This window comes from Pagrus major, chromosome 9 (assembly GCF_040436345.1).
Source record: "Pagrus major chromosome 9, Pma_NU_1.0".
Taxonomy (NCBI): Eukaryota; Metazoa; Chordata; class Actinopteri; order Spariformes; family Sparidae; genus Pagrus; species Pagrus major.
The window spans coordinates 26,432,347-26,687,909 of NC_133223.1; the positions used below are offsets into that span (position 1 = coordinate 26,432,347).

The following is a 255,563-nucleotide window of genomic DNA, read 5'->3' on the forward strand; positions in this document are numbered from 1 at the left end:
TAACTGAAACATGTTGTTATAGAGATTGGATCAAATGGAGGCCTTTATTGCTTTGTGGTTTCTTTCCAGTGACCAGCGCTGACCTTATTTTCTGGGGACCTGCTTTCAGTGACCCTTTACAAACCCACAAATATTGCTTCAAAACAAAGAAAGAGGAAAAACAGCTTCGTGCATGGGAGGTCACGAGGCAGTTGGTCTGCATCGCTTATCTCCCAAAAGTGGATCAAACTTGGCCCCTGGATAGATTAAAGGGGGAAAAGGGAATGGACAGAGAGAGAAGAGAGGCAGACTAATAAATGTGTACAAGGAAAGAAATAGAGAGTTTAGTATAAAATAAAGTATAAGCAAAGAGGGAACAGAAACTTAAAAATGAACTGGTGGCAAAAGTCCCAAAAAAGAAACACAAAATAAAAGAAATGAACAGATAAAATCCACTGAGCAGGAGAGAGCAGTGTGTTGGTGAGGTGAGGACAGGGCCAATAGTGCTTGTCGACAGTCCAGCAGACAAGTTCTTCCCTTGACGCAGAGCAAGGATCACCTTACCCTCTACTGGTTTCACAGCTCTGTTGCAACACACACACACACACTCAGGAATGTTTTTATAGAAACACATTTGTATTTTACTCCTCTCCATTCAATATCTGAACCCAGTCGTGTCAGGTAAGGCTGAGGAAGAAATGGCAGAGGAAATAAAAAAAAGCTTTGGCACACACTGAGTCATGAAACCTCAAAAATCAAGCAGTTAGTAGAGAGATCCAGCAGAGAAAAAACACACCTCATTACAGACTAGCTTGTTAAAATGATCTCTGATGTTGTGTTTCTGTGTCACACTCGCCATTGACTGCTTAGGATCAAGTTAAAATGGTGCAGAATCTTGAATTTTATCGTTTAAACATCATTTTTATTGATTTTCGTACAGCGATAACGTTACACATTTTCAGAAAGTCTCTCCTGGAAGGCATTTACAGTGTTGCATTTCGCTGTTCACATCAAAAGTGACTGATATAGTTGTTTCCAGGGGAATGAAAAAAGAGAGCCAGAGAGAGATGTTCAAGTCCTGGCTCATTTCTCACATCACAGCTGGCCGATCACAGCTTGAAGCTGGTGCGGATGCCAGATTCTCGATTTTGGAAAGTTACCGAAGTAGTCGGACACGGCGCCCCCTCCCAATCCGACGTCGGGGAAAAAAATGTGAGAAGAGGGGGGTTATTTGACACCTGACGAGCAGCTCTGACGGTTCTGACATGCAAAGAAGTTCAACAAGAAATCCATTCAATGTGAGTTTGCTGTGATGGATCAAAAATAAAATTGATACCCTGACCAACCAGTTACAACGGGTTCAAGATGTTTCAGGTTAAGGGAGCCGTTGTAGGCAGCCAGACTAGAATGCAAATGTCTGTGAGGGTGCCTGTATTTACCAGTAAATATGAACACCTAAAGGCAAATTTAGGGCTTTCAGCTCTTCTGAAAGGTTTCTCCATTTCCACTGAATGCTGGTGCAGAGTCAAACTTTGCTGTGTCATGTTGTGTTTCCATTACAAGTTTAAATGCGCCTGAGAAGGAACATCTCCGGACTCAGGTCAAAGGACACCCAACCGCTTTCAGGCTGGTTGTGATGACGCCAGATGGGCTTTAGTAGGGGCCTGTAGTTATATCTTCTTGTGTCTTCTTGTCACTTGTCTACTTCCTGCTCTCCTGTGTTCCCAGTGTATCTCCACCTGCAACTCATTCCCTTGTACGTTTAGTTTGTATTCAAGCCTGTGTTGTTCCCCATCTCTTTGTTGGTTCATCCTGTGTCTCCTATATTCCCCATACTCCTCATCCTCCTTGTGTTCCTTTCTGTGCTCCCAGTGCTTCTTTGGTTTGTACTAGTTTTGTTTTCTTGTGGATTTGCCCTGGCCTGTTTTTGTTGGTTTTGTTTCTGCTTTCTGACTCCAGATTTTGGACATCTGCTGATTAAAGCTCACTTTCTGTTTTCAACCTGCCTTCGTGTGTTTTTCATTTAGGTCCTCACTGTGACAGCTTTGTCATCAGTTAGGGATGAACAGTAGCTTCCTCTTTTAGATCAAATTCTTCATCCTGTTTTTTTCTGTTTTTCCGAGCAACAGCATGACACAGCCTGAAAATCCTTGATGAGAAATAGTAGCTGGCTGCCAACAACCGTTGCACAGTTCGATAGCGCTGCTTTTAAACATCATTGATTCAAAACAAGCTCGTCATCTTTTTAAAACACAACTGTAAAACACGCAAATCCAAGTCCAGCCTGGCTAACGGCTAACCAAGACTTTTCAGACTGACATAAGCCCTATATGATACATTTAGCGATCTCATTTATTTGAATGAGACCTGCATGGTGACGGTTGAGGGGCTTCCAGCAAAACAACATAAGGTCAAGGCAGTTGAACCAGGCTCAACTTTTCAAGTGTCGTCATCTGGCAAAACACTCCAGTGCAAGCACATACCTCTGCAATGTTAACAATGTCTCATTGCTGTTTACCTCATGATTAACGTGACAGAAAGATAAAATAGTTGCCACCATAATAACTTTCAAAAGTTTTCTCAAAGTAGTATAAACTGTTGTGATAAACCTTTGGATTAACGGGTATGTTACTCAAACTGGACCTCATCGATGTAATGCTAAGTCAAGAGAGGCATCACATAGACACAGCCCTACACCCTCATCTCAACATGCCATGACTAACTAACTTTGCAGGTAGTTTCCAGTGAGGTAGAAGCACTTGGACTAGTCTCTGAGCAACATTTCTGCCCATTTCCCTAAAAAGGACTCTCAGTGATGTCAGCGGTAAACTTCTGGGAAACCCAGTCCACTGCTTGGCAAGCAGAAAAGGTGTCATGGATTAGAATATCCTAGTTTCACAACACACTGTTGTAAGTTATACAGAAGAATGCGTGAAGGGAAAGTCCAGAAGGCTCGAGTTCATGTGGTGAGTTGGTGTAAATTCGGAATAATTCTCAGAGGTTATTACAAAGCTTTCCTGTCCAAAGTCTCCCTGCCATCTTGTGGATACTAAGATCTGAGGTACTTTTCGCTTTCAGTGTTCTCTGTTCCCATGTGAAACCAGAACTGGAACTACAATTTTACATTGTTTGTTATTCCAGTTCAGTTGAAGGTTAAGATGAAAATTAAGTTAGAGAAGGCTGCTTCGAGATGAAATGATTTACCATCACCATGTTCAGTGTCTCAGGTAGATCCCTAACACTGCAACGTTGCACCTACCTGATCTTTTTTTCTGCAGCTTCCTCCTCAGTGGAGCGTTGCATCGATATTAACATGTGATTTCTCTCTGCTCTCATCACTTGACAGATTCCAGTTGGTCCGGGGTGGGTTTTAGTTTCAGTGAGCACGAGGAGAGCAAGAGGGGAGAGAGGGACAGGTTACAGGGGTCGTACAACTGCAGGGACCCAAGGAACGAGTAGGGTGACACACACACACACACACACACACACACACACACACACACACTGACCTGTCATGGAAAAAGAACTTAATACCTTCAGACCTCCAGAGATGTTAGGAAACATCTGAGTGACAGTTTGATGGTGTGTGTGTGTGTGTGCGCCTGCGTGTGTGTGTCACATGTCACTGTCCAGAACTCAGACCAGTGATTCACCTGCCTGCTGGGAATTGTGGGCAGTAAAAGTAAAACTGATCAGGAAATGAAAATATAGATGATTTAAAGGGACAGTTCACCCTCTTACCTGCACAGGAGACGTCTGCCTACTCTCAAGTATAATGAAAGCAGATGGCAAAAAAGGATGTGACGGTACAGGAACTTTATATTAGTCTTATATATTATTTTATATTTTAGTTTAAAAGAAGTCTAAGTCTGAGAAAAATGTACAAAAAAGTGATCAGAAGTCATTTAAAAATGACACCACAACTTACACAATTACATCAAAATAATGTAAAAAGACAAACTAATGCAGGACTACGGTCTGCAGGGTGGGGGCAAGAGGACGAGCAAGTGAGACAGGAGGCAGAAACAGTGTTTCTTCTTCTTGGCACCTGTTTTGTCCATTTTCAGCGGCAAACTGAGGAGTGGCGGATTTGACACACATCAGACAAGGTTGTTTGCACACCAATCACCTGTGACGCTAGGTTGGGTTGCCAGGTAGACGACAGAGATCCTGCACAGAAACTGGGAAACAGCCATTTGAAAATCAGGAGTGTTGGCAGGTATTTATGTAGGAACTGTTTGTCATTTTCGTATCACTTTACAGAAGGAAACCGGCCTTTTGACGAGACGCTAGCTAGCTAAGCGAGCTAGCGTTCATCTCAGCCGAGGAGGACGCCATTAACATTTACATTCCACGCTTCCTTCTGCACAGTGATACAGTTGTCGACTGTAGTTCGGCAGAAAGAAAATTGTTCCTACATGAAACTGCTCTCAACAAGTTCGGTGGATTATCTTGAGTAACCAAGTCATGATTTCTGAGAAGAAACACTGTTGTGTTTTGAGTTTTTGGCAATAACCTTGATCCTAAAAAAAAAACATTAACACCTTAAGATAGAGAAGAGTAAACAAACAGGCTCTATTCTTTGCACAGATGCATTTTAAATTATATATAAGGCCAGATAATTTAAATAATGGATTGAATATTTTTGTAAATGTCTTATGTAACAGATGTTATTTTGATGTTTGTTTTGGCTGTTTCTCATTGTAGTGCAGGAGGCTTTTTTACACCGGAGGAGGCGTGTCATCTTCAACATCACTTCTACTGGGATTCATTGATGTCACCACCTGCATTCACTCAATCAAGATTGGGTGATACCCCTTGCTGGGTTCATTAAATGTTTGCTTGATCTTCATCCACCATTTTGTACCCTGATGAAGACCTTTAAGGTCAAAACTAGTCTGTGTTTCATTGTCTGTAAGTAGCCATGAGAGTGCCTGAAGTTTTAGCACCACAAGCTGAGTGCCATCTACGTTTCTAGAGAATGAACACATCTCTTCAGCCAGTATCTCCAAAACTTGGCAACTCACACCATAATAATGTAGATGGAAAGGGTCTAACAGGACTACATCTAAGAAGAAAATACTTTTTTAAATTTGCAGGTGAACTGTCTCTTTAACCCCCACACCATCAGGACTGTTGTGAGTAAAATAAGTTATCATATGTCACTGTGCACACTTCTTTGTTCTTGGAAAAGCCTATCAGAAAAGTTCAAGGAGCTATAAATAATTGTCACATGGCAGCAGCGATTGTGTGATTTTTTTTTTTTTTTTTTTTTTTTTTTTCTTCTCTGTCATAAAAGAAAAAGAGGTTTAGAGGGGATTTTCTTCCCACGAGATAACTCAGTGCACAACGTGATTTTTTTTTTTACTGGGCGGTCAATGGTGAGTTCAGCTGTGTCATTATGGCCTGCATGTGTGTGCATCTGTGTGTGAAAGTGTGCAGGGTGTGTCCTGGGAAGCCATTATGAGAGCCAAGATTTGGTTAGTTCTGCAGACCGCGAGCTTTGGTCCCTGAAAACACACCTCCCACTGACATACACCCTGTGTTACACCACAGACAGAGCGGCTGAAACAGGAGCACAGTTTTATTTTGACTCAGTCGACTTGAATGCATTCTTCCCCTGTGAAATTATCCTCTGGCTGTTTGCCATCCAGCCTCATTTCTGTGTGTGTGTGTGTGTGTGTGTGTGTCTCAGCATCGCACTGCTGTCTATATCTTCCTCCCCTTGTTTAGATTCTGTTCGCCACTGACCCGTGTGCCCTTGGTAAACAGCTATTCGCCCTGGCCTGCTTTTTTTTTTTCATCCAGGAGCTTAACCATTATTACCACAATGGCTGCTCTGCATGACAAGTACTTGAAGAAAAGAAAATATCTCTGTAGAAATCAAAGGATTACTATTAATAAGTATTTCTGGTGATTGATCACTAGGCTATTTAGGTAATTATTTCCCATTCTGATTAGTTTACACATGCATATGTTCTGTTTCCTGCTGTAACGCTGCAGCACCAGGTTTCCTTTTAAAGCTCCCAGCAGCACTACTACAAAGCTCATAAAGCTGTGCTGTGGGCCTCTTCTTCCCCTGTTTTCTGCCTTTCTTCTTTCTCTTTAACACACAAGACACAGAGAGAGAGAGAGAAAGGTGGAGGAACAAATGAGAGAGATGGGGAAATAAAAGAGGGAAGGAGGGTTTGGAAAGAGAGGGAGAAATGTGGTGTAAATGAATCAGGAAGGTAAGAGAGGGTGAGGCAAAAAAGAGAGAGAGAGAGAGAGAGAAAGGGGAGTGAGAGGGAGATGAAACTGCTCTTTAATCAGTGAGGGGCTATATGGAGGCGGGCCGAGGTGCCTACTGTAATCCGATACACGTGCGCGCGCGGCGTGCACGCTCACCGAGACAGGGGAGTGAGTGAGCAGTCCTGCCCGCCGCCACAAACCCGGCGGAGATCAGAGAGGAAGGAGCGCACTGCCGGAGCTGCCGGGAGAGGCAACGCACAGAGTGAGAGAGAGAAAGAGAGAGAGAGAGAGATACACTGAGCGTGAAGGAGAGAGAGAGAGAGGGAGGCATAGAGGAGCGTGTTTCGGAGAAGAAACGCACAGTACGCAGGAGGAGAGCGGAGAGGCTGCACTGTTTGGTTTTTGTCTCCCGAGCAGTTTTACGCACGCACGCCGGAGCTTGCCTCCTCTCCTGGAGATCCGGTGTTATCTTTTGCGCAAGAGCGGGACTGTTATCAGGACAGTGTATTAAGAAGAAAACCCCGATGGGAAAATATGTTTTTTCTTTCTTAATCACACGTGCTTTTACCAAGTAGATGCGCAGTTTGGGGAAGAGAACCAGAGCGAAAGATTTGGGGATATTTTATCGAGACGAGGAGGCAACACTCGCGTTACTTTTTTCCAGTTTTTGTCAAACTTGCCGGCACATTTTTATTTAGCTGATTTCTGTTGAGTCAGCCGGTGATTTTTACTTTGTTTGACTGTTATGATTTTGTCTTTCAAACACTGTGTCGACGAGGTTTGATATCTGTGACTGACAGGGGGACACAGCGCTGCCGACTGTGCGCACCGCGATGGATTTTGAGGGTTTAAAACGTGTTTAGAGTAAAAAAGAAAAACGTGCTGATTTCAGGTCAGTTTGCGTAGATCACATTTGTTTCCTCAAGAAGAAGAAGAAGAAGAAGCACACAGTGATAGGCTGAACAGTGTTAAACCAGCGCGATATTCCTGGAGAGCCCGGTGAACGCAACCCGGCGTTCGTGGTGGATTTTGGGCACTACTTGAGTTACGCTTCAAAGAAACAGAGGACTGTGGGAAAAGGAGAGCAGAAGCGGACTTTGGACTGCAGCTTTTGACTCATATACACATCACAAAGGAGGAGAAAAAGGCGTTATTTCTCCACACCCGAGGGGAGAAGATGGATTTACTCATTTGGCTCTGTGGATGTTTACTGGCTTTTCTCTCGCCTTCAGCGGTCAAAGCAGAGGAAGGAGGTAAGTTTGACACATTCGCTCAAATCAGTCACACCACAGTGTTAAAGAGAAATTAACCCGCTTCTTTTGAGAGAAGATTAACATCACAAGCATGGGGTCAGTAAAACGCAGCAGCAGATATGGGGTGTGAGTGGTGCTTTCGTGTCCAACAAAATGCGCAAAGGATGAAAAACGAATTTTCAAATAATGCGTTATCGTCAGAGGGCTGAGGGACGTGGATCAGTTGGGTTAACTCCGCAGCATGTTGACCCATCTCGCTCGGTAGCAGAGGTAAAGAGGTGTGGGGAAAGTGGAGAAACAACTTGAAATGAGCGATAAACACAAATATAATCTGCTATTTGTCTCAAACACAATTAACCCCTCGGTAGACATCTGCGTAATGGTTAATGCAACTTTCTAACAATGCGATTTGACAGAGCAGTCTCACTCCACCGCAGCTTCAGTCCGTCCTGTACCACATGAAGGATGTGGACTTGGTATCAGTATTGATTTTTGTCGTCCTGACAAACATCTTAACCGCACACTGTGGATTTTACACTGCAGCTTTATCAATGACTGATCTCTGGAGAGCTGTTCAATAATGAAAAATCACTATAATGTTCCTATCGGGACTAGTGTCGGTGCCAGAGGTCTGTCAGGTCAGCAGCTCGATAGACTTTATAGCGACTTAATCGCGCTTGTTTCATCTCATAATGTGTCGCTGTGATGTAGTCTTATAATATTCCTTGAAAGAGTTTTTACCCCGAGGATGGCAGATGCGCGCAACAGGGTTTCCTTTATGTTGGAGTCGAGGGCGGTGAGTCTGTCCGGGTTGCTGTCTCCGTCTGCCGGCGCTCCAGACGCACAGAGGTCCGGAGGTCTGTCACTTCCCCCTCAGTCCGTGTGCGCTGTAGGGTGGCAGCTGCATTCATCCATCAGCGGTTTACGCAGAGGCTCTGATATGAGAAACGCTCCAAACTCTAACATTTACATTCAGTTACAGGTGGCAAAGCGAAAACGCGCGCTGGTCCGATGCGTCAAAAGGAGGTTTCTGTACTTTTTAACCACGTATAGAACGATCTTTACGCACAGGGCGCCGATTAGACAAGTCTTTTATTATGTGCTTCTTAAACAAACCTGTCTGTGGTGACACCAGGTCGAGGGATCAATACTTCAATTCGCTGTTAAGTGGCCACAGGTGTGCGTTTATGCATAACTTAAAGCACCACAGCCAATTAAAACCAGGAACAGTTGTTTTATTAACAAAATCAGCTTTAAAAAACAGGCAATTTACAGTTGAGCTCCATTTTACATCATGAATTCAGAAGCAAAAACTATTTTTGTCTGCTAAATCATGGGGTTGCTGATCAATTTTTCACCACAGACACACTCTAGCTGCCTTTAATGGTTTCTCAGAGCTGCCTCTGCAAAAAAAAAGACCCAGAACTTGGCAGAGTATTTTTTTTTTTTTAAATCTCACCTCAAGGCTCACTTTCTGCTCTGACACACATTTGTGTGTGTAAATGGGGTGAACTGAGAAGGGTTAGCGGTGGAGGAGTTGTTTGCATTCTCAATTTTATTGATTTAGAGCTTATTCGGGAGGCGAGCCCGGGCTTTTGCAGATCTCATGACTCGGATTGAGTGGCGGAGGCTGCCAAATGTTGTTTTGGGGGGAAAACAGTGAGCAGAGAGCACAGAGGAGGCTTTCTTTACATGGTTTCACCTCTGATGGGAGGACATATGTGTCATGGAAGAAAACTGCAATGTGTGGGAGATTTCATGTGAATTCTGAGTCGATCAAGGCCAGTGTGGACCCTTGAAATGTTGAGATTGATTTCTGAGACTGTCCTAAATGGCCTTTGTTTTTCATTCACCACCAAAGAAGGAAGTGTGAGGTTTCTTGGTACTGCAAAGCGGAAGTGGTGGCGAGTAGGAGAGTTAAATTTTGACAGTTGAGACCGGGTGTCCGTCCTCTTACAGCAGTCATCATTAGTTTTTTTTAACCATGACCACAATCTTTCCAAGATGGGTACTTCTTCTGACTATGACCATCAGTTTCCTTTCCTATAAAACACTCATTGGTGTCGTTTTAAAGGTACAGCCCAAACTACTTTTTCTCATGTAAAAACCTGCCATCTTTCTTCCTCAATACCTTCCTTTTTCTGGGGACTTTCCTTTGAGATCCCTCTCCTGGTACCCCGAGAACCACTGGAGCGCACATTCACTCTCAGCAGTAAGCAGCGCAGGATGAAGCTTCCTCAGCAGTAAACTTTTTACAGATGCCTCTGCTCAGTTGTCTCCGGAGAGATGAGCGAGGAGAGCGTAGTGAGACTCAGAAGAAGTGTGTATAGCTAGAGAGAGAGAGAGAGCGAGAAGAGACAGGAGGGAGGAGATGGAAGTAAAAGGGGGGGAGGAAGTAACAGAGACCGAATCAGGCAGAGGGAAGCTGCAGAAAAGAAGTGAACGAAACGGAAGAATGATTCCTAGCCTCGCTGTTTGATCCTGTTTCTTCATTCCGTTTGATCACAGCTGTGCCTGGAAGGGAGATAAACGGACATAATTGGCCACTCAAGACCAGCTGTCTGCCTCCATAGTGTCTCTGCTGAAATATTCTGGATGATGAAACAGGCTCGCTCGGTGCACAGTGTGAGGAGCGAGCTAGCAGTGGGGTGAAATGCCCACAGGTATCCGCTGAGGACGGGTTTATCAGACTGTTGTTGATGGCTCACACCGAACCGATGTGATTGTAGAGGTCTGAATCACAGAGGAGGACATTTCTTTGGTAAAAAAAAGTCAACAACTCCACAGCATGAAGGGAAATAAACAAGTCTGGCAGAGCTACTTTCAGATTTTAAAGCTTTTTCTGCTAATGTGCAGCTTTATGTACGCCATGTATCCTCAGTGTGATTGGGCTTCCCTAATGCATTACTATTTTCTAGCCTTAAGCTTCCAGCGGGGCCGGCCTGTAATAATTAAAAGTAACATTGGTGTGGGGCATAATGCTTTGTAAGCTCCAATAGTGAGTCAATAAAACAAACCACCCATGTCATTTGTTCACACAATGGGGTTATACCCCGATTTAACTCGCTACATAATGAATTGACTCGCTGCCACTAACACAGTGATTCTGTGTAATGACTTTGCACGGGGAAGGATCAGTTGTTAGCCTGAAATATTAGAGATATTACTGTCTATAAATATTAATTTAGATGTATTTGTTCCTTTCAGAGTAATCTTGTGTTTCCGTGGATAAATACTCAGACTGGCAAGCGTGTTTCAGAAAGGCTGGAAATACATCAGCGTGTTATGAAAGTCAGAAATAACAAAGTAAGAAAGACAGTGTGGATAAAGGTTGAATATTAGCAGCAAAATGTATTTCAGTGGCTATAAAAAAAGGGCAATTAATGCCTCTGAAATCAGCTCATCCATACATAGGGTGACCAGCTCACAACAACCCAAATGTGGGACAAGAAGTCTGTTTCTGTGCGACAATGCTGAGAGGAATTTCTGATTTCATGTCTACTTGACTTAAAAAATTGAGATTTCTATTCTGCTCCTCAGCTCGTAACACATTTTAGCCCTCTCGTTGATGACTGGATTGCGGCACAGTGTGTTAAATGCTGGTTATTTAAGCTGCTGTTACGAGTCTTTGTTGTAGCTGCTTCTCCTTTTCCTGTGGTAGTTTTCATCCAGTTTGGGGACGCAGAGGGAGCAGAGACGGTGACAGGTTAACCTGCACTTGAGTGTGTGCAGTTGTACATCAAACATATCCTCACCTGCTTTCTTTACCGCCTCAGGATAAGAGTCAGATTTTTAAAAAAGCATTTAGTGGTTTGACTTTTGAAAACTATAGCCAATAAAAATGTGGGACATCGTCTCAGTATGTGGGACACCTGGTCGCCCTATCATACATGTTTGTCTGTGTCTGTCTATGATGGTTTTCCCCCTGTTATTGCTGCTGTATTCGCTGATACAAAAGGCCTGGGAGTGCTCCGCCAACATGAGCTTTTTGTGAACTTTCATCCCAAGAAAAAAGTAATAAAAAAGAGAGAGGGAGCAGAGATAGAGGGAGCGAGGAAATATGAGCATTTCGTAGTGAAGAAGAGGGAGAGAGAGCGGGAGCATGAGAGGGCATTAGTGAAATAAGGGGAAAGCAGCAGAGTGTGAAGCAGTAGTTGAGTGGAGCCACCTGCAGTAAAGCGAGCCAGATTTATTCCTCCTCTCTGTCGAGCACTGGAGGGTCTCTGGCCAAAGTAAAGCGTGTTAATAAGAAATACACTGATTGTAATATAGATGTTAAAAAAAAGATGATCATTAGCTTCCAAACGGAGGCCGTGTTATTAAAAGAAATGGGACAAACCGGTGCACGAAGAGGTCACGAAATTTAAAATGAACTGTGATGTGTGCGACAAGTGATTATGCTAATCTAAGGCAGGTGACACAGGTGGTGGAGACTTTTCCTCAAAAACTGATTTCACTAATTATGGTGCAGGTAACAGGTGTTTACCACCAGGTTTCGGGATTAAGAGTTATCCGTACTCATCTCCCGATTCAGAACTGCCGTCTTTGGAGTCCTTTCTCTATAAAAGAAGGCGAAAAAATACATTTTAATGAGCCGTGCAACTTTGAGACGAGAACATTGGTCTTCCCGTCATTAGAATAATAGTGGTTTAACGGCAGAAGCTGGTCCGCTGACATCAACAACCCAGTTTGCAGCGAGCGAATAAACATTAAGCTAATTAACCTTCAGCGCAGACTCTCCCCCTCTCTCTCTTTGTCTCTCGTCTCTAAAAGCGAAAGGACAATTAGTGGGTCCAGCAGGATGTTCTAATTACAGTTATCATGTCATTAGTAAACTGTTAGTATTCTAGTGTCTTCATTGGCCATTGGTAATGACTGGAGTAATTAGAGAGGATGGGGGAGATCAGCGTGTGTGTCAGTGCGAGTGTGTTGTACACTTGTGGAAGAACAAATGTCCTCAGAGGGAAGGGGAGATCATGGAAATCTTTCAAATGAGAACATTTGCCCGTCCTTACTCCTTTTTTCAAAGAAAAAAACGTGTGTGTGTGTTTGTGTCTTTGTGTGTTAGCTAAGCCTTCTGTGTCCTCGCTAGTCCCTCCGGAGCAGTGCCGTGCGAGGCCACAGGTTGTTTTCCTTTTCCTCTTTCCCTTCACGCTGAATCATCCAGTTGTTTTTCCTCTTTTCATGCCACTTCACCTCTCCTTTAATAGCACTCTCTGTCTCTTTCTCCACACCGCCCTCTTGCCAGTGTTTTTCCCTCGCTCCGATTAAGAAACCTCCCTCACCCTCTTCTCGCCCCACTTTGCCACAGTGGGAAATCTTTTCACTCTTTCAGCCACTCGTTTTCTTTCACCGTTCTCTCCGACTCTGTCAATCCCGCTCGCACAACAGTTGGAAATCCAATTACATGGCTTGTAAGGGTGACGTCAGTCTTCAAATGCTGATGTTCGTGCTCCTCAGTATGTCATTTCCGCCACTAGGGGTCGCTCAGTCAAAATAGTGGAATAAAAGATGCAGTTTAATGACGTTGTGAAGTAGCGTGGGATCATGGGAGTTGTTAAATGTCCACCATTGCGGCAGTTTTCAGAGATTAGGTACGTTTAGTCACGTTAGTTGACTTCTTTTTACACTTTCTGACGCATCATCTGATGTTTCCAAACACCAAATGAAACGCATTGTTACCGTGAGTAAAATTATGGATTCCTCTGGAAACATTTGGGATAACGTAAGTACACAACTCATCAAAATATACAACAAAGGTCTAGTCGTTTGTGGATATTTTAAGCAGAAATGTTGCTCAATAAATATTTAGAGCAATCGATGAACACAAATTCTCTCCATAGGGAACTCTTCAGGCCAATAACAGGCCCCAGAGTTAGGAGAGTTTTATAAGTACTGCAGTAAACACAACAGATCAAACATTTTCAAAATAAAACCTGTGCGTATGCTTTCTAACATCCTGAATATCTCTGGCCAGAACTGGTTTTTATTATCTGAAGCATTTCCTGAGATGAAGCACGCCGAAATTGCTTTTGCAGGTTGACAGAAACCTCCCGTACCAGTGCCCGTGTTTATTTAGCCTTTATTTAGACAGAGTAGATCGGCCTGCTGACTGGAAACTGAAGCAGGAACAGACAAAAAGTTTTTTTTTTTAAAGTTCTGGTATTATCTGGATTATCTTCAGATTCGACATTGCACTTGACCCCATGTTCAGTGGTATGAGTAAAGGTAAACTTGAACAGGAATGCATAAACACAATGTCAGTTTAAGGTACTGAGACCAGATAGCAACAAGAGGCCTGTCTGCTCTACAGATAAAAAACAGATTTTCACTCAAAGATCTACTTTTCAAGCAACCTGAAATGTTCTGAAGACCAACAAAGATCAGGCAATGATGAGCGTTGGTCCATCTGTCGTTTGCTTTCCTCTGCAGCTCCATGATGATAAGTTGAAGCAAAATGAACTTAAACAAACTGGTTTGCAACTTCAGATTTTCAAATTTTCTTCAAATTGTGGCTGAAATAAAATGCTGTGAGCACTCGACCAATCAGATGTGGTTCCTCCAGGCCCCAACCGAGTTCCTGTGCTTTTGGAAAGTACTACCCACCGAGCAGGAACTTCTAGGGGGGTAAAAAAAATGTCCCCAAAACTTAATTTGGTCTGGTCCCTGTGGTGGAAACGCACCGAGTTCGTCCAAAGGTGTCCGGTCCCTGGGGAAAGTTCCTGCGGTTAATTGGGCTATTGTCATGCAGGGGCCCCTTTTAAAGGCTCCTGTGATTATAGTTGGTAGAAAGAGACTGTTCTCCCAAGAAAAGTGAAAAAAATCAGTAATTTCATTTTTCTGAGTGCACTGAATGTGAACTTCCTGTGCTGCACCCATTCATCCACCACAACCTGCTCCATCTACAGACTTTATCATCTTCAGTTGCAGTGATGGTCTTGGAGCAACGTTATTTCTGATATTGTCGGAACAACACCAACAATCGTCAGCCAGATATCAGATAAACCTCAGAAAACACCTTGATTTGTCGTTTTTAAGAGCATGAGCAACCTATCATCTTTAATTTGGAGAACGTGATGGATCGTTCACATAACTGGTGCGTTGTCTTCCATTTATCTACATCGAGGCTGTTGACCATCGGAGCGTGAGCTGTCCAAAACCAACTCCTGTAACCTGAAACTCTCTCTCTCTCTCGTCATTCTTTAACATTGCATCTCCCTATTTCTGTTAACACTGCTCTTCTCTGACCTCCTCTCCTTCAGTCATCTCTTCAGCTCCTCTCTCTCTCTGTTATTGATCTTAAATCTTTTACAGCGTCTTCCTTTTTTACTTTGTCATATTCTCGCTCTGCTCTCTAAAGCCCCGCAGATCAGCCGAGTGTCTTTTCTCCTGAGTTGAGAAGCTTGTTCTCATGTCAGTTCTTTTTCCGTATCACACACTCATCCTTCTTTTATTTATTTTTACGAGTCCTCGTCTCTCTCCTCTCCGATTTCCCATCGCTCTGTTTGTTCCTCGGATCCTTTGTAGTCCTCCACCGTCCAATCCCTCTGCTTTACACACACACAAACACACTCGCACACGCTCTTTTTCCCTCTGTAGTTTTCCACTGTGGCTTTAATGCAGGGCACCTGGAGAAAAAGCACAACCCCACCTGTTTGTGTGTGTGTGTGTGTGTGTGTGTGTGTGTGTGTGTGTGTGTGTGTGTGTGTGTGTGTGTGAGAGTGAGTGAGTAAGGGTTGTATTTTCTGTCCAGTGAGCTTTTTCTGAGCTGCTGACTTTCTCTTTTCAGATGATGAGAGACAGATGTTCTGGCGTTACTCTCCTCTTTCTTTCCTTTTCTTTCTTTCTTTTTCTTTCTCCCGTCGTGCTCTGCCTCCTTCTCCCTTTCTCTCTCTCTCCTCTGGTTCTGTCCATTCCTGAGGTTTCCCAGGTTGGACTAAAAGCACCTTGGTTTGGATCCAAAAAAGACATTTCAGCCTGTTATTTTCAGTGTTCCCTGTATTCCCAGAGTCGCACAAAAGCTTTTTACAGTCACCGTTTAAGGTGCTTGAAGTGATTTGTGAGTGCTCGGCTGAAAATGCATTGTAAACATTAGCAAGAAAACATGGAAATCAATGGTTAAAATTAGCATTTTATTCCCTCAGGCTTTGATGCAGATGATCAGAGTTTATTGATTGTTAAATTCAGGGACCTGTTTCCAACAAGGTCACAAATAATGAGAGTGTGAGACTCGCTGCGCTGCCGGTTTTTTTTGGGCCAGTGTATGTGGGTAATAAGTTGATAGATAATAGCCTCGCTCTTAAAACGTCGCCTGGTTAGCTGGGTCAAACACTTTCATGCGCAAACACTCACTAAATCATTTAATGCTATCATTATGGTCCGCGGCCAAAGGAAATAAATTCCGACTACGGTCCAGCACATTAGCAAAGTTCTTGCGGGCTAGCAAATCGATTGCGACAGGCTGAGAAAGTCTCTCTTTAGAGTCAGACTCGGAGGGAACATGAATGTGTAAAGAGAGCTCCGAAAATCAAGGTCACAAAATTAGCATTTGGGGCCAACAAACAAGGATTTGGTTCAGTTTTGTGTTTTTCTTCATGTTTGGGACTTTTCCGTTGCTCTCTGTTGCTGTGCCTGCACTTCTGTTTGCAGCTTTTCCTACATTCCTGTGTGTGTGTCGAGGTCTGCGCATGCGAGGGGGAAAAAGTTGCTGAATAGGTGTTATCAGGATGCAATACTTAACGTGGCGGAGGGCCATAAATAATGCAGTGGCCTGTCTTATATCCCTGCTTGACTGCTTAGCACCGTTTACTGCTGCTTATTCTGTATGTGTGTGTGTGTGTGTGTGTGTGTGTGTGTGTGTGTGTGTGTGCGCGTGTGGTCTGAGTACAGTGGTGTCTAAGCCAGCGGGGGATAAGCCATGTTCAGCGGTTTGTGTTTGTGCGTTTGTTGTGAATATGCGGTCTAAATACAGCGTCTAACTGAAGATCACACATGCTGATGTGGTCGAGAGAGACGCTGTCTAGTGTGAAGTCAAGAGGAGGGAAGTGCTTGTGTCTTCTGTGAGGGACAAAACCGTCAAAGACACGTAGTGAAATGTCCTTTTACTGATTTTAATCTGTTATTGACTTTCTCCTAATTTTCTATTTTACCTCAACATTTATTTTATCATGTTAGTTGTTTAGTTTTATTGTATTTCTCCTAATCTCTTATTGTAATTTCCCTATATATAGTCTTGCCTTCAACTTTCCGCCTTCCCTTCTCTATATAATTGTATTATTGTATTATACTGTTTATGTATTCCTTATTTCTCTGTATTGAGGCAAATTTAACCCATCTGCCTTGACTTGAAAGCACTTTGGGTCAACTTTTGTTCTTTCCGTCTCATCATATGCTGATAGATGCTTTTAAAAAGGTTGAGGGTCCAGTATGTTTTTGGTTTATTATCTTATTTCTGTATGTCTGACCATCTTTTCCTCATTGGCCTTGACAGCATTTGGACTCACTGACTTCAGCTGATATGTGGGAATACAGTGGTTTTTAACCTGTTTGCTAATTCTTGACATGAATTCGGGATTTTCCCCCAACTCAGCATCTCCCCACGCACGCAGACGTTACACTTTCCTCCCAGCATGCAGGTCAGGGCTGCTGCAGTGTGGAATACAAATCAGCATGGCTATAGATTTACTTTTGGAGGCTGTGTTATACAGTTTTTTATTTAAAGATAGCAGTTGGCTATCCATCCAAATTGTACTTTATTATTACTGTATTCTAAATTTTGACACCAATATTTAGATTTTTACTACTTTACAAATGTATATCGGTTCCAAATATCGATTATCGTTCTCATGGTTACTAATTATCGTTATATCGGCCCTGAAAAAACAATATCAATCCCTGGTTTCACTCCTCCAGTTTACCGGTCTATTACTGCAGGAACTCTATAATGACTCAGCCTCAGTGCACTTTTAATGTGCGTGTATGATCTATCCGAGTGCGCACAACAACCAGATAAACAATGTCAAACTCAAGCAGGAGGATGTGATGTCACCCGTGCACTCACCTCCTCAACATGTGTCACTTCCTTTCTTGTTCGGCTGTGATAATGGTCGAATGACTTATGCGTGCATGTCCTGATATAAATACACCCTTGAAGCAGAGCAGACACAGTACTTTACGCACACACAGCGTCTGCCTCTTCATCACGCCAGACTTATTCATCAGACGCTGGGAGGTGATGTCTACGTCGGCTGCAGGCCAGAGGTGAAGATAGGAGAAGAGAGGAGTTGGTAGTCTGAGGTGATAAATAGACAAAGATTTAGATTAAGATTTAGATTTATTATCCTTTGCGCAGGTACAGGTACATTGGAGTTCTTGTGCGTATCACTCAAAGTCAACTTTATTTAAAAATGCTAATTAAAGGAGCAACAAAAGCAGAAAATGCACACCGGATTGAAGAAAAAATGTATTTCATCGATAAAAGAATAGTGCCTGAATGAAGTTTAAAAGCTGAAGCAAAGTAAAGATTAAAGTAGTCATCCGTCAAAAAGAATAAACCTTTACCGTCTCCTTCACGGTCTCTTTGGGGACCGGATCTAATGAAAACACATTTGTGCTCTTCTCATTTTAAGACCTATCACAATAACAACTGAGTGCGCGTTATGAGTCCCAAGCAATCGGTTATTAATCAGTTTCATTCCTCTAACAACCCTGGATGTTTCCCCCTTGCATCGCCTCGGCATAACCCAGATTTTCCGTGAGAGACAGTTAGCTAAGCGCTGAGCTAAAAGTGGTGTTTGGCTGATGGTGCTGTGAGATTCCAGAGTGGTTAAACACTAATCCAGGTGGTGCTGAGATGAAATGCGTCTGGCCGGGTTACATAGGCCCTTGTAACTCTACTCCTGTATTACTGTATGTCACCGGGGAGATTGGAAACAGATAGGAGGAGATAGACGAGAGGACTAGTTGGCTTCGCAGCGTGGCGGAGAGGAAGGAGAGACGGACGGAGGCAGAGGGATCGAGAGAAAGCGGGGTGATCACTAATTGTTTGCAGACAGTGTGAGGTAGACACCAGATATAGACGCCAAAGTGTCAATCACTTTGTGGGAAGATCTGACCTCCATTTCCATCTCTCCAGCGCACATGAATCAGACCACATGCACGTATTCGAAGCCTTGAAAGAAAAAGCTGTGGGAGATCGGGGATGTTTGAGAAGCTGCAAGTTTGTTTTTCCCTTCTCGGAGTTGAATTTATACTGAAGGTGGCGTCCGTTAAAGTGTTTATGCCGTGCCTGCGCGTAAATGTTTGCTGTGTGACTCCTCTCAGATTAGGTTTACAGTAGCAGGTCTATTTAAAGCCTTAAGATATGTTGTATTCTGCTGAGTAGTTTGACTTGGCTATGTCACCCTACTCAGCACAGGGGCAATAAATAAAAAACGTCACGGCACAGCGGGCGAGACGGTGCCACGGACCAACAGGTTACACAACTTCTTCACACAGATTTGCACATTCAGCTCCGATCGAAACAATAATACAGACCGTCAGGAGCTTCTTTGCGAGTTTGTTTTTCCCTCTCATAAACAGGAAATTATCTAAGGGGTTTGCTCACCGGCCAAATACTTCCCAGCAAGCAGCCGATACTCACAGATGCTGTTTTTTATTAGCATAACCTGCTCCACTGTGGCCCTCGTCTTACCCCAAATATTTGTTGAAAATCAATCTGCTCCGGTCCTAATGTACAGTGTAATCACAGTTATGTGCAGAGATAATTCCCTGGATAAAGAAAGCAGTCCTTTCAAAATAATAGTCAAACACCAAGCACTTGTTTTTAGTTTTCTCCCTCGACCAAATCAGCACTTAAAATACCTACTAGTCCAAAACAAGTCACTGGGCAAGCATTGAGAGACATTAGGTTACTACATTTATCAACCTAATAGTCAGTGTTGGCTATGTGTTAAACTTAACATTTCTTTAGGTTTAATTTAGGCTTCAAAAACCACTGTTAGGGTGAGGAGAAGATGACGTTTTGTCTTAAAATACCTGGTTTTGTCGCCCCAACATGGCTGTGAATGTCCAGACTTCTTTTCAGAAATATCTGTTTTTTGTCACCACTAACTGCTGGAAATTACCCCCAGGTCGCCTTAAAAATATCCAGTCGGTTTCACACTTACAAATGTTGAAACAGCCCCCTTTTAATTCAATCGAGCCTAATCCAATATCAAACTCGAAAGCCCTGTATGACTCTAAACTTTAAACCACCTACGACTGCTTAACCATAATTTCAACCATCCAGGACTAGGATCAGCATCAAATTGTCCTCACTCACAGATACAAGCCACCTAAATACCTTTTTTTCATCCAGATATATGCATTATTCCCTGAGAAATTCACAATAATGTTGTAAAATGCCTGATCTTGCAATGTGGAAGAGAGTGAGAAAAGATTCCTGGATCCGTCCCTTCATCCAGATCCACACCAAAAGTTAAATGGGGTCAATTCAGGGCCGAGACCTATCCTGCATTCAAGTTTCATGGAAATACGTTCAGTAGTTTTTGTGAGATTCTGACGACAAACCAACAAACAAACAGACTCAAGTGAAAATATAACCTCCTTGCTGGATTTAATGAAAATACTCATTAGTTGCAGCTTTAGTTAAATGATAAAACTAACAACATGAGTTCTTGATTCCTTTCTGGCAGATTGTGGCTCATACTGTCCCATTATACTGGAAGTGCTTTGACTCCACAATGACTGTATTCAGTTTAACCACCATGATGGTTTAACTTAAGTTTATGGGCCCTTAAACAATGAAGAAGTTGAGCTCATGCAGAACGTCTGCACAGTCCATCAAACAGCACGGGCATGACGTACAATAGATGCCACAGACGTAATACAGTAGAGTTGTGTGTGTGTTATGCCGTCGGGTGTCAGAGATACATATGACTTACCCATCAATGTCAGGGTACATCTGCGGCAGTGAATGAGCGGCATTGTCCATGACACAACGCAGACGTATGACCACCGACAAGTGGATCCGCTCTGTGACAGTAACTGTGGCATCTGGAGGCCTCGTTCACTGTGTGTGTGTGTGTGCATCGGGCTTCGTGGGTCAGAATGGGGTCTTTGTGTGTCATGATGCCGAGTTGACCTGTGACACCACATCCACATAGACACGTACACACACACCTCTTTGTTTCTCATATCCTGTCTCTGCAAACACAACTCTTATCCGCATTTTATCAGTTTGGGACCTTTTTCCTCGTGTGAAATCACGAATGTTGACGTCTACCGAGTCAAATCGAGGCCAAAAGGTTTGTTGATTTAAAAAAAAAAAGAAATTAATTGAAAAGATGAAAAAATAAGATCGGAAAGATGAAAATATTTAGAAGACTGAAACATGAAAATGAATTGAAAAGAACTTACCTGCACTTATCTTTAGTTTGATTGTTATTTTTTTAATTCAAGATCAAAACTTGAACTTTCAGTTTCAAATTTTATTTTTTCAATTACTTTTTTTTCCTCAAATTAACAAACCTTTTGTCAATTTGGCTCCACAGATGTCCTCCTGGTCAGTTCTAATAAACAGTGTTGTAGCCCAATATGACTTCCTAAAATGTTTTGCCTGCAACCCAAAGATATTCAGTTCACCGTCATATAGGAGCAAAGAAACCGGAAAATAGCCACATTTAAGAAGCTGGAATCAGAGAATTTTTTTCTTAAAACCGATGAATAACTTATCAAAATAGTTGGTGATTAATTTCATAGTCGTCAACTAATCGATTAAGCGTTGCAGCTCTAGTTAAAGGTGCGGTTTGTAAGAATTGGCCATGTGTTGAACTGTGGGGTAGCATATCACCAGAATAACTGCTAACTGCTGCTAACTGTGGGTGCCATTAGCTAGTTAGCTCAGCTAGCCATGTAATTAGCGGTTGTATTAGTGGGCGTTTGGAGTTTGGATAATTTTAGTTTAACGTTTTAAACTAAAATTCTTAAACGTTTAAGCAAACTTAAACAGTTTTAGAGAGGAAGACTTTATGATGGACCAAATCCACAGAAAATTTACATGTTTCTGCATCAACTTGACTTTTTTAAACTTGTATATTAAGATGATTTCACTTTCTCTCTCTCCACGCAGCGCCTGAGCCATGCGGTGGCTATTTCGATGCCAGCAAAGCCGGCTACATCACCACCCCCGGCTACCCACTGGAGTACCCACCTCACCAGAACTGCCGCTGGGTCATCACAGCGCCCGAGCCCTTGCAACGCATCGTCCTCAACTTCAACCCGCATTTTGAGATCGAGAAACTGGACTGCAGGTAAAGACGGGATGGATGGGTGTTATGTGAAGATTTAAGATTGCTCGAGGAGGTTCGGTTGCGACTAGAGAAGGATGAGAAATGAGGGGAAGTTTTTGCCTTTGGAGTTTCTGCCTCCACCAGCTTGTGTGAGAGTTGTTTTGTGTATTTGGTGAACTTCAGCCCACTCTCCTCCTGTTTCTCTGGCTTAAACCATCCCATAATAATCACACAGGGACCTCCCTCTGTCCCTTGTCTCTAATTATCAAAGTCTAATTACAACACATTCACTGTTCCAGGATGGTTTTCACACTTAGGAGGAATTAACACAGATTGGAGGATTTGGTGTCCGTCATTGTTTTTGGCTGTTTGGCTGTTGGCTTCATGGTGAGACCGAAAGAAAGGCCGACAGTTCTGCAGCGTGAAATAAAAATACAGCACGCAGAGAGAAGGGAGGACAGAACAGCATGCTGGGACATCATGGAGAACGCTTGCAGAGAGGATTGAGACTGGTTAAAGAAGCAAGAACACATTTAAGATAACTGCAGGAATGATGGAAAAGAAAGTTTAGGTTACATAAATCTTAGATAAGAGTAAATCATTTCTAGAGATTATATAACCTGTAGCCTATATTAAAGGTTCAATATGTGAGAATTTTAGTCGGAAACATACAAAAATTAAGTTATCATCAAAATGCGAAGAAACAGTTTTGATATTATGATGTAAGGAAGTATTGTGTTGCAGAGGTATCTACTGAAATTAACCTGGCTCTTCATGGACCAAAGCTCCTGGTGCTCAAGATCTACACAATTACTCATGAAAAGTAAAAATCTTTCAATATTTGAAATAAAACAATCAAGTTGTAGTATTTCTTAGTTGTCTCCCGGCATCAAAATGAGCAAGAATTAAACAATATGGATCAAATCAAAGTTAGAAACAACTGGTTAGATAAATGAAGTAGCAAAAGACATTGATTGCTGTGTAGACTTTATTTTTCACAGTTGCATTAAGAGTAACAATTTAGATGTGATAATAAACACTTCAAGAGTTTTTGCTTTAGGTACCTTGAAAGAGCCTGATAAGTGCTTGAATTCACTCTTAAAAACTGTACAGACATACAGTACAAAGTATCACCAGGATTTTTGAACCAGCTGCTGCAGAGTTTTCTGATCCAGCCCAAGCACTGTGACAAAGTTAACAGAGTTAACACGTTGTAAAAGGACAGGCTATCATAAAAGATATCCCCTTCCCACAGATGGCTGCGGGTCCAATCGGAGCTGCGGCTCATAAAACGCCAATTATACCAACAACTCAACAATATGACTACATGATGAAAGTCCAATATTTATCTAATAAAACCAACTTAACGAGCTAATCAAAAAGCAATTCGATGACACATTTTATTCTGGAGGCACTGAAGGAGCTAATTTTTCATTTAAAAAACAACAAGTTGGGGAAGACGAGGAGCTGCGAGTTATCTGAGACATGAACACAAAAACATATAACTGCCTGATGATGACGCTGTGAAATCATCTTCTTTAAATGAAACTACAGGCCTTCGCTCATCTTCGTAGGACCGTCTAATGGGCACAGATACAAACCAACTGACACACACACACACACACACACAAACCTGTACACTTACACTTTTCCCCTCTCTGTTCCGGTGCTTTCCCGTCCAGTTATTAACATTTCAGCCGTATCAATTATAGATAGGTGAATTTCCCCACTCAGATGTACCAAAATCATTCAGACATTTCTTTGTTGGAATTGAAGCATCAATATTTCACCGGCTGGCTGTTTGTTGAAAGGCTGAAAGGTTGAAGGCACGCTGCGCTCTGCTCTGTTTCGCTTTACTTTCGCACTGTGCAGTGGAAATGAAAAACATGCCTCTCTGTCTGTCTCCCTGTTCTCGTTATTTTTCAGTTTGACTCTCTGTTTCTTCTACTTGGATCAATGTGATGCATTAGATGCTCTCTCTCTCTCTCTTTTTTGTTTTCCCTCCCCCCCCTGGCCTTCTTTCCTCTTCCTCTTTGAATTTCTTACATCCATTTAAAGTCCAGTAGTTTTCCAGGAGGAGAGAAAATCTGGCCGATCTGCTGGAAACAACAGGCTCTGATTTATTTATTATGGTGTATGCACACAGTCTGTGTGTATTTGTGGTTTTTTCTAAGACTTTTGCTGTGTGTCTAAACATTTTCTTAGCACAGTTTGCTTCCAGTAACGACAAGTTGCATTTGTTGGAAAGTAAATGTTAAACCGTGCCAGTACGAGTGAGATATGTGCAGTGCTGGTGGTAACATCTCAGGTCTAATAGGCTGTTATTTACAACTGTCCTACAGCGCAGAGCTATTTAAGTCTACAGACGCCCTACGCCTGGAGCGTGTGTGTCTGTGTTTGTGTGTGTGTGTGTGTGTGTGTGTGTGTGTGTGTGTGTGTGCAGCAGTAGGCTGAAATTGAGCTGTAAGGTTCAGAGGGCAAAGAGGCCAAGGAGAAGAAGCAGGGGGTGTCTGTGGAGGGCAGACGTACGTGGTCATCGAGTGATTGTCGGCACCAACCCTGACCCTGGCTTTCCAATGTTGTCTCTCTCTGGTTCTTACTGTTATATTTAAAGGGACAGTTCACCCCAAAAATTAAAAAATGCTGATTTTTCCTCTTACCTGTAGCGCTAATTATCCATCTAGATCTAGATTGCAGGGTTTTGGAGATAACGTCCCGTAGAGATGTGTGCCTTCTCTTGAATATATTGGAGTTTTTCAAATGTATTTTCTGGCTCCACAAGCTGGGTGCACTCTACTTCCATCTTGAAACGGTTACTCGAGATATAGTCTCACATAGCCAGACATATTTTCATAGTGCTGTCTTGGTGCTCGTGAAAGGTCTAGCTGCACCCATTCTCGGGGGGAAAAAACACTCTGGCTTGCTTATGATTCTTTAAACCTTTGAACATACAAAATACTGTCGGGGGGAAACTTGTTTTGGATGCAAGCCCTGGCCTTAAATTAGCCTAGTAGTAACTGTTTGTCTCTGTGGCCGGGCGAAGTAACATCAGACAGGTGTTTAAAACTCCTCACCGACTTTTGAAACTTCTTCTTCCTTGAACTTTTGGCTACACTGCTACACTGCCAACCACGGCTACCCGAAGCACTGCTCCGTCGGCCCGTGTCCGTAAGCTTCCAGGAGACTCCGCACAGAAGTCTCAATCTGTATCGGTATGCGTATCTAACCTTGAGCAGAAATTAGCCTTTAGGTTCGCTTGCTATTTTCCGTGTGTAGGTTGCTAGCTTGGAGGTTGCAGAGACAGGAATTTTGAAAATGGTAACACGGAGATAGAACGCGTTGTGAGCAGTGTCATGTAGGAACTATTTTCTTTTCGTTTTGCTGCGCAGGAGAAAATATGCGTCTAGTCGTTGACAAGTAGCTAGCTAACTAAGCTAGCTAAAGTCATAGCTCAGCTGAGGAGGCCGCCATTGATGCTTACATCCTTCGCTGTCACGTTCATGAGCCTCTCGATAGAAAGAAAGTAGTTCCTACGTGAAACTGCTCACAGTAAAGTCTGTGAATTACCCTGAATAACCAGGTCAAAACAATCGAGAGGGATAAATGTCACTACAGGAAGAGGAAAACTATGCATTTTTGATTTTATGGTGAACTGTCCCTTTAACATTTTGTTCTTGAATCATCAGATTGATTTGACATGGTCATAAGAACAGGATCCATATGTTTCCCCTCTTGTAATTTACAGTTCTTAGAAACAGAAAACTGCTCTTAATCTCACACACACACACACACACACACACACACACACACACACACACACACCCTCTTCTTGTTGAGACAAAGGAGTCGTCTGTGTTCGTCGACAGAGACTACATTATGAGCAGACAATATGGTTCCTCTCGCTCTCTCCTTATCACATAAAAAACTCATGATACGGTATCAACACACACTCCCGCGCTGTTATGAATCTGCATGCCCCGGTCAGACAGGGGTTGTTTTATGTCACTGCGTTGAAGCAATCTAATCTATTACGGCCCTGATTGCAATTTAAGATGGTAATCTGTAATCTATAATGCATCACATTTTGTCAAGCACTCTGCTGGCTCTGCAGGCAGAATCGATGGAGTGGTGGTCAGACGGAGAGAGATGTTTTCATTAAGATTCATGTACAGTAGCAATTTAAGTGGGAGGGGACAGCTGGAGGGGGTGAACAGGGAGAAAGCTCGTGCCCCCTCTAAGATCAGTATAGCCATGGCCAGTCATGACTCACCGTGACTTCCCATTTCCCCATCACATGACATCCATCACGGGGTGACAGGATTCAGTTATCATCCAACAGCTGTTGAAGAAATGTCTACTTTATTTAATCTGAGAGAGTCTTGTGTTTGGCGTGACTTCCCGCTTCAGCGTGCTCCGAGCAGAACTACATCAGAGAGAAAGTTGTCTTTCACTAACAAGCGGTTCACATTGGGTATTACCATCCGTGCCGAGTGATCCGATCACAAGTGGACAGCTTTAAGGCCATCTGTTCACACCTGGCGTTAACATGCGTCTCGACATGCATCACAAGTGACCTCTTCCGCCGTCTACATGTGAATATGCACCTGCATTGCTGCAACGTTTTTCCACACAAACAAAGATATATCTTCATGTGTAACATTTGCAGAATTACCAAGTAGGCCAAAATAATTAAGAATGTGTTCTCCTAAGTTTCTCCTAATGCAACAAGTCTGAAAATTAAGGCTTTTTTTAAGGGAGTCTGGGGATGACAAAGAAGTATCCTTAATTAGTTACTGTTCACTGTATTTGTAAAAATTGACATGTTTACCGTCAATAAAATGTCTTCTTTAATGAAAGTAGTGTAAATGGTTAAATCAGTTGTTCAAACAGCTGTTGGGAGGCAGGATGCACATTAGAAACGGAGGTAGCCATCGACATACTGACCCTTTTTACAAGGAAAGAAACAAATTACTGTGCTGCATTTAATGCCCAATTCACAAGAAGGCTCGAATTGGATGAGAGGATTGATACAGCTCGTATCCGTACATGATAATGAAGCTACAGCCGGGAGGTGGTTAGCTTAGCTTAGCATAAAGACTGGAAGTAAGTTGCCTGGAAGCCCCAGGGTGACGACAAGACTCTCCAAGGAGATTTAACTTGTTAATAAGTGAGCTTTAAAAGTGCTGATTTAGTTGGAGTTAGACTCCCTTTGGACAAAGCAAGCCTACTGTATGGTTGTTTCACCCTTCGAGCTAAGCTAAGCTAACTGCTGCTGGCTCCACCTTCATATGCAATGGACGCACATGAGAGAAGTATCCATCTTCTCCTCTAATTCTCAGCCGGAGAGCAAAAGCAAATTAATTCCCTAAAATGTCAATGACAGGACGACAGTTAATTTATTTAAATTTGTATTCCTGGAACAGACTAAAGCTCTTTAAATGATGAATATTTCTGATGCAAATGAATGTGTCAGGAAGTGATGTGGCACCACAGAGACAGTTAACTTAAGGTCAAAGAAACGGCTACAAAATCTCCTTTTGGCCTTTTGAAGCAGCGGTGGGTTGTCTACTTCACATTTTCCTCTTAGCTCACTGCACTGCTGTCTCTGAAAGCAAGATCTCTATTTGGAGTGTTTGGAAAGAACGCACACACACACACACACACACACGCATGCAAACACACACACACACACACACACACACACACACAGCTGCTGAGAGAAAAGTGCAGCGTCAGGGTCCGTTGAGGGCAGGCTCAAATCATCCTGACAGCTACCTCTCTCTCCCCTCTCCTCTTTCCTCCTGGCTCTCTCCCTCTCCCTCTCCTCTCCCATTCATCTCACCCTTCCTCACCCCTCCCACCACCTCCACCACTGCCCGATGGACCCCATCTATCATCTTTCGTCTGCTCCTGCGCCTTCCTCTGTCCCACCTCCATCTCCCTGCTCCTCCCTGCACGCCTGTGTCTTCATCACCTCAATCTCCCCTCCTCTTTCCTTCCCTTCCCTCCTTCTCATCTCCTCGTCCTCATCCTTCTGCAGAGTGCCAATCTTTTATAGGCCAAATCATTATTCAGCATTGCTTATGAAAAAAACCCCAAAAAAACACACAGGCAGCGAGCCAAATGCCACGCTCTCCTCCTCCTCCTCTCTCTCTCTCATCCTCTTATTTTCTCATCTCCCTCTCCTTCCTTTTGTCTCCCTCTTTAAAATGCATCTATTCCTCTTCTTCTCTTTATCATTTATGGACGTTTTCCGCAGCCTATATCTGTCTTCATCCTCTTTTATCCTCCAGTCTGCGCCTATCCATCACTTAAATCCCCTTCCTATATGTCTGTCTCTTATCCTCATCCACTCCTCGTTCTCCACCCTCTCCAGTTCTCCTTTACCTCATATCACACCCAAGGCAGATGCTATCTGTAATATTGATATGAGACAAACACACACACACACACACACACACACACACACACACACAGTGTGAGGCTCACATATGCTTGCAGAAACGAGAGGCTCAAGCATTTTCACAAACTCAAATAAAGTTCTATAGAGTGAAAGCACAAGAAGCAGACATGCACGTAGGCAGCTTCATGGTTATGTGTTGAGAAAAGCAGTGAGTTAAGAAGTGATTTATATGACAGAGAAGCTGCAGTCAACGATAATGGTTTCACTAATGATTTAGACCTTGTCTTTGTACTCTGCCTCTATCAATCATTTAACTTTATGCCGGCAAAGTCTATTTTTTCTTCTCTTCTCTTCTCTTCTCTTCTCTTCTCTTCTCTTCTCTTCTCTTCTCTTCTCTTCTCTTCTCTTCTCTTCTTTCTCTTCACACACCTGACTGGCAGGCAAACGTCCCGAGGACATGACCAAGAGAAGAGCTAAAGGTAGAGTGATGTGATGTGACACCGGCCTGAGGGCAGAAGGGGAGAAAAAAAAAATTCAAAGTTGGGAGGCAGAAGTGAAGAGACTGTACGACAGAGAGAGGACGCGAGAGGAACAGCATTCGGAGTGACAGTGGATGTTCACTTACCAGCTGTGGGCATTTAGCAGCTGCCTGCATGTTTGAATTAACATCACGGCGACTCTGCCAGCAGGAGAGTCATGCGTCCAGACAAGCGTCCCGGCACAGAGCCGAAAGACAATGTTAATAGAAAGCTACAGACACAGGAGACAAGAGAACAGCTCCCAGATCAAGGTGTGCTGTTTAAGGTTCATTAATCTGCTTTTGATAAATCAGAAGACTTTGCCAGGCCAATCTTTTAAGGCGGTGATTACTCTAGATGCCTTTAAAGGGAGGTGAACCATGCTGTTGTCCCATTACAGTTGTGATCACGATCACTTTGGCTCATGTTTTGCAGGATGAGGTGTCTCAGAGATGTTCCACTTCTGGGCCAGTGACCTCAACACGTCAATCAATCAAAAACTCTGAAACTACAAATGTTTACTTCAAGTTTATGATACGATACGAGACGATACGATACGATACGATACGATACGATACGATACGATACGATACGATACGATACGATACGATACGCACAGGAAGCGGGTGCATCAACTACTGGAAGTATTGCATCGACTCCAGACACCTCAACCGTATTAGAAGTTAGAAAAAGGCATCCTTAACTACTCAAAACTCATTCAACTGCAAAGACACTCAGTTCACTTCACAGCTAGTAGTGAATTGAGAAACTATTACTAATCTTTATCATTTTTTGCGTCACACACCAGCAACTTTCACTTCAATAAAATGTGGGATTGTTAGCAGAAAGTCGTGTATGTGGCAAGGACAAACAAAATGGTGGAGGGTAAATATAGTGCACTATAGAAGACATGGGGAGGGATTTTGGACACCGTCCTGGGGTTTAAGAAGAAGGTCTGAAATTTAAAGATTTGTTAAGCTCCAAGGTGGTGATTTTAGGAAATCCATTCTCTCTCTCTGTCTCTCTCTCTCTGTCTCTCTCTCTCTCTCTCTCTCTCTCTCTCTCTCACACACACACACACTCACACTCACACTCACACTCACACACTCACACACACACACACACACAGAGGAAGGCAGGTAATGATGATAATATTAGTGGTCTGATTTACTAACACTCCCCGATGCCCTGCAGGTCTGTCTGATCTATGTCTGTTACTGTAGTGTGTGTGTGTGTGTGTGTGTGTGTGTGTGTGTGCCTTTGAAGGATTGACCCTGATCAATGTGTGTTAAAGCCATAATGAGGAATCGATTGGTTGTCCTGGAGACTACTGCCGGACAGACATAGACACACACACACACACGTACACACACACTGTCCATCTGTCTGCAGTAATAGGCCTATTACTTGATAACAGTGAAGTCAGTCATCCTCCTCACTCTCTATTAACTGCTTCACTGACAGACTGACTACGGCTGCTTTTACTCCACACAGGTGTGTGAATATAGTATAATATATACAGTATATACTGGGCGACAGGCTTCCTTCGATCGGATTTGGTGTTTTTAGCGCTGTCCGTAAACATTGAGCTCTATGTTTCAAACGCTAACGATTGCATAAGAATGTGTAGAGTTTGAAATCATTTGTCTCCAGGGATGTACATTCGTGAGAATAAGAAGTAGGAGTAGGTAGATAACATCAGTAGCAGCTGCTGAACTAGAGACCGTCATGCCTCAAAGGAGTTATCAGTGCTGCTGGAGGCATCTGTGAACAGTCAGAGGGCACGGCTGAATCCACCACCTCCATAATTGTTCTTGTTCTGAGAAAAGAGTCGCTTTACTTCTGTTTTCTGTTTTGTATATTTAATATGTGTATGAATGTAGTCATCGTTTTCTGTTTCAGTTCCTCTAAAAATGTTTGTATGGGACTACTGGTGATTTCACTTCTCTTCCAGCGAAATGGAGAAAATCCCAAAACAAACAGAATGAAACAAGATAAAAACTTAATGAGAGCGTATTCCCTATGTGTTAGAGAAAAATGATACCCAGTAACAGTTCGTAAAAGAAGAAAGAATAAGTTCACACAAAAATAAAAATGTCTTTATTATCTATTCGCCCTCATGCTGATGGAAAGTCGGGTTATTTTTCATAGCACACAAAACATGAAGCATTCCCCTAAACAACTGAAGTAGCTGAGGACTTGTTTCAAAACATAAAAAAAACAACTAAAAACAGATAATTAAATGGCTTCATACAGCTTTTCTGGTATAAGTGAAAGCCACGAGATCCCAAATTGATTTGAAAAGTTACATCCTTTTTAAAAGTCACTGTAGCTGCTAAGATAACAAAAATCCATCTAAAGAGGGGGCAGGAACTTGACTGGCGCATCAAGAGTGTAAATAACGTCTTTTCAAATCAGTCTGGGATCTCGGGGCTTCTGAAGACTTGGATTACGCTGTATGACCTTTATTTTTAACATTAACAAGTTTAATGTTTGTGGACTTTCATTTTTGGGTGTGCTTATCCCTTAATGTCAGGTTCTAGCAGCTGTCCAGCAACACACAAACATTTAGCAAATAAAGACAAAAAAGGACTTTTCCAAATTTTGATCAATTAATACTAAGTTATGACATAGAAATGCTTTTATAGCACAGCATGTAATTTCTGCCACTAATTTATCAATCGAAACAAAACTAAAGATGCAAGTAGTAGTGGGATCACGGCGGTTGCTGACTTCTTTCCTTCCTGATGTATAGTCTGACTATCCTGGAAGTTGTAGCAACAGGCGACCGAATGAAACACGCCCTTACCTTGAATAAGATTTCTGAGTTTGAACATTGAGCACACAGCTCAACAAAATATCGCAGTTTTTGCATGTGCTATATCTTTACCCGACTATTCTAGCTTGCTTTCGGCTCTTTTTAGTGTGTGTCCATGTTTGTCCATGTGTCTGTGGTGCAGACGCTCTGTCTGCTGCTAAGGGCACCCCTGATGTTTGAAAGAAATGTGCAGGTGTAAAAAGACAACTCCCGACCTACAGAGAGAGACAGAACGTGTGAAAGGCAATTAAGACCAAAGCTGGAGGGAGGAGAGGGAGGGAGGAGGAGGAGGAGGAGGGGGAGGAGGGGTGGAAGTGCATCTGTATCCAAACCTTTTCCTTGGTTCACGTCAGACAGGCGTGGGAGAGCTTTCTTGCTCGTGAGACCCCCCAGCCCCCAAAACACAAACACCCATGAATCTCTCAAAATGTCAAATGTTTTAGTTTTAAGTCTCCTTCCACAGCTCAATCTGTGCTTCATGAATGTTCGTCTGTCTGTAGCAGCTGCAACCTCCCATGTTACATGTTTCGGTGCCAACATTTGTTTTTTCATCATTTTCTTCATGTCAGCGAGGGAAAAAAAAAACAAAAACATCTCATGTACGGCTTGTTAACAAGCGATTTTCAGGGAAAAGTGGGGAAGAAACACATTCAGACTGCTTGTCAGTCCCTATGGCAAGTCTCAAAAAAGTCTCTGATTGGCTGCAGTGGAATATATTGGGAAAGAGAGAGGGAAAGGGAGAGATGATGGCATTAAACCTTTTGTTAGAAGCTGTGTTCCTCCTACACAGAGGTAGCGTGGAGGAAACCTCAAACCCTTCCATAGAGTGCATGGCCACGGGCTCTGTGTCTGTGTTTGTGCATCAGTGTGTTTATGTGTGAGACAGACAGTTTGTGTGTTTGTGCAGCTCCCCTGCGTACGTGTGCTTGCTGACTTATGTGACCTAAAGGCACAGAGCTGCAGGGAGGGAGGGAGGGAGGGACACCTGTCTCTGTCTGTCTGAGGGGAGGAGCTGGCAGGGCGAGTGCAGTGTCATGTTCTCTCTCCGACTGCGTTCACACTGCGCCGGCTAAATTTGAAATCTTTTTTTCACTTTGTTTTGGTGCTTTGGCCTCCACAGTGGATTAATCAACTGCAAAACCGCTGATATAGTGAAATCTTGCATTACTGTATGTTGCAACGTCAGGTTTATTTAGGTTCAGTTTTTAGTTTAATCTCGTGACAAACCTGTGCTTATGTTTTGAGAAGGACTAGGCACAAAACCCACCTGGTTGGGGCTAGAAAAAGATCATGTTTTGGCTTAAATTACCTGTTTCGGCTGCCACTGACACAGCTGGAGATGTCCTGACTTCCCGTCACGCTTACAGATGTTGAAATGCACAGTACCTCTCCACCCCCACCATCCGGTCAACCTCCAGACATGACAATGTCAATATGTTACTCAGCCCAATATGACACCTAAAAATGTGGACGTATCAGCCGTTTGCAGAAACGTGAACTGCCAAAATTTTATCTGGGCAACTGGGCTGAATAAATCTGAAAAATGTGAGCCTCACTTTTAGTTTGGATGAGGAAAACTTTAGAAAAAGAGTCGGCTCAGAGTGGTGTGTGACTGTAAAGTAAAGCAGTTAACCTTCTGTTCCACTCATCCTCTATCTGTCTGTCTGTCTGTCTGTCTGTCTGTCTGTCTGTCTGTCTCACCCTTCATTTCGCTGATAAATGGTAGTTTCGAATTCAAATATTCACAGATTCTAATATCCTCTCTCTTCCCCATCTCTGCCTCCTCTGCCTCACCCACACGTTGGCGCTTGGCCACTGGCTATGTGCCTGACAGCACATTAGAGAAAGCTAGAGAGGAAAAGAGGAGCGAGAGAGAGAAAAATGAAGAAGACAAAGAATAGTAGAAAAAAAAAAGAGACAAGTGTTAAAAAGTGAAGCGATGGAAAATAATTAAGGAAAGAGAGCGCCGGGAGGGGAGAGAGAGAGGAAGAGAGAGATCTTGTCAGGATTGGAGTTAAACAAAGTTGTCATTACAGAGACGAGGAGGAGGAAGCTGTCGCTGGGATGAGGCGTTCTCTTGGGAAAAATCTGACACAGGATCTGTGACACGTGCACGCACACACTCGGTGCCTACAGATGCTACGCACACATGCTCGCAGCGCAGTGACAGCTTGCGTCATGACTATGTGGTGTTCGTTCTGGCGAAGCAGACACAAAGCATGATGGGAGAGTGGGAGGTGCGTGACCCGCATGATGTCGGGAGCTTGCTCACCTGTCAGAACAACGCACACGGAGCTACAGCTGAGAGCTACAGCAAAACACATTACAGTGTCTCCGTGCACAGTCGAGCTCTCGTCTGTACACTTGTCAGCTGTAGTGTTGAATCGACTCTCTGTAGTTTAGGGAATAAGACGAATGTAAAGTTTACGGTTAAGATTTGGTTGTTCTGATACGTTTCCAGGGAATTAATCCATGTCCTAAGTGGCAAAACCAGTATGTGTGTGTGTGTGTGTGTGTGTGTTTATAAGGGTGTTTTGCCTTCTTGGTTTCAGTAATGATAGTCCACATAACTGTGATGGCATGCTAACAAATAGTGAAAAGATTAACACCCCTTATATATTCATGTATTTTTAATGTACAGTAGCAACAGGAAGTGGTGCATGAAACTTCATCTGTTGAGTCGCTGAGGCCTCCTGTCATACATCTTAAACTGTACACTGTGTACTTCTTTAGGTTAAGGGTGATCACTTCAGGGAAATGTAGAAAAAGCTCAATAGTGGAGCAATTCACTGCACAGTGGTCAGAACTGATCGATCTGATGGACGAAGATGTGCAAAAAGAGTCCAGCCATGGTTTTTTTCTTCACTTTACTTCAAACCAGTGACCAGCTGAATTCTCTTACCTCTGAGTCAAACTTTATATCATCTTTCATGGCAAGTTGCTTGAGGAATTTCTTTGCGGGAAGCTATTTTAGAGGCAGGCAGGTGTGTCTTTGGTATCCAGACACAGAGGCAACGCTCCTGCTGTGGGTCTGGAGATAGGCCCAAACATTTGTGGTCAGTTAACATGAAAGGAAGAGAAATAAAAATAGATTTCCATTCAGACTCCTTTTCTGCTGATGTGTGATATTCAGCAAAAACACAGTGTTATGTGTGTGTGTATTTTTAGGTGAATTCACAAAGAGCTATAAACAAGTTGCTGCACTTTTGTCATTTTAATGTCAGTTGTCGATATTCCAATGAGCTTTTATTTAGTGTGCGTGCTGAGAAATCCTTATTATTCCTAGTTCATCTATTCCTTCATTTAGTCCCGACCAGCTTGCTTGGTTATAAGTCAGCACAGACCACCTACAGTACAGTAGTCAGCAAAACGTGTGAGATATTTCTAAGGAAGGAAGAAGCAGGAAAATGATGAAGCAACCTTAATCCAGTCTAAAAAGTGGAAAATGTGAATTTCTCTGAGGAGTGAACGGCCTCAGGCAGAGTTACAAACATTATTGAATTAGACCTAGGCAAAGATGTAAACCAGAGTCATTTGTTCCACATTAATCCTTTTTTTTAGCATCAAAGGCCTGGAGGGTTCGTGCGCAGTTCAAAAAGCCGGACCATTATGTACACTCTTACACCGTGACTGGACCCTCGTGTAACCCTGCATTCACGTGCTCCCCGGATGGTCCCATTTCTCGTGTTGGGACGTCGTTCTTCCAACTTTAGTGTCTGAAACATCATGGAGACTACAAGGAAGATGTGTCAAAGCAGTTATAGCTTTTAAGCTTTATATTACAAAGTGTTTTTATTACCAAAATCTACAGAAATAGTGTTAATCTGACTTGTTAGGGTTAATCTGGGTCACTCTATGTGGACAGCAACTAACTGTTAGATCTTAATACCATATTACATGTTACATGCAAAAAATTACTAAGTAATATGTGAATTAGTAAAAAGTTTCCAACCATCAACCAAACATTTACTTCATTCCGCAAAGCTTCCACGTATATGACGTCAAAATCAATTCCAAGTTCACCTTTTTTTGTACATTTTCTGTATTTTTTGCATTTATTATACTCTGAGCTGTGACTTTAAAGCTAGTTAAAAGTCATTTTACTTTCACATCTTTGTATTATTGTATTAATCTGTAATGTGAGGTTGTATGGGTTTGGGGACGGTGACGGTCGGCCAATTTTTTGTCAATACCCAAGAATTTTCCTAGTCAGTAACCCTTTTTTTCCGATTTTTCTGACGCCACATGAATGCACTATAACATTAAGCAAAAGGCATGTGAACGTACACTTTCTCGGTTTGAGTCTATTTTCTTGCACAAAAAAAGACTCATTCATCGATAATTTATTCTGAAAGCATTGCTTCGGGAAAATCTTGAAGCTTTTCATTAAATTTGAGGATATCAAGTAGAAACGGAGTTAAATTAGTCTTCTGAAAGACAGCCCACATGTTTCCTTATGCGAGCTGAAAGGGAGCACAGCTTCCTACATTCCCACTCACCTTTTGTTTATATTATAATATAGATCTAATCCATATAATGATGTTCTGTAGCCCAAAGCAGTTAGAGTGCATAATCAGTCAATTACAGTGCAGTTAGAGAATCTTAAACAGGTTTCTCCTTCTATTCCGTCTAATGCAGGTGGTTCTCTTCCTCCTCCACCATCTGTGAACTGCCAATGTCTTCTGCTGCATTCATTTGAACTGTAATGACTCCCATGCTTCTGCTGATGGTGACTGCGCTTTCAGAGGTTCCCCCCGCCGCCGATAGATAGATGCAAACAATTTGCTCATTGCTTCTGTTTTGTTGCCAAATCCGATGCGATGCCTGCCAGATGAAAAATCTAATAAAGAAAAAAAAAAGACTAATAACACGAGAGTCAAAGCAGCTTGGAAGGATTTACCAATTTCCTCTTTCTCAAATGAAAGTCTCCTCTCTTCTCCGCTCTTCCACAGAATACCTCATCAGAGGATTCATTAAATGTCTTTACATCAAGCGAGGGGATTTAATATAATTTGCATCTCCTCCTCTGCAGGTACGACTACGTAGAGATCCACGATGGGAACTCGGAGTCGGCTGACCTACTGGGGAAGCACTGCAGCAACATCGCCCCTGCACCAATCATATCGTCAGGGCCGTCACTCCACATCAAGTTCGTATCCGACTACGCCCACCAGGGGGCGGGCTTCTCTCTGCGCTATGAAATCTTCAAAACAGGTAAATGGATGCTACTGTTGTTTTTGATGGTTTTTCACTTGCACTTTCTCTAAGAAAATACTTTTGATGGCAGCAGGATGGGGAACACATGCTGCATAGCCAGATATAGTTCAACAATGTGAAGCAGTTTACCTGTATTATTCACTTTGTATTGCTAATGTGAGACATCCACCTACTTTCTTGGTTCATTGGTTGATTGGTTGCCTTTAACAGCCCTGTAGACTACCTCTCTTCTGCTCCCCTACACTGCCAACAGTGTGTAACGCTAGCTAACCAACAACACAAAGTCCAAAGTCAAAGCAAAATACACTTAAATACAGGTAGCTACACCTATGGAGTGCAAGCAAAAGCAATGGGATGCTGACTGCACTTTCCTTAACAGCCAAAGAAGAGTTTCTTAATATTCCCCAAACTTTTAAATCTCAAGGTTAAACATAAGTGCAAGGCTAGCTACCATTAGCTTAGAAATGGAGTCCGCTAACCTCAACAAACGACTGGCACCCACCACAGCACAGAGTCCAAGACAATGTCCACAGTCAAAGTTAACATTACTGCAAAGCACCTGGCCAATGAGGGACTTCATCCCCATAAATGTCCCTTACACCTACATGGACAAAGGGGAACAAGATTTTTGGGGAATTGCAACTTCACAGAGGCTATTATTAGCTGTATTACAAGCTACTCATAGAAGCCTCAACATGCTTCATTAGGTGACCAAGCCTCGTTTATCTCCCTGGTATCATGGGGAGACAGAGAGAACGAGAAGAGAGACACGGCAGAGGACCCTTGAGAGCCCTTTAGACTGTCCAGGCGAGACATTCATGGCACTTTGTGTGTGTGTGTGTATATATATGTGTGTGCGCCTCACATGGCTCCCCTTCACGCTGCCATGGGTCAGCCAAAGCGAGACCAATTGAGATCAAGGGCGAGTGAGACAGAGGGGCGCATAGTGTCGGCCCCACAGCCATCTTGTCCCGTTCCCCCTGAAAGCATTCCACACATGTCTGCTTAATTGAGTCCTGAGCCCTGTTCCCCTGAGACACGCACACACACACACACACACACACACACACACACACACACACACACACACACACACACACACACACACACACAGAGGGCTGAGGTTACTAACACAACACGTGCGGTTGTCGGTGTTTCTCGCTTGCTGGCACTGGCCTGTTGGGACATCTTCTCTGTGTGTGTGTGTGTGTGTGTCTCCTGCGCTTGACACAGTCCACCTGATGACTTTAAAACAACAAGGGTGTCGGTGTTCACACCCCAGCACCCCAGAGAGAGAAAAACAGAGCCGAGAGCGACAGGGAGAGATTTGTGAATCAACGGATTGATTTTTGATTTATGACATTTTAAACATGATACTTTTACAGTAGTTTCATGGGAATCATTTACAGTTAGTCCACTTTTTTGGTTTTATATTGCCCTATCCTTAAAGTTGCTCTTGTAGAAAGAGTAGTTGGCAATCCAGCAAGATTTCTTTTGGCGATTACAATTTTGAGTTTGTAACTGTTTTTTGTAAAACCGAGGGTAATACAATCTGTCTACACAAAGAAGAGCAGAGATAAAACATGAAAATAGCCATTGATGGAATAGAAGTTGTTTTTATCTTCACAAAATCACTTTTAAAAAATAAATCTGTTTTATAAGATGTGACAATGCTGCTGATAGGGTTCGGTCAGGTTTAGACACAAATACAACTTGGCCAGGTTCAGGAGAAGTTAATGGTTTGGGTTAAAGAAACCTGCATGTCTGTCGGTATGAAACAGGAAACAAAACAAAAATGAATACATTTTTGTTTATTTAATAAACCCATTTTACTTTGGGTTACTACTAGAATATCTTTACAGGCTTTAATGCTTGAAAAACACATCAGTTTTCTCATACTGTCCAGCACTGTATTCCCCCTCTGTCTGAAATGCCGTTTTAGCTCCTGTCTGTTTAAGGCCCCTGTCCCAAATATCCATTCTTCTCTGATTGGCCAGCTCACACACGCCTGAGCTGGCACCGCCCACCAGCTAACAGTTACTGTAGCTTTACTTGTGCAGTGAAAAGAGGTATAAATTATACAAATGTGTTACATGGTGATGTCAAGAAGTAAGAATTAAAGGCGGGACTACTGACGAGGCGTTTTAGGAGCAGTGTTTTCTGTGGGAGAGAGGAGCTCCCGTAGGCGTGGACCTTGAGCTTTGTAACTTTCAGGATCTTTTACATGCACAAGAACCTATATAACAAAATGAAAAAGCATAATAGGTCTCCTTTAAAATCAACTCGTTGGCTTAGTCTTTTGTGAGGTGTTTGCTGAAACCACTGAGTCATTTTACCATCAACTTAATCAAACAAATCTCTGTTTTTAAGGACAGCTGCATTAAATTCAACAGTAGCATATTCGGGACTTCCTCTAGTTCGTCTCTGTCTGTGTAACTTTGTGTGTGTGTGTGTGTGTGTGTGTGTGTCCAGCCTTCCCTGGCAGTAATGATGGAGCCATTTGGAACGTTCAAGCTGTTGCCATACTGCTAACACGATCTTGTTATCCAGGAAGGTGCAGCAGAACGTCTGGTTGCGTGGGTGACTGGATTTTGTGTGTGTCAGGGTGAATGTGTGTGCGTTATACAAAAAAAACGCATAGCCTCACAACTGAACTGTCTAGATACGTATCTATCCGTGTTAGCCCTGCACAATCTGCTCAATTCGACCTAAATTGAAGACGGGAAGTCTCTCCTCTCTCCTCTTGTGTATTTCCTCCACTTGCCAGTAAAATAAACTTTCACTATAGACACAGGAAATATGGAGAAAACAAGGCTAGAGGCTCTTGTAGTGAAAAGGATTCAGTCACAGCTGTACCTGTGATTTTGTCTTTTTTTTTTTGGCATAATTGCAGGTCTTACTTTTCATTTTCCAGAAAATTGAATATAATAAATGTTGCTTTTTGAGAAGTGCTGAATAGTTTTGAAACGAAAACAGCAGCAGTTTAACTATTTTTATTCATTTTCTTCTCTGTAATCATTGTTAGTGAAAATCTGAGCTGTTGCAAAAAGAAAAATGGGCAAACCCATTGGGCAAAAAGTTGGTATTGTTCGTCTCTGCAAACCACATATATGTTGCAACTTTATGTTTCTTTAGCTTTCACTTTCTGTTTTATGTTGTGACCACACTGTGCTTATGGTCTGGTTTGGTTAAGACACAAAAAACACTTTGTCAGGGTTAGGAAAAGATCGTGTTCTGGCTGAAAGGTCCTATTTGTAGGAAAACTCAACAAATACTGATGCTCTGGGATTGTCGGACGGGTCGGCCGCCATCCCAAAGCATCAGTTGTTGACGAGTTGGGAATGAGACTCAAAAATAAATTTTTCTGCCACCGTTTTATCCCGGCAACTGTGCTGATATTGCGAGAGGACACAAACTTTTGTATGTTATGGTATGTAATATAAAAATGAATTTAAACCAATGTACCCTACTTTTTCTGTTCCTTAAATTGAAACCAAGGCATCTTTGTACTAAGTTTTCCAGTTATTCAATCTGTCTCCTCGACCCGTGTTGCTAGGGCGGATGATGGTTTTGCCTTTTCTCGTCGATTCCTTTATCCCCTTGACTGAATATTGTGTGTTTGTGTGTGTGTGTGTGTGTGTGTGTTGGGGGGTCTCTGTCACAATCCCTTACTGTTCCTCGGGGTCTGTGTTTTGAAGTAATGAGTGCGTGCATGTTGGAGGAGATTGTCTCTCTGGGTGTCCTAATTACTGGACCCATCAAAGATTAACAGTCTGATCAGTCTGGAAATGGCTTACATGCATTTACAATAACACACAGAAGAATATACAACATATCAGACGTACACAGCTCCTGAATATAAGGACAGTTAATGCACATGAACGAAAAGGGAACACAATTATGGGTTTGGATACAAACACAACAAACACTCGAACCCAAAAACAAATACACATGCTACACTCGTTTTTGTTTACAGCTCTGTTACTATGGATACTATGGATGCTGTAGTAAAAATTTCAGCCAATATGAACGCAGCCGCCACAGTGTGGCGACCAATCAAAATTGACTGTCTAGGCAGTGTGCCCCCAGCTGTTATTGTGACCCAGAACTCGCCAGACGCACACACACACACACACACACACACACACGCTCACACATATGAATGCACTGATGCAGGCTGGACGGTTACTCACTGATGAACGGCAGCTTGCATGTCTGCACGCAAACGTAAACTCACAACACACACACAGGATTTATTTTTGTCACTTTAGACGTGTCATTGGCATTGGGACACTTAGGGTTAACAATAACACGCCTAACCCCGAGTCTTAACCTCATTTTAGTTTAATGTTAATCCAAAAATAAATCTGAGCCTTAGATTTTAATGGTTTACCTTGTGGGGACCAGGTTTTGACCTAAATGAGAAGTGAGTCCATGTAGTGCAACTGTGTGAACACATTGCTGTGAGTAACACACACACACACACACTCCTGAGGCGGTGTAACGTGGAAGCTATCGTGACAGTCCTTTTCCATAACACGCTGTTGTTTACATTCTCCCAAATACCTTCAGGCACTTCCTCTCTGCCTCTGTCCGGCTACCCATCAACTCGCTTTATTACACGCTCTAACCAATCACGTCGCTCGCTCCTCCCTCCTCTGGCTTTCATTGAGGAAAGTGGATCCAGATCCGACCCAGTGAGGAGCGAAAGGTGCTCTGCGGGCTGCAGAGCTTAATGTAACAAACAGCAGAGGTGTGAATCCCTTCAAAATGCAGAACGAACTTAAACCTGAAATTTTAATAATATCCTTGATGTGCACTGCAGCATGTTGTGCCCTTTCAAAACATACTCACTAATAATGGCTTTGCTTACATTGCTGTTCATGAGGCTGAAAGCTGTTTTTCAATCTGCCACCGACTGATGGAGATTTTATGCTGTGATGGGAATAATGTGACAGATGAATGCAGCTTTTTCTCTTTGGTAGAAAAGGTTTGTTTACACTGGTTTGTGTGTCAATACTAGAAAAAAGCAGACAGTGTTTTGAGTTATGGCAGACTGAAAATGTTCCCCTCAATTTCATCTATGTGTCAAACTCAAGAATGAATCTTGAAAATGTTTCCCTGAATTACATCATTAAAAGAAATGCTGGTTCAGAGCTTTTGGCAAATTGCATTAGGATAGCTGAAGGGGTGGTTGTCCTTTGACAGTTTGATTTCATATGCGGTAATTTGGTTGAATGAGGAGTTTATTATGGAGGGAAACTCCTGCTGGGATTCGTCGGAGGAGCTTCGGCACTACGAGCCTGTGACTTGACTGACAACCATACTTGCCAACCCTCCCATTTTCCTGGAGGACTCCCATTTTTCATTGCCCTTTCCCGGTTTCCTTCCAGGGTCACAATTCTCCCATATTTTTCCCATATTTTTCCCATATTTCTCCCATATTTCCTCCTTATTTCTCCCGTATTTCCCCCTTATTCCTCCCATATTTCCCCCGTATTTCCCCCTTATTCCTCCCATATTTCCCCCGTATTTCCCCCTTATTTCTCCCGTATTTCCCCCATATTCCTCCCGTCTTTTACCCTTATTTATGCCTTATTTCTGCTGTATTTCTTCCATATTTCCCCCTTATTCCTCCCATATTTCCCCCTTATTTCTTCCATATTTCCCCCTTATTTCTCCCATATTTCCCCCTTGTTTCTCCCGTATTTCCCTCTTATTTCCCCCATATTTTCCCCTTATTTCTAGTGTATTTCTCCCATATTTCTCCCGTATTTCTCCTGATAATGACATTTTTCATGCTTTTTTACCCTTTTAGTTATCATAACCACTGAACAGCATGTAATCTGCCCCTCATCCTCTGCAGTGAGGGAGAGACGAATAGAGAAATGGAGAGGAAAAAGAAAATTTAAACAAATTCTAGGCGCTCTAGAGAGAAGAATTCCTGTTTCTTACATGAAGTTTTCAAGGAAAGGGGATGAAAATCTGCCACGTCGATTTTTCTGTCAATCATGGGGATTCGCTCTGCGTAAATCCCCATCCCCAGACTCTCTAAAAGGCATGAATGAATGAGTGCCACAGATTTGCACAAGTTTATGCTAGAGGGGGAATTACACAGTCCTTGAATCCCAAATTTTTCAGGGTAGGACCACCAGGACCCTGCTTTTGTTTTGAAATCCTCCCTTTTTTTAAGGTCTCAAGGTTGGCAAGTATGCTGACAACAAATGATACTGAGGTGGGATCTAACCACACAAGCTGTGGTGGTGCAGGAGCTGTTGAACTGTGTGTGGGCCCACGGTGTGTATGTTAAGTCTCCTCTGCATATGCATTTACGTAAGAGATCGGTGGAGGGAAGGGGGGAATAATTGTAGGTTTGATCCCGTCTAATAGCCCATTGGCATGAGAGATGGTTTGAATTAAAGTAGACATCTGCATGCCAGCTTACCACACACACATAAACAGAAACACATTATATTTAGGAAATATACACTCACAATTTAGGCGTATAATCACACACACACACACACACACACACACACACACACACCCTGACAGACCTTGTCCTGCCCCCCCCCACCCCAGAGATCAGTGAGCCATGAGCACCAGCGCCAGATCTACCCAGCAACACACACTCACACACTTCCTCTAACCTTACCCTGTAGTTGAAACACGTGTTTCTTTCACACTTATCCAATTCAGACAGATGGGAAGTGAGGAGAAAAGAATAGGAAATGAGACAGTGGGAGGGAAGGGAGTGATGGAGCTGCGGAGGATGAAAAGATGCATGGGAAGATGGTAAAGAAGGAACAGCGGGAGGGGAGAGAGGAAGAAAGATCAGAGAAGACAAGGAAACAAAGAGGAACAAGTCATAGAAAACAGACGGATGTAGTGAGATTTTGGAATTTAAAATACATGTGGACTCGAGTGTGCTTGAAAAATTGCAAAGAGGCAGAAGAGGAGAGGCCGAGGTGGAGACAGGAGAAAGGAGGGCACAAGTGTTTTGGCAATGTTCACCAACATGAAGTAATGAGAAGGGAATAAAATCGCTGTCGGCAACAGAACTGGTCAGGCGTTCACTCTGCATACTCACACTCACTCACACACACTCACACACACTCATACACACTCACTCACACACACACACACATGCTCATAGTCACGCAGACCTGTGCTACCCAGCGTCTGACTCTGCAGGGGGGCCAGACGCAAGGGGATCCCCGTGAGAGACAGTGTGTGTGATTGTGTGTGAGTGTGTGCGTTTGCCTGCATCTGTGGGTCACTGCATGAGGGAGAGGGTCAAAATAACAAGCAAATCTGAGAGGAAAGTGGGACAGAAAAACAGACCGCGTATCAAGACAAACAGACAATCTCTATCACACTAAAAAAAGATCCTGTAGTGGAAAATGGACGACCGCATACTGTAGATCATGTGGATCAGCAAACAAGCTTGAATGGGGAGGGACTTTTTTATGTATTTCAACTTCTGCATTGTGTCAACGCTTGAGGAGGGGTGGAGACAGGAAAAACAACATCAATATTCCTGATTACACCCACCACAGTTTGTTTAATTATTATGAATTCACTAGAATTTGAGCAGCGTTTCTCACAGACAGACTTTCTGACTCCATCTGACTTTCAGTCTGCTAATGGCTGACTGAGTCCGACTCATCCTGGGATCAGATGTATGAATGACGTGTACGCACAAAAAAAACCCTTTTCCCACACACAAACTGATATTTATAAGGGAGGAATGTGCGTACATCACGCATACCATACACATGTTTTACCAGAATAAATGTGAAAAGTACATGATACAACTTTTTCAGCAAAACCACAGATAAGTTTGAACTTATCCTTGCCTTGTGTTGCAACTTTATGTTTGTTTAGGTCTAATTTTCTTTTTCTGTCTAGTCACAACACTGTACTCATGCTCTGCTTAGGTTTAGGGGCAAAAAACACTTGGTCAGGGTTAGAAAAAAACATGGTTTGCCTTAAAAAACCTGGTTTGGTCACCACAAAGAATGCATACACACAGTTTCAGTCATGACTCTACACAGAGTTTATGCATCTGGCCCCTGGTGTAACAACCTAGTTTCCTTGAAGATCTCTTGAAAAAGCTAGCCATTTTAGTTGTGGACCAATTTCATTATTGACAACACTGTAGCCCAATACATATGTAAGTCTGAAGAAAGTAGATTTAAAGCAGTTATGAGCATAAAGTGGAAGTTATTAAGCAGCCACATAGACATCTGTATTAATTAAAATCCATGCTCATCTGTTCGATCAGACACACATGTGAGACAGATTAAAAAGAGGGTTAATACACATGATGGAGACAGGTTATGAGACACATATGTAATTGTACATGTACACACACATTTTTAATGCATGCTGGGACACACACACACACACACACACACTGAACACACAAACACTTTCTGTGTCTTTATTCACTTTCTCTTTATTTACTCATGCAAGCAAGCGTGCACAGTAGCAGACACCCAAACAGATAGGAGAGAAGTGGGTTGCCATAAGAGGCTTAGACAGGGTGTGTGTGTGTGTGTGTGTGTGTGTGTGTGTGTGTGTGTGTGTGTGTGTGTGTGTGTGTGTGTGTGTGTGTGTGTGTGTGTATGTGGTGGTGGTGGTGGGGGGGGGGGGGGGTTTGGTCATACATGGCTGGTTGGACTGGAATAATGGTCCAGTTGGTGCGACTACATACCCTCCATGGTGTGTGTATGTGTGAGTATTAATAGAGAAGGTATTACAGTCATTCAGAGATGAAGAGCCTGAGATTACACTCCAGATCGCTGTGTGCATTTATGTGAGTGTGAGTGTGTGTGTGTGTGTGTGTGTGTGCATTTATGTGTGTGTGTCTCAAGCTTCTCATAACTGCAGGACCACCCAACCATGACACTATCAACAGATTCCACATCAGTCTTCCTCACTCCTAGTTTTCTGTCTTTTTCACTCACAGATCTTGGTTTGCTGTTTGTTGCTGTCTCTATCTCTGAGCTCAATTTCATTTCCCACTGGTTTTCTTCTTCCTTTTATCTGTTTGTATTTGTTTTCTTCTGGCTCACTTGGATTTCTTTGCTCTCTTTGTTGATACTCAAAGAGCTCATGTCTCTGCCGGGGTAAAGGTTGCTCCTACTATTTTCCCAAGAGCTGGTAGAGATACTGAATCCTGCTCAAGAGCACTTTAGACACATTTGTCTGTTATGAACACCTGAACTTGGACTTTTTAAGGCGCTCAGACCTCAATATTATCACTCTGTCGTTCTTTGTATCTTTGTCTTCAGAGGTGACAGAGTCAAAAGTTCTGTTTCTGGAGCTGCTACGCCCGAATCACCTGCATATTAATTGATCTTATTCCCCATTGGCACATCACTCTTGGGTTTGTTGTTTACCCAAAATAATCTCATCTACATACAACTGCTGTTATTTAGCACCAAGAGCAAAGGATTCATTTTAAATCTGAGGGGGGGGCACATTTACATTTTACCCAACAATTTAAACTGAAATTGTCTTTATTTATTTCTTTATTTTTTAAATTTAGCCTTTATTTAACAAGGTTAGCCATATTGAGACCACAAGGGAGAAAATTAACAGAAAAATACACTAACAAATGCACATGTTTTAAATATTGAGGGACACAAAGCCTTGCACACGAGTTTTGACTTCCGCAGACCTAATAACCACCTTTTACATGTTTCCCAACAATCACATTAACTGAATTTAAAGTACATAAAGTGGAATCAGAATTAATATCGCAAAGCGAGACTTATATCTGTTAGGAAAGTTGAAATAGCTCTGCTGGGAATTATTCAGTTTGCTGTGAGTTTGAAAGAGCCTTCCTCTAAAAAGAGCACCGTCGAGTGTCTGCCCAGAATAGAGTGAATTGTTTAAAGTATAATCTGACGTCTGTGCCCTTTTCTGTGCTCACATTTTTCACATTTATTGAGTTATTGAACCTCAAACTGCTTTAAATATGTTCTCTGTTTAATATTTGTCTCTTAATATGCATTTGGTCTCTGTGTCCTCATCCCAGGTTCAGACTGTTCCCGTAACTTCACCAGTCCCACGGGTGTCATCGAGTCCCCGGGCTTCCCCGACAAATACCCGCACAACCTGGAGTGCTCCTTCATCATCATCGTCCCGCCCAGCATGGATGTGACCCTCACCTTCCTCACCTTCGACCTGGAGAACGACCCCCTGCCGGGCGGAGATGGGGACTGCAAGTACGACTGGCTGGAAGTGTGGGACGGGCTGCCTGGAGGTAAGACGCTGATCGTGATGCGTTTGAGTTTTTGGGTGAAATTAAATAATAATTCAGCCATTTCACGAGCCAACACTCTGAGCGCAGTTAAAATAGTGTGTACTCTGCCCTGCCTACATCATTATCGACTGAGGTGGAGTAGCAGATATTTTAGTAGCTCTGCGTTGGTAGATGAAAGCTGAGCTTACAGGCAGGATGTTGGCACCCACTGTGGAGAAACAACATAACTTTTCAAGGGGAAAAATAAAGCAGGAGTTGCTGAGAGGAGGGAGAAAAGAGGGGAGGTGAGAGGAGGAGGAGGAGTGCTGGGATATTTCTGGTCTAGCTGCTGGGAGGACTGGAAGAGTTTAGAAGGACAAATCCAAGGCACAAAGACCTTGGATCTAGTTTCAAGAGATGGAAGAGGTATAGAGAAAAAGAGGAGCACTGGAAGGGCAGCGAAAGTTCCTATACTGCTGGGAAGACTGGAACAAAGGGAGGAGATGTGGAGATGAATAAATGAGGGCCAGAAGACCTCTGGTCCGCCTTCGAGAAGAGGAGGATTTGAAGGAAGTTCAGCGAGTGGAAGATCTGTGTCGGAAAATAAAGATTCGCTCCAGGATTTTCTACCATTTCATTTTAGTTTTTGGTAACTGTGTTTGTACAATAAATACCATCTATTGTTTTTAGTTTTACACGTTGAACAAATTGACTGGGGACATTTTTTAATAGCTTAACTCCCAAATCTTGTAAGGTACTTAACAGAGACTGAACAGCATTAGTAGCAAAAGGAGAGCCAAACAACGGTGCTTCTGTTCTTATGAATAACTCTTCTATAAATATGAATTTAGCCCGAGGAGGAAAGAAAAGTCAGAGAGGTGGTGCAAAGACAAGAGGGCGGATAGAAAAAGGAGAGGTGAGAGAAAGCCACAACACCTTTGCTCCCTCTTTGCGGGGGATTAAACGGAAGACGAGAGACGTTAAGCAAAGTAGAAAATTAAGATGACCGGAAAGGCAGCAACGAGAGGGGTGATAGAGGAGGAGGGGAGGAAAAGGTTGCTCCGAGTGATGGAGAGAGACTAGAACGAAAGGAGAGGAAGGAAAGTGAAATGAAGTCGGAGGAGGTTGAAAGGGGAAGGAAACGCACAGGATGAGATTCAGAGGTGAAGGACTCGGTGCAGAGTCCAAAGCAGGAAGAAGAGAGGACAGGCAGGGAAGAGAATGAACATGTGCTGGAAGAAGGAAAGGAAAGATCGTTTCATTCAAAGGAAAGAGAACGAGTGCAAAACATCAGTTAGACAAAGGCAAGAATGTGAAGTGTTTTGTCTGTATGAATGTATGAACTACTTGCTCAAGAGATGGAGTAATAAAGTACAAATACTTTGTTACTGTACTTAAGTACATTTTTGACAGCCCTCTGCCTGGATTTTCTTATTTTCTCAGTCTGTTTCTGCTCGGGACGCTTTACCAAACCAAAATGTCGGTATTTGACGTCCTGGGAAAGAGCCTCAACAAACAGCTATTCTCAGTGGTGCGTTTATGAACAGCTGGGACAAATCCTACTGATTCTACCTTTTAAGTCTTTGAATTATATTAACATGACGTGAGGTTCAGTTAGCTTTGCACAGAACTGGACGGTAGAAATGTCCTTCAGAGGGAAAGTCTTTGTACTTTTGCCAGCTCTGTTGCTCTCCAACAGGAAAGGCCACTTATGCACACACCACAATGTGAAACTATTAAAGGAGGGAGGGGGGGCAGTGGCGCTGGTATCATCATGTTTCTGTGTTTGTGTTACCACATATGTGTTTGCAGGGGTCAGGCAAGGGACAAATGTGCCTTCTGTCGACTCTGCACGCTGCTGAAATCAAATTCAGAGCGAGGAAGAGAAACCAGGCGATTTTCGTCTGTTAGAAATATTAAATATTCAATCCTAAAAAAAATATATATTCAATTTGTTTCACCAGAATTTTATGCAAACATGGGTCATTATTTATAGAAATCCTCTCTGCGGATTTGAGCTTCTCTTCTCTTCTCTTTTTATTCCTTTTTCCTCACCACCATAATGAAAAAGAGTTATTACCGTTATTTGCTCAAGAGCCCTATTTCAAATATCCACCCATTCCAAGAGGGAAGAAAAAAATCAATAGCACTGATCGATTGCTGGCTATTTTCTCGTTTTCCTCCTCCACCTCCTCCACAAGCTTCCTCTCTGTGTGTGTGTGTATCTGTAAGTGTGAGAGAGGAGTCAGGGAGTAGCACACAAACACACACACACAGACACACACACCCCAGGGCTCTAAATCACACTCATCTGTTTGTGTTGACATGTACAAGTTGTGGTATTAGAAAAGAAGACAGTAGAGGAATCACTTAGATCTTTGGATTTACACTCTCTCTCACACACACATATATATAAATAGCACGCATTGTAAAAACCATGTCCAGTCCAGAGATAGAGCTGATAGATGAAGGGGAAGAGAGGTGGTGACATGAGAGGGCGGCGTGATGAGTAGATGTCAGTGGAGGAGGGAATGGATAGAGATAATGGAGGGAAGGAGAAAACAAACAAACACATGTGAGGATTATGGGATTGATAAAGGAATGAAAAAGGGATAAACCATCCTGACACCTGGATAAATAGGAGCCTAGTAACTTTGCCTTGGACTCAGATCTTTTACTTAAACTGCCAATAGAATAATGGCACCATCAGCATTTAAATTTGGTCTTTGGCTTTCACGATGCAATTTTATTTACCACTGCGCATGAAAACTCCCAGGAAAATGAACGCTGACTGCGGGTCAAGTTAAGCTGGCAGCCTGGCATCATTTTCATCATGTCTCTATTATAATAAATGAATCAACTCAAGTTTCATCTCATGTTGTTGGTAGTAGCTACTCTAAGGAAGACAGAAAGCATGCAGAATCTTCCAAAAAGCCTCTGACAAGGGCTGTTCAGTAACAATGGTGGAGGAGACAACACACCGACTAGAGCCACTGACGCTCACAGACAGCCCTGACAAAGCCTGACTGCTGACCGCTGGCCTGGTGCGTCAGGGCCTTGAGGTCAAAGTTGCAATGCCACGATGTAAATATACTCTGTTACCAGTACAGATACTGCGATCAAAATTTACTTAAGTAAAAGTATGTATGCATTAGCATCAAAATATGCTTTAAGTACCAGTACTGGGCTTCCAAAATGTGGTGGAGTAGAAGTATAAAGTAGAATACAATGGAAACACTATAGTAGACTAAAGTATTAGTACCTCAAAATGGTACAGTACATCGTACTTACTTTCCACCAATGATGATGACACGTAGAAGTTGTGGGCAGAATTGAAACAGACTGATGGCTAATCCAATACTTCTTCTCTAATCGACAGTGGGCCCTCTGATTGGTCGATACTGTGGGACCAGCGTGCCCCCTGAGATCCAATCATCGACTGGGATTCTCTCTCTGGCCTTCCACACTGACATGGCTGTGGCTAAGGATGGCTTCGCAGCTCGATACAACATGACACACAAGGAAGTCAGTGAGAGTAAGTAGAAGTTTTTTTATTTTATATTTCTTTTTAAAGAATACTTGAATATTGGTCTAAATCTCTCCCTCTCTTCTTCCTCCTTCTGTCCTCTCGCAGCTTTCCACTGCAGTAATGCATTCGGTCTGGAGTCGGGAAAGATCTCGAACGACCAGATCACGGCCTCGTCAAGTTTCTACGATGAGCACTGGCTGCCACAGCAGGCCCGACTCAATTACAACGACAACGGGTGGACGCCCAACGAAGACAGCAACCGAGAGTACATACAGGTACGAGTCTGTCTTTAACTGAAGTTCAGAAAGCTGCAGCTGTGGTGCGAACAAAGCGGGACTCCTCAGACTTTCATCCAAAATGTCTGCATGTTTGCAGATGGTCTTATGGTTCCAGTGATTCGGTTGTCATTGCCACATCATGGCTTTTTTTGTTAGCCCTGAATTAATGATATTAATGCTCACATGCTGTCCAATCAACTAAAGGATGAACAGAAGAAGCAGTTTAACTAACTTCTCTTCGTCTCTGTTAAACATGAACTCACACACACTGCTCAGAAGGTGAGATAAACCAACACCTAGAAATAACATCTCCATACGTGTAATATGAATAAGCTAATTCTGTTGTTTATTAACATATCTGGCAAGTCACAAAACTTGACAAGTCACTCGGTTTAGATTAAGTAAAGATCGTTTTAGTTTTGGTTTAATGAGTTGCAGTGATTATTTGATGAATCAGTTAGTCGATAGAAAGGGGAAAAAAACAATTATTGTGAAAATGTAAAACTTCTGCTGGTTCCACCTTCTTAAATGTTGGGATTTGCTGCTTTTCTTTGTCGTTTATGACAGTAAATGAAGAGTCTTTGGGTTTTGGACTGTTGGTTGGACACAAGAAGCTATTTGAAGAGCACTGATAATAAAAAATAATCCTTAGTTGCAGCCCTGGTTTAATATGGAAAAGTCTGCAGTGACTTAAAGCATGAGATTTAATTTCTTCATTTCTTGGTATCTAACCACAGATGAGACTCAGGATGCAAACCGGTGTCACAGTCCTGGACTTTGTTGTTTGTCGCCACCGCATAATTGGGAAAACAATTCAGCGATGCATAAACATAACCTCGAAGAAAATTAAAAGTTTCTATTTTTCATCAGCCACAAATCCAAGATCCTGATCCTGAAACACACAGCCGTACTCTTCACCCTACCTAAACTAAAAACAGGTTGTGTTTTAATAGCATCTTTTTTCCTTGTGTTGACATGTCGCACATAATAACTCCACCACAGCTATATTTGTGTCTGTGTGTGTGTGTGTGTGTGTGGGTGTGTGTGTCAGCGAGTGGGAGGTGTAGTGATATCAAGGTTTAGCAGCTCGAAGCCTGGGTGAGGCATTGTTTCCTGTGTTCTATCACCGCGCCAACTTTGTGCCATCCCCGAGCCTGAGCCTGAGTTACGAGGCTGTCTGGGTGAGAGGAGGGGAGGCGAGTGTGAGGTTCACTCACCCCTCAGAGAGAAATGAATTCAAACCGACCCGCTAGGCATTCTTCAGTGAGACGCCTTCCACAAACAACACATTATCTTGTTGGGAGTCGCCTTCCTGTAGCCTTTTTTTATCATTGTTAATAAGCTTTTTTTGGAAATAGGCGTTGATGTCAGGTGCTTCCCTTCATTAGGTTATCAGTTTGAACCTTTCCTTTACTCATATTAGAGGCAGTCTTCTTTTGAGCTGCAACGATTAGTCTATTAATCAATTAGTTGACGGAAAGAAACTACAGTATTTATGATCGATTGATCGTTTCAGTCAATTTTCAAGCAACAGAAGTGACAAGATGACTATATTTAGGAGCTGGCAGCGCTTGGTTAAGGTTAAGTAAAAAAAACAGGTCTTGGTTTAACATAGACATGCAATTAATTGATTTATAAGCTGAAATAAAATGAACTGGCAACTATTTTGATACTTTTTACAGTTATTTATAAAGCAAAAAAATCAAACATTTGCTGTTCCAGCTTCTTAAATTTGAGGATTTGGGGCTTTTCTTGGTTAAGGTTAGGAAAAGATCATCTCGGTGTTTGTTTTGCATTTTTGCAGTTTGAAGACGTCACTTTGAGCTCTTGGAAACTGTGATGAGCAATTTCTCTCAGTTGTCTATCATTTTATAGACTAAACGATAATCAATCAGCCTTGAAAACAATCTGCAGAATTTAAGTTTCTGAGACCAAGAAACTCACATCATCTCCTCAACCCGTCTCTCATAATTTGCCAACTGGTCAGGTTTAGAGCTGCTTGGCTTGGCTCTCTTGTTTTCTTGACTAAAACCTCACACCACAAAAAAAAGCTTGCGAGATTAAGGCTTGCTTGGCGCAACTAACATATTCCATCCTCTTAAAACCCTGTGATTAGATAGCCCAAGATGTGCTGCTTCGAAAGGAATGATCAAGATCAGTGTTTTGCTGAAAGAACCAGACGAGCAGCTCATCTTTGAGATTAGTAGGAAAGATGACATGACCGCAGACAGATGTGGAATAGAAGCAGTAGTTGTGATTGTCAGAGCTCCACTGTGGCTAAAGTCCGGGCCAGCAAACACAGGAAGGGACTGTGGCCAAGAGGCAGCAAGAGGCCAAGGTCCCATCAGTGGGACGCTTCCTTCCTGTCTCTCATCACTCTGTCCGGCTTGTCTGAAAATTAGCTGACATGAAAGAATCACTTGAAAGGTTCTCCATATTTCTACAATTTTTCCCCCTGCCTGTGTTTTCCTCTCAGCCTCCTGATTACGGTTTTATTGTGCGTGACGCATCAGATCGCTGCATAGAATGAACCTTCCCCTTCTCCCATGTTGTCTTCCTGCCTCTCTCTCCGGTCGCCGGTGTTGTGGTCGGGTGGCTGCGTTCCACGGAGGCTCTCAGCTGTTCGCCTGCGTTAACACCTAGCACAGAGCCCCTGCGTCTGTGTGTGTCTGTGTGTGTCCGTGTGTGTCCGTGTGAGTGTGTTTGTGTGCAGCCTCCTGTCTTGACAAGCAGCTGTCATAAATGCCAACATGCCTCTCCTTCTTGCATCTTGCACCCCGTGGTCTCTTATAACAGAGTGTGCGCATGTGTGTGTGTGTGTGTGATTGTGTGTGATTGTGTGTTTGCTGAGGCATGTGTGTGTTGCTACGTTGGCTCAAGAGCCCTGTGTGTGGTTTAAATCTCTCTCTCCAGGGCACTTTCCCCCCATGTAGATTATATTGTTCTATTCTATTCTGTTCCGTTCTGTTCTATGATCCGGTCCAGTGAGGTGTGGTGCAGATTGATGATGTGAGTTCTGGTGGCTCTGTTATTCTAACAACTCTGTGATTGATGAGAAGCCCTTCCTGAGAAGCCTCACTTAGCATCTCTCTCTCATATTCATTCTTCACCTCCCTCTCGTCTTCCTCCTTTACTCCTCACCCCTCCTCTCCTCATCCATTCGTCTCCTCAGTTCCGGACTATCGATTAGTTGTCTTGGTGGATCTCTGTCTGGCCCTAAGCGTGCATGTGTGTGTGTGTGTGTGTCGGTGTGTGTGTGTTGGAAGTAATCTAAAACACCTGTCTCTCTGACAGATAACAAACGCAGCATTTTACCACCCCCGGTGTTTTGTACTATACCCCAGTGGGACACCACACACACACACACACATACACACACAACAAGTTCTGATTAATCTACAGGTTTCAGCAGCTCCAGTGGAGGAGAATAAATGTTATAACCTGCAGAAGAACCTTTCTCATCTTCTGCTCTTTATTCGCCCGCAGCCTCTCTTTGTCTTTATTCCCTCTTCTCTTCCATGTAAAACCTTGTTTTGTAAAGTGGAGGGTTGGATTCTGCAATCTCTGTCCCAACGCAGCAGAGAACATAAATCAAGTAACGGGAAAAAGGGCTTAAAAACAGTTGCAGGTGTGCTGTCTTCCTGGTAAAGAACTGTAAATGTAGCTTCTATATTATAACCCTTACAAAAAAAACATGTTAAAACAGGTGTTGCGGCAAAATTCTTATTATTTTTGAGTGTGGGTAGTTCCTTCAGGCGAAACGTAGGAGTTGCTGAAAAAGACACAGCTGCCCTGCGTCAAAAAGTGTAAAAAGATCAACTTTTGGAGATCATTATGAGTCGGGCAGTCAACAGTATTGTTGTTCAAACCGTTCACAGTAAATTCAAGAAATGACAACACAGATTCCACCTGGCGTGTGCGTCCGACTCGATCTTCTCCGTGTAGATTGTGGTCCGCTTTCGTCTGAGAGCCTCTTCTGGGACACTGCTGAATCATGCTATGGCCCAGCAGGTGGAAACACAAGAATTGCTGCTCCCAACACAGACCAAATGATGGTGCAGCCCTGTGCTTATCGCCGCAACGCCTGCATTGGTCTGAATGAGGCCTTAGCGGCCAATCACGAGACATGTCGCCAGCGTAACCATTGTTTTCTTTTGCCCTCCTCTCCTGCACCTTGCATAACCTTTTGCAAGTGATTATTTAGAGGAAATACTTTTAACTTCCCAGCACAAGGTGTAGAGTTGCATGGCTTTTTCCATTAGTTACATATGATGGCCAGATTAGCATTCACAGACGCGACACGCTGTTTTGCCGAAAAACGTGCATTTCCACAGCATTTTCAAAGCGACCACACCTTTAGCAACGAGCCTCTCTGTGATTGGGGCTTTATTGATGAATGACATCAGCTTTTCAATTATGTAGAGCTCAGCTCATGGTGTCAAAAATGATTTTCACAGCAGCAGAAAGTTACAGGAAATATAATATCCTGTCGTGACTGGTCCGGTCTTTCTAGTTTTCAACAAAGCTGATAATCATTCTGTGGATTAATACATTTGACCACAGTTATTTGAAACCGGCAGTTTTCAACATCAGGCCCATTGGAGCACAGCGGTTCCGTGTCCCCTACAAATTGAGAAAACCTATCAAAATATTTATTTTTTTGTGATTTAGAGAGCTGCATTGTTCTGCTCGATCCACTCATTTCGGGTGCCGTGGAGCAAAACAAATGTGCGTCTTCTTGAGGGACTTTGAAATTGAAGCCTGCCTCCACGTATAATGCAACACGGCCAGCAGCATGCCGAACACGTAGTGTAGCATCCACAATCAGGATGGGGCGGTGATTATGGCTATTGTATGGGAGGAAATTAAAATGAGCCCCGGGTCATTACTATCGATCTGCCGGGAGAGAAAACACAGAGAGCAGGGAGGGAGAAGGAGATGAGAGGGAGAGGAGAGGAGAGGGAATTTGTATTAAAACTTTCTCTGTCTTCCTCGCCAACAGGTGGACCTCCACACTTTAAAGGTGCTCACGGGCATCGCCACCCAGGGCGCCATTTCGAAGGAAACTCAAAAGGCGTACCACGTCACCACCTTCAAGCTGGAGGTCAGCACCAACGGGGAGGACTGGATGGTCTACAGACACGGCAAGAATCATAAGGTAGGCTCAGATTCATGCACAGGCACACAGTTTCACGCTATGGTATGGACTGCAAAGTATTCTGGGCGACCAGAGAAAGTCTGGATGCTCTTAGGTGACACACATGCCTCGACATGCACGCACACGGAGGGAGAAAAATATGAGACGGAATATATGCAGCAGGAGTTGACCACAAGCCCGAAATTCACCCAGTGTCTGCAATTACAGCCTCTCCACCGCCGTTCACTTGGCTTCATTTAAGGGTTTACGACCGAGCCAGAATCGGCACACGTCTCCGAGCTCCAAGCGATACCTTACATCATCGAGTGAAGCTACACTTAGACTGCGCAGTCTGCTTTTCACATCCCATCTGGTTTCTGTTACGTACTGGTCAGAGTTCTGCCTCATGTCGACCTTGGTTGGACTGGTTTCTGAGCTGTTTCTCTCTGAGGTGTTCAGGCACGATGAATCATCAGCGCGATCTGGGGGTGCCGGGCGTAGAAATGAAGCAGACAGTACCGAGGGTCTTTAAAATGGTCGCAACTGCAATTAAAGTATAGGAGCGTTCCAGTGGTTGTGGCTGTTTTTTCCATCACAGCCGTTCTCTCCCACATATGTTTGTCCTGCGGTCTATCGCCACATCTCGCTTTGTGCTATAAACGCTAATGCACTAATGCATGCACGCACACTCACAGATGCATACATTTAAACTTTTAAACTTCTACTGCTGTGTGAGGGAAACAGGAGATTCGGTTTAACCATATGGGGTTCCTCTGTGGACTGCAGATCCCACAAGGCTTATAGCTCTATATAACTCCCAGGCAGGTGATTGATGGATAAAACAGGAGAAAATAAATAAAGAAATTCAGGAGACTCTGCAGACTCACTTTTTAAATCACAGCACACGCAACAAGAAATGGCGACAACCTCAATTGTTTAAAAAATAAATGAAAATGAAATTATTAAAGGTATAGTTGGGGTCTTCTGATGTGGGGTTGTATGAGGTTCTTGTCCCTGGTCAGTGTGTTACCTGCAGTAGATGACCGTCAGCTCTCCCCCTGTGTGGTGAAGCAGCGAGTAGCACCAACAGGGAAGCAGAGCATTGCACTGCTAAACAGCAAGACTTATTTTAGCCACCTAAAAGAAGGCACACCTAAAAAAGTATATATTTATTTAAGTGCACGCTGTATTTTGAACATTTTTGGTGCCGTCAGACAGCCGTGTAATACAGTGCAGGCAGGCACAGCTGTGCTTGTGTGTAGGAATATGGACGTTGCACAGTTGAGGGAATGTAGTCCCAAAGGAAAGGGCTGTCTGCCAGCAATGTAAAGTGCAAAAATGTTCAAAATATGGCGTACACTTAACCGGATACATTTTTCATTTTTTTAGGTGTGTCTTCTACTATCTCTTTAAATTGCACTTGACAGATTTATGGGTGCATGTGCAACCCCGGAGCCCTGTAAAGAAGGATTATAGAAGGAGGACAAGGAAGAGAGAGTAGAGCAAGTTTTCTAATCAGTTTTACAGCTATTAAAATCAAAATACATATTTCTCCTCTGACATATAGTGCTTTATCCATGTAGATTGTTGGTGATATCGGCTAAAGAGTAATGTCTGCCTTCACTTGAATATAACAGAGCTAGATGGACGAGAGGCTAACTAACTAAGCTAGCTAACGTTACAGCTCAGCCAAGGAGGAGTCTCTTGTCCCTGAGTAGATGCACGCTTCATCCTGCAAGGTGATACGGCTAGTGGTTGTAGTTTGGTTGAAAGAAAATAGTTCCCACATGAATTCACTCGCAAGGTCTGTGGATTATCCTGAGTCACCGGGTTATGATCTTTGGAGAAAAAGACACTGCTGTTTAGTTTTTAGCTTTGAACACCACATGTGCCATGTAGTTGTATGTTATTCAAGAGAAGGCAGACATCTCCAAAACTGGGGCAACTCAAACAAAAACAATCTAGATTGATAAATAGCACGACAGGTAAGAAGGAAAATATGCATTTTTTGATTTTGACACGAACTGTTCCTTTAAACTTGAAAGATGAATTGAAAAACAATGAATTTGGTCCTGTAATGGGAACAATATGTGCAAATAAATCCACCTCTTTTTTAACAATCCACTAATCAATCAAAGCAGTCCAACATTCAGTCAGTTGTGTGAGTAAAATAGCGATATTGGCTATAAAATAAACAAAAATCCAAAATGCAAAACGGATTAATGATGATGTTTTGGGGTTAGTTGTTGGTGTCACCACCCATAATCCCCCTTGATTCCCTCGCAACCCTGGAAAGCTGCTTCAGAGCTCACTGCCTAGGGAGATGAAGAGGGGTGTGCATGAAATAGGAATGTGTGTGTGTGTGTCTTTGAGGAGGAGGAGGAGGGTCAGAATAAATCAGCAGCCGCAGATGCACACAGACATGCACGACGTCAAACCAAGTAGTAAGGGTGTTTTGAGCCGTTCGGCCCCCTGGTGAGTCGGTCCGCGCAGTAATCTGATGGTTAAGCTGAGGGTTGTTGGTGGTTTCATTTGATCTGCTGCTGTTTATCAGTCATGAACGAGGAAGCAGGGTGAAGTCAGAGCGGAGAGAGCTGAAAAAGACGAAGAGAGGGATGGTCATTTATCGGATCACGAGACGATGGAGTCAGCGTCTCAGAGCCTAACGTGTGCCCTCCTTTTGGCTATCCGAACTGTCTCTTATGTCGACTTATGGGGTGTAAGCGAGAGAGTGTGTTTCATGTTACAAAGATATACATATATAAATAACTCCACTACAATGGCCAAAAAGCTCCTCTGGCAGGTTGTTTTATAGTTTTGGGTGTGTATAATTGAGAGCAAATCCTGGATCTGGTTTTTATGCAGGGATCAGTTGTAAGCATGTAATATTTTCCTTTTTCTGAACTCAAACTCAAACGAAAGCCACCTAGAATTACTTATTTATGCCTTTCATTTCAAAATTCAAGGGACACATAGAAGTGTCCGTTCTGTTAAACTTGTTGAACTGTCCGTTTCTCCATCCATCTCCCCTTTTGACGTTTTCATTCACTCACCTCTACGCCAAATCTCTCAAAATCTCTTCATCCATCCTCCTTCCTGCCTCCCTGTCTGCACGCTCACATCTTCATTCACCTCATCCTTCCTCTTTCTTTTCCATCTCTCCTCTTTTGCCTCCCTCGACACTCCATCATTCGTCTCCCCCCCCAGTATGTGTCTGAGAAAGTCATCATGATTTAGACAGTTTATGCTGCTCGAACAAATGACTTTTTGTGCTTGGCTAGAGTGACAGTTTGGTATGTGTGTGTGTGTGTGTGTGTGTGTGTTCGGTGTGTGTGTGTGTGTGTGTGTGTGTGTGTGTGTGTGTGTGTGCGTGCGTGTGTTAATCTGGAAGAATTATTGAATTAGTGTTTTATGAGCTCGAGGCATTAAAGGAGGACGAAAAGTAATGAGAGCCACATGGTTAGAAAGTAAAGAGAAAGAACAGTACGAGCGTTGCATACTGTCATGCGAACACACACACACACAACGTAATTATGTATCCAGGTAACAGTAAAGACACACACAAATACATGTTTACAACCTATTTTTTTTGTGTGTTAGCATTTGTCTCAGATAAGTAACTCTTAATAACTAAGCCACTGCACACACACACACACACACACACACACACACACACACTCTGGTTTTTAAACATCTGGGAGTCAGCCCACAGGGGCGGCGCCACTGTCACACAACATCATGATGATTTGTGTGATCTGTAATGTATTTGATAATGTCATTAAAGGCCTGTTGTGAGCCAGATGGCACATATGGAATACATGTTAACTCCCAGAAACGTTCGGGAGAGAAGCAGAAGTAATATTCCTAAAGCATTTACTCTTACGTCGTACTGACAGGCTCACAAATGACAGATACTGACTCGAGACATGAACCAGAGAGAGGGGCAGACAGATGGTCAAACTATTGAAGGTTATATTACAAATCATCAATGTGGAACCAATTTGCTGTGTTGTTTCTCCATATTGTGCTCATTATCAGGTTCAGGAGTTAAAATATTTGTTTGAAAACATTCAAAAACAAAGAAATAACAGTTTTGATGTTATGATGTCTGTTTTGTTGCAGTCATAGACACTGAAGTTAGTGTGCTAATCAGCTAGCCCCAATCCGTCCAGGTCCAAAGCTCCTGTGCTAGTGGTTTCAAAAATCCCCTGGCCCCTGAGCCCCCAGTCTGGACTGCTGGCTGCACGGCTAACTGAGCTAACTAGCTAACAGCAGCTACCATTAGCAGCAGTATGCATTTGATGGTGGCTAATTATTACATATTGTGATTTTACACATCTATAGTGTTAAATAAATGAATGCATTATAACAGTGAAACTGTGAAACCAGGATTAATCAGGATTTTTCCTCAAAATCTACAACCGTTGTATCCCTGGTAGCCTGTAAGAGCTCAGCACCACACACTGATTATGTTTATAAGAACTGCCAAGAAACATTGTCTCTTAAATATTCAGAATCGCTGCTGAGCTGACCCCGCTGTCAAAATTTAAATGTGTTTTTCTACATAGTGCATATTTTAAACTGCTTTATCTTCATTTTTACCCTCCCTGCTTGGTCTCATCAACCCACGTTGGAGCGATCACTCTGAGTAAGTGCATGTGTGCAACTTATTATTTGTTAAAGTGCCACGAACAGCCAGTACTGACAGGTAAACCTACAGACACTCAGCTGTCAGATTAACTAAACTCTTTACTGATGACTACATGATAGTAGGTAGAGTCAGAAGCCTTGTGGCTCTGCAGTCAGGAGGTGTAAGGGGATACGGAGCATCTCTGAGGTCTTAAACTCCGAAATTCACAGTTAACCATCTCTTTCTAAAAGGCTCCTGCAACAATCAGCTAATGGACTCCACCCGCAGCCCAGCTCAGGTTATTCTGTGTGTGTAGATTAGGTGTTAAATTGAGCATCTGTTCACCCGAGTGTTCCTGGTGTCAGCTTGCTTCTTCGCTTAACTCAGGTGGAAATATCAGACTGTTAACAAACCAGCAGACAGGCTCACAAACACACACACACACACACATATAGACCAAAACAAACAAACAGAAATGGAGTTTAACACCGAGACTACTAGAACAATTCCAAGAGGAAGAGAAATCTTCCCCGATTCAAATGGTGCTTTCATCTCTCAGTGGCGGTCAAAGGTGACAGACGTGGAGCGAATGCTGTTTTCTGCTTCATTTACACACAGCGTCTCCACTGAATAACAATGAATGCAAATGTTTAGAAGAAAATACGAAACGAGCAGAAATAGTCTCAAACAAGTCTCATTGTCTCACAGGAATTCTATTTTCTAATTGATTACGTCTCATTTTACATTTAGATGTTTATTTGACCAGAAATTAGGAAAATATACTTGGTCAGATTTTGAGTTTTTGAAGTATGATTCTGGTTTCGAAGGCGACTAACCAGGTCTAACGTGTAACTACAATAAAACAATCTATCAGTCAAACTTTATTTATAAAGCACCTTTCAAACAAAACAAAATGCAACTCAGAGTGCTTTACAAGTGATTGAAGAAACATGGTACATTAAGAAAACAAAAACGGGTTTAGAGATTAATGCACAGTGCAATACAATGAACAGTTAAAATTATAAAAAGATAAAGAATAAAAGATAAAGATTAAATTAAATATTGCACATAGAAGCTGATTTAAAAAGTTAATAAAATAGAGTATAATATAATAAAAATAGTAATATAATACAGAAAAAAAGTATAAGTATAAACATTAAAACCATGAAATTATAAGACACTAAATAAAAGCCCGACTGAGTATAGAAGAAGAACAATGTGTCGCCTCATGGGAACGAAAAGACCAGGTGTGTGTGTGTGTGTGTGTGTGTGTGTGTGTGTGTGTTCGATGTGTGTGTGTGGCCGTGTCGTGAGCCTGCAGAGCCACAGTCAGTCAGTCGGCGAGGACGCAGCGCAGACACGCTGAATTATTCAAATGTCCGTGCTGTGCGCCTTTTGTGTGTATGTGTGCGGACAGAGTTATAAAATAGTAAAACAGCCCTCCATCTCCTCTAATTTCATCACACAAGGACAAACGCACACACACACACACACACACACACACACACACACACACAGACGTCGGGGAGGTAACCTGTATTTGACAGCTGAATCCTGCGACGTGTGACAGGTCGCTCCACAAATCTCACAAACCAAATGACACATGGCACCCTTATAGTATCCCCCGTTGTCCCTTCCTTCTCTTCTCCTCCCAGCTTTTCTTTCTTCATTTGTCACAAACTCTTTTTCTCCCCCTCCCCTTTGACCTCACCCTCCCTCCCGCCTCTCCCTCACCTCGCCTCCGACTACTCTAGTCGTTTTATTTAATTTCCCCTCTCCCGACATCCTTCCCAAGCCTGTGTTGCTGGGACCTCTGATCTATCCGGTGGGATTTGTGGTCAACACCCTTGTCTGTTATTCTCATTATTCCTCCCCTCCTTCATCCATCCATCCCTCCTTCCTTCGCTCCGTGGTTCCCCCGTGAACACTTCTTTCCTCCCCTTTCTGCCTCTTTCCTTCACTCACTTGTTCCCCTATGAACCTTCTCCCCCTGGTTTCAACCTCTCTTCCTCCCTCTGCGCCGCTCACTTTCTCCTCTCTCGATCAGCTCGATGCGTGACTGGTTGACCTTTTGCTTGTATTTTCTTTCTTTCATTCTACATTTCTTTCTCTCTTTGCTAATTTTTTTCTTCCAACTCCTCCAAAACTTTCCTCTCATCACGATCCCTCTCCCTCCCTCCCTCCCTCATTCCACCCACGTCTCCCTGCTCCATCCATCCCTCTCTCTCCCTCTCCATCCATCCTCCCTCCCACAGATTAAGGTGGGAATAGGTTTTGGTCTTGGCCCAGGTCCAGTGTTGTAATGGCCACAGACAGCTCTGCCTGCAGCAATTCAGGAGGGCTACGTAATGACATTTGTGCCACGTTGAGCTTAAATGTACCTCTCCCAGCGAAAAGGTCTGAGACTCCTCCAGACGAAGACTCACACTGAGACAACATCATCTCTCAACTGGAGACCTCGGGTTGCTGAAAATCGCTGCTCTCCTCCCTTCATGTGGGCAACCTCCCGTAACCAGGCCCACGGCCAATGTAGTGCTCTGAATCATGGAGTAGTTCAAGTTATACTGAAAGTCTCATTATTTGTTTTTCTGTTGCTGTATCATGCACGGAGCAGTCAAATGATCTGACATGACCTGATGATCAAGAGGGGATATGAAAACTGGCTGCTGCACAGTAAACAGAGGAACAGAAGTGTTCGGAAACATTCATGGATAAAAAGACGGAGAAAACAAAGAAATATTAAAGGTCCCATGTTGTGGGAAGAGAGATTTCCATGTCTTCTTTTGTACTTGCATAAGGTTGTCACTGCTCTCAGAAATGCTCCCAGCACGGATGTGGTCGCAAAAACACCTGCAAAGCTGAAGCCATAGAGTTTAAATAAAACTAGATGGTGAACCCAAAATGGCCTCGCCTGCCGCATGGAGAAAAAAGAGTTTCCCAGCTTCCAGGTTTACTTTCTGGTTATGCACAAGGAACCTAAAAAAGAAGGAAGGGTCATTACGTCACTGAATCTTGTCTTGGTGCCAGCTGTATTGAAGTCTATGGGAGATACATGGAGAAAGAGTCCTGCTCTACCTGTAGACTTTACATCATGATGACGTCACAGATTTTTAAAATCGCTTTTTCTCTGCTCACAGAAAGTTGTATGAATATAAAAATTCCACGGATCAAAAAATAATGATGTAAGAGTCATAACTGACCTTATTTGCAGTTTGTGTCCTGTCAACGGTTTTATAGTGGTGCTATATGGGGAAAAATGCTTTTTGGGCCACAGGGGAAGTTTCCGCTGAAATATCGCAAGTGGCCACTGATCAAAACTGTGAGCAACAAAAGGCAGTACAGACATGAACTCAGCATAAACACGCACAAGAAAATACAGGCAGAACAATATAAAAAAACAAACTAATAAAATACACTTAAGCACCCAAACAAGGAGCACCAGATTATTCACGACGACCTGACTGATCCTTCATCAAAAACTGTGTCCGTTTCAGTTTAAAATGATGAAAGGAAGTCCACATGTTGATCCCCCGAACAGAAAGAGCTGTTTGTCCAGATGAGGATTTACATAAAGGCACTTTACAATTCCCCTTACCTTAATCCTTACTGAAGGGATTGCAGTTTACTGTTAAACAGTAGTTATAACAGTGAAAGGTTTGCATCAAGCAGAAGCTGACATGGAGTTACAGATCTGTGAGATAACCCTGAACAAAGCTGGAAAAAATAAATGGACAACAGACTTGTGTCCATGAACAGCTTGTGTACAGAAGTGCCTGCCACACACACAAACATACAATTACCAACTGTAAGAGTAAGTACAGTAACGAGGTTAGACATTCACACACACACACACACACTCACAAAAAAAAATAGAAGGCCAAAAAAAAAAAAAAAATGCTCACACATTTGCTGAGGAAATGTTTCAGTGTGCACCGGGGGAAATCAGAAAGCACCCGCAAGCCCCCAACTCCTCGGAGTGAGACTTCATAATTACACTTCTACACACACACACACACACACACTGTGACACACTTGTAATTACAGTCCGCTGCCACAATCCCATTAAGTCTTTTGGGGCCTTTCGGCAGTTTTCCATCATTTAACTGGTCACACTTTGTGGTATTAGGGCCACTGTAAGGGCATGAGTTCAGTGGGTCTGACTTTGTATCGTACACCCAGTGGGTCACGGGTTCAATTCCCAGCTGGCCCGGTTGCCTGCTCCTGTTCCTGCGATTCAGAAACCCCCTTTCATCCATATTTTGTCACCCCTGACGGCGCCCTGCTGTTTAATTGATTAGGAACAGGAAGAAAAAAGTGAATTTACACACACACACACACACACACACACACACACACACACAGACGAGCACACACACTCCTAAAACAAAGCGAACATCTATAAATGAGTACCCAAGCAAGTAATTGCAAGGCCTTTGGCTCTGTTGAATGAGGTTTGCGTCTCTCTGTAATAAACACACTACGCACTGATGTAACATAATAGAAAGAGTGTTCGAGTCACGGGGGGAAAACAGCCTTTTGCAGTCCTCTAATGAAACAACCGGATAGATTTTCAGATTTTCTATCCTCACATTTACAGCAGAATATCATCGTGGCAGCGAGAGAGCGGGAGATAGAGATGTCGGAAAAGGAAGACAGAGAGTGAAATGATAGGGAGAAGAGCAGAAGCCCAGCTGTGTTTTCCTGTGGAGAGGCCAACGGAGATGACAATCATAGACGGAGAAAGAGAGAGGGAGACATGACACTCTGTCAGATAGACAGAGATATAAAGTCTCGGTGTCAAGGGACAAAAGGAGTGCTTCTGGCCATGTGCGCTTGCATTCAATTTCCTTTTTATCGTGATTTGTGTGTGTTTTCAGAGGAAATCATCGAGTGTGTGTTGCATGTGCACATAGGGAGCTTTGAGGGCACTTTGTGAGTAGAGTGTGTGTCCTGTGTGAGACAGTCGAGTCTGGAAGCTGAATAACATGTTGTGTGTGTCTGTGCGTCAAAGGGTCGACATGGTGAAAGTGTAAAGATGATGTTTTCCTTCATGTCACGTGTGTGTGTGTGTGTGTGTGTGTGTGTGTGCGTGTGTGTGTGTGTGTGTGGTTAAGTCAAGAGGACGTGAGGAGAGGATGCTCTCCCACATACTTGCACACTTTGATTTACTTGACACACTGCGTGTCCTCTGATGGTGTGTGTGAGTGTTCGAAAACCTTTGCACTCGTTTCTTCCGTCATGAACAGAGACAATGTAATCACTGCGTGTGTGGGTGGGTGTGTGTTAATGTATATAAGCACATAGAAGAGTAGCTTATCTTATGTTAAAGGTCCAGTTTGTAAGACTTACTGTCATATAGCAGAGATTTCAACTTGCAACCAACTCTGGGGGGTCATTTAAGAGTCAGTGTTTGGTTTGTCCATTCTGGGCTACTGTAGAAACATGGTGGTGCAACACGGCAGACTTCTTGACGTTGGACCTGCTCCCTCTGTACGATATGACTCTGTCGATGTTTTTCTGTATCAGCTGCTAAAACTTAACCTGAACCACAATGAACTGGAGTTGAACATAATTTTGTTTGTGGAACAAATTACACAAGATCATGACTCATGTTTGAGTTTGAAGCCATGCTAGTGGCTCTGTGAGGTTGTCCTTAGGCAAAGTGGTGCTTTAAAGTATTGGACAATTTTGGCACTGTGTGAAAAATGGCTTTCTAAAGTTATTCAACTGGGAGACATGAATGTTTTCCACCACATTTCATTGCATCCATCCATATTTCCGATTTTGAAGTAACTAGGAGAAACCATCTGGGAACCATGAATGCCACAGTACAAGAATTCAAAGCAAAACATTAAAATGTTGTTGAGATATTTAACTGTGGAACAAAGTTTTGGACCAATCAACTGACTCTGTGTAGCTTAAATCTCAACATGTGAAGAAAAGAGTCCCGACTTTCACTGTGAATGCTGCAGAAAACTGTTATATACTGGAAGAAAAACTAATTTTAGAGTTTTGCTTTGTCCTCCTGACCAAGATGATCTGTGTCCATCCTGTGCTGTTGTGTGAAGTGAACATAAAGTGTCCTTAAAAAGTCCTCTGTCCGTCCTGTCGGGGGAAAGACAGAAAATCCCTCCAGCCATAAATGTAGCATCATTAAATCCGGTCTGTTCCTCTCTCTCTATAGGTTTTCCACGCCAATTCTGACGCCACGGAGGTGGTTCTCAATCGGATCCCACAGCCCGTCCTGGCCCGCTTCGTACGGATCCGGCCTCAGACGTGGAAGAACGGCATCGCGCTGCGGTTCGAGCTTTACGGCTGTCAGATTACGGGTAAGAGAGACGAAGCTTTCTCAGACTTTTCTATGGCCCGCCTCCTCCTGGGACTAGTAGTTTATACCAGTGATGTACTGGCGGGTCAGAAGGTGGGTCACAGAAAAAAAAACTCCTGGAAAAGAGCAGGAAAATGACGTGTGTTATGCGACCTAATGATAAATAATCCTTTAATTTATCCGTCCATCAATCCACCAATGCTTCTATTCATACTTTCCCCTCTTCCCTCTCCCTTTCACATGCACACAACACACCCACTCTCATGTGCACTCACACTCTTGCCCTCGCTCTTTCATATACATATCCTCCCTCTCTGTCTCCCACACACACACACGCGCACAGACACACACTCAGCCCTAATAGAATAATACTAGAGTGTGATGTGTGGGTGATAACATCAGAGAGTAACAGGCTCTCAGCTTTCATCTGCAGCCCTGGCAAACAAACACGATTTCAACCAGCATAATCAGCTCAATACTATAAATAGATAAAACTTAATTAGACCGTCTGTGTTTGTGTGTCTGTCCGTGTGTTACAGAAATGGTAAAAGGGAGAGAGTTTCAATCCATTTCAGTGTGTGTGTGTGTGAGTCCCGGCTCCACTGTATCATTATTAGGTTAGGGCCTCTCTCTGCTGCCATCGTAGTGGCCATTGAGAGGGACAGATATGCTCTTATCTCGGAGGGCTATTTCAGCACCCACACAAATCACAGTCACACCAAAACAATATGATACTCCCAGTGTGTGTGTGTCTGTGTGTGTCTGTGTGTGTGTATTATAGAGTGAGGGATGTGGCATATATCAGGTGTCTTTGCCTGTGTTCCTGTCCACCAATTGCCTATTTTTTACCCTATTTTAACACCTGAAATTGCATTATACATCACCGCACTTTTCTCGCTATACTTACAACAGTGAGGTCCAATTCAACACGGCTTTCGGCCATTCATGTCTCACTGCGTATTGCTCATCTCTGCTGCTTTGTAATGTCCGCAATACATCACGAGCCCGAGGAAAACACCGACTTTATGTGCAAAATCTCGACAGTTTCGGGCTAGTTTCAACCTTTTTGTTGGGTAAAATGACAAAGATTTATCCCTTTCACACTGTCAAGGAAACCCTTTAACACCCGCTAACGTCTGGCTTTTGTCGTCAGTGGTAAAGAGTACAGTCGGCATTCAATCTCAGGTCCAATGACTTTGCAGTAGTCGCTGGTGTTTATCAGTAGTAGAAGCTGTCCAAGCAGCAGAAAACTCTTCCTCCCTGCAGCACTATCGAAGAATAGCCGCTAACATTGCTCCGCTAATTTGGTTATAAACTCGTTGCATTTCCAATAGATCCTTCGATTAAAGTCCCCCGTTTCTTTGTTAATTAAAAGTTTTATTATGAAGCAGCAAAATCAGAAAATGTTGGGTTTTCACAAACTTAACATGACTCCTGAAACAGCTGAAGGCGAACATCATAAAACAGTAAAATACAGCAGATGTCTAAAAGTGCAAACAGGGACACAGGAGAGAAACTCATCTTCAAACTGCAGAAATTCACTAAGAAGCTACAAAATTGCTGGGACCTGAACACACACAGACTTTTAAAAACGCCTCGTCAACTTTTCCTGCTGTTCCTTTTGGTCTCGCAACACAGACTTGTGAGGGGAAGAAGGTGAGTCGCCATGTGTTGGCAGCAGTTGGCCCTAGTAGGCGGGTTTTGGCCCCACAGAAGGTCCATCGTCACTGGCCTCCATGCTGTTTTCTATTGTTCCCTGTTAGTGACGCCGAACATGACACAGCAGAAAAAAGAAACAAGGAAGCACACCTGTCTAATGGTAATCGGAAAGGAGTCAATTGTCTACGCTAGCCTGTTCACCTATGATTAAAAACCCTGCATATACGTGCTAATTTTGATATAAAAGTGGTATTTGCACATTTAGAGTTCACCAGAGGTAAAACAAACTGTTCTGCCACAGTGTTGGGGGGGAAATGTCTGTAACCTGCAGAGGAAACTTTATAACCAAACACGCCCGCTAATAGCTCCGCAGTATCTCTTCTTCTTCTCTCCCTCCACATAGACATATTGACAAGCACACACCCGAACACACCACCAGAGGGAAAGTGATAATGCCCTACACAGGCCTATAAAGGCGGACATAAAGCAGTCAGTCAGTGACATGTCATTAACTTAAATCACACTTTTATGTCTCTCCCGCTCTCTACTTTTTCCTCACTTCCTACCTATCCCTCTTCAATGTCGCTCTGTTTTTTCTTCCCTCTCATTCTACTCCCTCCTCTGTCCTTCTATTGCCTTTGCTGACAGCTTCCATTCCCACTTTTCTCTCGCTCTCTCTCATTTTCTCCCCCGCCGTCCCTTCCCCTTAAATCTTCCCTGCATGTCCCTGCCTCATTCAGCTCTCCAGCCCTCCATCCTACCTTCTCTCCTTCCTTAATCTCATTTTATTTTAGCCCTGCAGCATCTATCAATCATTTATTTTTAGCACCTTTATCATTTTTTCTTCTCGCCAGGCTTGCGTGTGCATCCGTGTGCATGTGTATCAGCGAGCCTCAATGGTGTACTTTGCAAGCTTTTGTAAGGCCCTGTTATCAGGGAAAGCACAGTGGGTAGTGTGTGTGTGTGTGTGTGCGCCCATGTGTGGGCTCAACATCAGAGCATGAGCGAGTGAAAGTGTGTGAGAGACCTTGACTATTCAACTTGCTGGTGCATGCATCACTTTGTGTGTATATATGAGTGTGCGAGCTTTAAGTACTCTCATGCTGCTGTGAGATATGTATCTATTTCTGCTGCTGTGATCTCCAGAGATGATATTCTCATCCACTCCCACTGCAGCCCTGAGTTAAAAAAAAAAAAAAAAAACCTTTCTGGAGTGCAGCTGCTTAAAAAGGAGAGATTCAAAAATAAAATAAACAACATAATAATAGAATTTTCTCCTGGCTAATCAGTTTTTGTTGGGAGCTTGAGGGAGCTCATCGAGCGTGGCTGAGCTGTTGTTGTTTATTGTTGATTCATTATTTACCGCGGCGAGGCGCGCCTGCAAACGTCACGCCATTAAACATTCATGTCCATGTGGACCCGAAGAATGTCACCATCAATCAGCGTCACCCTTCACTGTCAATCTGCTCCCGCTCTCTTTTCTTTTCACCGGCGTCTCTCTTTATCTTTCCCACCCTGTCTTTTCACTCGCTCTCTCCACAGTCCATCGTTCTCTTTGACCTTTCGTCTATCTCTTCATCTCCTCCTCCTTGTCCTTTAACTCCTCTTCCTCACCCTTTATCCTGCTCCTTCCTTCCACCCTTCCTTTCCATTCTCGAACAGGAACGGTCACTTTGTTTCGTTCCCTCTTGTTTTATTTCATCATTATTTACCGCGATAACATATTCGGATGCTTGTTAGACTAAAACACATTTGTCAGTACAATAAACAGTAGCTCTTTGATCTGCAGCAAGCTTTCATTTAGTTCTTCCGTCGGGGACCTCTCTGGCTCAATTCCCCCACGAAGTATCCCCGTCGGTAGCTCGGTTAAAGTTATGCAGCAACTCCGCAGCCGCAGGAAGGGAAAATAATGAAACTGGTTGGTGGGAAGCAGCGGAGTGCGACACACCAGTTGTTGTTTTAACTATGCGTGTCACAAAAATCGCAGAGTTTTGCACAGAGATGAGATCAAACAGTGACAACAAATAACACATACATGAAGAGGTTTTTAACATATGATGTTTGGCAATACTGTAACATCATTAAGGCAGACTAGTCACAGAGAACAGAGGTCCAACATCAACCTTTAAATGCAAGAAATCTCCAATTAATAGTATCCCTTTCATGTCAGTGAAGTTTATTGTTGTTTGTCATGTGGCTTTGGTTTTAAGACAACTGATAAAAACAGTGTTTTTTGCAGCCGTTGTCAAATCATGGATCTTTAATAAATAATGAGAGAGAGAGAGAGAGTCGAAGATTTCCAAACTTTTATCAGTAAAATGTCCAAAAAATCCCTTTTTCCCACCTGTAACTTTAAAGAAACAATCAAAAAGTTTATGTCCTGCTTTAGAAAATGCCCCGTAGTAACATTAAGTTCTCCTTCTCTGTCTCCTGTATAGATGCTCCCTGCTCAGAGCTGCAGGGCATGTTGTCCGGGCTGCTGCCCGACTCCCAGATCTCTGCATCGTCCATGAGAGACATCCACGGCTCCATGGGGGCGGCCAGGCTGGTGGCCAGTCGGTCAGGCTGGTTCCCCAACCCGACGCAGCCCATCGCTGGAGAGGAATGGCTGCAGGTGCGTCACCTTATCCTTAGATAGATAGATAGATAGATAGATAGATCCAGAGGAAAGTTTAGGCATAGAGAACCTTATACATGTACAAAACAAGAGTATAGGAATAAAAGAAGAATATAACAAAAATAATAAAAACACAGCAGTGAAATGATAATCTACCCACGAGAGCTGTGGCTATAATAGAGTTAGTGCAAATGTAAGCAGATTAAAAAGTACAAAACAGTGCAAGAATAATGATCACAGTGGATAATATAAATAAATAAATCATCAATACAAATGGAGTTGGTGCATAAAGCTCACATAGCTGGTAACTCACTTAATTACCGTGGATAAGATAATGAGTAAAAACAGAGCAAGAATAATGATTACAGAGGATGTTATAAAATGCAAATTGAATGTAAATGTATAAACAAACACAAATGCAAATTGTGCATAAGGGACTTCTGAGTGGTCTTTTTACATGACAGTACACTGCAGACTGTAGCTGCAGATGAGGAGCTACAGGTGGGGTTTATGCTACCGCCAAAAAAACTGATCAAGGCTGGTAGTCTGAACATAGACAAGGTAATCTGCACATCTGCAACATTTCGAGCCACCGGTCAGCTTGTGTCTCTGATTGTTCTGAACTGACCCAGCTCATGAAATCCAATGCAAACGCAAAGACAATCTTAGTTCTTAAGCCCAGAAAGTTGTTAAAAGTTCTGTAATTGGAAAACCAGCAGTGATCGATCGCGTGGGCCACAGAGAAAGTTAGGGTTTGCCAAAACAGGCATCAGGGGATCAGCCTGCTGTGCTGCTGAGAGTGTGAGCTAACAGGAATAATTATCTTTGTACGTGTTGCAGGCCGACCTCGGCGTGCCCAAGACGGTGCGTGGCATTATTACCCAGGGTGCAAGAGGCCTGGAGGGCAGCACGAGCGCTGAGAACAGAGCGTTTGTCAGGAAGTACAAACTGGCGCACAGCTTGACGGGCAAAGACTGGACTTACATCACCGACAGCAAGACTGGGTTTGCTAAGGTAAAGGAGGGGAACGCACACACACACACACACACACACACACACACTCTGTCTGTCTGACACTTACATATGTACTCTCCTCTGTCTGATTGTCACTGTCAGTTCTCCCTCATTTGTAGTTTATTTATAGCTGTCTTTCTCTCAATCCCTCCTCGCTCTCCCTCTCTTTCTTCCCCTCTCTCAGCCTTGTCATTTTCAGGAAAAAAAAAGCCATTATATTACAGCCTCAGCTCTGATAATAATTCAATTTAATCACCTCACTCCTCATTCTCCCTGCTCCTGTCTTTCTCCCTCTAAGTCCTCTGTACTCCCGCTCCGCTTTTTCTCTGTCTCATCCTCTCGTTCGCTCATCCTCTATTTGTCTCTCATGGGTGTTAATTAAAAATGTCTTTCCTGCATCACCACTCAGCACTGGTGGCAGTCTAACGCTCTGTGAGAGACAGGGCACTTTAAACTCTGTTCTCCTCTCTGAGACTCGTCTTAAAACGCTTTAATAGTACTACTGAGTGCCTGGCTTTGCTCCCTGATGCTAAAATCCTGTTCTCTCTCATCTGACTGTCTTTTTAAATGAGCATCCTGGGAAATTCATCATATTTTTTTTTTTTTTTAAACTCCAAAAAGTGGGGAAGACAGGAGATACAATTCAATTAATGAAACCAATATTACAACTTTCATAGCCCCACATTTTGAGAGGAGTCTAGTCAGTTTTCAGCTTGTAATAAATCTTGTGTTTTTGCCAGAGGCTGCTGCAAGCTGCCTCAAAAAATTACTTGAAAAATCAAAGGAAAACACAGATTCTGTTGTTATTTTTATGACACATGTCATGCCGTGCTTGGAAACAATGCTGATTAGGAGTGTTATAAGACTTTTGAGAGACAGGCACACCGTATTTTGCTATTGTTTTTCAATGGTGGAGTAGTGAAAAGACGAATTCAACCACCTCGGCGGCGTTTTACGTCTCCCTCCGTTTGTACGCCGTCTTGTATCCGTGCACCCACTCTGACAGATGTCACACATATCAAACAAACACTGGAGTAAAGCGTATCACTCATCATTTTGTATCTGAGGCACGTCGCAGACAGCTCTGGCTTTGAGACAAACTCTAGGACAAGCAGTGATATTTGTAACACAGTTTCCTTTGAATCAGCACTGGGAAGACACAGCAGGATCTGACTGTCAAACGCAGCTGTCATCAGTAGAGCCGGCCAAAGATCTTTGCCATATTTTCCTGTGGAGTGAACAAATTGAACATAGGAATGTCATAATTGGCAGGAAGATGTCCTCTACACTGGAGGGGAAATGTTTCATCCTGATTTTTCCCTAAAATGAAAATAGGAAAGCACTCCCTAACAACTCTCTAAACACCAATAACACCGCCGTCAACATCTGCTCCTAGATTTTCGAGGGAAACGGCCACTACGATACTCCAGAGGTGCGGAGGTTTGATGAGATCGTGGCCCAGTACATCAGAGTCTTTCCGGAGAGGTGGTCGCCCGCTGGGATCGGCATGAGGATGGAGGTCCTCGGCTGTGACCTGCCTGGTAAGAACACGCACACGTGCACATGGGAGATAACAGAAGGCTGCACACACTTCCAGAAAAGAAACACGTGCAGCACAACATCGAGTTTGTGCGCTCACATCCAAACCTACACAGATAAAAACATGAACACACTGAGGCCTTGTTTACATCAATCAATCTTTATTTGTATAGCGCCTATTCACATCAAAAGTTATCTCATGACACTTTCCAGTTGGAGCAGGTCTAGATCATATTCTTTAATTAATATATTTACACAGACCCAACTTTTTCCTCTTGAGCGAGCACTTGGCAACAGTGGCGAGAAGAAAACTGCCTTTTAACAGGCAGAAACCTCAAGCAGGACCTGACTCAGTGGTGTGCAGCCATGACAGTTTTGCTAAAAACGTTGGGAAAACGATCCTCATCCACACAAATCCTCAAAGCCAGGCCAATAGGTGGTGGGTGTAACTTTGCAATTAAACACCACAGAATAAAACAATGTGCCCGCGTACAAACGCTTTCTTCTACAGAGCGGTGATGAGCAGTACGGTGCAGCAAATCTACACTCTGGTGGAGAAGCGTTCATGAACTGAGTTGAGTCAGCAGCACAAACGAAGCTCGATAGTCCGCCATTGTTTATTTTGTCCATGACTATTAAGCTTAAGACGTAATACACATTAGCAAAGTGCAGTCATGTCCCCACAGTTTTCACAGGGAATCGCGTATTGCCAGTTTACACAAGGACGGTAAAAGGGCAGTTTTCAAAAGATTATTCCCTGGAGCACAGGTTTTTTTAAAAAAGTGTGTCAACGAACAAAAGTTTAACCATTTTAATCTAAACATCCCCTAATTCACAGTCGCAGCACCCTTCTTCTCACATAAAACCGACACATCACTGAAAAAAGAGCAGGGAAGAGAAATTACCCAAGTGTGATCAAGAGCAATCACACATACATCATCATAATTATTATGTCACTTCTGTACATATATGTATATTACATGATCCATAAACATAATTACAAAAACAACATTAGAGACTTGAATGTAAAAAATCACACCATCAATCTCTTTGGCATCTGTAATTAGAGTGTATTTCTGTGTGCATGCTTTATGAGCTTTTTTGAATGTGTGCGCCGTTTCTTAGTATATATATTCTACTATCCATGTATATATATGTGTGCGTGCGTGTGTGTATTCAGCATTGTGGCTGAAGTTAATCATCTTGCTCTATAGGAGGCATTGCAGCATGTCTGGACAGGGATTAACATGTCTAGGTCATGGGACTTTTACTAATAGTGGCCAGCTGTGTAGTTGCACTGTATTGTGTTGGCAGCCTATTATGTTAATAACATGTTGCGAGTGTGTAGTGAAGGATTAGGTGCGGTACACGCTCTGCTGAATTTCATCAATCTGTGATCTATTCTTTTAAAAAAAAAACATCAGCTTTTTTTTCTCAATATGTTCCGTTTGATATATTTTCTACTCGATTGGTGTAAACAGAGGGATGATTTAGTGTACGGAGTAATGAATGCAGACCATTAGTCGGTATGTTTCTTTATAGAGTTATGTAAGTACCATATATTACAATATGTTACTGTTGTACAGAGCTTGTTAGCTGTGGAAAGCAAATTATCCCCAGCTGCACAATAACTTCAATAATAAAGCAGTCGTTGTACAAATCTCCCCACAGTTTGTACTTAATCTGAGCAATAATGGCATGCTGCATAAATTCAGCAGCAGTTCTACTGAGGTAGAGGTATTTTTCCTGTAGCCTGTCCTATGTTACGAGGAAATCACAGCCCAGATGTAGTCTCTTCTGGTCCTTTCCTCCTTCATGTGCCATCGGATCTTACTGCTTCAGTCAGGTTGTGACACGCGAGAGGTGAAGACAAGAACAGGAAATGACACGTACCTGTTCCCAGTGGACGTGGAGTGGGCTGTTGGCTGCAACTGATGGCCTGCCGCTAGAATACTGTGTTTCTGAACTGTGTGTGTGGTAGAGAGAGAGAGAGAGAGAGAGAGAGCCCAAAGGGAACAATATATCCTAGATGTGTCAGGACTAGCCAAGAGGCTGGTGATGATGGGGTGAGAAGGGACATCCTCTACTGATAACACAGTTACCATGGCTGTAATAAACATCAAATTCAGGTGGAACAGAAAGATATAACATCAGTTAAAAATGTCTGATTTGAAACATTTTAAGTCAGAGACAGATTTGACTGAAAATCTGCATAGTGAACTTTGCCAAGTCGCCACAATAAAATGTTAGCGTTTTACCTTTCTGCAAACCACAGATGTGTTTAAATTTGTACATGAAATACATACCATAATGAAATTTTTACAATATGTGTCATATCACAATCACATCACATGTATATGAGCTGAAATGCATGTCAGGAGCAGAAGGGGATGGTGGTGTTTCAACATTTGTAAGCATGAAACCACTGGATATTTTTAACGAGGTACTGGGACATTTCGAGATATTTTTGACAAGAGGTCAGGTCGTTTGTGGCATCAAAATTGGGTGTTTTTAACGAGGCGTTGGGACATTTCAAGCTGTGTTTGTGGCCAAAATATGATCTTTTCCCAACCCAAGCCCAGTGGTTTTTGTGTCTAAAGCTAACAAGACAGTCACCAGTGTTTACAACAGTGTTTCAACAGTTGTAAATTTGAAACAATTGGATATTTTAACGAGAAATCAGAACATTTTCCAACCATGTTTGTGCCAACAAAAGTGGATGTTTTTGACAAGAGATAAGGGCTTTTCCAGTCGTGTTTTTTGGCATGAATATCATGTGTTTTTAACAAGGTGTTGGGACAAATCCGTGACTTGCAAAAAACATACACTGCCAACATTTAGTCTGGCGATCAGTTAGCTTTTAAAGTTTGCTTAGTAAAACTTTGTGCTTTAAAATTTAGATCTAATTGAACTACTCCTCCGATTAACAGCATCTTTAAAGAGAGGACAAAAGAGGTGTCCAGATGTCTATTTTTTCCCCCTTTATCTCATGTTGAGTTTCAGATGACTGGTAGAGAGCAGACACTGCTGGTATAAAAGCCCTCAGGTGCAACAAACTAACCGTGAAACCTTGACTTAAAAAAGAAAACATTTACTGGACTGATTATCTATCATCTACCAGCTGTACATCATGAATGGCAGCAACTGATTTCTTTCAAATGGAGAGAAATAAGTCCTAATATGTCCATTGTGATTGCCCCGGTGGTGTTTTATCCCGTCCATACACGTTGCTCGTTATTGCACCTAATGACATCATGCACATCGTATCTGCAGCCATCATCTCGGCGATCACAGCGCAGATCATCAACCTCTTGGCTATTGCACCGTTTTCAGTGATCGTCTGCTGGTCTGGCTGTCTGCGTCTGCGTGCCAGATGTCTGCCCTCTGGATGTAATCCGTGCATTAGACGTGATAACAGTTCATTCCCACTCTGCATGAATGCCACAGTGACTGCTCCTGCTACCATCCTAAATACCACACACACACACACAACCTGATAATTCTACATGTTTAGAGGCTTAGGGCGAGTTGATTTCACTTTGTCTGTTTTTTAATTGTCTCCACGCTAAGTGATGTTGGGATAATAACGCTGAAAAAACACATGATCTCACCAGTCATGCAGTCACAATCATTTTTTTGTTGGCGCTATAAATGAAAACAGTAACAGAAAAGGCACATCTGACTGAAGACAAAGCAGACTTTGTCTCGCCTCTCGCTTGTGAGTGTTGCAAGTGCCGAGTTGTAACGGGAGATAAAATATTCAACAGAGTGCATCAGCTTTAGTCCACTGCACACAGCTGTTTACACATAACACAGAAACGCACACACATTCAACTCTAGTGGACCTCTCCTATCAATACACACACACATATACACACACACAGGGCTACTGATAGGAAGTGAGATATAAAGTTACCCAGGAACAGGCCCAAACAGCACCTTCAGATTAAATCCTCTGAGACTGTATTTTTTCCTCTATTACTTTTCATTTCTGTAAACAAGCAGCGTTCATGGTTCATGTCCTGATTTTTCTTTTCACCAACTGTGATATACAGGAAGTTACCCCACATTAAAAGGGACACGCTTCCTCCCTTTAAAGATGAGTCATTTCCACGTTAAAATATCTAAAAACAACTCCACCTTTGTTATTTTCCTCAATTAGGCCAAGGGTCGGACTGTCCGTCTTACAGCCCCTAAGTTGATCTTAGAAGTAGGTTGTCAGTTTGATTATTGTAAATTCCCTCTTCTTAAACAGCCTGGGTTAAAACCTTTTAATTAAATAATGAGTATTTTGTGCTTAGCAACCAACATAACTAATAAATTGGCTAATTAGTTGACTAATAAAATGATCAAAAACCTAAAATAAGGTTATTAAAGGGCCGCCAGTTGAATATATTTGCCCTGGTTTGCCAATGGTTTGCTTGTGGCCATAATGTCCACGAAAATATGGTTAAAACATCATGGAGTGACGAAGGAAGTTGGCAAACGTGACTAATGCAACTTAAATAAAACTTTCAAACATTACCTGAACACTTCTGCTTGTCATGTAAATAGATGTTCATCAACAATGGATGCTGAACTCTGCAACAGAAATGGTCCGCCAGTGCCTACATTGGTATTTTTGCTTATTGCGATGTCATTTTGGAGTATCTTCAAATGATTCATGTCCTTAAAATATGTAAAAACCTATTGCTTCAGCGCTTCGGTGAGTTAAAGGTGCTATATGTAAGAATTGGCCACCTGCCGACTTCAAGCTGTCCTATCGAATAAAGCCATGAAAGGCCAAAAAATACTGAATAAAATAAATGACTTTGCGTTCAAGAAATTTGAATCGCGGGAGTTCCCTTCTCTCACATAGCTTCACTGTGCAGTCGAGCCACAACCCCTTCTGTCTCGGCTCTGTTCAGGAAGTGAAGGAGTGAATTAATGCATTGATGAATAAGTAAAAGGAGGCATCAGCGGTGTAAGGCAATCACATGATCACTGACACACTCACAAACAGGCCAGCTCGCAGTGGATGCAGCAATCAGGATGGCCTTTGTATTATTCAGTAGTTGAAGCCTCTGTTCTCTGTTGACATAAATAACAAACCTGGACCTGTTTAAAAGTGTTCGACATCATGAAATTTTTATATATATTATCATTAACATCCATATTTTGTATTACAAATTACAGTCATACATCATTCACTGAAAATAAGAAGATAAGCATCCTCTCATTCGCACTTGCCAAAAGTATTACGGCATCTATGTGTTAGCAGCATGTTGTTTTGCTTTAGTTTATTCATTGTTCCAAAGTAGAGTCACACACAATGTCAATCACAAACCTCATATCCTCTAAACACCAGCTTTAACAAACTCGCAAAGAAATTGCTTTTCCATTACTGCCCCTGTATTGTTTTCATATTTTTTTTTCAAGCGCATTGACCTGGCTTCAGGGCTGTAAAACAATTTCCTCACATGGCGGAGACAATCTGAGCACCCAATTACAATGAAGAAATCTGAAATTACAGATTCGGGGTTCTTAGGAGAGGGAGGTGGGGAGGGGGGGCGCACAATATTGTAGTTTAGCATCTCATTATTGCGCCGAAACCCGCGGTGCGAAAACAGAAACAAAAGCCAGAATATTATTGCAGGACTCATTCTGATCATTCGCGCTAGCTGTGGAGGCAACATGTAATTTAGGTCGTGTAACCCCCGACTATTGGATGTGAAGTGAGAGCTGCCGGGCTGCCAGTTTTGTTCATGTTTTAAATGACTGAGCTATCAGAACATCTGCTATGCTCTCATCTCTTTCACTCCACACCTAGTTGTTGGCAGGCAGGCAGGCAGGCAGGCACATATGTACACACACTCACACGCATACACACACACCACCTGTTTGGCATGAAGACAAAGGTTTGTTCTTAGTTGTGTAAATACATGCTTAGGTTCTCGTCTCCATTGAAAACGGCAGTGTTTTGGGTGGGGTACATTGGGGAAAATAACAGAGAGGAAAACACAGACGGAGAGAGAGAAAGCGGCTTTTTGTCCAGAGTCTCAGAGTGGCTAATACCATCTTTGTCTTCATTCATCTGCTGCTGTTGCTGCTCTTTGGATCGTGGATCTTCACTTGTCACGAAACCTTAAACACTGCTGGCCAGAAATGATGCTCCTTGCCTCTGTGTTCCAACAAAACCACAATGATTAGCTCAATGGGGGATGCGCTGCATTTGGGAGACTACATCATCAGTAATGGCTGATGGCTTGTATCTGTTTCCGTTCAGTGTGAAGTCGGGCCAGTTATAGCAAACGGGTTGGCTCTGGGACTGGCAGCGTATCAGACTGAATCTCTGAATCGACTGTATAGAAAGCAGATGGAGCTGTGCCTTAAGTGGCCAGCAGGGAGGCGACTCCTCTGGTTTCAAAGAAGAAGTCTGACTGTATGTAAGATTATGAGAAAATCTTCTCACTTGATTTATCATCTCATTAAACAGTTTCCCAATGAGTTTATGATCTTAATCGCTAATTTCAAGTTGCTTCACTACAGCATGGTGTACATTTAGTAAATTGTGGTCCCATTATAGTCAAATAAACAATAAAACAGGGTATGTTTTAGGGTGTAGCTACCTTCCCTCGCGTCCTAATATAGTTACTTCTTCTTTATAGATGAACTATTCAGTATTTATTAACTTTTTGCAATGTATTATAATCATCAGGTCCAACTTAACAATAAAAAAATGCTTAATAAATAAATGGTTTATGACGTACTTCATTGTTCTTAATGGTGAACTAACTATTAAGTAAAGGTTAATTAACTATAAATTTACAGTTTCTTAAAGGGGCACTATGTAACTTTTTTACAGGTCTATTAACAGACAGAGCTCTCGACACAAGGAATAGCAGTTGGCAAGAACAAACATAAGTTTTAGATGTGCTTTAAAGCCATATATTTACATTTGTGTTTATACACATTAGAGCACGACAGGCTTTATTTTGAGTTATGGTGGGTGAGAACAAAACGAGCACATTGCCCATCTACAGTTCAAAAATATAGGACTATATATCCAAAACTGTTACTCGAAAAAGTTACATAGTACACCTTTGGTGATGGTACCTATAAAGTGCTAGGCCTGGGGAAATAACTCAACAACTACTCTCAAGGAGTCAGTGGTCAGTCCTGGAAAAGAGATGATTTTTATGAATGTTAAGTCATTTGTTGTTTGACTAGCATACTGTCTGTCTTTCAAATCTTGTTGTTGATCCACACACATCGAAAGTTAGAGTCACCCAGAGGAGAGCCTTGTTTAGAGTTCTCCTTCTAGAACATTCTGGAGGTGTTCTGCTGTTCCAGGTTTCCAGCGAATCGTCCAGGTTAAGCCAAGTGTGCGAATGTGTATTTTCCAGGTCCAAACATTGCTGATAGCTTTCGCATGTGAGCCATGGCTCGGGTCCAGAGACTTCCATGTGATTGGTGGGATGTGTCCTTGCTTACACCCACTCATGTCGCTCCTCTGCTCCGCCTCCTCCTCCTCCTGTCTTGTCTCACTACTCCTCTCACTTCAGAGCTACTACAGCTCTAGTACTACATTTACCAGTAATGATAACAACCAGATTGCAAAATAAAAAGCAATGACGACATTTATCACTTTGCACAGAAGTATGCTGGGAACTGGAGACTTAGTATTTCCAAGCAAATCATTTTAGACAGGGGTGGACATGTTAAAAGAATCATTATTCTAAATTATTGTTTCAATCTTGATTATTTCAGTTCATAAAGTTGCAGACCTGACCCTGCTCTTTTATACCAACAGGTATAGAAAGCATGAGAAGGAATGGAAACTAATGTGAGGGAGGGAGGTGGAGTGTACAAATGTTTGTGCCTTCTGCAGTACGCTGCGTCTCCGCCCCTTTGACTCCCTCCCCATCAGAAGAATTTAATCACTCTCGTCTCCTGCCAAGGCTCCTGTAACAGCCCCACCACCACCACCACCACCACACACACTCCATCTCTCCCACGTCTTCACCTTCCCTTTTTCCCCCCTGACCTCATTACCCTCATGGATCTGTGTCCCACTCTTCTTCTTTCTCTCGCTCTTCTCACATTGTTTCTAAATACCCATCTCTCTACTTTTATTGTTTCCCTCCCAAACCTGTTGCTGGTGCTTCCTTTACTTTATAGTTTTTGAAAGCTAATATTATCTCCAGAGAGTAGTAAATGTTTCCTGGCTCCATATAAGCCAAACCAAAGATCAGGTATTGCACAATTTCCGAACACACGAAAATGGAAACTGACACTGTTTCAAAAACATACTTCCTGAAGGAATAACCTTTTTGGAGCTCTTACAGGACACCAACAGCATGTTTCCATTTTGGTTGTAGGGGCAAAACACTGGTGCACTTGAAGAAATCTCTTGCCCACCACTGCAGACGGGTTCAAATGCGCCTGACTTGATTGTAGGTTCCAACAAACACATTAGGCGGTGTTGGCATTGGGACGTCTACAAAGATGTTCAAGTGTCAAGAGCCTGAAAGTCCGACTGTTATTTTAAACCATATACACTCATGCTCTGTTCACTTCAGAAGGACAATAATATTTATCACTTCCTTCTCTTCCTCTTTGAGATATCACACATGGCAACACTTAGGACTGGTTCATTGTTTATATGTGTCTGTGTTCAAAAAAAGATTGTGTTTTTCCAATATAAATATTTAGGTTTGGCTCACCACCTCTTTGCATAATTTCCCAGATTTTCCTGTCTCATTTTGTCCACATCTTTATCTGGATATGGTAGCACTTTCTTTTACAGCTCGGTAATAACATGGTGATAATGGAGTATTAGTTTGAAAATAAATGGGTAATAATTATGTAAAACCATGTAATTACCAAGGTGATAACAAGGTAGTAGCTTAGTATTAACAATGGGTATATGACCGGGTAATAAGAGTAACAGTGAGATAATATTTAAAGACAGCAACATGGCAAAGAAATTTAGTAATTATAGTAAAGTATAATATGGTATGGTATGATATAGTATCAAAGAGCATGGTATGGTAAAGTATGGTATAGTATAGCATAGTGTAGTATAGTATAATGTAGTATAGCATAGTGTAGTATAGTATAATGTAGTATAGTATAGTGTAGTATATTATAGTATAGTATGGTAAAGCATGGTATAGTATAGCATAGTATAGTATGGTATAGTATAGTGGTAACAAAAAGGTAACCTGTTTACAAAATGTTTTTTATGTCATTACCATATTTGGATTAAAATGGTAATATGATGACAATGTGGCTATAACCTGATAATGATGAGGTAATAGAGGTTGAGGTTTTTGCAATATAATCAGCTGCTAACTGTCAGACGTTTGAAATCACACGAAGAGTCAAAATTGTTAATCACCATATCATGATGCCAAAATGTATCCTTCCTTATGGTGGAAACATTACCTTTTGTTTCAAGGTATTACTGTACAAACTATATGATAAATGCTTTGGCTTGTTACCTGGAAACACTTAAATAAGGGCTGCAAATCTGCATGACCCAGAATTAACATACAGTCTGTCAGTCTTCCTGTATTTTAATATAACCAAAAGGTTCTGATTGGGGCTTGAAATTGTTTAAAACATATCCTGGCATCATACTGCTCGGTGATCGAGAGAGCCGTCTTTCTTTTCTCCTGAGCAGTTAATGGCATACTTAGCTCAATGGTTTTTGCCACACTTAAACTCATTTCCTTTGTAGCGGACTACTGTTGGCTGATGTAGTTAGCCATTCATTGCCAGCAGCTTCTTTTTATCATCTAAGTTGTTGTCGTACTTAGCTTCACACTTAAGGCTACAATTACAGTCCCGTACCTTATGGTGCTTTGTTGCACAATCTGCTAATGAGCAATTCACTGTCTGTAGTTTCCTGACATAAAGAGCTTCTTTGCTTTTAGTGTCTCAACTGTGTTGTGCACAGCTCTGCTTTCTTAAGCTCTATTATTGGTGGCTTTTAAACTACAATCATGTGCTCTGTCTTATACCGGCAATACATTTAACTGGGTTGCAGAAAACGCTCCTTCCCCCGTCTAGCAGACATTAAAACTTGTGGTCCAGTGCAGCACTTACCATAAAAACCAGATATTGTCGGTAGCTTGCTGTACAATGGGCTAATTAGGCATTTAGTCTCCAAAGAGTTTCCTGCTGTAAAGAACTCATTTTCCCACCCACTCATCTACAGACGAGGGAGTCATAATTAGTCCAGCACTTTAAGCTACGTACAAATCAAACCTGCACTTTTGGGTTTTTAAGTACAGTTTGTCTGATTTGCCATTCAGATCACTGGCAATGATTGTCCTCTAAAAACACACTCATGTTTTCCACCATCGCTTCTCATTTGACGTCGCACTCTAGCATTTAACAGCCCCATTCTTGGTAGAGCCACAACTAAAGTTTCACTCACTAGTTTCCAAGTTTCCTTTGACTTTCAAGAACTCATTTCTAGTTTTTCCAAATGTAGCATTGCATATAAACATGTAGTATTTTTTTTTTTTAAACTAAGATTGTGTGAAGCAGCGATCTTTCCAGCAAGTATATCTAACTACACCTCAATTTCTAAGCATAAACTTTAATGTAAATTGTACATTTCTATCAATTTTGTGTTACTGTTGCGGTGCACAAAGTGCGGTGAATAGATAAATGTCTTTTTAAAAGGAAATTCAACTTACACTGTACAGATACCTTCAACAGAAGGGTCAGCCAGTGGTGTCACGCTGTAGCTAATAGTGGTTACTATCAAAGGAGATTCACATAAGAAAGAAGACATTCTTTCAGCTCCACGCATCAGTCAATAAGTCAGTCAATCACATAGTCATTAAGTAAAGGAAACCCCTTCAACACACACACACATTCACGATGTCACCCATAATTTGAGTGGGGATGACATTCTCTCTCCCTCAAGCACACACACACACACACACTCACACACTGTGTCAGTAGTCATTATTTAGGCTGACAGAGGTAGATTTATACCCAGAGCTCTTTCCATAATTGAACAGTTTTCGTCTCTCTGTTTCTCTCGCTGCTCAGTCAGCAGCTTTACAATGAGCCCTGGGGCCTATGACAGTGTGTGTGTGAGTGTGTGTGTGTGTCTGTGAATATGTGTGTGTGGTTAGCAGAACCTAACACCTTTACAATTTCTCAGTTTGAGGTAGAAAACGGCGTAGAGTCATGGCAGGTTTCAGTATGTAAGTCGGTGGTGTTTGCGATGACCCACCTGCAGAATACAGATGTAAAGATTTGTGTTTCTTCTGCATCCCTGTTTGAGTCCTCATGTTTAAAACATCGCTGACAGCTTCGTCATCCTCACTTTTCCCACAAAAGCGACTAAACACGCCGCACGCGTCCGTCAGTCAGCAGATACGACATAACAAAAAAAAAACATCCTGCAAAAGCAAGTTGAAAAATTACAAGTTTGACCGGATTTAATTATGAAGTAATTCATTTAAATGATTTTACTGACCTTTACAGTAGCTGCAGAGTGGGCCGTGATGGATGGAAATGAAAGGAGGGAGGGAGGATGATGAAGGGGGGGAGAAACAAGAGGAGGGGAGATGACAGACAGCAGGAGCAGAATTGGATTAGACGAGTGGAGTGGAGATGGAGATGGAGTTCAAAATGGGAGGCTGACAGGAGCTGTGTGTGGTCACTAATTAGGAAAATGGTGGTGAGAGGTGGAAAGGGTTATGTTCCCTTCTCCATGTCTATCTCTCTCTCTCTCTCCATCTATCTCTATGCCTCTCTCTCCCCCTCTCTCATCTCCATTCCTCCCTCTCTTCCCTCCATATGGGGGGCTAATTACAGTGGTAAAGGGCACCAAATTAAAACAGCTTAATGTCAGCAGCTGGGAGCTACTTATCCAATGTTAATATCTAATTCTGTGTGTGTGTCTGCACGCGTGTATGTGTGTGTGTGTGTATTAGGCCACTCTGTTCGGGCTTACATAATAATCCTGCATATTTTCACTGTGAGCAGACTGTGTCAACAACTCAATAAAGTTATGCACACACAACACACATTAGACGAATGAATCAAACTGGTTTCTGCAGCAAATCCAAGGCTGTTAGCGAGCAAAGGTCAAGAGTTCAGGCTAAACAAGACGCACAGATCACCAAGTGAGTCATGGAAACATCCCGAGCAACCAAACAAGCAGTAAATCAACAGTGGTCTCAGATTTACTGTGCTGGTGGTGGTTGGGACCGACATAAAATAACACCAGACAGAGTTACGGCACAGGGGGGAAGCGCTGAGAGGGTTGAGAGGAGAGTGACAGAAAGAGATCTGAACAAAGAGAAAGAAAGATCTGCGGGCAGAAAGGACGAGTGGAAATCAAAATATGCCTCCGGGAGAGATGACAGAAAGGGAGCGAGAGAAAGAGTTATGGAGAAGAAAATTGCGGTTGTGGTAAAAGAGAAACAACACTAGATAGGGTTTCACGTCTGTGCCGTAGAGGGAAAAAGAGAGATCGACTTTGTGTGTGTGTGTGTGTGTGTGTGTGTGTGTGTGTGTGTGTGTGTGTGTGTGTGTGTGTGTGTGTGTGTGTGTGTGTGTGTGTGTGTGTGTGTGTGTGTGTGTGTGTGTGTGTGTGTGTGTGCAGAAAGAGCTTTTTGTGGTGTTGACAGTGGTTTTTCAAAGCAGAACTGAAACTGGTCAGATTTATTGTGACAAATGACGAGAGAAGGATGGAAAGATGGAGGGGCTTCACAGAGACAAGTGAGGAGTGACAAAGAAAGTCAGACCGTGTAATGAATAAGAGAGAAAGAAGTCATCTCTAAGAATAATTTGGCAAGAGGTTAGTCGTGTCAGCCCTGTTCCCTTACGTCAACGTGTAGATGTGTGTCTGAGAAGGAGCCGGCAAAGCATTCAGGGCCGTTTAAGGAATCCTAACCAACAGTAGAAAACTGCTTATTAAGACCAGAAGGTCTTGGGGTTACGCTGACATACCCGACTGCTGACGCGTGTGTGCGCGCGCCTCCGTTTGATCTATCATACACTGGTCGCATGCTGCTGTGCACCAAGGTCAGTTTGAGTGCGGCATCTATCATCATAGCGTTGTGGGCGTATGTGTGTGTGTGTGTGTGTGTGCCAACCTGCAGTGGGTAAAATGAGTGTGTTGTGTCACAGTCTTCAGCCGAAGTGCCAGCTCACTGCCTCGGCTCGCTCTGTCACTGCCTGCATCGTGACAAACTTCAGCCTGAACACACAGCGGCAGCGACGTGTGTACAAACATCATCAGTTAGCGTATAATATCTAAATCTTTCTTTGCTCAAGCTTCACTGCTGGGCTGTTAAAATATTACTGTTTTCCAGTGTGTGGGAGAATCAAGTGTGAATATTTAAAAAGAAGAGCTTAGATTTGGTTATTCAGTATCGTCTCAGCTTATGAGGCAGTTTGAGTGTGTTGGAAGTCGAACGCGATTGAAGCAGATTAACTCCAATGCTTGCATTAAATATATAAAATCTGATATAAGGTGTTGGGATGATTGTTTAGCGGTAGGTGGCTAACTCCTTTCCTTTGTAAAATACCCAGTAAAAGAAAATGCTGCGTTCACGGGGTCCGTGCTGTTGAAAAGTCTGCTCGGTATGAGAGCTAAGAGCTGGAATAATTGACCCGCATCCTGATGAAAACGGCTGTGATGCATGCAGAAGGCCATTCGTGAACGTGTGGTACACTTACTGCCACGTCATTTCGTTCCATCTATTCTAACCTTTGTCTTTTTCTTCCTGTTGGCAGAAACCACCACTGTACCTGACACTGCGACCCCCACCCTGCCCAGAGAGGAACAGACCACTGCTGCAATGAGACCCGGTAAAAACACACACACACACACACACACACCTACACATAAAACATAGTTAAAGCACTCTCACACACACAGACAGCATTCATTTTCTCTCTGTCTCTCGTCGGCACACACTTGCGCACACACTCGACGCTCTTAAGGTCAAACTCATGATGTCATCGCGCACCACAGGGCCTCTGGGCTTTTGAAGTCTGTTAGATTCAAGGAGTCCCACAGGAAGCGCTGTTTGAGTGAATATAGACTCGCACAGCCAGAGGATCCCACACACACACACACACTTATTGGGAATATGATTTCACAGCTTTAGGTCAACGACTGTCATGGAAGGAGCTTTACTGGGGTAGATGTACAGTGATGTGGTTTAAGAAGCTCTGATCCATTTCGTAAATCCAGCATCAGGAACACTGAGTTCATTTTATAATGCTCTACTTACTCTTTTATTTTTTTCTGTTTATTTTCCATGCTTTCTTATTTTCGTGCTCTTTTTCCTCTTTCCTATTGATTCATAGCTACACCCCCCTTTACTGCCGTCTTTTATCCTCTAGCACTGATTCTTCTGTCGAGCTCATTCTCCATCTCTTTTACTCTAATATTTGTATTCAGCCTGATTTATTGAGATGTCATAATACATGAGCACTATTGCCAAAACATCTAAACACAGTGGGAATCTTTCTCAAAGCATGAGAATAAAGAGTGACAGACAATCACGGCATTAAGTCTCATAAAAGGAAGATAAGGAAAAGAGAAAAAACAGTTAAATCTGATATGGTGTCTAAAAAGCACTCAGAAAGGCGACTTGATGATCAGTATTATCTACGGTTAAAACAGACGCTTCATTCACGGTCTGTGTCTCTTTCTCGACCCGCAGCCACCACGCCGTCCCTGTCGGCCGTGTGTGACTTCGAGCAGAGCTTGTGCGGCTGGTCGGCTGATCCTCAGTCAGGTGTGAGCTGGTCGCTGCACACGGCCAGCAGCAGTTCAACCGGACACGGCACGCATGGAACGAGGCAGGACCTGGCGCTTGGATCAGACAGTGAGTACTGGTTTGTTTGTAATTCACAACACATGATAATGACGTGGAGCATAAAGTACATTTGATCAGAGGCCTTCTTATTGCTTATGGCTGTGATTATTGTGGCAGGTTCAAGGGCCACAACACGTTAAGTCTACCTACTTAGTATGCAAACGATCGCAATGTGATTGGTTCAACACATGGTAGCTTTTCCTGTTTCCTGACAATCATGGGATACTTCAGAATGGTGGGAAAGAGAAAAAAAATCATGTTTTTTTTGTTTGTTCAAAGTATCTGTATTAGTTCTTTGGTTTATACAAAATACAGTCTGAAATACAGTTTGACATGTTTTCACAAAATCCCATCCCACAGGTAGCTCTACCCTACTGTACCATTATAATAATCGATATACAATTTATAAGCAAAATCAAGGTTTGAGTTAAAAGCCCCCCTCCGCTGTACAAAACTGATGTACATTAATTGTATGTATGCACTTATTTTAACCAAAACTATATTCTCCTTAACCTTGTATTTGCTAAATATTGGTGCAGGATTGGCTTCAAAAACTGTTAATGTCAAAGTCATTGAGATTTTCAATGAGCACAGAGAAAGTTTACAGTTTCAGCAGATGAATGTGAAAACTTCTAGTGCGATTCTCCACAGTGAACCAAGAAGAAAAACACATCTTTGACTGACTTTAAATAGGAAAACTTACCCATTTTTTACTGAACTTTACTCAGATACTTCCCATCTCTCTCTCTCTAACCTACCAACAGTAGTACAAAGTTAAAAATCCACATTGTGAGAACCGAAAAGAACATTTCTTCACAGGTCTTCTCCTCTACTTAAACTTCCTACAAACTTTGTGTGCCCATTACGGCCACATCTAATCCTCATCTTTCTGGATATTTCCTCATTTCAAGACATTTCTCGTTTTCGTAAACGCTGCGTCATGTTTGACCTTCCTCAGCACAGACTTCTGTAGCTAATTAAGAGCAAAGTGGTTGTCCTGTGGTGGAATATTACAGATCCTAGCGCTGGGAGGGACCACTGACAACAGCTATGATGCAAGGATTTCACTCTGATCTGCTAAAAGTGTGCACGACGACTTAATTGGAGTTTTAACAGTTTCACTTTTTCCCTAACCTAGTTTGGTACTTTGTTGTTTCTTCTTCTTTTTCTTCTTTTTCTCACTTTCAGCCTCGTTTTTAATCCACAACTCTTTTTTTTTTCGGTTTCTTCTTTTTCCCACGTTAATTCCTTTTTCCTGTATTTTATCTACCTCTGCTGTCTCAATCCTCACCATCTCACCTCTTCTTGTTACCCCGCTTCCTTCAACTTATACTTCAGTATAAAATGTCCATATTTTAAGTTTTGTCCCTTTCACTCCATCACTCTCACCTCTTCCTCTCCTCACTGACCTCTCTCCCATCTCCCCCAGTGGTTCTTGCCTTTTTCCACATCTGTCCGTCTTTAATAAGACAGCGGGAGGATAACCAAGGCTGTTTTATCCATCACACACACACACACATTCCTCACACACACATACTTACTGTACTTACACACCCATGAGGCGCACACGCACCGCCCAGAGCAGTCAGATAAGTCAGATGATGGCTTTGACAGAAGTGCTGCCTTGGCTCTCCAGCTCCCCGGAGGCTCCACACACACACTCACACACACACTTACACAAACCACTCAAGGTGGGACTGACCGTGTATTAAACACTCAAGGTGTGTGGGTTTGCTTCCCACACTTACACACACACACACACACCCTCGACCTTGCCATCCACCAAGGTTTCCTCTGTATCTGTTGAAGCCATCCAGTTTATGGTTGACTGAGCAGCTCCTTCATAAACAGACAGGGCCGTGACACAAGGCAGAGCTCTACATCACACCAGGCTGCTGTGTGTGTTGTGTGCGCACATGTGTGTCTGTGCGTGCGGGGGTGTGTGTAATTGACATAGCAGCATCCCTGTCTACGTGTTAGACAGCAACATGACATTAAGTCTTGTTCAACAGCAACATTAGCGCAGCACCCTGTCTGGAAGCTGTCTCCATATGCAAATCAAATCCCCAACCCTTGTCATTGAAAGCCCTGTTAGGATTTTTAAAGGAGAAAATCCGACCCGAGCAGAGCTCCTAAGTTATTCTTTTGATCTTAGATAGACCGAGATGGAAACTCTTTACCCTGTGGAGATTTTCATCGAAAGAAACCCCTCACACTGCTCGGTGTTGGAAGTGGTTTAGCTGTTGATAAGGAGAGTGTTGAAAAGAGACATAATATCAGTTTCTAACATCTGATTATATCAGTTTGAGTGGTTTTCATTGTGATCCAACAGGTGTCACTTGGAAACAAACCGTGTATTAGCTTTTTCTGTGAGCTTTTCTGAACTTGAACCCAAAAATGTTGCCAGTTTACAAAATGGAAATAACAGAAAAAAAATTTAAATTAATATTTAAACAGTATAAATACAGTCAAAAGTGAAGCCAATATAGAAGTTCTTTCAATGAGAGTACTAGTTTTAAAAATTAGTTTGATTCTATATAAGCTTATGAGAAAATGACCCTACTTCTCACTTGATTTATTACCACAGAAAACAGTTTTTACAGGACTTTGTGGTCTCAATTGTTAGTTTTAGGTCTCCTTCAACACAGCATGATGTTCATTTAGTAAATTATGGTCCCACTGAGAGGAAAATTGATGACAAAGCAGGGTATTATTCAGAGCGTGGCTATCTGGTACCTTTGGTTCTCACTCAGCTCCGAATCAGGATATCCTCTCCGGCTCTGTCAAAGTCTATCACTATCCAGAGACAAAGTTGGTCCTCACAATGTCACGGTTTAACAAAGGAGACCCAAACACAAGACACACAAGCAAGTAACTGAAGGGAAAGCAAGCTTTTATCACCAAAAAACTGAAAATCCAAATCCATAAAACCCAAAAAAAACAAAAGGCAGATAACAAAACTCCAGAAATCCAAGAACAAAAGCAAAAACAAAGTACAAACCAGGAAAACACGAGGACACAGGCAGCAAACGCAGGTTAAACATGAGGAGAAGACAGGGCGGGATAACGGACAAAGAGAGGAAGTCAAAAGTGAGACATGACGCATAACTTCGAAATAAAACAGGAAATAACTGAACCACTTACAAACCATGACGAGGCAGGATGCAGATTCAAGATGTCACTGAAATGAATCAGCATGAAGGTAGCTCGGTTCACGTAAATAGCTTCCCTGAAACTACCAGATGCTACTTGCTTTTTTGTGATGATTGGGAATGTGAGGAATCAGTGTTGAAAAAGAAAACGTCCCTGTCATACTTTAGTACAAGTGGAAACAGGAGTTGACATTGTTCTGTACTTACTTCTCAGCCCGTGTTTACCTTCGCTGGCGTACAGTATATCTCTAAACTTAGAAAAACATTCTGCACTTATCCACACAAATGCAAATCTACGAACTCATACCCACACACACGATGACTGACAGATGAACTCTCACACACACACACACACACACAGATATAAACAAAAATGAACTCATGCAAACAGACACTGACACACACACATTCGCACACAACTCCCTCCCTCCCTCAGAGCCAATTCTACATCCCTGCCTATCCCTCCCATGGAGAGTTGTTAATTAATTCCCTCCCTTTGTACGTTCGCCAAGATCAAACGCAGGGAGACGGAAAAAACACTGCAACTTTCTCTAACTGCACTTAATGAGCAACGGTAATTTAGGTCCCCCTTTTTTTTTCATTGCCTCCGAGTGAAGAAACAGAGTTACCTCAACCCAAATCCATTATTCATTAAGTGTGATGTGCGGCAAAATCTGTCGAGTGTTTTTCTTTTTCTGTCTAAGCCGACGGAGGGAAAACAAGGTGAGGATGGATAGATGGATAGATAGATGGATGGATTAGATGGATGGATGGATGGATGGATGGATGGATGGATGGATGGATGGATGGATGGATGGATGGATAGATAGATAGATAGATAGATAGATAGATAGATAGATAGATAGATAGATAGATAGATAGATGGATATTTTCTGTCTTTTCCTCTTCTCTCTCTTGAGATGTCGCACACAGCGTCTGCATGTCGATAAAAAACACTATTTGCAGCTCCAGCGAAGCTTTTACTCTGCGGCCATAATAGACAAACAGCCAAACACAGCAGCCAGCTAATGATTATGGTCCTGTTGGGGTAGGGAAAACACAACAGCGCCGTCTTTCTCTCTGTCTCTCGTGTCATGTTTGCTCACTCTTTCGCTCACTCACTCCTTCCTTCCTTTCGCCTCCTCTGGGCCCTCTGCCCGTCAATTCGTTGAGCTGCGAGGAGAGAAAAAGAAGTGAATTACATTTGAAAAAAAAAAAAAAAAAGTGTATGCAGAAGCATTGTGAGTGCAGCGGTATGATGGCTCTGCTGACTAAGTAGCAAAAACAGGGAGAGCAACAGAACGAGGTGTCAGCATCCGGAGTGATTATGGTTGTGTGCGTGTGTGTGTGTGTATCTATAGCCATTAGGGGCCATGATGAAATGGCAGTCTCATTTGCGGTTAAGCCTCATACCACAGAACGATGGCGGTAATGCCTTAAAACTCTAAGCAACCACATCCCACTGCATTACTACATCACGCTGTATGTTGGGAGTGAATCGGCACTCTGCGGCAGCACCGTCACAAATCATAAAATTCATTAAAATGGAAGCCATTAAATGAATAAAATGCAAATAGCAGAGAGAAAAAATCATAAATGTGGCTCACAAGAGTGGTGATGCATCAGTTTGAATCATTTCTTCCAACTCATTAATCTGATTTCACAACGCAGCGTCTGTTGTCCTCCCCCAGATTTCTCAGGGAACTACCTCCACCTGGACGCAGGCGCCCACACCCAGCGCAAGCGAGCCCGGCTGCTGAGCCCCGAGGTGGGGCCGGAGCAGGGCCCGCTCTGCCTCCTCTTCCACTATCAGCTCCAGGGGGAGGCGCAGGGCAGCCTGAGGGTCCTGCTGAGGGACAGCGACCAGGAGGAGACGCTGCTGTGGGTTCTCAAAGGAGACCAGGGGGCTCACTGGAGGGAGGGCCGCACCATCCTGCCACAAAGCCCCAAAGAGTATCAGGTAAGGGTTGTTTCTGGACTGACTGAAGTACATTTACTCAAGTGCTTTACTTAAACATACTACCAGGGACTTTTAACTGGTTAAAATGTAGCACTGATGGCTTTATATGACCCACATAAGCCAACGAGACCATGAGCAAGATTTCTGAGTAGTGATAGTTCTTCTAAACGCCTGTCACCGAGTCAGATAATTCATAAAATGAAATATTTTTGATGGCGGTCGAATAGCCTGAGGAAAGGAGCAGCTCTGTAGTCTGGTGGTTCAGTTCAGCACTATAACAAAGTTGTTTCACCCTCGTCATATTTTGTCCAAAGCAGCTGCCACGTTTAACAAAAAATCAAAGTTCCTGTCGTAACTTTCGATAAAAATTTGAGGCGCTGTCCTCTACTGAAGTCTTTTCTTTTCATGCCACTTTCTACTTCTACTCAAAAGGAAAAAAAACAACTTTTTGCTTCACTACAATTATTTTACAGCTGTGTGGTTTGGGGACCACCAGTGGTTCCTCAGCAAAAAGGGGAATTATTTAATTTCGCTAATATTTAATCCATAAGTAGCACAATAACAGAATATATGAGTCTTTTGGTCATGGGTTTAATTACTTTTCTTATCTAATGGACGTCCCTGGTCTAATCTGTGTCAGATTAGGGATCCTTGATGTGAAAATATTTGAGAATAGAGTGTGTTTAATAAAGATTGTAATATTGCTGTATCTCTTTCTTCTCCTATCTTGTAGGTGGTGTTCGAGGGTTTCTTTGATCACCCGACACGAGGCCACATCAGAATAGATAACATCCACATGAGCAGCAGCATCGAGCTGGAGCAGTGCACACGTAAGTCCCACAACCTGTCTGATAAGTCTGTCTGTCTGTCTGTCTGTCCGACCCTCTCACTCCTTCACACCACACCGTTTATGCTATGTTTTCACCACAGAGCGGTTCAGAGGGAGAAAAAGAAACTCATAATGTTTCTCGTTTACACACACACAGTCACACACACACACACACACACACACACACACACACACACAGAAGAAAGAAAAAATATATAAATAAAAGGAAAAAAAAGAAAGTAGGCCACAAACGGCCTTTGGGCATGGATTCTAATCTATCTTTCATATCTCCCTCTCTGTATCTCCCTCAGTCTTTTCCTTCACCACCCCACCCCACCGTTTTATGATTCCTCTCTGTCTTCCTCTGTGTCGCTCTCTCATCCTCCAGCCTGGTCGCTGGGCCATACAGCAGCAAAAAAAATGTGTGTGTTTGTGTGTGTGTCTGTCGTGATGACATGAAAGAGCAACATGTAGTTATTCTGCGATTAAAGACATAAACTGGCCACGCAGATTATTATTTAGACCTATTGGCTTCAATCGTGGACGTTTTTATGACTTCAACAGAAAAAAATGCAGACTGACTTGAAACACACAGACTAGACACAGGATTAAGTTTGAAATCATTCACATTCCCCTTGTTTGAGAAACATCATTTCCAACCACACAAACACACACACACACACAGTTTGCTCTCTCCGTCATTTGAAATGGGAATACTCTTATCATTTAATGTAGCGAAGCACCGCTGCACCGAGCACAGCAGGGCGGTGATAGCCTGCTATAAGCGAGCGCACATAATGGCACGGAAATGCACACAATAATGTATAATGTATAATGACATGTAAAAACCACCACGGTTGTTTTGCATTAATAACCATGACACATGAACACACACACACACACACACACTCTTGTAAACAAGCTTCTCAGGGTGCCACTGCTTCTCTTTCAGCTCTGTTAACTATTTAGTCTGGCCTGCAACAAGGATTACATTTTAAACCTGATTAAATCAGAGTTTAACTTCAAACTTTATGGCACCAAATTTAAGTTTGTTTTAAGTTTAGTTTTTAGTCTAGTTTTATATCTTAGAAATGAAATAATGGCACTAACATTTTGGAAGAGCAGTTTTTAGATTGTTGAAGTTGATTATTGAGTCTCATTCCCAACATCGTCAAATATTGAAGCTTTGGGTTGGTGCCTCAGCTGTCAGTGTAATACATTGTTAATCAACTGGTATTGTTTAAAATAGCTTACAATCTCTAACCTAGCTAGAACTGGTAACCCAACTTGTTGTACTGGAACGCTGTCAGCTCAGGTATGAAGTGGTTCCCGGACTTAACCATCAACCTGGGAACTGTAGGATTCTGGTATATTTAGATGTCCACAAACTAAAGTCCACGAAATGTTTTGGAAATGCAATACAAAATTGCCGGAGTACCCCTTTAAGGAATGGCTCTGTAAATGACTATAACTGATTATTGTTTTGTAGAATATTATCAAAATTTCATGTTTGGCACACCACTAACTTTGGCATTTAAATACTGTAACTCTTTCTGTGGGTCAGGTATGATTTTTCTTCACCAAACATTTTAAATTTTGCACTCAGCTGTGTTAAATATTACACTGATCAGTCACAGGTCAGAACAAGACTCTTATTTACTGACTGCCTGCGACGACATGTTTACTCCGAACCTCTCCCTCCGATGTGTTTCCACTACTTTCTGCTCATACGTTTTATTCCTTCATCTTATTTTTCTCATCCATCGCCTTCCTTCTCTATCTGTGCTGCCTTTCTCTGGTTTTCCCTCTTTTTTTTTCATCTCCTCTCTCCCCTCTCGCTTTCATAATAGATGTCATCTCCTCCGGCAAATAATAAACAGCAGTGAATTTCAGTCCCTGTTCCCACGACCCTTTAACTTACCTCCACCCTTCCTTCCCATTCCTCTATTTCACTTCTCTTCACCCTTCCCTCACCCCCATCTTCCAGCCGTCCCCTCCTCGCTCCTTCTCCACCAAACAACAGTTTGTGTCTCACCTTGGGAAAAGAGTAATCAGAGGACGGAGACACAGGATGACAAAGCAGAAAGAAGAAAGCGAGAGCAGTTTTAAAAAATGACTGACACAAAGAGAGAGAGAGAGAGACACGTCCTCTCTTCTAAACCTGACAGCCCACACTTTTGTCTTCCTCTCTTTATTTTCTCTCCATTTTGTAAAAATGACTGTCATCCAGGAAGATTTATGGGCCTTTAGACTCCTGCAACATCTCGGAACTCGACAAATCTTTATTGATTTTCTCAGAGAGGGGTAACAAGTGCCCCGGTAAAAGTGCAGCGTCCTGCAATTTTGCGATTCAGCTGGATTACAGTCAATTTCTGTTAGCAGTCATTTGCAATATAGTTGTACCAAATGTCAGTTTAGTCATTAAAATATGCATCAGTACACAGAGAGTGTATCCTCCTCACCCACCGAGTATCATCAGTCATCTAAACTTTAATTTCACCGTTATCCCTCCATTGTCTTCATCGTACATACGTTACTAACCGTCATCAGTAACATTTCTTCTTTTCTTTCTCTTTTGCAGAGCCTTTCCCTGCCTTAACTCCTGGCATATCCAGTAAGTTCTACTTCCTGCTTCGTTTGTACTTCCTGTGTCAAATGTCTGTGCTTTCTGCTTGTTGCTAAGCTCAGCTCGCAAGCACTGCACCGGCCCCGAGGAACCTTGTTAGTGCATTATGTGTTACATTCAGCTCAACAAGGCATAAATCACTCTTATTCTGACTGAAAATTCAACGTTTGAGCTATTTCCACGCATATACAGTTCTTTTCACAATATATATCCACATACAAATACATTTAAAATCTTTATTAAAGATGCTACTTGTGAAAAAAGTTGATTTTTGAGTCAACCGCCATCCCAAAGCGTCAGTTTTTGACAGGTTGGGAAACCCAGATGGTCATTATCTGACTCAAAAATCATCTTTACTCACAAATAGCACCTTTAGGTCTTCGTCACGGTGTTTATTTTACGTGGACTTCATCCACCTTTATGGTGACAGCATTGCAACTTGAGGGAATGGATCCACTGCATTGTTCCAGCATGACTCTCTGCATGCTGGGCTGATAATCCCGGTTATATAGATTGGTATGTAACTCTGTGAGAAAATTAAGTTTTCCCCCACACTGCATAAGCCCTATTCACACGAGACTAGTGTTACCTGTGGACCTCTGGTAATTGTTAATACTTGTGGAGGTACGAATCTGCTGTGTCTGTAGTTCGTAAAGTAAAAAATGCCACACAAATTACCAAACAAAGAGGTCATGTGATAGTTTTAGTCCTGTTCGAATGGGCATCTCAGTGATTTGGGGTCCCGAAAACACAAACATCTGAGATCAGAAGTGTTGACATTTCAAGAAGAGAAGGTTAGGAGCGACAAAAGGTTGTCGTGTTCAAGTACAGACAAAGCATTTTTCACTTTACACGTGTATTTATGCTTGTAAGGAATGTATTAAGATTGCAGAACTAAACTATATTAATAATGTGGCTGCTGAAGAACAGATGCTCTGCTTCTGAAATGTTAATATCATGCGGAGCCTTGGCATCATATCCGGGGAAAAAAATGGCGAATGCGGTGCGTGAAAAACAGACAGGTTGAGATGATTTGAGGTCCACTGGTAATACTGGTCCCGTGTGAATAGAGCTATAAAATATTCACAACAACAGCAACAACAGAGTCACATTGCAGTGTACTGACGATGTGCACAGTGTTGTGTGTGATCTGTCACATCTGGTTTACACGTATGTGACGAGTCTCTGTGCCTAAAAGTTGACAGGAACCAAGGTTAAAATCACAAGGTCATGGTTAGGCTGCTCAGACGCAATGAAGAAGTCTTCATTTGGTCTTCTTTCCGCGGATTTAAAGAACTAGGCAGAACTTGCTTCTCCTGTCGGGTCCAACCTTCACTACTCTAATAGAGGACGGTGCGATCGCTCCTCATCCATGTAAGCTTCCTCTCTCTGCATTCAGCACCATACAAGGTGCCTCTTTTCTTCCACCTCTTTATTTCTCCTTGTTCCCCTCTTCTGCACTTTTTCTGTATTTTACTCCTCCCTCCTCTCTGCTTCTTTTCTTTCATCTCAACTCTTCTTTCTAATTCCCTTCCTTTTTTCATCCTCTCTTCTCCTTCTCCTCTCTGCTCCTTCTCCTCCATTTCTCACTCGATTACCCTGCCCAGCAAACTGCTGATCCCACCTAAATGAAATGCAGAGCTGATCACCGTCCAGTTTCCCTTTATTCTTTTTCTTTTTCTCTCCCTCCCTCCTCAAATAGGCCGGTCTGAACGCAGATAAAAAGGGTTTAGGCAGATTATGCTACTGGATCTCTTGCTCTCAAAGTCTGGGTCGGGACCTTAAACGCTGCCTGCAGGACGGCTTTTGTTTAGAGACGGACGAAATATGAAAAGTGGTATTATATTTGCAGACCCTGAGCAATTTATCAACACTTTTAGAGGTTTAATTTGGTGATTAGTGTCCGATCAATCTGGACTCTAATCACCAAATGCAAAAAGAAAAACAGGTTAGAACTGGGACATCTAATTCTTTGATTACTTTTTATTGCTGTAGGTGCAAGGAAACGATTCAGTTTGTTTGTGTCAATATTACTGATGGTTTGTGCTTAATTTAGTCAGTTCAGTGTGTGTGTGTGTGTGTGTGTGTGTGTGTGTGTGTGTGTGTGTGTGTGTGTGTGTGTGTGTACAGATCAAAAACATTCTCTGAATACTGTCAGAAACTTGAGGAGCGCTTGGTTTCGTTCAGCTCAGAAATGTAACTTCCATTCCCTAAAATAGTCAAATCCAACGGTCGACCTCGTCGCCTGACTCAGACTCTGAGTATCTGACCTAATGCTCGCAGGTTTCTCGGACTATCGGATCATGAGCAGATATCACATGACTCCCAGCATGACAACATACATGTGTTTTCATGCGGATGAGCCCCGGAAAGAGGGATTAAATTTCTCATCTGGGACGTCTGTTGAAAAGTGAGCTTAGAACTGAAGTGTTTGTCTTTGGGTGAACAGATGTAGTTGAACCCTATTCTTGGTTTCCTGCATTATTGCAAATGTATATTTAAAGTAGAGCCCAACCAACACTTCTGATATCAATATATCGGCTGATATTAACAAATTAATAAAAAAAGAAGTGGTGATCAAACACTTGTGACAAAAATATGTAACAGAATGAGGATATTTTATAGTTTAACAATAAACTTCATTGTCTAAAATGGCGTCTGAAACAGTGAAACATTTTCAGATGTTTTTACTGACTGACTCTCTGGGTGATGTGCATTTAATAAACTGAAGTTGAAGTTACATTTTCAGGGAATTGGATTATTATCAGTTACCCCAGGCATCTTTATCTGCTTTATAATCTCTTAAAAAAAAAAAAACAGAGTTTTCATATCACAGCGTATCTGGCAACATCCCCCTCCTTGTATTTCCTTGTGGTATTACTGTTGGCACCGCTGTCACAAAGACAGCGTTAGCAACATGGCTACCGCTCACAGCCTGGCTACTGTCCAAAGAAAATGATAACGACAAGAATCCCAATTTGACGTAGAAACCCTGATCTCAGGTCTATGAAAAGGCAGAGTAATAGTTGATCTCGTAGAAAGAATGTCAGTTTGAAACCATGTAGAGAAACACATATCAGTGGGGGGACAGATTTTGACGCAACACCGGAGCTCTCCATTGTTTTTGGTTTCTATCACCCTCCCTCTTCGCCTTCTCTGCCTCCTCCATCATTGGGTTTCTTTTTCTTTTGCAGTGTAGAGTTTCCACAGTTATCCCAGTTGTTCCAACGTTACCTGGGAATAGAGACGGGGCCAAACGATGCCTCTTCCTGTTTTGGCAGGTTTTGTGCCATAATCTGACCTTGATTTTTTCCAGGAAAAAAATCAAGCCCAGTGGCAGACTGAGTAGCATCGTGAAAGCGAGGTTTATAGGAAACCAATCTATCCGTGGATGGTGTCATTACACCGTGCAATCAGTCGTTACTTCAGAGTGATGAGTTAAAGCAGGAAAAGCAGTTTATTGCCAGTTTAAACGCCTCGACTGTTTTTTATCTTGTATATCTTAAAAGTGACTGAAAGCTGAATTTTTTGACACTTTTCAAACACACTAGGAATATAGAAATATCTATTAATCAGTGGTCTATTTGCTGTGGTTACAGCCAACATCATGTAGGTAAAAAGGAGACTGAAACTGGATTTTGAGTGATTAAGACGTACACAGAAAATTAAGGAAGAGAATTCATCTAATTAATTTGATTTATTTTAAAAAATCGAACAGGAATAAAGTGACTGACTTTGTCCAACGAGAATAAAGATGATAAGCTACCTATAAAGGTGCCCTGTGAAGAGCGACTAATGAAAATGTATAAATTAAATAAATCTAATGACCCAAAATTGCCCCAAAATCTCTCATTATGGTGAAACTTCAAGAGAATTGGAAAATACATTTTAAGAAAGTTTCTCCTTAATTATATCCTGATAACATGATCCGTTATTGTGGTGAGATATGATCCACTCTGCCACACTGTCGGGGTTTTGTATCCATGGCAACCAAGGAGGCATTTGGCTTCTGGCGAGGGACCGATCGTGCCACACACACACACACACACACACACACACACACACACTGAAAGGAGGCTAATTCTAGCTTTAATTTGACTATAGAGTAGGACTCACACTTTCAACTCCACTTTTTAAAAGTATCTCAGTCTGATAAGAAAAAGATTATTGTAAGACCTGGAATGAGAAAAGACCGAAATTTGGCGAATTCCAGAAACTCTAGTTACCAAAGTTCCTTGAGAGCCGCACTTTTTTTGGCTCACTTTAGGAAACGGTGCTCTTGGGAAACTTTCCCCCTCTTTTTCCTCTCTTTAGATAAAAAGAAAAAGCATTAACGTAACGGTCAATTTTTTGCAGCTCTAGAAATCGTCTGTGTCTTAATCCACTGGTGGGAAGGATCTCTGTGCAGGCTGCTTAGAGCGCAGCTTTACAATCAAAGACAATTTTAAACCCTTAAAGAGTTCGTCTGAACTTTAAAAAAAGACTAAATTAAGCTCGCTGGTTTCCTCGAGGTTCTGTACCTTTCTCTGCACCTCTCCTCTGTCCTTTCATTACTCTCTCCTCTCCATCTTGCCGACACAACCTCTATTTCCTCTTTCTTTCTCTCTTGCTCTCGTTCTCTCCCATTCTCCCTTTCTTCCACCACCTCTCTCTCAGCGGCTTTCTTTCACAGTGAGTTGACAGAGTATTGAAGTTTCAGACAAACCCTCTAATGCAGGATTAAAGATATCATGGCAGGATTAGCTCTCTCCCTTCACTTCCCCTCCCTCCCCGCCCTTTTCACTCACTTTCTACCACCCCTCTCTATTTCACTCCATTCTTCCTCCCAATAATGCCTTCGCTCTTATCCTTCCTCTGCCCCTGTAATTTCTCTCTGATTTCCCCTTTTCTCCCTCTCCATCTCTTTCCCCCCTCCACTCGACTCCCTTCAATGTGATCTTGCCCTGATAAAAGCAGCTGCATCCTACCGAATACAACCACTTAACACTCCCCACCCTTTGTCCGAATCAGCCAGTCGCTGCATAATCAAGGCTTTGCATTCTGATGATTGAATCTGAACGCATGGCATGAGCCTCTGCGTGTCAATGTGCAGCTAATGCTTGTGACGTTTGCATCGACCAAGGATACTATGAGTAAAGTCGGCACAATCAAAGCATATACGCAGCAGAGAATGAAGATTTTAAATGCAGATGGATGCCGAAATATTGAAAAGTGAGCTAAATCTAGAAGCTGCCGGTCTGTTTTTTTGCCTGCTGTTGATCTTACATATGGCAGGCAGACTCATTGCAGCTCGCTGATGTCAGTTATTGACCATTCGCTAAGTCCCATCCTCTGAGTTCCTGTAAGTAGGCCTGTCAAGCTTTCCATTCTCACACATCATGTATGCAGATTACATTGATAAGGACGTTAGATCTAACATTGAGAGATCCTTGATTTAGAGGTAGACAAAAAACGTTCTCTCTCCCAACAAATACAGCAGCACCTCCGTGGTCAAGTTAGCAACCGTACAGATGCAACATCTGGTTAAGCTTTCAAAATAAATATTGCTCACAAACACTTCACTTAAGTTTTGGCATGTTATTAAGGTTGTCAAATGGCCATAGTCTGCTTTGTGTTAAAATAACGTTCAGTCAAGTCACTTACGTAACTTTCATTACGTCATTTGTTGCCGGTAACTTACATAAGATAACTTGAAAACAAATCACTCTTGACTCTTGGTCACAAACAGGAGTCTCCTGGGATAAAGTCCTGCATATGACCCACCCACTGACCCTGTCCACCCCCTGTCCTGGACTTTTCTTGCTTTTTATACTTCTACACTAGGGGGGGGAGCTTCCAGAAATGATGTTAGAGGGATATTATTAATATATTAATTATAAAGAATGGAATAAAATATATTAAATAGTCTATTATTTATGCAATAATTAGCTAGTAAAAGCTCCTTGTTGTCCAGAGCAACCATGTTTTGTCCTTGTGTGAGGGGGCGACGTCACATCCAGATCTAAATTCTGTTGTGAAAGACTACTCTTACTTCAGACCCACACACATAATTCAGCACAAAGCTTGACAGACCTGCAGTGCCTTGCTACAGTTGCTAAGCTTTTGATTTGACGATCACTATCTGGGGGAGGGGTTTAGCGAATGGTCAATGAGACGATCAGCAGCTCTCCAATGCGGCCTGCATGCCTGCCTCCCTCGTCCATGGTGCCAACCAGTAATGTGTCCTCCTGCCCTCCAGGGGGTGCCATATCTGGGATGGAGCCCACAGTAGACACAGTGGCGGTGCAGCCTGTCCCTGCCTACTGGTACTATGTGTTGGCGGGAGGCGGCGCCCTCTTGCTGCTGGTCACTGTAACCGTGGTGGTGATACTTTGCCGCCATCGGTACCACTGGGCGCCCAAGAAGACCAGCGGTGGTCATCATCATCATCATTCAGTGGCGTACCGCAACAGCCAGCATCCAATTCAGCAGGGCCACCAAAACTACAACCAGAACCAAAACCTCAGCTACAATCTGATCCACAGCCCTGACCAAAACCACCTGTACCCTGGTACTGGTCAGAGTCTTGACCCCATGCTCACCATCAGACTGGAGAAAGACGACGGCTGTGATTCCCAGTGTTGAAGACAGCTCATTTATCCGAATGCTTTGTGATCGAACAGCAGCATTCAGCATAATTGCGGCTCTTCACTGATGAGAATCCACGTGGAGGAGACGCTGCAGTTCCTGTTCGCTGATGACTGATCTAATTAACTACTAATCAGGATGCACCTTTGCTCGACTTCCTTGTTGGCTGGAGCTGGCAGAATGAACTCCTGACATCAAACTTTACATCCCTCAGTGGCGCGAGCTGATGAAAGAACTGCGGTTGCCAACTCTGATGGCTGATGAGGGCCTGATAACAAGATTAGAGTGCAACTTTGTGCTTAAGAGCTTCTACAGCTGCGCCCCAACCTGAAAATGAAACGGATTTATGATCAGAATACCAAGTATATCACAGGTTGGCTGCCTGACAGACTCTGGACAAAACAGTGGACAATGTCAGGGTTGTAACAGCATATTTTCCTCCTCCATAAGTCTACCTGCCTCCAAATACCCTGTCTGACAGAGCAGGGATTTACACCCAGGTACAGGGAGATAGAAGTCACAATGTGTGCTGCATAAAGACAGGAGGATATTTCTTTGGGTCCTGAATGAAGCTGCTGTTTACTCGTCCACTAGCCTTTGAGAGAGTGAGAGTGACAGAGACAGATTAAGAACAGAGGAGAAAAAGGTGTAGGAGGAATTAGTGCTGCCCGTCCAGCCGTGACGGATAGACAGCTACACATCCACCGTGGCCGACTCCTTTGGTCTGGGGAGGAATCGGTGTCGTGCTGTTCTGTCTGGTTTACTTGGAGGGAAGATAGGATGAGACAGCTCGCATCGCATCCTGCAGACCCAGAAAGTCTCACACACATATGCACGGACACTTCGAAACTTTGCTAAGTCTTACGTGTTTACCCTGAGTGCTTTTTTTTTCTTTCATTACATCCTGATATGCCTTTTTAAAGATGTGCTTTATAACTATTACCTCCTCACCTCCGGAACGAGTTAGTGCCTCAGTGTCAAATTAGAGTATGAATGGACTCTAAACGGTTTTATTTTTCGCCTGGATTTCATGGATAATCCAATGCCTGTGTCTGTTAATGTTCAAACTAAACATCTTTGTATGACCTGCACACATTAGACTGGGTGAATGAAACAAATCCAAATATCATATGTATCGTAAAAGCTGCAGTTTTCTTCGAAGTCTGTGCAATTTAAAGTCTTTACAGGAGGTCAGTCTTCTCCTCGATGACAAATTGTATGAAAATGTGGTGCGCTTGGCTGCAAAAATGGTCAGTTTTGCTTCTATTCGACAGGTGAGACCAAACATACTGTAAGCTGTGAGACAGCCCTTTAAAAAAAACACTGATCCAGGATCACTGGTCAGTTCTTTTGATCATTTCAGTCACTGTGATCTGTCAGAGAAGACTGATTCCAGTGCAGCGCTACTGTCAAACCCCCTTTCACAGCTTTGTTGGTGTTTTCTCAACTGTATGTATGTCATTTTTTTCATGTGTTCCCATGGTAATAGTTGAGTTTGCATAAAAATCAAGCAGACGAGTGTGACATGATGCATTTTTTTATGCTTTATTTAGTAACATTAGCACTTTTATGCTTTTTAACAATCATTTATTGAAGGCTTTAATGATTTATGACAATTTCTTACTTTAACTGTGAATCTTAATATAAAGAATGAGTTGATAATGTACTGGTTTTGAATTAAATACCTTTTTTTTCCTCTGTAGTCACATGTTACAGTAAGCCTACGTGTGCTTTTGATGTATAATAGTAATACAGTGTTTATTTTTTTATACTCATCGACTATTGTTTTAAGGCAACAGTCATGTTGATTGTGTTCACTGAGATGATCTTAACAACTTTTTCTTGACTTTCAAATTGTTGAAGTTGACGCCATTTTGCAGCAGAAAATGTTTGTCCCACATTTAAAGCGTCCAGTTTCAGGGCTTCAACCCAAGCGCCAGAAAAAAAATGTTTCTGCAAAGTACGTTTCTGCAAAACCACAGAAATAACTTCAAACTGAAGGTTTCTTTATGTTGCAACTTCACCTTTGTTTAGGTTGCATTTTCTATTTCTTTCTCAACACAATGCTGTGTTTATGCTCTGGTTAGGTTTAGACACAAAAACCACTTGGTTAGGGTTAGGAAAACGTCTTGATTTGGCTTAAAATATCTGCTTTGGTTGCCACGGTCATGAATGGAGATTTCCCGTGAAAAATGGTTGTTACAAAAACCGCTTGAAAGGTCCGAATCTCTGCTTAACAAACACCCGATTCTGTCGCCAAAAAAAATTTATGAAAAATATCTCAACGGCTCCTTAAAGAAACACCCAGTTTTGTGGCCACTAAAACAGACGGAAACGTATCTAGGTGTCCTTACAAATATCCAGTGCTGTGACTCCAGTCTTTCCCTCCACCTCTTGCTGCGACAGGTGGCTAACAAGCATGTAATGTAAACGTGACATGCCACGTTTGATACAAATGTCAACCTTGGACGTATCTGCGGTTTGCTGACGCGTTCACTGCTAACATAATACCCTGCAGACTGGGCTGTTCAGGGACATGAAGCAAATCGATATGTTTTGTGCAAATAATCAAGATGATGTAAAAACCAAAAAAGATGATGATTTGCCTTGTTTTGATTTAAGAAGCCCAGATTCAACTTCTATTCAGATCCACGCTCGCACCGCTGTGGTACTTATTTCCCTAACTCTCAGCAGCTCCCCATCCTGTGCCGTGTGCTTCCCCCCCTACATCATTTTGTTCATGCCCAAATCCTCCAGCCCTTTTTATCAAAACCCGCTTGTTCCTATTCTGCTCCTTCCCTTCATCGCAAATCCTCCCAGTAAAAAACACAGGAGAGAAAATGAGAGGCAGAAAATGGAGGAGAGCAAAATCTCTCCGAGGAGAAGGGCCCATTAAGCGAGGCCCCTTTCCCTCCACAGAATGCGCCCAGAGATGGAGCAAGATGAAAGAAGTAAAGAAAAGAAGAAGAAAAAAAGAAAAAAAACGTCTCTCTATACTTTCTAAAGATAGATTTCTCTCTTACTCCGAGAGGAGGGCTAACAGGGAGGCAGGTTGGGGTTTGGATTGAAGGAGGGAGAGGATTGAAGGAGGAGGGCAGGTTGTTTCAAACACAAAAGCAGATGAAAGAAAGTCTTTTGGCAGAATCGACAGTGTGATGGAGACACACTGCAAACAGACAGCGAAGAATCCGACAAATTCGGTCGTTTAAATCATTGTTTCATGCATGTTTAAAATGTTATCTACTCCGCAGCTCTCTATATTGACTTACTTCAACAAGTCGTGCCTCATAAAATGCATTTTTGTGCTTCAGTCAACAAGTATTTCAATTTTTTTTTTGCACATCCATCCCCTCTCCCTTCCACTTCAATCGACTCGTGTATGATTTACACATTATGTGACTCATTCTAGCGGCCTCGTGCTGCTAACCCAATCAATGTGAGTCCGAGATTCAAATAGAGGAATGATATATGACTGTATTTATGTTGTGCTGCCAGTGCACTTTTCTCCTTCATTCTCTCTCTCTATCAAACTTTTTGCAAGATTTGGAAAATGTGCTGGCGTCTTTTCATGCGGCGCTTTTAAATCAACCGTCCCTCACTTCCCGCTCCCTTTCTCCATCACGGGCTACTTTGAGGCCCTTTAATATTTCTAATTAGTTAATGGAGCTGATTGCATTCATAAAACCCTGCGGTAAGCCCTTCTCGCCCTCAGGCCATCTCTATTTTTTCTCCCTCTGCCTCCTCCTCCTCCCCCTCTTGTGTTTCCTGGAGAAATATTACGAGTGAAAGCACTCTAACAGGTCCTCGGGCCCCCACTGGAGCAGCGTATGGTGCCAAAGAGCCATCCATGTCTTTGCCTGTGTAAAAAAAAAAAAAAGCCTTCTTTTTATTCTACTCTTTGCTAATTGGACAGTGGAGATAAAATGGGGCTACAGGGAGTTTTAATCTCCTTTCAGATCCGCATGATGATTCTTCTCAGGATCCTAGCCCGAGGGCTTTAAGCCAGGATCATTAGAAAGTGTTCAACAGTCGTCCAAAGAGTGTCCGAGGTTTTTTTTTTTTTTCCATCCTGCTTCTTTTGCTATCTCTCCGTTAGTGATTTAATGTTTTGTCAAGGCCTGCAGTGATTTCAGTTGACTGTGAGAATGGAGAATTTAGAGGGAGCCTGGAGGGTCTGTTTTAAGATCGTACACTTAGACGATCAGAAGAGGGAAGAGACGACTGATTAGATGCTTTCATGTGCATGTTTGAAGCGTAGTTTTACATGAAGGCTACATTTCAGCGAGACCTCCATAAAATAGAAGAATTTCCAGTGTGACCACAGGTATCAGCCATAGCTGAGCACTTATTCTTTGTCAACAGAGTATGACGGCAGTACATGAAATTGTAACAAAATATCATTGACAGGATTTGTGTTTTGGACTCGAATTTGAAATTGCTTGTGTTAAGTTTTTTTGACTCAATGATAAACTTCATCTATAAACTGGGAGGTTGTTGGGTTGGATGGTGGGTGCACATGGTCCAAGAGTGTCACACCAGAATTCAGGCTTTGCACTGTGACGCATCCGGCCTTCAAATGCAGCCTTCGAAGGTTTGCAGCCCCTAAATGGAGCCACAGCTTAAATTTTGTCACAATTTCATGAACTGCTGTGATGCTGGGTTGCTCGTGTTTCAGGCCTAACTGCCTACTATTATTATTATTTTATTTTCTTGGATGGTGAAGACGTATGTCTCCATTATTTGAAGTCATGTTTATAAGAGATCTGAGATGTGTGTCAGGTTATCGCCTGTACTTCAGTCTTTTTTTCTCAGTTTTCACTTCTCCGCCCTCAGTTTCAGTGATGTCAGATCACATATTTTGGGGGTGAAGTAGAACCACATGTTGAGTTTATGTAAAATCTACCTTGATGATGTCATTTTTATTAAATGAAGCGATGATGTTTTGATTGTTCTTTGATTTCGTGTTCTAATAATTGAGGGTTTTTTTTATTAATCAGAAAGATTTTTCCTGATCAAGGGATGAACTTGAGTCAGTTTTTAATTCAAATTGTGACAAACGTTCATCCCTGGGTTCAGCCATATCACTGTTATATTTACTGTGCACTTTCTCTGCCTCTGTGAAGGAAAGACCTCGACTTTGTGATTGTCTTTTTGACTGGATTTGACTTCCAGCAAATGAAATATTGAACTACGGATCAATCAAAAGAAATTAAATAATCAAATTCTCAACAACCAAACATCTGAGAACGAATACAAACCATTTAGCAAAGGATTTGTTGGTGGATATAAAACTGAAAGTGAAATTATATCGAGTCATTTTCTTTTTTTTATTCTCGAATTGGGTTTGGAAGTCAATTTTGAGTCAATTTAAAAAAAAAAAAATTTTGATTGACTTACTTCACTTTAATTTCAAGGAAATTACCTCATATTTAATCCATGCAGAGCAGATATTTTCATTTTCCAGATGGAAGTATTAATCACTTACTCTTATTTACAGACTGAAGAGTATTAGAAGTTGGTGAAGGCTGTTTTTAGTAGGTTTAATCTGGGTGTTAAAATTGTCTCATAAAAAAAAAATGACCTTATCTAAGTGAGGAAATGAGGCTCCGTATCTCTTTTTCATATCAACTAAATTAGTTTTTCACCTCTTGTCTTTTGAATATCTATGACGGCTTCACTTCATAATGTGTTTTTGGTTCCTTTGCCACAGCAATAAATGATTATCAGCTGCCCAGATATTGCTCTCTCTCTTTTTTTTTTTTTTTTTACGAGGATTGTAATATCAATTTCCTTGAATTGAAGCAGAATTGAGCTTCCAAACCCTTTCACAGCCTTGCACTCTGGCCTGCCTCAGAAATATAATGTGGTATTTTAGCTTGTTGAATTTCACGGTCTTGGAATGAAAAGAAACTATATTGTTGGGGAATGTGAAGGTAATAAAAGCGATATTTTTCTATGAAACAGCTTTGTGTGTCTTTTTCTTTTTCACAGTTCAGTCTCCCCTTTTCTCATTCTCTATCAGTCGACTCATTCTCACAATCTCTTTTTTATTTCTAAGCAAATAAAGAAAAAGAGCAATGATGCTTATCACATAATGAAACCAGGTAGTTAAATATTAGGTAACCCTGGATGTTATCATGTCTTGATCCACTGAGCACAGAACAGAATGGTTTATAGGAGATCTCTTACCTGATTTCTTCAGACAATTTAAACAAGATCACTCACTCTTTGAGCTGTTTGTGTAGTTTGATTCTCATCTACAAATGTAACCTTTGAGCTGACAAAAACAAGAAATGGACTGATGTTGTCACAGCATGTTGTGGACTGGATCGTCGAGATTAATACCGTTCTTTTTTCTGTCTTTTCAACAGATCCTCGATCGATAGATTTCGGAGAAGGTCCTGTTTTCCATCCCAAGCCGCCCATCGACGGAGGTGAGTTTATATTGCTTGTTCTCTCCTCTCCTCACAGCCCGAGGCTACGCTGGCTGTTTTACAAGTCTCACCCAACGAATAGCAGAATCGCTCTTTAAGCAGGCGGGCACGCTCGTGGCTCTTCGTTTTACTCGTGGTTCCACAAGGAGAAAAGCCTGTGGCAACAGTGACAGACGATCTCTGGTGTGTGTCTGTGTGTATAGACAAGGGCAGAGTGTGAGAGAGCATTCGAAAGTGTGCATGTATGCGAGTGTGTGCATGTGTGCATGTGGGGTTTGTTAGTGTATGTTTCCTCTCCTCCTCTTTCATATTCCGTCGCAGACAAAGTGAGACAGACAGCTTCCTCCTGGGCACCTAGAAAACATCTGTCTGTTACCATCACGGTTTACTTCCTGTGTTTGTGTGTGTCTTTGTGTGTGTGTGTGTCCCTTGTTTCTCTCAGCCCCCTTGACAGAAACAAGAAGAGTACTCAGCCTTTTCATCACTAAACAAGTCTGTTTACTGTCTGTCTACCGCTTCCCGTGTGTGTGTGTGTGTGTGTGTGTGTGTGTGTGTGTGTGTGTGTGTGTGTGTGTGTGTGTGTGTGTGTGTGTGTGCGTGCTTCCATAAAACACTCTAAATGCAGTACTTAATTGCGGATTGGCTTGTTCATGTGTATACATTCATTAAGTGGATTAGCATGATTGCTTGGGTCGACTCCACGTGCACACTTCAACACTTTCACAACACACCCAAAACACACCAGAGAGCACCTTTACGGTCGTTTCATTTCATTATGTTTTCACAGTTTTGAAGTCAGTAACAACCGGGGCTGCGGTTAAGAGAATTAGCCGTTCTTGAATACATCAGACATAATGTGGGACTTTTGCCTCTGCAACGGTTAAACTAATTTCCTTAAAGTGTGACCGTGTGGCCTTTGGAAGATGCGAGACCACATTTACTCTATTAAACATGAAGAATTGAATCTATTTGCGATTAAAAGCTCTTTTACTGAGATAAATAATGCTGCTGCAGCCTGACTTGGTCTGTTATGACCACTAGCTAATGGGAGCTATTGTTAGCTTTATATTTAAGATAGATATTGATGTGTACATTACTGAGTCAGGTCTGACATTACAGTATGACTCTATTCAGGCGCTGCTTTTAGGCAAAAGTCACATAGTCTCACTTTAAATTAATATACGACCGTTTTTTTTTTTTGTGCTAATTTTAGCTCCTTTGCTTTGGTTCATTTCAGTTCATTTCATTTCATTATCCCAGGTGGGATGCTTTAATTACAGTCGGGGACACAAGATTATAAAAAGACAATAATAAACATTATATTTATACAGAATTATATTAAAAATTTCTGCCAATCATTTTTGAAAGCATGTCATACAGTAGAGGGAGCCTATCTGGCTATAAAACAATAGTACAATCTATTTAATCGCAATTGTTTACAGTTATTTTTATATTTTAGTACTTTTTATAGTTCAGAACTTTATTTTTTAGTACTCGATGTACTAAAATGTCCTGGTTTCTCTACAGGGTACGTCTTCCCAGGATGGCCGTCCCCCTTCTCCACCCCCTCCTCCTCTGATATGGACCCCCCCTCCGTCACCCTGGTGTCAGAGAAAGACAAGGACAACGCCTGGCTCTACACGCTGGACCCCATCCTCCTCACCATCATCGTGATGAGCTCCCTGGGCGTCCTGCTGGGTGCGGTCTGCGCGGGACTGCTCCTCTACTGCACGTGCTCCTACAGCGGGCTCTCGTCACGCTCCTCCACGACGCTGGAGAACTACAACTTCGAGCTGTACGACGGGATTAAGCATAAAGTGAAGATAAACCAGCAGAGGTGCTGCTCGGAGGCGTGAGGGGGAACGACGCGTCCCGCGATCCCCCGCAGAAGTAATTTTGTTCTCGGTTTGGACAAAGAAAAACATGAAAATGAAGCACTATTTCAATCCCCAGTGTCCCCCTACCTTATATCCTGCTCTGATGTCTAAAGGGGTAACATTCAACCCAGAGTTCCCCCACTTATTTGTGTGCCAGGGGGAACGTGAGACCTTGATCTCCCCTACATGCTATGAGGCCTAAACTGGGGGAACACCTGACCCCAGAATCCCCCTACCTACAGTACCATATCTCCTCCGCCTGCAGGAGAGAGCCTGCTCGATTCTAAAAAGCCTGTGAATGAATGAAGGAATGAATAAATGAATATGAATGACAGATCTACCATAGAATATAACCCACCAGCCACTGGAATGAAGCGAGAAATGAGACGGACTAGAGCACCCATGACAATCTGGACATTTGGACCTCAATTGACAGCACAGTCTTGGGTGTTCGGTGAAAAAGTTGGTCATGGGATTCTTGATGAAGAAGAGACTTTCATTAGCTTTTGCAGAATTTGAATGTGGCCAATAGAGACGGCATGCAGAAATCAAAAAAAAGTTGCAGCTTCTGACTGTTCGTGAAGCCGCCAGTGGACCGTTTCATGTGGGTACTTTTGACTGAAATCAACACATATCAAGCGAATGCCTATCCCCCCCCTGAAGAAGTTTAACAGATATCAACTCAAAAGAATCTAGATTTCTAAAGGCGAAGAAGGAAAAAGAGGATGATAAAAAAGGACCTTTTTTCTTTTTTTGTTTGTTTCTGAAAGTTTTTAGATATGAGTTCTGTGAGTTTCGACCGTCCATTAACCCGCCGAATGGCGCCCGCTCGCTCCTTTGTCTGCCCTTGGTCTGCGCTTTGTGAAACCAGTGGCATAGAAGAGTAATGGTGACTGTTTTTGTTTTGTTTTAGACTCGTGTCTATTTGGAGAAAAAAATAAATAAAGGTAAAGAAAAGCCAGCTTCAGTTCGTAGCCGCCCTGTAGAGCTCTTACGCCATTTTTAGACTTTCTTTAGCGTTGTGTTGGACTCCATGGTCTTAACTGTTAACCTCAGTCCTTTTCTATTTTGGCACATTTTCCATTACAGATTATCAGTCTTTAGAGGAAAAGTAAAGGAAGATGGATGACAGAAAATCAGAGGTTTATCTAAATCTAACATGCTGTTATGGAGTCGTGCTTTAGATTCAGTATTCTAGGGTTTGTCTTTGGTATATATCTATATTTTTTTGCTTTTCAGACTGAAACGATGGACAGACACTGTGTGAACAAAATGTCAGTGATTGTTTTATTGCAACCTATGGATTGCCAAAGAGCTGTGTATGTGCACAGGGGGTCTGAACAAGTGTTAAAAGAGGCCGGGTGGAGAACGGACTGAGAGAGATGAATCATCCTGCCTTTTATCCGCCGCTCTTAGCGTCACCCCCCACCCCCCCTGAATGAAGGACGCTCAGAAAACGGAAGGAACGAAAGAACGGAAAGCGTACCGTTGACTTTCTTGGACACACAATCGAGCCTTAAGCTAACTACAGTATACGCTGTATCGGAGGACAGCCATCGAGGAGGGCCAGTGCTGCTGGAGAGACTGATGAACCGGAGGAATCACATGCACACACACACACACAAACACAAACACACAAACACAAAGAAAGACAGACAGAGAGAGAGAGGAGGGGGAAAAAATATGGTGGTTATGTTTACATGCAGGAATGTTGATGTCTGAACCTAAAACTAGTGACGTTTATACTCAGATTATTAAAAGCCTGGCGAGTTTATACTGAACAAAAATGTCCAGGTTGCATGTGTACATTGTGCAGCTGTTTCACCCAAGAATTGCATTCATGTGCCGCCATTTGGCCTCAGCTAAATACATTTTGGTGGAAACTTAAAGGCACCCTGTGGAGTTTTTGACCACCAATAGCAGTATGGAGCAATGTTTTTACAAGCTGCTTCCCATTTTGTTTGTATCTCATGCAGGCAACACATGAAGGAGAAGATTGCGAGCTCACAAACATGGCATGTAAACAATGCAGAATTCAGAAATACACACAATAGACCCTATTTACACGATCTGTGACGCGTGGTTCAAAGTCCATGGTGCAAGTGCATTTAGGGAATGTCTAACTGGGTGCAAATATTCGAAAATATTAATTACACTATCTGCAGCGATCCCCCAGCGGCAGAAACAATAAGTGTGTTATTCCATTAAGAGAGATCTATGTGCAGATTTGCGCACGAGGCACAGCGGCTTAATTTAAATCTCCTGAGACGCTGACAGATTCAGTCATTATCTAATGTTATTAAATGTTCTGTGTTCTTCTACTCATTAAAAGGTCGCACACAGTCCAGCTTCGTACAGTAAAAAAGTTTTAATAAAGCAGCCGTCCTGATAAATCCTGAACTCCGTCAGTGCTGACTAAGAATATTTGTTTCAGAAGATAAAGGTTTAATTCTGTTTCTCCGGAGAGTTTCCTCTGTCCTGTCAGGTTTATAACTACAGCGCTTAGTTTTGCTGCTTTAATGTGCCGCGATATTTGCTGCGTAGTCGCTTTCTGCTGCCTCAAGACAACAATGCACCATCGATGCGCCAGACCACACCTCATTTTAAGAAAGTAGATTTGCTATTTACACGACATGGGCGTCCGAAAACTAGCAGTGACCGCTCTTCACTGGGCATAAGATAGGGTTTAGAGAGTTTTGAATGTGAATATTACTTTTAATGTTTACAAGAAACCTCCGCAGGATACATTTAATGCCTCCCAGGATGCTTTTTTATCGTCATATCAAGTAAAATATTATAAACATATCTGCAACTTGTTTAACATGTTTTTCCTACAATATACACTTGTGGAAACTGAAGCATCATTTTAGTTTGTATGGATATTGACAACTAAAAGCAACTTGTAAAGCTTCGGGGGAGGTCGTGGTCATAGTTAAAAATGAACAGGAGTGAGCAAGTGTTGCTCATAAATGAAATAAATTGCAAATTTGCTGCAAATGAATGGAAATCATGGACTGCTGCAACATAAAACATAGCAACAAACAGTCATCTTGTTAATCAATGCTTCTGAAACTACCTGCAGTTAAAGATGTTACCTTTTGGCTTGCAGACTGTTCCAGCTGTGGTTCTTGTACATTTGATTAACTTGTCAACAGAGTCAATTAAAGTGTGTGAAAGATTCAAATGAAAAGGGTTCATCCAAACAATTGGAGCAGTCGGCTTGTCGGCAGGCGATTCCCTGCATGTAAACATAACAAATGAGATACTCGACTGACAGATGACAAACAAAATGAAACACAAAATGAGACTGTCAGCAGGCCAGGTGGACGGTGAGAAAGAGAGACGAGAGAGACAAAGAGACAGCAAAACAAGGCAGGCCGGGAGGGAGGCAGAAGTCAGCGACCCAGACAGAAATCTAAAAACAGTAATTGGAGGACCAGACTCTGTCCTCTCTCTGGCTGCTTTGTATTTTTCTTTCTCGCTCTGCTCGGCCCCAGCCGATGAAGGTCAATCACAGAAAGTCCTCTTTGTTATTTTCTGAATCCGTCAAATATCCGGGTCAAGTTGTTGTTCTCTGGGGTGGCAAATTGAAAGCGCAGAAGAGAGGAAGGCAAAGAAAAGAATCAAACATGAAACACTTGTTGTATCTTTGCCTGGAGCCTCCTTCTCTCTCTTTTTGTCTTCCTCTCTCATCTCTTCCTGTTTCGAGGGCATGCACAGATATAACCAGGAGGCCTACTGAGATGAAACAAACAAAGAAGATAGAGGAAATATATTAAAAAAGGTGTTGAAATATGGTCAGAGGGGGAGAGATGGAGGGAGAGAACAATGGAGAGAGAGAGAGATGGAGGGTTTTCTGTCCATCTAACTGTGTTTTCACTGGACTGTTTTCCAAGTGCCTTGGAGCTCTCTTATTATGTCTCTCTATCTCCCTCTCTTTTTCTTTCTCTCTCACACTGACATGAAAACACTAAAAACTGATCAATGTGTGACACATGATTAACACACAATCATACAGAAACACACACACACACACACATACACACACGCTTATCGTCTCTCTCCTGATTGACTTTCATTTTCTCCTTCTGGAAGTCCAGATAGTATTACCTCTTCTGTCTCGATGGATACACACATTTACACACTGGCACACACACATACGCACACGCAGACATTAAATGCACACTACACTAAGTCTCTCTCTCACACACACACACACACACATACATACTTACGGCACTGGCCAGATAACTCAAACTGTTGTTTGTAGACTTTGTACAGAAGAATTTCTTTTTTAATGTTATTATTATTATTTAATAAAGGCTAAATAACAAGTGATTTGGTTCTGCGTGTTTGTTTGTTTGTTTGTGTGTTTGTTATGAGTGTTGGTGCTCGTACTAACTAATCCCTGAACAGGCAGTCAGCACTTGAGGGGTTTTGTTTGAAGTTTTCAACTAAAATTCCCCAAATTCCCGCTCATATAAAAGAAGATTTATATCCGGATTGTACATCCCCACACGTATAAAAGTTGTTTTATATCATAATGAAAGAAGACGCTAATCACAGTGAACAAGATCTTGAGAACTCACATACAGTTCTACAAAGAGAGAAAAGAATTTGGGAATAAATGTGATTATGGCCCTGAAAGATTTAAAAAAAGGTTGATTAGTGGTTAAACAGCAGCAGAGATTGTCTTTTACTTCAAAAACCATCAAAAGCTGCTATTATTATCATTTACAATTTTCACATAAAACATTTAAAACATGTGTACAGCCTATTAACACCTATTATTTATTAAAAAATTAAGAACATATTTAGTGGTAAGAAGATATATTGTACTGCAAATATTGGCAGTAATGGAAAGTAACTACAGTAAGTACATTTACTCAAGTAGTTACTTGACAACGTTTGTTACTAGTTACTTCGCAGATTGCATGTTGCATCAGAGCCAGAGTAGATTTTAAAAAATGTAAATAAAAAAAACACTGAGATCCATTATAAGAAAAATGGATCTCTACTTTTGATACTGAAGAACATTTAATATCAGATACTAAAGGGGCACTACGTAGTTATAGAGAGGAAATTTAAACTCTTTAAAAAAACTTTAAATATTTACTATATCAATGAGGTGATAATATTCATTCTTTCCATAACTGAATAAACAAGCTGTTCTCAGAGGAAAATGAGGTCCAAGAAAACTGCTTAAAGCTAGAAAGGTGGCAGGGTCCGCCAAATATAAACACAGTAAAACGGTATAAAATTGTGTTGTCCTTTAAGGTCAGTCAGGCCACAATGAAATTTCTCAACAACTATTGGATGGTTTGAAATTTGGTCCAGACATTCGTGATCCCAAGAAGATGAATCCTCATGACGTTGGTGAATCCCCTGACTTTACCTCTAGCCTGACATTTTCTGGTTTAAAGTAAAATATCTCAACACCTATGAGATTTATTGGCATGAAATTTGGTCCACACATCCATGTCCCCCTCAGGATGAGCCAGAATAACTTTTGGTGTTCGCTCAGCTGTTCATATAGCTCCATCATCAGCTCGCTCCATCATCAGGTCAAGATTTTAATTAGTTCAACACTTCTATTTATGACCAAATACCTGCAATAACACTCCCATTAGGCTCAACTGCACTTGTTGAGTGCTAATTGCCTAATGTTCGCATGCTAACACACTAAACCAAGATGGTGATGAGAGCAGGTTCATTAATTCATACACATTCAGAACTAAACCATAAACCCATTTTGAAATGAAATCCCCAAGAATGTGCCTGGCCCTTATTTAACTTTGTTTTGGCCCCTCTCCTAGTTTCCTCCCTTCCTTTCTTTAATTTTCACTTTTCATCTGTCTCAGGGGTGTTCTGGCGTTTGTACCCACGAGAGGCCAAAGCACGAAGGATCAAAGATTTTCTTCATTTAATCGCGCCGTGAAAGCTTGCTCCTAATTAACACGTACCCATGAAAACACACATACCAAAGCAGTCGGCCTGCTGGAGATTAGCTGCAAGATCACAAAGAGGAAATGTGTCGCCCACTCAACTCATTTATCTTAAAAGTAAGAAAGTGAGTGTAATGATGGAACAAAAAAGGATGACATTTTGGGATAACTGGCTTACTGTGTGTTATGAGTATGTGTGTGAGCACATTATGAATCAACGGATTTAAGGCAGTGGCTTATGTGGAAAAAAAAACAACAAGGATTCAAATGGGGGGAAGTGATTTCTGCTTTCCAAGGCCCAGATAACTTAACTACAGACTGCCCCACATCCCTGACCATCTGCCCCACTTTACTCCTTAATTGGCTGTAACTGTATACAGTACAATGCTAATTTGGTTTCAGCCCTCTAATTAGCTTAGAGAGCCCTTATCAGTGATTTCTCTGCATCAGCATTTCTTCACCTCTTTCTTCTTCTTTCTCTGCCCTCATTTATTCATCGCTTTTTCATCTTGTTACTCCTCAGGAGACTGACCCGATTCTCACGCTTCCTCTGACATAAAAAAAACACACACAACTGTACACACAGATGTGTACGCGTACAGGAACAGAAGCATCAACATGTCTGCGCGAGCTCTAAGCGAATGCAACTTAAGGGTGAAGGAGTCTCCTCACATCAGCCTACTTTAAGTACAAACCGGTGCCTCAAAGGACAGGACAACTGAAGAAGGATGAGAACTGGAGCACTAATAAGATGCAGCGGCTCACATTTCGACATGAAGCACGTCTTTTCTTAAGAGGCGGTGGTCGTGTAGATGTTAGGTTGTCTCTCATAGGACAGACAGATTGCTAACATCCAGCTAATACTTTATAGAGTCCTGTAGTAATGAGTCCTATAATCCGGAAATCAGTTAGCATTTCTGCACTTCCGGTTTCCTCAAAGTCAGTGTTTTTTTTTGAATGAGTTTTCAGTTAAATGGCTGAAATAAGGCTTAAGATATTTACAACTGCGACTTTCTCAAGTTGAAAAATTATATTTTAAACTGAAAAACATCATAAGTGTAGCTCATGGCACACATCAAATTGGATCAAAACATTATTTGTCTCTCTTCATTCACAAAGTTTTTCTGAGATAAGGTCCCATGAGGCAAACCGGAAAGGGGCGTGACTTTGGCAGCAGCGATACGTCACTTCCCTGTCGGCGGACTGACCACGCCCCCCTCAGGATGAAAACAAGCGATGTGAAGGTGCAGCTGGCGCCAGATTGAAAACAGCGAGTAGTGACGTGTCTAAGAGCTGTTGTGTTGCATTTTTTACGTCAAACACTAAAATAATCCAAAAGCTTATGATTTTATTTACTTCCCCAAAGATCGAAGTACAGTAAAAGAAGAGATAAGTGGCTTTAGGTCGTCCACAGAGAGACAGAGAGAGACCAGTCAATACCTGTCAAACACCTCATCACAGGTTAGTTAATGATGTTACAGAGTAAATGACATGTGGTCCGATTTTGTCTGTAGATCGGAGAGAATAAAAAAAGAGCCTTTGTAAAGTTGTAACTCCAGTTTTTACTGTGAAAAAGTAAGGCCCGACCGTAAAACACCTGTTTTTATAATGGAGTTTGGTTTACCGGTCTGTCCACTCACAGACCGCCAGGAGCAGAGGCTGTTTTCATGTTCACAACACGCAGAAACTGAGCTGACCTGCCTTCTGATAATGAACCTTGTAAACAGCATTAAGTAACGATGAAAGTGGAGCTAAACTTATGATTGGTCAGGGGACGGGACAAGCTAGCAGAGCAGAGAGTAAGGAAGCGGCCGGGGTGTGTGTGTGTGTAGCAACTAGCTAACAGCTAGCAACTACAATATGTCAAGAGTAAGATAAAGTACATCTTGTAGCCTAACTCGTTCACAAAGAGTGTGTTAAACCGCTATGATACGAGTTTGGTAATGTACTGTGTGGCTGAGAGCTAACGTTAGCTGTAACGCTAGGCTACTAGCGGTTAGCATACTGGCTAATGTCCTGCTAGTGCTTCATGTGCGGACTGTTCAGCCGACAGAGCCCCGCTGTCTGGAGGGAGACCCGCCATTTCCCTCCTGCCCTTGGACTTTTTCTTTCTTCACTGCCATTAAGACGGAGTTTGGACCATCTTTCTTCATTATTGGTTGTGTCAGTAAGGAGACTGTTCACCATGGGTGAGTAACTGCACATTACACTGCTACATTCATCCCTGCCACAGCTAGCAGTTTTTAAAGGGCAAGTATATAATTTTCTCTTGTTTGTAGGATAACCTAACTAATTCCCCGAGAGCGTACTCAATTTGTGTTTTTAATTGTATTCAATTAAAGGTGCAATATAGAAGAATTGGCCACCACTCGAATTCATACTCAAAACAAACAGGGAGCAGCATAACACCAGAATAAGTGCAAACTGCTGCTAACCTTAACTACTGTTAGCTGGTTAGCTCAGTTAGCTGTGCAGCTAGCGATCCTGACTGAGAGCTCTGGAGTGGTGTGGTATTATGAAATGGACAGGCCAGGGCTAGCTGGTTAGCATGCTAACTTCAGTAAATATCTCTACAACGTATTAAATTGGCGAGTTTGACATAACTTAAAAAATTTAAAAAATATATAAATACATTTATTTTTGGCAAATAAATCATTTAAATTCAGATTTTCCTCTTTGTCTGTTTAACAAATAAGGATATTTAGAAGCCGAGGTTTTTTAGTGAGCATCCATCTGCAGCAGTATGTTGCCTAGCTTCCTACACCGGTACTCTTGGTCGCCATGTAATCAAATAAATTGACTATGACTTATTATAAGTGCCGCATACAGCCACACTTCAAAAGTGTTGTTTGCTTACAATGTCCTCTCGTCTTGAGGATGAGGAAGTGTTGGCTATGGCCCAGAATTTTAGGATTTTACAACTAGCGATAGTCACATGTTTTAGTTTCGTATGCACTCATCTTTCCAGATCCTGAATTCAGTTTAACGCAGGTTCGTACAAACTGAAGCATACCAGTGTGTGTGTGTGTGTGTGTGTGTGTGTGTGTGTGTGTGTGTGTGTGTGTTAATCTTCAGATGCGAACACACACTTCAGACAGGTCTCTTGTGGTTGGCCTTTGCTGAGTGTGTAACCTACTAACACAGATTTTAACTCTCTGCTTAGTAGCACAAATTACTGATGGCACACACACACATACACTAACAAACATGATAAAACGTATTAGACATTAATATTTGGGGATTTTCCATGCTATGGTTAAAAAATCTGTAATACTCTGTTAGTTTTCATCGTTTCAAAAACCTTCATTTGAGCTAATTAGCAGTTTAGACATGGTATATTTTAGGGGAAAAAAGGAACATCGATAAGTTTAGAAGTTTATGAGGGTGTTATATATATCACTCCTCCTCTCAGCCTCCTTTATATGTTTTCCATCCCTGCCTCTCTTTTTTTATAACACACACAGCTCCCACTAAACCAACAGGCATTCCCCTTATAAATGTGGTTACTGGTACTGGAAGGCAGTAATACTCATGTGCTGCACAAAGCTGTAGAAGAGACTCGGGTCATTTGTATGTAAGTGCAACTGAGAGGCCCCCCGAAGCCTTCTTGCTGTTAGACAATAGCATTAACCGCACAGATACTCTATTACGAATCATTACTCCTAATATTATGTCAACTACAAATATTACATTTGCATAATGCATAGCAGCCCTAATGAACAAAATCTAATCAGTAAAAAATGAAAATTTGCATTAAATACTCAACATTGGGCTTCATTTAGGTTCCACACATCCTGAGGGATGAATCTTCCTGTGAGAGTTTGTGTGTTCGCGTTCAGCAAACCCCCCGTGTAAGGTTTAGAGAAGCACAGTTGATTTGATTATCTTAGCATTATTTCCACCTTGTTGGCAATGCAAATGAAATATTTCCTTCAGCTGAGACAGACACTGGTGACTGGAAGCAGCACAATCCCTTCCTTACCTTGCTTGTTTGCAGCCTTTTTCCTCCCTTTTCTCCAACTTATTTTCATTTACTGAAATAATTATTTGTGCTGCAAATAATTTAGTCAAATATTTATTTAACGTTCCCCCCTTTCCGTCTTTTTTTACTTCATCGTTGCACCTGCTCCACATTTTTCCTTTGTTTCCTCTGCTCCCAGCAAATTTCTCTAATTGATAAAGTTTAATTATTATTATTATCATTTTGAGCGTACAAAGCATTAACAAAAGCAGAGAGGGGACGGGACCAGAAAGCGTTTTTAAAAATAATGAGCCACAAATTAAATTTGCATGCCTCTCAGCCTCTTACTGAATCTTATTTTTCAATTTGTAGAAAACATAAAGTAAGCTAAGTGCAAATGTCTCCTTTATTGACTGTATAAAATCCATTACATGTTTTTTTTTTGTTTTATCTTCCACCACCTGGGTGGGCGTCTGGGTGAGAGAGCTGTTCGTGGTCTTGGCAGCTTCCAGCACCCTGCTCTCCCAATGTCCCGAACTCACTGGCTGCATGCTGCTAAATCAAATTACATTTCATCAGACAAAAGCTTTTTTTTTTCTCACTACACCAGTACAAATAAGATTCTTGTAAATCTAATCACAGTATAAGGCTTATTGCTTTCTCATTTATGGGTTTTCATTTGTTTGGCTGTTTGCCAGCTGCTGGCAACTGTCCCTGAATTTTCGCCAAATAAAAAAGTTACACGAAAGCTGCAAGTCTCACCTGAAAACTTTTATTTCTTTCCTGTAATTAATGTTTTGTTTGAGTGTTTTACTCCCCTGCCTCTGTTTTTTTTAACCATCCTGGTTGAACATTGTTTGTTGTTCTCCCTCCTCTTCTCTTCTGCCATTAATCCCTTTCTTCTACCCCCTGCTTTATCTCACTGTACGTCATCTCAAACTTCTCATCTTCCTTCCCCAGTCCAGTCACCAGGATGAAATGTTGGCACTTAATGTTTCTGCAAACCCCTGATAAGTTCACATTTGTATGTGTCACGGGCTATGTGCCATGTTGACATTTCTACAATGTGTGTCACGTCACCTACACATTACATGTTTATGACCTGGTGTTCATGTCGTGACGTGGAGGCCACAGTGGTGGAGTTACAGGCGAGAAGGCTTCTAAGCCAGTGACTGCAGTTTGAGGCTGTGTTACAGCATTTGTAAGCATTTCAACACTGGACATTTTTAAGGAGACCTGGGGACAATTTTCAGCCGTTACAGCCAAAATATGATGTTTTCCTAACCCTAACCAAGTGGTTTTTGTGCTGAAACCTATTTTCAAGGAGTATGCTGTTTTGTTGTGAAGCTCCAGAAATGTTTTGTGGACTAGAAAACTTCACCCATCTTTTCTTCAGCATTGGTGTGAGTAGCTACTGACTGAATTTTCATTTTTGGGTGAAGTTCTCCTTTACCATTATAAAAAACAGACTGGAGGCTGAACTCCCACTGGGGCTAAACTTGTCCTAAGTACACTGTTGATACTGTTAGTCATTTTTAAATAATCTTCAAAGTGTGACTTCATGTAACACTGAACCGCTCACAGAGCGAGAGGTTGCTCAGTGGGCAGATCGGGTTTGATCCAACACATATTGACAGGTAGTGTATGTGTGGGCATGAGCCTCTGCAGTGAGGTAAAGTTGGCTGCGTGGGCGAGGACAGGGAGTACAAAACACAGGCATTCTGCTGCTGGTGCCAGCAACAACCCCTGCAACACACACACACACACACACACACACACACACACATTTGTGCCACCTACCCAGATGAAAGCATTGGCTCGGTGGCAGACCACTCTGTGGCTCCCTCGGAGGCCCTGTTGAGGGCTATTGTTGCTATTTATGGGGTAAGGAGTCAGCGGTGTGTACTCTACAGTATGTTGTGTATGTTTTTGTGTTTGCACGTCCTTCTGTTTCTGCAACACATACTTTGCAGGTGTTTATGTTTGCTTCTGTTCTATATCTGAAGAGTGTGTGTGTACGAGTGTAGTGCCTACTTGAAGCAGTGAGACCTGCTACAGACACACTGTGGCTGGATCTGCATAGCTCGAAACACACACACACAACGCAGCAAGGGGGGGAAACCGCAGCCTTGGATAGTTTAAGAGTCTTAATGTCAACAGCCACCTCTAAGAGCACAAGTGTTTGCGGCTGAGCAGCCGTTTTAGATAAGCCAAAGGCTACTGAACGGAAAGACTGATATCATCATAACAGAATGTGCTCTGCAGTAATGGTGACTGATGAAATGTTTTACAAATGGATAAGAGGGGCTGAAAATAATAAAACAGAAAGAAGCAGGCAGGGAAGACAGTCATGATAAAATATTTCATAAGAGAGGAGAACAGTGAAGGAAGAAAAAAGGGAAGAAAACCAATCGGCAGAATAAATGTTGGCAGCGTAGGTTTCTGCAGACCATAGATATGTTGGATCTTGCCATTTTTTGATGTTGCAGCTTTATGTTTCTCCAGTTTTCAGTTTTGTTCTTTCACAACAAAACCCGAAAATCAATTGGTAAGGGTGAGGAAATGATCGTGTTTTGGCTTACCGGACCCGTTGTCACGAACATGGCTGGACATTGTCCAAACATCTCGTTGAAAATATTCAGTAGTTTGGCGCTTACAAAATGTTGAAACCAGGGGTCGACCGATACCGATTATTAGAAATCAAGGACGCTGAAAACCGAAATTTGTGGCAGATATTCATTTGTAGAAAAAATGAAACTCTTTGTGTCTAAATTTCGAACAACCAGTGATGGAAACCTTAGTACAATTTACTCAAACACTGTTCTTAAGTACAGTTGTGAGGTACTTCACTCTTTATTTCCATTTTCTGCTACTTTACACTGTATGAGTATTAATTGTGACGTGTGAACCAATCAGATATTGTTGTAGGCGGGACATTGTGTGAGAGGACGCTGCATCAGCGCCAAAGTAGCACATTTTTAAATTAGTTTATTTTCTCGGCAGTCTGGCAGAAAAATCACAAATACTGATTATCGGAAAAATAGATAATCGGCACGCCGGGGCCTACAATCGCTCTAGCCCTAGTAGAACTGCTGTCTGAAACAGTGGTCTCTGACTTGGCAGCTGTCTCGCCCGCTCGAAATGTAAAATGCCAACATTTTATTTCGGTTCCTCCATATGCAAACTAGGAAAAACTTCCAAAATCAAATGCAAATGACGAGTCATGAGCAGGAGAAGACTGAGAAACTCTCTCATACAGTAACTCCACTTGTTATAATCTGCTAAATCAATATGACCTTTCACAGGTTTGATTTAAATTGATTTGATACACGGGAAACTTGTCTCTGGCTCATACCCACAATGACCTTCCATAATTACAAAATCGCCTATCAGGAGGAGGCAATAAACCAATAATTTCCAAAAGACACACTTTGAAAAACTATAGGTGATGAAGCGATTCTGCCATCAGAGAGAACCAATATATCCTATCCTATATGCACAATAAAAAAGTTCATACATAACTATCTAACATATTCAGCTGACATGATGCATCCTCCTTACATCATGTTAACGCTCATAGGTGGCTTTGAAGATTTAATGCACAACCCCTGTAGCCATGAACACCTCTTGGTGTCAGGTGATGAATGCATGGTATAGATATGAACGATTGCTTTTTGCAATTGAGGAACTCTTAAATATTCTGCCAGAAGAATTCAGAGCAGAAGATATGAGTTGGGTTGAGTCATACACGATTATCGAGAATTAGCTCTTTAAAATTAGTTTCTGATGAAATGCATTGTGGTCAGTCTGCATACATGACTGATGTTCATGTAAAGGTGATTGTTTGCCGTAATGGTTGTCTTTGTTCTCTTTGTTTTATTTTTGTTTCTATGTAACTCTTTGGAGAGAAAATTAGGCTTCTGGTGGTTCTGTGATATTCTGTTTTGAAAAATGTCACATAATAAAAAGAAAGAAGAAATAAGTCATAATATAAGCCAGGGTTGTTGTCATGAGGTTTCTAATAATGCCTCTCTTTTCCTCTGTGTGTGTGTGTGTGTTTGTGTGTTGCGCTCTTTACCTCTCGAAGGGATGAAAGTCCTCTATCATTAATTTTCTAATAATGCCCCCATGGCTTCACATGTGAACAGAGCTCCAAACACATCAATCACAGCTCTGTGTGTGTGTGTGTGTGTGTGTGTGTGTGTGTGTGTGTGTGTGTGTGTGTGTGTGTGTGTGTGTGTGTGTGTGTGTGTGTGTGTGTGCAGGGGTGTTATTTGTGGTTATTTGTGTGGTTTCCTGTGTGTGTGTGTTTGTGTATTTCACCATGTTGTGCATTTACCAGCGGCTCGGGGCAGTGTGTGCTTATTGGATTGTTGACAGACTGGTGTATTATTCATCACCTGATGGAGAGTGACAGATGAGTCCTGTTATGAGTTCATGCATGGGTATCGACCAGTGGCAGAGGAAGTATTCAGATCCTTTACTTAAGTAAAAGTCCAACTATCACATTACAATACTAGTAAGCTGTGTTATTAATGTTAAAAGTCCAGCAGTGTCCCTGCTGCACTGTTAGCTCCTGGGGTCCATCGTTGTACAAGATGCTGAGCAGAGGCAGAGTTATTTTCTTCACCACAGAGTTTGTGTAACGTGTTGAATGTTAACGTGTGTGTTTGTAAGCTTGTTATCGGTTGTCAGCTGGTCTTGTTTGTTACTGCTGACCGCTGCTCCACTCCGATTAGCGTTACATCGTAACGTCTTGTGTCGACATAAAAACTGTTCACAAACATGCAGCCTCTTTAATATTTGTTTTGTAAATTATCCAGTCATGAAATAAAAGAAATGCTTGCAACCATTGCCTTGTTTAAAGATGAACTTCAAGATAACTCTAGCGTGTGCTCACTGTAAATTGTCCAGTTGCTGCACTACCCTCGCAGTTTAGTTGCACCTTTCTGAAACAACTACTTTTAAAAAATTGATTGTTGACATTTGGGAATAGATTCTGAATTGTAGGAGATAAGAATTGTGATTCTTCTGTGAATCGATTTTTTTCCCCACCCCTAGTACCTTACCATACCTTACCAAATCAGTTTTGCATTATTTATACCCTCCATGCACGGTCAAGTTCACGCACACACTTCAGACAGGGTGCGTGTTAGCTTAGCGGCTACAGTGAAGATTTCAGATTAAAATAGGGTCTAAATAATGTCTGTGATAAGCAACAAGCAATAATGCAGGGAAGAAAATACAGAAAGAAGCTTAAGGGTAAATTAAAACGTTGTAAGTTGCCAAGTGAAAGAAACAGAGAGACTTGGGGATGCTCATCCATTTCCTGCTGAGTTAAGAGAAGGTTATTGGACTCCCGACTCCTCCTTCACAGCATGGTGTGTGTGTGCACATTTAAGGTGCACACAGACTGCATTTTTTGTAGCTTCGAGTGTATTTTTATGTGCGTGTATTTGTGTGTTCTTGTCTCAGCATGTAGTTGTGAGTGACAGCTGGTGATTGTGAGCAACAACTGCTCAGACCTGAGGAACCTCGGTGTGCAGCTGTAAATAAAAGCTCATTCTGATTTAAACAGTGGCTCTCAATCAATTTGGCTCCCGTACCTTCTGTCCTGCCTGCTACTCCACAGGCAGCTCTGATAAAACCAACTGCACCTGTCTGGGAACAGACAGCACACTGACAATGTTATCAACTAGCTGGTGAACATAGTGCAGCATTTAGCTGCTGAAGAACCAGATATTTCCCTCAGGAGTTGGTGAAGACCAAAACAGAGCTGAGAGGAGAGTGAATATTTAGTTCACATTCATCAGCTGGACAAAAGCATGAATGCTAATGCTGCTCCGTGTCTGTTTTCTAACACAGTCACCATGACAATGTGTTATTTTTTATGTAAATTAAAGTGTACTGATATTGATTGTTTATAAAAACATGCACACACATACAGGCATACAGTATAATTACCACAGGGAGGCTTGTCCAAAACTGCGGCAGCGTACCTGGAGAGTTCTTGGCTCATTATGTTGCACCTGACTACAATTAGACTGGATGCATCCGACAGAAACACACACATGCTGCATGTACACATAATCACAAACAGGCAAAAAAAAAACAAGCACAATGTACAAAAAACATAAACACCATATTATTAACGATTGGAAGGGAAACAAACAAACAGTTCAACATGGAAGAAAGATGGTGCAGATCAGATGCTGGGTACGAGAAAGTTTCGACATGCCTTCATAATGTGTTGAGGTTGTGGTTGAGGTTCTCCCAAGCTTCTGTTGCTGCATGTACAGCGTGTCCTACACAGTTCAATCAATCAGTCGTTATTTGTAGAGCTACAATTCACAACAAAAGTGATCTCATGACACTTTCCAAATTGAGCAGGTCTGAACCATACTCCTTCAGTAATTCATTTACAGAGACCCAACATTTCCCCCATGAGCAAGCACTTGGCGACAGTGGTGAGAAAAAACTGCCTTTTAACAGGCCTCGGATCAGAACCAGACTCATTGGTGGGCGGCCATCTGCCTAGACTGGTTGGGTAGTTCACAGGTCGCTAATAGAAAATCATGCTACACACCCTCATATAGGGTTAGGCTATGTCTGCCGAATTGGCATATGACGATGTCTACAGTGAAACATTGTGATGCACGATGACATTGTTGTTAATGAATTTTGAGGCAGCATGTCCCCTCAGTGTTGTCGTAAGGCAGCGGTTGCGTTGTGTTTGTGTTTCCCACCATTGCTCTGACACGAATCTCCAACTGTCTCACCCTGCAGACGAAACTATCGATGTTACGATGGTCAGGGATTAGTAGTCAATGGCTGTCAGTCATGTGGTTTGGATGAAAATAAGCCCTTTACTTTTGAAACTTACAACGTTTGTAAGTTAAAATAACTCACTTTTGTTTTCACCATTTAAACCATCACCTGACTTTGTGAATGAATCTGTCAGACATTTTCTGTTCTCGGCTCAGACGGTTATTTCTTATCTCCACATTTTAGTTCTACTTAATCCTCCACCTTTTATATCGTTTAATCACAAACTACTTTAATCTGCTCACCTTGCCTTTCCCTTCACTTCTCTTTCCACCTCTTGTCTCTTTTTTTGTACGCCCACTTCATCCGTCAGCCGAGTTATAATGTTTTATAAAGTCGCCCAGAAAACACAACTCACTTTTTTTGTCACCCCTGATTCTGTTTTCACAGCAGCAGGTAAGCTGTGTGTGGAGGTGGCTTGTTGTTGATGACCAAAATGATCCGAGCCAACGTGGTACCAAACCAGGTTCACTGACAAGCTTTTACAAAACAATGAAACAATAAAACGAAAATTGAAAAATGAGATAAGAAAGATAACATGATAAGAAAGAATGTACACCTTTTTTCAAGGCAGACAACAGACATCTACTGCAAACTCCGCCCTGCAGTTTTTGTAAGCAGCTGATGCCGACTTAACAGCTCCTGCTGCTCCTGCTTCACATTAAGAGCTTCCCAAAGACAAACCGCAGGAAGGCTTTGATTTTCTCCAAAGTAAGCAAACTATGATAAAAAGTAATGTGCATCAGATTAGATGAAAATGTAGCAAAAGGTGAGAAAGATAACATCTACGGTGAGTGTGTGTGAGTTAGTGAGGTGTTCTTTTTGGTAATGTTGAGTTGCTGTTATAATCAAACACTTCGTACATCCAAACATCGACTCCGACCTCCTCTCGGTGCGGTTTTACAGCACAATAACTTTGTCACGACCACAAGAGATCACGTCTCAGGAAACATAAACATAAGTCATATTAAATATTTGCATTTCTGTCATTTTTATGGTGAGGACAGCCTCATTGTGCTTACACGAATCTCTCTGTGTGTATACATTCCTGCTCCTCCAAATGCTTTTGGATGACTGTGAACGCCAGTGTGTGTGTGTGTGTGTGTGTGTGTGTGTGTGTGTGTGTGTGTGTGTGTGTGTGTGTGTGTGTGATGTCATTATCCCTAATAGAGGACCACAGGTGGCTCTATTTATCAGACTAAACACTGCAGCAAACAGTGTGACAGAGACTGGCAGCACTTTGTGCACAAACACATAGATGCCTTGTTCTCTAAAAATAGGATTTGTTGTCTTAATCAAACTCACAAAGATGTACTGTTTTTTGTATGAGGCAGGATGGATTCAAGGTCAGTTTCAGAGTTTAAAATTACAGTAATTAAAGGTCCCGTAGTCAGATGCATCTGTTTTGGGTATCTACAAGAAAATATTTACATGCTTTAACGTTCAAAAACACATTTATTCACTCTGTCTGAACACTCTGTTTTAGTGCCCGTCTCTTTAAGGCCATCCCCTCATGACAAGCCCATCATGTTTTCGCATCAACTCCGCCAGTGTTTCTGCTACCATCGCTACGCTGGGGGCGTGACTGAGGGGCGTGACTGTGTAGTTGTGACATCACAACCTATACAGAAGTCCTGGCCGCTCGTTTAAAGGTCATGTTGATAACATTTTAATGTGGACAAATATTTTTGCCTCTATTCTTCTTCTTCTTCTTCTCCTTCTTCCATCGTTTCACAACAGTGTAGGGAATGTCATTACATATACAATAGATTACTTATGTTTTCATATTGCTTTTCTACTTTTCTGTTGAAGATGTAACATTCCTGCCATAAGCCTCTGTACTGTAATATTTTTGTATTGTAGTGGAAATAAATTATCACATTTTTTATTAGGTAATACACCTAAATAATTCATAACCACACTCTTCCCAATGTGCCTTATTTTCTCCAGTCGGCCTCGCTTTCCCCCCTCTCTCCAGCTCTGTATAAATACTCATTTTCTTTTTGCCTTTCCCACATTTTCTGCCTTTTCTCTTCCTCTCACATACTTTCTGTCTTTCTCTCCCTACAGGCTACGGGGGCCTTTTCTTATGAGAACCCTAGATCTCCGTCGCAGCTTTACAATGGCTCAATATTGTATCATCTATCACTCTGCATAGAGCTGCGGGCCGCATCAGCCTCAGCGGACAGGAAACAAGATTTATTACAGACGACGACGCCCTGCATGTGTGGTGGGAGGAGAGACAAAAGGAGATGGAGATGCAGTTGGACAAAAATGAAGACTCAAATGTGTCAGACAGACAGAGAGAGAGAGGGAGGAAGAGGTGGCAAAGAAGGAGACTGGTCATCTGAAGGAGTGAAAAAGGTAGAAAAAGGTGTTTTTGTGTGAGGAGGAGATGGAAGCAAAGAGGAATGGATGTAAGAGGAAGAGGAATACAGAGAGAGAAAGATAGATGATGCAAAAGAGAAGGCTAATGAGCTTGAGTGATGGAGAGTATTGTGTGTGTGTGTGTGTGTGTGTGTGTGTGTGTGTGTGTGTGTGTGTGTGCGCGTGTGTGTGTGTGTAAATGACGGACGTAGTGCTTAAAGGCCAATGCCTGGCTGTGTGTCCATTAGGTGTTTAGTAATGACTGAGGTTGTGTATGTGTGTGTGTGTGTGTGTGTGCCTTCAGTAATCATCTGTGTCAGTGTGATTGATGACTGACCACAGTCGCTGTTTAAACATTTAAAATCTTTCAGGACAGAGGAGCAGAGGGAGGAGGAGAGTGATGCTGAGGAGAGGTGAGGAGAAGGATGGAGCGAGCAGAGGGTTGTTAATGATCAGATTTAATCCTACACAAGCAGAAATCCACATCAGCACCATCGCTTCAAACCTTTCTTTGCCAGCTCTGTTCACACTCCTAAGCAGAATAAAACAATAGTCAGACTTTGCTTTTAAAGTTCTGTGTCGTGCTAATGACTCACCACATTTCAGAGTAGGAATGCCTCTCATTAAAGCCGATTTAAGTGCACACTTCAAGCTCATACAACCATATAATTCTGAGACATTCAGTGTAAGAAATGATAATAAGCTGCCGAAGTGTTGTTGTCGTTTTAGCTAATTTCCTTTTTCCGTTTTGCAGTTTGCAAACCCCTCCCTCCTCTCCACGTCACCACGTGAACTTTAATCATCAGACATGGCAGCAAACAGGAGGATCCAGACAGTACTCCCTGTTTATGGACTTGGCATGGATCTGGTTTAAGAAATGTTAGACCGTATTCACAGTTTTTGTTTAGAGAGAATTGTGAAGTCAGTGTTTACATGAGCTGAACAGTAAATATAAACTCCTTCACATAGCAGAGAGGTTTATTTAAACACACTGTCAACACAACTAGCTGCAACTCACCTCCCGGGTGTTTCCCACACAAATATTTGCCGACCAGTTTAAGCTTTTCATAATTTTGATTTTTTTATCTGTCCGAGAGAACATCACCCTCGCTCTTGCCCTCCCATCTACTGTCAATCACACATGCTCTGCAGATGGAGAGAGGGATGCTCTCTGTTGTTACATCCCTCCTGTAAACGCACTGATTGTGATGGGACCTCTCGTACTTAACGCAGACCTGCTTATGCCATCGTTTTGTACAAACGAAAGTGCCGCTGGTCGTTGCGATGTCATTTGGTGCACGCTCCTGAAAGCAAGGTGTGTTTTCTCGACAATTTTATAAAACATACTGCTGACAAAGAAAGCAGATTGAACATTGAGTCCCGTTCTGTCGGAGTACCAGAAAGGTACTTTTACCTTTACTTTCTATGTAAAATTTTTCAGATATTGTTGGGAGATGCCACCACAGTAATGACAACTTGTGTACTTCGGTACTTCCCCGGTTTCATGGTTGTTTCTCATCTCTGATCACTACTTTTCACGAGTGTCATATCAGCTAAAAGATGGTTTTCTGCTAAGGCAAGGAAGCTCCCTAAAAAAATGGGAAATACACATATTTCCTTTCTTTCCCAAGAGAGAGAGAAAAAGATTGATGTCAATCCGCCTGAAGCAAAGTCGTCTGCATTTATTCTAACAGTAATCTATAACGACAATGACTTAGTTCCTCTGCGTCCTCACTGAGGGTTTAAGATGTCAGTACTCACACACACATTAATCCACTCTTGGATAGTTTTACACTGTTGCATGTTAACCTGCGATGTGTAGATCATCCCAGCCAGAAATGTCCCACGAACTACATGAGTGGATTTATTGTGGGAAGTATTGGAAAGTTCATTCCTCAGTATTTAATCAATGGCCTCCAGAGTCAAATCGGTTTTATTTATACATCCCAAAATTAGAAATTTGCTAAAAGGGCCTCACGATCTATGACACCGTCTATCCTTAGACTCTAAAAGCTTAGAAAGGACACAAGACACTAGAAACTGTTTTCGTGCGCTGCGAGGGAGTTGAAACGGTTGTTTCAGGAGAAATTTGATCATTCTGTGTTTAGTCGATCCTGGTGGAAAATGTTGGACGTTGCACAGAAAGCTAACAGGTGTGGGACACGGAGGTGGAAACAGTGGGAGGACTGGAGGGAGAGAAGAGAAGTCACAAATAAAGAAAGAATAAAGGAAGTAAAAGTTGCCGTGGATGACAGATGGGTTCGGGAAAAAAATAAGTGTGTTGGAGAAAAAAGGCATGAAGGACAGAGGGGTGGAGAGGGGGAAATGGGAAGAGGAAAAGGAGACAGACAAGCAGATTGTGTGTGTGTGTGTGTGTGTGTGTGTGTGTGTGTGTGTGTGTGTGTGTGTGTGTGTGTGTGTGTGTTCGTTCCAGCCTCAGACAGACAGTCCAACAGTCTGGATGCTCGACTGTTTCTCAGGCCTTCCAATATAATTCAGCCGTTCCGCCATGTCAAGTTCCCCAACGCGGCCAGCCACGCCCCCCTTTCTCCTCGCTTCCATATATGGGCATCCTGTCCCCCGCGGTGCTCAAAGGGATTATTATGTTTATGTCCGTGCCGCTCCAGTGACCCTGTGGCAGAAAAGAAGAGAGATTGTTCATGCTATTTCCACCCTGCTTTCTGTGGCGGCAAACCGTCTCCAGGACTTCAGTGTCGGACAGATGTGTGTCCCTGTGTGTGTGTGTGTGTGTGTGTGTGTGTGTGTGTGTGTGTGTGTGTGTGTGTGTGTGTGTGTGTGTGTGTATAGACACAGAGATAAAGGAAACATCACAAGCACAGATACTTAAAACAATAGTTGCTCTTTTTTGGAAATATGCTTATTTGCTTATTTTGGTGAGAGTTTGATGAGTAGATTTATAAACCAGGAAGTTACTGCACCCAACCAGGAAATAGTCCAGGACATAAACCCCTGTGAAAATGGCAACATTTCGTTTTGGTACAATAGTTTAACAAACAATATATAACATGTAATCTAGTGAACTTTAGAGGTGCTGGTGGGCCAACGTGACATCACAGTAGCGTGTGAAATGTCACCAAGTATCATCTACAGGATTTTTGCGTACATGGACACACATTTTACGTGACTCTCAGCGGGACTATCTTCGATGTCTGCACCACATTTCTTTGACCGAATGAAACAAAGAAACGTGGCCGTCCTTTCATGTAACGCTCAGCAAGAATGAGAATTCCCAAGTGTTGAACTATCACTTTATATTTCCTCAGGCTTTTGAGCAGCTTCATGCTGAGCGAATGCACAACAATGCTTTCAAACCAAGAAAGTAATATTCATTAACGGCTAACACAGATATCGGTTACCATGTACTAAATGCATTCAAACCAAATCATCTGCTGTAGTTCAAGTGTATTAAAAAGTTGTGTCAAAGTTACATTTTGGTAAACGGTTTGGTGCCTTTCTGTGATGTACAGTCGTACCAGTGGAGTGAATTGAATCTGCAAGAGAAAGAGCAAGAAACTGAGACAAAGCGAAGAAAGAGGAAGCTTGAAAAGAGAAAGAGGAGAAGACTGGGGAAAAGGAAAGAAAAGGAGGTCTTTAAATGAGTGTGTGGAAAAGCGGGCTGGCATTGAAACAGACACGCCCCATCACACAACAGTCGAGACATTAACTTCTCCACTCTCTCTGTTTCCCCCCTGCCATCACTCTTTCTCTCCCTCCCTCTTTCCTTCCCTCCATCTGCTCTGCCACTGCACCTGGCCTCTTCACGTTCTCTCACTCCATTTCCTCTCTTTCACTCCTTTTCTTCTCCTTCGCTCATCATTTCTCTTTCTTTTCTGTTTGCACCATCCTACCCTCCTCTTCCTCTCTGCCCTTTTTTTGCAACTGAATAGTCCTCTCTCTCTTCTGTGTCTTCCTCAATCTGTCTCTTCTCTCCCATCTGACAGCGTTTCCATCTCTTTTGACATCCCCGTCTCCTCCCCCTCTCTCTCTCCCAGCTGACTTTTTCCTTTAACGGCATCAAGATCATCTCTAAATCTTTCTTTTTTTCCAACCCATATTCTCCATTTCTCGTCTCTCCAAATGTTAAAATGTCCTTTATAGACTGTCTCTCCCTCTACCATCCAGGGGGCTCACTGCCTTCTCCATCTTGGCCCAGCATGAGTGGGCCACGTCTGGGAAGAGAGAGTCAGGACCACAGGGTGACTCTCCAGAAAAATCCTGGAGGGTTCTGACACAGCGGCCATATGGCAGAGCATTGAGGGAACAGCTCCACACACACAGACGGGGGAGACACAACACAGTCTCCAACAGACGCCCAGTGTGAAGGAATGGATTGTGTCCCCTGTGGCCGGTGGGCATGTCCGCCGCTCATTAGTTTCCCATGGAGAATTGATATTATTCACAAAGCTGACCACATGAATAGGTGGATGGCATGCGAGTGTGAGTGCAAGTGAACCATTACAAACGTGAAGTCAGCCTCATAAAAACACATTTGTTTACACCCAGACATCGCTTAAACCACAGAATTAACCTTCAAACTTTGTTATTCCTCCTTGAAGAAAGCGTATAGCAAGTCAATAAACAAGCTGGAAAATAGAGTTTATTGTGTGCAATTGCAAAACATAAAAAAAAATCGCGCTAGCTGCTAATTTGCAATAAACAGAAAGTGCAGCTGAGGCTGATGGAAATGTCGTTAGCTTTGTGGGTATTTGGTCATAAACCAAAGTATTAACCTAATCATCGCGGTAATTAGGATTCATCTTCAGGACCATAAATGTCTGTGCAAAATTTCCATCTAATAGTTATTGAGATATTTCAGCCTGGAACAAAGAGGCGGACAGACTGACAGTCCTATCCACAAAGCCAAGGCCACTATCCTGCTGACAAAGGCAAGAAACCCAAAATATCTTATTCTTGGCCTCAATCTAAATAGTATAAACAATATTCTGGTGAATGTGAGTCAATATTTTTCTGTTATTGTATGACAGGAAAGTTCAAATGTTCAGTTTGAGTGATTAAAACGTCTTTGAAATCAGTGTTTATCAGTCTTTACTGAAGCAGAACAGTTGACTACAGAAGCCCTGAGGGGCAAGTGAGGAATTTGTTTTTCCGGTGATCGATTTCATAAGTCTGATCTCAATTATTTTCTCTCCTGAGCTTATGACTTGCGAACTAGTGGAAAAAGAAGTTTTGCCAGAATAATCCCACGAAGTTCCTTTTTTTTTTTGTAGTGTGTAAAAACACCTGAAATTTCACATGTGAAAGAAAACAACAAAAAAATTATTTTTCAGGAGATTTTTTTTCTTGTGGGAAAGCGAGTGGAAACTTTATTCTTTTTTTTTTTTTTGACTTTTTGAAAAATTTGACCCCTTTAAAAGTTTGACACTTTTTTTTGGTATGTGTGTAACCGAATGAAAATAAAGTTTTGGCAGGAGATAAAGAAAATTTTTTGTAAGACTCAACTCCCCTGAAAGAAAACACGAATGCTTTTCATTCATTTAGTCCATGGAGTAGTGGCGCTCTTCAGCCTCCTGTGTTCAAAATAAGTATTACAATGACACACACATTGAGGCAAATGAAATTTTGAAAAAACAAAATTCTCGGTTTTATACTTGGAAAAAAAATCCATGAAATTTTTCACAAAAAAATGTTCTCCTGGAAAAAAATAAATATTGTCCCGAAAAATAGAATCCCCTTTAAAAAAAATCTCCTTTTTTACAAAATAAAAAATATTATTTTCCTGAACTTGTATGACATTTTTCAAGCTAAAAAAAATTCTCCTTTAAAAAAAAAAACAAAAAAAATTTCTGGGAATTTTTTTTTTTTTTTTTTTTTTCGTGTTTTCACAAATTAAAAAAATTAAGGAATTTAGAAAGATTTTCCTGGCAAACCTTTTTTTTCATCACTTTTTCACCACCTCAAGTCATAAACACTGGAGAGAGAAAATTTTTGATCAGACTTAGAAAATGGATTTCTAGGGGGCTTCCGTAGTGACCCTTAATGTCGGAGAATCAATTGTTTGCAGATGTCAAGTGTCTGTTGTTTAAAATAAAAGTGTTGTCTTCACATATGGAAGGATGTAGCAGGATGACTGCCAGTGTTGACAGGGTAAGAAATTTCATTTAAACCAATGTTATTGTTACTTCATGTTGTTAATGGTTAATTTGAAATGTTGCTCACAAAGGAAAATGTTATTTATTTATCAGTTTATTTGAAAGGGACAACACATGTAGACATTGTTACATCTAATCAAAATGCAACTAATGCAGCGTATATAGGACTTCTAGCCATGTCTAATTTGCGCTCGTCGTCTGGTTAGGCTTTTGATGAATAAAACACATGCTTTTAAAATAGACATAAAAACTAATGATGAAATAAAGCAGTGATTGTCATGACTTAGACCAACAGTTTAGAACAATGACCAAAAATTAGTAGGAACAGACAAAAAGAAAAGAGAAATGAAAGTTAAAATATGTATGCTATATAAAACATGTAACTCACGTGTTCACAGAACACAGATCAGTGTTTTCAGTTAAAGATGTGATTTATGCTTTTTCCTGCTCTTTGCCAATCACATCCTTTGCTCTGATTTTCTGTTTCCTCATCTCTCTGTGTGTTGCACAGACTTGGATATAGCTGGCATCAACCCAGTCGCCCAAATAAATGTTGTACGTTTCTGCAAACTCTGGACAAGCTGTAACTCAATGTTTCTTTAGGTTCAATATTCAATTTTATGTTTTATGCTCTGGTTGATTTTGGCACCTGAAAGCTCACTTGGTTAGGTTTAGGAAAATATTATGTTTTGGCTTAAAATACCTGGTTCTGTTGCCAGAAACACGGCTGGAGATTGTCCCGATGTCTCATCAAAAAAATCCACGTTCGTTGCCACAAACATGGCTAGAAAACATCTCATCTTTAAAATATCCAGCGGTTTCATGGTTACAAATGGATTCTCTTCTGGCAACTGGGCTGCTGGCACTGCTATTCGTTATCAGAGAGAAGAATGATGCAATAAATGCATGTATATTCATGTACGTGTACGCAATGGTAATAATTTTAAATGTCAGTGAAATATGATCCATTATGTCGCAGTATGGGGTTGTGAAATGTCGTGATTGTCCTTACATTGGCCTTTTTCTAATAAGACAATCATTTTTATTCATGCCACTGATTCTGCCCTATTCACTGTGTTCCTCACCATTACACTCACACCGACTAAATTAAAAAGATTACTCACTTTTGACAATTTCACTGTTCCTTTTTACAACTGCCCCATCACAGTCATGCACAAAGATAATTGGCTGCGTCACAGAAAGCTTGAATATGTTGGTATTTTTATTTTGTTTGTTCATCTTTTACTGTAATTGACAGCTGGTTTGTTCTCCCTCCACTGACCTTCCAGTACTCTTTGCACCTCTTTAAGCCAATGCAAATCTTTATCACATGAAGCTACAATACAAATCAGATGCTGTACTTTCAAACCAATTTGAATAAAACGTGTTTCAATGAAATGCATCAGAAGTGCAGTTGGGTTTTCTGGCCAGAGGGGTCCGAACACCCTGTAACACATCACTTTGTACCATTACTTTATGATTTAAGGTTACCTTCTACATTGCTGTAATCACATTAATGTAATTACATCGCCTTCCCCAGTAACTCATTAATGTAATGCACTGCCATTAGATTTTCTGTGAGCTGTGACAGTTACAGGCCAGTGAATATGTAATTCTTGAAAAGTGTGCATCAGTTAGGCTGGATAAAGACTAGATGGACAATATTTTTGTATTTCTAGAGGATCTTTCAGTTTTTGTTGATTCTAGCGCCCCTTTGGACAAAAACCAGAGATGAGGAAATGTATTGTCTTTTGTCTTTTTACTGATGGTCTCGTTTGCTGTTACAGGTCATTTATAATCATCAGAGGAATCACAAGACTGTTTCATTAACACTTAAAAGTTCCTCTTAGTCACTTTAAGATTGTGACGATGTCAGATTAGGAGATTATAATCGTAAATTCGTGCCGTGACCCAACGTGGAAGGTGAAAAAAGAGATGCATCACGGGTTGTAATCCACAGCGATACAGTACACGCCATAAATCAATACAATTGTTTAGCCCAAGCACCCAGGATGATCGCCAGGCTTTGGAGTCAGATAAACCGTCTATGTGGAGAGCAAAAGAGGTGGAAAGCACTGGCCAAAACGCATCAGCTATCATCTGACTACCATTTAGCTTTTTAAAAATGTATCTGCATTCATATGCCAGAAAAAGAGGAAGTCTTGGCCTGTAAATCCATCATCAGGATATCTGCTGAAACGTCGGCGCCTTGCCCCCAAAGGCTGACTGAAGACTTTTCAAGTTGTTCAGTGGAGGAAACGCTGCTCAGCTGTACGGAAGAATCACAGGTAAGTCAATGCAACAGTGATGATAAGTGAGGTAATGTCATTACAGTGTTGAATGTTACTTTTTCAACTATCAATTTGTGTCATTCAAGCTATGAGTCAATGGAAAACAATCTCTCTTAAGGTGTCATATATTGTGATATGTGTAGTTCAGTTACAGCTGCATTACGCTGACAAAGTCTCTTGTTCACAGACTGTCTCTTCTCTCGCAGCTCTGTATTTCACTATTGGTTCTGTCAGCTGTAAATTCATGCACCGCCTCTCCAAACTCCTCCACTTGTATTGCCCTTGGTGATTAAAGTAACTCTGAAATCCCTGACTAACGCTGTGTTGGCAACAACATTTGCATATGTAAAAATTTGCGCGCACGAGTGTTGCTTCGAGAGTCGTGTGGGCTCGTATTAGTTTGAGGAACAAAGCGCTGAGTTTTAACTGGGGCATCTAAACACAAAAACAAACACATGACAAGAACAACAACACTGTCTTCAAAAAAACAAGCAAACTCTTACACATCGACTTCCTCTTTGTGCTGAACCATCAAAGCACAACGCTGCTGTGTGCTGAGTAGGGACTGACACACACACACACAAATAAACCACAGTTCAGACTGACTCATCCTGCATCAGTCTGTATTTCTCTCTATGGATCTAATGATTAACATCCTCTGCCCCTCGTCGGCTTGTTATATAAAAGCCTCTGAAGATTTTCCTCGAAGTGCAACATAAATGTTTGGTGGCGATCCAAGTGTGTGTGTGTGTGTTTACCCCTTTGACAAACCTTCCCTTGAATGACTTTGTGTTTGTCAGTCCTTCTCAAAGTCAGTAGCTGTGTCTCAGTTTAGGGACTGCATCCTAAGAATCAGAAGGCCGAACCGAGATGGTCCGGTCTGCGGAGGATTTGACAATCAGGACACTGCTATTAAAAATGGAAAATGTTTTGTTTTGTTCTTTAAAAATCCTTTTTTAGATGTGATGGAGATGCTTCATCCGCACTTCTACTGAAATATCATGACGTTAACTGCTTTCGAGACCAAAAAATTGGGTTATGGGGCATTCAGACCAAAAAACGCATCTAGATTACATACAGAGTCAATGAAAAGATGCAAATCTGTGTTTATTTGCGTCATTTGAGTGAGTAGAAAATATTTAAGTCAAGCGAGAATTTTCACACTGGCATCATGACGTCAACGTCACCGATCTGGCCGACACCCAGGAAAATATTAGAGAAAGAGTCGGATCCATGATATTGGTGTATATAATAATGATATAATAATAATAGATGTGGATATAAGCTGACCATTGGTTGAATATTTCAGTACCAGACTCTCACCCAGCTAAGTTAAGGCCATAACTTGGATGTTTGGCTGACTGCAACGTTATATTCTCAACACTATGAAACTATTCATGAAGTCAGTCTAACTTGAGTGTGTGGTGAGTTATAGTTGACTTAAACTCGCCAGTGCAGGACCCGTGGTTATATAATCTTTAAAACATGGCGATGCCAACTAATTTAATTGCAATACTTTGCCACAAAAATAGAAAATGAACCCTGTGATTTTAGATGAAACTTTCACAAACATCTCTAATACCTCTTCTTACATTTGCAGGTTGTCTTTTAGAGGCATTTTGATGAAATGACCAGAAGTTGAAGCTCGCACACCTGCAGGAGTCGTCTCATGCTCGTTCATTTTCACACTTTATAATCACACTTCTGTCTGAGCCGCTGACGCCGTCTGCGAACAAACGCTCGAATGTCTTTTAATGAGCTGTTGCTGCACGATGAAGCCTTCAGCCCCGCTTCCGTGTCAGTGTTTGTTATTTTTAAGCTAAAATCAAGTCAAGAAAAAAAATATAAATAATATATTTTGCTGTTGTCTCAGCAGATGGTGTCTGTATGGCGCGTTAACAGAGAGAGACCCTTCTGTATTTAGGCCCGCAGACTGACAGAATTACACTTCGCTAATTAACTTGAATAAGGCAGCTTGACACTCTAAGCAGAAAGTGATACACAGCTATCAGTCAGTGTGTGTGTGTGTGTGAGAGGGATGGAGACGACAGGGTAATGAGGAACTAATCATAGTTTTCTGTTTGAATCGGTGGAATAATAACATCTTCAGATGACCAAATGTGACCCATCCTGTCATTGATGCGCTCGTGTGTGTGTGTGTGTGTGTGTGTGTGTCCGCGGGCCTGTGCGTCTTTCCCTTTCGAGTTAATTGACACTCCGCACAGACCGCAGTTGCCTGTCTCGATAATGGTCACTATGGAAACGACGTTTGGTGTGACAGATGTGTTTTGTGGCAGATCGGGATACGGCAAACCACAAGGGAGCCACGCGGATTTGGAAGAAAACGCCGGCAAAACAGATAGCTGAACAATACACAGGAATAAGAACACAATGCAAAACCAACCACAATGGACACAGTGGATGAGCACATTCATGAAATAAAAAGGGATTACTAAATGCCAACTAACTGGTATAAATATTTAAATCTGCATCATTATTCCACCCGATTAACGATAGAGACTTAAATAAGGGTAAATATCACGAAGCATGTAAATCCCAAGTGCAATTAATGAAAACTCAACCATGAAATAAGTTGTCTCGTCTTATTCTAATTACTTTGAAAAGTTAAGCTGAGATGTGCGAATATAAACACGATTTCAGCTCAATTCAGCTTCCTCTAAACTTTGACACTATCAGTAAATATAGCAAGAAGACTGAAGGCATATTGACTGATTGATATTTATCTTTCTGTTGAACCAGAAAGATTATAAACTCAGTGATTAATTCTTATTATTGTGAAAAATGTAAAAATGGAAGAGTTCTTTCTTTATTCAGTTTATTTCTCAGGGACCATGTTTTTATCTGTAGTCGCTGTCCAGGTGTAAAGTTGGCAACATAAAATCAAGACGCATGTTTAAGACAACAATCATGATGTAAGCAGAGGTGGCGAGTGTCCGCACATTGTTTACTCAATTAGAAGTTAGAAGTACTGATTCAACTTCTTTACTCCAGTAAAAGTAATAAAGTACAGGCTCTGAAATGTACTTAAAGTATAAAAGTCAGTCAAGTGTCCCTCTGAAGGACATTTCTACTGGACATTTCTGTGTAAAGCTAACTGACCCTCACGTCATATTCATATAATTCAAAGACTTAAAGGTAGATTCAGTAGGATTTGTCCGAGCTGTTGGTAAACGCACCACAAAGTTAGCTGATTGTTGGGTCTCATTACCAGGATGTCAAATAGCCACATGTAAGGTAGGTAGTAAAAGCAGGACAAACACATGGACAGCAATAAAAGACAACAAAGCAAAGACAAACAACGCAACAACAAGCAAACACAAGCAAGCACAGATATGTCATGTCAATGTCATTTTTTTCGACAAGGGTTTGAAATAAACAAAATAATGTTAGTCCTTGAGTCCTGCTGTATATGACACGTGATTTACAGAACAGCTTTGCAAAAACAGCCGTGAGTAGAGACTGAAGAAACAACAGTAAGAACAGTAGGTCGAGCAGCAGGGCAGTTTAGCAGCGTACAAGTTGTATATCGACAGATGATGAAAGGATCCAAACTCATGCTGACAGGTCTGATGGTTTATGAGCCTCGTCCTGTTACAGAAGAGAAACTGTAAGTGCATGTGTGGATGGTCAACAAGCAATTTTTGGAAACCATTTGGGAAAATTGGCTGGAGTCGTCCATTTCTGGCTATTTCTATGCTTCCATGTGTCCTTTGATTCTCAGCCCGAGAATGATTGGGCCAGACAGGTTCGGGCCAGGTTCTGATTTCTCCTAATTATTCTGGGCTTCATCTGATCAGGTTTCGGTTTTATTCTGCAGTTTAGATTGTTTTGTCTTTTGTTAACAGTGTGAATGTGACCTCCCTGGACCCTGCTAACATATTCAGTGACATTGTTGGAGCTTGTTAGTTACACAGTTGACACAAAATCAAAATGTTTTGGCTTATTAATCACTGCAGAGGATCAGCCTCTGAAACTGAGTTCAGTTACATTTGCATGATTTTATGCACACTCCTGAAACAAATAAAGAGAACAACTTTTAAAAGTCATTTGTGTCAACAATGTTTGGGTTCCAGCTTCTCAAATGTTGAGATTTTATTGCTGCTGCTGATGTTGTTGTTGTTGTTTTCACACTTTATTGTGCTTTTAACATTTGAAACTATAAAACACAACTCTACAGATGGAAGAAGGCCATACAAAGTATAATGTTGTGATGAAACAAAGTTTTGACGGGGTAATCCTTGTATTTTTATTTCCATCTGTGACAACCGAGTGAAAGTGATTTTCCAGAAAAAAAAGTTTTTCCCCCAGAAAAAAAGTGTTTTTTTTTTCCTCAAAAAAAGTTTTTTTAAGAAAAAAAAGTTGGGGTTTTCTTAAGATTTTTTTTTTTTTTTTTTTAAGAAAAAAACTTTATTTTCAGAAAAAAGTGAGGTTTTTTTCCTCGAAAAAAACGTTTTTTTTTTAAGAAAAAACATTTTTTTCTGGGGGAAAAAAACACTTTTTTCTGGGGGAAAAACACTCATTTGCAAAAATGCAAAATGAGTGTTTTTTCAGAAAAAAAGGTTTTTCCCCTGCTGCTGTTGTTGTTGTTGTTTTCACACTTTATTGTGCTTTTAACATTTGAAATGTGTAAAACACAACTCTGCAGATGGAAGAAGGCCATACAAATAATGCTGTGATGAAACAAAGTTTGTGAAAAATTGTGTTTTTTTCCTCAAAAAAAGTTTGTTTTTTTTAGAAAAGTTGTTTTTTTTAAGAAAAAAAAGTTGTTTTTTTTAAGAAAAAAACTTTATTTTCAGAAAATGTTTTTTTTTTCCTTGAAAAAAAGCATTTTTTATGCACACTCCTGAAACAAATAAAGAGAACAACTTTTAAAAGTTGTTTGTGTCAACAATGTTTGGGTTCCAGCTTCTCAAATGTTGAGATTTTATTGCTGCTGCTGCTGTTGTTGTTGTTGTTTTCACACTTTATTGTGCTTTTAACATTTGAAATGTGTAAAACACAACTCTACAGATGGAAGAAGGCCATACAAAGTATAATGTTGTGATGAAACAAAGTTATGCTGGGATAATCCTTGTATTTTTATTTCCATCTGTGACAACCGAGTGAAAGTGATTTTCCAGAAAAAAAAAGTTTTTCCCCCAGAAAAAAGTGTTTAAGAAAAAAAAGTTGGGTTTTTTTTAAGATTTATTTATTTTCATTTTTTTTAAGGAAAAAACTTCATTTTCAGAAAAAAGTGGGGTTTTTTCCTCGAAAAAAAGCGTTTTTCTGGGGGAAAAACAATTTTTTTCTGGGGGAAAAAAAAGTTTTTTTCTGGGGGAAAAAAAAGTTTTTTTCTGGGGGAAAAAAAAGTTTTTTTTAAGAATTTTTTTAATTTTTTTTTTAAGAAACAAACTTTATTTTCAGAAAATGTTTTTTTTTTCCTTGAAAAAAAGCATTTTTTTAAGAAAAAACACATTTTTTTCCGAAAAAAAAACAAGCAAAAATGCAAAATGAGTGTTTTTTCAGAAAAAAAGGTTTTTCCCCTGCTGCTGCTGTTGTTGTTGTTTTCACACTTTATTGTGCTTTTAACATTTGAAATGTGTAAAACACAACTCTGCAGATGGAAGAAAACTCATTTTTTGGGGGGGGGGGGGGGGGGGGGGTTTTGAGGGAAAAAAAACTATTTTTTTCAAGGAGAAAAAAAATTTCTGTGGTCTTTTAAAAAAAAAGAAAAACATGTTCCTTGAAACAATTTTTTTCCCAAAAAAAACACACTTTTTTTCTTAAAAAAACCATTTTTAAAAAAAAAACACTAATTATTTCTGAAAAAAACCCAAAAGTTATTACGAAAAAAATTCACGCTGAGCTAGTTTTCCCCACACAGGATCCATAACACTACAAACAGCTGTTAGAGGCTCTGAATCCACTTTTTCTATTTAATATGTGAGATGAAGTGAACACTTTTCTGGAAAATCACTTTCACTCGGTTTCACCCACTTGAAATTGTTTTTTTTTCACGTTTTCACAGATTGAAACAAAAATAAGGAACTTTTTTTTTCTAATTTGTAAACACACCTTTTTTTTCTGAAAAAAAAAACTAATTTGTTTCTGAAAAAACACAAAATTTTCTGAAAAAACACTTTCACTCGGTTTTCACAGATGGAAATAAAAAATAAGGATTATCCCGGCAAAACTTTGTTTGTCCACCAGTTCTCAGGTCGTAAACACAGAAGAGAAAAACAATTTAGATCAGACTTAGAAAATATTGTCGACCACCAGAATCAGCAGATAAGTCGACAGTGAAAATAAACATTAGTTGAAGCCCTGAAATGTTGCTATTGCCGTTAATGACTCAAAACATTTCTGCCTCTTGAAATTCAGATCCTTCATTATTCATTCCAGCCTGTTAGTGCACGCTGACTGTGTTACTTGAAGATGTACGTGTGGTTCAGAAGTTATTCAAGGTGTGTACACAAGTTTTAAGAAAACAGTCTAACAAGAGGATACTGGGGTAATGTGGCGGTCATTATTTGGTAGCGTGACATCGGTTCGGTACTTTCACCAGATGTGCTGCAACTAATGATTACAGCTGAGAAGCAGGCAGAGACTGAAAGCTTATTGTTGGAGCACAAAGCTACTGAGTGTTATAAGGTGTGTGTGTGTGTGTGTGTGTGTGTGTGTTGGCACTCCTGTAGACGTAATGCCAGGCTTTTGTGCGTGTGTGTGTGTGTTTGTGTGGTCTGGCTCGGTGTGTAGATGTGTGGTCCCGTCGGCATGCGGGATGATTGGCAGCGCCCGTTTGGGCATCGTTGATAACACACAGGAGGGCGACTGCCACAGATGAGGTCTGTCAAGCTGTCTGCCCGTCAGACACCCACACACACACACTCCTTTTCTCCCTCCTTGTCACACACACACACACACACAACACAACACAACACACACACACCAACATACATCTCAATTTCTCTCCCAGTGACTCCTGCTCTGACTCTTGTTTGTGTTTAACACACAGAGAATCTCTCTGCTTTCAAACAGGCCGAGGATCCCCACTGTATCCTCTGTCTACACACACAAACACACACACACACACACACACCCGTCAGTCCTGCCCGTGGCCAGCCATTGAGCCTGGTATACTGATAACAGCAACAACAGGCCTCTCTCCTCTGCAGGGAGAGACAGTCTCATTCATATGTAGCGTTTGATGTGTTGGGGGATCTCTGTCACTTGTTGGACGGCTTGAAAAGACCAGGCTGACATTTGGAGGGTATATTTCATTGCGGCACTCGAGAAAAGGCAAAAGGAAAGCGCCGTTTGAGCACTTTGGCAGCCGTGTTCACATTGTCTGTGGTAAGCAGCTGACTTTCTTTAACTTACCAAAACGTTAAATTGATCTTCTTGTCGATTGGTGGAAGCAGAACAACAACATTTATATATGATCACCTCGTAAAGCTTATATGTGTTAACAATACACGGAGCAACATCAGAATCAATCGGTTTTATGTTTTTGTCCACCAGAGTCCAATATTCACTCTCCTTTTTGCTCCATTTTTGGTCCCCACCATCATCTCTCTTAGTCGCTTTCAATGAAATACATATAATGGCTGGTGGTGCACACAGCTCTGCTCCTTCTTGCTGTCTTGCCGAAAACACGCTTTAACAAGGTGCTTCAGGGCTCCAGGGTGACACTATTTTTGGCGCACACGCACCCAAAAATCTGTCAAGCGCGAATAACATTTTTGATTGGCACCTTGAGCTCTTTGTCATGTTGTCTTGTGTTGTTGCTGGTCGCTCTGTTTGTTTTATTTTAAAAATAATAAAAAATCTAAAGGCGACTACTTTCACCAAAGCTGTCACACGGTGTAACGCTGCACCTTGAATCCAAAGTACGCTGCCTAGGAGGGGAGGGTAAATGTAAACACAAATCAAAGTGTGTGAGACTTCACCTGGTTTGATGCAGCGGATCGATCAACAATATAAAATGACTGTGTGTGTGTGTTTGTGTGTGCAGCCTCACCTGGCGCACAAAGTACACACTTACTAGCACAATGCAGCCCTTTAGGGATCAATTACCGCTCACTCACGTCTTTATCATCTCAAAGCCTCGACTATGAATACCTTGGCACGCCGACCAGACGCACACGCTCGCACACACACACACACCAAGGCTATAAACCCATTTTGATAGTTGAGATGTATAAGCTTCTTTTCAAAATGCCCTGTCAGGGAACGCTATCTCCTCCAACAGCGAGCCAAACGGCACAATAGCCTTTATTGTCATGACTGACAGAGAGTCCCATCTGCACTGTGTGTGTGTGTGTGTGTGTGTGTACGAATGTGTGTGTGTGTGCATGTCTGTGTCTTCTCCACATAACAGAGTTTACCTGTTGAATTTTCAGGACCTCTCAAAACACCTGAGATCAGCTCTATGGTGGAAAGATCAAACCTTGAAGCGTGCACACACACACACACACACTCACACACAGAGAAAGCAGTGTCTTAAGCTCTCGCTGTCTCTTCCCCGGTCCAGATGCTCCACCATTTGTTCATCTTTTGCCGGACAAAACTTTTCATCAAAGTCGGTTTATTCTGCAGGAACCGGAAACTTCACCGGGATCTGACGGCGAGAACAGAGTGAGGCAGCGGAGACAGATGTGAGGGCAGGAGGAGAGGAGCTGCGTTTCATCAGCATCTGGATTTCACCCACACTGTGAAAATGTGTTTTAATTAGGGGCACACAAAAAAAAAACACAAGCTTGATACAGATAGATTTTATTTCTCATGTAGGCTTAACAGATGAAAACACATTTGATTTAAATGTCCAACGGCAATTTTTTGATTTTCTTTCTCCTGAGAAATTTCCAGCAACACTTTTCTTCAGCACACAGTCTCAGATTTAATGTGAAATCCTCCTAATGTAGCCCACCAAGTGTACAGATGTTAGCTGGAAGTCAGTGTCTCTCTTTTGTCTTCTCATTTATACGTTTATGAAGCAGGTTTATAAAATCTGGCAACCTTTTCTGCTCACATTGAGACATTTTTTCGTCTTTGTGTGGCAGCACCCAGCGTCTCTAACCTTCATCTCATGCTCTGCCTGGTTGCAGTCAAACTCAGACAGTTTGTCAGTCTTTACATCACTTCATTGGCTTTTTCTCTTCTTTTTAATTGATTGAGAACACTGCCAACAAACTAGGGTCGACCGATAAGGCTTTTTCAGGGCCGTTAACGATTATTAGAAATGAAGGAGACTGAAAAATTATATTTGGGATCAATATTAATTTGCAGTAAAAATTAAAATCTTTGGTTTATTCCATCACTGGTTGTTTGAAATTTGGACACAAAGTCCAATTTACTCAAGTACTGCTCTTCGCACAATTTTGAGGTACTTGAGTATTTCCATTTTCTGCTACTTTACACTTCCTCTCACTACATTTATTTGATAAATTTAGTTACTAGTTACTTTGCTGATTCAGATTATTCAGTGTTTATAGGCTGTTAATTGCGACGTGCTGCCAATCAGATAATGTTGTGGGCGGGACATTGTGTGAGAGGATGCTGCTTCAGCACATTTTTAAATTTGTTTTTTTATGAGCAATCTGACAGAAAATCATCCATACCAATAACTGTCAAATGCATCATTTCTAATGTAATATCGGCCCCGATAATCAGGGTTGTTTCATTTTTCCATTTCCGCTGAGAACCGTGGGATATTTAAGAATGACAGGAAGGAGAAAGAAATAATGTTATGAGTTAAAATGATGACACTCCAGTAAAATAACTAAAATCATCCCTTGTTTTCTGCTTACTGGTACTTACATATGTACGTAACTTCATTTACATAATGACGTATGCGATGTACTTATTTTAACTAAAACTATGATCTTTTCCTAAACCTAACCAAGTAGTCTTGGTGCCTAAACTCATGCAAACAATGACTGTTTAACAGTATTAAAGTAATAGTTATTCTTTTGATGTGTTCATCCTTAGTCAACCTGCAGTAGATGACCGTCAGCTCTCCCTGTGTGGAGAAGCAGCACATTGTAAACGGTACTGACAGCACGACGTATTTTAGCCAATGAAGCCCGGGTCATCAGGCAGTAAACACAAGAAAGAAAAGAAAGAAAGAAAAAACTATAGATAGATTTGGTTTTTGCCCAGCAGTAATGATATCCAGCCTCTGAGAATATTAAAATTTAAGAGAGGACATGTTATGTTTGCTTAGTGAGATCTGAACCGGTGACATCAGGGGCACGGGCCCGGCGCCAAATCTCCATGAATCCACCCAGAGCTTTGAGCATGCTTAAGCAATCATGACCTGGCATAAGGTCCGTGTACGTAATCAATTATTCATTTGGAAGGTGGAGGGAAAGTCGGCCCATCTGCTGAGGGGAGCAGTCCTGGCTGAGTTATTGAGCTGTGGGCTGTCTGCTGTTTAATAATGGTCCAACTATGTATTGCTCTGTAGCAGGGACCGGTCGCACTCGATCAATTTCAAATCACTGCTTCTCGAGCTCTAAACCAATATGGCAACCGACAAATAACAGAAGAGTCTTCGCCTTCAGTCGCGGCGCTGATTGAAGATTTTCTAACATGATGCAATCCTGAAGGAACAGCTCCTCTCTCTTCTTCTGTGGTTTGTGATGAGCCTGTAGATTTTTGTTCCCTCGTCTTGTTAATGAAGCAGCTGAAGAGACAGTTGATGGACAGCGCAACTGTTAAAAAGTAGCTCACACTACTTCAGTGAGCTGCTGCAGACATCGCTCATAAAGAATCTGATTAACAGACTTTCCTGAGCTAATCTTGAACCTGGAGATATCACACTGATTAAAAGACTCGACACAGTATATCCAGGGGGAAATAATCACCCAAATCCTGTTTAAGTCCGTGATCGTGTTTGTGTAGTTTTTTTAATAATATATCAGACGAGATGGTGATAATTCCATATGTTCATTAAGAAAAGATCCACGTCTGTGCTGAGCTGGTGGACTCAGTCTGGAGCTCCACTACACTCTAGAGGTTAGGACGAGCATGACGCTGCTGCTGCTGCTGGTACTGGTGCTGGTACTGGTGCTGGTACTGGTACTGTACATACTTTCTGTGACTGGGAGATAAACTAAAGGCTGCTGTCGCTCATGTCCTCTTTTAACAAGATCTGACTCATTTTGCACGTCAGTCCGTGCTTAAATACATGAGAAAATGCTTCTTTTAACAGCTGAAAATCAAACATTTTGTCAAAGTGTGAGCCACAGTTTGACTTAATATTGAGTATTGTCACTTTTTAATTCCTTAAGACTCAGATATTTACATTTTTGCTTGAAAGCCAAAAAAAATCAGCTGTCCAACTCCAGCTCTACCCAAGAGGTAAAAATGATACTGTGCTGCCCTCTAGTGGTAAATTGGCCAACATACCCTGAACTCTGATCACAGCTTGGTATATAAAGGTGAATTTCTCTACAGCTCAGACACTCGATGGAAAATGAACTCTAGATAAACTCTTAGTGCTCCCTTCAGGCAAAACTCAAAGGGTCAGTGTGTCTGTCAGAGGAACTATCTTTCATTTAAAGTGAATTAAATTAATCTCTTTTGAAAAGTTTAGTATAAGGAAGACTTAAAATGCTGCCATTCATATCAGACATATCTCATGTCTTTATAAGTAGATGTAGAGTGTCTGCTGCAGTTGATGAAGTCACAAGTTTTATAATAAACTGCGTATTACTGTGTATTTGATTGTCACTCGTGCATGATACAAAATGTCTACATTAAATATATTCCACAATTTTGGAGAGTAAATGTTGATACAGCATGTAACAAGTCTTTTTTGTGATTTTTTTTTGGTGATCAATTTTCTAAGTCTGATCTGAATGGTTTTCTCCTGTTTTCCTCTCGTAATTTTTTTTTTTTCACACACGTGAATGAAAAATATCAGGAGAAACTTTTTTTTTCCAGAATTTTTTTTTTTTTTTTAATTCATGTGTGAATCTAGTAAAAATCAAAAAAGAAATTCTAGAAAAAAATTTTTTCTAGAATAATCTTAAATTCTTTAAAAAATTTAGGAGGAAAAAAATGTGAAAGATTTGTGTGAAACAGTGAAAAAAGAAACATTTCAGGGGAAACATGAAAAAAAAACCACCTGGAAAAATAACAATTTCATAGTTTCACACATGGAAAATGGAAAAATTCATTTGTGAAACCACGTAAAAAAAAATGTAAACATTTTTTGGGAGAAATGTTTTTTTACTGTTTCACGTGTGAAGAAAAGATTCTCCTGGAAAAATAAAATAAAAATATTTCACTCAGTTTCACACATGGAAAAAAAAATCATTCATGATAATCTTTATTTTTCCATCTGTGAAAATGCACAGAAATAAAAAGTTGTTTTTAGGAGAAATATTTTTTTATACCGTTTCACACAGGAAAAAAAAAATTCACCCGGAAAAAAGAAAAAATTCATTTGTGTGAGTAAAATGAAAATTTTCAGGGGATTTTTTTAATGAGTGAAACAAAAAAATTCTTTTTTTTTTAAGGAAATTTTTTTTTCTTCACGTGTTGAACTGAGCAAAAGAAAATTCTTCACTTGTCGTCTCAACACACGAAGAAAAAAAAAATCTTAGAAGTTAGAAAATGTTTTTTTTCACTTGGCTCGACCGATGAAAACTATTTTTTTTTCTCCTGGAAAAGGTTTTGTTTTTTTCACTTTGCCTGACACATGAAAAAAAAAAGTTTTCTCCTGAAAATTTTTCTTTTTCACTCTTCAACACATGAAAAAAACATTTTTTTTAGAACTTAAAAAATGGATCACCAGAAAAAATGCCATACTGTTGTCTGTGATACTGTCGAATTTGCTTTTTGAGGTTGAACCAATAATTTATAACTGACTGATGGAGTTTCACAGCACAATGTCAATGAAACATTTGAAGAAGTAGTTTGATTACTTCATAAATTACCTGAAATCTCTGATGACACTTGACCGAACTGATGTAAGACAAACTTGAATTGTTTTGAAAGGGTCTTTCTTTGTACTCGAGCAGAAAACGCACTTTAAAAAGTAGGAATAAATTAAAACCTTGTGAGGGCTGCCAGGGCAAAAAGCACTTTGCTTTTTATTATCATTATATGATTTGATTAAACAGACTTCATTAGACGGCGATAACCTCAAATATGGGCTATAACTTAAAAAAGCTTTTGATGACATTAACTGTTATTGCTACATTTCTGGAAGAGATAAAAGAGCTTTATGTCTTAATTTGAGGACTAAAACATCAGATTTTCCTCTTGGAGTGATCCAGGTCATAGTTTCATAGCTGGTTTAACAAAGACTACAATCACATCCGGTCCACAGCTCAGCAGCAAATCAGACCAGTGTTGCATGAATCCAACTGTTATCACTGACCTCCTCTGTAGCCAAACATTCAAAATGAATAAAAGAAAACACTTGACTCCTACTGTAGCAAAGCTTTACTGAATCATGATCAGATATTCCAGAAAAAAAATAAAAGTTTATATAAAATTGCATTTGAGACGTCACACTCTGCGTGTGTTTCCAGTCACTTCCATCAGTAATATGAATCCTACGGCTTTTGTAATTAGAAAACACCTCGACGCTGAAATCTGCACAGAATGTAGTAACAATACTGCCGACATAATCTTCAAAAAAAAATATATAGCTCTACTTCATATCTACAGCCAGCTGACGCCGTTATACTGACAACACATTAGAACTGAACGCTATCACACTTTTGGACAACATGTCATGTTTGAACACTGAGTAGAAGCATAAATAACCGTCGCTGCTAAGAAGACGTCGTCAAACAGTCAGCTTCCCTTGTTCAAGAAATCATAATGAAAAAACTACACAGAGACAGCATGAATGAGGGTCCAGACTTAATGATTACGATGTTCGGGGTAGTGAAATAAAAAAAAAATAAAATGACATACTTGATTTACAACTGAGAAAATGTAGAATCAGGCCTCAATTTCACATGTACAAACTCAGCTTTTAAAGATACGGGTCGTTTAATGCCAGCTCAGCCACAATTCACCAAGAAAACCTTTTACAGTTTGTCACAGATTTTCTCCCAGAAATTCATGTAAATCTAATAAATTCATGGGACTCTGAAAAATCCTACAGCTGTACTCCAACTTCTGAAATTTAGCTCTGAGGGTCCAACTTCCAAAATTAATAAATTTTTGGATTCTTTGTGTGTGTTGTAAATCTCACTCAGCTCATTTTTCACTGGATTGGGTTTAAATTTGTACCGAACATCCAAGAAACCCCAAGAAAACCTGGCAACACGTTTGGGTGGTTACAATAATCAAATTAATAACAAAAAATCTTCTTTTTTCACCCAAACAAGGGATCTTTCATTTTCAAAAACTTATCTCCTCTAGTTTTTACTTTTACTTTTTTATTTTGACTGTAGATTTTCCCAAGAAGGATCGTTTTAATTTCCTTGAAACAGTTTAATGTGAAAGTGTTACTAGAGGCTGAGAAATTTAGCTCTTAGACTGAAAAAGTATTCATAGTACAGCTGTAGGATTTTCAAGGTCCCGTGAATTTAATAAAAGGTTTTAACATGAATTCAATGACATAACATGAGCTGGCAGGTTGTAATAACCCATATTTCCCAGAGTTATATCAGCAATCTTAAATTTAAAAAGTCATAAAACTCCAGGGGGATATTTTCATACTGTGGCATCTCCAGCATTCTCACATGAGACTGTTTGAATACATTCATTTCCATAAGGCTGAAGGGTCGAAGCTACAACATGTTAACACCAGGAACAATTCTCTACATATAACAGGGTCCATTTTCTGTCTAAAAATTAATTCAGATATCCAGTTAGATAATCCAAACACTGGAATGTCGTTCACCTCCAGGGATCACAGCTCACCTAAAGGATAAGTTCACTCAGAAATGAAAATTCATTCTTTATCTCCTCACAGCCGTGCTGATTGAAAGTCGGGTGAAGTTTTGTAGATCACATGACATTTCTTGAGCTTCACAGCAAAACCGTGCTGCAGCGTTCTTCTAAACAACTGAAGTAGATGGAGACAACAACGACAAAAATAAGCATTAAATGGCTCCACGCAACTAGTCCAGTGTTATCCAATTCTCCAGAACGCCTGGGATCCCAAATTAAGACGTTATTTACACCTTCAACGCGCCAACGCTTTTAGCTTAGCAGCTACAGTAAAGATTTAAAAACTTAAAAAGGGCATAAATGACACCTTTTCAAATCAATTTGGTTGTCAGTTGTTTATGAGAATGCTGCAACTTTATTTTGCTGTGAAGCTCCAGAAATGTTTTGTGGATTACGAAACCTCGGCAACAGGGTGAGTAGATAATGACTGAATTTTCATGTTTGCGTGAACTTATCCTTTAAAAGGTTTCCAAAGCGTTTGAGCCGCGTCTTTATTCACTTGTCGTATTTTCATCACCAATTTAAAAGTAAAATGGAAACAAAGGATCACATTTTAAGACAAAACTTTAAAACTTCACATTATTTGTAAATCATCTTTGACTCAAAGCCATGATGAGAGTTTAAAGAGGAGCAGAACATAACAGGTCCAAAACGAGACGCAGAACTAACTTTCATTAGTGATGTTCAACTCCTAATTACACAGGAATTCAGAAGCACTGCGACGGGCAAATTAAAACATCATAAGACGAAAAAAAAAAATAAGAACAGGCTAATAAAAACATCAGGTGAAAATCCAAAGCGGCCATCTCTTTGTCATCCATTGAGAAAAAAAAAAAATCCTTCAAGCTCCAGTGTTGCAAAGATAATCCAGTGAAGTCTTCATATCCAGTGGCGAGTCGAGTTTCACATGTCGTATTGATCGAGTTTAAAAAAGGTTTGTCGTGTGCTACAAGGACAGTACAGTCTCACATCCACATGTTTCATCGTGTCAAGAGTCCAGATGTTTTTATCTCTTACAAGTCTTTCTGTTTTATAGATTTTTCTTTTTCAGTCCTTCATCCAGTGTACTTCAGCAGCTCTACATGCTACGTGATCTGTGAGTGGAGAGAAGCTCAGTGCAGGAGTCCAGTGGTGTGATCACCAGTGTAAAACAGCAAGAGTCAAAAAAAAAAAAGGGGGGGAGGAAAGCAGCACTAAAAGAGACAACCTACCCTTTACGTATGATAGTGTTGTTAGATTTAAGTGTGTCAGGACCAACTTCAGCTCTGTAGCAACAAGATGAATAACAAGATTTTTGACTGAGGTTTGGTTGAATGAATGGATGGATTACATAAACAGCAGGTCACTGACCGTGTTCCTGTAGGTGATCCTAAAATGTTAATACTGGTTCTAACTGTGTGATGAAAACCTGTAATCATATCTCTATTACTGTCACGTGAACCTAGCTACATCTGTTTGTAAGCTGCCTCCTCCCTGGTTCCACTTTCCTCTTGGCCCAGCTTGCTCTTGTGTGGATGGGTGAGGGGGGAGGAGCAGTCAGGGAGACTAATGGTGTGATGGCTGCTTCTCATTTCTCCATCAGAGCTCAGTGGTCAGGAGACCTCTGGGTTTGGCTCCATCCTCTGAGTTTGGCTGCTGACCCACAGTGCTGCAGGAGACAGGAGTCGAATTACTCAGAGACATAGATTGCTTAACACACTTTACAGTTTAATCTAGGTAGAGAGGCCTGAAATATACTGTACAAATATACTGCACGAGGAGTAACTGGAAATATTTGCTCTTTTTGCATTTCCCTACTTGATCAGCAGAGGTCAGCATTCTACCAAGCTCATTTTAAAAACCTGTAAGCGCTTTGGGTGCTCAAGGATTTTTACCTGGTGGAGTTGGTGTTACGCATGTGAGCGAGTTGGGGGAGGGCAGGGGTGACAGCCACCCCCCCATCTGCAGGGAGAACAGGGTTGACCTTAGCGGGGGGGTCAAGGTCGAGCAGGCCGTTAGTAAAGACGCCGGGAGGCTGCATTAGAGGGGGACGAGGGAGAAGGCAGGAGGTCAGACTCTACAGCGCCTCTACATCAGCTGAAGTGAACAGCAACTAGGCAAGTGCATGAGCCTTTTATCAACAGTTACAGGACAACGGACACAGATTGAAATGAATAAACACAGAAACCTTGTATATGCAAACATTTCACAAGAACCTGTGGGAGGAAAAACAGGCAGACAGACAGGTAGACACACAGGCTGATCACTCACAGCAGTAGTAGGGATGATCCAGCGGGGGGTGATGACAGGTTTGGGCTGCTGCACCGGAGGCAGCTGGAAGACAATCAGACATATGTTACACTCTGTTGACCACACGGACATTTAGGGGTGCATTCACTCACGTTTGACCACAGAAAGCTGACACAGGTTTGATACATGGAACACATTATCTAGACTAGAGATATCAGGGAAGCTAAATGTTTTCAAAAGTTAAAAATGTATCTCTTCCCTTTAACCTTCAACAAGCGATGACTTTAGTGATAAAGACCAGACTCTTGTTTTTACTTCTTTTTCTCATTTATTATCATTACTATTTATTATCCTTCTGTGGGTTTCATTTTCCATCTTACATTACGTATCGCCTTATTCTATTTCCGTTCTTTTTATTATCTTATTTTTACTATAATCATCAAGTGGGTTTTTATTCCCAGCCGTATTTTACATTAATTATGGAGTTCTCTCCGTTTTTATGTTCATTCTGTCTTCTTTTATGTGAAGCACTTGGCGCCTGTTAATTTCTTTGTTGTAAAGCACCTTGAGCTGCAAGGTGCTATACAGATAAAATGTATTATTAATATTACTTTCATAGATCACAGAGAGACATAGAAGTACCAAATGAAGTTTCATTTACACTTGCCCGTACACTAAATTCTGGTAGTGTTAAATCATGTTCAGACTCGGTTGCAGACGAGGATTTAACATTTCTGAATGAGGGTGAGTGACTGATGTATTTTTGCAGTGCAGTTGACGGTGGTTTACTGCCGGCACTAGCTACTATTTAGTTCTCCACATGCAGTCAGTGAAACTTACAACAGGAGTTGGATCTGTGAAATCAATCAGGTTGTCAGACAGTGGAGCGGTGCTTTTAAGGTCAACTTCCTCTGCTTTCACCTGCAGAATGATACAAACACTTACTTAACCTCCGATGGTTTCAACATGACACATTAACCAAAGAGGAGCCATACATCTTTATCACACCACATCAAGTTTTACTGTACACAAACATAAATGCACCACAAAAAGTGATTTATTAGTTTACCTTTGGTGCCATGGCTTCGCTGGCAGACTCAGTGGGCATCTTGGGAACAGAGGGGTTTAAATCTTCAGCTAGTCTCTCAACACTGATGAGCAGAGCAAAAGAAAAAATTAGCAAATGACACTTAGATAGAAAAATTCTCATAAAACATTTACAGAAATGTATTTCAAGCTCCTCATCCTTGAGATAGAGCGGCATAAAAAACATATTTCATTGGTGCATTTTCATATGATTCAAGAAATCCCTTTATTATTGGAGCCCTGCACACTGCCCGAGGTGACGCCCTTTAAATTGCTTATTATGTGCGACCAACAAGCCACAGGGTGTTTTCACAGTGGTATTAAACATGGAAATGTTTGACTTCTGCTGGATTAATGAGTTCAATTATTCATGATTATAAAAATCGTTCTTGAGAATGAGAAGAAAACCAGCCTGAATATCACGAGTGTTTACTGCATCAATGAGCCTGAGGTCGACAGTCTGTATATTTGTGTCATCCCACTGAAAACACTTAATGTGCAAGGACGCCAGCAGTATCCAGGCAGATGTCAGGTCAGGTGACTCCACAGACCCAGACACCCACAAACACACATTGCTCAAACGCACCAACAGATGTCAGCAAAGACTACAAAGAAAAAGCAACACTGTTGTCTTGTGAATTTTTAAAAATGTTTTATGTTGTAGCCTTGAATTAACCTGATTTCTATTGACAATGAAACCTTTCACTATCATTCAAAACGTATTATCATCATTTTTCTTCTGTTCTGCGTTCAGCTGCGTTTAGAAAACAACTGAAAAAGACGCCTCCCACTGCAAAAAACTGCACTCTGTCAGACCAGAGTTGATTAATCTTCCAAAGTGGAAGCACTTGCAATACTCCAGGGGCTGTCCTGGGGTGAAAACTAAACAGAGAAAGGTGGGGACACCTTCATTTTGTAGAAAACAAACATACCCAACCACAACAGATGGTGAGACATGGACTTCACAGGACAATATTAACAACTTGGATAATTTTTAAGAATCAACAAATTATGTCTTTATTACCATTTTTTCTGTCTCTTTTGCCGACCATGCCAGCAAATCTGAATGAATTATTCATCTGTTTTTTGGTTAGCTGAACCAAACGACTGAATTGAAGACTACAATATGTCCATAGTGACAAAAGTTAAAACATTAATATTGTACTGCGCCTCTTAATGAGCTTAAACAGGCTGCAGGAGATCCGGTGCGTCTTATTTTTATGTTCTAACACGTTGACGAACTTAGTAACTCGTAATATTACTGTACAGTTATACAACTTAGATAATAATCTGTGAAGGATTTCGTGAAGCTGCACTTTGTTGTTTTGAATCAAATGTAAGCAATGATGTTCACTAAATGTATCTTTTGACTTCAAGTTAGATAAAAGAGAGAAAACACAGATATAATGTGTGCGTCTGTCTCAGAAGGATTACGAATCTGTAGCTACGGTCAAGAAATTCTGTTGTCCCAGTTTCGCTCGCTCTCTGGTTCTCATTAAGCAGCCAAAGTGGGACTAATTGATACATACAGAACCTTGAAGACAAATTATAGAAGCATTTAGTGCACACAGACTGACCTGGCCCCTGCGGATGAGACCAGCGAGGCCGGCTTGAGCAGGTCCCAGGAGTCCTGGATGTCAGGACGACTGCTAACGGTCAGAGACGAGTTACTGCCCAATCGCCCGCTACGCACCTTTAACCTGGAAACAGACGGGAAACATTTTGATTTTGTGGCAGTGATCTGGTGTGTCTACATATATTGTACATGTATGTAAAAAAAATAAAAATAAAAAGGCTTCTGGTTGTGTTTCATGTTGTATTTCAGTAGATTAAGGACACCAGTAAATGGTTAGGCACACAGTAGGCTGGAGCAAGAGACAGAGACAAAACAGTGCCCCCTTTATAATCAATTTTATCAAGATCTGTTTTTGAATCGACAGATAGCATTCACCAAATCGAATATGGCTCATTCTCTCAGTATCATGAGCAACTGACTGCCTCTGATACAAGACAACGACCGCGGTTTGTCATTCGGTGACGCCATGCTGCTGGGATGAGCTGCAGGTGATGTAATGTTGTGAACTATGCTAATAATCCTCATGAATATTCAAGTAGTTAATCAGCTCAAGCAGCAGGGAGCTGTGATTGGCTGAGACAATGTGTTGACAGTTGGCATGAGTCAGAAAGATGGAGGAGGAGGAGGAGGAGGAGGAGGAGGAGGAGGGGAAAGACCCAATTTCAAGACAATAGAGCACAAGTGACAATGGCTTTTCTCCTGTTCATGTGTGCTCAGTACCCAGTGTTTAAACAGGACTATGCTAAATATAGCATAGTTGAATAAATATCAGGACCCTTTGAAGACCCCTTTTCTTTATAATTCTAACACTTAAAATGTATGTAAAATGACTGTACAGTGTGCGGTCATACCTGGCAGAAACATCCTGCAGGTTACAGTTTTTATCTCCACCGACCATTACGACATGTTCCTCCGAAGGTCCCTGCACAGAGGAACGACGAGAGAAAAACAAATGAATAAACAGACAGAGGGGGTGATGGAATAAAAGAGGCGTGCATCTTCATCTTTTGATGGCAGAATAACTTCACAACTATGACATTAACATGGAAGGACTAATATTGCTTAACATTGACTACAAATTTTTCTGACATTAAGTTCGATTTACAAGCCAAGGGGTCAACCTAGCAGACCGATGACCGAATTCTTTCAGGTTCTAGTCTGGTGGTGAACACAAATCTTTCTCCCCCGTCACCTCTCTACATAAAAATGTAACTTTTTGAAACAGTTATTTGTTAAAAATAGCCTTGATGCAGCTCTGAACATATTTATAGGCCTTTATGATCACCAAACAACAGTATGCAACACTTAATTTCAATGAGTAGTGTCTTTCCTTTTCCTTCGCTTCCCGTTTTCCCAGTTTCGTCTGGTGTTTTGCTCACCTTGAGGGCAGCAGCCTCAGCTTGAGCTTTCAGGATGTTACTCTTCAGATCCTCTGGGGGGCGCAGTGGAGTGGCAACTGGGCTACTACTGCCTGCACTGCTCAGACCACACTTCTCGGTGAGCTTCACCACGTCCTCCTGTAGGAGCAGGGTGGGATGGGGCACAAATATCACATACAAATAAAAAGAGAGACAAAAATGGAAAACAAGATTTGTTATTCTCTACGCTGGGGCTTGGAGCAAATAAACATGTGTTACTTGTCTACATCTAGAAGGCAAAAAATGAGACCTTCCCCGTCTCTCGGTTGCCTATAAAAGCCTATGGATGATTCGTATAGCTTGTTTAAAGCTGCTGGACCGTGGATTTCTTTGTGAAGGACTCTGGCCAGATTTTCGGTGACAGTCCAAAGGATGTGACTTTATGTATGTTCTCCAGGAACTTGTCTCAATGCCTCTCTCCCCACCACTAACAAAGAGCAACAGTCGCTAACGATAGTTTAGAAATGGAGTCTGCTAACATAAACTAACGACTGGCTTCCAGCACAACACAGAAGCGTCACAGCGCCCCTTTAAAAGCAGAAATCTACATAAAGACTATACGAACAAACACCCACCTGATTGTTCAATGCCATGTTGACATTGACGTTATTTCTTGGAGTGGCAAGAAGAGGACTGCTGTCCAACGCCAGCTGCTTCAGACGAGCCGCTGCCTCTGCGGAGACACAAAGTTAAACTTAAATACAGACCACCACAACTGCTTTGTGATCTTTCACTGTATGCACAACAAAAAACATACATTTTTAACATAATTATAACAAATTAGACATTTATTAAATACCCCTTTTTAGTTTACTTCTCTAAAAAGTTGGTGGTTGGTGGTTATCTGACTTAACTTAACATCAGCTGGCAACAGTTTAAATTGCTTATTTTCATGGAAAGGCCTTTCTACAAGGGTATTTAAATGTTTAAAGGTTTATTTTTTCTTTTTAATTACACTGTTTTTTATTCTTCTGCACTTAAGTCAGTGCATGGCTCTTTTTGAATGTACCCATTGCTTTTTTAACTTTTTCATTCATTGTTATCAGCTGTATTTCTCTTTCAACACTTTGTATTTAATTACAGTTTGTTTTGAAGCACTCTGTAACAGTGCTTTTGATAAATGCTATACAAATAAACGTATTAATTATTAGAAAACTTTTTCTTTATAATTTTCATCGTCACTCTGTTAGGTTTTCTGTAGCCTCACCACTGAGGCTGAGAGGGTCCTCCCCGGTGACACTCGCAGCGGCATAGGCGTTGCTCGGCCCGGCCTCGTCTGCAGCCGTCACAGTGGGGACGACAGGAGATCTGAGGACGTCATCAATGCAGGTCTCCATCAGATCAGCAACCATGGGCACACTAGAGACAGAAAACAGGAACGACATATTAAGATGTGGGTTTTGAAAAAAAAAAAAAAATAGTTTGAACAAAAAAACACAAGATGATACAATGGAGAAAACAATGCAAGTCTTAAACAAGAGTTATACACATCAGAAATCAGGATTATACAGCTGTGCAACTTACCTGCAGCATCCAAAAGATATGAATGGACTGGCCCGTGATGATAAATCAGGAGACATTTTACGATAAATTCCCAGAAACATACAATATAATTACAACAGAACATATAAAAAACAAAGCCAATGATGTCCCCATATTGGAAAAAAATGTGTTTGAAAAAGAAAAATTGGTCTCTTTTGTTGCTGCACTTTCTATCATGAAGATATGGGAGCTGTGTGTCCACAAAAGGAAGCCCTAAAATAAACAAAATTGCACAAGGTCTTCTTAAGAGGAAAAAAAGCATGAAGTAAGTCTTCAAAGAAAGCAATAACTTTTCTTAGAAATAATGTGCTCTAATATCCTCTGAATCAGAAGCAACCTGAAGCAAAAACATTTGATACATGGATTTTGGGAAAAGCTCTTCCAGCAGCCGAGTAATTACCTCATATATCTGTAGCCTGAAGACACAGTAAAACATGAAAAATACGCTGTATATTACTGTGTGTATATATATATACTGCCTGTAGAGAACAGGAGCTAAAGCAAAACACACACACAAAGATGTAAAGAAATGAACAATGCTTTGCCCGAGGACTCACAAATCAAATGTATATAAACATTCCCACATGTTAAGTAATACATGAAGGAGAAGGTGAGGATGTATCCAACCAATCCAAGTGTGGGCAAAAACACAAAAATAACACAGGAAGGACAAAAAGAAAAGACAGTCAGTCTTTTGCCAGCCGAACATTATTGTCTCATCTTGGGCCTGTGCTGTTCAATCAATTGCTGAATGTATTTCCATGTTAAAAAAAAAACCCAAAAACTTCAATACACTCACAGTTGAGAAATTTCAATGGGAGACCTCTGGTAAGAAATCTTTTACAACGACAACGTTTAAAGCATTTAACTACCGGCCCATATCTTGTCATGTTTAAGTTACAACTTCATTTACAACGAAAGAAGATCGTAACCATCATTATAAATTGTAAATGTATAGTTAATTAAACTCGAGTTAATAGTTATTTTACCTTTAACAAACAGTAGAAATGCTTTATAAACTATTATTTAAGCAATTGTTCATTGTTAAGTTGCAACTGATGTTTAGACTACTTTACAATTGTGGAATAAATGGTTCATAAAGCATTTCATAATTAACAGTCAAATAACTATTAACAAACATTTAATTAACTATAAATGTGTCATGTATTAAAAAGGGGCACTATGTAGTTTTGGAGAAGAAATTCAAACTCAGAATTTTAATATTTACAATATTAATGAGGTATTGATACAAACTCAGACATATTTATTTTTTCCATAACTGAATAAACAAGCTGTTCTAAGAGGAAAATAAGGTCCCCAGAACACTGTTTGAAGCTAGAGAGTTGGCAGGGTCCGCCATATATAAACAGAAGCGGGAAAAAAAAAGATCTGTCAATTAAGACCTTTATCTTCTGGTTAAAATATCTTCCCGAAAACTACATAGTGCACCTTTAATGATGGTTACTATTACGTGTTACCAAAATATCCACACACACAACACAGGTAACAAAGAGATTAAGCACACATGGAGGACGCTACATAGAGCTCATAAAGCTACATACTCTTCCGTGTCAAGAGTAATCCTTCCTTTATTCTCTGAAATGATTTTTAACATACAGTTCAGAAAGAAAAAACATCCTTTGGTCAGTTAGGTTGTAAACATTTAACTAAGATATATTAAGAAATCATCTTCATTGGTCGAGCTGTGCAAGAAACAGTCTGAGGTGTAGGTAAGCATTCAGTGAATATGGACTTCTACACGCTGCTCTGTGTTTAAAAAAAAAAAACAGTTACAGTGTACTAACAACAGTTAAACAATTAACATTCAATTTTGATTCAGTTTCAAACATTTTAATGGTATTATGCTTGATTTCTTGCCAGAAGTTGGATGAGAAGGTCAGTATTAATTTAATTTCTGAGTATAGAGAATATGTTTAGCCTAGCTCAACACTGGAGCAGGGAAAAACCACTAACTTAAAACAAGACAAAAAATGTATCCTCCAGGATTTTTAACAAATGTGTTAAACACATAAGGAAAAGTGTGCAAATATAACAGATAGAGACTTTTTTGGAAGGCATCGAAAGCAACTCTTGCCTCCTGCTTCTATTTCTTTGTGTTGACCATCTTATCCAACTACTTTTAAAAACAGAGCAGCAGATCCACAAAATGTGCAGCGCAGATTAAATACAAAATAGAGAAATCGCATTTTCTTGTATAAAGATCATTTCATGTAATTCAAACTTAATTAAAACAATGCTTGAGATATTATAAAAACAAAACAAAACATGAAACTCTCCTGAAGAGAATGACAGCGGGAGCAGAAGAGGACTTAGTGAAACCCTCCAGGAACTATGAGACTTATTGTTTCCATGCAGAGTCGAGAGTGGGGTTGAATTCCTCAGCCTTACATTGATACTATCTCACCCCAGCCAGCCAGTTTCACCGTGAGGTTGAGAGTGAAGGACAGGGGAAGGAGAGGGGAGGGGAGAGGAGAGGCAGGAGAAAGTGTAACAAAGTGGAGAAAATTAGAGAAGAAAGAGGGGGAAAGGTGGAGCTAAAGTGGGGGGATAACTTTTCAGAGTTGCCCCTGGAGAAAGGGTCAAGTCTGAGTGAAACACAGAGAAGACCAGGGGCAGTATGAAGTGAGATGGCGAGCTTGGAGAGGCGTCTGTCTGTGAGGGGTGTTACCAGACTGATTATGTGACACTTTTGATTGTGTTCAGGGATGTTTCAGTTAAAAATGCATTTCTGCATTCACACCAAATCTGTCCTTCCATGTGGTGCAGTCACAAACACAAATACCAGAGTTACTAATGGGCGAGTCACTGCTGAGCCATTCCCATTTATTAGTGTGCTGTCCAGTTCGTGCCAGTACAGAGGCTGAGACGGCTGTCAGTTGATCTGTCCGACTCCTTTGTGGGGAGCTTTGATGAGACATGAGCAGGAAGGATGGAGGGAAGAGGAGACCTGGGGAGAATAGGGAGGAGGAGGGGAAGGTGACATACAGGAGGGACGTATAAAAGAGATGGGGAGTGAGTGTGAGTGTAGGTAACACAAGAGAGGGAATGGAGGGGGAGAGGAAGAGGAGTATTGAATGAAAACAGCAATGAGGGGAGGGGGGTTGTATGTAAATGAATGAGGGAGGGAAAGATAACACCAAGCAACAGCTGGTTTAAGACAAGTGTGAAGAAGAAAAGGGAGGCGGCAGAAGGGAATTTAAGGCAGCTGATAACTTTGGAGAAAGAGCGTAATTTATTATGAGGGATGGGTATTGAAACAAGTGGATAAATGATTAAATACCATAGTATTGTTAGGCTCTGACGTAAACGATTTGTGTTATTAATTATCACACTGTTGCAGCCTCTCCTCTGCTGAGCTTCTCTACCCCAGCCCAAATATCACTATCATTATCGTTTTACAGCAAAGACAACATGTAGCCTCGTTCAAATCCCTTGGCTCGCCATTTTCTCCCGCTTTACACCCTGAATATTGCCGAACTGGTGAGCTGGCGTTCTTCTTAGAAACTCGTTCATGTCTGTATGTTAAAGCACCGTGTGCATGTCGCTACATCAGACTCATTAACCTGTAGTAACCTCCTCGTCAAATATTGACGTGTTGCCTCAGCCTAAAAGACCTTCTACTTGCATGAAAAACACACTTACCTGAGGATTTTCTAAGGTTGTGCAATTAGCTACATTTTATTTTGTCATAGAACATCCACTAGTTTATTTTAAACAATGACCATGCAAGAGAAATCCTGCTCATCATAATAAGAAAGCTGTGATTTTAGTGCACATAAAACAACATTAAAATAAATCAAGCGTTCATCGTCAGGATGAGCCCGGCAGGATATGTACTGCAACACTGTACACTAGTGTGCACTTAAGTGTGCTGAGACAAGTGTTGTGACACGAACACTTGAGCTAAGTGAAGTGGACTGGATGTCTCTGGAGCGTCAGTGACCTGGCTTTGCACCTCGAGCTACTGAGGTCTGATGGCTGATGTCAAAAAAGTGTTTATAAATTCAGTGCTGGAGGCCGCGAGCCGGAAGCTTTTATTCATGATGACAGCTTCACTGGGAGCTGAAGAGGCAAGAGATCATTCAGTTTCACATTGCCTCAGTAAAACAGTGACTAACTCAATGATCTTTGACTAGATTGACTGCAGATGAACTTCTACTGACCTTTCTATATTTTCCATAAACTCTCTTGTTAGAGTTAGAGAGTAAACTGTGAGGAATTAAGTCCAGTGGCATTGAGATAGGAGTCATCTTCTCTCACTTATGATAATGTTACAGAGTAGTGGAGTAGCTTACGGGAAGGAGAAGCAAGGGTCGGAGAGAGGGCAACAGATTCAGACGCAGCGCTACATGACATCTTAAAACAGGAAGAGAGAATACAGCTGTATGGCCAATTAACATTGTAAGAGAAGAATATGAAAAGTACATGGCCATTACATAAAATATGACATTTTGAATTATTTTAAAATTTAAAAATTCATAAACTCACTGATTTGGACTAGGCTTGCAATAGGCTTAATCATTTACAGTATTCATTATCTTTTGTGTTTGGTTAAGTTGGAGAATGAAAGACAAAGGAGATTGACTGCTCATGTTATCAGGAGAACAGCTGAGGGTTGTAACGCTCCATGCAAAATCAACAGAGACATTGTATGAAAAGAAAGGGGAAAAGGCATGTGGGGAGAGAGGGAAGAGCACCAGGCATTAGTCTGAGGTATTCGTGATACAGCAGTGTCTCTTTCAAAGCATCCTCCTCACGAGTCAGCTGTAAACTGTTGCCATGGGTTGACGGCATAAACAAGAACTCAGAGGTCATCTCAATGTTATATTTTGTGCTGATAAAATACTCAACTTGTATCACCACTGAGCAATGTGGGCCTGTGTGAACAAAACAGTAGGTCTGTTGTTGAACTGCATCTTGCTTAAATTCACTTAAAAAAAAATAGCTAGGAAAGAAATATTGAGAGCCCTTGCAGGAGAGCATAATGAATAGGACGTGCTTTCAAGGACTTGCAGAGTTACCACCTTAAATGCCTCTGCGCACAGGTGAAGTTGCTGTTCCTGAGCTACAGAGAGCCGAAGTCACGAACCTCCCGGTCAACTCCATGGGACCTTATTTCAGAAAAACGTTGTATGGTAGTGAATGTAGAGAGACAAATATTTTTGTTGATCCTTTCTTTTAACTTGACAAACATCATATGTGTGATTCATGGCACAATTAAAACGGGATCAAAAAATGATTTGTCTCTCTCCATTCACTACCATACGAAGTTTGTCTGAAATAAGGTCCCATGAGGGAAACCGGAAGAGGCAGGACTTCGGCTCTCTATGGCGCCGAGTAATGGCCAGAATATTTTTTGCAGACTATTATGATGTCACAATGAAGTTGACCTCCGACCTTTTGGATATAAAATGTCATAACTGAATATGTTTATCCTATTAGACATTTGTGTAAAATCTTGTCATAATTATCATATGATAATCACAGGCGTGGAGGCATACCATTTTTTTTTTTTTAAAATCAGTATTTGCATTCTGAAGGATTTACCGGGCAACAGAGTCTGAAAGAGGAGGATACATTATTATTGTAATAGGTCATCTCTATGCGCTGGCCCTAACCAAAGTCATGTCTGTGCATCCTGTTTTTAAGGGCAATGAGTGAAGAAAAAAGGGGCCCGGCAATCCTCTTATTACAACTGACCAGAAATTGACTTTACTGGAAACAGGATCAGCCTGAGCTGTAAATCTGAATGAGCTTTGTTTGTGAGAAACCAGAGTAGTTTGCTCAGAAAATACCTACTTTTACACCAGAAAAAAGCAAGTAACCAAGTAATGTTTTCTTTCTGTCTCACTGCTACAAAATCTGAAAGCTTTACTCAGCATCACTATAAATATTGGCTAATTTGCAAATACACTCACCCTTAATTTTTACCAACCATTTTGCGGTTTAGAGGATAAATAATAATTTATAGAGAAGCTGGGTCACAGGATGCACAGCATGACATTAGATGACTGATAGTGAAGACGCCTACACACTAGAATGATTCCAAAGCTGAAATCATAGATGCTAAACACCCGAAATCACATCAAATCCGGCACCGATTAGGTTTGCAATTCATGCGGATCAAAAGTGGACAGACAGCAAATCACAGGAGACGATTCCATCGCAAGAAAACCCTTTTCCCAAGCAAAATCGGAAAGCCCGCCGCTGCACAGCGATTGATTGGTTAAAGCCAGAGCGATGGCAAGCTTCAGTGTTTAATGGTACCTACCTGGCCTGCCTCCAGACAAGACCAATCTGTCCTCAGTACATTTTAATACTGGAACACACAGGGGGACATTGCATGTTTATGAGAGATGAGGGTGCTTACATAATTGTATGCATATGTCAATTTGCTTGGTCATTCACACACAGAATGTTCACACAGCAAAAGAAAATACATCCACAAATAACAGATCAACCCAAGACAAGAAACAGACATATAGTACATTTGAATGAGGAATGAGAGGCAAAAGATACAGCCTAACAGAGGAAAAAAAAATATCATTGAGATAGAAAACCACAAAAAACAATAAAATGGTAATATGGGTGGTAAAGAGAAGAAGTCGACTGAGTACTGGCACAGTTTCTGTGTATCAACTTAAAGGCAAGAGAAATCCTTACAGATTATCTGATGGCCATCATCACCATCAGTCTGCTACTTGTCTAACTGCAGTCCATCTTTCCTGCATTTAAATCTGCCATCTGCCTGAATATTGTATATTGAACCTGATACACAATTATTTCCCTCCTTCAGGCCATGGTCAGGTCTCTGAGAACACCTCCACGTACACATTAAAAGTATGTATCCCGTATTTCATGCACACAAACTTGAAAACAGGCAAACAAAACTGTCAAGCATGGATGGGACGTGAAAGCATAGATAGGAAAATGCACACAAAAATACTCGCTGCCTTCTTCCCTGGTCACAGCAAACCTGGGTCAGTGGATAAGCCATGTTAAGCCACTCTCATGGCATTAGACCATGAAAAACACACCTAGCTATCCGCCCACTCCTTTCAGCACCCAACAGGGATCAGTCGGCCCGCCTAACCTTTCTCTCATCTCCAGTGAGCACTGAGGAGTTGTAAGCCGACACTGGCATTTAACAAATGAACTGGCATTGAACTGAGAAACAGCCATCCATTTTCTAAAGTGCTTATCCTCTCCAGGGCTGGAGCGAATTTAAAAAAAATATTAGGTGAAAACTGAGCTTAAAAAAAAAGGTTATACAAATAAAATAAAATAGGCGGTCAGGCAAAGAACTGACTCTAAACCAGACAGAAAACAAATAATCCAGGTACCAACCTCCTCTTTTCTCCTCCAGGACTCCTGGGTAAGGCCTCGATTTCCATCGGCGCACAGGCAGATGCAGCTACCGGGCTGACCACAGGCATGGCTGACCAAGCACCTCTGCTGGGAGAAGCCTGCAGAGGGGAAGAAACTTTTCAAACTTTTCACTGTAAAATAGTTCAGTCAAAGCACAGCACTGTAATATTTGAAGCTGTTCATGTCATCCAACTTTATCGAGGTATACAGATGCCTACAGTCTGTTTTTTACTTGATGTTTTGAGTCTCAATTATTCCTGACTTCAAAAACATGTTTAAGTCTGCTGCACTACTCTGTTTTGTTCTCCTGTCTAATGTAGAAAGAATTTAAATACGTACTGCTGGTTTGCTCCTCACCTTGGTGTCTTTGCTGGAGCTGACACCATTGCCTGAGGAAAGAACCCTGCGAAAAGAAAGAAAATGAGCAAATGAACAAAAACCAAACACCTTGAAAGAATTCCCAATACTGTACATGGATATATACTGTAAAAAACTGGACTGGTCTTTAGTGTCGTCTGGACACTTAAGAACACTTAGGAAATAAACAAGGGGCTCTTAAAGTCTCCCACAATGCTTTTAAATGTGGCCCTGCAGCCATCGAGGTTGGCAAATTACACAGAGAGGTGTGTAGTTTGTGTTGACTAATGAAGTACAATTATGGGCAGTGCAGAAGTACAATTTAAAACAGTATTTTTTCTCTTTTTATTTTAAGTCGACCATGTTATCCTTCAGCCAATTTGCAAATCCCCATACTTATTTAATATGGCAGTACCTTCCTCCTTTTGACACAGCTTTAAATATCGCACATTTTCCTTAAAAAGGACCTGCACTGTTAAAGTAATGGTCTGTCCAATTAGATGTAATAAAAAGTCACAGAAGTGGTTGTCATCACAAAGCTTTCAGTGCACTGGTCCCATGACAGCTTAAAACTACCACTGACATCATGTCTTTAGCCCACACACATATCCCTATAACAAAAGGCTGCCTCAGTCTGTAACGAGATTACGGTCGAGGCTTATGAATGAATTAAGAGTGTGTGTGTGTGTGTGTGTGTGTGTGTGTGTGTGTGTGTGTGTGTGAGTCACAGCACTTTAAGCAACAATACCTGTAGATGTAGATACACTTACATGATTTATAATTAAGCAATTTCCTGTCAATTGTTGTTATTTATCACAAATAAAACAACTTAAACAGGATTACACAACAGCAGGGCTATGCAAATAAAATGAGATAAATCTTCTACACAAAATTAAAATTAAGGCTGTAAAACAAGATAGATAAATTGAATCAGACAGAGGCACAACCACAGTGTTTACGTGTCAGTGTACTTACTCTTGGAGATGAAATGGTCCTGTAAAAACACAAAGAACAGTAGTTTAAGTAACATTATGTAATTATTTTACATAAAATAACAGCTTCAAAATCATTTTGATGGTGCAGTGTTTTGTAATAGGCTGAATGGTGTCTCTGTCACTATCACTTGTTTCTGCGCTATGTAACTTCAGTGAGAGGGTAGGATCACAATGTTATGTGTTGAAAGATATTGCTATTTCTGCATGTAAGGGTAATGTGTCATTCTGTGCTTATTAACTATGTTTAAGTTAAGTCACCTCTGTTCTGCATGGTTCTTCTGGAGTAACGTCGACTGGGCCTCCTCTCAAAGGAGGCTGACCGCCGTGCTTTGTTGGCCTTGGTCGTCTGATACTCTGTCTTTCCACTGGTCACACAAACAAACACAAAAAATATATTTTTCACTTGCAAGGTGAACTTGGTAACGTGGGCCAACGCAGGTCAAAGTATTAAATAAAAAAGATAACTCTTCTTTATGATTCTTGTGTACATCTCATTATCCCCAAAACAAAAGGCACGGCACTGACCCCTGCTGAACTCTGGATCCATCCAAGCGATAACCGTCTTCTACCAACAAACCCTGTAACCTCTGTGTTAAACCAACATTACAGCCAATGCTTATCCAACTGGGTAATGTTTAAACACACACAGAAGGGGAACCGCTGGCTATTGCGGTATGTGGACACTGAGTGCCTGTCTTGTGCCACTGCAAGTATCTGTGTGTACACACGTGGGTTTTTTTTTGTATGTACAGTGAATGATACTATGAGTCAATCTGGGATTATCTCTGTTGGAACGTTCAAACACACGGTACAGAGACAAACATGGCTCTCTAGATTTGTGCCACTTAACACTTAACAGCAGTTTCCCATCCCCCCCAATGTCTTTTCGAGCGAGCCCAGCTGCATTCGATTCCCACAACAATTTCAACTGTATCCAGATAGAAGCCACTGTGCTCAGGAAACAGATACACTGAAAGATACTGGACATTTGAGATACATATGGACAAACATTGCCTGTCACAATTTGCCCGCACAAAACTGTTCTTGATTCAATTTATTATGGGACTTGGGAAAGCAGTTTGTGCCATCAGTGATGATTTAGGTGTGTTTTGTTTTAAAAGACACTGCGCACTTGTACAATCATTCATTTTAGATTACATAAAAATAGAAAGATTTGATTTTACTCTCCACTCCACAAACAGAGTAACAGTAGCTAATATTAGCTTTAAAATTGAGTTTGCTAACATAGACAACCAGCCGATAAAATCTCCATAGAGGCCCTTTAATCTAACATTGCTTGAGAACTTTAAGCCCTGCATATTTGGTACAAAAGGACATTGCAGCCCTTGTACATCATCCCGCTCAGCCTAGAAGTAAAAGTTCCTAATTTAAAAGCATCCGTAACCCTTTGCTCTCCCATCTATGATCCCTCTGTTACCTGTATCTGAAGCGTGATCCCATGCGAATGAATCCAGAGCGTGCAGAGTTCTTCTGTACCGGCCCTCTCAGCCTAAAGAAAGCATGGTGTTCCACAGCACACTTCCAGAGGTGCTTACAGGCTTTGGGATGGTCCATCCTGAAGACAAACGTGTGCTCCTGTTCTTTGCCCTGTGGATAATTGGTGTAAGGTAAGAGGACATACAACATGTACTTTACAAAATGGGCATTTCAAGTCAGAATGCAACCAGGACAAGGTGTTTGTAGATCAAATTCAACACTTTGTCATTTGAAAGTCCTTCTGTCCTAGCCAACATATTTTCAGTCAAACAAAGCTCATGTACTAGTTCGAGACTAAAATGTGAAGAATGAGCACTACAGTGTGTGCAGATGCTGCCTCATTAATCTGATTTCGCTTTGTGGCCAAGATGAAAAGTCTGGCTGGCACCACAGCCGGTTTCAAACTTGCACTGGAGCCATTCCAGTGTCACAGTCAGATTCTTTGGACTTCTTTACCATGTTTCCCTACTGTCATCTACATTCAGGTGCTCTTAACACAGGTATGTAAAAATATACATCATGACAAAGAAGAACCCCTGACTATCTCACCGTAAGCCAAATGAACACCCTACAAACCAAACCAGTCTGTAAATGCTGATCTGTGATCTAATGCAATAAAAAGCCTTTCAAAATCTCTTATGCTCTTTTAGGTATAATCACAATTTGCCACAGATTGCCAACAAGGAACTGACACCAAGGTGAACTAGAAGCAAAACTTGGATCCAGTTGGGTTCTCTGATTGGGGTTGGGTTTTTCAAAATACACCAAGAAATAGTGGCAACAGACGTATTTAATACTCAGACAAAGAGACAGAATCACAAACAAGTTCTCAGACAAACTGTACATTCTTAGGCTGACATTCAGACTAGCCACCTGCTCACAGAAATGTTGCTTGACATAGAGACATCATTCCTCAATCTTCAATGCAATGAGCCCTGATAAGACTGACAGCCTGAGCTCTCTCTTTTGGTTTCATTATTGATGCTCATTCTGTATACATGTGTGACAAACAAGCATCTTGATAGAGAATTGAGAATTCAGGTAAATTACAGTAAATTCCTGCGGTGACAGGACTAGCATACAGTATAAAACTGATTAGGACAGAGTTGGGAGGGGAGACCTGTGTGTGGAGGAGAATGGCGCATACCAGGAATACCAGAGGGGGTGGGCTTCTTTATTAACCTCTCTCACAGACCTCCAGGATGGACATAAACAGACTCTTTCATATACACTAGCCTCTGGGTAGTACAATACTAAGTCTTGTTTCATTTTGATTTGGAACCAACCTCTTCTCGAGCTCAGGGACCACTTCAAACAAAAGTTTTAAGGGGAGTCTTTCTTGTTATGCTATTCAGAAGAAAGGTCTACTTGAGTTCGTAAATAATTTTCTCTTTGTCTTGTCAGAAAATGGCAGCATTATAATCCGGTTATGATATGTGGTAAAATGTTGAATCATCAATGAGAATCATCTTGTTTAACCATTTCCTTCATTTTTAATAAGAGGACAGAAGAGCTCATTTTACAAGCTGTCTTTAAGTATCACATATTCTGCACACAGACATACATGTTTATGGTTGTTGTGAATGCTTAGTTGTAACACACTAAGTGTGCACATGGACAAAAGAGAAGTTGACAATTGTTTTGTGCACATGTTAATACTTCTTTTCCTTTGAATCCGTGTCACTGTCAGAACTCTTATTGCTACAAACTTGGTAGGTTCTGTTGTTAAGACTGGGTCACTGATACACTGCTATCAAGAGGAATTACAGAGCGTGATTGAATGCATGTTCTGCATTTTTAACATTCCAGTGCATGACGAGTATGTGAATGTGTGTGCTTACCTGTTCGTCATCCTCCACTACAATGAGCGTTAGTTTGCTCTTCTTGAAATCCAGACAAGTGATCTTCGGCCTACAACACACAGAGAAAATCAGACACACACAAAAGCAGAAAAAGGTGTTTCTATAAAAGGCATTTAAGTAAATATTTCATTAATTGGGGATATAACAACACATACCAGAAGAAAAGCCCAATCTTGGTTTCTCCTTCAAACACCAGAACTCCAGTGGGTGTCAAACCCAAACTGTATTCATTACCATCTCGTGCCTGCAGGGCAGACACGGAAAAAAAGACAGGAACAAGAGAAATTAAAGAAAAAGAAAGAAAATGAGACAATTTTATGACCGTTTCACATATTTATGTTCTTATGCACACTCCTTAAAGTTCCATTTGCTATTAAAGTTATAAAGTATGTGATAATGAGTAAGAGAGCATGTCAGTTACCTTGACCATATGCATGTCCACCCCATACATTTCTAGCCATTTTGCTTTATTCAGGTAGTTAATTTCAGCTTGGGCTGGTGTCTGACCTCTGAAGGAGAGGAGAGAAGAAGAGTGGAGGGGAAGGAGACACAGAACAGAAAAATGTTTACATGATCAAACATAACTGCAGCCAAAACTATGAAAAAAGAGAAAACAATGAGATGAAAAAGGTGTATTTATAGGAGGTGTAACCGGTAACTTTCATCCCACAAGCTCACAGACAAAAACTTCAATTTGTCCATTCAGGATATCTTTGACCATCTTGTAAGTACATTCGTCCTTGTAGATATTAAGTTTAACCGTTGTAGTGAAATGCTGACCTGCACTCCTTCCATGCATTGAATATCGCCAGCTCCACATCTTCTGTCTGGTTGGGGACGAAGCGAAATTCTGTCACCAGGTCCACATTGTGGTCTAATGGGTCACAATCACCTAGCTCAGCTGAAAACACACAGACCGCAATAATTAACAATTCAACCCTGTGAGTAACATACGGATTTGTTAAGGAGCTGTAGTTGTGGAATGCATGAGACTGTGCAGGTCTATCTAATGAACCTGTAATTTATTGTACAATTCAGCTAAAGACTAAAAACATTCCTAAAATACTACTTTAGGGTTCAACCAAGACCTTGAACTCCAACCCCTTGAAAGAGGACCCCAGGAAGAACGCCTGATAATGTGGTAATAGGTAATCCTAATGGACGAAATAACAAACAAAGCCTCCCTCCATGTCACAGCACACAAAATACTGTGTAGCGTTAGGTCAAAGACTGATGAGCATCTGAGTTCCCTCTGAACAGAGGTCATAGATTTTATCAGGTGAAAAAAGACAAAAAGAAGATCAAGAAAAGGTAAGAAACAAACAATTCACTATCTAAAAATGAGTGTGTTCAAAACATGACAAATAGTAAAATAAGAGAATAAATTATTTTAGAGACAGAGACTGAAAAGCCTTGTTTCTGATTACATGTTGCACTGTTTTGGTAGACAGGAGCTTCTAAAACTTCAATGTTTAGCATGTCCAGCTGTGAGGAAAGCCTCAGGATATAAAAGGAGAGAAAAGAAAAGCTTATTCTATCCCTATCCCAAGAAATGTCAGTGGACCAACTATATAATTCTGAAAAAAAAAAAGGAAAATGAAGGCAGAAAGCTCAAGTGAAGGAAAGAGAGAAGACAGAAAGGGTGCTGGATTAGGGGGCCTCCGAAGAGGATGAAGCACTAATGAGCTGGCATTTACCCCACAGTGACTTTGTGAGTGTGTGTATGTGTGTATGAGTGTGTGTCCATGGGTCTGTGCACGCAATCTCATTCCATAAATGTCTCTAATGACTCAATCTTTGTTCCTCTGAAGCAGCGCTCATTTTTGACCATTGAAACAGTAAATATGTGTAGTTTAATAAGGTATCAGCTCTTTGCCAGTCAGCAGTTGGTAGAAGAGAAAGCCAAATCAATTTCTACTCCAGCACTGTATGAAGCTATGGAAACATCAATAGCCATGACATGGACACCAGGCTGTCCTACTATAAAGTCCCCAACTGAAACTTTGATAAGCAAATATTGCCGTGAACAGGAGATAATATTCCTGCTGTTACAGACATTTGACTGAGACTTCTTTGAAGAAAATTACATGGGGAAGAAACAATGTCCCACAAAAGAGTTTCTTTATTTATCCTATTTTCTTTGTTATTGTCAAAATTAATACATTACATAGTTTATTTATCTCTGCACTCTTTTAAAATAGCTCTACATATGAACATCATGGATTATAAACATGAGGATGAGAACCAAATGCCCAATAAATAAAAAAATAAATAAACAAACACTTTTGCTGCCATTGTTTTATGTGTGTTTGTTTTATCCCATTTTGGTTTTTGACAATCAGAAAAAATAAGGATTCAGGATAATTACAACATATTTGCTCTTAAATCATTGGGTGGTTAGCCAAAAGAATTAACCAACTCAAACCATTAGCATTTTGTAGAACAGTTTTTAAGTTAAAATATTTAGTCACTAGTCACATAACTAAATATCTGCTTATTTTCTATTCTAGGTCACAGTGGCAATAGGCAGAAGACAACCCCAGATACATCTTTCTCCAATAACATCCCGCATCTTCTGCTGTTGGATACTGAAGCCGTTGCCCACAAAAACTCACCTAGCTCCTCTTAATCCAGAGAGGCAACGGTTCAATTATAAAGTTCTTCTGAAAGACGTTTAACAATTTTTCCTCTTTAATGCAGTTGAGGAAAATCTCATCCAAAGCCAAATGTGTCTGCAATCTCACTGTTTCTGTCGCTACCAGAAGCTACACCACTTATTGTTGGCAGCTGTATTGTAGTGGAGGGATTTATGCGCCTCATTGTCCATGGCAGCAATGTTTCCAGGAGCGTCACTCACAGAAGATTCACAAAGACAGCCATGACTGGTTCAATAAACAAGGAAAACTCTTGTGGCTCACTGCTGGCTTGTGAGTACGTGGCTCTGTGCGGTGAACACCTTGTGGCAACTCAATTGTGATGTAGGGGCATTTTGGCTTCAGACCAGGCTTCTATGAGAGTGGACCATGCTCCAGCCCACTTTTACTACACAGGCCTTTCGGGGCTCTGTGCAGTAAACTCCAGCATTACACATCACATTGCACATACAGTTCATTGGGAAAACAATGGCAGCTGCTACAGAGTCATTACCACAAACAGAGCTGGAGAGAATCTGCTTACCCTGTAGCGAGAAGGCAGCTAACTCCACCGCTGTCTCAAATGGACATTCTAGCCTGAAAATACAGACATGGTAAGAGTCATAGCAAAATAAATGAAATAATAAATTACCCTACATCCTTCACTGAGTTGGACTGGTTTCTACCACTTCTTTTTAGTATTCAGCCAACCAATTCAAATGTTTCTTTGTGGCAAAAACGCACACTTCCCAGTCCAGTCTATTCCCAGTCCACTTATTGACTACTGTTAATAATTCTGTTCACCAGCATGTAATCCTGTAAGCCTCTTACAGTAACATGGCCATGACAGCCAACACAACAAATGGATTTATGTTGAAAGGGATGACAACTGATGAAGAAAGGCAACACAGTGTCTTGTCTCAGACAAGTGATTTAAATGTTAGTTGTGTGAAATAATTAAGGTTAAATAACAACAAAACAAGGCTACTTGTATTTACTATTATAACAAATTCAGTACTCAACATCAATTGTTAAGGGGCCAGCAATGGATGGAAAATGTTTCTTTGGAAACTTTCTTTTCTTGTGGTGTAGATCAAGCTTGTTGGTATTTAAAGGCATTTACTATCATCTACTGTCAGCACCTAAACCAAAAGGTGCCCAAACTTTCTTCTGTGTTCTTTATTTTTTTTACCGTTGGACTACCTTTGGCCTGCGGGCCCGACCTAAACTGTTACAATATATAACCACTGCCATATGTCTTTAATGTTAATTCAACAATCTTTCTGGCTGACTTGCTTTCTCACTGAACATTTATTTGGAGTGCTATGACACCACGATACTTTTACTTACTTGCCACTGAGGATGTCTTGCTTTAACTGTAACACAAATAGGTATCTGAAAGAAAAACAAAACAATTCAGTTGAATACGGTAATGAAATGTGACTACCTCACGTAGTTTTAAGAAATATGAAACAGAAACAACCATCTATGCCAAACTGGCAACATGGACCACTGAAGCAAATAACATTTTGTTTTGGAATCAATTGTAAATATCCCCAAAAAAGTACTTCCTACAAACTTTTAAAAAGCTGATAACTCTGCAGAAACCACACGTTTCACACTGTTTTATTTAAAACTAATAATACTTCTGTGTTTGAGCTTACATAGACAAAAGACACAACCTGCTTGTATATCAAATCTCATCCAGAAGCAGACATAACACCAACTTTCTTTTAGGTATATTAAATTAGGAGAAAAAGCCCCAAAGCCTGAGTGCACCGGGCAAAGTTCAAATGTTTGTGGGGGTAACTCACCTGGTGAGCTCCTCGTGCAGGTTGTTCGGTTCTGAGGAGTAAAACTTTACTCTCATGTGAAGGCAGTATGGTGGACCAACTGAAAGACAGATCAAAAGGACAGCTGATTAATGTTATAATAAAGCTTAACGATCAAATTATGTAAGAATCAAAATACAAGGGTGAAAATGTACTAAACTTGTCTGAAAGATCACATTCATTTACAACCATACAAAGACTGTTTTGTCATTCACAAAAAAAGTATAATGAATCAGTGCACTGTGTCAAAGAATGTTTTGAGCAAATATGTAGCAAATAAATATGCACGGGGGTAAAGCAAAAACATGGGTAGAGGGAGAGCACTTCTGTATACTTACTTTTTACTTGCTTTTTGATACTTTTTGTGACATCAAGCCAGTGCTGGAAAAACATAAAGGTGACAACAATGTAAAAACAAAGCAGCTTAGTTTGCTAAAAAAAACAAAAATAAAATCAAAGCCAATTTACAAACATTAAATATTTAACTGAATGAATAAACAAAAACAGTTAGTTTTGGACAGTGGACAGTTAAAGATAATGAAATGTTGAATGCTGGGAGGTCCTGTGACAAAATGCACACAGACACACTAACACAAACACTGAAGTCAGTGTTCTGCTCCGTGCTGTAATTCTTCTTGGAAGTTCAGGCTCTATGAGGCATGAAAAATGTCAAGGAGAGGTGGTTTGTGTGTGAGTGCATGAGTAAGTTAGAGAGAGACAGATAACAGAACTCACAGCACTCTCTAGTCTCCTCTCCCCCACATTCCTTATTACAGCCCTCCCTTCCTCCCTCTTTCTCTCCCACCCTTTTGATTCTACCTCCACCCCTCTCTGCTGAGTCCCTCCCTTCAGCTACATCTTTCCTCCCACCAGCTCTCCTTCCCTCCATGGCCTTCACACAGTATCAGGCTGAAGGAACAGGGTCACTGGCAGACCATTGACTTAAAACAGTTTGTCTCAAGAGCACAGTCTGACTCCCACAGCTGACAAAAGTCCCATAACCAATCCCGTTAGCCCATTCACTGGAAGGGAAAAATCCCTGCCTGAAGCCTTCCTTCAAATGTGTGAATAGTGATTTGGACTGAAATCTGAGGTCTGGCTGTGAATGGATGCTGAGAAGATTGCCTCGAATAGTTTGTTATTGACTCAAATTTTGATTAGTTCAATACATGAGATATTGTGCTTAATTACAATTGCTTGTATCAACAACTGCAGAAACAAAGTTACCTTCCATTGCAGGGTATTTATGATAATATGTCTGAATTTTTCAAAATAGTTTATAAGTCAATGTTATCTGTTCATTCATTGTTAAAAACAAACAAAACAAAATTGCAAATCAACAAATTAGGCAACCAACTGTACTGCACTGAAGTAGAACTTAAAAAACAACGAAAAAAACAAAAACTATACAAAGTCAGAAGAGACTATTCTGCAAAGTGTATCTTCATGCTTACCGGCACTTGTGCCGAGTCCATGAAGCGCAGTCCAAAGTAGTCTTTCTCTACGATGTCCAGATGGTACATAATCTGGTCAAACAGCTCCTCACCTTTGGCTTTTTTCTGATCAGGGAAACACACAAACAAACACAGGACTTGAGTATCTGAGTGACAAATTGTCTCACCTAGAGTCAGGAAGGAAAACACAAAGTTGTAAGTGAATATTGATACTCATGAGATCAGGAAACTCAGGATAAATATGTCAAAAGAGTCCTGGAGAAACCAGCCTTCAAAACCTCTGTAATATGACTGGGCTTCTCATGTTGACAATTATTGATTCTTGTGTGGGACGGTATTAACTTACATCATAAATTAGGCTTTCTAAAAGAAACCATTAGAAGGACTGTTTAGAGATTTATAGACATTTCTAAGATTGCAACCTCGGCTGAAACTAATGATTTATTTTTATTTACTAGATTATTGGTTTGTCTATATAATGTCAGAAAATAGCAGCTCTAAAATCAAGTGGTTAGAGGGATATTAATAAAACATTTTTAAGTTTGCATCTGATTCGTCTGAAGAAGTTCACAAGAGAACAACATCAAATTTCCATCCTGCCTATTGATATTGTTTTGATAGTGTTCTGCCTGATTTAAGTGAACATGTACTGAGTCGTGTCTTATGGATTTGGAACTGAGAGATACAGTTTGAGAAATTATTAACATGAGGTACTCCAAGTTTGAAATATGTTGCCCTTTCTGACACGGCCCGTACCAGTCACTGCCTGTGTCCTGCCTGGGACTGGGAGATCTCTCTCTCACATGCGCACACACACACACACACACACACACACACACACACACCATGAGGCACAGCGACAGGGTCGCCATGGTGACGGGGGGCTGAAGTGCCCCAGACGCTGAGGAGCTGAGGGGAAGTAGGGTGGCTGGATACCTCATGTGATCATTAGGAAAAGAAACCATCCAAGATCAGTCTGCAGCTGCATTTTTTATTTCTTTGCTGCATATTGTCTGTTAAATCATTACTTTCATTATCCATATTTGCACTATAACTATCAGTATTAACCAAAAGTATGTTTGACTTTCTACTCTTTACCATGTCTTGTCTCAGATCAATTACAGCTGCAAAAACAGAAGGTTTATAAAACATTTTCACCAGCCTAAATTTTCTCATACGCATCAAAAGTACTGAATGTTAGAGAGGCAAAACATCCATAACTAAAAATTAAGTCTCCACATAGGATGCAGAGTAACTGATGGTGGCACTCATATGACTGGTCTGTTAGTAGTGTAACTTTTAACTAAATTTTCTAACACCAAGACTGTATAAGAAATTATCCAATCAATCAGATGTCTATGGTCACTGTTGCTTGAAGCCCTCTGTATTATTATTAAGCTTAGTTCACTGAGCTTTAATGCACTCTAACAGGGGTGTTCTTGACATCAGGACGTCAGCACGTCTTTATCATTTGCTGCACTTGTTCCATCAGCTTTTAGTCTTGACCTTAACTTTTAAAGTTCATTATAAAATCTGGTAAAAGAAGAAAGGGGCAAGAGGGGGCTCTAGAAGTTTCCCTGTGTCTCCTACACACACTAACACACACATCCCAAGAGAGCTCCTGGGCAGCTCAGGGGGGCTGGCCCCATGCTAGCTGGCATAGTTGACAAGGCATACCGCACCCCTACAGTACCCAGGGAGAGGGAGTACAAAGGACTCATTGTGTATGTGTGTGTGTGCATGTGTGCTGCAACCAAGGCCTTGTTATACTGCCTGCAGTATTGTTTGGCTGTTTGCAGTCTTTCTGCCTGCCTGCGAGCATACAGCTCTGTCTCTCAGACACTGTGTCACAATGCTTGAGTTACAACTGAGGTATTTCGCTGATGTGATGAGTCCATTAAACCAACCAGCCTACTAATGCATCCACTTTAACAGGGCCATAACACATAGTCAGGTAGAAGAATTTGTGATTTTTAGGAAGGCGACTGATGTATTTTTGTGGATTCTTTTACACACTTGACTGTTCGACACATTTATAGCACGGCTGTCCAGAATTGGATCAATAGCCCTTAACCTGCAATGTTAGGGCCATGTTTACCCATTTCACTGCAAGAGATAAGTAAAAGCAATCTTCCATCCGTCCCAATGGTGCATCAATTTACATGCCTGTTAAAGTAATAAAATCAACGTCTGACTCTGCAAGTAGCACTCATCCAGTACAAGACAAAAGACGCCATCATGGCTTCACTGTACACCATAATGTCCCATTTACCAATAACAAGACTTTTAAAGTTAAACAGGCAAGATTAAACAAGGGATCTTGTATCTAAGTATCTGAACATAAATTCTTTGATGTAAATAAAGCATGTGCTTAACTTTTTCTCTGTACTTTAAATCTACTATGAGAGAAAGGGAAGTCAAAGGAGGTGACAGTGTGGGTGGCTATAGGGTGAGCAGCAGGGGGAGAAAGATAAAGAGAAAAGACAGAGAAGTACATCTAAAAGGAAGGAATGTGAATCATAAGGCTGTGTCGAATTATGTATGGACATGGATGCTGCCAAACAGAGGTATCCCTAGGAGACAGCATTGGGTGGCCTTACAAACTGGGGACACACACACACAGCTGGAAGGCCTAGTAAAGCATGTGAATGGGCCCTATTCAGGTTTAGGTTGTGGTTGTCTATTTACAACCACCTTTTCTAAACAGAAAAACAAACTGCACCATTGAGCAGGGGGTCCCCGAAGTTTCTGCCAAACTGTAGTCGTTTTAATTGACAACCAGATTGTGTTAAACCTGTTTTATGGCTATCATTGCTCCTACTCCACAATAGTGGGCTTTTACACCGTATGCTGTACTTAATGCAAAGAAAGACTGCCAGCAAAAGGCAGTGATGTGCTGAGTCTAACGTTTTCTCAGAGACTGTTTAACTAATGGTTAAAACTGGCTGAAACACAGATAGTGAGAAGCTGTAATGTTTCCCTGCTCACGTGCTCTCTACTGTCAGAGGGGTTGTCAATGTTCACACTGTTCCTCTATTAAAAGTTCAGTTTCCCATTTACCCAGCTACCAGAGTAAGAAGGAACTGTTCACACAGAACAGCACAACAAAATGCATTTTCATCTGGATCTACTAAATCAAAAAAGCCACATATACATAAACCACAAAAAATAAAGCCTTGGTGACAAAACAAGCTGTCCTAGATTTTTAAACGCATGCCTCTGCTGTTATTCTTCTTTAAAAATGTGGCAGACCCTGCTCTACAACCTCAGGAAACCCAAAACATTGAGCATAACATTTGTAAATGGTGACGCAAATGTGTTGCCTGAACGAAGTGGTGCCTCCAGGTTCAGTTGGCATCGACACTGACAAGACAGGGAGGAGAAACTTTTGAATTTATCTGATGAATTTTGAAGGAGAAACTAGTTTCAGCCAAACTTAAATCATCCAAGTTCGCTCTATCTCCTTTTAAGATGTTAGGGATAATCTTTTCTTGATGTTTTCTCTTCTACACTTCTTACCTCGTTATGTGGAAATGCTGTTGGTTATGTTATCATGAGTGCAAAGGATATCTAGTAGTATAAAGCATTTACACAGCGCATTGCTCCTACTGGTGTGTTTTTCGTTACTGTACTATCACTTTGAGATAGCTGGATGATAAGACAGAGGAGTTTGCAGGAGCTACCTATGCCTGGGGGAGGGGGAGCACCAAAAAAAGCAAACACAAGGCCAGGGCTCTGCTGGAATGCATTCAGAAACCCAATTGAATTTTAAAAACTTCCTTCAGGCACACACAGCAAACGCCTGAGAGTTTTTAAGGCATTAACGTACTCTAAGGTCAGGGCAAAATCAATTAAATCTATCAATAATGTAGCTAATTAAAGAATCAGAACTAACAACGCTGGTGGAAAATCATTTCTGTCCAAATACAAGAGGGAGACAGAGGAGTAGAGAGAGAGAGAAACAGTCCACTAGAGGAAAGACTGAATGAGAATGTGAGTCCAACCACTCCATGCACACAATACTGAGCTGGTGGGAAGGATTACATGTTAATGATTTGGCCGGTCTTACACTTAGACACACTCGAAAAACGTGTGACATCACTTGTGAGACAGCTGAATTAAAAACTTGTAAGCATTCTTGCTCAGTAAGCTGGTGAGAAATTCAATGGTTGATTTGTTTTCCTGCACCATGTCTAAGTATCACTGCTTGACTTAAGCAACTACATGAGAAAAAAGAAAGGAGAAAATAAAAAAAAAATAAAAGGTGGAAAGTTTTGGGGAAAACCAACTACAGTTTCTCCTCATACATTTTCCTTGTACATAATTCATGTCAGACAGCTAGATTTCAAGATAAGGTTGAGTCAGACAGTAAGATACCAGATTGGCCTCACTGGAATGCCAGTGGAAACAAAATGTAGAGAAGTCTGCGAGCTGAGCAAAAATAAAGATCACATGTGGGGGGAAAAACCTCCAGATATTTATGTCCTCAGTTCTAAAATTATGGACATAAAATTGTTACCTAACTCAAATATTATATTATTCTTTTTTTCCAGCAGAAGCTTGGTGTTTGTCTAAGAGGAGACAATGTAGAGAAAACAAATAAAACAAGAGAAAGAAGAAAAAGAAAAGGAGAGAAGAGAGAGGAAGAAGTAGGGAGAGTGAAGTTCTGCTCTGTGCCCACTGGGTCATGTGACGCTGTCATGTGATTAAGCGTGTTCTCCAGGGAGGATCATGGAATTACAGGTGATCAGCAACACTACCACACACCCACACACTCTACACAGGCTTAAAAGGGCTGCTCTACTGACACAGCCACACTATGGTCACTAGTACATCTCTTGTGCTTTCTCTTTCCAGATTTCATATAATCACATAAACGTAATTGGTTGTAGTTAAACGCCCATTTGACAGCCATTTGTCAGAAAGTATAGTCATTCTGCAGAGAATTAATCTTCCTCTTAACAACTCCAGACCAGTACACAGACTTGGAGGACATGACAGGAACAGCCATTACTAGATACTGTCTATGGGTTTACATGCCTGTTCAAAAGTTTAAGTTCAAGTCTTCCCTTTTGTAAGACCACTAATGTGTTACCACTGGTGAAGGGCTAGAGCCCCAGACACACCAAACTGACATTAACTGCTGCGTCACCTCATGTCGCCTGTGTCTGGGCCAAAATTTGCGCTTGAACACACCGCAAAGACTACAGCCGACAGCCAGCTAACAGGTACTTTCTCACCTGCGTGACAGGAAATTACTCCATAATAGCAGGTGGTGGCAGTCTGTGTCTGTCCATTCAAAAAGGGAAACCGAAAAGATCTAGGACTGCAGATATACAAACTGTTGTTATGATAAAGCAGCGTTCATACCACTCTCACTCACCACTAAATATTTCATCAGATGGCCATTTTGTTGTAAAAATATTTGTGTGTTGTAATCAATTAAAAAGGCAAGAGCCTTCTTTGTGTATCTTCTTGACTTCAGTTGTTTGCTTACTTTCCTCACTTCTGTTTCTCTTCTTCTGCAATGATTCGCTTAGCTGAACAGCTAATCAGAGTAACTCTCTTCCAGTCGATTCAACATGCTCGGGGGTCGTCGGCTAATTGGATGGTTAGTGGTTCGATCCCCCGCTCCGGCTGCATATTGAAGTGTCCTTGGTCAAGATACTGAACCCCAAATTGCTTCTGCTGGCTGTTTCATTTATGTTTGAGTGGTTGTATGAATGGCTGAGCACAGAAATGTCGAGGGGCGCTTAAGTTAGGAAGCGCTATATTGTTCCTGATGAGCAGGTGGTCACCTTGCATGGCAGCCTCTGCCATCAGTGTATGAATGTGTGCATGTGGGGCGGTTAATGTGGCAAGTGTGGTAAAACTTTCAGTTGTTGGTAGAACAGAAAACCTAAAGATCAACAAGCGTACCCATTACAGCATAATGAACACACTCTAGCAACCCTCCTTACCGGCAAGTCAACACTGACGTCTGTCCCATCCAGTAAGGATACGCGGCAGGTGATGATAGACTTTGCATCCCCAGCAGCAGGGATGTGCGTCACGGCACGCTGAGCCTCTCGTAACCGGGTTTTCTCTGCATGTTTCCGGATGGAGCGTCGCCCCAGCGTCCTGCGCAGGAAACTCAGCATGATGGGGGGAGAGGGAGGGTTATACTACCACACCTGGAAGAGAAGAGAGCAGAGCCTTCAGAATTTAAAGCTACTCCACAGAAATTTCATTTTTTGTCTTGGCTGCTCAAACTGTTTTAGTGCCGTACCACCAGACTACAGAGCAGTTTCTTTCCTAAGCTGTGAAAACTCAATTCTTCCTCAGCAATCCGCCGTAAAAAAATTGTTTTAATTTTATGACTGAGCTGACCAGGACAAGTTGGAATCTGATCCAGTGACAGGCTTTCAGACTGTTTAAATAATACAGAAATAGCCATCACTGATGGTTTGCTTTGCTTTGCTTATGTGGGTCATATAGTAGAGGTGGAAATCACAAAGTAACACATTTCTGGAGTTAAATGTTTAAAAGAAGGATACAACTATCGCTCACAAAATTATTTTTTACACCAAAAGGAGTCATGAAGTAGCACATGCAGGTTTTAACAACAATATCAATATTTGGCGCCAGTGTATTGATGTATCACAAGAGTAAGCAATATGATATATTGCTGTATAGATATTTTGTCCCAACCCTATCATGTAGAGGGATAAGTATTTAATTGAGACTTTCCCATAACCAGGTAAAATTTCCTAGTAATACATTTAAAAACAGTGTCTACTTCAGGGATCAACCGATATGTCTTTTTCTGGCTAACGATTATTAGTAGTCAAGGAGATCGATAACTGATATACATTTGCAATAAAAAATGAAAATTTTGGTGTCAAAATTTTTAATAACCAGTGATGAATGTAAGTGAGTATGATTTACTGAAGTAATGTGCTTAAATAAAACTTTGAGGTACTTATCTTGAGTGTTTCCCTTTTCTACTTTCTACTTCCACTCGTTTGATAACTTTAGTGACTAGTTACTTTGCAGATTAACTTTGTTGATAGGATATATCTTGTGACACGTAATGCTGCATGCATCAGAGGATGATGCATTAGAGCCAAAGGGGCACATTTTAAAATTCATTTATTTGATCAGCAATGATACCGATTATCGGAAAAATGCTGAATACCGGCCCTGATAATCGACCAGGGCGGTGCAGTCCATCCCTAGTCTACATACCATTTACATACTGTATAAGTGGAGGCTTGTCAGGTGGACAACAGGTGTATACTAGTCCCACAGAAACATGAGATGCAGAGTGTGTTCTGTGTTAGAAACTATGTTTGAATTACATTGTTTTTGTGTAGCCTGTTGTAATATGAGCTGGTAGGTAGCAAAGCTTAGTTGTGCACCATGAATACCTGACATTACTGACCTGCGGTGCACCTGCGCCATATTTGTTTGCATTATCAACTATAGTTTAGATAGGTGACATTAACAAAACTAATACTGGAAGAGGCGAGGCAACAAGCTACTATTATTTGGTCTTAGCATTTGGTAAATACGACCAGTCTGTAAATTGACAGTCGACTTTACAGGTGGCAAATAAGTTAAATGCTGGCTTACAAAAAAAAAAAACTCATCGTAATTAATCAGGCGATATGGCAAGTTGACATTAATGTGTATCACTTTATAATTCAGCTGAGGAGACGAACAATTGATTACGCACATCTATTTAATTCAATGAGCAGCGGTAACCATGGTGATCTCAGTTGGCTAGCTACGGTGATTAGCAAGTTTTGACGTTAGTTAGCTTACTAAAACGTCAACTAACAAGGATAAAAATGTCTTGAAACGTTAGTAAGAAATAATATTTTTCTTGTGTAGTGCCATTCGACGAATACAAAAAGCGAAGTAAGGATAAAGAGTACATTTGAGATGGAGCTTACACACCAAATCAATCGATAATTAGCTAAATTAATCTGAAAAAGTTAGCTTACGTTCATTAACTTGCTCGTTATTTGTGTTTTCGGGTCAGAGAATAAACCGTTGAGATGGACCAGGCAGCCAAAACCTTTCTAAAATATTAAAAAACAGGCTTGAAAATGTGTATAAAACCTCCAGAAATAACATTAATAACGAAAACGAGCACATAATTGAACGCTTAGCATCACAATTGTACACATTTCAGGCCTGAAGTACCTGGTATAAGAAAAAGCAACAGGTGTGCGCTCGTTTTCCCCTACGGGAGCTAACCGTTAGCGTCGAACGCCAGCGACACGCAAAGACTCCGTCCACGCGAGAGCGTCTCGCAGAGCAAAACAAACGCCGCCTTCAGCCCTCAAAGCTGGATCCGACGTACACTTGCTCCGCAGCCACTTGTGGATCCGCGGAGGTCTGGATGAAGGGGGGTACTTACAGGAGCCTCCTCGTACGAATTCACGGCGAGAGCACGTCCGCTTGCATTGTAAGACGACTAAACAGCAGCCTCGTACATTCCCATGGTTTGTGAATTGTTCCTCCTGCTCCCGGTTGTGTTTTTCTTTCTCCTCTGCGGGATAATTTTCTCTCCCAGGTCCCAACAAAAAGTAGGAGGCGAAGCTGGCCGCAGGAAGTGACGTCACGTTAAATCCCTAACAAAAAACTCGATTAGCATTTTTAAAGCGACAAAACGCAGCTTTTCTTTTTATTTATTTATTTCTTTTGTGGAGCTGCTATGATTAAAGTATGCTGTTTGTATTATTCTTTTTTTTAAAAAAAAACAAAAAACTTTAATTTTAATTATAGTTGTGCAAGCTTTAGTTTATATTTTTTATAATTAAAGAGAAAACATGTCTGCTCTCTGTTATACATACTGTATGTAAAGTGAAATATATAAATAATCACACACTCATGAAATAGTTGACAGGCTGCCTAAAGCTAACAGTGTAAGAGGATTGGCATCATTCATACAGTGTATTTGAACCATACAGTGTAGTCCATCATCATCATTTGACAGCAGCACCCCCTGCTGGTTATTTTGTAAATAATAAATGATTAATGTGGCCAGAGATAAACAGACCTGTTTGACCTGTGGTTCATTTAGGGTTTAGAGGTCATTAAGCATTTGCATTAGTGTGCACAGAGGCAGTATTTAAGAGCAGAGAGTTTTCTGCTCTTGTCAATGAGTATTTTTACTGTTTTAAGTGCCGTTTGAGGAAAAAACTGCTTGTACCTTTTATGCTGACCTCTTATTTACTTCAAGGATGAAATATATACTATACTTGGTGTTTTAAGTTGTTTTTACTCTGAAGCGCATAACTGTTTTCAGTTGCTGCAAAGCTTTGCCTACATTCAAAAATCCTCAGTCTGATTCTTTGTGGATGCAGCTGTATATATAAAATTGACTTGACTTCTCTGCAATAAGAATGGGATGATCCGTTTAATGTATGTGGATGGTGTAGTGGTAGATACAGTATGTGTTGCATCCAAACCTTTGAAATGTCTAGCAAAGTTAGACAAATATACATACTAAGACTCTGAGTTTAATGCAGCAAGCTGACCATATGTTGGCATAACCCAACTGTACTTGACATTTATTGGAAAAAGATACTTTTAAGTGGGCCTCTTTAATGAATGTAGCCTGCAATGAGCACTGATACACCTAAATAAGTCCACAGACTTGAACAAACTTTTGGTCCTTATCATTACAGAAAGTACAGTAGATGCATTATTTTTTCCACTCTGGGGCGTTAATGCCCTCTGGCTTGAAAATATCAGTGTAAAAGGAGATTCATAGTATCTATATTCTCGCTAATCATCTGACATTATCATGAATCTTTAAGGTTGGATTATTTCAAGACAACAGAAAGCTGTTTGTTCAGCGGCTTGTTTAGCTAAGAAAACCTACTTCTGCAGTATTATCTTTCTTCTTTGAAAGTCTTCTTAGTGTCAGTGTTACTTCCATAAGAGACTGACATTAGTGCATAAAACATATTTAAAACATAAAATTTTAAATAAGTATTTTAATCCAGGTCTTTAGCTCTGGAGCCATCCCGTTCATCTGCTCACTGCCACAGTATTGGGATGTAACTAAGAGCATTTACTTTGAGGACAACTTTGAGGTATTTTTACTTAAGTATTTCCATTTTCTGCTGCTTTATACTCCTACTCCACTATATTGTGGAGGCAAATATTGTGCTTTTTACTTTTAATAGGTTTATTTATAACTTCCTAGTGACTAATTAGTTTGCAGATTGCATGTTACATCAGAGCCAAAGTGGCACTTAAATTAAAATTAATTTATTTAATTGGCATTCAGATAAAAACACTGATTCTGATCATCCAAAAAAAAAGCTCAATATCGGCTCAACCCTTAGAATCATGCATGTAAATATATGTTTAATGTAATTTTACTTTTGATACTGAAGTACATTAATCTCAAATACTTTAAGACTTTTACTCAATTACTGTTCGTCTGGATAACTTTCACTTCTACCAAAGTAATATTTTTAAACACAATATCTTTACTTTTACTCAGGTATGACTTTGGGGTACTCTGACATTGCCCAACCTCACTTTTACAGTGTGGAAAAGCAAGGTGATCTGAAGCCACGTCTCCATGCTATGACAGACAAGCTTTAATTGTTCACAATCAAGCTTATAGACATGTCCAAAGCACCGTAAAACCACGATACCAGAAAGAAACAAGCAACTGAGGACAAAGGTTTTTTTTATAACACAGGTAGGAGTTAACCAAGGGTATAATACGGTAAAACATTTCTCATTATTTTGTGTTTCATTATATATACACTCGCTGTTATAGATTTCAAATAAAACAAAAATTTGTTGAAATAGCAGTCTTGAAATACACACCATTTGTGTCACATTTGAATCATCCAAAAAGGAAGGGGAGAAAAAAAATCAAAAATCAAAATAAAAACAAAATCTTTCTGCTCACAAATGATTTTCCCTTTTATTTTAAAGATTTTTTTTCATATACAACATTGTATTTACATGGTCTAGTATTATTTACACAAAATTAACAAGTGGCACTGTGTAGTTAGGAGTTCTTTTCTTTTTTCTTGTTCCCTACTGGTCTTATTTTCAAAAACAAAAATAAAAATGACAAATTAAAAATAAAAAGAGCAACTTATTTTAACAATGCTTTATGTCTCCAACTTTATTTTTTTCTTTCTTTTTTCAGTAGCACTACCTGCCACTCAGCCTTCTTCTACAAAGTGCTGTCCTTTCCCTACCCGCCTAGAGCTGTTTTCATCTTTACAAAAATACAACTAAACCCGAGCCCTCCCTGTGTCTGGTCCCCTCCAAACTACCTTTGATCAGTACCCTAAACGCACAGACAGTACCAATTATGTGTCAACAACAAGACGCTTTGAACGCAGACAGCTCACTGCTGGACATTTTGTGCAGATGGAAACTCTGGCAGCCCTGATTTATCAATTATTAACTTTTCACTGCAGGGCCGATGTTTTATTTTCCTGTTAAAAATTGTCAAGGTTTTGCGAACTTGTTACTGATGCCACTTTATCAGGAGGCCTTCAGCGTTAATTAATTGTGATCTGGTGGTAATTTGATTTGGGTTGGCCCTGCTGCTTGCTGCTGAATACAAAAACTGATGATAAGAAGCCGCTGGGGGTTGAATTCTTTTGATTTTAAGCTCATGCATGCGGGGTCTGTGATGAATTTGTAACTGTCGATTTAAAAAAAAAAAAAAAAAAAAAAGTTTATTCAATCAGTCATTCACAGGCTAGCTTCACACCCTTTCCTCCTGTGGGAAACAAGCTTGATACTGCACTACTGTACCCATGGTATTCTGCTCAGATGTGTCATTTGCCTCGAGGCCGTGCAGAGAGAGTGGGATCCATGTATAATGATCCAAAAGAGAGGCAACTGGGGACGAACAATGAGAAGAATGGACTGTGGATGTTGCGTGGGCTCTGCTGAAACGACTGATGTTGCCTGAGAGAAGGCAGATTTTAGGAGAGGGAGAAAAAAAAAAAAACTAGAGCGAAGAGAAAAGAAGCTGTTTTCTCGGCTCTTCTTGATCCCACCTCTTCGTGTGGCCAAAGTATGATTCAGCTGTTTCAAAAGGGAGGCATGAGCATGGGTTTGAAATGTTTCACAGAGTTTACTCTCCGAGAAGGCTCCATCTTGAGATTAGGTTTGTGGCGTAATGGCACAACCTTTCATTTCCAGTTAACAGACAAGCAGGCTTAGACCAGACAGCTAACAAACTATATGTTAGAAATGGAGGAGGAGGAGGAGGAGGAGTACACACACACACACTCTCACACACACTCACAGCAGTAGGTTTTTTCCAGCAGAATCCATGGAAGGAGCCAATGACAGCAGGTACTGAAGCAGCCGGTAAGAAAAAAAACAAAACATCTCAAATCATGAACAGGCTACACTTTCTTCTCATACCGCTCTATGTAACCTGCACTGAGACTCGACGAGCGACTTGATGCTGGGTTTTGTGAATTAAAAAGTCTCCTATCAACTCGTTTAAACACATCATCTTTAAAAACAACATGTGCATTAAAATTAAGTACCATTGGGAAAGATCAATTTAAAAACAAAAAATTTAAATAAAAAAGGAAAAGTAATTGTTTGAATGTTCTGTTTATGCTGCTTCTTTGAACTGTCAAGTGTTCTCTGGCAGACAATCAGACAGATTTAGATAAAAAGTTTAACAGCAAAGGTTGGTTTTTAAAGCCCCGCTCCGGTGACCTCCGAACCCCACTGAAAGGAAAGGATCCAGTGAGGAAAATTTAGAGCAAATAACTAGTCTTTTTCTCAAACAAAAACCCACCAATTTTAACTGGAAAAAGTGTAGGCAGAGATGTGTGTTTGCTGATTCAAATGTGGGGAGGTCAGCGGAGGGAGCCTTTAAAGATTTTACCATTCACACTAAAGGTTGAGATCAGTTCACTGTCGATTCAGCGGGCAGTTTTTGTTGTGTGTGAAACCCTGGAGGGGATAAAACAAATACTGATTGCATAAAAAAATTCTAGCAGCTTTCAACCACTTGAGAACTAAATGACTGACCTCTGCAGAGCAACCAAGAAAAGTTGCACAATGTTGATCGGCCATTGTTTAAAGGGGCAGTTCAAACTAAAATCAATGATTCATATTTTTCCTCTTACCTGTAGTGCTATTTATCATAAAAATGTCCGTATTCTCTTTACTATCATGGACGTAGACGTTGTCTTTTTTCAGAAATCACGACCTGGTTACTGATGATAATCCACAGATCTTGTTGTGAGCACTTTCATGTTTGATTTTTAGGTTCAACTGTCCCTTTAAAGTTGTCCTGCTCGGGGGGAAACCAATTAGAGCGTCACATACAGTGGGGCTTTGTCGTCAGTGTCTGGCTCAAGGACACTTCAGCTGCCCACTCTGTCAGTTGCAAATGACCTGCAGGTTTCATTCAGCGTTTAATTGACTGCACATGAATCTGAAGAAAGAAATGAACTGACCTCAGCCTTGTTTCTTAGCTTTATCAGCCATGACGGCCGGGAAATAGCTTAGATTGTAACTCAGTGAGGCCGTGTGTCTACTGGGGCCTCTCTTTATGACGCCGTCTTCATTTTCTCGCGTTGAATTAATTATGCAATGTGAGGGGAATTTGCTTTGAATAATCGGATCACTGCTCATTATGTCTTTCCAGTGAGAGAGGTCTGTAGCTGTGACTGCACAAGAGAAAGAGAGGTGGCCAGTAAACACAGGCCCTGAGGATTGTAAACCAGTCATGTTCTTCACCACGCCAAACGACGGCCGCTTCAGAGCGCGTGTTGTCTGTAAGCTCAAAAACACAGCACAAAGCAGGATAAAGAATACAACTTGCCACAGCATTGAACAAGAGGTGAGACACAAAAGAAGTGCTTTCAGCTGTCCATCTGTCAGTCTGTGCTGTCAGAAAAACTGAGACGAGAAAGCTGAGAAAGATAAAAACCAAGTACAATAAATTAAATCACTGTTTTTTTTTTCTCCACAAAAAAGCAAAAAAGAAATTAAGAAGTAGTTAGAAGAAGAGGAATCGCACTACTTAACTACCTAAGATTTAATCAGGAAAGCATGAAGCTCTAGATTCATACAAACAAACATACACGTTTTTTTTGTTCAGTGGACAGGGTTCGACACAAACTAAAACACAATAAATACTCTTTCTGAGGAACAAAAGATAAGGTATATCTCTTTATCAGCTAAAAGGACACTAAAAAAAAAGGCAGGTCCGTCTGGCAGACTCGCTCAGAAGGGGACAGGGCGACCCTCAGGGGGAAATAAAAAAGGGGGAAAAAGCTTTCCATCAAGGGGGGCAGCCCGTCCCCTTCGTACTTATGGCACTACAGCAATTCCCCATCCACATTTTATTCTCTCGTTCTTTTATCTTTTCACTCTTTGAATACTTTTTTTCTTTACCCTGAACATACAATATCCCCTAATGGTACCTATTCAACACAGCTGGATTTCTTTTTTAAATTCTAGCTTGTCCATGATTTTCACGTTTGTTCGTTTGTTTGTCTTTTTTTCCGTTTTTTCTCAGCATAAAGTGCAACAGTGCTTTTGTTCTCTTCTCCGGCCACCTGGCCTCCTCCTGGTGACCCCCGACCACCCGTCAAAAGTCACGGGTTTGCAGGATCGGGATCGGGGTCGGGGTTCACGCTGATCTCGCTGGTCACGCTGGTGGCGCTCGCCGCGCTTGCGACGCTCGGCTCCTCCACTTCCTCCTCCTCCTCTTCCTCTTCCTCTTCATCCTCCTCCTCCTCCCCCTCTTCTGTCACTTCTCCCACATCCAGCACTTCCACCTCTTCGTCGTCGTCATCCTCCTCGTCCAGACCTCCTTCGAGTAACTCCACCACAGCCGCCTCCCCGTCCTCCGTCGCTGCTGTCGTCTCTTCTCCGTCACCTGCTTTCTGCTGCTCTTTCTTCTCCTCCTCCTTCTCCTCGTCCACCTTCTCTCTCTGCTGGTAGATGGCGGTCTTGAGTGGTTTGACCAGACCCTCCTCGTAGACCCTCAGGATGGCCTCACATACAAAGCGGTACTGGCTCTGATGGAGACAGAGAGAGAGATAATTTAGCAAATGGTTTAAAGTGGCGGGGAGCAGCTGGACAGACTCTAATGTGTCTACATTAGAGCTGGAACAATTAGATGATCGAAAGACAGTCAGACATAACAATTTTGCTTATCAATTAATTGTTTAGGCCATTTTTCAGGCAAAAACGTCAAACATTTGCCTGTTTCAGTTTCTTAAATGTCGGTATTTGTTCCTTTTCTTTGTCATTTGACAGTAAATGAAGAGTCTTTGGGGTTTTGGACTGTTTGTTGGACAAAAGAAGCAATTTTAAGACGTCACTTTGGGCTCTGGGACATTGCGATGAGCATTTTCTTTACTATTTTGTGACTTTTTCAAGACTAATCTATCAATCAAGAAAATTATCTGCAGATTAATCACAAATAAAAGTAATCATTAGTTGTAGCCCTGGTCTACATACGGGCGTTTGGATCATCATGGCCCTCTGGTCTCTCATGGTCCTGACGATATCTAGAGGATACACCGGCTGACCGCACTCCATTAGACACAATGCTGTCTCCATGGTGATCAGAACCCCTGTCCGACCAATCCCCGCACTGGAAAAAACAAAACACAACAGACAATATTTGGTATTATATTCAATGCATAACAATAAGATTACAGAACAACTGATATGATAAAGTGCACAATTAACCCAAATAGTGAACGCAATGTCCACAGGAAGTTTGTGTGAAACAAGCAGTTTCGAGGATATTATATCCTCCTTTCTCTCTCATTTTTGAGAACTTTTTTCAATTCTTTAACATCTTTTAGATTTTTTTTAAAGTTTTTTTTATTTTAACAATCATACATTCTTAATAAGCTTCTTTTTTGACAATTTCACTGTTTTCTTCTTCCTGATCCTGCCCCCCATCCACCAACATGCCTGAACTGATCTGAACTTCTCCCCCTTGGGACCTTTTTTATACATCCAGGGACTTTTTTCTTTTTCCTGTAGTAACTTTCTTTCATGGTGTCACACATGTTGCTACTGTGGAGAACAATTTTTTACTCACATGTATGTGAGTGTGTATTATGAGAATGACAAATAAAGAACTTGAACCTGACACATATTAGCTCCTGGTTGTTTTAACTGTGTACTTTTCTAATGCAGAAGGTGAAGGCTCTGTGAATATGGCTTGTGTTCAGGCTGTCACACTTCACAGAATAAATCAAAATGATGAGACGAGGGACTACTGTATATTTTTTAAGAAGTTTTCTTACACCACTCAAAATCAAGAAGGCCTCCTCAGCCCCCATGAACCAGGTCTGTGACTGGCTAGACCTGAAATTGCTTTTTAAGATCTCCTTTCTCGGTTTTTGATATTTTCTTTTTTGGAGTGCCTGGATTGCCTTTGCAATTACCGTTTTCTCCTGTTTACCAGAAACACCCGACACAATTTCTTCCTACATTGTGCTAAATAGAGCAACCAGTCATCTTGTCTCGTTACTTGAAACAGCCTTTTGAATTTGCATCAATAAAACATATTATTGCATCAAAGATAGTTGCACTAGCTCCTCATCCTCCATGTCGTTGGCTATCACTCATGTTGCATTGTTTACAATACATCACCCAAGGAAGTAAAAAAATGTGTCCAATCAGCATCGCCATCTATTTGGTTACATCACTCTAGTGGTTTGTTAGCTTAGCCTTGATCTGCTGGTCAGTGAGGTTATGTGGAGTTTAGAAACATACGTAAGAGGACCTAAATACTGAAGTCTGAATGATTAATCTGAAAAGCAGAAGGCTTCAGTATCAGTCAGATCGCCACTTCAAATAATTCACAAAGAGAACAGCTGAATACCTGCAGTGGACCACCATCGGCTGGTCCTGTCCGGCCCGTTTGGTCCGTACCAGAGCCACAAAGTCCAGGAAATCAGTGGAGTCATCAGGAACGCCGTGGTCCGGCCAGGCCAGGTACTGAATCTGGGTGAGCTCTCTCTGCTGCTCACTCTGAACACACACAGGAGAAGAGAAAGGAAGAAGAGACATGACTTCATATTACATTTTCATGCCTTTCAGGGAGGCTTCTTTATTATTTGAGGCTTTTGAGAGCTTCCTGAGTAATTAATTATTCTCAGATATCACTCTTACTCAGAGCCGGTTCAAAGCTGGTTCTTATATTTCATGTGGGCGACCTCATAGCATGTTTCACTGAGCTGTTTGTCCTCAGGGGGAGACTGCACTGTGCCCTGTTTGTGTAATTATGGCCTTTAAACATGTTATGAAACGGGCAGTGTGAATAACAAACAGTGGCTTTATTTTTTCCACTGCACTGGACCACTTTCACATTGTTCTTTCCTATTTTATGAACACAAGATAATGATGAGAATATTTTCTGCATATTCCTGGACAAAACTTTACAGCTTTTCATTTAAATAACAGTATTTTACATACTGTTAATAGTTTTATTGTTTTTATGCTATTTTTTCATATATGATTGTCAATTTTATATTTTCTGTTTATGCTTCTGGACATGCAGGACTTGCTTTTTATCTTTCTTGTTATTGTCCTACTTATTATGTTTGGCAAAATTCAAATTTTTCAGATTTTTCTGCAGTTAAATTAGAAATCAAAGAAATGTCACACTTTGCCTTTTATTTACACTAAAGAGAAAGAAAACAACTGTCAAACACGATACTGTAACAAGGTAATGTGTTGCTCAGAAATCACAAATCAAGAGTCAGTGATATTTAAACCCAGCAGGGACACGACGGTGACGACTCAAACAAAAACAGAGCCTACAGCGGATAGCTACTGACCACTGCTTCAAGCGCGACTCAGAGCCCTCGTGTTCCTCTTTAATATTGCCTCGCTGCCATTGCCATGGTAACACATCTATCTCCATAGCAACAATCACAGGCAGAGGAGAATGCTAATTGCCTCCTCCTACAGCCCATGATACATGGGCAACACACAGAGAAGTAATCAGGAAGACACAGACAGCGGGAAAGCGGGAGGAAGCAGCGGGAACACTTGATCCTCCATTAAAAGTTCATTTTCAATTAGATTTAGTCCTCAGTGCCAGCGTGGTAGATGACCTTTATGCTAGAGAGGAAACTCAAGACACAAAAACAAATAAAAAGCCTTCGTCCCACTTCTCTCTGTTTGGTTCCTCTGTTCTCTCTATTTCAGCAATGTGACTGACTGGGGTGGTTGGGGGTTGTCATGGCAACCAGATCCCAATACGTGGCCCGCATGCAGCAAAGCGGGATCCAGAAAAAGAACAGCCCACACTGGTCACCATAGCAACACACCTCCTCGGGGCCCATCGGCGGCTCGTCCTTTCCCGAGACGCTGGTCCCTGCTCTGTGATTGGACCTCGCTAACCTGCTCCGGTTATCACTTTTCTTTCTCCTCTTCACCTTCCCGTCCCTTCTGTGTGTCCCTTTCTGTGTGTTAGTGTGTTTACCTGTGTGTGAGTTAGAGTCATCTCCCGGACCAGGAAGGCAGAGTTGCCCTCTTCGTTGTGGCACGTTACTGTGAAGTCTCCGTAGGTGGCGCTGCTGTCTGGATTGGGCCAGTACTGGTGACACTTCACCTACAAACACACACACACACACACACACACACACACACACACAAAGCATTCTGTTTACAAGTGAACGTCTAATTTACCTAACAGGTCACAACTGTTATTCTCAGTTCAGGGGTCAGAGGTCAAGCTCTGCTGCAACTCTCAAGTTAGCCATCTGTTCTTTGTTCTTATGTTAAATACACAAATATAATGCACACACTACATATTCAGTCCATCTGGATCCATAAGAACCTCCAGGTGATAAATGATCAACACAACTAAACAACACTTCTTACTAATTTCAAGAAGAATGAGCAAACTAAGCGTTTCTGTTTTTGAATTCACACCTGGTTTGATGAGTAAGTCGGATTGTTTTCACACTTACAGCAACACGACTTTTACTCACTTTGTGTTTTTAATGAATAATGCTCAAATTAACAAAACAACAGAAGCTGCAGAAGCTCAGTCTTGGTAAACAATTAAATATTTTCACAGTAGATTTAAGTAAAGAAGTATCCCGCCTAGACGTGCATTACATGATACACAGTGAGGACGCACAGTCGATCTTATCTTATCAAAATCACAATATGGCCTCATGGAATATCCAAATCGCAGGAGCTGAATTTGTTTCGATTAAGGTCAAATATGTGACAAAACAGTCACAGTAGTACTACAGAGATACTCTGGCCGGCAAATCTTGTTCTCCAGGTGTAGGAAAACACGTTTGCTTGGTACAGACCCAACAAACGTAACCCTGATCTAATATATGATTGGTTGCCTGAAGAAGAGTAACAGTGACGAAGCACTTGGAGCAGCCGCACAAAAAAATTAGAGCGTTCAGAAAAAGGACGCTGGGCGCAGCACTTTTACCCTAGATGGCCGCATGCTATAGTACACACTGTCTCCTCAGTTGGAGCAATTGAACAATGATGCTGGTGCTCAGAAAAAGAAATTCATGTGGACACAGGTCCGAATACACAGCCATTATTTTGGCACTAAACGGACTCAGTCAGTTTGAGAGAATCCAACAAATCTATGTGTACAATAACGTTTCTTTTGGATTCGTGGACAAAGAAAAACATTTTTCTTTTTAACGTGCTGCAGACCCTCAGTGGAATTCTTCTACGTACCCGCCCTCTCTCGACCTGCGTAGTCAGCATGACCACCATAGATGAGCCCTGCTCCCATGTCATCTGCCAGAAGTCAGGGCAGGTGTTGGGCAGCGGGCCCTGGCACGCAATGTAGCGGTTTATCAGACTGGAGGCTGGAATCTCCATCTACAGAGAGAAAGAGACACAGAGAATGAGATTCAGAGAAATCGTGTTGCAGTGGTCTCACCTAATAGCTTCTCGTCCTTGTTAGTGTCAAGAGGAAGGATGTGTTTTGTGTGTTTTCAGCAGTGCAGAGAGCTAGATGTTTTTCTGAAACACTGAGTCACTTACTGTACAAGGTCAAACATAGTAACATCGTAACATTGAAGTTGGAAGTGAATGCCATCAGATAATGCCAAAGTTACAGCAGCAAGAGCTTCAATAACAGAGTCCTGAAACCCTGCGATGACTCAGAATTTCTGCACTCAATGGGCTTTTGGTAAGATACCTGACAGAAGGCCTGTGGTTAACCGGAGCCTAAGAGATTTTCACATTTTTACTTCTGGCGGTTGCATTTACGCTTCAGAAACCATAAAACTGGTGAAATAAATTGTGAAAATGATCTTGCCAAACAAAATGTGTAAGTATCATAAACTTGAGCTTATTTTCTGAAAAGAAGCAATATATAAGAACTGGCCATCTCTCAATATCATACTCCAAACAAATAGAGCAGCATATCACCAAAGTAAGTGCTAACTGTAGTTAGCCCAGTTAGACATGCAGCTAGCAGTCTGGACTGGGACCTTGGAGTGGTTTTATGAAAGAGGAATGGGCTGGGGCTTGCAGCTTTAATTGTACGTCTTGTTCAAACTTCCCAATAGCACTGCTGTAAATTTCCCATTTAATTATAATTTCTTGTTGACAAAACAAAAACAATAACAGCAAACTTTATGTTGTCAAGAAGGATTCTTGGAATAAATGTGTTTTCATGGACACTTTCTGCCTCACTGTGTGAAACGAAAGAGGAAGACACACCTCAGAAAACTGTTAACACCACGCGAACATTAGTCTCTCTAGATTTCAGCAAATAGAGCAAATACAAATTAAATTAAATTGAAGGTCATGTCATTTTTAGCAATGCCTGGGAAATGTCAGATTGACAATAGGCAGCATCTAACAAATCATCACATTAATCAGAAAATGTAAAAGTGGCTGTAAAGGGCTGATTAGATGAGTGAGAAGAGGGGGCGAGTGTCCTTCACGCTCACAATGATCATTAACAATCACTCAACTACAACACCATTCTTCCTTCATGTCATTGTTTCAGCGTGCTACTCCCTCTGTTATGTTCAATAGAGGCTAAAACTGATAGACGAAGGCAGTCACGTTACAGCTGTCTGTGGGCTTTAATTAATAAAAAAAGAAATGTTCACTCCAACGGGCTCATACACGATCTGCTGTTAGTTGGACTCAAACGCATGCAGAACATTAACTCGGGGGGGGTTGTTCGCTCGTGAAGCTCATGTGGCTAATTCATTCAACAGTGTGGCCACAGTAGTGTTTCAACATGTGTTTTGATGGTTAGAAAAGCAGACCACCCAGCACGCCTCAATCGAGCAAAACGCAGAGATATTGACGGAGAGATGAAAGAGAGAAAATAAGGAGGAGCGAACTCACATTGATGTAATTTGCATTGATGTAGTCATCTGTGCTTTTCAGAATGACCCGAGTGGCATCGTCTGTGGAGACAACAAAAAGGGAGGGAAGAGATTACACATGGAGAAAAAGACCGAGAATCATTGACAAAGGAAGAAAGAAAGAAAAGAAAACGTAGTGAAGAGAGAGAGTGTGATGGAAGGTACAAAAGGTTAATGTCGGTATGTATTTAAACACAGGAGCCAACAGAAATAGAGAGGAGTGTGCAGTCACGTACAAGGAGAGATGTCTCTGTAGCGATTTTTGGAAACGTTCTGAGGTAATTTGGCACACAGCATGGTCATCCCCGGCCTCTTCCTGTACAGTTGCTGCAAGAAAACGAACACAAATGAATAGATTTTTAACTTTATTTTACTTTATACTTAATTGCATGTATTTCTTGTTAAACAGATAGACTGGCAAGTGTCTCTTTTCGATCTCACCCCACCAAAACTCAAAATACACACCTGTTTTACTCTAATGTTTACGCATGAAAATGTAAGAATATGACTAGAAACTCATGTTCGGGATGTTAAAGACCTCTCACATTACCAAATAATCTGGGATGAACAATGATACCAACCGAGGTCCCAGACCAGACCTGATTACTCCTCCACTTGGAAAATAAGGATTAAATTGAAAATCCTCCCCAAAACTACATAGTGCACTCTCGAGTCTGAGGCCCCGTGAAAGTGTATCAGATGCATTGAAAATACTTAACAAACACTTGAAACAATTAAGTACCGTTGTGTGCATGAGCGCTTTCATGCAGTGACTCTGTGAGCATTTATGTGTCCGTGTGTTTGCATCTAACAATCCTCAGTAAAAGCACAACACACATCTTCAAACAGGAAACCGTTAAGTCGTTATGATAAAGGACAGGAAGTTATAAGAATGCGTAGGAGGAAAGACTCAGTCAAACCTCTGATTCTTTTTAAGTCAGTCGCTCGTTTCTGAAGATATTTATGTTTGTTTTAAGTTGTTGTTTGATTTATGTGAAACTTGTACAGGAGAATCTTTCTCAATGGGAATAATCCTGGTAAAAAAAAAAAAAAACAAAACCTACATTCCCACAAGTTTGTGTGAGTGTCTGTTTGTGTGTGTTTATTTCTCTTTCTCCTCACATCAAATTGTGCCAGTATGGCTCCACTGCTCAGGCCTTCCTTCAGTGTGACCATGGAGTCCCTCAAAGCATGCTGGTCTAGCTGGGCAGGGTCCTGAGGGGACTTCTCAGGGATGTACTGAAAATCTGGCTCTGAATCCGCCTTCTCCTCCACGACGTCGTAGATGGCTGGACGGGACAGGGAGGAAATACGTCACAGTTTATGAAACACACAGCAGAAGGTGATTTATCTGGAAGAACAATGTGCTGGATCAGGGGACTATACAGTTCATCCATGTATATGCTTACATTTAATACAGCAATATAAAATAATGTGAGCTGACAGGCATTCAATACATTGATGCAATCTTATATCTGGTCTGATGTAAGAGAGGATATAGTGCATAAATCCCTCTCTGACCCAGTTAGAATACCAAGAATTTCCATGTTTCATCATCTTTAAAAGCTCCCCTCCCACTTTGCTGATGCTGATTAAAGGAAAAGCTTTGACATCTTTCTACATAATGAATACATATAGCTGAAAGCCTGTTGTACACGTTCCATTCTTCAGTAGATGTCCATTAAAATTACACAAGTAAGACTGTGCAGTCCAGAAGAAGAAGAAGGAGTGAAACTGGTGACCAGATGTGAAGCTGTTAATTCTCAGGAGTGGGCGGCACCAGCTGTCTGTATGTTACACTTTTCCTTGTTATCACTCCAGTGTTAACAAAGTGAAGATTCATGCAGCACTAAATCAAAACAGGTTGCACCACACAAAGTATTTCTCACATAGAGATTAGATTATTACTAAATATTTACACCCAGCAACTGCGAGATGAAACTGTAATGAGTTGGGCAAACCGAGTGAAAAACTCGCTTGGTATCACCTGAGGTATGACAAACTTCATATGCTTCAGATGACAACAGAGCTATCGCCATGACAACCAAGCAAACAGAGGAGGACTATGAAATGTGGCGTTTGGATATGGTTGACATCTGATCCGAAACTCAACAATAACCTTAATTAATTGTAAGTAGATGTGACTGAAATCCAAACAAACAAGAAAAAGGCTATATAAAATACAGTTAGGATTCTAAGATAAGTTTAATATATCGATGTATATCAATATATCGACTGTTGATTGTTTTTGATTGGACTGTGCTAGAGATGATTCCTAGCAACTGATTTACACTACTGATGCGTCTGAAACAGCTCAGCTTTGGCCCGGTGGCCACTCGGGGTATTGTAGCCAAAAATCCCCCTGCGGCCCAAAAACGTTTTCCCCATAGACCGCCATTATAAAAGAGACGTCTATAAAACTGTTGACAGGACACCAAGAACTGCAAACGAGGTCGACCATGACTCTTTATGTTATGAATTTTTGATCCACACTACTAAACAAACAGTAATATGTATCTTTTTGGACACTGCTTAGCGTGTATCGTGTCACTTCCTGAGAGTTTCCTTGCCGGTTGGAGTACTGTAAGTGTGGTAATCCTTGCCAACACTGAACTAATTAATAAAATGTTTTTAGATTCTTTGCACCTTAAATTTGGAATAAATTGTAGTGAACTTTGTAGCTTCATGATTGATTTCAGTTGTGAGTGTTTTTAACATCTTATATGTAATTATATGTAATTCTTATGATATTTGTTATTAATATCTCAATGGGACTTACCTGAATAAATAAAAGTTAAAAATACATGTTTTATGCCTATCAAACTGAAAGCTTACTTACACTTAAAGTGAAGCATTATTGACATTACGTCATTGTCTCTTATGCTGTTTATGTTGTGGTCACTACTGCACTGCATTGTGGGATATTTATGCCAGGCTTGCATACTATAATTATAATAATTCGCTGGAAAATAGTATGCACACTCAAACTTAGGTTCTGGACATACAAAAAAGTTCCCCATACTGTTTTAGCGTTCTAACTAGCATGTTAGTATGGAACGAGGACATCCTTAGCGTAACAAAATCACAAGTTCACTAGTAACTAAATAAAAAGTTAGAAAGAATTTCTTCTTCATCAACTCAGATAATAGTGTTTTAAGAAACAGTTGTAGTAATCTCTTGGTCAAGGTTGAAATACACAAAGGTGGACAAAACAACTGAAAAATCTTGAAATCAAATACACGCCAACAACAAAAGACGTAAATAAACAGAAACCCTCAGTGCGTCATTTTTAGAAGAAGTCAGGTCACTGTGATTCAGCTCTGCAGTGTCATGTGAATCACACTGTATGTTTTTCCACTGTTTTTTTTAACCCTCCTTCTTATTTATCAGAGATGGGATACAGTCACACATACGCAAATGCAGGCGAATGACCATCGCCTAGTGGTGCTGAATGTGGGCAGAGCAGGATGTGAGGCACACACAACTCAGTTTGCTGGTTTGTTTGGTTGCGACTTTGCTGGTCAGAGTTTACCAAAGTTGAACTTCATGCGAAGCCAAGATGCAAATTTGCTTTCGCCACTCAAATGTTTTATTTGCTCCTTCACTCACACAGAATGGAAGTGAACAGAGGTGAATATTATAACAGTAGATACCAACCACTGGGAACAACTCACCATTTGGTCTGACCAATAGGATGAGCTCTCCAGAGTGGCTCTCACAGCTGGCCTTGATGAACATGACCACCTGATCGTGGGTGTGGTCTGAGATGTCCCGTCCATTAATTAAGACCACCTGGTCGCCCTCGTTGAGGCGGGGCACGCACAGGTCGGCCTGAAGAGATAAAGAGACTAATGAGTCTGAGTTCTGAAATTTAATACATAAAAATGCTAAAAAAGTGGCTATTTATGAAGCTGCATCTGTTTTTCTATGAAAGAAAATTCAGTATTCATCATGTAGTGACTATATATGCAGGTTGTTGACTTACTGATGTTCCCGGAGCCACTCGAGACACAATGATGGGCATCTTCTGGTCAGCTCCACCCTGGAAACACACAGACACACAATTTAAGATGACAGCCACCTGTATGTACGCCTCAACAAGCTGCCTGAGTTAAGAGAAGCATACTGCCGGATACTCTACAATTACTCAAAACCAACAACTTGGATTTGACAGACAACTGATGAACTCTACTATCATCTTAACTTAAGTTGTGGATGGCACTCACTTTCCCTTTAATCTTAGGGAAGAGTTGACATTTCAGCATGAAGAGATGTGCCAAGGAACTTGAAAACAATATTTCTTATTGTGTCCCAGCTAGTATCAGCACTCACCTTGACGTTGAAGCCGAAACGTCCGTGTTCGTCGGGTCTCATCTTGATCAGGACCAGATTATCATGAGGGACGACTCCATTTAGCTGCAACAGCAAAAGTACATCAGAGTCACATACGGCTTTCTTCAAAACACAGGAATATTGGCCGCAGGTCTATCACTAGACAATACTGTTTGGTGGACGAAACAGGTGAACAGAAAGAGAATGCAAGTCTAAATCTTCACTTGACTGGAATCCGAACACCTCATCCTCAGTTTAAGATCAAGATTTAAAGCATCAATGTTTGGTTTTATTTGGCCATTAGGGGTCAAAAGAAAAAAATCAAAACATAAAACAAACAACGGACAGTAAAGCAATTCAGCAGACAGAGCAACAAAAGCACTGACTTGCAACCTACAAATTTAGGGCCAATATCGACCCTCCATTTAGCACTCCATTGTTCAGCAGCCCTGCACTAACTTTATCTGTCTGCTGTTTGATCCTGGGCAGGTAACAATTAGTGGGAGTCGTTTTGTTTGCTGAAAATAGCCGTCTATGGGGGGGTTGATGTCTGCTAGACCAACATGCTAAAAGTAAGTTTGAAGTTCCTTAGAGCTGAAAAATGTGGTAACGCTCTACAAGAAATGCTTATTGCAGACTGAAGATGTTACGTTTTTATTACTTAAGCATTGTATCTCCTCATATTTTTCAATGATATTGAAGAGGACCACCGTGGCGAATATCTTATTAAAATGCTTCATGTGACTGGGCTTCTCGTGTCGGCATACTGACCGTGGTCTTGTCAGCGTTGACGGGAACATCGTACATCTCGTTGAGGTGGTTGTCCAGGAGGCTCTGCTGGGAGTGGGCCTGGATGATCTGGCTCAAGGTCTTTCTGCTCAGCTGCTTGGGGGGCAGAGCTGGAGGTTGGCTGTCGATCCCCTCTGGAGACCTGACAGAGGCAAAGAAAGAGAGGGAGAAGAAAAGTCAGGTACAGAGACAAGGGGACAAAAACAGTAGTACTATTGTTTTCCATGCCAAAAAAGCCCTTTTTAAGACAGAAATGAAGAAAAATGGTTGGGAGAAGTGTTTAGTTTTGGGCAATATGATTGGGCAAAGCGGCGATAAATCCCTTTTGATCATGTCTCTCCAGTAAAGAACAAAACACTGCATCTTTACAGGAAAACCTAAGGCACAAAGCAAAAAGACACATGTAAGGATCCAGCTGAAGATTGTCCTGTTTGTTAAAGAGGTGGGGTTTGCGAGGAAAACGAGACGAATGGAGGAAAACCAGATAAAGGGAAGTGAGAGAGAAAGAGATTGCAAGAGACAGAGCGGCTTAATAGCACTGTGTTAGTCACAATGCATTAACCTCAATAAAAGGGCTGCGAGAGGAAAGAAAACACCCCTCCTCCATCATCCAGACAATAAAAGGCAGCCAGTGCGTATGATGAAACAACACGGTCAGTCAGGTAAGGCTTTCAGCGGCATCATGGCTCGCTCTCTGGGGGGTAAAAGCGAGCCATTTCACTCTCTGCCTCTATCTGCGAGTGTGTGTGTGTGAGAGAGAGGTTGTGTGCAGGCACTCCTCAGGGGCGAGAGCACCAGTCAAAGAGCATTGACTTTGTTTTGGCTGATGCTACTGGTGCCACTTTGTGTCTTAAATACACACGCTGAAGCTAACATTTATTATGGGTCAAAACCAGGTCAGGCTTTCAGAAAGAGGGCAGTGCACAGCAGGCATGAGCCAAGACTGAACATCCTCCTACATCACTGCGTTTCCTCAACACGACGCAGGAGACTGAATGAATATGAAGTGTCTCCACACATCACGACAACTCAGCCAAGGACCTCAGATGAGGAGATTAAAAACTTGTCTACTCCAGACTAGGGCTGCAACAGATTAATTTCATGATTAATCATTTAGTCCTTAACATGGCATAACATTTCACAGAGCCCAAAGGGATCTTCAAGTTGCTTCTTTTGTCCAGTCAACAGACAAAAAAACCTAAAGCATAAATGACAAAGAAAAGCAGCAAGGCTTTACATTAAAGGAGCTGGAACTAGCAAATGTTCGAAATTTATGCTTGAAAATAATCAATTATCATAATAGTTGGAGATATGAAATAGTTATTTTCTTCCAATCTTTAAAATAATCAATTAACCCATTAAGACCGGATGCAACGTTTGTGTGTTTTGGAAGATGATGTCACTTTCGAGACACGTGACTGAAGAAATGGATTGTGATACATTAATGAGCATTAGAGCAAATATTTCCAATTAAAGCCAAAGTCTTAAGCTCTTAAATGGTTTTTATTTCAAGTTTGTATCTGCTCCAGAGGCTGAGAAATAAAGGTTTTAGTGAGCGTTGACAATTCTGTCCGGTTTTTCAGAAAACCCCTCAGGTTTCAGGAGGCGCTTTCAAACAATACCTTAAGTTTTAGAATGCAATTGTAATGATAGCCCAAGGTCTTAATAATCGCTGGCCATAACTAAGCCTTACTTTTTAGTTTTCTGTCTACGCTTTGATTGTAACAGAGTTCAATTCAAGCACTTTCAAGATAAAGCTAAACCAACACTTTCTTCACTCTCAAAGATTTTATCATCACAACTAAATTTTTACTTAATCCAACTGTGAAAAATAAAGTTTAAATGATTATTTCAAACCCAAAGCAATTAGTGTCGACTGTTAGTTATTATAACAGCTGTTCATAACTTCGACTGTGTGTCTTGATCATGATTATTTCATTCTCGCAAACTTTGTCGCCAGGAGACGAACAAATATCATCATGAAACACCAGATTATTTTGAAAATCAAGCATTTGAAAACATAAATTGATTTATTATGCCATACGAGCTGTATGAAACACATTATATTTCTTGTTCAGGTGTTTGTTTACGTTTTGAAACAAGTCCCCATCTGCTTCGGCTGTTTACTGAAAATGCTGCAACACTGTTTTGCTGTGACGCTCCAGGAATGTTTTGTGGATTACGAAACTTCACCCGACTTACCCTCAGCATGAGGGTGAGAAAATAACATTTTTCAATCTTTTAAGACTTCGTATGAACGTTGTCGTAACCAAAATTCTAAATCACTTTATTTTTTTAAAAAGGCCGACAGAAGACATAGCTAAATTAGAGTTCACAGTGACAGATGAACCACATGTGGGCACATGGGAAGACCAAGTCTAAAATCGAAAGTGCTATAAAGCTCCCTGTCTCACCACTAAAAGATCAATTTAAAACACAGTGCACACCCAAGAGTTTTTCAGACAAAATTATCTTTTTTCCAAGGCCAGCTTTTTCTTTGCATCAATGAGCATATCATATAGTCACATGAAGTGTTAAAGTTTATTCTATAATTGTACCTTTTTGTTCCCTGACACCAAGGACATAAAGGCACTGCATTTTAAAAACCATCACAGTAATGTACCGCGGTTAGCTAAACAGATAATTTTCACTTTTCAGAGCTAAAAACAGAACATTATAGTGAGAGCGTCCCAAAAGCTATGGCTTTGTTGTAAAGCTCTTGAGTGAAACTAACACAGCGTATGACTGCGGCCTGTGGGAGATTCTAATTTAGTTTTTATTGGAGGGAAATCTTGGAGGAACATTGGGAAAAATTTGGATTATGGGACTGAGAAAAAGAGATTGACCTGAAGGAGGACGCTGGAAATACGAAAGCTAAGAAAGGATAATAAAAAAGCATGGATTTGTTTCTTCTGACAATAACAAATTTACTTTTGGAAATGATCTAGTTGCTGTAATATCTGAGATTTGGAGGGTCCAGCCTACTCTTAGATGTGTGTTTCTCATCTTTGACTTTTTAATGGCCCAAATAAAGGATAAAGTAATCATTCACATACAGGAGAAGAATCATTTCTGCAAGAAAATTGGTAGATTGGAAACTTGGGAAGCTGAAATTTACAGAAAATTTCGCAAAACATTCATTTTCACCAGTTGCCTCTGCCTGCAACATAATGCTTGTCATCATGTAAACAACTAATTTCAACTCATTCTTGCATTAAGAAATGTTTTTGTGCTAAAAGCTGAGATTAACAGCATGATGATGATTGACTGGACAATAATATGTACACATGAGAAGAACGGCTGTCACAAAACTTCGTACAACACAAATCTTTCATGTGCAAATCACAAACACTTGAATAGAGTTCGAAGATAATTCTGGTGATATTTCAAACACATCTGTCAACAAACTGACAGAGAAAAGATGTTGAAAAGACTGACTACCAACCGAATATACAAGTTAAGTGAGTGTTAATAATTAGTCAATAATTTAACACTGTCGCCACGAACACAGCTGGAAATGGCCCCAGGTTTCCTTCAAAACAACCACTTCTGTCACCAAAAAACAGGAAAGCGCTGAAGGCCATGCTAAATCAATTTGAGAAAATATCTGAGCCATACAATTTGAGGTATGTGATTAATAATTAATGAAAAATTCAGGATTTATTGCAGCATAAAATGTGATGTAAGGTGGGAATTTAAAAACGGAAATGACTCACATCATGGACAAACCGCATAAAGCCAATAAAATAATACCCATGGATAAAGTGTGTTGTCGTCTGTGGAAGAGAGAGCAGGTGATTATGTCATCTTCTGGCTCTCGAACAGGATGACGAGCCAACAACTTGGTGTGTGTTACTGTGTGTGTGTGTGTGTGTGTGTGTGTGTGTATATAGCTTTGTAGGCAGCGGAAATACCACTGTAATGTTACTTAACCACTCTGATTTCCAACTGAGAATTGTTCAAGCCCTCCATCTCTATTCTCTCTCTCACACACACACTCCAACAGTGTCAACACAAACAGCACGCCGTATCTACAACGCATCTATTTCCTCATTCAGGCAACAGCACATGTGAGCATCTTATACTCATGGCTCATTTCCAGCTCAATATAGCAAAATGCTCCAGCTGGACAATCAAAGATTATGCCATGGTATTTTAAGCATTTATTAAGTGGCTTTAAGGATTTTTCTATTCAGAACAATCATTTTTGACTCACCAGCCTTAGTTTAACACAACCCAATCGCCAGAATAAATGTTAGCCTGCAAAACCACATATAACTTCAAGCTGTGCATTTTTTCAGTTGCAACTTCACGTTTGTTTAGATTCAACTGCTCTGGTTGGGTTTAGGCACAAAAACAATTTGGTTATGGTTAGGAAAACATCATGGTTTGGCTTAAAATACCTGTTTTGGTCGCCACAAACATGGCTGGAGTTGGCCCAACTTCCTGTGAAAAACATCTGGTTTTGGTCACCAAACACTGATGGGAATGTCCCATGGTCTGCTTCAAAACACCCACTTCTATTGCCACAAACACGGCTAGAAATGACCCAACCTCCTGTGAAAAATATTCAGTTTTGGTCTCCACAAACACGACAGGAAATTTTGCGAGGTCCCCATCAAAACACCCGGATTTGTCGCAACACACACTGCTAGAAATGTCCCTTCAAAGCAACCACTTCGGTCACCAAATACCAAAGTGCTAAAGGCCATGCAAAAAACATTTTGAGAAAATATTTGAGCCATAAAATTGAGGTTTGTGATAAATGAAAATTCCTAATAAATAAATTATGAAGATGTCGGACCTTTTACTCTTAGGTTTCAGGCCTTGAAACAGAAATTTGGAACTTTATAGTAGTAGTTAAGGGAATTCACCAGATATTTTATAGTGTGTGACATTCACACAGACTAATTCCTAGTTCAGCCCTGGTGTACAACCTCTCCGCCCTGCTCCGCACTATAAACACATTTTACAGGCTGCGTTTCAAAGGGTTCATCTTTTCAATGGGGCCGGCTAAGTGACTCTGGGAGAGGGTGTGAGCTGTTGGGAGAAGCCACAGACACAGACAGACATTTAAAAACCAGTCAACTCAGCAGTACAGTCAGACAGAGTGGCACTAACACTGATGAGTAAAATTAAACTTCAAAATTAAAGGCTGGCTGTTTGCGAGGGGTGCTTTATTTATGAGGCGCTTCATTTACAGTGAAATTTATTTTCCCGCCACAAAGTCAAAGGTTGATAGGTTTTTTTATTTTCCCAGAGAGAACAGCTTTAAAGAAGGAGGGCAGAACAGATCAAAAACAAGAATACAGTGGAAGACAGGAAAGAAGAAGAACATTTCCCGCGACTGTCGGAGACTTACGGTGTGGAGTCCAAGCTGATGCTGTTGGCCTGCGTGGACGATGCTGACTTGTGATTGGAGGAAAAGACAGGCAGGCTGGGTGAAGCGTGGATCACGTGATCGACCAGGTGGCCAACCGACGACGGGCGTAGTCGTGTGCCTTCTTGTACAAACAGCGAGTTCCTGATGAATGCACAAGGACACGTAATGTTAAAGGGCTGCGGATAACAACACAGAGTGTTTCTGATACTGACTCAAATGTCTCTGTTGCTGGCATCAGAACTTTGTTGTTTGTTTACTAATCAGACTGTTTTTGATTCAAATCACATTCTGCCAATTTTATTTAGGGAATGAAAAACTATTGTCTCGTTACTGATAACAAAACTTTTATTAATGCAAACTGCGGGAATGGACATTAAATTATGCAATGTTTCTTGTTTTTTAGGGGAGAAATAATCAAGTCGTTTTAGATATTACAGAGTTTGGCTTCGGAGACTTGCTCAAGGGCACTTCTGCAGCATAAATGTTTGCCAATAAAGCCCTGACATGACTCTACTGCTTAAGATGTGGTCTCTTTTCAGAACAGGTTTTCTACTAACTGAAAGCAGATCACAGTGACGACAAGATTTATCATGTTGATGCTTGAAAACTATACTTGGCTTCCATCTTCACTAAATGGATGAGTGTCATTTGTTTGCTCTCAAAACAGTCGTTTTAAATAAGTAGTGTCATGAAATTTTACGATAATCTTAATATCAAAAAGTTGAATATTGATATTGTGTTAAAAAATTCACATATAATAATTTTTTGTAACTTTTTTTAAAGTTATGGTCACAGATTCTCTCTCCACCTCCCTATACTTTGCCAAAAAAGACAAAACACACAGTAAACAAAGTTAAAGACTGATTTAGATTTGATTGATCATGAAATCTTTTGTTTGGCCACGATAACTGCGTAGGGAAAATCTAGTACTGTGAGAGCCCCATTTTCAATATTCCTCAGTATGTAGAACAGAATAAAATCTAAATTTCCACAACCATGATCTAAAAATGACACTGAAGTGAACCTCAATCTGGTGTGAACCCTAAAACTTGTGACTCACTGATTGGGCGTCCCAGGTGGCGAGCGAGTAGGCAGGCTCTGGGTCTCCAGTCTCTCGTCTGATAGGCTGTTCCTGCTGACCGACTCCCAGTCGGTTCCGCCTAGCAACTTCCGGGCCAATGGCTTGCTGGGAGATCTGCTTAGAACAAGACATAAATTCAGTTATCGCATTAAAAATAACAGTAATGTGGTGTTTATCTATCCTCAATGGCTTGCAACGGATAGATTCAACTTACCAAGAGAGAGATGTTCATTACCTTGCAAACACTCTGTCCTTGATGCCTTTCTCCTTTCCATACTGCACAGACTGCACCTCCGTCCGCCCGCTAGAGATAGAAGACACAGAAACAGTCAGTGGGCTGTCTTGGAAAACTTCAACTAAAATGAAAATGGTGTAACTCTTGGGTTTAGCAAGGTTTCAAAAACAGATTTCTACAACAAGTTTACTTTTACTTGCTCTTTCACGTGACAACAGAGGAAAGTACAGTTTTGTTCTTAGACAATAAGAGCTACATCTGCTACTGTACCACCAGTCCTTCAAATCCTCCTGAAAAATTCTGCCTTAAAAAGAACAAATCAGTCAAAATAACACCAGCAGTAAGAGTTGAGCATCTGCCATCATATTGAATATGATTATTTTATCACGTGGTGCACTGTTATTAACATGTTAAAAACACAAATTGTTCGTGTTATCCTTATTGGAAGTCTGTCAATAGCTTACAGTAAGGGCAAAAACACCCACCCCCACACACACACACACACCGTCAAGCGAAACATCAGTGCCAGGCTGGCTCGCGTTGCATCACTGCTGCTCAATAATGCATCACAAGACTTCCAACTTTTAGTTCATGTCTCACTCATATTTCATAGAAAGAGGAAATAATAAAAAAAAGTTCCCAATGAAGTGAAACTAAGTCGTCATAAGGCATTGGCATAATACAGAACTGGGTAAAATGTTGGTATTGTTATTCTCATTTCTCAGTCCCCTTTTAGCTTTAAATTAAGTATGTACAGAAAGTCACATGAACATGGACACCAACACACAACAAACTTAAAAGAATGGTTGCAAGGCCAAACTCAAGTTATTTTTTCCTCTTTTTTTGAGCAAAACCCTGAATAATTAAATTGTGGTTTTCAGGGGGAATGTAGCATGAGAGGCTCCCAGCAGCCTTTAAGTGTTTCAGCCTCTCAACCCAAACTGAAACAACTGCATTGACTTCCAAACAAACATAATTCTGGTGATGTTTCCCTGAAGAAGGACTACTGCTGAGAGTCTGACAGAAGGCAGCACAGACGAAGCGTGTACATGTCAATATGTCAAAGTCTGGCTGTCAAGGCAAGACTTTTTCAGAGATCCCCTGTGTGCTCTGTGGATTTTCTCCATGTTCTAGTACAGAATATGTGTGTGTGTGTGTGTGTGTGTGTGTGTGTGTGTGTGTGTGTGTGTGTGTGTGTGTGTGTGTGTGTGTGTGTGTGTGTGTGTGTTTCCTCTTGTTCTCACCAGTATCTGAATTTTGAGCCCAGGGTGAAGTAGTGAGCAAAGAAGTTCTTCTGTGGTGGGATGGGCCGCTCCAGCCTGAAGAAGGTGTGGTGCTCCACGCAGGCCTTCCACAGGTTTTTACAAGCCCGATAGTTCACCATGTTGAAACCCAGCAACGTTTCCCGGGTCTCGTTCTGTTCACAGAGAGGAAATGAAAACGTAAGTGGACAGTACTTGAGTAGAGGGTTACTCAACAACCACTTTGTTGACACCATATGTCATGTTACACATGTTTCATCTGAATTTAACTTCATTTTAAAATGGATATTACTACTACCATACTGTGTTCATACAAAACTGAGCTGTCAATGTTTTGACACAGCTGCTTTTCTACTACTACCACGTGAGGAGTGGCAGAAGCTTGTAGTTTCAACATTCAGCATTTTTGTACACCAATTTCAACTGATTGGGAATCACAAAATTTTAAACTGCCACACATTACTTTTATATCACTTATGTCCACTGGAAGTAATGTAATAAGGAGGCTGTGTGAAGATACAAACAAATATCTGTAAGGTCGGTGGAGTGCTCTAGATGCATTCAGGGAGCAGGCCGAAACAAGAACTTTTAAACTCAATAACAACTAAATTTGTCTCGGTAAACTAGAATATTGAAACAAAATATAAGCAAGTTGACTGTGACAGTTGCCTACAGAGATCAGCTGTCTGAGAATTTATTTGTGGCATTGAGAATAAAGAGATCCGTGTCTCAAACAAGGGATGCAGGACACAGTGGGGGGATATAAAGCAGAGTCAACCAGGACACAGACAGCAGGGGGTTAATCTGACACTGATTACACACACATATGCAGACACAGCTCATCTTACATCTGCAGAGCATCTACAGTATATACACACATGGTACAGTCAGTATGCACAGAAACAAGCATACTGTAGGGTAGACTCTGTCATCTGTTCACAAACAAGCACAACTGTGGAAGGGAGATGGTTGTTAAGTGTGTGTGTCTGTGTGCACACCTACCGGTTCTCTTCTCAGCTGGACGAAGAACTGTTTGCACTTGAAGGAGATTTTCACTATTTTCAACCTGGAAAAGACAAAAGAAAATCCAGACAGAAGTTAGTACCTCCACAGTAAATGAGCCAATGACCTCTGCTGAAACACTGAAACTACACTCTTACTAGCTAAAAGTCAGTCATCATGCAGAAGAAGAAGCTCGAAAGGAATTAAATCATAGACTACTCATAACACAAAATCAGATTTAACACTAAATATTCTCAAAATGATTTTTGAATAAAAGAACAATGTGTGTTGGACATTTCAATAACCATCTACCAGATACAGTTACACAGCAAAATCTACAAATAATGTGCTAAAATAAAGGGTGTCGTGCTCGTGCGATGGAGTCAAGCAGTGTCTTGCCTTCCTGATGTTTCACATCACTGCTTTTTAATTTCATTATGTTTGCTGGATGGTGCTCCTCCATTCAGCCAGTTATTGTGATAATATTTGATGATTATTGTACCTATAACGGTAACCATTTATGCTTTTTCACATTTTTTTCCCCTGCTTTTAGACAGGAAATCAGAATCGGCCAAAATAGAGTCAGCAGATCAGATTCAAAAAAGAAATACAGGAAAAGAAAATTGCCACTGGTGCATCATATGTTTATGTATAGATTGCTTTATGTTGTTACTATCAACACCCATTGTTAGAAGAATGTTTTGTCAGTACTGTATTTTGTTATGGTCATGCCAATAAAGCTATGTGAAATTGATTTTATAAAATGAAATAAAAATGTGAATATTTTTAGCATCTTTAGCATGCAACGGTTAAATCTAAGCCGTGGTCTTGCCTCAGTCCAACATATTCTCAGACTGGCAGTGTGGATAAGAACAGCAGCTCCAAATTTCTCTGAATGGAAAGGCACACTTCTCAACGAAACGCCTGTTCTTCCAGTAAGCTGACCCATGTGTCACATCGCAACTGTTCATTTACCCTCTGACCTGTTCCTCCTCCCATAGCTGCAGAGTATCGGTTATAAGAGCACGACCGCACTTGAGTCTCCGTCTTTTCTCATAAATCCGTCTATTTTCTAGTCATGCGTCTAAAGAGGAAGAAACGGTATAAAATAATGTTTGAATCAGGAGACCACACACGCGCGGCCACAGCAAGAGGTCTGCTGATGAGCAGCAGAGTAACATAATCCCTCCCCAGAGCTCTGTTGCTGCTGTGACTCATCGCTCCCTGCTAAATATATTTTACATACTTACTCACACACACTTGCATGGAGAAAACACACACACGCACACACGCACGCACACACACAGGCGCTTAGGCAGAGTGTGAGTCATGACCCATCTAAGTGTGGCTCATTTGTCAGGCTGCTGCGGACAGAAATAGGAAGGAGGCAAAAGTCTAAATGTTTCTCTCCCTCTCTCTCACTCTTGACCCTTCCTTACTGTATCTTACAGTTCGATTTATGAGGACGAAGAGAAGAAATGACGAGAAGAGACAACATGAGAAGACGTGACAGGACTGATGCAGATGAGTGAACAGTGAGTCTTTGTTAAAGAGAAAATGAAAAAGAGAGAAAAGAAGTATGGCGTGGAGAGACACTGTTGACTATTATGTCTCCCTCTCTTTCACACACATGGTGGGGGACAGCTGCTGGGGACACCACTGTTGGTCTCTAAATTTAGCTCAACCGACTGGACACACACGGACACACACACACACACACACACACACACACACACACACACACACACACACACACACACACACACACACACACACACACACACATACAAACTGGCTTAAGCTTAATTTTTTCTCTGCTTACTAGGGCTTTCCATTGATTTACATTCATTCCATGGAGACTTGTCCAAAACCCTGACCAAAAACCAAGTCTGTACTCTAAAAATTTCATGGTTTGGCGGCATGGTTTCGATCCTAAATGGTAGACTAGTCCCCAGATTTACGAACTGGGTCCCCACAACGTCATTTTCACAAAAATCCTTCATTCTACAAGCCCTACACTAGCGCAGACTCAAACCCTGTCTTACCACAAACATCTTGCTGCTGTCAGACATCCAGTGATGTTCATACACACACTCATACGCACCAGCTGCTGTGTGCATTTGGTCAGGGGTGGGTGTGTGTGCGTTAAGCCTACACACGAGTGAATTATCTTCCGGAGTTACAGGGATTTGAGCGGTTACTATCCCACCCCCGGCACCCATTAACATTTAGCCTCCCACGGTGCTGCGGCAGAGAATGGGAGATTTCCAAGAATCGATGCTTCGGAGAGAGCAAGAGATGTAAAGAGTGATGAGATGGAGAGAGGTGAATGTTGGGTAAAGGAAGAAGGAGAGCAAGCAGATTTGATGGTTATAATATTTCCAGGAAACCTAGTTTAACATTTAAAATCTGGTGGAATCATCTGCATAATTCTAAAAAAGATCAACTGAAGGCTTAAACATTAATATGCCATGTCATAATCACCATGTGAGAGGTTACCAAAATATTATGTAGCGCATCTCTCAGCAAAAAGGGTCCCTGGAAGCGGCTCAAGTGGAGCTGGCAGCAGATTTATGGACAGAGAGGTGGGTTTGTGACAAGAACATGCACAGTTTGATTCCTCTGGCCAGAAAAAAAGCTGGTCTTCTGTTTTTAGTATGAAAATATTAATGGAGGAAGCTGTTTTTTTTAATCTAGAAGTGCTCTGTTTTCCATCCACACTTTATTCACACCTGAGAGCTGCCAGGTTTTCTGCTTCTCTCTGAAACAGTTGGTTTTAAGCAACCTTCCTGCAGGTGTAACAGATACTGTTGAACTTTTATGCATGTATGTTTTATGTTTCATCTCTTCCTGTCGATATTTTCTCCTTCAACAAACGCTCAAAAAAAATCTCCCACTTGCTGCCTGACTGAAACCAAGGATGGAAATTGTGCGTTAAAAATCTGATTCGCCTCTCACTTCAAAGGGCGTCCCACAGGGTTCAATACCCGATCCCCTCCTGTTTCGGCGCTGGTGATTTCATCTGTTTTCATGGTCTTCACTTCCACTGCTGCAGATGATTACACATCACCTTATTCTGCCGCCACTGAAAGCCTACTCCACCCTGACTAACTGCCTCACTGAAATCGACGTGTCCGTTTGTTTATTGGTTGGTGTGTCAGCAGAATTAAAACTACAGGATAAAAACTACTCAACAGATTTCCATGAAACTTGGGTGGGCGATTATGGCCCAGAACAGACCCCATTAACTCTCGGTGTGGATCCGGATAATGGGACGGATCCAGGAATTGTTTTGCAGAATGTTTTCATGGATCTTGATGACAAATATTAGGTGTATTTAGGTGGCTGGTGAGTGAGAACATCTTGATAGGATCTTAATTAAAAGGGGACTGTTGGGTTTTGGTGGAGGTATGTGCTCTACTGAGTGTTATTCTAGTTCTCACTTTATCATGGCTACTTAGTAGGACTACAACCAATGATTTTTTTCATTGTCATAATTTTTTTATTATTATCTTGTTTGATCTATTAGTTTTTTGGTCTATAAAGTGTCAGACAATGGTTAAAAAATCAGTGTTTCCCAAAGCCCAAGATGACGTCCTCAGATGTCAACCCAAAGATATTCAGTGTAGTCTCATAGAGGAGTAAGGAAACCAGAAAATATTCACATTTAAGAAGCTGGAATCAGAGAATTTTGATTTTTTTTTGTTCTTATAAATAACTGAAACCAATTAATCAATTATCAAAATAGCTGGAAGAATAGGGTAGTGGACCTGGACACTTGATGATACATGTAATTTCATGTTTTTTGTGTGTTTCACTCACCATGGGAAATAGTTGATCCGTACCCTGTTCTTGTAAACTACAATGCCGGCGGACATCACCCCAATAAGAATCTCTGTGTTGCTCTGGTCCTGAAAAGAGGGGAACAGAGTGTGTGAAGGAGTGTGTGAGCAGAGAAGATCGCGGTTGAAATGAGACAACAGGGGAAAAAAACAAACCAGCTGCCTCAGACTAAGAGTAGAGGTTATTAAAAACACAGATAAAACTGAAGAATCTGTTTGGGACATGAACAGAGTTCATAGGGACGGGTTCAGGCCAAATAAACATCTTCAGTAAATTAGAGAAGAACCTCAGACATGTTTAGACTTTTGTCCTTATTGATTTTCTAATTTAGAATTGTAATTTTATACAGTACGCACTGGACATCCTGCATGTGCAATGAGATACTGATGATGACGGAGTGCTGAAACATGTTTATCTTGTGCTGCTTCACGGAGACAACACAATTGATTTTCTTAAAAGTTTTGTTACACGCTCTCTAATCAATAAATCTGGAAACCCAGCCTGGAGATTGACATAATTTGTCGGCGATGATTGTTTTCTTCCTGATGACCCCATTTAAGAAATGTAAGGAAGCTTTTATATTTTTTTCTTGATCATAGACTGAATCACAATGTTTGTTTACAATAACTTCCAGGTAGAAAACCCCAGCATCACGCATCAGCTTACATACTCAGCTCTTTTATGTAAGCTAATTGATGGCATTCAGGAAACACTTTTAAGACGGTCTACTCTAATAACTCAGTCTTTGGCGCTAATTGGGTCTCTGAAGTTTGTTTTGATGTCCTTTATAACGATCGCCAGGATAGTTGATGTTGTCTCAGTCATAAGCATGAATAAATTTTGTTTTCAAAAGACAACAACTAGAGTGTTGGATTCTCCGAACTACTCATCTGTGAAGAATTGTGTCAAACCATATCCCTTCGAGGGGGTTTCTTTTTGCTTCTCTGAACAACGTACAGCAGTAATACGTCATCAACATCCATTCTCCTCAGCTGTTTATCAGTGTGGATGCTCACATTGTTATGGTTATTGTATAGTGATCGGTCTTGGTGTGGACAGCCATTAAGTGGGTATTTTATCTTGTATGTATAAGGAAAATTGCCCTTGAAGTTCGTTTACAGTTGAAACCATCACACATTTGTACTCCCCCATGACTCGATAGTTGGTACAACATACATCTTTTCCCTTCAGCAGGTGAGGTGAGTCTTAAGCTTTTACTGTAGCACAGTAGCCAGAGTAGATTCATGCAATGTTTTCAACATAACAATCCACAAATATATAAAATAAATCAATCTAAATAAGGATTTGGCTACTCTACTACTATTTGTTGATGTTTCAGTGACAGCTGAATGCCAATGTGTGGTATATCTGCAGGATGTGGGCATCAACACCAACTGTACACACTGCAACTCCTCCAACCTGTTCTCATTCCTCCTCAGCTGCTGAGGGAATGAAAACAGCATCAGATCAACATGACAGCGCGGCGCAGATTGGGACTTCATGATATATATTCTGCTGCTATTGGCTGACGGTGGATAAGGATGAAATAATCTTGTACTGCTCAGGGTTGTTTTGAAGGAGAGGCGGCTAGAGTGAGATCTTAGATAAAAACTGAGGCACTAGACAAACAACAACACGGAAACACAAACTGTACATACAGCAGTCTTGAACAGTGGCACAATAAAACCTTACTTACCCTTGCATAGTGCAACTCTACCCCGTAGAGCTCCAGCGAACGTGCTGTGTTCAGATAATTAAACTCTGACTGGGCAGGAGATAGACCACTGTGAGAGAGAGTGAGAGAAAGACAGAGACATATGGAGAAGGTGAGAGGAAGGGAAGGGCACAAAAACAAACAAAAGAATGAGCGATCAGAGATATGAATGAAGAAACAGGAACAGGATAAAGGTCAGACAGACCATGGCATATACCAGATAAACCATGGCATATTACTGCAAGTATATGTTTATGTGTTCATTACACGTATGTAATAGGGGTGAATATATGTATATATCTCAATTGAAGAAAAATATTACTTTTACTGCAACAATAGTGTCATTATAACAATATTTGTGGCATGAACAGCATCTTTATCTGGACTAATCTTTTCAAGGCCAACAGTCACATTAATCTTTGAGTGTTTTTCCTGCCACATGCACAGTTATATGCATCAGTTCGTTTGTGCTTGTACATGCATTTTTACAACTAAGTACATGGACTTGGGTATAACCTGACTATACAAGTACACTTAAGAACAAATGTGAGGTAAGTGTACTTTTTGACTTCATAATTATGCTTAACTACATCTATCTATCTATCTATCTATCTATCTATCTATCTATCTATCTATCTATCTATCTATCTATCTATCTATCTATCTATCCACTTAGATCTAAGTAACATGGTATTAGTACTTATACTTAATCTAAACATAATTTTCTTGCCCCACCACTGTGCGTTTGAATGTGTGTGTTTGTGTATCCAATTGTACCTGTGCTGCTGGTGATGTTTGGAGACCTCTTTGTGGAAGTCCTGTGGGGGGTTGGAGACGAAGCAGTATTCTGACAGATATCCTGCTGTATGCTCCGTTTCACTGTAGTCCCCCAACTCAGCTACACAAACAGAGAGAGAGACAGGTTGACGTGTTAATGCACCACTCTCAATTTAGAAAAGGCAGTGAGGCGGAATGAGACACATAATGAGATAACGACAAGGATGACAGAGAGGTCCAAACCGTCAAAAAACTAAATGGCAAGTTAGTTTTGGCTGTTTTCTAATGAATGTATTTCATATATAGCAAATTTTAAATGCACCACTGGAATCAGAAATGAAGATGTTTTTACGCAACGATGAAGAACAGAGTGATTGCACACAACAGGCCGAGTGAAATGATTCCCAGATCTCTGGTAGCTCAGAGCGAATCCCCAAAGCTATTAGCTTGCTCGCCGGCGGGTGAAGCTCAAAAGCATCAATTCACTCAAGTAGTCCCTGGACTAACCTACTAGCCGGTAGCCTAAGCATATTGACCAACGAATCAATTCAAGCTCGCCCGCTTATTGATGTGCACGCAGCTCCAGGGAGAAATATATGTACAGTCAATAGCTTACATCTGAGAACAGTAAGCTAGCATTTTAAGCCACAGTTATTACTTTAACAAGTTCAATATTAGGGCCAATAAAGCTCAAAGACCAGCTGACAGCCTGATCTCTCTCTATATATATTCTTATTGTGTTGAGAGAAAAATCCATACTCAGCTGTCGATCGACTCCAAGTGTAAAGACTAGCTTGAGATCAGGCTACTTATAATGATGCTATTGACCAACAAACACAAACAAGACATTCAACTCCCCATTTGTGGTGATCGGTCTTCATGCATTGTGGGTAATTTAGTCCAAGTGTGTATGTGTGACAGCATGTGCATGTGTGTTTGCGTTCTCTTAATTAACAAGCACCATTTGACAGAAAACATGGCTGTATGTTTACCACCACTGTCAATACGCAGGGTTCGTCAGTAACAGTTGCCAGGTTGCCATTGGCAACCATTTGGAGAAATTGGCACCTAATTCTTTGCCTTTGGTTGCCAACGGTGGAAAAATAGAAAACAGGGACAGCAAACAACAAAATGTGTACCCAGAAATGTTTACATTTCAAATATTGGTTGCATTAGTGATATTTAAATGTCAACTCGCTGTGAACAAAGAGAGAGCGTGAAAGTGCAGCTGGTACCTGTGTACCGTTAACTAAGAAAATAAATATTGAAACTGTTTCAGAATCAATATTGTTGGAAAATCTATATTTTTGACAACACTTATTCAGGGAGGGTTCACTGAGAGCAATCTTCTCTTTTTCAGGAAAGCCCTGAAGATCCAGCTCCTCTAGTTAAGGGCCTTGCTCAAGGGCACCTCAGTGGGAGGGGCAGGTGCTGCCTTTCACTTTCCCCAGCCAGATTTATTCTGCCAGTGTTAAACCAGCCACCCTCCGGTCACAAGCTTTGCAATTCAAATTGATTCTACTGACAAAGAGCCAGATGAATATGAACAAGAAGTCTTTGGAGGTTAAGTATCCCGACATCTTTGAGCTGCACGGATAATTCTGCAGCAAAGCATGTACACCACACACCTCGACAAGTCTGCTAGTTCAAGAAAGCACAACCTAAAGAAATACAGAGCTCCACAAGCACTGGAGCCTGAAGCGGGCAGCCCAACGACTTTATGAAGTGGACGCTGCAAATCATTCAAACTCTGTTTACAATCACATTAAACACAAACTACAACGATGTTTGCTCGGTTACTGTTATAAAGCCTTTAAACTTTATTTTACTGCAAGTCACATTTTCATGATTAAGCTGATGTATAACTGTATAGTATCTTAATTTTCATTCTTAATTCAAATAGTAATTTAAAAACACAAATATGAGTTAAAACATTTGAAAAGAGCAATACTCAGTGACAACAATTGCACACTGCTTAGAAATCATCATCTTGAATTGTCTGGGGCTGGTGAGAGTGTCTACCTCGAGGAAGTTATATAATTGATTTCATGCGCTCAGTGAACAAAAACTAAAGGGAGGCTTTCCAAGTTCAGAATAAATGTCTTATGCTTCAATAGATTTAAGTACAAATTTTACATGAATGGCAGCCATATTTCCAGGCTCGGCAACTAAAAGCGGATGTCTGGTTACCAGCCTTTATAAAAGTCAGTGTTTATCCCTAAATATGTATAAAACACAGCTTGTGTTGGTGATGCAACATTTTTTGTAGATATGTAAAGCTGCATTGCACAAGCCCACATCTACTGCTTTGAAACAAACAAAATGTGTTCTTTCAAGATTTCTTTTTACCAACGAGGTGGGGGTTGCTCTGGTTTTCAGACAGTTCGGCCTACTGGGTGGGATTGGTGGTGTTTTGAGAATGCAAAGCTTTAGTGTGGGATTTAGAGTGATCAGTGCTGGCACTCGGGGCAAGCTAACTGAATTAGCAGCATAGCAGCTGCTTCAAGCCGTTTTTCCCAAAGCAAACATTTATCTTCATAATCTGGCCTGGCACTGAGTGAAGTGACAACATGGACCTAGCTAGAGAGAGTGTGTATGTGTGTGTGTGTGTGTGTGTGGGTAGAAGCAGTAGTGTCATGATGTTGGTAGTCTAGGCCAAATCTCCTCTCTGACCTATATACCGTAGCAGTGCAAATTCCCCTCAAAATGTGCCGGAGAGGTGGAGGACAGAAAGAGGGCGAAAGCAGAGGGAAGGCGGGTAAGAGAGAAAGAGGGGGGCGGGGGGGTTTATGAGTACTAAGCAGAGAGGGATGAGAAAGACTAAACAGAGATAAAAGAAAGAAACAGACAGAAGGCAAAACAGGCTGCGTGGAAACAATGAGCGGCAATAAAAGAGAAAGAGCGAGTGAGACAGACAGACAGAGCAGTGTGTCAGGAGTCATTATTCTGATGACAGAGGGGCCCAGTCAGCATTTAACCCAAACACTAAATCACAACAGTAGACGAGGCTGAACGTCCACTGGCACTGAATGGTCTGAAGAGATGTTTTTTAACCAGTGGGTTTGGAGAAATGTAGGCCATGAGATGCTGGAATAGTGTTGTAAGCAAGGACCAACGAACCTGTATCATGTAACGCAATCCAATTCAACAGCTCTGCCGTAATAACTGCTTTTACAAAGCGTATATTTTTTTAGGTTTTGTTGTCAGAAAGGTTAGAATTCAACTTTATGTTTATTATTAAGGTAATAGCGAGTAGAGGTGTCGTACTGGAGTGCATTACAGTATACTGAAAGGTGTTTCTAATATTCTGCCCGTCTCATGTATGCCAACGGGGTGGCCAAATAACAGAAACACCACTTACAACCTCAATAATACACAAAAGGGAATCAATAGATCAAAATTATAATTGGATTATAATCCATGTAAATGCAGAATAACACTGTTAAGTAGCTGATATTCAATTATTATTTATTTTGTGAAGTGCTTTGTGACATCTGTTCATAAAGGTAGGGAAGCTGAATCTGGAGAAAGATGGCTGATTATTGAGTCTCATTCGCAGGTACCTTTTTTTTATTATTGTTTATTTTAAATTATCTTTTATCTTTGGCCTTTTCAGCTGAAGAATGATGATGATATGCAGTAAAAGGCCACAGGGTGGATTCAAATACTCTGCAGCTGCAGCGAGGACAAGCTCTACCAACTGAGCTACTGGGGCGCCCCAAAATTCGTGTTTTTTATAATGAAAGTTTTGAATACAAAATAACAGTATCATCTAGATCTATTTAATTCAATCAAACATTACATCTAAAACTTTTATTCTTTTATTTCATTTTTGTCTTTCATTCAATAAATAGGGATGAAATAAAGGATGATGCATAATCTCCATTTCCATTTGCCACTTTACCATATTTGGGCAATAACAAGGATGACTGACTGTAAACAACCAAACCACAATCACGCTGAATATTTACATCGCTGCAAATAATATCAAATATCACCACACAGCTTAATTGAATCATAATGGCTTCAGAGCACCAGCTATAAAAGCACTGGAGCGACCACAGTCATTACGTTTAACAGTGTGTGCAGCTAAAGAGAGGCCTAATGAATTGCCTTTCCATCGTTATGTGGAGTGGATGTATCCAGGGAGCTTTAGGAGCTACTTACATTGAACAGCATAGGACGCCAGCAGTGCGGCTGTGTTGTGTGGACAGGGCAATCTGGAACACACACACAACAAACAGACAGAGATAATAAGCCTCGGATCAATATGAAAATCTCTCTCAGTAATACAGAAAAAAAGAGCTCATTTTTTATTTGAGAAGAAGCAGAAATGCTGACAAAAACAATAATGAGCATGTTGAGCGTGTTTGTACATCTTCTCCATCAGCTTGTGTGTATGTGTATGTATATGAATGCATTTTTAGCTCCACAACAACCGATTCAATAAGCTCTTTATAAGGCAGAGCTGTCCACGCATGTTCATACAGAAAGAATTACTCACCTTCCAGTCAATATATCCTGCTTGATCTGAAGAAAATATTGGTAGCTGAGGAGAGACAACACACTGCATTAGGATAAGAGACCAGTGAAGCGTTAAATCTGTTTACATTGAATGCAAGTTGATGTAAAGACAAGCAGCCAACAGATGCCTGCTGGTCACATTATAATGGTGACACTTCTGATGTGTAAAATCAATAGAGACCATTTAGCAGTTTAAAAGCTCATTTGCCATATGAGAAATAATGCAGGTTTTTGTTTTTTTTTTTAAAAAAGGGATATTCTTGTTTACAAAATTTAATTTCTGTTGCCAAGGGTGTCTCTATCAAAACAAAACAAAGCTGCTGCTCAGCTGATCAGAGCCAGCCAGCTCTGGAGGAGAGAATCAGGTGCAGAGTCAGACCTCCTGGAGGAATAAACACCCAGAGTCACATCGGATTCTGCTCTGATCCGGAGACATTACTTTTTAACTTTTGGGATTAAAAAGTCAATTTATCTTCACTCCTGTTTATCAGCCTGACTGTCGCAGAGCTGACCTTTATTGTCGGGTGTTTATGTTCTCAAAATACATAACAGAGGTCTGGTCATTTTTTACATTTTCATGCAGAATTTTATATTTTTAATGAAAAGCATAACTGAAACAATAGAAACTGAGTATATCAGGGTTAATGCAGCTTTTAGTAAGATTCTTGTCTTGACGCCTTTATCATCACATCTACAATGTAACAATATAAACAAACATGGAAAATAATGGAAAATGAAAAAATAGTTTTTGACGAGTTGGCATTGAGACTCAAAAATCAACTTTCTTACAAATAGTACCTTTAACGGTCAAATATAGGGAATGTAAAAATCTGGCCCCTTGGGAAAAAAGTAGTTCAACAGGCCTGATACTTTATATAAACTGATATAAATAGATCTAAAAAAGGGAGTAGTAGTTAATATTAAATTCAAGGAGAATAAAATACTCTAGCATTACTTAAAGGAGTTTTTCCTCATCCAAGCTTTTGATATCAGTACTTTTAACCCAGTGTTGCTGTTTACTACACCACCAACATCACACGCACAGTTCAAAGCTCATCAAGCATCAGTAGTGTGTTGACTTGATTCGTGACTTGAATTTACTGTACACCAGATCTGCGTGTTAAATCTGAGGCTCATTATTCACTGTAGCAAGCTGTATACAAAGTGTTGATAAGGCTCAGGGAGCGAGGCTGTGGCTGAGAGGCTGAAATAAACACCAGGCAGAAAAGGCGATACGGCGCTGTGACGCCTCCTCGGCATGTTGTTTATGTGTTGCAGGCCTTATGGTTGCAGAACTCTGGGCTGGAGTCCACATTATGGCCTTGATGCAAAACATGATGGTTTTTTATTTTCTGTAATGAGGCCACTTCACAGAGAAAATTAAGCTCCCGTCGAGGGAATCTGTTCATCAAACCAATTTTTATATCATAACCAAGTTCATCTGAGATCTACAGAAAGGAAACACATTTACTTTTCAAATCCATATAGTATACAGCATGTCCCTTATTACACGACGAGCTCTGGGAAATTAGGTGCGTCCTTTAAAGCAGTGCGTGGCAGTTACACACTTAATTAATCACAATAAACCTGTTCAATTCATCTTGACTACTAGTATTAGTATCAAGAAATTTTATTATTTTATTATTATTATATTTTAATGCAGCTTTGAGTCAAGATTAAGTGTCAATTCGAGTATCTAGCCTCCATATCATCACGTATTACCGAGTGAAACAGCAAAAGTAGTTACACTAAAAGTTCAAGCCCACGTACCTGTATATACACATCATATTTTGTTTTGCAGGAAGGAAACGTGATTGGATGTTGACGAAGAATAAAATAACTGATCATTTTTGGCAGGTATTCTTAAACAACCACCATTGCCGATGAAAATCTATCTCGACGTGTTTCTGTTGCAGAAACATTTTCTATTGTATCTTTAATATTAAGCTGGATTGGATGAATATCAGCCTGTCTTACCGTGTGTATTCTTCCTGAAGTTTACTGGGGTCTGTCACAAAAAATTTGACTCTGAAGCTCAAGTTATGGGGGGACCCTCCTGGAAAAATGAAGATGAACAGTTAGAGAGGGAAAACAAAAAGAGGCAGATCCATTTAAATGCATAACTGAGAAAACATGTGCAGCTGCTGTGATTAGACCATTTAAAATATGCTCAATTTATATAAGAATTTGAACATTAATCTGAGAACATGTGTTAACTTCTATTATCAGAAAGTCAGGAAGGGGGAAATTGTTCAGGCCAAAGTTATACCGACTGATCTACTGTCATTATTTATGTTGTCTCCACACCTATTTATTTTTTTCAGCTATGACAGGATAAAAACAAGAGAAACAAATGACACAAACGTGTAAAATAAGCAGGCCTACATTCATTCAAACACATCAGTCCAACTCCATTTACTGTGTAAAGCACAAATCCTGTGGTTATTCCTCAATGACTTCATCACTCAGCATAAAAACAGAGTTGAAACACAGTTCAATCATTGCTCGAGGAGCACTGCATTTCTCAATAGGGCTACTTCTTAATTGTTCTTCATGTTACAAATTCTATTACTCACTATCAAAAAAAAAGAGCCGAGTTGAAGTGAAGTTTAATCATTGCTGAAGGCAGACTCAGAATAATAAATCACACACAACATGGACTGGAGACTTTGGCTTGAGGTGGAGTGTGGACTTTTTAACCATCACTGAGGCTGGCCTGCAGATTTCTGCTTCAAACCTCTGCAAAATTTTGAATTTAAGTTGGACTGTCTTAGTTTTATGACTCTATCCTGAATCCTAGAAATGACCTAGACTGTTTAGCTAATGTGGTATGTTGTGGATTTCACCTACTTTTTAACTGTTTCCTGATGGGCTTGTTGGGATCGAGCCAGCGCTGTAAAATATTGATTGAGAGACACTTAGAGACACCATAATGTTTCCACAGCCTGAATACACACAGCCTAAATTATTCACACACACACATATCACACCTGAGAGAAACACCCAAACACCTACAAACACATAAGCATACTACACACACTACATATAAAGTAAATGCTCATTCTAGATAGTTATTGACACAAAGTCATGGTGTATCACATTCAGTCACACACAATTTCTCATGTGGATCGTGGATCAACAACATCACACTGACCGGCGTATCTAAGGAGTCATCAGCCATATGCAGGCCGAAGTAGTCTCTCTCAGTCAGCTCCAGGTGCTTGAAGACAGCATCCAGCAACACCTGGCCATGATCCGACTTCTGCAGAGAGGGACAGAAAACACACAATGAGTTAGTGATAAATTTGTGACTCACTTTCCACTGAGAGAAAGAAGGAAGGACAAACAAGACGCACTGCTTTGCAAAAGGACCTCTGAATCACTTCCTCGCTGACTCCTCGTGTGAAAGGTCACAAGGAGAAACAGTGAGAAACAGATTAAAGCATTTCCTGTGCCATATTCCCCACCGCACAAAGACACCCCTCTTCTCTCTGTTAAATAATTTAACTGTCACACTGGGGCAGAAATATGTCACCAAGTTTAGATTTGTGTGTGAGGTCCCTGTTCAGCCTTATCTAACATCTATCCAACCACATGGAGAAGAACATGTATGAGAGATGAAGCTGATGCGTGCCTGTAGGCTGATTGTTGTGCTGTATCTGTTTCTCTATATAGTTTGCTCAGTGACCGTGTAACGTCATCTGACATCTTTCTTGCAATGGAGCAATATAGTTATAGTTATATAGTCCAAAAGAGAGCTATTAACCATAACCATACCATTAAAATAAAGATGAATAGCGCATTCATGTGTCGTCTGAATATTCACACAATTAATCCCCCAACTGGGAAACTTTGCCTGAACACCCCCTCATGTTGGAAGAGGGGCATAACAAGTGAAAATGTATTGTTAATCTTTCGTAATTAATGTTTTTGCTACCTTTAAATGACTGTAAACTGATCAATGACTGTCATTAGATCAGAAAGCAGAACACACAGAACAATTCAGAAGAGAGAAATGACGAAGTTCAACACTAAAACCACCGTCTGTCTGGTGGTCAAGGTTGCTAAATAGATTGATGTGGAAAGCGGAACATTTAGAGAAAGAGGGTGAGATTACAGGAAGAAAATAAAGTGCTTTAAAAATAGTTAACCAACTCAAATCTACTGTCAAGTTCTGCTTTCAGAAGATGTCTTTGATGGGAAAGGCTTTGCAGTTTTGTTCAAAGAAGTAGCAAAAGGAATGTCTGCATGCTTTAAAGAACAGACTGTAGTTTTACTACTACTTTTAAATACTTTATTTCTATTGTTGTATCTGTTCTGATAAACAATTATTCATTCATAATCAATCATACTTTAAGAAAATATATTAATGAAAGTAAATGGAGAGACATAAGGTTTTGGACTGTTGGTTGAACAAAATAAATAATTCCAAGATGTGACTTTGGGCACTCATTTTTGACATTTTACAATTAATCGATTAATCAGCAGGTTATTTGCTAATAAAACTTTAGTTTTTTAGTCTTTAGAGACAGTGTTACAATCAAAAACATGGTCTTCACAACACAAAAAAAATCTGTAAACAAGTCCAATTAAATTCAGTTATCAGACTCATTTTTCTAAAAGAGGAGTTGAAGATGAAATTCAGCCTCCTCTTTGTACCACAGCTAAGTGTGCAAGCAGTTGAACACTAATGAATAACTATCATGTACATTTTGGGTATTTCACTTTAAAAAGTAAATGGATTCATGTTGCATCCTTGCAATGAAACTAGTGTGTAAAATATAGTAATGTAACTGAATAAAAATGAAACTGAGGTTGTAAAAAAAATAATAAAGGAAACCCACTGATGAAGACAGAAAAGACGAAGGGAAAAGGGGGCTGAGAGGGATGAAAGGCTGAAAAAAAAAAAGGGAAAAGGCAGAGGAATCATTTATTTAACAGATCATTAATATCACATCGTTTCATGAGAGAGTAGGAAGGGCGAGAGGATAAACTGTGGGACCACAAGTGGAGCAGAAATTCACACCTGATCCTGCCGCATCTTCCAGAGAGAGAGAGTGTGAGTGTGTAACTCCATCAGAGCTCCCATGGGAGAACAGACTCACACTCACACTCTTGTCCACCTCTCCCCTTTACCCTGGTGACACACTTTTACAGCCCGGCATGTGTGGGGGGGGACGAACGGAACGATAGTTGACAGTTGACATGTTGACATGGCAGCCCTCTAGGATCACCGGCAGTCTTTTAGCGCTCTGTGCATGTGCGTGCGTGCCTGTGTGAGCAATCCACTGCTGTCAAAGCTCTCTTCCCTTCTCGCTCACTTCCCTACAGCTTTACTATCACGGTTGAAAGGGAATAAAGTATATAGAAATAAAGACGTTTTTAGTAAAACTGACAGACTCTCTCAGGCACTTTTGTCTACTTCATAGCTTTACAAAGTTGTTGACTAAAAATCCATCTTAAAAAGAAATGCTCTATCCTATGTTGTGTGAATAATATGCAAGCCTTTAATATGATTGTTGTTGTTTTCCCCAAGTAAGGCTTTTCATAGATATGTCTGAGCGACTGTGTGTGTGTGTGTGTTAATGTGTGTGTGTCAATGTGTGTGTCCACTGCTTCCCCTTTGTATGAAGCGGCTTTTCAAGCTGGATGTGGGAGCCCTCTGTGCACTTTTTATACTGTGCTCCCAGGAAACCCATCGCCGCTGTGTGTGTGTTGTATGTGTCTATATGTGTGCTTGTGAGTGTGCTGGCCACTCTGGTTCTTTACAAGCATGCGATCACCACTACTGCAGCAGCAAACAGCAACACATTGTTAAAACTGGGACCACACCAAGTACTTTGAAGCTTCATTCATAACGTTAACATTCATAAATCAACATTCAAATGCAGCTTTCTTTATGTCTATTTATTTGGTTTAAACGCTGTATTTCTGCACTACACATTATTAGTATTATACTCGTGTGATCCAAACATTTCCAATAACTTCAGAGCATTATGAAGTCCAAAAGTGACACATGGTAGAAAGACATGTTTTAAACTTGTTTTAATCTAATAAAATATTCTGCTTCGGTCCATATTTGTTGGCGTTTAGGCTTTCGAAAACAGCATTTCCACTGCTCACCACACACTAAGGAAGGCACACACCTGCATTAAAAGGGTGGTCCAACAGCAAGCCAAGTTGACCAAAATGGTAAATGGACTTGCATTTCTATAGCTCTTCTCCAGTCTACTGACCGCTCAAAGCGCTTGACAACACTTGTCACATTCACCCATTCACACACTGATGGCAGAGGCTGCCATGCAAGGGTGGGAGGTATTTAAGGAAAGGTGGAAGGATAGGAAGGAAGTAGGTAAGGAAGGTTGAAAGAAGGAAGGATCAAGGAAAAATCATGAAGGGATAAATGCAAAGAAGGATGGAGGGAGAAAGAAAGATGAAAACTAAGGAGGGATGAGGCATTAATGGGGTGGTCCAACAGCAAGCTAACAAATAGACTTGCATTTCTATAGCTCTTCTCCAGTCTACTGACCGCTCAAAGCGCTTTACAACACTTGTCACAGTCACCCATTCACACACTGATGGCAGAGGCTGCCATGCAAGGTGCCAACCTGCTCATCAGGAGTAATTTGGGGTTCAGTATCTTGCCCAAGAGTACTTCAACATGCAGCCAGGGACTCAAACCAGCGACCTTCTGATTACTGGATGACCCGCTCTTCCTCCCAAGCTACATAACAGCGCCAGAAATGTCATTTATGTAACCACAATAACAAATAATCATTTCAGCTCTAAAACTATTAAACCAAGGAATTTGTTTGAGGATTTTTGTTATTTAGGGTCAGATACGTCAGATGTTCAAACTCAACGCTGTGGAAAACTCACGGTCTGGATACTCTGTGATAGAAAGAGTCACAAAGATAGAAAGAGTAACACAACACAAAGAAAAGAAGAAGAAAAAGAGAGCGAGAGAGGGAGTTGTGGAGAACAACAGACGACTGAGAGAAAGTAAGAGGAAGACAGAGAGTCATAGAGACACAGAGAGAGAAAGAGAGAGAGCGAGCAGGGAGAAGAGAAAAAAGAGTGATTGACGATGCGGCTGTGCGGGACAAACGCTCTTTGTGTTGATCTTCATCAGTCGAGCAGCACCACTGACTGAAATAGTGTCTGTGTGCGTGAGAGCGAAGAGAGAAGAGAGACATGGTGATAGAGCGCAATCAGAGCACAAGAGACCGGCCGAGAGAGACGGAGAGAGTGATGCTCTGATAAGTTTTTCACCCTGAGGGTTTATCTAAAGTGTTAAAGGGGAAAAGACCCACAAGCATCAAAGGCACAAGAGGGACTGAGGGCGAATCAGTGTTTTTTTTATTTCCCCCATTATTCCTTTTCCGTCCACAGGAAACAGCTGTAAGTGCTGCATGTACGTGTTTGTGTTAAAGAATGATGGAAGTTCAGGAATGTGAGGCAGCTTGTCCAGACAGGAAGGGAACTACGTAAAGGAGGAGTCATCCACCTCCGTTTGTTTCTCTCCCTCTCTGTGTGTGTGTGTGACCAAAACACACGCAAAATTCAGCAGAAATTTCCAGCGACTTCAATAGGAAGCTAACTCACTTTAGTCTAGAAATCAACCCACATATGACACCATGCTATGAATCCATCACTTCAAACATTTACGGAGGTTATACCGTACTTATGAGTAAACAAAACACCAGCTGTGTCACACAGCCATGCTACAACTGTGATGGAGCTGAATGTTGAGCTGACAATTACTGCCAAATAACAGTTTTCAAGGCTGCTATATGTTAGTAACACTTCTCAACACATGCATCCTAGCTAGGTCACTGATATTTATATGCTCTTTCGATAGTCAATTGATTGTTTCAGTTGTTTTTGCAAGCAAAAATGTTAAACATTTGCCAGTGCCAGCGTCCTCTGTCAATCCTGATAGTAAATAAAGAGTCTTTGGGTTTTGGACTGTTGGTTGGACAAGAGAAGCAATCTGAAGATGACAATTTGTTGACATTTTATAGACTGAACAATTAATCGAATAATTATGAAAATAATTGGCATTAGTTGCCCAGTCAATATCTACTAACCCCCATGCCGAGGAGGAGGCAGGGGAAGACCACAAAATACTTTTGGAGCTTCACAGCAAAACAGTGTCGCAGAAAAGACAATATTTAAACTCTTGTTTTAGGCCAAAATCTTCACTGTAGCTGCGAAGCTAAAGGTGTTAGCACAGACCCCATCTGAAGTGGGGTGTCAAGGGTGTAAATAGGGTGCTTCCGTAGACCTGCATTACACTGGAAAAGCTGTTTGGAGCCATTTTATGGTTATTTTCATTTTTTTTAGTCTCCATCTGCTTCAGTAGTTTGGGAGACTGACGCAACGCTGTTTTCTGTGAAGCTCCAGAAATGATTCATGGGCTGCAAAACTTCATCCGACTTCCCATCAGCTTGGGGGTGTTTTCATTTTTGGGTGAACTTGATTGATAATTGATTACTTGTATGATTCCTTGACAACTGGGAAAACTCTATCTGCTGATGAAGATCATATGATATGATTGAGAAACCACTGACTAGACCTCAGGTTGTTTTTAACTCAGAAGCCCATTTGAAGAATTATATCCTCTCCTTGGACGAGATCTAAAAAAACAACTCATCTCTCCCCATTTCTGGATAGAGAAGGAGCAAAGAAAGCAAAATGCTCCCACAGCCACACCCATCCCACAACACAAATGTGCTGAGTCATTCCCCACAGTTTTCACACAAATGTCTAACTCCAGCACATAATTAAAATGAAATAATTTATTACCAAAACACAGCAGCTGTAGTCAGTATTTTCTGGCTCACCCAGTCACGCTAACCGCTGGAGTATTTATCATGAGGACTCTACTACAAGATGTAAGTTTTCAAAGAGAAAGTCAAACTTTTGCTTATGAACAACCCAAATGACAATGAATGATCATAAACTTTTTGTATTACAGCTAGAGATTATACGAAAATATGTTTCTGAACACATTTGAGGCTAGAAATAGGCAGTAACAGAATCTTGATCAGCAGAGTTTGATCAACCCACTCTCTACATCAGTCTTTTTCCCTAGGATGGCGTAGGCAAATTATGTTTGGTCATCCAGTCATAGCAATCAAAATATTCATCAAAATATCATACCAAAGAAGGTTAGGGTGGAGTGATTCAAAGTGAAAACATCGATCCATATCATCGTCTTTAAGATATGCCTATTTGTTTTTTATTTCCATGGCACGTCTACGTCACTGTTTCGGGTCTGTCAGGAGATGCAGCGACTTAAACCAAGGGTGACTAAGAACAACTCTTAATGGTGCATGTAATTTCTGAAGATATGAGAAGAAGAAAAGTCTGTTAGCCGCTAAGCTAATTCAAGCAATGTCAAATGCTTCACTGAATCTTGGGCCAAATGTTCTCGCTGTTAAGCCATGTTTTATGCATGTCAGAGGAGTCAGTTTAAAGTATACTCAACTTCACTTCATCAGTTCTTTATTTACAACTAGTTGTGTGTTAAATGGGGATAAGCTTTCGTCTAATATCGATCGCAGGCCCCTGAATTTTATCAAATCAGAATTGTATTGTGGCAGATATGGTATCAGCAAATATTGTTTTGTTGTCCAAAGTAGATTTAATATCATATCTTGATGATTAAACTTGTGATTTACACTACCCACACTGTAATGAAACAGAGCTGGTTGAAAAATTGGCAAAGTCTCTCTGTTTTCTCTATGATTTCCTCTTGAAGCATGATTAAGATATTTATGGTTATGTTAAGGCCATTCAAAGCACTCGTTTAGGGAAAGCGCATGGGTTTCATTTCAAATATATCAATCAGAAGTCTCATTCAGCAGTAAATTATAGCTGTTTTGCAGGATTATTTATCCTTTGCCTCTTGCTGCTCTTACTCGCTCATTAAGTGCTACTTGATTACCAATAGCTCTTGCAGACAGCTGAATGTTTATGTGGTGTGTAGTGGTTACTATGGTTAAGCTGCTTGTCCCTTCACTCTGAATGAATCCTGCTTCTGACCCTGTTTTTGTATTTATAAAGAGGTGGGTCACCAGTGGGCCGGGCTTTTTTTAATTTCCTGTCATCTATCAAGCTTTCAAGCTACACCACATTCTGCTTTATACTGGTATAGTTTCAGCCAAAGACTTCCCATCTATAAGATCATCAATACCAGCCCTCATGTCCCCACCCACCCCCCTACCCCCACTACCCGCACCACAAGCACACTGGTTCCCATGACAATAAGTGGCTGCTTCTGGATTTTCACTCTCGGCTAGAATCAAGGCCAGTCGGCCAGGGAGAGGATCAATAGGAGTATTGTTGCTCTGAGGATGGCTTGTCTTTCCAGGAAGTTACTGCTGCTGCAGGGGTCTGATCAATGACACTGACAGAGAGACTGACAGAGCCCGAGTCATTCATTCAGCGAGAGGCGGGGAGGGGGGAGTAGTGGGGAGTCTGCAGCAGGAAGCGGAGAGGGTGAGAGGGAGGCAAATGTGCAGGAAGAGATGTAAAGAAAGAGACAGGATTATGGTAAAATGATACATATGAGATTTTGATGAAGCAGTTGTCAAGGTTAATAAACGATTGACTAATAAATGGTTTCTATAGCATAAAACTGCTTGTTTACAGTGAAATAACCATTAGCTAAAGTTTATTCAACTATAAATTTACCATTTATTAATGATGGTTACTATAATAAGGGCTACCCACCCACCTCACTCTGCCTCTGACTGGCTAATACTCATTGCCTTCATTCGTGTGGTTTGCTAGGTTAGGGTTAGATAAAATTTAGGGAAAGCCAATCGGGGCCAAAATCCAATAAGGGCGGACCATGCCTTTGCCATCTTAGAAAAAATCCCCCAATTCCATATCGCGATATCTGCTGGCTACTCCAGAAGCCCTGCAACAGAGCCTTTAGGCCCACACACACTGACAGTGACAACTGATGCACCTCAATCCTATGACACACAGCAGGTATAAGATTTTAATGCCAATGGCATATAATCAGCAGTACCTTTGAAAAAGCTGCTATTTATACATAGTATATTCCTCTAGTGACCTCAGTTTTGTCCAAGGATCCACCAACACGTAAAAGCCAGCATGCACATACATAGACACATGCAGTGTGTCAAACCCAAAACAAAAACTACCTCCTCACACTCACGACAGGAAATTTTTACACTGACCACAATATTACGGAACTGGGATAAGCTTTCACAATAGCTGAATTTGGTCATCACTGATGAAAGATTTCACAGCAGTGTGTCCTCACAGGGCACAGCAGCTATTCTCTCTATCTCCAGCTCTGGTCACTGGGTCCTTCCTTGTTTCAACTTCAAAACAAGGTTGGAGTACGGGTTTGAAGGCACTTTGACACGCCTCATATTGCTTTTTGATGCTCGTCTGGTTACTTAAAACAAAAGGTGGACTTCAAAACATGAGCGTCAGATGCTTTCAGTGCTTTTGGCACGATAGCCGATGGGTTTCCAAATGCAGAAATTCCTCCATAGGCGATATGAAAAGAGTAATAAGTACGGTGCTAGAGCAGCAACTGCAGGATTTATACTATACTACACTATCATTTTTGAAAGTACACAAACTGACAGTTTCTGTTAATGTTGGCTAGAAGGGCAATAATGACTCAGTGGCTTGGGATGATTCCTCCTCTGTTCAAAAATGGAAATCCCTGATATCTGATGTTGTGACTTCCGAGAAGTTGAGGTACCGTAAAGGTGGGAGAAGTCATTGTTTTGTGAGAAAGAGGAAGAAAACACTGAAGCTCCTTGGAATTAAGTGCAGTTTGGCCTGACAATAAGTGCTGTGATGACTAAGTGAATGCTTCGTGTGGTTTCCAGGACCTACTATCCTGAGTTGTTGTCATTTTCTTTTGGAAAAAATCTAAATTAATCAATTTTGAATGAATGAAAAATTCACGTTCAAAAATTCTTTCTTTGTATATCTCAAGTCCTCTTGGATGTAACCGTAGATGGAACAGAACAAAAAGAGTGTCAGGAAGTTAAAGACAAACCAGCTACAAGCTAGTTTGTAAACGAAAAACAAAATCAAACACGTTTTTTCTCTTTCACAATGATATTTTCTGTATTTCTCTAGACGTAGTATATGCATGCATAGACATGTAGTCAAGCTCGCATGCATGAGCTGCACTCAAAGACGCACACACTTCAGCGCAGACAGGATGTGATTTGTCAGAGGGGATGTTATTAGAGGAATTGTATTTTCTGAATCACAAAGGGAATTTCCCTCCTCACGCTGTCATAACTCTGATCAAACACTCGGTGACACAGAGAGACATGAAGACAGACACAAAAAAGAGAGAGAGAGAGATAAAAGGAAGTGTGTTGTCACATAATGTGACAGACGACTGTAATGTCAGTCACAAGGCAACTTGTCACACACACACACACGTTTTCTCCCCCTCAAGGTGTGACTGCGTGTGACTGCTTGTAAAATAAGATAAAGACTGACAGATCAAACACTCAACTCAAACCTCTGGGCTTGTGAGAGAGAATACAGAAGCCAGTGAGTGAAAAGATATTTTAACCTTTTAGCTTCATCAGAATCTAACAGATGTGGGATGCTTTTTAAATGTCTGCAGACATGTAGAGACACACGGAGGCTTTTCCCCCACCAACACTCAAGTTAATTTGAGGTGGGCTTGAGGGGAAATTTACAGTAATGGGAGAAGTGGAGGGAGGGAGGAGGAGGCACGATACTGGCTTTTCTATTTTGGGGACTTGCTTGGGTTAATATATGATTATTTGAGGGCTCACTGATTTGCTTCTCACTACATGGCTTAAAGAAACATCCATATATTGTTCAGTTTGAACCAATTAACCAGTGATGATAACATTAAATTGGTAAGTTCGTAAGGACAAGTGCTATTACAGGATATATTCCATCCAAACAAACCCTCTCAAATGGTATCAGTGTATATGTTGTTGCAAGTTATGGAGTTATAAGAAACATCTTTACTCCAAGAGTTATTCGTGATGGACATCAGGGATAGTGTCAGTTACATTGAATCTAAAAATACGTGCTATGTGACGGTGTGTTCAGAGTTATAACTCCCTCTGCGCACCCTCTTCGACTCTCCCGTGCCACCCTTGGGAGGCCCACCACACGGTTTGAAAACCTCTGTTGTTCTGTTTTGAAAAATATTGTAATGTGTAATTTCACGACTGTAGACTACATCAGAAGGCACAACAAGAAGATCAAAGTTCTATAGACATCAAAGCTTTTGTCTTTTCTGCTTCGGTTCATTAAAACTTAAAGAAAGACACTCATTAGGCAGGAAGTGGTACTTACGCTGACTTTGAACGCCTGGACAGTGTTGTCCAGCAGCAGTACGTTGCACACAACCTGTGTGTGCTGCCTGTCTCGCTCCAGCTCCGTCGCCCGGACATTGTAGGATCTGCCAGCAGGCAAGCGGAAGCGCGCGCTCATCACGCTCCTACCAGGGTCTAAAACGAGAAGCCAACACACAGCAGAGAGGAGAAAATGATTAGTGAGAGAAACAGGAGGCGAAACATCAAACAGAGCGGGACAGAAAAAGAAACAGCATCATTATCTCCACGCTCGATTTACACATACTATATGACTTTTCAGGTGTCTTAAAGTAAGAAAACACTCAGTGCCTTAACAAAGAAAACAATAAGCCAATGTACAGCACGACATGATGTACTCAGTGAGGCAGCCACACAGTGAGGCAAGCCTGTACAAGCAGGGCGAAGCGGTAAAGAGTGACTGCTTCATAAGAAAAGAATGTCAATGAGAAGGCAAGCTGCACGTTCCCCACCAGGAGAGTGGAAACTATACAGCAGGCCAGCACCGAAACACTCACAAGCTACTGTAAAGTGAAATAAAATGAGAAAACAACCAGGATATTGAGTCCTTTTCAGAACTGATCAATATTTTGAATTTGATAGTTTCTTCATAAACATGCCTCAGCTTGAGTGGCTCACTTAATTGTCCTGCCATCGTTTAACATTGAACAACCAAACCGTGCGAGAGGGAGCACTGTCTGCTCATCGGTGGGAATAAAGAACAATAATTCAATAAGAAGCTGCTCCATTTAGAACAAACCAAAGCCCGTTATTACCGAGGCCACATCTGACTGCTCTCCTTGTCTTTGCTGACTGCAAACTGCTCGCATGTGAAGAAGGCTAAATATCAGTGCCAAATTCTTGTCAACTTTTACAGAGGAGCAATAGAAAGCATCCTGACTGGAAACATCACAAACTGGTATGGTTAGTGCACGGCCCAGGACAGGAAGGCTCTACAGCTGGTGATTAAAACCGCCCAGATCATTGGTACCCCTCTACAGAGCATCCGTCAGCACAGAGCCCAAAGGACATTAAAAAGACAACACCCATCCCAGCCACAGTCTGTTCACCCTGCTGAAGTATCCACTGCCGTACCACCAGACTACAGAGCAGCTTCTTTCCTCAGGCTTTGAGACTGCTCAATAGGCTGGGTATCGCCCTTTGATACTTTTATGGCACCAATCAAACTGTCTCGACAGTGAGCCAATAAGTATGCAGCTGTCTCAAGGCATGCAGGAGTAACACTAGGTTGGGCCAAGAGACTGGGCTCACCACCCGTAAGTGTAACGTAATCTTTTGTTAAAACAGATTTAATGAAATTGGTATTAAAAAAAAGGTATCGTTTAAAAATGGTAGCTCATCCCTCAATACTCCAATTCCCTTCACAAAGTAGTTTGTTTTTGTTTTGTATTGTTTTTTTCTATGTAGCACCAAGAGGCTTAAACTGAATGTAACCAGTTTTGTAAAAATGACAAATAAATGAATCTTGTAACTTGTAACCTTGAATCCAAGTTTGGCGTCTCATACTTTGTAATATATCCTCACTGTGCACTATAAGAATGAATAATGAGGAATAAACTCTTGAACAATGACTGAGTAAAGGCAAGTATTAGAACAAGTAGAACAGTCCCATAAAGCAGCCTTTAAAACTGAAAAAGAAAACAATTAACGATGCGAACACTTATGCCACATCACGATGATATACAGTGTAGTCTCGTACCACGATAACGATACAGTTATATCGCTCAGCCAAGCCCCCAAAGCTCCATCTGTATGCCTCACATGCAATCTCTTCCTATTTTTGTGTAGCTGCAGACATTTTTTCATTTTTCTCTATTTTGTTGGGGAACATATGCCTTTGCAGTGGGATCTGTGCCCTTCCCGTCCGCCTCCTGCTTGTTTCATTCCTCTGTGATTTGTCTTGACAGGAGACATAATAACCCTGCATGGGTCATGGCCCCGTCATCAAGGGCTGCTGTATTTGCAACGATGGCTCTGTGTGAGCGTATTTGTGTGTGTATATAGTATATATGGAGGGACCTCTGCGTGTCTGAACTGCTTGTCACTACACATCAGCACAAACCTCCCATGACCACTGGCAGATGGTGTGCACAATGTGTACGTACACACACGTACATAAAACACAGCAGTGAGCCTTCTGACCTCCGGAGGTTCAAGCTACACACAAAAACTTGAGATTATTACGTCTTTAACAGGTGGTTTTAGTATGCACAGTATATAATTATTTCATACTTTCTGTGACTGCATTTTAAGACATTACTATCATAAATAACAATATGAAGGGGAAATCTCAAGTGCAGAAAGTACAGGAACAGTACAGATTTAGAAAGAGGAAAGGTCATATGACAATATGAGAGATTCAAATTCATAATTCTTACGTATTTTTCATTTCATTTCTAGCCATTTTTAACATGTTTCTTGTTTTACTGCGATACCATCTGTGTCTCCACTTCACATTAATGCATCAACAAGGAAATAAAATATTTTGTTGTAATCAACTGCAAACTCAACAGTGACACGGGTTTCAACCAGAAGTCAACAGGGATACGTGTTCATTTTTTGACATGACACCCTGAAGTCCATGAGAACATTAAAGGAAAGAAGCTTAATGTGCCATCATATTGGTGAGACCCATTCAGAGGAATAAAAGTCCAGAAAACAAATGACATATATTTTAAGGAAGTACGATAATGGATTTTTTTTCTCCAATAACAGGTATGCCGACATTGTCTAACTTGTTTTGGCCAATTGACCCTAACCCGACACTAATGTGCATCCCTAACATTTTTAAAAGGAGCACACAACTGGTGTTACACGTGAAGATTTGTTTTATAACTAAGGGGATACTTCTTAGCCAATGAAAGCAGTATTCTTGCATGTAATAACCCCTAATGATGTCAACAGGGTTATCTCAGGTTGGACTTAGAGACTACAATTTTGTTTTTTACTGGAAAGTCTGCATTGTTTTTTCTTTTGCAGTGTATTATAGAAATGACGCACTGCCTCCCCCACTAATGTCAAAAGAAATCCTGACACTGTTGTGAAATACAGCATTAGCCTACGCAGGAAAAGACCGGAGGCGCCACATCACGCAGCATCTACGATGGGTTAGAGAATTGTTTATGTCGTCATTTAATAACTCAACTAATCACTACATGAGATGCATCAGTGTCCATGTGGTTCAGCTCTGCAGGTGACAGTGCTTACCACCTACACTAACAGCTGCCTGGGGAAAACCCAAACCAGGGGTGTGGAGCTACATTACAGAAAGTGTAGGAACCAGAGGAGGAGAGCTGGCAGGTAACATCCAACCAGGCGTGACGCTGGTCATACTGTGGGTCAAGCTGGTGAGATCAATTTATCTGACTGCCAGCAGAACAACCACACACACACACAATATGGCACACATGCATAAGCACAGGCAGTCACACAGTCACAAATGCACGCAAGCACACAACAAACATGCACACCGACGGCAGCCGCAGCACTGCCAGCTTGGGAAACAGAGCGAACGAACCAGATGAGATGAGCAGAGAGGAATGCAGAGATGAAGCCGTGCAGAAGGAAGGAAGGAAGGAAGGAAGGAGGGAAGGAAGGAAGGAAGGAAGGAAGGAAGGAAGGAAGGAAGGATACTCTCTCTCCTATCACTGCCTCACACTGTGGAAGAGCAACGGGACACACAGCTGATGAGGTCTGACACACAGACTCTCTCCACAGGCCAGCTCGTCCTCCCTGCTCTCTTCCTGTCCTAACATTTTTCTGCCATCGTGCTGAAGATAATTTAAAGACCACGGACTGAGGTAGTGGATCATCTCTGTAATGTGCGACTGTTTTATAGCATCGCTCCACCAAAATAACACCTCTGTATGTGACTTTAAATGATCTCAAATACATTTTTTTTTAAATCCCAGGTATTTTCTGAATGTTCAGCTCCCAAATATTGTCACAGAATTGTTATCAAGGTTTCATTTTCCTGAGATCACAAGTTATTTATGTCATTTTGACGGGATAAAAAATGTTGTTTTCCTGAGATAACAAGATTTAGTATCGTCGTTCTCTTCAATTAAGGCCCGATGAAGGTCGAAATTGCTACAAATGCAGAAAAAGGCTTACCTGCCTGCATGAGAGTTCAAGTCATCCATCCATCTGTTGTCATTGCTTTGTTATGATCTCAAATTACTTATGTTGTGATCTCTGTGAAAACTAAGTACGTTTTCTGAAGAGCTCAACAAAAATTATCTCTGTGGATAACAACGGTTATCTCGTGAGGTAACTTGTGATCTCAAGAAAACAACTAGCCTGGGCTTGTTGTTGAGCAAAACTCTAATTATTCTATTAATTTTTACACCAATCACTTTAGTTTTCACTTTGTTTTGTTCAGCTATACAGTGTAATGTATCTGCTCTACCCATCTGCATCCAAATGCCATTTGTTTTGTCATTTATACTCAGGTTTGTCGTCTCCTGCTTTGCCACATTGTGTTGTCCTGCTCCACTGTGTTGTTCACTATCCTGTTCTATTGGACCATTTTCTATTCTACTTTATTCCATTTTTCAATGTCCTATAATTTTCTGCTCTGTCGTGTTTTCAGTTTTGCTCTGCTGAGCTGGACAGGGCAGCCACACTCCCCTGAGAGAAGCCTCCGGATCTCCGGAAGCACGCTAACATTATTGCTTCCTGCAGTCAGCAGAGCTTACAAACAGGCAGGAGTGTGTGTGTGTGTGTGTGTGTGTGTGTGTGTGTGTGTGTGTGTGTGTGTGTGTGTGTGTGTGTGTGTGTGTTTCTTGACCCTAAAGCTTCCCTCGGTGGTGGGCTTGCTCAGCTTATTGCAAACACAGACGGTCCTGGAGCCTTCCTGTCTGTACACAGGAATACACGCCCTTCATATAAACACATATGACACACACACCCCCCCCACACACATGCACATACATACAAATGTTATCTAACACCAAAAATCAGGTTGTGTACAGTTGTTGTGTTGACTGAATCAGAATACACACACAAACACACACAGAAGTGCGACAATAAAAAGAACATTACCTACTGAACTATGATTCCCCTCGTATTTCTTATTTATACCAACAGAACAAAAAGTCTTCAAAGGGAAGAAAGTTACACAACATTCAACGTCCTTTCCCAGCTGGAATATGGGCCGACTACTGAACTTCATTTGCCCCGCACATTTCTATTTATACCCCTAATTTCTTCAAAAGAAACTGAAAAAGATGCGCTACGTATGTTTTTTTTCTGTCCCTTTGTGCTGCTCTGGAACAATTGAAATAAGAGGCTTGCAGTTAGGAATCCCAAAGGAACTGCACATTGCACCGTGTTTCACAATGCGTAAACTAGGCCACAGACAAACAGGTGGTCAATTACAGATGTGTGCCAGTGAGTGTGTGTGTGTGTGTTTGTGCAGACAGCTTGTGACTGCTGAGAGTTTTCATAATGGATGAAATAAAAATAAAACACAACTTTAAAGCCCTCGTATATCTTTACTCTCTTTCTGCGTACGACAATGAAATAAGAGCAGAGAAATTAAACATGCACAGACTCAGACCTGTCAAGACTAGTTTCTCTGTTGTCATTTGTCAAAAACAAAACCGTGTGCTTGGTATTTAGTTAGCAAGGCCTCAATTTATTCTTAACCTGTTCCAGCTTTTTCATTCCTTTCCTTTGCATCCCAACGGCACAGTCACCCATCCTCTTTCCACCTGATCCTGTATAGACGCCAACATCTCGTTTCCACAGAGCTCTGAGTCACCCGGAGGTCCATTCATTCTTATGGGAAACTGCGTGATCTCTGAAGTTCTTGCTAAACTACTCTTTCTGGAATATTCCTTGGGGATGATGACGTTTAATGTCCCTGACAACCTCTGCAGTCTCATTTAGCCGCTTGTTAGCAATCATGTTTTTTTTAAAGACATGTAAACACTTTATAATTCAAACGTGGGGTATTAACTGACGTATTTTTACTGTATCTCAAGCCTGTGTTAACTTTGACTTTATTTTAGGCATCTAACTGAAAACCCATTAAAACATTGACTTTGAGACGAAGGAACCAGAAGTACAAATGGTTCATATGTCTTTTAACAAAATACTTCAGAAAACTGGCTTCACACCTGGCAGGCCAAGCTCCTCACTTATTGGTTGCCATTCATTGTGGATCCTGTTTTTGCCTCAATAATGCGCCATGCGTATATAAAAACAAACAGTGGTGTTTCTATCCATCCGTAAAAAAACGCATTTCCTTGCGCTGAACATGGTGAAAACAAGGCCTATCACCGACCTCATTGACCTTCGCTCAGTTTTCACCACCCCTTCCCTCCCAGTGTTTTTAATGTTGCACACTTTTTTCCCTCCACCTACCATCCTCCACCCACTCCCACATCCCACAACCCCCGTGATCCCTTTAATTCTACTTATTTTATGTAGGGCAACGACAGCAGCAGGAAGAGTGCTGTTTCGTGTCTGTGTGTGTGTAATTGACAGATTCAAACAAAGCATTTAAAATGCTTCATGTGGGGGAGGAGGGGGGCCGAGGGAAGTTGCAGCTTAAGGAATGTGGGCAGCGAATGACCTCTGACCTGCTTTAGGGATAGCCATATGTGGCCCTGGCTGATGGCAAAGCCATACAGTGCAGAAGAGAAGAGAAGAGAAGAGAAGAGAAGAGAAGAGAAGAGAAGAGAAGAGAAGAGAAGAGAAGAGAAGAGAAGAAATTTGTCGATTTTTATCCGAATTATTGAGAAAATCATTATCTGTTGTGTTGGTCTGCTGCCAAACCAGCACATGCATAAAAAGGACACCACCCGCAGCCTGACAAAGTAAAAAAGGATGTGGGAAAGAAGCAGCAGAACAACCTGCCAACTTGTTCAACCACTTCTAACAGTGTGAAACTGAAACTGTATAGAACGTATATGCCACGAAATGGACAAGTGCGAGCCAGTATCACAGCATGTGTGCGAGTTTAGGCTGTCTAACGGTCTGTTTATTTAGGCGTCATTATAACCATTCATGCAAAACATGAATTGGGAAAACTTTTTGTTTTTCATCTATAATTTGGCTTCAATGAAAAGCCAAGCAACTGTCAACTTGCGAGATATTTCTCGGTTCAAGTGTGCACACTGCGGTCCAATTTTAAAAAATGTAAATAAGTCAATTGTGCTGATTATCCTGCGAGGAGAAAGTCTAGTCAGGTTGGTCAGTTTGTCTCAGATTCGTCACAGTTTGGATATGCAGAGTTGCAAACGTCTGCAAACCTCTGCTTGAACTTCACTGAGCCCTCATGGAATAAGCTTCTTCAGAAAAGGCCTGAGTCAGCCCGTCTTACTTCATTGATGGGAAACATTAGACAGGCCAATCCAGTTCTCAGCTGCTTAAAGCCTATTATTTTGGATTTCAACTTAATAAAGACTTGCTACAGCAGTGAAAGGAATATGCCTTTAACACTGGGTATTTATTTTTATTCTACTGTACTTTTATTTAGAGTTGTGAAAGAAGGCATGAGCTTAGCAGTCACAAACCACAGCTTGAAGTAGATTTTAGTAATGAGCTGTATTTTACCAACTGCAGCTTTAAAGTCAAACTGAAATTAAATCAAATGCTTTTTATTTGTAAGTCACTTCCTCTTGAGGGGATAAAATCACCATTTAAAAAGGGACGAGAGTTATATTTATGCGTTTTGGATTTCATCATTGTCTCCCCTGTCTGTTAACGTTTCCTTCAAACGCCAAATCTGCATTTAGCCATTTTCAATTAAGCAGTAACATCCACCATCTATCATCAGATGACAACCTAAACAATTTCCATTAAATCTTAAGAGCTGCAGCTTGAACAACTCTTCAACAGAGCTGAACCACAAGGTTTCCTGTGGTTTTCACAGAGGCCAAACGCACGTGCAAGTAAAATATACCCGACTAAACATTATCCAACGGCCGGCCACAAGGGTCAAACTAGGTGAGTCGATCAGTGAGCTAAAAAAGGATTTAGACAAAAGCAATAAGGGTACAATCTATAACAGTATGCGCTATTTAAGTCCTTATAGGCAGGTCTTTCCACTCAGCAGCCATCTTGGCAACACCTACTGGCATTTTTTGGGGGCTAACAAGACCAGGCCACCATCTAAATGAATGGGGAGAGAGCCAGAACTTTACGTCACCGGGACATAAAAACTGCATGTATAGAACTGTCACATCTGATAAAAACTGCTTAAACATGAAGGTTTAAAACAACCTTTTTTCCCTACATGTCATACTTCCAATCTGCACGCACATGGTTTCACAACACCAACTTATTTTACGGCTCAATAGAGAGTGTAGTGACGTGACACAATTAGGTCATCTCACCAGGGCACTTGAACAAATGTGAGTTTAATGTCTAATCTTTGAATAACCTCATCCATCTTGGTAATCCTGTGCATTAGCGTGATATCCTCTTCTTTCATGCTTATTAGAAGTCTGGCACCAAATCAGTTGAAACAGTCGTGAATCTCAACTGTGCGCTCCCATCAGTGCAACAACAACACGATTGGCTGATATCTTCCCCAGTTCGGCTGCTACAATTGGCTTTTGGGGGGGAAGGGACAGGAAATGCATCACTGATCCGCCATCTCTCACATTATGGACTCTTCGACTTGACAAGGCAAAACGTCTGTTGTGAAAAAGGTGGACACAACCACGGATGTTAAAGAAAAGCTGCCTCAGTAACAGTTCAGCACAATCTCCCCACCCCACCAGCGCATGTTAATTTTCTGAAATGAGTGGATTTAAAACCAGAATCAGATCTGATTATGACTGGACAGCAACACGAGAGACTTTCCTTGAAACACATTTCCTCTCCTCCATGTTTTTTCTCTCTCCTCTCCTCTCGGTCTTTAACTGTCAGTATGGCCTGTGAGTCCATTATGCAAATTATAGTGATCAGTGCCAGGGAGCAGCCATTTACGTACACACACACACAAACACACACAGAGCCATTCATAAAACCTCACACCTGTCACAGAGATTCCTACTGAATCAAAGACGCACATAATGGAGTGTGACGGGCATTTTCAGCAGGAGCTCTTTCTGGTCGGCACTGCACCCATCACCTCTTAATGTATCTCACATGTCCTCTCACCTGACCATCATATTATCCTCATATATCAGCCAAATCCACGTTCACCTCTCCACCTCTCTCTCCTTTAATGTTCTTCTCTTCTCCGATCCAATCCGAGCTTCTATACGTCCTCCTGCACCTGTTCTCCTTTACACCTGCTCGTTAGCTAGTTTGCTCTTTTCATCTTGCCCCCTCAAGGTTCTCGTTCCCTCTTGACCCCGCTAACATGCATTTCCCATCGCACAGGAGGGCAAATGCACAGGGATACCTCTCCTGCATCAAACACTTCACTTTGTATAGTGAGTCTTTCTACAGTTATTTAAAAGCAGAATCTTCTCGAATTGCTGTTTTTCTTCCATGTTGCAAAACAATGTTTGCTATGTGTTTTTGTGGCAGTAATGTAAGAGTAAGAGTAAATCACTGTCTTATTACTAGATACTCTAAATGAGTGGCAACAGTTATATCACTCTTTTCCAACAATTTTCCACTGCACAGAAAGAGGTTACGATGCACACAGGTCAGCATGTCGCGGGAGAGACAACTACACTCCACCACTAGAAATACATTCCTCTAATCCAGTGTTTCTCTCATTTCTTGTGTATTACCTCAAAAATACTCGGCTCTCCAAGTACCGTGTTGTGCGGCCCACAGAGGGGGCGCACTAGAGACTTCCGCCGAACGAGCCAGCTAACTTCCGGTTTAGCGCCCGGCTAACTTGAATGGGGATAAAATTATTTAATCGTGCAGCTCTTCTAGACTCTCCAAATTGTATTGGATCAAATTATGATAGTAAAAACGAGTCATTTCGTGGGGGTTGTGATGCTCCAAAAAATGTATCCAGAGTTTTACAGACACTTCGTTCACAATGTTAGCTTATGGGAAAAAGTCTTTTTGGGCCACAGTGCAAAACATGACGATGTAATTACATTGTTAGGCCACCAAGAAAACTGGCTTCAAAGCCTGGCGCAGTTCCTGGAGGCTTGGTAGCCACTAACTCTCATGCTCAATCGCTGCCATCAGAACAAGATGACTGGCATTCAGGTAAGTCACACTATGTTGTGCACAAATGAAATGCTGGAGCTGGAAGACCTGCCTGGAGTTATAGATGACGTGTGTGTATGTCTTGTTCCAACATTTTATTGAGTGAATCATATCAGTATGCCTTTGTTTGTTTGTCTTTAGCTGCTACTGAACTCATACCTAACTGTGACTCCTAAACCACAGTATTAACCAAACTGTGACTTCTGTTTACCCAATCATAGTCTGTTTTTTATGCCGTTACTCAACCTCAAGACAACCACATCCAGCTTACATGACAATAAAAGCTTCAAATAATTCTTGAAATTTCTGACGACCCTGTTGTGTGCCTTTAAATACATGATATCTCCACTTATGTCGCTCATTTCAGTCTCAAGATTCACATGAAGAAATCATTCCAACAACGGAAACTTTTAGGTAAACACCTCAGTTTGATCACGTCAGCAGCATTATGATCATAGCTGCTGTCAGGAAAACCACAGTTAACACACCTAGGGAGATGTCGACTTCACTTGATGTTTAAATTTACATATAGCACAAATGTCACCGTGGTGGCTGACTGTCTGAAAAAGCCACATCTTAAGTTTCCTGTTCTCAGCAAACACTGCAACTAACAACTAACTGGTCCGACGTAAGGCCATTGAGACATAACAAATAGAGGAAATATAAATCCAACTCATGTTCATTTCATGTGGAGTTATTTAACTGTTTCATAACCACAGATGTGTCTGACAATATACCAGATTATGATCGGTTTTGCAGCAGGTTCAGGGGATCCCCGAAAAAAAAAAAGCTATACACAAAAAGTCGACTTTCCGTGAACTAAAGCAGTTGGAGAATATTAAAATAATATTTAAACTTGTCAGAGTGGACAGTGTTTTTTTTTTTTTTAAGATACAGTCGTTATCTACCACGATTGCTATGTAGTGGCACAAAATTTAAGGAATTTCAAACAAAAAAAACACGGAAACATGAGAGGGGTGGGACGGTGTTGCCTCATTTATATAACAAGAGGCCCTCTTCTCTACAGTAACATGGACACACACATACATGCACACACACACAGAAAAACAGAAAGCAGAGAAACAGAGATGCAGGTTTGATTAAAGCAGCACATTCCCCTGATTTTTCCTTTCCTGCTGACGCTGGCACCTTTAAATGTTAGCAGGGGTCGTGTTCTGAGCACGCTGCAAATTTCCACCCGCATCCACCTCAACCCTGCACATTCCTGCCCCACCAGCAGGGAGGCCAGGTGTTCTGCACCACGCACACACACCCCCTGCTGCTATGCAGTTATGCTGCTAGGCTAGAAAACGTAGCTACAGGCATGAGGGCTGCAGCCACTTTTACACCTGACAGAAACAATGCCTACATGGAGTCCGCATGGTTTTTGTCTGCACTTTTATATCTTTTCATTCAGAACTGAATAGGTAATTCCCTGATTTTTGCTATTATTGTCTTCTTTTAGATTTTACAGAATAAAAGAAGATAACCTCAAGAACACCAAGTGTTTCAATCAGATATGATCAAATCTCTTTGTACCTGTAGTTCAGTGTGTGATTCTAATTTTGATAAGAGATCTCTAAGACTCTCAGCGTGTATTTGTATAATAGTGCGGAGGATCAATAACCAGAGTGTGAAGCTCGCTTGAAACCGCACGCTGTAAAGAAAAAACAATGCTCACCTACAGTACATGCAAGCAAATACATAAATTTATTCATGTGTGTGACAGAGCTGATCTTGGCTCTTATGCATGTCAATTGTGTAAGCTCATACGAATGAGTGTGTGCACATGTGTGCATAACTACAGTAACCTTGGTGATCCAGCATCCAAACAAACAAATCTTAATACAAAGAACTTTACACACCTGCTTTATATAAAAACGTATCTACTAGAGCTGCAATCATTAATCGATCAACTATTTTAGTACACAATTAGTGGTTTTGAGTTTCAAAGTCTAAATTCTCTGATTCCAGCTTCTTAAATTAGACTGTTTTCTGGTTTAATCTTCTCTATGACACTGAGTATCTTTGGGTTGTGGACAAAACAAGAAATTTAAGGATGTCATCTTGGGAATTGGGAAACACTGATTGATATTTTTCACCATCTTCTGACATTTTATAGACTAAACAACTAATCGAGAAAATAATCAACAATGCAAAAAATCGTGCCCTCAAAGCCCTGAAAACTACACAACAAAGCACGCTGCACATACACCCAAGCTGTACTGTACACTTAAACTGAAGGCTTTCACATGACAAGACCGGCTGCATTCAGGCAGTCAGTCTTCGTCAAACTAGGTCAAAGTTTAAAGTCTGAGCATCAGGGCGCAGTGATTTTCTTGAGCAGTTGCTGAGTCGGGGCGTCAACACTGCAAACAATTAAAAATAAGAATGGAATTACACAGCGTTAAGCACTTTGGTGCGGATCATGTGAAAGAAGCTCTAGTTTTTGCCTGAATGCATCGAGGCACTCATACAGGTCTTACAGTGAAAGAACCCTTGAAACTTGCACATTGTTCTGCCTGGTACTTTAGCGGCGTCGAGTGTGAAACGTCAGGAAGACAAAACTTCCAGATTTTTGCTGTTAAAATAAAGAGTAAACATATAAACATACTCATATTGAGGCATGATTTTTGGTCATATAATATGCGAGTCTCCTAGAAAAAAGCTGAGAGGATAGCATGTAATAATGTTATGATGACTGCATGATTTACTTAATCCCCCGCACCCTCAGGATCACCCTGTATTCCTATTCTTAGAAGCTATAGCTGTCCAGGCCCTGACACTCAAACACTAAACCAATCAGAACTCATCTCATCAAATTTCAACCCATCTCATTCATTACCCGTCTCCCCTCACAATACTAAAGCCTTTTTTCTAAGTAGTCTTCTAGTCCTGCTCTTTGCTGAGAACCAGAATTAGACGGGGGTTGACATTTAAAATGAGAGATAGGCAGCGGCTGGTTGAGGAAAGAGTACTCGGAAAAAGGCTTTTATCATCAGCCTAATCCTTTAGAGGCAATACAACAGTCATTTTCCTGGAAGCTCCTCACATCCTGCTGCCGATCGAGGTTTTACTAAAATGTGCCCATATTATCAATGCCGTACCGTCTCCGAAAGGTCACTGCTCGGGCACCGAGAAGAGATTGACTGATTTATTTTTCACGCTTAACAATGAGTCAAGGTCTCTTCGGAGAAATTACAATACAGTTTAATCTCAAGGCCTATTTATATTGTAGGCATTTAACAAACTTGAAACGATAAATAGATAGAACGACTAAGAAGAATACGATACACAAAAAATATACAAGATAATAAGAGGAAAGAGAGCGCTTTAATTCCCTGCCAGGATGCATCTAGAAGGTTCCTATCTTGGGCTGGAAATGCACAGCGACTTGTGTAAACGCAAAACATGCACACACACACACCTCTGTTGGCATCATTATACGGTCTAACCCTAACTTTCACAAAAATACCAACTAAAAGTTGAGTGGTAAACCAACGATATCTATCAAGCCTGTGAGAATGGGCCAATTGTTTCTACCTTTGGTGGTATACAACTAAAAATACAATTCATTCATTCATTATCTCTGCCAAGGAGGTTATGTTTACACCTTTGTTTGTTGGTTTGTCAGCAGGATTATACAAAAATACAAAAAGATTTTCACAAAACTTGGATGGAGGATGGGTTTCAGCCCAGAACAGACCACATTAACTTTTGGTGCAGATCCAGATAAAGGGCTCCAGGAATTTGTTTTTCATTTTCTTTAACATTGTGAGGTGTTTTTCGACATTTTCGTTAATTTTTCAAGTAATAATGCATGAATCTTGATGACATTTAGATGGCTGGTGTCTATGAGTGACTTCAAAAGGGACTGTTGGGCCTTCATTGACTAACATCCTGTGCAAACTGTCACTCTGCCAGCCATGATCAGATTATAAAAAATACACAATTATTAGGGATCTTACATAATTAAAGAGCATTTTTACCCCATTTTGGGCGGCACTGCCCTAAAACTTTGAAATTACAAATAGTTAGATAGACAAATTCTAAAAACTAAAATGTAAAAATAAAAATATGTAAAACAATTACAAGAAAAGGTTGGGAGGTTTAAGATCAAATTTCTAAAATGAACAAAAGGTATCAGTGTATGAATTCTTAGGAGATGCTGTATTTTCTAACATGAGTAAGGTGCACTCAAACCATACGATGTCTCTCCAAGTTCAGACCAGGCCACACAAACAAACTGATGCACCACATCTGCTGCTTTGAAATATCTGAAAATCAAATGTATATGTGCCGAGAAACTGCTTTTGCCTTTAGCGTGTTTTTTTTTCTTTTTACAGAGTTGTACCTGGTGTGGTCAGTGTGTGTGTTATTGTGTGTGTGTGCACCCAAGGATGGGACATACTGTGGGCTTATAAAGTCTGCTTTATTTTGCTGATGAAAGGGATTCTGCTTGATGCGCAATTTAGGAAGCTGTGTCAAAGGTTTACACTGTGTCACGCTTCTCTCTCCCTTTATGTTATTTTGTGATGATCGCTATCTTTATGACTCTAAATTACTAAATCTACCATGTTGCTTTTTATGCAACATTTACATGTCAGACAGCAGCATGATTTTGACCCTCAAGAGTTAAAGCTGTAGGTGGGGGGAGATTTTAACGGCATACATTACTATGAATGCTCAAGATATAAGACCTACAAAATATCCAAATATAAAATCAATACACTTAAGGTTGATTAACCGCAAACGACTAACCTACGAAGCTAAACAGCCGTTAGCCCTGCTGCAACACAGAGAATCCGAGAGGAAGTGTCGATTCAAAAGTGGAGTTGATGATTAAACAGCTTGTTTGAATGTATTATATAGCTCATATAACAAGAAGTATGTGAGTGGGAGAAGTGTTAGGGGACGTCTCTGTACCACTGGTTGTATGAAGAGGTGAAGATGAAGAGATGGAGGTGGGTGGAACACATTGTGGTTGGTAAACAGGGCCAAAACAGGAAAGCGTGGGCCCACCTGACGATCACCACACAGCCTGTACAATGTTTCCACGCTGTACAAAATAAGGTTGCTGCTGCTGCTGCTGCTGCTGCTGCCGGTGAAAAGTACTGAAACAGCAATTAGTCACCTTTTTTTCTTTTTTTTTTTTTTGCAGGTCCTGAGGTTTAAGGCAGACATTTGTGTCTGGATTAATCCCTTTCAAGGCCACAGTTTGCTTCATGCAGAATACCAAAGTGCAAGCCTGAACAGCTGATACAAATCTCCCAACATCAGGCTTCATTTCTGCTAGAATCACTCAACACAGGGCACTGTCAAAGTCCTGACACCGTAACCACGGTCTTTTTCTC

At 41.1% G+C, this 255,563-nt stretch overlaps 3 protein-coding genes and 1 long non-coding RNA gene across 5 annotated transcripts in view; 2 read left to right on the top strand and 2 right to left on the bottom strand.

The window, feature by feature from the left end:
• The first annotated feature begins 7,082 nt into the window (after positions 1-7,082).
• Positions 7,083-116,384, top strand: LOC141002574 (neuropilin-2-like). Its single transcript, XM_073473929.1, has 18 exons — positions 7,083-7,463; positions 21,595-21,775; positions 36,526-36,707; positions 46,759-46,986; positions 50,345-50,500; positions 50,600-50,769; positions 55,775-55,930; positions 66,724-66,868; positions 70,965-71,140; positions 71,984-72,157; positions 73,554-73,698; positions 87,452-87,526; positions 88,390-88,554; positions 93,389-93,657; positions 94,391-94,487; positions 97,068-97,100; positions 110,111-110,173; positions 111,701-116,384. The coding sequence occupies exons 1-18, from the start codon at positions 7,388-7,390 to the stop codon at positions 112,027-112,029; spliced, it is 2,820 nt and encodes a 939-aa protein (XP_073330030.1). The 5' UTR covers positions 7,083-7,387; the 3' UTR covers positions 112,030-116,384.
• A 3,504-nt stretch (positions 116,385-119,888) lies between these two features.
• LOC141002880 (uncharacterized) lies at positions 119,889-132,521 on the top strand. Its single transcript, XR_012179664.1, has 5 exons — positions 119,889-120,184; positions 130,268-130,433; positions 130,852-131,145; positions 131,520-131,561; positions 131,903-132,521. It is a non-coding gene; the product is annotated as an uncharacterized lncRNA (long non-coding RNA).
• Positions 132,522-153,013: 20,492 nt separating this feature from the next.
• On the bottom strand, positions 153,014-188,924 carry epb41l5 (erythrocyte membrane protein band 4.1 like 5). The gene is made up of 26 exons (XM_073473249.1): positions 188,773-188,924; positions 186,326-186,538; positions 180,366-180,470; positions 179,250-179,292; positions 178,894-178,972; positions 178,430-178,474; positions 177,624-177,676; positions 175,227-175,347; positions 174,868-174,955; positions 174,602-174,690; positions 174,426-174,495; positions 172,526-172,695; positions 171,346-171,452; positions 171,068-171,086; positions 170,093-170,138; positions 169,715-169,833; positions 162,012-162,163; positions 161,380-161,477; positions 160,766-160,903; positions 160,238-160,308; positions 159,388-159,510; positions 157,794-157,875; positions 157,565-157,645; positions 156,746-156,808; positions 156,370-156,509; positions 153,014-156,143 (listed from the first exon to the last, which is right to left on the bottom strand). The coding sequence occupies exons 2-26, from the start codon at positions 186,503-186,505 to the stop codon at positions 156,074-156,076; spliced, it is 2,352 nt and encodes a 783-aa protein (XP_073329350.1). The 5' UTR covers positions 186,506-186,538; positions 188,773-188,924; the 3' UTR covers positions 153,014-156,073.
• A 5,506-nt stretch (positions 188,925-194,430) lies between these two features.
• The window catches only part of ptpn4a (protein tyrosine phosphatase non-receptor type 4a), a 76,367-nt gene continuing 15,234 nt past the window's right edge, over positions 194,431-255,563 (bottom strand). Inside the window, exons 2-27 of one of the 2 annotated variants that reach the window (XM_073473244.1) lie at positions 240,035-240,189; positions 229,833-229,940; positions 229,529-229,571; positions 228,656-228,734; positions 226,659-226,703; positions 226,322-226,374; positions 222,155-222,275; positions 221,360-221,447; positions 219,643-219,731; positions 215,821-215,884; positions 214,801-214,973; positions 213,557-213,625; positions 213,301-213,435; positions 212,220-212,381; positions 206,840-206,999; positions 206,069-206,152; positions 205,722-205,778; positions 205,411-205,567; positions 202,859-203,025; positions 201,973-202,063; positions 201,717-201,778; positions 200,079-200,225; positions 198,844-198,972; positions 197,236-197,384; positions 195,852-195,987; positions 194,431-195,406 (exon numbers count right to left, since the gene is read on the bottom strand). In XM_073473244.1, the coding sequence (XP_073329345.1) occupies positions 194,981-195,406; positions 195,852-195,987; positions 197,236-197,384; positions 198,844-198,972; positions 200,079-200,225; positions 201,717-201,778; positions 201,973-202,063; positions 202,859-203,025; positions 205,411-205,567; positions 205,722-205,778; positions 206,069-206,152; positions 206,840-206,999; positions 212,220-212,381; positions 213,301-213,435; positions 213,557-213,625; positions 214,801-214,973; positions 215,821-215,884; positions 219,643-219,731; positions 221,360-221,447; positions 222,155-222,275; positions 226,322-226,374; positions 226,659-226,703; positions 228,656-228,734; positions 229,529-229,571; positions 229,833-229,940; positions 240,035-240,172 (3,132 nt within the window). In that variant the 5' untranslated portion in view covers positions 240,173-240,189 and the 3' untranslated portion in view covers positions 194,431-194,980. Of the gene's footprint in view, positions 195,407-195,851; positions 195,988-197,235; positions 197,385-198,843; positions 198,973-200,078; positions 200,226-201,716; positions 201,779-201,972; positions 202,064-202,858; positions 203,026-205,410; positions 205,568-205,721; positions 205,779-206,068; positions 206,153-206,839; positions 207,000-212,219; positions 212,382-213,300; positions 213,439-213,556; positions 213,626-214,800; positions 214,974-215,820; positions 215,885-219,642; positions 219,732-221,359; positions 221,448-222,154; positions 222,276-226,321; positions 226,375-226,658; positions 226,704-228,655; positions 228,735-229,528; positions 229,572-229,832; positions 229,941-240,034; positions 240,190-255,563 lie in introns of both variants that reach the window. The other variant, XM_073473243.1, reaches the window with a different exon arrangement.

Excerpts from the sequence above, each read along its gene's own strand:
- LOC141002574 (XM_073473929.1), top strand. The coding sequence starts at position 7,388 with ATGGATTTACTCATTTGGCTCTGTGGATGTTTACTGGCTTTTCTCTCG. Across the intron at positions 50,501-50,599 it reads ACACAAGGAAGTCAGTGAGA|CTTTCCACTGCAGTAATGCA; the intron begins GTAAGTAGAAGT and ends GTCCTCTCGCAG. Across the intron at positions 72,158-73,553 it reads GCAAGACTGGGTTTGCTAAG|ATTTTCGAGGGAAACGGCCA; the intron begins GTAAAGGAGGGG and ends ATCTGCTCCTAG.
- epb41l5 (XM_073473249.1), bottom strand. The coding sequence starts at position 186,505 with ATGCTGAGTTTCCTGCGCAGGACGCTGGGGCGACGCTCCATCCGGAAA. Across the intron at positions 178,973-179,249 it reads TATCAAAAAGCAAGTAAAAA|TTGGTCCACCATACTGCCTT; the intron begins GTAAGTATACAG and ends TCTGTCTTTCAG. Across the intron at positions 156,510-156,745 it reads GGATCATCCCTACTACTGCT|CCTCCCGGCGTCTTTACTAA; the intron begins GTGAGTGATCAG and ends CCTCTAATGCAG.